This window comes from Ranitomeya variabilis, chromosome 8, assembly GCF_051348905.1.
Source record: "Ranitomeya variabilis isolate aRanVar5 chromosome 8, aRanVar5.hap1, whole genome shotgun sequence".
Classification (NCBI taxonomy): Eukaryota; Metazoa; Chordata; class Amphibia; order Anura; family Dendrobatidae; genus Ranitomeya; species Ranitomeya variabilis.
The window spans coordinates 192272904-192561261 of NC_135239.1; the positions used below are offsets into that span (position 1 = coordinate 192272904).

At 43.2% G+C, this 288358-nt stretch overlaps 1 long non-coding RNA gene across 1 annotated transcript; it reads right to left on the reverse strand.

Annotated features, from left to right (window-relative positions):
• Positions 1 to 69487: 69487 nt before the first annotated feature.
• Positions 69488 to 240454, reverse strand: LOC143788928 (uncharacterized). Its single transcript, XR_013218758.1, has 3 exons — positions 240432 to 240454; positions 239323 to 239394; positions 69488 to 69544 (listed from the first exon to the last, which is right to left on the reverse strand). It is a non-coding gene; the product is annotated as an uncharacterized LOC143788928 (long non-coding RNA).
• Positions 240455 to 288358: the final 47904 nt, after the last annotated feature.

Here is a 288358-nt window from a genome sequence, read left to right on the forward strand (position 1 = left end):
CCTCAATAATCGGGCCAGTTCTGCCACCTTGGTGTCTCCCTTTTTCTGTAATTCGGGGTTTCATCCTCGATTTTCTTCTGGTCAGGTGGAATCTTCGGATTGTCCTGGAGTGGATGCTGTGGTGGAGAGGTTGCATCAGATTTGGGGGCAGGTAGTGGACAATTTGAAGTTGTCCCAGGAGAAGACTCAGCTTTTTGCCAACCGCCGGCGTCGGGTTGGTCCTCGGCTTTGTGTTGGGGACTTGGTGTGGTTGTCTTCTCGTTTTGTCCCTATGAGGGTTTCTTCTCCCAAGTTTAAGCCTCGGTTCATCGGCCCGTACAAGATATTGGAGATTCTTAACCCTGTGTCCTTCCGTTTGGACCTCCCTGCATCTTTTTCTATTCATAATGTTTTTCATCGGTCATTATTGCGCAGGTATGAGGTACCGGTTGTGCCTTCCGTTGAGCCTCCTGCTCCGGTGTTGGTTGAGGGCGAGTTGGAGTACGTTGTGGAAAAAATCTTGGACTCCCGTGTTTCCAGACGGAAACTCCAGTATCTGGTCAAATGGAAGGGATACGGTCAGGAGGATAATTCTTGGGTGACTGCCTCTGATGTTCATGCCTCCGATTTGGTCCGTGCCTTTCATAGGGCTCATCCTGATCGCCCTGGTGGTTCTGGTGAGGGTTTGGTGCCCCCTCCTTGAGGGGGGGGTACTGTTGTGAAATTGGATTTTGGGCTCCCCCGGTGGCCACTGGTGGAATTGAACTGGTGTGCATCATCCTCTCTGTTCACCTGTTTCCATCAGGATGTGGGAGTCGCTATTTAGCCTTGCTCCTCTGTCACTTCCATGCCGGTCAACATTGTAATCAGAAGCCTTTCTGTGCATGTTCCTGCTGCTAGACAACTTCCAGCTAAGTTGGACTTAGTCCTTGTTTGTTTTTGCATTTTGTTCCAGTTCACAGCTGTAGTTTCGTTTCTGTGTCTGGAAAGCTCTTGTGATCTGAAATTGCCACTCTGATGTTATGAGTTAATACTAGAGTCTTAAAGTAATTTCAGGATGGTATTTTGATAGGGTTTTCAGCTGACCATGAAAGTGCCCTTTCTGTCTTCCTGCTATCTAGTAAGCAGACCTCAATTTTGCTAAACCTATTTTCATACTACGTTTGTCATTTCATCTAAAATCACCGCCAATATTTGTGGGGGCCTCTGTCTGCCTTTCAGGGAAATTTCTCTAGAGGTGAGCCAGGACTATATTTTCCTCTGCCAGGATTAGTTAGTCCTCCGGCCGGCGCTGGGCGTCTAGGGATAAAACGCAGGCTACGCTACCCGGCTACTGTTAGTTGTGCGGCAGGTTTAGTTCATGGTCAGTTTAGTTTCCATCCTTCCAAGAGCTAGTTCGTATGTTTGCTGGGCTATGTTCTCTTGCCATTGAGAACCATAACAGGATCCCCAAGCATGGGCGTTTTCTTTGCCATCTGATTCTGCTGCATTTGACTCTGTGGAGAGTTTTTTTTTCTTCTCTTGGGAAAATCTACGATGAACCTGACAGAATGGCTCTGGCAGAATCTAAGATACGCTCTATTCGCCAGGGGGAGCAAGTTGCAGAGGATTACTGTTCTGAATTTCGCCGCTGGGCGATCGATACACAATGGAATGATCCAGCATTGCGGAGTCAGTTTATTCATGGGGTTTCTGGAAGGGTTAAAAAAGCCCTTCTGATGTACGAGACTCCTGCTTCCCTAGATTCCGCTATGAGTCTGGTTGTCCTCATTGATCGCCGTTTGTGTCAGGGGGAGCATGAGACACCGCCTATGGGAGAAGGTTTAGGTTCACGTGAGGTTGCTGCAGGTGAGCCCACGGAGCCTATGCAAATCGCAGGGGTGTCACATGTAAAGCATCGAGCCCCTGAGCTCAGGAAGCAGGGAGCCTGTTTTTACTGTGGTAAAATTGGTCATTTTATTAACATCTGTCCTCTGCTGACTAAGAAAAACGCAACGGCGGAAAACTTCTAAGCTCAGAGGGTGTGGAGGAGACCAATCTGAGCTTATGTATTTCCTCCATTGTGGTTTGTCAATGCATGCTCCCTGCTAAGGTTTTTATTGCTGGCAGTGAACTGCCAATTACTGTTTTTGTGGATAGTGGTTCAGCCACAAATCTCATTGATGAGGAGTTTGCATGCACAGCAGGTTTTAGGATTGAAAAACTGCCTCATCCTATCCGCGTGGTCACCATCAATGCAGTTCCTCTCTCTCAGGGGGAGATTACTGAATTTGTGGCTGAGGTGAAACTCCACATTGGGGTTCTACATTCCGAGCGGGTAACATGTAAGGTGCTCAGGAATCTTCCTGCTCAGGTGGTTTTGGGTTTTCCTTGGTTGTCTTTGCACAACCCGGTAATTGACTGGAAAACTCAGGACATAATTCAGTGGAGCAAGTTCTGCCAGGAGAATTGCCTGGCCACATGTGTGGCTGCGGTGACTTCAAGCGTTCCGGAGTCACTTCTGGATTTTGTGGATGTGTTCTCTGAGAATGGTTGTTCAGAGTTGCAGCCACATCGTCCCTATGACTGTTCTATCAGGTTTAAACCAGGGGCCAAATTGCCTAAAGCAAGGATGTTTAACATCTCCGGTCCGGAGAGACAAGCGTTAAAAGATTATATTGCTGAAAGCTTGAGCAAAGGGCACATCAGGCTGTCATCCTCGCCGGTGGCAGCAGGGTTCTTCTTCATGAAGAAGAAAGATGGCGGATTACGCCCGTGTTTGGATTTTAGGGAGTTGAACCAGATTACGGTTCGTGATCCATACCCTATGCCACTAATACCAGATTTGTTCAACCAGGTGGCAGGTGCTAAGTGGTTTACCAAGCTTGACCTCAGGGGGGCGTACAACCTCATAAGAGTCCGTCATGGTGATGAGTTGAAGATGGCTTTTAATACCCCTGAGGCTCATTTTGAAAATTTGGTGATGCCATTTGGGTTGACTAACGCACCTGCAGTGTTCCAACATTTCATCAATGATGTGTTCTCGCATGTTTTGGGGAAATTCGTTATCGTGTACCTAGATGAAATTCTCATATATTCTTGCGACCGTGATGCTCATTTAGATCATGTCAGGCAGGTGTTACAGCTTCTCAGAGAGAATAAGCTGTATGCTAAACTTGAGAAATGTGTATTTTTTGTTCAAGAGTTGCCGTTCTTGGGTTATATTGTGTCTGCTTCTGGTTTTAAAATGGACGCCGCTAAGGTGCAAGCGGTGCTGCATTGGGAACGTCCTGATAACCTGAAAGCACTTCAGCGGTTCCTTGGGTTTTCTACTATAGGAAATTTATCAAGGATTTTTCCATCATTGCTAAACCGCTAACTGACATGACTAAAAAGGGTACCAATTTCTCCGTTTGGCCTGAGGCTGCTGTGCGCGCATTTGAGTTTCTTAAGAACAGTTTTGTTTCAGCCCCCATTCTTGTGCAGCCAGACGTATCAAAACCCTTTGTTGTGGAAGTCGATGTGTCTGAGGTTGGTGTGGGGGCGGTACTATCTCAAGGCTCATCTTTGAGTGGTTTGCGTCCGTGCACCTATTTCTCCAAGAAACTGTCGTCCGCCGAACATAACTATGATATCGGCAACAGGGAGTTGTTGGCTATTAAGTTGGCCTTTGAGGAATGGCGACACTTCTTGGAGGGGTCGGTACATCAGGTAATGGTTATTACCGATCATAAGAATCTGCTGTATTTGGAGTCAGCCAAGCGTCTGTCCCCCAGGCAGGCTCGCTGGGCATTGTTTTTCACGCGGTTCAATTTTGTTGTCACGTACAGACCGGGGTCTAAAAACACTAAGGCAGATGCTCTGTCCAGGTGTTTTCCAGGGGGAGAACCTCGGGAGGATCCAGTACCCATCCTCCAAACGGGTGTTTTGGTTTCGGCTCTCACTACCGAGGTTGAGGCTGAGATTGCCGAGGCTCAGGAGGAGGTACCATCTGAGTTTCCCATCAACAAATCTTTTGTACCGCTTCATCTCCGCTTAAAGGTTTTGGCGGAGCATCATGATGCTGTCCTGGCTGGCCACCCAGGGGTTAGAGGTACCTTGGAGTTGGTGTCACGTCGGTTTTGGTGGCCCAAGATCCGACAGGACGTGGTCTCATACGTGTCAGCTTGTACCACGTGCACTAGGGCTAAGATGCCCCGCTCCCGTCCTGTTGGCACACTACTTCCTCTTGAGGTACCTAGTAAGCCATGGACGGAAATCTCCATGGATTTCATCACTGATTTGCCCTCCTCAGCTGGGAACACGGTCATCTTGGTGATTGTTGATCGGTTTTCAAAAATGTCGCACTTTGTGTATTTGCCTTCGTTGCCTAACACTAAGACTCTGGCTCAGGTATTTGTGCAGGAGGTTGTCAGACTTCATGGGGTTCCGTCTGACATCGTGTCTGATAGGGGGTCTCAGTTTGTGGCAAAATTTTGGAAAGCTTTTTGCTTACGGCTGGGGATCAAGTTGTCTCATTCTTCGGCGTTTCATCCTCAGTCAAATGGTCAGACTGAGCGTATGAACCAAAATTTGGAGCAGTACCTACGCTGCTTTGTCTCTGATAACCAGGAGGAGTGGTCTACCTTTCTTCCTTTGGCTGAGTTTGCCATCAATAATCACCGCCAGGAGTCATCTGGGGAGTCTCCGTTTTTTTGTGTTTACGGGCTACATCCTCAATTTTGTACTCTGAGTCAGAGGGGCTCTTCCGGCGTCCCGGAGGAAGACCAGTTAGGAGCACAATTATCATCAGTCTGGAGGAGAGTTAAACAGCGCCTGTTGAGTGTGGGTGCTAGGTACAAACGTGTGGCTGACAGTAGGCGTGTGCCAGGTCCAGACCTGAGTGTGGATGACTGGGTGTGGTTATCCACAAAAAACATAAGACTCAAAATACCATCCCTTAAATTGGGTCACGGTTTATTGGTCCATTTAGGGTCACCGCCGTCATTAACCCAGTAGCGTACTGACTGGAGCTCCCTACAGTGTATAAGATACACAACGTGTTCCACAGGTCTCTTCTGAAGAAGGTGGTGGGTTCTGTGGACGCGGCGCCTATGCCACCTCCAGTCTTGGTGGATGGTAACCTGGAATTTGAAGTCTCCAAGGTGGTTGACTCTCGTGTAGTGCACCGCACTTTACAGTACTTGGTACACTGGCGTGGTTATGGGTCTGAGGAGAGGTCCTGGGTACCAGCCTCGGACATTCATGCGGATCGGCTGGTCAGGTTTTTTCATCGTCGCCATCCGGACAAGCCGGGTGCTATAAGCCGTGAGGGCCCTGGGGTCCCTCGTAGAAGGCGGGGTACTGTCATGTCGGACGCTGTTCAGACCAGGTCGTCCAATAGACAGCGGTAGTTCCGCTTTTGACCACTGTTTGCTCATTGGCGTCGGCTAGATTTTGTCTAGCTGTTCTGGGTTTAATTTACCTGATCCTCGGATTGGAAGCTGGGCCATGCCCATTGCCTTTAAATAGTTCTCCTGATCATTGGGCATCGCTGAGTATAGCTTCTGTCTTGTGCGTTGTTATCTCGGTCTGGAGTGGTGAGCAAGTAGTTGGAGTATCGTTGCTGGTGGTGTATTTTCCTTTGTCTTATTTACTCCTTCCTATATTTGTATTTATTTTGCCCTGCACATTTATAGTGAATTCCTGAGTTTCTGCGGCGTGGTGTATATTTTCCTTTATCCTTGTCTGTGCTAACTGTGGGTATTGGTGTATTGCATTCACTGGGTGGAGTGCGGAGGTTTTCAGCTTAGGGTTGAAACAGGAGGCAGGGTGAGGTTCGAGGCCTGGACATGCACACCATCAGTGTAAACTTCAGGTAGAGGGCCAGTCAGTATTTCCCTAGTCTGAGGGAAATTGCAGGGGCCCGGGTTATTAGCTCTCACCCACCTAGTCTCCCCGTGACAGATTCCTCCTGTATAGTACACAGCCTGGCTGATTTTTAACTTCTAACATCAGTTTAGCTTCCTTTGTGATTTTATATCATTGTTAGTTGGATTCTCTCAGAGTTCAACTATCTTACACTCCTCCAATAAGAGTGCTTGTAATAATTAGTCAGTGCAGAGTTGAGCAGTGCATGCTGCTAACAGCTCAGTGATGTGAAACTGGAAATGCTGCTATTTTGAAGCATATGGCAGAGGATTATCTTCTGCCAAATTGAACAAAAAAGCAGTATTTGCATTTTCACATCCTTGATCTGTCACCAACAGGCAAGAAACAGCTCATTTTTTCTCAGGCCCTCTATATGTAGGGTGTCAGTCCCTGCTAAGGACTGAATTACACTGCGACTTTAAGAGACAATGCTCCCCTCTGATTTGTGTGAAGTTGAACTAGTCCTTTCCTCCCTGCAGCTTGTTGTGTGTTGGTCTTGAGCAAAAGCAGGAAGTGTCTTATCAGGAAGAAAAGAGGGAGCTTGTGCCTGTGAGAGAATGGCAGGACTATGAGTGTGTCCTAACAACAGGAGACTGGTAAATGAACTAGCTGCTTCAAGGGAGAAGATAGGGCCTGGTTACTGAAGGGTCAATCACCAGGACCAGGGTCGTATCTATCAGCCAGCATAGTTCTCCCCGAGCACCTGTAACCTGAGAGAGAAAACAATTCTGTGGTACTAGAAATCTCTTAACATTGAAAATGGGAATGGATCTGGAAGAAGACGGATCAGTTAACCTGAAGGAAGAGCTCAACACAACAAACCCAGCTCTGCTACATCAGGACCAAGCAGGAGCTACCAGACCTTCTAAGCACTACAGAACTATGAGTGTGAGACCTGTGTTAACTGTGTTAGGGCACTGTAGCTGAATCCAGGTAGCAAGTTATAAGAGAGTAGTTTGTAGAAATAATACTGTTTGTATTGAATTTTGCATTGCCATAACTGGAGCGCAGCTTGTGTGGCAGGCACCGCTACGAATACACAGCCCCATTCTGCTGCATGTCTTTCTTCTCAGCCCTCTATATACAGCCACATCCTGCAGTCTATATGTCCCTTTGCACACAACCCCTTCCTGCAGTTTTTTATTCCTGTATGCCCCTATATATACAGCCCCATCTTTCAGGAAACCACGCCTTTCATCCCCTTCTATACACAGCCCTATCCTGCAACATATCTCTCTTTTCAGGCCCTTTATATACAGCCCCATCCAGCAGTACACTCATGCGTCTTAGTTACTAGTAGACAAGCACAGAGATTCTTCCTGCTATGAGCTCTTTCCATTTTAATGAAGGAGACTGACTTTTCCCGTGACATCATACCTTACAAGAGTAACTCAGTTCCAGACAGGATCCAGAGCAATATTTTGCTGGCAGGTAGCCAGCTGAGAGAGACTACACTGTACGAGAGACCAAGAACACTGGAACTACAGAAGGAGGGTTCCAGTGACCACTGTAGAGTAAATAGAGCCCGCAACCTTTGGGGGCTGATAAATGCAAATCATTACCAATTTAAAACTGAGTTACAATGACACAAATTAAAAAATACTGTATATGTGTACATTGGCTTAAGAGCATTTTGTGATTTAGGAAATTAACCTTTCATTCAAATGTAATGCTTACATATATGATTGGTAAAATTGCAGATTTTCTTTTTTTTGTTTGATCACCTGAATAAGAGTATCACAAAATTACCATTGTCTATATTTGCTTGGGCATTCTTTTGCATGCTTGCATACAAATTGATACTATGTACAGTATAATATGATGTCTTTAAAGCACTATGGAAATTAAAGCTGCTATATAAGCGAGTAAAATAAGTATATAAATGAAATAAAAATGAATAAATATAATATATAATGTATTAGCATGCTCATATTTTATATAGTTGTGCCTAATATGAATATGCATGTAAATGTGCATGAATACACGCAGTTCAATCCTTAAGGGGAGCCCAGACACTAGTTCTGCAAAGTTGAAGTGAAAAACTGGAATGTTTGGCAATTGTCTATTTTTTATTTGCTATTTTATTTACTTTTTGTTGTTCTAATAGGGCCAGGAAATGTGATTTACATTGTATCATTTTCCTTAATAATACATTATTGAAAGTATAAGACTGAAATTCCTTAAATCTTACCTTTCTTTTCTATGTCTGACCATTATATGACCTGTATACTACATTTTACAAGTTTTTCCTCTTTTACAGGCTCTAATTTTCAGTTGTTGATGAGCTAGTGGGTAGAGATTAGCTGCCATGATGTTTCCTATGTACTGCACACATTGAAATGAGGGATTCCTAATCTTGTGACTTGTGACTCTAAGCTATGTGTTGCACTCTATCATGCCTAGTTGCATAGTTTGGTCACAGAAAAAACTTGTGAGAGTAGATTATATGGGGTAATTCAACTTTTATCTACACAGAACATGAGCTACATGCATCAGCTTCTTAATACAGCATAACAGGAAGTCTAAAGGACCTTTTACCAGAGAGAAAGTGAAACCAAAGTACAACAAATATATGCATTACATTCAACTAAGCATGTAAAAGTAATAACATCACCATCTAATGTCAAAAAGTGTGAAAAGTGTAAACTCCTCCTGCACACAAATAAGTTTGCATCTGTTGCATATCTGCCAACAATAATAGCATGTTTGGTGCAGATAGAGCTTGACCTAAAGGGCTTGTGCACATGGCCACATTTTTGGTCCAAGTGCGAATAGACAAAACACAAAACATTGGATCGGGTTCAGACCATTGTTATTCTATAGGACTGTGCAATGGTCAGATTTTTTCCTTGGGCCCCCCAAAAATAGCTGTACACCCAAGTTTGATCCAATATGCAGATTGTATTTGGCCGTTTAAGTCAATGAGTCTGTGGGAAACATCGAAATGCACTCTGATGACAGCTAAGGGCAGTCCAATTTCAGCGCTCTTATAGAATGGAGATGATAAGGACATTTTTTCTCCATCTTTTCCTCATCTCAGAGAACCAAATCACACTATGATCACACTGACCAGAGTTTGATCACAGTGTCATTTGTATAATTGATCCGATTCTCTCGGATGAGAGAATCTACCACCTTTTGAATTCAGCATTCACGTTGAAAAACAGCTAAAATCCATCCTTTACAAACCAGCTCACTGAGAGATCATATTACAGCTGCTTATAGAAGTCTTTAAAGCAAAGGAGAGAGCAACATGAAAGGCTGAGAGGTAAGGATGGTACTGCTGTATTTTCCTCATCCATGTGATGGATTCACAGGTACACTGCCCAGTACAACTTTATTATTATCTCCATGCAACTGCTTTGCTTGAACACACATAGCTTAGAAATGACAGAAAAAAGACTCGCACATCCAAACTAGTGTGAATAGGTGCATACCAGGAGCAGCTACCTCCATACATAAATATACAAAAAAGGTTGCACTCTATCGTGCCAAAGCATGTCTAATATGAAATACATGAAATATGCATAGCAAAATGGCTTTTGAACATTAGGAAAATATTTAAGAGACGCTTTGCACAGAATTTGATATAATCAAATAGTGTGTGCCCATCAACCGACGTCAAGGTGGTCTCATAAAACTGATGGGTCCCTGACCTCCCTGTCCAAATGTGAACACTTACCGAAGGCCAATGTCTGTATGCCTGGCTGAATGTGGACACCTCTGTTCAGCAAAGCCTACATATGAGTTGGCCGGGACCAAGTGTGATGAGATGCAATTAAAAACCACATGGTGATGGGAGGAGTGCTCAGTCAGTCAGCTAACATAGAAATGACATTTCGTTTCAATTATTACATTTTGTCGCCACCTTTGAGGTCATTGTAGACATAATACATGTCAACAAGAAAGTCAAAAGCCTATTTGTAACAACCCGTAAAAAATAAACCCTAGTGGTAAATTATGAACTCCAAATGGATTTATTAACTGCTGAATTTCTAAGTTGTTCTTGTATTAAAATATCATTATTGCATCTGAGCCTTAGCCCTCTGGTTGGTTCTCTGGCTTTCCTATTGAACTCTATTGAGATTTTTCTGGGTATGAGAGGTGTAGAAAGAATAAGACAAGGACTAATAGGACTAGTAGCGAGTTTCTAGATGTGAATGACCTCAACGCATTCCGTAAATAAGATTATAGAACATCTTTACAGTTACATTGTGTTGGGCATTGTTACTCGGTATAGTAATACATATAATGTATTCCTCACTGTGAGAAGGTTTATACATCCTACACAAAGCTCGGCTATTGTCCGCTGCCATACATTATCCCAATGAAGCTTAAGAGATTAGACATTTTAGCAATCGTACTGTTTTCCAACTGGTTTCATGCATCTCAAAAACCATTTAGTAACCAGATACAAGAGATGACAAACGGGGCAGGAAATCTTGTACTTCCGTTCCACCGATGATAATCACTTTCTGTCTTTCATGCGAGACGTGTGAATAAAGTGAGGTTGTTTGATGAAATACTCAGTTGACTTCAAGAAATTGTATAAGCTGCAATATCCCAGGAACATATATAAGCTATAAAGTAGGTTAGCTTTTTTCTATTTCCTGCCGTTTAGCGTGCAAGATTTATTTTTTTAACACTGTGCTGAGTTCATTTCTATCCACTTTCTGCTTAAAACATTATTTAAAGGCAATATTAGTCAAATTGCATGAGCTCAATCACAATAGAATGTGAAATACAGATAGGGTAGCATGGTGGCTCAGTGGTTAGCACTATTGCCTTACAGCTCTGGGGTCTTGGATCCAAATCCCAAGGACAACATCTGAAAGTAGTTTGTATGTTCTCCCTATGTTTGCGAGGGTTTCTTCCCGCACCCAAAGACAAACCTATATGGAATTTAGTTTGGGAGCCCCAAAGTGGACCTTGTTGATGATGTGCAAATTAATGGAGCAATAGAAGTGAGTAAAATAAAAAAATTACAGAGGGATCCTTTCTTCTTGGCTCGATAGATTTTAAAGAAGTTGTTTAAGATTGATAGCGTATTCTTAGGATAGGTCATCAGAGTCTATCAGCTGTTCCTGGTGACCAGGGTGGCCGCAGTTGCACAGCACAGCTCCATTGACTATATAGTTTCCACTTACTGCACATCTACCACCAATTCACATCAAAAAGAGGTGGATGTGCAGTTCCACTATTCCGTCAATGGAGCTGTGCTGTGCAGCTCCATAACAGAGCAGTTACGGCAGCCGTTGACATTGGGAACAGCTGATTGGCAGGAGTGCTGGGTGTTGCACCCTCATCAATCAGACATTGATGGCCATCAATGTTAAGGTCCCGGACAAACCTTTTATGAGATGCGAGAAGACCAACTTGAAAAAAAAGCTAAAGATGTGATACTCTGATGAGAGATGTTAATGCTTTATGTGGCCATGCAATTGTTGTGATGTGAGCTGAAATCTCTTCAGGGTATTGTTAGAATTTCACAATAATATCTATGAGGATTCTATATAAAACTTTTGAAAATGTAAATGTGGGCATACAGTATTCAGATGAAACATTGAATTTGCAAAGATTATATAGTCAGAAAATGTTGTCATACTTATTTTAACAGCAAACTGATTCACAAACTGTCACGGGTGTGTCATGCGTGACAGACAGTCATCCTGGATCCAGCTGTAGAAGGTCTTTGCGTTTAGCTCAATCACCTTCTTGATTTTTGCATCTCTGCTATGGAGCGATATCCTTCGTCCTCTAAGACCCAGTAGTTACCTCCACCTTTTGCTGCTAATCAAACACCTGTGCTGAAGGTTTAAATACATTCAATTTCTGCAGCATGGTGCACGTGTTTGCTTCTACTTGCCTCAGTTTTGTTGGAAGTTCTAGCAGTTGGTTAGTGTCTTTCCCTGAGAACACTTAGAGGATTGCTGGTGTGACATCCCAGTTGTCTTCTCAAGCTAAGTGCTTCCATCCATTCGTCTACTGTCTCTTTCTTTAGTGTTAGTAGGGATTGACTAGTCAGCACCCTGTCCCCTACCTATGTATGGCCTATCCCTAATCTCAGGCAGGGATTTGGTTCCTGCTCGGCGATAGGTGCAGAACCTATATAGGGATGTTTAGGTAAGACAGGGTGATTTAAGATCTGTCTAGGGGTCTCCACTCTCCTCTTACCTAGTGTTTGGGCTCCCGCTTCCCTCTTCCCATTATTGTGCATTTACTTATCCTTCATTCAGAGTGACACAAGCTATCATCATAATCTTAATCAATGTTCTTTATTTTACTCTTCCGCAAAACATTTATCAAAGTGGAAGTATCATGGATGAAAACAAGACCCAAGCCACAAGGGTGCAGCAAATTTGGTTAATCAGGAGAACACTGCACACATAATTCCTTATGGTTGAGTATAACTAGAGTTGAGCAAATTTATTTGAGTGGAATTGAATTCTACACACATTTTGAAAAATTCATAATCTCAAGAATGCAGATTTATTTTTAGAATTTGCTCAAATTAACCAAAATGGCAGCTGGTTGGATACCATTTTGCTGAACCACAGAAGGCTGGTAAAAGATTAAAGTACAAACTAATACTCATCTCACTGCTCACCTCTATGGACACTTCCACTGCTCACTCTGTCCCGTATAGTCCTGGGAGCCTCCTCTTTCTCCCACTGCACACTGAAACCCCATGCATGATCATCCTAGGCTGGGATTTCTTGCTGTGACCAGACCCCTAATGTCTCTGCTCATGCTCGATTTAAGGTTGCGGTGATGACCTTATGTATGACACACACTCAAGGTCAGGGCAAGACTAGACCTGAGATGTCTCCCATTGTAAGATCGCGACCTACTGACACATACGCACAGAGACATACCAAGTACCGTATTTTCCGGAGTATAAGACGACTTTTTAACCCCTAAAAATTGTCTCAAAAGTCGGGGGTCGTCTTATACGCCGGGTACGGGTGAACAGAGCGATCCTGGATGGTTCCCAGGGTCTGAAGGAGAGGAAATTCTCCTTCAGGCCCTGTGATCCATATTCATGTAAAAAATAAAGAATAAAAATAAAAATATGGATACACTCACCCGTCCGATGGACCCTGGCTCTCAGCGGTGCAAGCGTCTACCTCCGTTCCTAAGAATGCAGTGAGTGAAGGACCTTCGATGACGTCATGGTAACGCGACCGCTCACGTGACCGTTCATGTGACCGCGACGTAATCGAAGGTCCTTCACTCACTGCATTCTTAGGAACGGAGGCAGACGCTTGCACCGCTGAGAGCCATGGTCCGGCGGACGGGTGAGTATATCCATATTTTTTATTTTTATTCTTGATTTTTTACATGAATATGGATCCCAGAGCCTGAAGGAGAGTCTCCTCTCCTCCAGACCCTGGGAACCACACGCCGTATAAGATGACTGGGCATATAAGATGACCCCCATCTTATACGGCAGGTATATCCCAAATTCCATATTTTATATGGAAAAGTTGGGGGTCGTCTTATACGCCCAGTCGTCTTATACACCAGAAAATACGGTATTTTTTAAAAAATTTCACAAGCAGCATTGATTCAACACTGTAGAGTTTTAGGGTTGACTTTATGGACTTGTGTCTTTTTTCAACCTTATCAACTGTGTACATATGTAATTCATCCCTCACCGAAGGAGAAAGGTGAGCAAAAACTCCATTCTGCAACAATAATTTATGAGGGCATGGGCTGCCCAGAAAGGGATAGAAGTTTGCTTTGTAAGGATATTACACATGGGGGAATATATGGTATGTTACTAAATGACACTGAGGAGAACCATCAGTCATGAGCTGAAAATAATTGGGGATGGAAAGACAGTCCTTTCCATTAATTCATGGGGAAATATTGATTGATAAAGAAATAAATGTAAGCAGTTCATTGTGCCTTCATTGCACCCCAACGGACCACATACTCTGCCGTACCCTCATCCTGCCCCTGGATGAAGAGAAGCACTCCCAACAAAGCTTTTATCCTCATAATATATTGCAGTTAAAGTATTATATAGCACTGCGTACTTACAATTGCTCATTTTCCCTTTCTACTCAGTTCATTTTCCATTAGGTCTATGACATCATGAGATTAAAAACAGACTAGTGAAATAATTCTAAGCTCTATGCAGAAAAAGAAAGTTTCTTTTCCATGTGTGAGTCATCATTGTAACTGCAGTTCTACATCACTGCAAAGTTCCTTGCAGCCCTTCTCCACCCCCTCTTCAACTTCTGACTCAACTGATCTGCTCCTCCCCCCTCCAGGCATTTTTGTAGTGATGTAGAATTGATGATGCATGATGACTCATGCAGGTAAAAGACTTCATGTTTCTACTTAGAGCTTGAAAGGATTTAGCTAGTCTGTTTTTAATCATGTGATGTCGAACGTTGAATGGAAAAGAGAAATGTTAACTGGGTAGAAAGGCAAAATGAGCAATTGTTAGTACAAAGTGCTGTATAATATGATGACTGTAATATATTAAGAGCATAAAAATGTTGATAGGAGTCCTTCAATAATATGTATTTTTGTATTATAGCCATTTAAATATCTTGACTTCAATACCTATCTTGGCAATATGGTTTGATATAATGTAGAAACATAGAATTTTCATTCAACTACAGGCCCTATATACATCTACCCTACCGGATCTGTATCAATCACATATAGTTATCTGACTCCGGTATGGAGATTACAGGGAACATTTGTTACTTTACTAGGTTGCACGGATTATGAATATTAATTAAAACTCACAACTTCAAATAAACTCAAATATTGCCGGGGAAAGCAATTCCAAGACTATTGAATTATTCAGAATCGACTATGTGTATCCAGAGGTTGCTTAATTAAAAGGTAGAAACTGAAACAAATCCAGTTTGCTCAACTGAAAAATAATCTATATCAAAAATTAATCCAGCAATACTGGAAAGAAACGTAGATTCCCAACTACTATATAAACACAAGTCGTCCATGTTATAGATGTAATTGTTACATAATATTAAATATTGAGCAAGGACACTAATATGAAGTAAATACACCAGGATTGTGATGTCAAAGAGCAAGTTCTAGGATGTAACAATTTGCTGAAACCTTTTCCTGATTATGTGTGGGGCAGGCAAAGCATTCCTAACTTTCATAATAGATGTACTGTAAATGGGGTTTTCCATTGCAAAAATAAAAATTAGGTTTCTTTCAAGCTCGGAATAACATCATAAAATCCATTGTATGTATGTCCTTAATTCACATCTAGGATCAAATAGTGATTTATTGACGCATCTGCTTTCTTAAATGTCACAAATCTTTGAAGTGGATGAAATAAATTTTTTTATCAAGGAATTCATGACACTGATCCACATGCTAGGCCAGGACTCAAAGCCATAACGAGACTTGGGATGACACTGTGAATGGGTGGCGCCATCCATGTCCTAATCATGGATGTCAGTCCTGGTTCTAGAGTGTGCATTGCAAGGACACGGCTCATGCCGTGACTTCCCTACATCACTGCGACCTTACAACACAAATAAGCAGAAAAATTTAGGGCCGATTAATGGTGGGAATTCATGACATTGATCCACATGCTAGGCCAGAACTCCCGGCCATAACCAGACTTGGAATAACACTGTGCATGAGTGGTGCCATCCATGTCCTAATCACGGATGTAAGTCTCGGTTCCAGAGTGTACATTGCAAGGACAAAGCACATGTCGTGACATCACTACTTCACGGCGACCTTACAACACAAATAAGAAGAAACATTTAAGGCCGATTAATGGTCAGAATTCATGATACTGATCCACATGCTAGACCAGGACTACCGGCCATAACCAGACTTGGGATGACACTGCGCATGTGCATGAGTGGTGCCATCCATGTCCTAGTCACAGATGTAAGTCCCGGTTCAATAGTGTGCATTGCAAGGACACGGCACATGTCGTGATGTCATGACATTATTGCGACCTTACAACACAAATAAGCAGAAACAGTTAGGGTCAAATAGTGGTGGGGAAATCCCGGTCAAGAGTACACAACACTTATAGGACATCTCTACATATGCACGTTGTAAGGTTGCAACGACGTTGTTATGTCAAGATGAGAGCCAAGACCTTAAGATGTGTGTGTAATATTTAGAGGTAAACCATGGCAACAACTGTTTTTGGTGCACAAGTAGAGTCCCAAACCATGATATTAATGCAAATAAACTCGGCACTCAAATGGATGATGCGAAGACAATTTTTGCTTAGGACTCAAAAGTCCCTTGTGAACCTGTCCCGTGGGTGCAACGCTGTTATAGAAGGCCTTGTGAAATTGGTAACAACCATAAATAAGATTCCTTTGAACCCAAATGTGGAGGAGTGTATATCCAGATGCAGACACAATATCCATGGCTGGTCGTCAGCGGGACAGGTTGACAAGGGACTTTTGAGCCCTAAACAAAATTGCTTACTACCACTTATTCAAGCAGTTGGTACATTTAGGAAGGTCCTATCGATTGAAACATCTGTACATATGCTACTTTATGTGGACTGCATTCAAATTATCTTCACATCATCCATTTGAGTGGCAAGTTTATTTGCATTAATATTACAGTGTGTGTAATGTTGACTTGGGTCTAGTCATGGCCAGAATTTCTGGCCAGAATGAAGTGCACAGTGGTGGTGAGAAGATGAGCCGAGGACCATACTTGGGTGAGCAAACAGTGAAGTTGGTAGAAAAGCTAGGCAGTCAGGTGAGTATTAATTGATTTTTGTTTTACATATTATATTTATTATTCCCGGGGTTTATCCAGACCACAAAGCATAAGTAATACTCAAACTGAGGGGAATAAACTTCCTGCAAATTTAATTTTTCCAGTTTTGCTATTTGGCAAATGTGTGTCTCGACAGAACTTCTCATCTCTAGCGCTTGGTAATTAAGACTGTTTATGCTGTATTATACTCCTCCATATTCGGATGCTTTTTCCTTTATGGAATTATATTGGCTGACTGGTACCTACATGCATGCCCCACTAAGGACAGTCATTATCCAGTGAAATAGATGACAATTTACACCATAGCACCTGATCATATGTTTCTAAGCTTGTGATTGATTTAGGAAATGGTAAGCACTGCAGTTCTTTTTTATCAGATGCCCACTAGCGCTGTCCAACCACTTAGTGCTGAAAGACAATTGTTCCTGTTGATCTATTGTAAGTATCTCTGTGTACTATTTCCAGATTATACATAATGGTCCTTATGTATAAAACAATATTCTGGGTGATGCCTACAGATTTCATCTTCTAACTCTAGCAATCACAGTGCAGCAAGACAGCTTTCATTTTACAAGGGACCTTGTCAGGACACTTTTGCTAAAGGGAAATAAAAGAAAATGGATGGCATTAAATATTGTGTTTGTGAATAAAATACACAAATTGTGAAATTTTATTGTAGTAAATTCATAATCCAATTTTATCAATGCTTAATTATGACATTTATTTAATCAATTTTTAGTTAAAGTACAGACAGGGCCATATTGGTGCTATTATGCTGATTAAAATGATAACTCAGGTGAAGAAATCCGATTTTGTACTGTAGATCTTTTTAATGTTTGACGTTTACTTATATTTATATCTTTGTGCATCTGGATGGGACTGTGGGTAGGGTCTTCAGCAGAGGCGTAGCTAGGGTTTTAGCTTGGGGGGTGAAAAATCTGAGTGGGCCCCTAACCAGGTACCCCTGACTACTGACTACAGCTACACGGTGCACCCTAATTGTCAGCATAGGGGAACATCAGCAGATGACCGCACTCTGACTGAAAAAACATCTATAGACAAAAACGAACACTGATATTACTAAATGGAGACCATATAGGTGTAGATACCAGTGCTGCAGACCATATAAGAGATCACTGGACAGTTTTAGATGGTGACTTACAGCTGATGGTCTTTCTTATGGAATCACTCACTTTTCCCGCCTTTTCCATCTGGCCCAGAACAACATGAGAACTTCTCCAGCCAGGACTTGTCTGCAGAGAATACAGCAAAGAACACATCATACGTCTCACATTTCCAGCACCATCCATACCTATTCCCAACCTGCACAAGCTCCTCATTCTGCTGATACCCCAATACTGAGCCGCTGCTGCCTTATGTGTCCCTATTACTGCACCTGCTGGGTGGTACAATAATGGTGCCGCCCCACATAATAATGCCACCACTGAGCCCCTTACATAGTAATAATAACTCCTTTGTGCTCTCTAGATAATAAAATTCACCCCTAGAAAATATTAATGCCCTGTGCTAGTGCCCTCCACATTTTGTCCCTAAAAAGTAATAATACCACATATGAAATTTTGATAGTCTCAGTACTCTGAGTGCCCCTATAACAATAATGTTTAACCCCTTTCTGACCTCGGACGGGATAGTACGTCCGAGGTCAGAAGCCCCTCTTTGATGCGGGCACCGGCGGTGAGCCCGCATCAAAGCCGGGACATGTCAGCTGTTTTGAACAGCTGACATGTGCCCGTAATAGGCGCGGGCAGAATCGCGATCTGCCCGCGCCTATTAACTAGTTAAATGCCACTGTCAAACGCAGACAGCGGCATTTAACTACCGCATCCGGCCGGGCGGCCGGAAATGATCGCATCGCCGACCCCCGTCACACGATCGGAGGTCGGTGATGCTTCAGAATAGTAACCATAGAGGTCCATGAGACCTCTATGGTTACTGATCCCCGGCAGCTGTGAGCGCCACCCTGTGGTCGGCGCTCACAGCACACCTGCAATTCTGCTACATAGCAGCGAACATCAGATCGCTGCTATGTAGCAGAGGCGATTGTGTTGTGCCAGCTTCTAGCCTCCTATGGAGGCTATAGAAGCATGGTAAAAGTTTTAAAAAAAAGTTTAAAAAAAAGTGACAAAAATAAAAAAAATATAAAAGTTTAAATCACCCCCCTTTCGCCCCAATCAAAATAAATCAATAAAAAAAAATCAAACCTACACATATTTGGTATCGCCGCATTCAGAATTGCCCGATCTATCAATAAAAAAAACATTAACCTGATCGCTAAACGGCGTAGAGAGAAAAAAATACGAAACGCCAGAATTACGTTTTTTTGGTCGCCGTGACATTGCATTAAAATGCAATAACGGGCGATCAAAAGAATGTATCTGCACTGAAATGGTATCATTAAAAATGCCAGCTCAGTACGCAAAAAATAAGCCCTCAACCGACCCTATATCATGAAAAATGGAGACGCTACGAGTATCGGAAAATGGCACAATTTTTTTTTTTTTTAGCAAACTTTGGAATTTTTTTTTCACCACTTAGATAAAAAATAACCTAGTCATATTTGGTGTCTATGCACTCGTAATGACCTGGAAAATCATAATGGCAGGTCAGTTTTAGCATTTAGTGAACCTAGCAAAAAAGCCAAACAAAAAACAAGTGTGGGACTGCACTTTTTTTGCAATTTCACTGCACTTGGAATTTTTTTCCATTTTTCTAGTACATGCCATGGTAAAACCAATGATGTAGTTCAAAAGTACAACTCGTCCCACAAAAAATAAGCCCTCACATGGCCAAATTGACAGAAAAATATAAAAGTTATGGCTCTGGGAAGGAGGGGAGCGAAAAACGAACACGGAAAAATGGAAAATCCCAAGGTCATGAAGGGGTTAAGTGCCCACTTAACATTTAATAATGTCCCCTAAGTAGCTTCCATGTACAGCTTGACTATACACAGTATGGTGGGCCCACAGCTTTCCTATACACAGTATAATGCCCCCACAGCTCCTCTATACAAAATATGATGATCCCACAGCTTCCCTATACACAGTATGATGTCCTCACTGCTCCCCTATACACAGTATGATGTCACCACTGCTCCTCTATAAACAGTATGATGAGCCCACAGCTCCCCTCTACAGAGTATAATGAGCCCAGAGCTTCCCTATACACAGTATAATGCTCCCACAGTTCCCCTATACGCAATATGATGATCCCACAGCTTCCCTATACACAGTATAATGCCCCCACAGCTCCCCTAAACACAATATGATGATCCCACAGCTCCCCTATACACAATATGATGATCCCACAGCTTCCCTATACACAGTATAATGTACCCACAGCTCCCCTATACACAATATGATGATCCCATAACTCCCCTATACATAAAATGATGATCCCACAGTTATCCTATACACAGTATGTTGTCCCCACTGCTCCTCTATACACAGTATGATGTCACCACTACTCCCCTATAACCAGTATGATGAGCCCACAGCTCCCCTCTACACAGTATGATGAGCCCACAGCTTCCCTATACACAGTATAATGCCCCCACAGCTCCCCTATACACAATAAGATGATCCCACAGCTTCCCTATACACAATATGATGATCCCACAGCTTCCCTATACACAGTATAATATCCCCACAGCTTCCCTATACACAGTATAATGCCCCCACAGCTCCCCTATACACATTATGATAATCCCACAGCTTCCCTATACACAATATGATGATCCCACAGCTTCCCTATACACAGTATAATGTCCCCACAGCTCCCCTATACACAATATGATGATCCCATAGCTCCCCTATAAATACTATGATGATCCCACAGCTCTCCTGTACACAGTATGATGTCCCCACTGCTCCCCTATACACGGTATGATGTCACCACTGCTCCCCTATATATAGTATGATGAGCCCACAGTTCACCTCTGCACAGTATGATGAGCCCACAGCTCCCCTAAACACAGTATGAGCCCACAGCTCCCCCTATTCACAGTTTTATGCCAACAGAGCTCCACTATAGAAAGTATAATGCCCCCAGAGCTCCCCTACATACAGTATAATGGGCCAACAGCTCACCTATGCACTGTATAATGCCTTCATAGCTCCCCTATACATAGTATGATGGGCCCACAGCTCCCATATATACAGTATGATGTCCCCCACAATTCCCCTGTACACAGTATAATGGGCTAACCGCTCCCTTATACACAGTATAATGCCCCCACAGCTCCCCTATGCACAGTATGGTATGCTCACAGCTCCCTTATACACAGTATGATGGGCCCACAGATCCCGTAATGCAGTATGATGTCCATTAGAGTTCCCCTATACATAGAATAATGTCCCCATTGGTCCCCCAAAACTCAGTATAATAGTTAATAGTGTTCTGACACCATGCGTCGCCTGCATTGAGAGTCACACTGCCAGGAGGAAATACTCACTTATTCCTCACTGCAGCCTCGGGGGCGGCACCAGTACGGTTTCAGTTCCAGCAGCTGTAACTGCACCTCTTAGTGTATTTGTACACTTTGCGGATTCCATTGAGGACTTTTCTGTGTGAATTCTGCAAAATCCGCAGGTAAAGCACCCTGCGTTTTACCTGTGAATGCCCCGACCATTTTTTGCAGTTTTTGTGTGGATTTCGACTGCGTTTTTACACCTGCAGATTCCTATTAAGGAACAGGAGTAAAACGCTGCGGAATCCGCACAAAGAATTGACATGCTGCGGAAAATACAACGCAGTGTTTCCGTGTGGTATTTTCCACAGCATGTGCACAGCGGATTTGGTTTTCCATAGGTTTACATGGTACAGTAGACTGCATGGAAAACTGCTTCAGATCCACAGCTAATTCCGCAACGTGTGCACATAGCCTTACTTGCGACTGACAGCCTGCTCAGCAGCCTCTACCAACCAGTAGATGTGCACTGATCCCCCTATAACAATAATGCTTCTTAAGTGCCCTCTTGACATTTAATAATGTCCCCCGAGTCCCCCATGTACAGTAACAATGGCCCCAGCATCACTGATGTCAGCAGGGTGTCATGTGATGACTCTTTCGGCTTCTCTCAATTCTCTTCTATTGAAAGAAACCAAACCTTTCTAGCTGACACAAGCACATAGTAAACATATGGTCGCATGACCGCCTGATGACACCAGTGATATTGGGGGCTCATGACAGCAGGCGCTCTGTGTCATGATTTGGCAGTCTGCTTATTATTAAAGCACCACTCTAGCAGGGCTTTTTTCACTGCTGGAGGTGCCCGGTCATATACTCATCCTCCGCCGTATTCACCATTTTTGGCACCGCTCCAGTCCCACGTCTGCATCTTGTGAGCGCAGCTTCTGATTGGCCAGAAGTTAGAAGCTGCGTCACAAGTGCTCAATGTAAGTCTATGAGGGCCAGAAAAAGGCAAGAACGGGGCCAGAAATAGGCTCTTATAGACTCACATTAATTAGTGACCTCCGTACCGCTCCATGAAACACTGGAGCAGCGGACAGGTCACAAACTTCACGAGATGGACCTAAGCGGTGCAGTGGCAAAAACAGATGAAAATGCCGGGAGGTGAGTTGGGCTTGGATTGAGGCTATGTGCCCACGTTGCGGATTCGTGTGTGGATTTTTCCGCTCAGATTTTGAAAAATCCGCAGGTAAAATGCACTGTGTTTTGACCTGTGGATTACCTGCAGAATTCCAGCGTTTTTTGTGTGGATTTCACCTGCGGTTTTACACGTGCGGATTCCTATTAAGGAAAAGGTGTAAAACGCTGCGGAATCCGCACAAAGAATTGACATGCTGCGGAAAATACAACACAGCGTTTCTTCACAGTATTTTCCGCAGCATGTGCACTGTGGATATTGTTTTCCATAGGTTTACATGGTACTGTAAACCGCATGGAAAACTGCTGCGAATCCGCAGCGTCAAATCCCCAACGTGTGCACATACCCTTAAAGCGCCACTCCAACTGTGAAATAACAAAAAATGCTGCAGTGATGCTTTAAATGTGATGCAGTTCATGGCTTACACAACAGGTAAGTATAATAAGCCCCCAACCTCCCCATCCCAGAGAACAATTATTACATGTGATGGAGTGCATATAATCTCGTAATAATCAGCCCCCAGTGCCATCGCCACTCACCCACCTCAGCCTTCACAATACCCTTATCTTCTCACATTTACCCTCCCAGTGCCCTGTCCCCCTCCCCCACTTAAGCCCCCACAACACCCCCATCCTCTCACATTTACCCTCCTGTGACTATGACATGCCTATCAATCTAATGCATTTTATCCCCACTTACCAATGAAGTTTGCAGTAGGACCAGGCAGTATCTGAATAAAATGCAGTTGGGCACTAGAACCCAGCGTGCCTGCCCTGAGCCAATCCCAGCTTGCACACGGAGGGAAGAACCCTGCAGCCTGGGAGAAGTTCCTGAGGTCAGTCAGCACAATACAGTGCAGGAGGGAGATTCTGCAACTGGCCACTGTCCAACCAGCGTGCAGAATCTCCTTCAGGCAGGAGAGCAGGCATTTTGCTGCTCTCTTCCTGTGCTGTAGTGTGCCTCATCACGGAAGTGGCAGTGCTGGCTCCCAGTGGGCCCCTTCATGTGACAGGGCCCGGGGCGAAGGCCCCCTCTGTCCCCCCAGTAGCTACACTACTGGTCTTCAGCTTTGTTCTGTCCCCTTCACTGTGTCTGGGTGTCATTTCTTCTTTATTTAAAACTAGCTGAAGAGCCCAGTGTTGCCCGGGCATAGTAACTAACTGTGGTAAGTTATAACCTATTATAATAATTATATTGCACATAAAAACATTTCACATCATATACTCAGCACTACAGATTTGCAATACAAATTAACTAAATGATTTGCCAAGTATTGAAAGTATTTTATTTTCAACTCATTCAAGAGCCTTTTGATAAGCAACATTTTTGTTTTTTCCTTCTGGTGCAAAGATGAACAGATTTTTGGCAGTTCCAACTCTTGAACAGGCCATGTAACATTGACCATGAGAAAAGCATGGAGATTGCAAATCGATCCCTACTACTTTCAAGTACTGTCCCTGAGCCTTGTTAATGGACATTGCAAATGCCAGGCAAAGTAGAAACTAGAGGCGTTTAAAATCAAGAGGAAAATCAGATGGAATGAGTGGAATTCTTGGAATTAAAATGTCCTCTCCTTTGGCACATCCTATCAAAATGGTTGCTTCAATTACATGTGTAAACAGGTTCTTAATCAAAAGTCTTGTTCCATTATACAGCTTTAGTGGATCTAAATTTCTCAACAGCAGAATATGTGCTCCAGGTTTTAGAAAGAGTTTATGCGGAGGACGTTTTTGTGGTTCCAAGGAGTTGAGGAACTCTGTTGAATTGAATAATGCTTGATCAGGGTCTGTTACTGTATCCACTGACTTGTAGGTCGTGCACATACCTGGAAGAAGACTTAAAATTTGAAGATTGATCTTGTTGACACTCATTTTTTGGAGCTAGAATAACCCTTTCACACAGCCAACCAGACTTTCTGAAGTTGCATTGAATGTTTGGAAAAACCTTTTCTTTTAGCTCCTCAATTGATGTAATGATGTAGCAAAAGTTGGTTGGAAACATAATCTGTCCAGTGGTTGAGTTTACTGGTGCCTTGCCATCTCCAATAGTCAACAGCTGGCTTGAGAACAGTCCAGCAGAAACATCGGCTCTCATGTGGACCCTCACGTTTGTGTTCAGCGACATTTTCTTCACTTGTCTCCAAAGGTATGATGCTTTAAGGCAGGCATTGAGTTCATCTGCAGGAGTTGATCTTGGTATAATGGGTAAAGTTTGTCGAAAGTCACCTGCCAAAACAACAACTACACCTCCCATGATAGAATTGTTTCCACTCAAGTCTTGCAGCAGTTTGTCCACTGCTTACAGAGCCCTCTTGTGTGACATCGTGCATTCATCCAAAATGATGGCACTGCACTTTTGAAGCAGTTTAGCCTGTCCTGATCCTTTGGCAATGTTGCAAACTGGGCTGTCACTGGGAGACAGGTTAAGTGGTAGCTTGAATGTCGAATGTGTCACCCCACCACCAGTTAAAAGTGTAGATGCAATTCCAGAAGATGCCACTGCAAGTGCATGAGATGCTGGTGCTTCGGGGCATGTGTTGTGAATTTACTTTTTGCTCCCTCTAGTGGTTACTAGTTTTTTGACTCTGGTTTTTCTGTCATTCCTTTTATCCGCACCTGGGTCGTTAGTTAAGGGTGTTGCTATTTAAGCTCCCTGGACCTTCAGTTCAATGCCTGGCAACGTAGTTATCAGAGCTAGGCTGCTGTGCTCTTGTCTACTGATCCTGGTTCCAGTTATATCAGCTAAGTCCGCTTTTTGCTTTTTGCTATTTTGTTTTGGTTTTGTATTTTTGTCCAGCTTGTTCCAAATATATATCCTGACCTTTGCTGGAAGCTCTAGGGGGCTGGTGTTCTCCCCCCGGACCGTTAGACGGTTCGGGGGTTCTTGAATTTCCAGTGTGGATTTTGATAGGGTTTTTGTTGACCATATAAGTTACCTTTCTTTATTCTGCTATCAGTAAGCGGGCCTCTCTGTGCTAAACCTGGTTCATTTCTGTGTTTGTCATTTCCTCTTACCTCACCGTTATTATTTGTGGGGGGCTTCTATCCAGCTTTGGGGTCCCCTTCTCTGGAGGCAAGAAAGGTCTTTTGTTTTCCTCTACTAGGGGTAGCTAGATTCTCCGGCTGGAGCGTGTCATCTAGAATCAACGTAGGAATGATCCCCGGCTACTTCTAGTGTTGGCGTTAGGAGTAGATATATGGTCAACCCAGCTACCACTGCCCTATGAGCTGGATTTTTGTATTCTGCAGACTTCCACGTTCCTCTGAGACCCTCGCCATTGGGGTCATAACAGTTTGCCAGGCCTGTATTAAATGTTTAATGCATTGCAGAAGAGGGATTATAAGAAAGAAGATTCTGAGTTTTTTTTTTTTTTCTTCTTCCCCTTTACCTCAGAGTGGCTATGCTTGCTGCAGACATGAATGTCCAGACCTTGATTACAAGTGTGGACCAGCTGGCTACTCGTGTGCAGGGCATACAAGACTATGTTATCAGTAATCCTAGGTCAGAACCTAAAATACCGATTCCTGAACTGTTTTCCGGAGACAGGTTTAAGTTTAGGAATTTTGTGAATAATTGTAAATTGTTTTTGTCCCTGAGACCCTGTTCATCTGGAGACTCTGCTCAGCAAGTAAAAATTGTTATTTCGTTCTTACGGGGCGACCCTCAGGATTGGGCTTTTTCGCTGGCGCCAGGAGATCCGGCATTGGCTGATATTAATGCGTTTTTTCTGGCGCTCGGTTTACTTTATGAGGAACCCAATCTTGAGATTCAGGCAGAAAAGGCCTTGCTGGCTATGTCTCAGGGGCAGGACGAGGCTGAAGTGTACTGCCAAAAATTTCGGAAATGGTCCGTGCTGACACATTGGAACGAGTGTGCACTGGCCGCTAATTTTAGAAATGGCCTTTCTGAAGCCATTAAGAATGTTATGGTGGGTTTTCCCATTCCCACAGGTCTGAATGATACTATGGCACTGGCTATTCAAATTGACCGGCGGTTGCGGGAGCGCAAAACCGCAAATTCCCTCATGGTGTTGTCTGAACAGACACCTAATTCGGTGCAATGTGATAGAAAAATCGCAAATTCCCTCATGGTGTTGTCTGAACAGACACCTGATTTAATGCAATGTGATAGAATCCTGACTAGAAATGAGCGGAAAATTCATAGACGCCGGAATGGCTTGTGCTACTACTGTGGTGATTCTACACATATTATCTCAGCATGCTCTAAACGTATAGCTAAGGTTGTTAGTCCTGTCACCGTTGGTAATTTGCAACCTAAATTTATTCTGTCTGTAACTTTGATTTGCTCACTGTCGTCTTTTCCTGTCATGGCGTTTGTAGATTCAGGTGCTGCCCTGAGTCTTATGGATCTGTCATTTGCTAAGCACTGTGGTTTTACTCTTGAACCATTAGAAAATCCTATTCCTCTTAGGGGTATTGATGCTACGCCATTGGCAGCAAATAAACCGCAGTATTGGACACAGGTTACCATGTGCATGACTCCTGAACACCGCGAGGTGATACGTTTCCTGGTTTTACATAAAATGCATGATTTGGTTGTTTTAGGGCTGCCATGGTTACAGACCCATAATCCAGTCCTGGACTGGAAGGCTATGTCAGTCTCAAGTTGGGGCTGTCGTGGTATTCATGGGGATTCCCTGCCTGTGTCTATTGCTTCTTCTACGCCTTCGGAAGTTCCGGAGTATTTGTCTGATTATCAGGATGTCTTCAGTGAGTCTGAGTCCAGTGCACTGCCTCCTCATAGGGACTGTGACTGTGCTATAGATTTGATCCCAGGCAGTAAATTTCCTAAGGGAAGACTGTTTAATCTGTCGGTACCTGAACATACCGCTATGCGTTCATATATCAAGGAGTCTCTAGAGAAAGGACATATTCGTCCGTCTTCTTCCCCTCTTGGTGCGGGATTCTTTTTTGTGGCAAAAAAGGACGGATCTTTGAGACCTTGTATTGATTATCGGCTTTTAAATAAGATCACTGTCAAATTTCAGTATCCTTTACCGCTGTTGTCTGACTTGTTTGCCCGGATTAAAGGTGCCAAGTGGTTCACCAAGATAGATCTTCGTGGTGCGTACAACCTTGTGCGCATTAAGCAAGGTGATGAATGGAAAACTGCATTCAATACGCCCGAAGGTCATTTTGAGTACTTGGTGATGCCTTTTGGGCTCTCCAATGCGCCTTCAGTTTTTCAGTCCTTTATGCATGACATTTTCCGGAAGTATCTGGATAAATTTTTGATTGTTTATCTGGATGATATTTTGTTTTTTTCTGATAATTGGGATTCGCATGTGGAGCAGGTCAGGTTGGTCTTTAAAATTTTGCGTGAAAATTCTTTGTTTGTCAAGGGCTCAAAGTGTCTCTTTGGTGTACAGAAGGTTCCCTTTTTGGGGTTCATTTTTTCCCCTTCTGCTGTGGAGATGGACCCAGTCAAGGTCCGAGCTATTCTTGATTGGACTCAGCCCTCGTCAGTTAAGAGTCTACAGAAGTTCTTGGGTTTCGCTAACTTCTACCGTCGTTTTATCGCTAATTTTTCTAGCATTGTGAAACCTTTGACGGATATGACCAAGAAGGGCTCCGATGTAGCTAACTGGGCTCCTGCTGCCGTGGAGGCTTTCCAGGAGTTGAAACGCCGGTTTACTTCGGCGCCTGTTTTGTGCCAGCCCGATGTCTCACTTCCCTTTCAGGTTGAGGTGGATGCTTCAGAGATTGGAGCAGGGGCCGTTTTGTCGCAGAGAGGCCCTGGTTGCTCTGTTATGAAACCTTGTGCCTTTTTCTCTAGGAAGTTTTCGCCTGCCGAGCGAAATTATGATGTGGGCAATCGGGAGTTGTTGGCCATGAAATGGGCATTTGAGGAGTGGCGTCATTGGCTCGAGGGTGCTAAGCATCGTGTGGTGGTCTTGACTGATCACAAAAATCTGATGTATCTCGAGTCTGCTAAACGCCTTAATCCGAGACAGGCCCGCTGGTCATTGTTTTTCTCCCGCTTTGATTTTGTTGTCTCGTATTTACCAGGTTCAAAGAATGTGAAGGCCGATGCTCTTTCTAGGAGCTTTGTGCCTGATGCTCCTGGAGTCGCTGATCCTGTTGGTATTCTTAAAGATGGAGTTATCTTGTCAGCTATTTCTCCGGATCTGCGACGTGTGTTGCAGAGATTTCAGGCTGATAGGCCTGAGTCTTGTCCACCTGACAGACTGTTTGTCCCGGATAAGTGGACCAGCAGAGTCATTTCCGAGGTTCATTCCTCGGTGTTGGCAGGTCACCCGGGAATTTTTGGCACCAGAGATCTGGTGGCCAGGTCCTTTTGGTGGCCTTCCTTGTCAAGGGATGTGCGGTCATTTGTGCAGTCCTGTGGGACTTGTGCTCGAGCTAAGCCTTGCTGTTCTCGTGCCAGCGGTTTGCTCTTGCCCTTGCCTGTCCCGAAGAGACCTTGGACACATATCTCCATGGATTTCATTTCTGATCTTCCGCTATCCCAGGGCATGTCCGTTATCTGGGTGATATGTGATCGCTTCTCAAAGATGGTCCATTTGGTTCCTTTGCCTAAGCTGCCTTCCTCTTCCGATCTGGTTCCTGTGTTTTTCCAGAACGTGGTTCGTTTGCACGGCATCCCTGAGAATATTGTGTCAGACAGAGGATCCCAGTTCGTTTCCAGATTCTGGCGATCCTTTTGTAGTAGGATGGGCATTGATTTGTCGTTTTCGTCTGCTTTCCATCCTCAGACTAATGGACAGACGGAGCGAACCAATCAGACTTTGGAGGCTTATTTGAGGTGTTTTGTCTCTGCTGATCAGGACGATTGGGTGACATTCTTGCCGTTGGCTGAGTTTGCCCTTAATAATCGGGCTAGTTCCGCCACCTTGGTTTCGCCTTTTTTCTGCAACTCTGGTTTCCATCCTCGCTTTTCTTCGGGTCATGTGGAGCCTTCTGACTGTCCTGGGGTGGATTCTGTGGTGGATAGGTTGCAGCGGATCTGGAATCATGTGGTGGACAACTTGAAGTTGTCACAGGAGAGGGCTCAGCGCTTTGCCAACCGCCGCCGCGGTGTGGGTCCCCGACTACGCGTTGGGGATTTGGTATGGCTTTCTTCCCGCTTTGTTCCTATGAAGGTCTCCTCTCCCAAATTTAAACCTCGTTTTATTGGGCCTTACAAGATATTGGAAATCCTTAATCCTGTATCTTTTCGTCTGGATCTTCCTGTGTCGTTTGCTATTCACAATGTATTTCATAGGTCCTTGTTGCGGCGGTACATTGTGCCTATAGTTCCTTCTGCTGAGCCTCCTGCTCCGGTGTTGGTTGAGGGCGAGTTGGAGTACGTGGTGGAGAAGATCTTGGATTCTCGCCTCTCCAGGCGGAGGCTTCAGTACCTGGTCAAGTGGAAGGGCTATGGTCAGGAGGATAATTCCTGGGTGGTCGCCTCTGATGTTCATGCGGCCGATTTAGTTCGTGCCTTTCATGCCGCTCATCCTGATCGCCCTGGTGGTCGTGGTGAGGGTTCGGTGACCCCTCACTAAGGGGGGGGTACTGTTGTGAATTTACTTTTTGCTCCCTCTAGTGGTTACTAGTTTTTTGACTCTGGTTTTTCTGTCATTCCTTTTATCCGCACCTGGGTCGTTAGTTAAGGGTGTTGCTATTTAAGCTCCCTGGACCTTCAGTTCAATGCCTGGCAACGTAGTTATCAGAGCTAGTCTGCTGTGCTCTTGTCTACTGATCCTGGTTCCAGTTATATCAGCTAAGTCCGCTTTTTGCTTTTTGCTATTTTGTTTTGGTTTTGTATTTTTGTCCAGCTTGTTCCAAATATATATCCTGACCTTTGCTGGAAGCTCTAGGGGGCTGGTGTTCTCCCCCCGGACCGTTAGACGGTTCGGGGGTTCTTGAATTTCCAGTGTGGATTTTGATAGGGTTTTTGTTGACCATATAAGTTACCTTTCTTTATTCTGCTATCAGTAAGCGGGCCTCTCTGTGCTAAACCTGGTTCATTTCTGTGTTTGTCATTTCCTCTTACCTCACCGTTATTATTTGTGGGGGGCTTCTATCCAGCTTTGGGGTCCCCTTCTCTGGAGGCAAGAAAGGTCTTTTGTTTTCCTCTACTAGGGGTAGCTAGATTCTCCGGCTGGAGCGTGTCATCTAGAATCAACGTAGGAATGATCCCCGGCTACTTCTAGTGTTGGCGTTAGGAGTAGATATATGGTCAACCCAGCTACCACTGCCCTATGAGCTGGATTTTTGTATTCTGCAGACTTCCACGTTCCTCTGAGACCCTCGCCATTGGGGTCATAACAGGCATGCCAGCATGTGAATCTTTTTTGGTGCTCTGGCCTCATCATGTTCAGATCACCTCTATATAGCAGATTCACTCACTCGCTATGAGCACCAACCACTGGGTAGTGCTCACAGCAAGCCGACACTGACAACTATAGAGGACTTCAGGAAACCTCAGGTTGTCATGCCAACACACTGGAAACCCGTAATCACGTGATTGGGTCATTGGTGTGTGTATTTCTGGCCTGATGGCCAGAAGCGCGATTTAAATGCCGTTGTCAGAGTTTGACAGTAGCAATTAACTGGTTAATAGCCACGGGTGGATCACAATTCCACCCGTGGCTATTGCGGGCACATGCCAGCTGTTCAAAACACGTAATGTGCTGACACACACTTTTCTGGAGTGCTCTCTCTCCAGGCACATACTAAACACTCCATGTAAACCCAGACCACGTGACTCCTCCATCATGTGATTGATCACTTGATCTCGACTTCACACAGGTCCTGTCAGGAGATGCGTGGAGATACGTGGACATTCTCCCTCCTGCTCTATGAATGTCCACTAAAACCTGGAGGAAAGGTTTTACATCACTGACAACATCATGAGCAGTGACACGTATCTCCCCTCAATCACCAGTGAATCACAGTATGAAGATTTGAATATCTAAATTCAAAGTATGGTATATTTTTTTTTATTTATTGAGATTTATTAATCAAGCGTAGAAGAGCTCATTAAAGAATCGCTTTTAATAGCAACTTGTTGAGAAAGAATATATAGTACACACAGTAGATAATGTAAAAATCACAGTGCATTGCAATTTCTAGCCACACGGGATGCTGTAAGCTGGATTGAAAATTATCAGCAACAATTTCATAAAGGTTTGAAAAACTCAATTTTCTAAAAACACCACCTAGTGAAAGGAATATATACTTTACTGTATGAGATAATCTGCATTTGCAGTTGAGGAACATGGATTCCTTCTTCCTAATGTGACTCAACCCAAAATATATCTAGCTTTGGATCACATTTATTATGCATGCTTGGTCTGTAGTTAGAATCCCAAAAAAAATTTAACTCTCAAATTCTTACTAGCTATGGAAATGATCCAGGAAGCCGTTGTATTCTCACATATTAGATTTATAGAAATGCTTTTTTTTTCCTTTCTTGTATGTATTATACATGCTCTGTTCATTGTGACTCAAAATACAATGTTAATATATTTCTACATATCCTTTTTTGCAATGACTAAGAGATAGCAAAAGATGAGTGGATATTGACAGTGTCAGCAGCTGTAATTTAATACATATGTCCATAACCTATTCCCAGTATTACATGAAAACAATACTGTTTATGCAATTGCTTGTATAGTTAAATTTTGTTATCCATTTTATCTTCGGGTCAAGACTACGGGTCAAGAAAATTGATAAATTCATTAAAATTCACATTCATGATAGAGAAATAATGAACCAGTAAACATTGCTGAAAGAAAATATACTCTGCTTACAACAAAAATGAACTTTGCGTCATCGAAGAGCCATTACATTGCATTTATTCTATATTTCTATTGCAAATATTGTATAATGCTTATATAAAATTGATATAAAAGTTATTCACTACTTTTGTATTGATTGCCTATCCTTAGGATAGGTCATCAGTAATGGATCAGTAGGGAAGTGATACCCGACATCCCGATGATCTGCCAGAGGTGACCATTTTGGAGCAGAGCAGCACAGCTCTGTCAACTGTATAGTGGTTGCGGCTGGGTACTGCACTACCTTTATTAAATATGGGTTGATCCTCAGTACCCCACTGAGCCCATTCAGTTGGCAGAACTGTGCTGTTGCACTTTGCAATGATCACATCCTGCCGACATCATAGGCACCAGGAGTGGGTGATCAGTAGGTGTGCCGGGTGTCGCATCCCCACCGGTCTATCCTAAGAACAGGCCATGAATATAAAAGTAATGGACAACCTCTTTAAAAGGAATAATTTGCTATCAGAAAATGATTTATTGTATAAATCAGGTTTTTGTGTTAAATATGTATATATATGTATATACATATATTTACAGTGGGTGCGGAAAGTATTCAGACCCCTGTAAATTTTTCATTCTTTGTTTCCTTGCAGCCATTTGGTAAATTCAGACAAGTTCATTTTTTTCTCATTATTCTACGCTCTGCACCCCATCTTGACTGAAAAAAACAGCAATGTAGCAGCAGGAGCTACAGTTACAGTGGCAGCAGCAAGAGGCGCTGCAGTTGCAGTAGGAGCTACAGTTACAGCGGCAGCAGCAAAAGGTGTTGCAGTTGCAGTGGCAGCAACCAAAACTGGCCCAAGTCTACTGTCAGTCAGGAGGGGGCATGTCATCTGCAAAGGAGATCGGGGAGGTGGTTGGTCGGGAAGCAAAGTATGGAGGAGAAATGCAAAGGGGAGGGATGCTTGCATCAACCGATGGTTCAGGTCCCTACCCCAGCCTCTCAGTACAGTGTCAGGCAGGGGTGTCACAGGGTCATGCAGATGCCCTGTCATGTGCCCATGTGGGGTGACAAGTGTTCAACCCAACAGGTTTGAACAGAGGAGGGGTATGTGAGGCAGTGACCGGAGTCACATACGAGGACCGCTGTGTGTTCTCCCCAGGAAGTGCACAGAGGCATATTGAGGCCTTGGGGGTGCATTGTAGTCACAGGCATAGCTGTGATTGCAATGTAGAATAAAAGTGAGTGCAGGTCTTGGACAAGCTATTTGTCCAGGTCAAATTTCAGAAAACCTGCTGGGCTTTTATTTTTGAAAATGGACTATGGGATGGTAGTGGGGCAGTCCATTTCCTTCCCCAGCCCAGGTTTTCCGTGTGGCCCATGGCCACAGATTCCAGTTACAAACCCTGCAGTAAAGGTTTGGGTGTGTCAAGGTCAGTGTCAGGTTGGTGTCTGCAGGAGTGCAGAGCAGAAGGCTCTGCAGAGCTTCACCTGTGTGAGGCAACACAGGCAAGCAGAGCCAAACAGCAAAGGAAGCTGAAAGACCAGGCACCCACAGCACACACAGCAATGCAGTCGCGCATGCCAACCGGTCTCCTAGGTGGATTGGCATGTTTATTGGCTGCAATTTGGAGGATATTTTTCCCAGCTGCGATCTGGAGGATATCACGTGCTGTGTATTTTTGTGAGTTGAGCATTAAAGAGACTTTTGTTTTAGAACTTTGTTGGGTCACTGCCTCATTACTGCACATCGTGGATTCCACTGCACTACACTTGAGGCTGTTCAGTTTGGAAAAGTGAAGGCTTAGGGGCAACCTTATTACAATCTACAAATATATGAGTGTTCAGGACAGAGATCTTTCTAATGATCTTTATAACCCCTTTCTGAAATCAGATGGGATAATACATTCGACCTCAGAAGCCCCGCTTTGAGGTGGGCTCCGGGAGTGAGCCCACCTCAAAGCCGCAACATGTCAGCTGTTTTCAACAGCAGACATCTGCCCGCAATAGGCGTGGGTGGAATTGCGATCCACCCGCACCTATTAACTAGTTAAATGCCACCATTAAACTCTGACAGCGGCATGCGCTCACGGCCATCGTAATTACCATATGCCTCGAGGTTTTTTTTTTGCTTCCTCTGTATCAGCATGTTTGGGCTATAGGTTGAATTTGATGGACTTATGTCTACCTTCACACTTTGAAACTATGAAACATTGCTCTAGACTTCTAGACAAAATAACTGTTTTTGGACTTTGTTCACAGTCAAATTTGCATCTAAACAAACACATATTGACCTTATCAAGCCAAACTGAAAGAAGAAAATCAAAGTCTTTCTACCAAAGGAAAATGTTTATTGTTTGAAATATTTCAAAAGTTTACATAAAACTTTATAAAGCAAATATTTTATTCAGACAGTGTAGATATTACTATGATTTGCCTGCAAGGCTTTGTGTTCACACAGTTTAAGGGCTGTATTTTGCTTTGGTGTTCAGAACAGAATGAAAAATACGTTGGAAATGTTAATGCTCAATGGAGCTGCGGCTGGGTAACTTCAATTTCTAAAAACATAATATATCTAGAAGTCAAGAGGTTCTGAAAACAACTTGTATTTAATTATAAAGTTTAATGTGCAAAACAAATATCAAATAATTAACGGTTAACTTTTTAATACATGTTCTTCTGTTGTAATACGATCTAGCTGGCAAATGCTGAAAATAAAGAATAATTTAATACTACTAAAGGAAAGTTTTATGATGTTTTTGTGGCGATTTAATTAAATTGCATAACTCAGGAGATAAGGGAAGAACCCCAATATGCCTCAGGTAGTCAGTCTTAGAGGCGCAACTGGCACAGCTTCAGTCACCACTCCGTACATAGTGAGTGGCGGTTGAAACCATGCCCCAGCACTGACTGGCAGCTGGGTCTACAATGCATCAGCGCTAAGTTTGCTGTCAGTCAGTGCTGACAGCGCTGCAGCCAAGAAAACAAATACTGGTGTTTAACACAAGGGTAATGGCACTGGAGCAATGGGGATTTCCGCAGCTAAGTAATGCTTATTTTTTATACTCCATTCTTTAAATTGTACTATTCTCTTTTCATTGTAGATAACCCCTTGTACGTTTGCTTTATTGATGCGTTTATGGTCAGGCTAAGACCAGCATATTTTTGGTTCAAATTGCGATCTGGCAAAACATCGGAACACATTCCGACTGATGTTAGTCTATGGAGCCCATGCATACAGTATGTCTAATTTTTTACAGAAAAATTGCTGCATGTTCTAATTTGATCTGATATTCAGATCACACTCAGCCCCTTAAGACAATGAGTGGGTGGAAATCATTGGACTGTGCTTGGATGACATCTGAGTTTGGTGCGATTTCTGCACACTGACACAATGGAGAAGATGGAGAAATTTTGTTCTCCATCTCCTCCTCGCAGCCATCTGCACCTGCCCTGAAGGTGACTTTACATATGAGATTGAAGTTTGCTGATGTGTGAACAACTATTAAATGAACATTCATCTGGTGAACACTCATTCTATTAACCCTCTTTTACATGTTTTATTTGATATTAACATACAGTTGTTCAAAGTGGCCATACGCATTTAGCATACATATATTTGTTTATTCTGCCTCCCAAAGATCACAGTAAGGCTCGGCTCACATTTATCCTGCACTCTACACTGAGAGCTTACACCTCAGTTTTCACGTACATTTCTGAACTACGTGATACAGATGAAACCATTGCAGAAGAGTCCCTAAAATGCCACTTTACATATGAGATATTATTATTTATTTATATAGCACCATTGATTCCATGGTGCTGTACATGAGAAGGGGTTACATACAAATTACAGATATCACTTAGAGTAAGCAAACTAACAATTACAGACTGATACAGAGGGGCGAGGACCCTGACCTTGCAGTCTTACATTCTACAGGATGGTGGGGATGGAGACAATAGGTTGAGGGTTGTAGGAGCTCTGGTGTTGGTGAGGCGGTAGCTTCGGTAGTGGTGAGGAAGTAGCAGGGTCAGTGCAGGCTGTAGGCTTTTCTGAAGAGGTGGGTTTTCAGGTTCCGTCTGAAGGATCTGAATGTGGTTGATAGTCGGATGTGTTGGGGCAAAGAATTCCAGAGGATGGGGGATAGTCTGGAGAAGTCTTGGAGGCAGTTGGGTGAGGAGCGGATAAGTGTGGAGGAGAGAAGGAGGTCTTAGTAGGACCGGAGATTACGTGAGGGAAGATATCGGGAGATTAGTTCAGAGATATATGAAGGAGACAGGTTATGGATGGCTTTGTAGGTCAGTATTAGTAATTTGAACTGGATACGCTGAGGGAATGGGAGCCAGTGAAGAGATTTGCAGAGGGGGGAAGCGGATGTGTAGTGCGGAGAGAGATGAATTAGTCAGGCAGCAGAGTTAAGGATGGACTGGAGAGGTGCAAGGGTGATAGCAGGGAGGTCACAGAAAAGGATGTTGCAGTAGTCAAGGCGGGAGATGATGAGGGCATGCACAAGCATTTTAGTAGATTGATGTTTGAGGAAAGGATGGATTCTGGAGATATTTTTGAGCTGGAGGCGACAGGAGGTGGACAGAGCTTGGATGTGTGGTTTGAAGGACAGGGCAGAGTCAAGGGTTACTCCATCGCAGCAGATTTCCGGTATGGAGAAAAGTGTGATGTCATTAATTGCGATAGATAGGTCAGGTATGGAAGATCTATGAGATGGAGGAAAGATGATGAGTTCAGTTTTGTCCACATTGAGTTTGAGGAAGCGAGAGGAGAAAACGGAGGATATGGCTGATAGACACTCCGGGATTCTGGACAGCAGAGAGGTGACGTCTGGGACAGAAAGGTAGAACTGAGTGTCATGAGCATAAAGGTGGTTCTGGAATCCATGGGACTTTATGAGTTGTCCCAGGCCAAGTGTATGAATTGAGAGGAGTAGGGGTCCTAGAACAGAGCCTTGGGGGACTCCAACAGAGAGAGGGTGGGATGAGGAGGTAGTGTGGGAGTGGGAGATGCTAAATGAGCGGTTGGAAAGGTATGAGGAGATCCAGGATAGGGCAAGGTCTTTGATGCCAAAGGAGGAGAGGATCTGTAGTAGGAGGCAGTGGTCAACTGTGTCAAAAGCAGAGGACAGGTCTAGAAGGAGGAGTACAGAGTATTGTCCGTTAGATTTGGCTGTAAGTAGGTCATTAGTGATTTTGGTCAGGGCTGTCTCAGTTGAGTGATGGGGGCAGAAACCAGATTGTAGATTCTCAAAGCGCAAGTTAGATAAGAGGTGGGAGGAAAGTTCAGAGTGGACGTGCTGCTCCACGATTTTGGAAGCGAATGGAAGCAGCGATATTGGGCGATAGCTGGACATAGCTGTTGGGTCGAGGGTTGGCTTTTTTAGGATAGGCGTGATTGTGGCATGTTTGAAAGCAGAAGGGAAGGTGCCAGAAGTTAGTGATAGGGTGAAGAGGTGGGTTAGGGATGGGATAAGTGTGGTGGTGAGGTTGGGGAAGAGGTGGGATGGGATGGGTGGGGTCAAGCGCACAGGTGGTGAGGTGGAATTTGGAGAGGAGACAATTAAGCCCCCCTTCAGTGATCTTGGATAGGGAGGTTATGGGGTTTGGGTATTGGTCTGGTATACAAAGGGGTTGTGGTTGTTGAACAATGAAGACTTGCCTTGTTTGGTCTATCTTATTTTTAAAGTGTGTGGCAAAGTCCTCAGCAGAGATAATGGAAGTTGGAGGGGGCAGTTCGGGGCGGAGGAGGGAGTTAAAGGTTTTGAATAACTGTTTGGGGTTGTAGGATAGGGAAGATACAAGGGTTGTGAAGTAGGCCTGTTCAGCAGAGGCGAGAGCAGATTTAAAAGCGAGTGTTGCCTGTTTGAATGCAGTGAAGTCGTCTTGCGAATGTGTTTTCTTCCAACACAGCTCTGCAAACCTGGACAGTAGCCGGAGCTTTTTAGTGGTGTTATTGTGCCAGGGTTGTCTATTGATACGTCACACTCTACCATGAACAAGAGGGGCGACCATGTCAATAGCTGATATGAGGGTGGCATAGTAGGAAGCAGCGGCACTGTCTGTGTCATGGAGATAGAACTTGGCTGATGAATGAACAACTATTAAATGAACATTCATCTGGTGAACACTTATTCTATTAACCGTCTTTTACATGTTTTCTTTGATATTGATATACAGTTGTTCAAAGTGGCCATATTGATTTAAAAAAAAATATATATATATATATATTTGTTTATTCTGCCTCCCAAAGATCGCAGTAAGGTTCGGCTCACATTCATCCTGCATTCTAAACTGAGAGCTTACACCGGAGTTTTCATGTACATCTCTGTTATACAGATGTAACCCATTGTAGAAGATTCCCTAAAATGTGACAGATGAGGACACTGTGGACTAAGCAACGTCAATTGCTGCTTGTTTCTGGAAAACACCCATGGAGTCAAAATCATCACTACACCTGTAGCTGAATTCCCAGAGTGGTGTAATTTCCAAATTTTGTTCAATAAAGGAAGGATTATGCTCTTCTGGCACTTGGGTGCTCTGTGCATGGAGCCCGCAAACTATTCTATGAAAATTTGTTCTCCGAGAGTCAAATAGTGCTTCTTACTTACTGAATCTCGTCGTGTGGCTAAGCAGTAGTGTACAGTCCCATATGGGGTACTGCCACATTCACAAGAAATTGTGTAACAAATTTTCCCTTTATGTTTACCCATTTCCACTTGTGAAAATGTAAAATATGGGGATAAAATTACATTACAGTGGAAAAAAATAGTTTTTTCTTCTCCGCTCAATGGTATAAAATTTTATGAAACAGATTCAGTATCAATATGCTCACTGCACCGCTAGATGTTTTAATTAAGAGGTGTAAATGTGTTAAATTGGTTTACTTATGGGGGGTCTTGCTTTCCAGACACCACGGAGACTCTGCCAATGTGATATGGCACCTGCAAACCATTCCAGGCAAATCTGATCTTCGTTATATGGCGCTCCTTCCCTTCTGAGTGTTGAACTTGGCTAAAAAGTAGTTTTTGACCACATATTGGGCATTGCCATACTCAGGAGACATTGCGTAACAAATTGTATTGTCCTTTTTTTCCTATCAGTCTGTTTAAAAATTAAAAACTTGGGGCTAAAACAACATTTTAGTGGAAAAAAACGTCACTTTGCATTTTCACATAACAATATTAAACAATTCAGTGAAATACCTGTCAGCTTAAAATGCTCAATACACCCACAGAGTAATTCTTCATGAGGTGTAGTTTCCAAAATGGAGTCACTTGTGGGGGTTTCTGCTCTTTTTGGAATCTTGGCAGTTCTCCAAATTCGATATGGCACCCACAATCTATTCCAGACAATTTTGAACTCCACACAAGGGGAGTTTTCCACCACACATGGGGCATCGGTGTACTCAGGAGACATTAAAAACAAATTGTATAGTCTATTTTCTTCTGTTACCCTTGTAAAATGAAAAAAAGGGTGCTGAAGCAACATTTTGGTGAGAAAAAATAAAATGTCATTAAAATTGTTCTAATTCTTGTGATGCACCTAAAAGTTTAATAAACTTCTTTAATAAGGTTTTGAGCATCTTGAGGGGTGCAGCTTTTAAATTGATGTCACTTTTGGGTATTTTCAGTCATATAGGCCCCTCAAAGTCACTTCAAATGTGCAGTAGACCCAAAACTCATAGGTTTAGTAAATTTTGATGGAAAAATAGAAAATTGCTGATAAACTTGTAACCCTTCTATCTTCTTAACCCCAAAAAAAATGTTTAAAAAAATTATGGTAATGTAAAGTAGACATTTGGGAAATATTGTTTGTTAACTATTTTATGTGATACAACTATCTGATTTAAGGGCATACAAATTTCAAAGTTTGAAAATTGCAACATTTGTATTTTTTTGTCAAATTTTTGATATTTTCATAAATAATCGGAAATCATATCAACCAAAATATACCACTAACATAAAGTACAACGTGTCACGAAAAAAAAAGCTTAGAATCTCAGAAGCATTCAAGAGTTATTACCTCGTAATATAACACGTCAGATTCTGAAAATGAGACTGGGTAATTAACGTACAAAGTGGCTCAGTCCTTGCAATATATTTTTAACATTCTATCGTTTTGTTATCTTGAACTTTAAAAAAAAGCACCAAAAACATCAGATCTGAACTTAGCTGCTGCATTCAGACCAGAATGTTTGTTTCTTTTTCTTTACTTTTTTTTTTTTTAAGGCAATTTGAATTATCAGGAAGCTATTAAAATGTGAGTCAATGTTTACAGAAGATTAGGAAGCTGTGTTCCTTGTGATGCATCATTTGCATACAAATGAAACAAAGCACCTAAGAGAATAGGATTATTTAAAAGCACATTTTCCTGCCTTCCGCATTGGAGGAAAGCGTATTTATTTGCGAGAGAAATGCCCTTTTGAATATCTTGCTCAGAATAATAAAGTTTACGGTACCTTTGAGTTAGCAATTGCTTCAAATGTGATAGTCGGAAGGGTGATCCAGGCAGCGATAGATACACATTCGATGAATAGTTAGTAGCGATACAAGGTGGCAGCATCTGCTTTCCTTCATACCATCTGATATCACTAACCTTCGCGAAAATTCTGTGCTGATGACAAAACATTTATTTCCCCGAAAATTATATTCCTGATCTAATATGAGGATATAAATAATTCAAAAGATTCATATTATTAAAGGAGGAATTATATTAAGGAGATCAACCTGGGATGTGTGTAACGAGAAACATTCACCTTGCTGAAGGAATACTATTTGTGCATTTAATCTTATAATATTCCCTTCAGGGTGAGAGACAGCTTGCTGCACAGTGTAATGACTTCATGGCTGGTTTTAAAGATAAAAGGGAACAATAGTAGAGAGATTAGTTTTGTTTTTCTGTTCTGCTGTGTTTTCCGAGAGCAGATAAATATGCAATGAAGATGATGCTTATAGGTCAACAGCACATATAGCTAAAAACAAAACCTCATTATGGGTGATGATTATTATCCTGTGTTTGCGATACATTATCTAGTGCGATTTGTTAAAATGTTTCATACAGGGCTGAATTAATTAGGAACAATGTCGAAAATTTGGGTCATATTCGTATATAGTTTAGTCGTTGTTCACAATAAACAAACATTACTCTGGTGGTCCCTGCTTACTTTTTGTGCATCATCTACCCATGTGACTGCAGTAGTCAATCACTAACCTTAGTGAGGGTGCCAGTATGTACCACACAAGCCATTGATTGGCTACAGCAGGTCACATGGGTAGATGGCAGGAAGTAAGAAGAGACAGGTTGGAACCGTCAGACCAGCTGCAGGGAAGTAAGAAGTGACCAGTGGGAACAATGTGTCCTGTGGCAAGGAAGTAAGCAGAGACCCATCAGACCAGCTGTAGTGAAGTAATAAGACACCAGCTGGAACCATGAGACCTGCGGCAAGTAAGTAAGCAGAGACCCATCAGACCAGCTTCAGGGAAGTAAGAAGACACCAGCTGGAACCATGAGACCTGCGGCAAGTAAGTAAGCAGAGACCCATCAGACCAGTTTCAGAGAAGTAAAAAGACACCAGCTGGAACCAGGAGACCAGCGGCAAGTAAGCAAAGACCCATCAGACCAGCTGCAGGGAAGTAAGAAGACACCAGCTGAAACCATGAGACCTGCAGCAAGTAAGTAAGCAGAGACCCATCGGACCAGTTTCAGTGAAGTAAGAAGACACCAGCTGGAATCATGAGACCTGTGGCAAGTAAGCAAAGACCCATCAGACCAGCTGCAGGGAAGTAAGAAGACACCAGCTGGAACCATTAGACCAGTGGTATGTAAGTAAGAAAAGATCTATCAGACCAGCTGCAGGAATGTAAGAAGAGACCAGCTGTAAGTGCAACACCCCAGGTAACCAGTTGTTGCAATGATGTTGCCTTCCTTTCGGGGAGGGTGATGTCACACTTGGAGGCAAGGGAGATTCTCTCTATCAGGTAAGGCACTCGCATTCAACACATCTGAATCTAGGCCAGGAGGGAGTGCTCAGGACCCGTATTCAGGGGAGCTTCCTTAGACTTTATGTTTCCTGGTCTGGAGGAGGAGCCAGTCAGTCTGAGAGAGAAGAGGGAGGAGAAGGACATCTGGAGCAGACATAGGGGCCGAGCATCCATGAGGGAGCTGCTACCCCAGGAAAGAATGAGAATTAGAAGGAAAGTTGAATTGTGAAGGAGTTTAGAGGAAAGAAGCACAGTGGAAGAAAGGGCTCAGGAGGGGAACAGCAGAAAGACACCCTCAGAGCTAGAGCACAGAAGCCAGGTACTGGGAGCCTGAGGTCGTGTTGTTCTCCAGGGTGCACAACAGAACCGGAGGGCATAGTACTATATGTCAATTGCCTGTAACAAGTCTGAGGTGAAGCAGTAACCCTAAGAGCTGGGTCATCTAAGAGATCCTATAAACAGGCTCAGACTGCCTTTCGTACAGACATCTGTCTTAGGATAGGAGAGAGGGTACTTGCACTGACCTTCAAGCGGCAGGGACCTAACCAACTAAACAGCGCAAGTAGGAAATGCTTATGGACCTCACCTGGGAGAGGGATCTCCTATTGCCTCCAAGCCGGCCGGACCACAGCTACCCTGCACTTGGTACCCTGGACTGAGGACTACTACTACCATCAGTAAACCAGGTAAAGACTTTGCAAACCTGTGTTCTCGTTCTTTGCTCATTTATCGGCTTACACCATCTTGCCATACACTTGGGAAGCCCTGGGGACCCCGCTTCACCTGTGGGAAAGATCACCATCTTGCTGCATACCATCACCCCAGAGGACCCCTTTAAGCAGCGTCGGTCCTCACTGACCAAAAACCACAGGTGGCGTCACGAACATAGACATTACAAATTCACTTAAAAGACCTTCCCCTTTAATTGGACGCCCAGGGCCACAAACCGGGTCACAGCCACCATGACATTCCCTTTAAGACCGGACTCGGTACCGAGTACCCCGCTGCCCTGGTGGTGTGATCCATAAGCATCAAACCAGCTGCAGGGGAGTAGTAAGAGACCAAGTGGAACCATCAGACCAACTGCAGCAAATGAAGTAGAGACCAGATTGAACAATCAGACTAGCTGCAGAGAAATAAGAAGAGACCAGCTAAAACCATCAGACTAGCTGTAGGTAAGTAAGAAGAGACCGGCTGAAACCATCAGAACAGTTGTCAAGAAGTAAGGAGAAACAGACTAGAACCTTCAGACAATCTACAGGGAAGTAAGAAGATAACAGCTGAAAACATCAGACCAGCTGCAGGGTGGTAAGAAAAGACTATCTGGAACCATCACACAAGTTGCAGGGAAATAAGAAAAGACCAGCTGGAACCATCACACTGCCTGTAGGGGAGTAATAAAAGACAAGCTAGAATCATCAGACCATGTTTAGGGAAGTAAGAAAAGATTGGCTTAACCCATCAGACCAGCTGCAAAGAAGTAAGAAGAGACCATTTAGAATTACCAGACCAGCTGCAGGGAGATAAGACGATAACAAATGGCACTACCTGTCCAGCTGCAGGGAAGTAAGAGTAGACCAGCTAGAACCTCCTGACCAGCTGCAGGTATGTAAGAAGAGATTGGTTGGAGCCACTAGAGCTGCAAAATAAAATAAACTGGTAACATGATCTTTCCTCTTTTATTTTAATAATTAATTGTTTGTGATGTATTCTCTGCATTCTAAATAAATACATTCTTAGCAACAAAGGGTTTCAATATGACCATTAGGGAACAGAACTCTGAATTCCCACAAACAGCATAACAATAAAGGTAGAAGCACTTCACTTTATGGTGGTATTGCACAGCTCCTCCTGTGGTCATGCAGCTATTTTAGTACTGCAGTCCATCCTGTTGGTGTGTATTAGGCCCATGTTTTATACCATGGTTGGGGACATCGAATGGGCTGTAGCCAACATATCAGACATTGCTTTCACTAATTCATTGGAAACCAGTGAAACCACCAGTTCACAGCAAGATGGTGACAAAAGACAGTGTTAAATGACGAAGGTCACTTTGGCTCAATCTGGAGGCATAGTGACTTGATGGATGAACGCACTGTATGAAGATCAAACTTCCTAGATAGGTCCAAAAGGTCTTCTCCACCGTTATCTTGATGGTATCATGTCATCGAGTTGCTGGCCTTCCTATTCGCCTTCTTCATTCTATTCTTCCGACCATGATGTTCTTCTCCAGTGATTGCTCTCTTCATATGATGTGTCCAAAGTAGGCCCTATGCAAAGCATAAAAATGTTGGTGTGCCTATCTGAATTTGCATGAAGCGAATCACAAAAAAATCATATTCAAAAGGATCCATTTTTTTTCTAAATTTTGAAGAAAATTAATTAAGCCTTAAACCACTACCCTCATGTCTCCTTTCCTTGTATTTATTTTAGCCCCGAATGTTGTTCTGCACTTTTAACCGGAAACCCTATATTATACATAATTCTGCTTTTTTTTACTTTTAATTCAGAACTTTCTAATCCCTCTGCCTCGTGTGCAATGTGATGACTTCTGTATTCCCTTTCAAACTAATGAGGATATCCACCTTGATGCACAACATAATAAAAAATGAAGGGATTGATGCCTTTCTTGTACCCTATATAAGCCGAAGAGATGAAATGCAAAGCGCTTGGAAGTCTTGGACTGCTGTGAGAATAAATGAAGATACGGTCTGTTATGATCCGGTGGCCTTGGAGCCGCATGAGACTTTCTCAGGAGTAGGTGGAACCTATACTGACCGCAATCCCTAAACTGACACCGCAACTAGAAGTAGCCGTGGGATGTACCTAACAATCCTAGACACCTCAACACAGCCGGAGGACTAAATACCCCTATAGATGGAAATGGGAATCCTATCTTGCAGAACCCCAAAGGATAGACAGCCCCCCACAAATATTGACTGTGAGTATTAGAGGAAAGACACACGCAGGCAGAAAACAGGGTTTAGCAAAAGAGGCCACTCTAGCTAAACAGGAAAGGATAGGACAGAATGCTAAGCGGTCAGTAATAAAACCCCGAAAATATCCACAGCAGATAATACAAAAATTCCACCATCTAACTAAAGACATGGAACGTATATCTGCATCTCCTGAGAATCCAACTTGACTGGAAAAATCCTGGCACAGTCTAAGCTGGACAAGAAAAAACAATGAAAAGCACTGATCTGTAAAGCACACAGCATGTGTGCTGCAGAAAGAAAAAACAGACACTTATCTTTGCTGAATTGGCAGCAGGGCAGGAGAAACCAGACTGAGATCCAAACCTTCCAAGAACAATGGACAACTGGCAAGGACTAATGAATCCTGCAACCTTAAATACCCCAGTCAGCACTGCAATCAGCAGGGACACCTGCCCAAGATTGCAACCCAGGGACAACTGTATTACCACCAACAACCACCGGAGGGAACACAAGAGCAGAATTCACAACAACGGTCATAGATAAAATATACAGAATATTCTCTTCTGTTTATTTTTTTAAGGTAAATAAAAGTAAATAAGTAACAAAAAAGTTTTCAAACTGGAGACGTTAATGTGCAAACTTCAAGACTGATGTTATAAATAAAATTTATAGTGTAGATTAAGTTAACAATTTATAAAATACAGTATATTGTAACCTTTATTCTGCCTTAATTCTATGATGTCTAATCTTTCTAGAAATACTAATTAACTGGACTAAATATACATTTAACCCTGCTGTTCTGTTCGCATTTACTATACACTAGTTCTGTTCGGGTCACTATGACCCGGCTTATTAAACCTTGATTTTAGACACTCTAACTCATTTTTTTTTATAACTTTTTGCTTACTAGACTGTTTGTGAACATGTTTGGTAGTAAAAAAAAGAAAAATGAAACAGAAATCTTTTTTTTTTGTTTTTATTCTGAAAAAACAGATCAATGAGCAAAACGAAAATAGAAAAATACACATTTTTGTAAAAAAAAAAAAAAATCAAAACAATCAAATCAAACATTTTGAAAACTTCTGAAAACAAGCAGATAAGCCAGGAAGACAGACTTACTTAGCCAAAAAAATTATTTGCAAGACTTTACAGCTCAGATTTACAAACAAAAACCGTCTTAGACAGCGCGTTCTGAGCAGTCCGTTCTGCGCAAAATATACACGTGTAGTGCACACCTAGTGATCTCTCCGGATGCACTCTACATTTTAGAATAGACTGCGCACCAAAAATAATCAATATAAAGCCATTTTTATGGTGCGCAGATCTCAATGCATACCCCCGGTAGAGCGCGCGTACGACCCCATTGAAATAATTTAGGAAAAAAATCAATTGATATACAATAGTAGATGCAATAAATAGACCCAACTGAGGTTATAAGTCCTTTATTTCACTGAAAATATGGCCTCACAGCTGTAAAAAACGATGCCGGGTCACTATGACCCGAACAGAACTAGTGTAACTTTTTTCGTGTAGCAAAAAGTAAACGAAAAAAAAAATATATATATATACTCATATGTAGGTCCCCCCAAATGAGGAAAAGTCAAGGAGTCTCAAGTTTTAGAGACTTACAGAAAAAAATCTACAGGGCCGCAAAAAGTCTGTTCGGGTCACTATGACCCGAACAGAACAGCAGGGTTAAAGGGGGAACGTGTTGTGAATTTACTTTTTGGCTCCCTCTAGTGGCTACTAGTGATTTGACTCTGGGTATGTCAGTCATTCCTTTTATTCTCACCTGGGTCGTTAGGTCAGGGGTGTTGCTATATAAGCTCCCTGGACCTTCAGTTCAATGCCTGGCAACGTTGATATCAGAGCTAATCTGTAGTGCTCTTGTCTACTGATCCTGGTTCCTGCTTGATTAAGCTAAGTCTGCTTTTTTGCTTTTTGCTATTCGTTTTTGTTTGCATTTTTGTCCAGCTTGTATATAATCTGTATCCTGACCTTGCTGGAAGCTCTAGGGCGGCTGGTGTTCTCCCCCCGGGCCGTTAGATGGTTCGGGGGTTCTTGAATCTCCAGCGTGGATTTTTTGATAGGGTTTTTGTTGACCATATAAGTTATCTTACTATATTCTGCTATTAGTAAGTGGGCCTCTCTTTGCTAAACCTAGTTCATCTCTGTGTTTGTCATTTCCTCTTACCTCACCGTTATTATTTGTGGGGGGCTTGTATCCTACTTTTGGGGTCTTTTCTCTGGAGGCAAGAGAGGTCTTTGTTTTCCTCTTCTAGGGGTAGTTAGCTCTCCGGCTGGCGCGAGACATCTAGCGACCAACGTAGGCATGTTCCCCGGCTACTTCTAGGGTTGGCGTTAGGAGTAGATATATGGTCAACCCAGTTACCACTGCCCTATGAGCTGGATTTTTGTACTTCGCAGACTTGCTGATATCTCTGAGACCCTCGCCATTGGGGTCATAACAGTTTGCCAGGCCAGTATTAAATGTTAAATGCATTGCAGAAGCGGGATTATAGGAAAGAAAGTTCTGAGTTGTTTTTTTTTTTTTTTTTTCTTTCTCTCATTTTTTTTTCCTTTCCCCTTTACCTCTGAGTGGCTTGTGATTGCTGCAGACATGAATGTCCAGACCTTGATTACAAGTGTGGACCAGCTTGCTGCTCGTGTGCAGGGCATACAAGATTATGTTACCAGAAATCCTATGTCAGAACCTAAGATACCGATTCCTGAACTGTTTTCCGGAGACCGATTTAAGTTTAGAAATTTCAGGAATAATTGTAAATTGTTTTTGTCCCTGAGACCCCGTTCCTCTGGAGACTCCGCTCAGCAAGTGAAAATTGTTATTTCTTTTTTACGGGGCGACCCTCAGGATTGGGCTTTCTCGCTGGCGCCAGGAGATCCGGCATTGGCTGATATTGATGCGTTTTTTCTGGCGCTCGGTTTGCTTTATGAGGAACCCAATCTTGAGATTCAGGCAGAAAAAGCCTTGCTGGCTATGTCTCAGGGCCAGGACGAGGTGGAAGTGTATTGCCAAAAATTTCGGAAGTGGTCCGTGCTGACCCAGTGGAACGAGTGTGCATTGGCTGCAAATTTTAGAAATGGCCTTTCTGAAGCCATTAAGAATGTGATGGTGGGTTTTCCCATTCCCACAGGTCTGAATGATTCCATGGCCCTGGCAATTCAAATTGACCGGCGGTTGCGGGAGCGCAAAACCGCAAATTCCCTCATGGTGTTATCTGAACAGGCACCTGATTTAATGCAATGTGATAGAATCCTGACTAGAAATGAGCGGAAAATTCATAGACGCCAGAATGGCTTGTGTTACTACTGTGGTGATTCTGCACATGTTATCTCAGCATGCTCTAAGCGTCTTACTAAGGTTGTTAGTCCTGTCGCCATTGGTAATTTGCAACCTAAGTTTATTTTATCGGTAACTTTGATTTGCTCACTGTCATCGTATCCTGTCATGGCGTTTGTAGATTCAGGTGCTGCCCTGAGTCTTATGGATCTGTCATTTGCCAAGCGCTGCGGTTTTGTTCTTGAGCCATTAGAAGATGCTACGCCATTGGCAGAAAATAAACCGCAGTTTTGGACACAGGTTACCATGTGCATGACTCCTGAACATCGGGAGGTGATACGTTTTCTGGTTCTGCATAAGATGCATGATTTGGTTGTTTTGGGGTTGCCATGGTTGCAGACCCATAATCCAGTCTTAGACTGGAAGGCAATGTCAGTGTCAAGTTGGGGCTGTCATGGAATTCATGGAGATTCCCTGCCCGTGTCTATTGCTACTTCTACGCCTTCGGAAGTTCCGGCGTATTTGTCTGATTATCAGGATGTCTTCAGCGAGTCTAGGTCAAGTGCATTGCCTCCTCATAGGGAATGTGACTGTGCAATAGATTTGATTCCAGGCAGTAAGTTTCCTAAGGGAAGACTGTTTAATCTGTCGGTACCTGAACATACTGCGATGCGTTCATATATCAAGGAGTCTCTGGAGAAGGGGCATATCCGTCCTTCTTCTTCTCCCCTTGGTGCGGGATTCTTTTTTGTGGCCAAAAAGGACGGATCTTTGAGGCCTTGTATTGACTATCGGCTTTTAAATAAGATCACTGTCAAATTTCAGTATCCTTTGCCGTTGTTGTCAGACTTGTTTGCCCGGATTAAAGGTGCCAAGTGGTTCACCAAGATAGACCTTCGCGGTGCGTACAACCTTGTGCGCATTAAGCAAGGAGATGAATGGAAAACCGCATTCAATATGCCCGAAGGTCACTTTGAGTACTTGGTGATGCCATTTGGGCTCTCTAATGCACCTTCAGTTTTTCAGTCCTTTATGCATGACATTTTCCGGAAGTATCTGGATAAATTTCTGATTGTTTATCTGGATGATATTCTGGTTTTTTCTGATGATTGGGACTCGCATGTGGAGCAGGTCAGGATGGTTTTCAAGATTTTGCGTGAAAATTCTTTGTTTGTTAAAGGCTCAAAGTGTCTCTTTGGTGTACAGAAGGTTCCCTTTTTAGGGTTCATTTTTTCTCCTTCTGCTGTGGAGATGGACCCAGTCAAGGTTCGAGCTATTCATGATTGGACTCAACCCTCGTCAGTTAAGAGTCTTCAGAAGTTCTTGGGTTTTGCTAACTTCTACTGTCGTTTTATCGCTAATTTTTCTAGCGTTGTTAAACCGTTGACGGATATGACCAAGAAAGGCTCTGATGTGGCTAACTGGGCTCCTGCTGCCGTGGAGGCTTTCCAGGAGTTGAAGCGCCGGTTTACTTCGGCGCCTGTTTTGTGCCAGCCTGATGTCTCACTTCCCTTTCAGGTTGAAGTGGATGCTTCGGAGATTGGGGCAGGGGCCGTTTTGTCGCAGAGAGGCCCTGGTTGCTCTACTATGAGACCTTGTGCCTTTTTCTCTAGGAAGTTTTCGCCGGCAGAGCGAAATTATGATGTGGGCAATCGGGAGTTGTTGGCCATGAAGTGGGCATTTGAGGAGTGGCGTCATTGGCTCGAGGGTGCTAAGCATCGTGTAGTGGTCTTGACTGATCACAAAAATCTGATGTACCTCGAGTCTGCTAAACGCCTGAATCCTAGACAGGCCCGCTGGTCATTGTTTTTCTCCCGTTTTGACTTTGTGGTCTCGTATTTGCCAGGTTCTAAGAATGTGAAGGCCGATGCTCTGTCTAGGAGCTTTGTGCCTGATGCTCCTGGAGTCGCTGAACCTGTGGGTATTCTTAAGGAAGGAGTTATCTTGTCAGCTATTTCTCCAGATCTGCGACGTGTGTTGCAGAGATTTCAGGCTGGTAGGCCTGACTCTTGTCCACCTGACAGATTGTTTGTGCCTGCTAAATGGACCAGCAGAGTCATTTCCGAGGTTCATTCCTCAGTGTTAGCAGGGCACCCGGGAATTTTTGGCACCAGAGATCTGGTGGCCAGGTCCTTTTGGTGGCCTTCCTTGTCAAGGGATGTGCGGTCATTTGTGCAGTCCTGTGGTACTTGTGCTTGAGCTAAGCCTTGCTGTTCTCGTGCCAGCGGGTTGCTCTTGCCCTTGCCTGTCCCGAAGAGACCTTGGACACACATCTCTATGGATTTCATTTCAGATCTTCCGGTGTCTCAGGGCATGTCTGTCATCTGGGTGATATGTGATCGTTTCTCCAAGATGGTCCATCTGGTTCCTTTGCCTAAGCTGCCTTCCTCTTCTGATCTGGTTCCTGTGTTCTTCCAGAATGTGGTTCGTTTGCACGGCATTCCTGAGAATATTGTGTCGGACAGAGGATCCCAGTTTGTTTCCAGGTTCTGGCGATCCTTTTGTGGTAGGATGGGCATTGAATTGTCGTTTTCGTCCGCTTTTCATCCACAGACTAACGGACAAACGGAACGAACTAATCAGACTCTGGAGGCGTATTTGAGGTGTTTTGTCTCTTCTGATCAGGATGATTGGGTGACCTTCTTGCCGTTGGCTGAATTTGCCCTTAATAATCGGGCTAGTTCTGCCACCTTGGTTTCGCCATTTTTCTGCAACTCTGGTTTCCACCCTCGTTTTTCCTCGGGACATGTGGAGCCTTCTGACTGTCCTGGGGTGGATTCTGTGGTGGATAGGTTGCAGCGGATCTGGAATCATGTGGTGGACAACTTGAAGTTGTCACAGGAGAAGGCTCAGCGTTTTGCCAACCGCCGCCGCGGTGTGGGTCCCCGACTTCGCGTTGGGGATTTGGTATGGCTGTCTTCTCGATTTGTTCCTATGAAGGTCTCCTCTCCCAAATTTAAGCCTCGATTCATTGGTCCTTACAAGATATTGGAGATCCTTAATCCTGTATCCTTTTGCCTGGATCTTCCGGTGTCGTTTGCCATTCACAACGTATTTCATAGGTCCTTGTTGCGGCGGTACGTTGTGCCTGTGGTTCCTTCTGCTGAGCCTCCTGCTCCGGTGTTGGTTGAGGGCGAGTTGGAGTACGTGGTGGAGAAGATCTTAGATTCTCGTCTCTCCCGGCGGAGGCTTCAGTACCTGGTCAAGTGGAAGGGCTATGGTCAGGAGGATAATTCCTGGGTGGTCGCCTCTGATGTGCATGCGGCCGATTTAGTTCGTGCCTTTCACGCCGCTCATCCTGATCGCCCTGGTGGTCTTGGTGAGGGTTCGGTGACCCCTCACTAAGGGGGGGGTACTGTTGTGAATTTACTTTTTGGCTCCCTCTAGTGGCTACTAGTGATTTGACTCTGGGTATGTCAGTCATTCCTTTTATTCTCACCTGGGTCGTTAGGTCAGGGGTGTTGCTATATAAGCTCCCTGGACCTTCAGTTCAATGCCTGGCAACGTTGATATCAGAGCTAATCTGTAGTGCTCTTGTCTACTGATCCTGGTTCCTGCTTGATTAAGCTAAGTCTGCTTTTTTGCTTTTTGCTATTCGTTTTTGTTTGCATTTTTGTCCAGCTTGTATATAATCTGTATCCTGACCTTGCTGGAAGCTCTAGGGCGGCTGGTGTTCTCCCCCCGGGCCGTTAGACGGTTCGGGGGTTCTTGAATCTCCAGCGTGGATTTTTTGATAGGGTTTTTGTTGACCATATAAGTTATCTTACTATATTCTGCTATTAGTAAGTGGGCCTCTCTTTGCTAAACCTAGTTCATCTCTGTGTTTGTCATTTCCTCTTACCTCACCGTTATTATTTGTGGGGGGCTTGTATCCTACTTTTGGGGTCTTTTCTCTGGAGGCAAGAGAGGTCTTTGTTTTCCTCTTCTAGGGGTAGTTAGCTCTCCGGCTGGCGCGAGACATCTAGCGACCAACGTAGGCATGTTCCCCGGCTACTTCTAGGGTTGGTGTTAGGAGTAGATATATGGTCAACCCAGTTACCACTGCCCTATGAGCTGGATTTTTGTACTTCGCAGACTTGCTGATATCTCTGAGACCCTCGCCATTGGGGTCATAACAGGAACGGTATGGAATTTACATGTAATTTAGCAATATTCTGGACATCCACTTTTGTAATTTGCTTCCTTCATCTGCGTACTAATAACTCCATAGCAGTAGGTGGCCATACAGATGCATCTCTCAGATCATCTGTTGGAGGCATTGAAAGTATCTGATAATATAAATGCAATTGATGGTGTATTTTAAATGGTATTTGTAACGCCGCAGTGAGGAGAGTTTCCTAGAGTAGACCCTCTGGTTCGTGGTACCGAACCTCCCCTGGGTGAGCTGAACCTAGTGAGGACCGACCCCAATACAGGGACCATCAGGGGCAAGCCCAGGGGACTCAAATACCATGACAGCCGGTACCGAGAGGATGGCTCGTACTGTACCAGGGTACGGAAGAAAACAGAAAGTAGCTCAGTAAAGAGACTGAGGGTACTGGGAAAACTGGGAGTTCAGGCCAAGAAAAGAGTGAGTTCCTGGAGCAAAAGATGAAGGCTGAAGAGAATGGACAGGATTCGAGGACCACCAGAGACTCAGGCAGAGATCAACCCTGTGAAGAGAACAAGGACAAAGCAGGGTAAAACTCGAACTAGGCTAGCGCACGGGTAAGCACACGGAGAGCCTGAATAACTACTAGAGAACTAGCACAATAATCAGGCACCTTCTTTAACAGGAAGCAATCAGAAATACCCAGTAAATTGCTACTATTTGCTGGACAGTACTTCCGGGTCAGGACGCACCAGCTCCATAAAACAGTGGAGATGCGCGCGTCTGCATCCTAAGCTGTACAGGGTGCATGCGCGAGCACCGGGATTCCACAGCCGACCACGAGACAGGAAGCGCCGGAGAGACACAGCGAAGCCCCTGACTAACAGCACGCCAAGACACCGGACAAGGCAGAGCAGGGTGAGTGGCGAGGGACCGGGCTGCAGCAGACGTAATAGTATTCCATGATTGCCTGCCCTGGTGCAGTCATTCTCCCTTCTTGCAAATACAAATGTTAGTATTGTGCAGGGAGGTGGGAGATGCAACTGCAGTCTATGTGAAAAGTGTGAAGGATAGGAGGGAAATCCTGAAGTGGAGTCATCTTTTTCGGTCAAAGTACAAAACACAGAACTGAAATCACATCATAAAAAGTCCACACAGAAACCATTAAAGACATGATTGTTAGGCAAATTTCTAAGTTAGAAATGAGAAAATATTTAAAAATTTAAATTTGCCAGCTTAGATCAATTTTTTTCTCCAAAAATTGATTGGTCACTTCGCTGCGAATAGGTAAGACTGCAAAGCCTCCAATTGTCCACAGAGGACATGTATAACATTTTGGGTATAGATGAGCAGATCAGGCAAAATTTGAATTCTCATATTATCATGGGACAATAAGAGAAGTTATTCTTCACAAATTTAATGTCCTTGTTTATGATCTGGCATATCTTCAGACTCCAGAGCAAAATAAATATGTAAAACTCCCCCCAAAATAATCATGCTTACCTCTCCAATCCTTCTGCTCCTCTCTGTCATCAGCTCAGTCCCCACTACATCTTCTGACTGTCGTCGCGATCACTGGAATCCTTGGGCCACTAACTCTAGGCCAGGACTTCTACCTCTGATAAGGCTTAGGTAGATTCTCAACAAGTGCAAAAAGGGTTGTGACACCAAGATGTATGCCTTGACCTTGAAAAAACTGCGCCTGTCATCAAAGCCGGAGGTTCAAGCCTAGTGTGAGAGGCTCTTGGATTTCAGACAAATAAAACGGCAATCAAAAGATGCGACGAAGACCAGACAGGTGACAGTGAAGACCAGAAAGGCCAAGGAGATAAGTGGTGAGGTGCGTATAAGTGTTATTTTTTTAACCTTTTGATTGCACTTTCCGGTCTAGAAAATTGGTCTCAGTTATCACAATTTTGTTGAATGTGAGAGGAAGCAAATTACAAAACCTCTGCATTTTTCTTGAAATTTTTTTGTAAAATTCAATTACTCTCAAATATATTCACTCATCTCTAACTCCAAGGTCTCCTAGGTCTGTATCTAACCCCCTTGAAGAGCTTTAATGCAAATAAAGCCTTAGGGTCCAATTATATATACCAACCGGAGTAAGTCAATGACCGCCGATCAGTAAATGTTTAACACTCATCAATCGTTGAAACACTTGTTTACAAAGGCAGACCGCACAGAACGATGCACAATGAACGATCTATAATATATCATTCAGTTCACCCAGGTTGCCATTGTCTTTGGCAGGGCAAGTCCCGTTTACACAGAAACAATGATTTTTAAGCTTAAAAATCAATTCAATCAAGGGGACTAGAACCTGCAATTGTTTGCTCGCTTGTGCTATAAAACAATGATACATCATTGCCGAACATGGCAAAAATCTTGATCTCAAATAAACACCTGCGAGAAGCTACCGTTCACAGGAGAATCAACATGACAGGCACAAAGGTTTTCAGCAGAGCTATTGCCATCTTGACAGCTCATTGGCACCCCACAATCACATCATAGGGCCACAACGAGAGCGTGAACGATGCACCCCCATGAATGTATACTGTTAGTACCATCTCAAAAATGGAAAGCGACATTTAACAAGTTTACAGCCATGGATGGAGCTTATAGAGTCAGATGATGGCTGAATATCACAGCTATCATCTGCCAGGAAAGTCAGGGAGGAGGCATGTGACATAACTGTACATCATATGTTGGTAAGGGGTGAAAAATTTGACACAAATTTTATCGACATTTGATTTTCTAATCTCTAGTATATACTGTGTCCCATCTTGGCAAACAGGGTGAAAATTATTGGGGACCAGAAGGCAGCCCAAATCAGGGAGCCCCATTCTTTTGCACCATGAGTTGTAAAATTTCCTATGTAATTTATTCTCTACACAAGGGTCTCCACATTAGAAAACACAGGACGAGAAAAGTATCTCTGAGACATTAAATTCATTTTTGCTTAGAGGTGAATAAATCACACACTATCCTGTATAAAGTGACCCCATTTTGCACTTGGTATGGACTACAGTCTCATCTATCTTTGCTCCTTCGTGTGCAAGAAATACACACAAAATGTAAAAAAAAACACTAAACACAAAAAAAAGGCATAAAAAAGAAACATTTCCCATCATCTTTCCCTTAATCTTCTCATTTTCATTGATCCCATTTTGTTATATATTTAAACCTGAGACATATGTTATGAAATCTCTTGTCTATCCGGAACTCAGCCCTGGATGTTGGATTCCTCACAGTCCTGTGCATGGCTGGAAGACAACTGGCTGCAGCAGGAGCCTCCCCCCTCTGTGCATTAAGAGAGAGAAAGAGATTTTCCATCTCAAAAGTTTGGGTCCCAATTGTTTTCTGTGAGGTTTGAGTTCTGGTTCAACCTCGTGTACAATTCTGCTACCCGAACCGAACCTTGGAATAAAGATTGGGTCGGGTACCAGAACCCAAACTTCCATGGGTCCGCTCTTCCCTAGTTCTGTCTCCTTATCAGTCAGCCATAGATGAAACCGATCAGCAGGAATTTATTCAGGAATTTTACAAGACTAAATATATTTTATGTTTAATTTAAACATTTCTAGGTTTCTAGGTTTCATGTTCCTTTAAGACACAAGCTTTCTTGATATTTCCACTGGGAGGTTAATGGTAATTCATGTCATGATGAGTATGTTCCTTTAATAAATGTAATTACGTGTGAAAGAGAATTTATGCACCGTTGTATCCCAGCAAGGGACTGAGAAAAGGGATTAAACTCAGATCCTATAACTACTGGCCCAGTACATGTCTTATTGATTTTTTGTAATGGCGTTTATATAGATTACACTTTTCTCGGGATTTGTTTAGTGGAGATACAAACTTATTTACTTGTATATTTTAGGCTTCCTGGTTAAGGTCTAATGGACTTTTCTTGATGAACTCCACTGGGTTTCACAATGGTTTTGTAGAGTGAAGTTCACAAGTGATCGGACACTGGAAGTGTAACTCATATAACAGAACATTATTCCCATCCTGCCTCACAGGTTTTAGTTAAGCCAACATCATAAATCGTCTGGCCAATAAAATTAGTTTTTACATGAAGCATTTTTGTTTCAAGGGCATTGTCTACAAAATTACTGTACCTATGAAAGCACACTAACAAGAAGCACGACCAATAAAACAAAAATCCATCTGTAAATAAGTGTAAAGAAATGATTCATTGTTTTCCAATTCTAAGTAGGTGACAAACAATTTGCCTGTCATTGTAATGTGAGGAAAAAGATGGCAGATAGATAGACAGATAATAGATAGATAGATAGATAGATAGATAGATAGATAGATAATAGATAGATAGATAGATAGATAGATAGATAATAGATAGATAATAAATAGATAATAGATAGATGATAGATAGATAGATGATAGATAGATGATAGATAGATAGATAGATAGATAGATAGATAGATAGATAGATAGATGATAGATAGATGATAGATAGATGATAGATAGATAGATAGATAGATAGATAGATAGATAGATAATAGATAGATGATAGATAGATAATGGAAGATAGATAGATAGATAATAGATAGATGATAGAAAGATAATAGATAGATAATAGATAGATAGATAATAGATAGAAAATAAATAGATAGATAGATAGATAATAGATAGAAAATAAATAGATAGATAGATAGATAGATAGATAGATAGATAGATAGATAATAGATAGATATATAATAGATAATAGATAGAAATATAGATAGATAGATAGATAGATAGATAGATAGATAGATAGATAGATAGATAGATAATAGGTAGAAAATAAATAGATAGATAGATAATAGATAGATGGATAGATAGATAGATAGATAGATAGATAGATAGATGATAGATAACAGATAATAGATAGAAAATAGATAGAAAATAGATAGATAATAGATAGATAGATAATAGATAGATAATAGATAGATAATAGATAATAGATAGATAATAGATAATAGATAATAGATAGATAATAGATAGATAATAGATAATAGATAGATAATAGAAAGGTACTTACATAAATAGATAGATGATAGATAGATGATAGATAGATGATAGATATTTAGTTATTGGATGCTGGCTGCCTCCAGACTGATCTTGCACTCCTCCCATTGACCTTGCAGGTGGCCATAATCAGCTCTACCTGCCCATAAATTGTAGGCTTAACTTAGAGTGACATGTTTTGTCCATAGTTGTAGGCTGTTGACCCAAAAGTGGCATGTATGGTAGAGTAGGACCCATCAGAGGGAGGTCACCTTGCCGTGGTTGATGGGCACACATGAATTGGCCAATTTATGTGCTAAGAACCTTTATCTTCATCTATTACAGTAAGTTTTAAAAAAAAATAAAAAATAAAAAAAAATTTTGTTTAAAAATTGTTTTTGAGAAGTATAATCTATTTTGAATGTTTTAAATGTTTTTCTGTATTTTCACATGACCTAGATTCATGCACATGTGCTACTGTGATCTTTTTCTCTGCAGTTTTGAAGGGTGCATGTGTTCACATTAAGAGTGCTGGTTGTTTTTTTTTGTCTAGATAGATAGATAATAGATAGATGATAGATAGATAATAAATGATAGATAGATAAAAATAGATAATAGATAGATAGATAGATAATAGATAGGTAATAGATAGATATTAGATAATAGTTAGATAGATAGATAATAGATGATAGAAAGATAATAAATAGATAATAGATAGATGATAGATAGATAGATAGATAGATGATAGATAGATGATAGATAGATAGATAGATAGATAGATAATAGATAGATAGATAGATAGATAGATAGATAGATAGATAGATAATAGATAGATAATAAATAGATAATAGATAGATGATAGATAGATAGATGATAGATAGATGATAGATAGATAGATAGATAGATAGATAGATGATAGATAGATGATAGATAGATGATAGATAGATAGATAGATAGATAATAGATAGATGATAGATAGATAATGGAAGATAGATAGATAGATAATAGATAGATGATAGAAAGATAATAGATAGATAATAGATAGATAGATAATAGATGATAGATAATAGATAGAGAGATGATAGATAGATAGATAGATAGATAGATAGATAGAGATAGATAGATAATAGAGTAGATATCACAAGTATTTTGAAAATAGCATTCACTATTAATTAGTTTTGAGGAAGGGTAATGATATATTAGGTTTTTGACATGAAATCAATGTTAGCCTTGAGGAGACTCCTGACTTGTCAAATAATCAATACAGAAACCTTGCACCTACAGGGAAGGACAGATTCATCTTTGTGAATGAAGCTTATAAATCTTGGAGAGATATGTACTTTTGTTTCTGATGCTTTAGATTTTGTTCCTTAAATTGCTAATATTTATAACCTAGATATAATGTATTTGTTGAACAATATAATATATTTCCAACTATCAGCATGGCTGACTCAAAGGGTTTGTCCGTTTTCAGAAAAGTTTTGTCTGCAAGCTATAATGTTAAAGAAGGGTAACTTAACTTACTCTCCTCAGATCTAGTGTTGTGCCTCCACTGCTGACACTGTCCATGTTGTTCATCTGCAGAGGTCACGTCAATAACGCTGCAGCCAATTACTGAGCTCAGAAGCTCATGCTATTTACATTTGTAGAGCTGTTGAGCTCTGTGATTGGCTGCAGTGATGATTTGAATTTACCGCTGTAGCCTATACACAGTCGTCAGTGAAGCCCCGGAGACAAAGCGCTGGGTCCCGGGAGGGTAAGTTAAGGGTGTTTTTTCTTTTCATGGTGAGCTGATCTGATAAGGACAAGTCTTCTTGTCAATTGATTGTTTTTTTATTTGTTATCATTATAAAAAAAAGTGTGAATACATTTAAAGGCACATACATCACATTATTGTTGATTTATCTTGAAATCTTTAAAAGGGTCTACCAATGATTTAAAGGGGTTGTCCACCACTCTGACACCCCTTCTGAATCCTTATTTTTACCCTCAGTAAAATAATAACAAATATACTGTACTCACCTGTCGGCACTTGCTCTCGGAGGGATCAAGTCCTATTGTTGTTATGTTACGCAATGCTTATGTTCAATCAGCACTGACTTTAATCTCCTCTACTATGGACATAATTGACATCCAGGAGAAGTGAAAGCAGCTGCAGCCCTCTCACTTCCTCCAGATGTAAGAGATTTGTCGGAAGGTGGGGAAAGGAAAGCCAGTTCTGATTGGCCACAGGGATTGCGTGACATAATGCTACGCGAGCCCTGTGTTAGCCAGTGCTGACACCGCTGTAACGACGCTGACACAGGAGGTGAGTATAGAGGTTTTGGTATTTTATTGGAGGCAAACATAGAGATTCACTAGGGATTGTCTGAACTGCATAGGAATGCTTATGGCATACCTCTTTATTTCTGATATTTTGCAATAAAAGAGGATCAGGAAGTTTAGATTAGCCGAACAAAGACTGTCTGGCATCTAGGTTTGTATTTATTATGAAATGTCATGACTGGACTCTGGGACTCGATCTGGTGATCTCAGGCTGTGGGTTGGTTTTCCTCTCTGTTTGACCACAGCCTGTACTGTCTCTGTCCAACTGCTGATAAATGCTCATCTTTCTTTTGCTTTGATGTTTTTCTATGCAGGTGTTTTCACTTCCATGTTTAGTTTGCCCTATCGCATATTCAGTGTCTTTGCTGGCTATATGGATGGTTGAAGTACCAGCTGCCCAGTGAAGGATTATCTTGCTGAAATTTTCTCTATTGCCTCTCCTGCACATTGTTTCCCCTTTTCAGCTCTTTTACCATTTCGTTACATTCAGGGTCTGTGGGTTTTCACGTATACTATAGGTCTATAGGATTCCTTTATTTTCCTTACATCTTTCCTTTATAACTGTGTCATCATGTCTTTAGCCCTGTGTCTCACCCTCTGTCTGTGTGCACTATGTTTTGATGCTGTGGTTTTGGTTTACACTCTGTGTATAGTTGATGGTGCAGTAAAGGACACTTAGTATCAGCCGATGTTGAGTGGGGGCACCATTGCATAATTTTGGGATGTGTACCTCAGTGGTCATACCAGAAAAAAATCAGGGTCAAGTAAGGGATTGCCTAGTCTGTATAGGGACCCGTGTGTACAGGTTTACCATCTCCCCTGTTATGACCTGGTGGGTACGGAGCGGTGCTGAGATGACTTGGTGGGCAAAACCAATCATGGACTCGCTAAGGAGCAGCACTGAAATGACTTGGTGGGCAAAACAAAAATAGGACTAGCTCTGAGGAGGTGTTAACTTTACTGACCGCAATCCTTACTCCTAACACCAACACTAGAAATAGCCGTGGAGCGTTCCTATCTCTGCCTAGACGCCTCTGCACAGCCTAAGAACTAGCTACCCCTGAAGATGGAAACAGAAAGCTATCTCGCCTCAGAGAAACCCCCAAAGGAAGATAGCCCCCCACAAATATTGACGGCGAGTGGAGAGGGAAAATGACAAACTCAGAAATGAAACTAGATTTTTTAGCAAAGGAGGCCACTACTATCTAAATAGACAGAGATAGAAAAGGCTACTGTGCGGTCAGTATAAAAACTAAAAGTCCACGCAGAGTTTACAAAAATAACCACCACACCGACTCACGGTGTGGAGGGGCAAATCTGCGACCCCAGAGCTTCCAACTAGCCGGAATATTTCATAATGACAAGCTGGACAAAAGAGACATAAATTGAACTGAACAGAAGGTCATAAGCAGGGAAACACCCAAAAAGTAGCAGACTTATCTTAAGCTGAAAATGGACTGGCCAACAGAGAACTTCCAGGAAAGGACTGAATCCACAGGAAATACATTGACAGCTGGCATCCACTAAAGCCAAAAGCCCAGTTAAATAACAAGGCCAGGAAACCGATTAGTGAATGCAGCTGCTAAGTTCCACCTGAAACCACCAGAGGGAGCCCAAGAGCAGAACTCCCAAAAATACCATTCGCAACCACAGGATGGAGCCCAAGAACGGAATTCACAACAGTACCCCCCCTTGAGGAGGGGTCACCGAACCCTCACCAGAGCCCCCAGGCCGATCGGGATGAGCCAAATGAAAAGCACGTACCAAATCGGCAGCATGGACATCGGAGGCAAAAACCCAAGAGTTATCCTCCTGGCCATAACCCTTCCACTTGACCAGATACTGAAGTTTCCGCCTTGAACGACGAGAATCCAAAATCTTCTCCACCACATATTCCAGCTCCCCCTCAACCAACACCGGAGCAGGAGGGTCAACGGAAGGAACCATGGGCACCACATATCTCCGCAACAAAGATCTATGGAACACATTATGAATGGAAAACGAAGCTGGAAGGGCCAAACGAAAAGACACCGGATTGATAATTTCCGAAATCCTATAAGGACCAATAAAACGAGGTTTGAACTTAGGGGAAGAGACCTTCATAGGAACATGACGAGAAGACAACCAGACCAAATCCCCAACCCGAAGCAGGGGACCAACGCACCGACGGCGGTTAGCAAAACGTTGAGCCTTTTCCTGAGCCAATGTTAAATTGTCCACCACATGAGTCCAAATCCGCTGCAACCTATCCACCACAGAATCCACCCCAGGACAGTCCGAAGGCTCAACCTGCCCTGAAGAAAAACGAGGATGAAAACGGAAATTGCAAAAAAAAGGCGAAACCAAAGTAGCCGAACTAGCCCGATTATTAAGGGCAAACTCGGCCAACGGCAAGAAGGTAACCCAATCATCCTGATCAGCAGACACAAAGCATCTCAAGTAGGTTTCCAAGGTCTGATTGGTTCGCTCCGTCTGTCCATTTGTGTGGACGCCGAAGAAAAAGACAAATTAATGCCCATTCTACCACAAAAGGACCGCCAAAACCTAGAAACAAACTGGGTACCTCTGTCAGACACAATATTCTCCGGAATACCATGCAAATGAACCACATGCTGGAAAAACAAAGGAACCAAATCAGAGGAGGAAGGCAACTTAGGCAAAGGTACCAAATGGACCATTTTAGAAAACCGGTCACAAACCACCCAGATGACAGACATCTTCTGAGACACAGGAAGATCGGAAATAAAATCCATGGAAATATGCGTCCAGGGCCTCTCAGGGATAGGCAAGGGCAAAAGCAACCCACTAGCACGAGAACAGCAGGGCTTAGCCCGAGCACAAATCCCACAGGACTGCACGAAGGAACGCACATCCCGTGACAAAGAAGGCCACCAAAAGGACCTGGCAACCAAATCTCTGGTTCCAAAGATCCCAGGATGACCAGCCAACACCGAACAATGGATCTCAGAAATCACCCTATTAGTCCATCTATCAGGAACAAACAATTTACCCACAGGACAGCGGTCGGGTCTATCAGCCTGAAACTCCTGAAGCACCCGCCGCAAATCAGGGGACATAGCAGAAAGAATCACCCCCTCCTTGAGAATACCAGCCGGCTCACGGACTCCAGGAGAATCAGGCAAAAAACTCCTAGACAAGGCATCAGCTTTCACATTCTTAGATCCCGGAAGATACGAGACCACAAAATCAAAACGGGAGAGAAACAAAGACCACCGAGCCTGTCTAGGATTCAAGCGCTTGGCCGACTCAAGGTAAATCAGATTCTTATGGTCGGTCAAGACCACAACACGATGCTTGGCTCCCTCAAGCCAATGTCGCCACTCCTCGAATGCCCACTTCATAGCCAACAACTCCCGATTGCCGACATCATAATTACGCTCAGCAGGTGAAAACTTTCTGGAGAAGAAAGCACACGGCTTCAACACAGAGCCATCAGAACTTCTCTGAGACAGAACAGCTCCTGCCCCAATCTCAGAAGCGTCAACCTCAACCTGAAAAGGGAGAGAAACATCTGGCTGACGCAACACAGGGGCAGAAGTAAAGCGACGCTTAAGCTCCTGAAAGGCCTCCACAGCCGCAGAGGACCAATTCACCACATCTGCACCTTTCTTGGTCAAATCGGTCAGAGGTTTAACTGCAGTAGAAAAATTAGCAATGAAGCGGCGATAAAAATTAGCAAAGCCCAAAAATTTCTGAAGGCTCTTCACAGATGTGGGCTGAGTCCAATCATAAATAGCCTGGACCTTAACAGGGTCCATTTCAATAGCCGAGGGAGAAAAAATGAACCCCAGAAAAGAAACCTTCTGAACTCCAAAAAGGCACTTAGACCCCTTCACAAACAGTGTATTAGCACGAAGAATCTGAAATACCATCCTGACCTGCTTCACATGAGTCTCCCAATCATCGGAAAAAACCAAAATATCATCCAAATATAAAATCATAAATTTATCCAAATACTCCCGGAAAATATCATGCATAAAGAACTGAAATACAGATGGAGCATTTGAGAGCCCGAAAGGCATCACAAGATATTCAAAATGGCCTTCGGGCGTATTAAATGCTGTTTTCCATTCATCACCCTGTTTGATGCGGACCAGATTATACGCCCCTCGAAGGTCAATCTTGGTAAACCAGCTAGCCCCTTTGATCCGAGCAAACAAATCAGAAAGCAAAGGCAAAGGGTACTGGAATTTGACCGTGATCTTATTGAGAAGGCGATAATCTATACAGGGCCTCAAGGAGCCATCCTTCTTGGCAACAAAAAAGAACCCCGCTCCCAACGGTGACGAAGACGGGCGAATATGCCCCTTCTCCAAGGACTCTTTTACATAAGTCCGCATAGCGGTATGCTCTGGCACAGACAGATTGAAAAGTCGACCCTTAGGGAACTTACAGCCAGGAATCAAATTAATAGCGCAATCACAGTCCCTATGAGGAGGCAGAGGACTGGATTTAGGCTCCTCAAATATATCCTGGAAATCTGACAAAAACTCAGGAACCTCAGAAGAAGGGGACGAGGAAATTGACATCAGAGGAATGTCACTATGTATCCCCTGACAACCCCAACTAGTCACGGACATAGATTTCCAATCCAGCACTGGATTATGTACCTGTAACCATGGAAACTCCAGCACAACCACATCATGCAAATTATGCAACACCAAAAAGCGAATATTTTCCTGATGTGCTGGAGCCATGTTCATGGCTAACTGTGTCCAGTACTGAGGTTTATTCTTGGCCAATGGCGTAGCATCAATCCCCCTCAAGGGAATAGGACTCTGCAACGGCTCCAAGGAAAAACCACAGCGCTTGGCAAATTCCAGGTCCATTAAGTTCAGGGCAGCGCCAGAATCCACAAATGCCATTACAGAAAAGGACGACAATGAGCAAATCAGGGTAATAGACAAGAGAAATTTAGGCTGTAAAGTACTGATGGTAACCGACTTAGCAACCCTCTTAGTTCGCTTTGGGCAGTCAGAGATAGCATGAGTAGCGTCACCACAGTAAAAACACAGCCCATTCTGACGTCTGAACTCCTGCCGATCTGCTCTCGTCAAAACTCTATCACACTGCATAGGCTCAGAACTCTGCCCAGAGGACACCGCCATATGGTGCACAACCTTACTTTCACGTAGGCACCGATCAATCTGAATGGCCAGAGACATTGATTCGTTCAAACCAGCAGGCGTGGGAAACCCCACCATAACATCTTTAAGAGCTTCAGAAAGACCCTTTCTGAAAATAGCCGCCAGGGCATCCTCATTCCATTTTGTAAGCACAGACCACTTTCTAAATTTCTGACAATATATCTCTACTGCTTCCTGACCCTGACACAGAGCCAGCAAAATTTTTTCTGCCTGATCCACAGAATTGGGTTCATCATAAAGCAGTCCAAGTGCTTGAAAAAACGAATCTATATTGAGCAATGCAGGATTCCCTGGCTCAAGGGAGAGTGCCCAGTCCTGTGGGTCGCCACACAACAGAGAAATAACAATCTTCACCTGCTGAATGGGGTCACCAGAGGAACGGGGTCTCAGAGCAAAAAATAATCTGCAATTATTTTTAAAATTCAAAAACCTAGATCTATCCCCAGAAAACAAATCAGGAATAGGAATTCTAGGCTCAGAAATAGGAGTTTGAACAACATAGTCTTGGATACTCTGTACCCTTGCAGCGAGATGATCAACACGCGCAGACAGACACTGAACCTCCATATCAGCACCAAGCTCCTGCACCATCCAAAAATCAAGGGGAAAAAAAAAGGACCAAACAAGCAACAAGAAAAAAAAAAACTATGACTCAGAACATTCTCTTCCCTCTTTTGAGATGCATTTAACACATTGTGGGCCAGCTGTACTGTTATGACCTGGTGAGTACGGAGCGGTACTGAGATGACCTGGTGGGCAAAACCAATCATGGACTCGCTAAGGAGCAGCACTGAAATGACCTGGTGGGTAAAACAAAAATAGGACTAGCTCTGAGGAGGTGGTAACTTTACTGACCGCAATCCTTACTCCTAACACCAACACTAGAAATAGCCGTGGAGCGTTCCTATCTCTGCCTAGACGCCTCTGCACAGCCTAAGAACTAGCTACCCCTGAAGATGGAAACGGAAAGCTATCTCACCTCAGAGAAACCCCCAAAGGAAGATAGCCCCCCACAAATATTGACGGTGAGTGGAGAGGGAAAATGACAAACTCAGAAATGAAACTAGATTTTTTAGCAAAGGAGGCCACTACTATCTAAATAGACAGAGATAGAAAAGGCTACTGTGCGGTCAGTATAAAAACTAAAAGTCCACGCAGAGTTTACAAAAATAACCACCACACCGACTCACGGTGTGGAGGGGCAAATCTGCGACCCCAGTGCGTCCAACTAGCCGGAATATTTCATAATGACAAGCTGGACAAAAGAGACATTAATTGAACTAAACAGAAGGTCATAAGCAGGGAAACACCCAAAAAGTAGCAGACTTATCTTAAGCTGAAAATCGACTGGCCAACAGAGAACTTCCAGGAAAGGACTGAATCCACAGGAAATACATTGACAGCTGGCATCCACTTAAGCCAAAAGCCCAGTTAAATAACAAGGCCAGGAAACCGATTAGTGAACGCAGCTGCTAAGTTCCACCTGAAACCACCAAAGGGAGCCCAAGAGCAGAACTCCCAAAAATACCATTCGCAACCACAGGATGGAGCCCAAGAACGGAATTCACAACACTCCTCTGGTTTGTTCATGTGAGTGTTACGGTTCATTCATAATATTATAATTATGATTATTAGGTAGACAGCCAAGCTTGGTAATTAATCTTATTTGCTAAATTAAGTATTTTGCAGAATGTAATTGTATGTGCACCCAATGTACATGTGTATATATGATCACAAAGTAGCTCCCACAGTTGACTACCATTGTTGCCCTTTAAAATTTCTGCAACAGATGACTCCATACAAACTCTTCGCTTTAGATGCTACTCACAGTCCTTGTCACAGGTTTCCCCCTAGAGTCTTATCACAGATGTTCCTGTACCATGTCTTAAAGAAGCATGCCCATCAAAGTTTGTTTTGTCTTGATATATTACAGTCATCACATTATATAGCACTGTATACTTACAATTGCTCATTTTGCCTTTCTAAAGCTGGTTTCACATTTGCGGATTACGACTTGCGGAGGACTGCGTAGCTCCTCCGTTAATCCCCGCCCACTGCCGCGCCTCTTCCTTCAGCTCCGCCTATGTCAGCATGCATCCTGCATACCCTATCTTTAACATGGGATACGCAGACCATGCGGTTGTATGCGGATGCCTCTGCATGCGTCGTTTTGACGCTGCGCCGACCGCAACAAAATGCAGCATGTTGCGTTCGACACAGGTCGGCGCAGCGTGAAAACGATGCATACTGAGGCATCCGCATACATCAGCATGGCCTGCGTACCCAATGTTAAAGATAGGGTACGCAGGACGCATGTTGACGTAGGCAGAGCTGAAGGAAGAGGCGCAGCAGTGTGCGGGGCTTAACGGAGGAACTACGCAGTCCTCCGCAAAGCCCTCAACCGCAAATGTGAAACCAGCTTTACCAGTTAATTCTTCTCTTTTCAATTAGGTTTCTGATATCACATGATTAAAAACTGACTAGCTAAATCCTTCTAAGTTATATACAGAAACAGGAAATCTCATTTCCATGTATGAGTCATCAGTGCAAAAGTTCCTGGCAGGGAGGAGGAGTGGAGTGGCTGTGTCAGGAAGTGAAGAGAGGGATGATAAATGCAGGATAAAGAGACTTCCTGTTTCTATATAGAACAAAGAGAAGCATTAGCTGGGTAGAATGGCAAAATGAGCAATTGTAATTACACAGTTCTTTACAATATGATGATTGCAATATATTAAGAGGATAAAACATTTGATGGGAGTGCTTCTTTACATGTTCCACAGAGTGCCTGAAACTAACATCCCACCCAGAGTCCCTGCAACAGAGACTCCCATCTAATGTATATGAAGGGTCTTCTTACTTGGCAGATGATGTCAGGGGAAGAAGTTGAATTTTAAATCTTAAACATATGGTTCTAAGAGATATGTCTGAGCTTATTCACTTCTTCCCTTTGAAAACACATGCATGGTCGCCAAAAGCATATGCATACTTATGAGGATTCAGGAGAAAAAGCTATTCAGTGGACAAATATTGAAGGTGCTTACCAGCTTTAGTGTTCCATGCCAGATCTGCTATTGTAACCTTATCGTAGATGACAAATCATCCTTTTGAAGCTTAAGCAATCAAAAGTTTTATATTGAAATATTTTAGGTATTATTAGTGAATCGTGGCTGATCCTTCATCACAGTTATGTCCCTGTTCATATACGGTATATAAAACTTTTTATCTACTATAATTCAATTTACTATAAATGTACCCCAAAATTCTGATTCTAACTAATAAAAATATAGGGAAATTTGTTTTCCACTCTGGGGGTTGGAATGGGGTTGAAAAAGAAACTTTTTCACTCACCTTTCCTTAGCTTTCACCATACTTGGTACACACATATTTTCTGATCATCTCTTCTTTCTTTTTCTAATTCCGGTATTCTGGCAGATGCCACTGCTGACTAAGTCCCACAAACTCAAATAGGGTGTGACACATCAATGACGTGTGGTGCATCTCACATGACTATGCGTGGAGTGGTGGACATCATTGATGTAAATCACATCTTATTTATTGAGGATGTCCAGGACTTTTTTCTTTACTATGAGCCTAAAAAGTAACAGGCAAGTAGTTGCTAACTATCTGCCAGTTCTACTTGGTACCAGCTTAGAGTGGTCACTGACTGCTCCTGTCTGCGATTCTCCTGTAACATCAACAGAGCAGCTATTCTTCTGGTCTGCGTGTTGCTGACGTCATACTGATTGACATCCGGCTTCCAGCAATTAGGCACTGGGGACTCAGCTGTCAATCAGCATGAGATCAGCAGTCACACCCTGTCAACAGAGCAAAGCGAAAGAGAAGCCACTGTTCTGTTGGCGTGATGTCAACGGAAGCCACTGAATAACCAACAGGAGTGGTCAACGGAAGCCACTGAATCACCAGCAGGAGTGGTCTGTGCCTGCAGAGAATGGCACCGAGCACAACATGCAGGCCGTTAGAAACTACCTGCCTATTAGTTCTTAGGCACATAGTTAAAAAATAATAAAATAATACTGGACAACTCCTTTTAACCCCAGTCGGTCTAATCAGCAATGGTGATTGAAGTGAGAAGAAGAAAGAGTAGCCGATCAGTTGGCAAGCAGCGGTGATGATGGAACAGTCACGAGGAAGGCCGAGGGGAGTGTTTAACTTATTTTTTTTACCCCTTACCGGCAAATTCAATTTCACCTCAATTGAGCCAATCTGCCCAAATTTCATGTAAATTACTCAACTAATAACAATTACTAGTCAAATTTCTTCCCCCACTCTCTTTATAAATATTGTTAGCAAAAGTAAAAAAAATGTTTTATTACCCATAAGTATCAGAATACCTTAGTATACCTTCTTAAACCCAATTTCGTAATAGGATTTTTTTTAAAAGACTTTTTGAGGTAAAACACAACTATTTTGGAAATATTGTTTAGTTAAAGGGGAAGACAAATTCCAATGAGTGGTTTTCATCTGTTCTATTTGTTGTGTGCTATGATGTGTACACTACCAGCTGTCACAAATTATTTCCAAAGTTTAAACACTTACCTAGACGTCTCCAAGGCATTCATGTTTTCATATCGTTGGAATTTGATGAAAGAACGTATTTGTTTACCTTAATTTCCATTGGTCTGGTTGAAAAATCCTTATGAATATGGTAATTGAATTGCTACCTTGAAACATGCGGTGGCATGATAATAAAGTAATGCTAGAAAATAAATAAAATAATAAATTAGAAAATATAAAATAAAAGTTAAGTCGATCCTAGCGATCTGAAAAAGCAAAAACAATAACTATTTGTACAAACTATTATTCAACTGTAATAAAATTAGGAAATGTTAGTAGCGACATTTAATATGGTAGTCTATAATTTTTAACAGCTCCACGTGGGTCAGTGGTCTGTCACCATGCTGCTATTAACACTTCATAGCTGGCATTATCTAAACGCAGAAAAAAAAATTAACTAATGTAATACATTTTTTCTTAACTGTTTCATATTTGTTTTAAACTTTTGTACATTTTTAGGGTGCAGCCACATTTCCTTTGCTCCTATGAGATATTAGCAACAGTTCGGAATCTTTGCTTTACAACAAATACCTGGGCATAAAAAATAGTGATGAGCCAGTATGCTCGTTACTCGGGTTTCTTCGAGCATGCTTGGGTGGTCTCCGAGTATTTCGGCGTGCTCGGAGATTTAGTTTATGTAGACGCAGCTGCATGATTTACAGCTGCTAGACGGCTTGAATACATGTGAGGATTGCCTGTTTGTTAAGCAACCCCCACATGTATTCAAGCTGTCTAGCAGTCGCAAATCATGCAGCTGCGTCAACATAAACTAAATCTCGCCGAAATACTCGGAGACCACCTGAGCATGCTCGGAGAAACCCGAGTAATGAGCACCCTCCTTGCTCATCACTAATAAAAAACCTTGGTCAAAAATAAATACTCATTGATTTCCAGAAGAATGTGCACAGAGCATGCTCTCTGACCATTTTACACCTTAGATGCTGAAGTCTATCATAGCTGTGGCATCTAAGGAGTTTGGCACATGGAAGGCACTTGCTCTGTTTTTGCATCATTATCACATTTCACAATTTGAAGGCGCTGATGATTTATGAGGGAACTAACAAAAGTTTCCAGGTTTAAAGTAGATACAAATTCAAGTAAAATTTAATTCTACTTGAATATTGCAAAAATCTGCATTCACCAAACTGCAGATTTTTTTGGAATTCGCTTCGGTGTGAATTCAGAAAAATGACGGCCATTGGTCACCATTTCACTGAACCATAATTGGCTATCAAAAGTTAAAAAAAATGCTAACACATACTAGTATTACTGCTCAGCTCTACAGCCCCTCTGCTCCTCACTGTCACCCTTCCAATCTTCATGACATCTTCTTATCACCTCAGCAAAAGCTGTGTCATCCCTGTGCCTCTTTTGATGCTAAGGAGGGAATTCCAGCTCCGGTGAGGTCCGGGATGGTTCTGCGCATGCACACGCAAGGTTCCATTGCTTGTCATAAGGTCATGGCCTTACGCATGCTTACGCAGAACTGTCCCTAGCCTCATCAGAGCGAAAAGTCTCTGCCATGTGTGAAGAGGCCCAGGAATTCATCACTTGCTCCAATGATTAGAATATACGATGAGGACCGGCTGAGTGAGAAACAGAGTTGAGCAGGTGAGTGTAAGTATTTTTTTTTTTTTTTTTTACATCTTATGTGATTATGCTTTGGGGACATGTAAGACCCCAGAACATAATAGGGGACATAAAATTTATTGAGAATAACTTCTTTGTGAATCAAATTTCATGGGAAAATAAATGCGAACAGGTGAACTCAATCTTTGCCTGGTCTACTCATCTCTATCGTAAATATCTCCTTCTTCGGCAACAGACAATAAAACTTTCTTTCAGTACGTTTGACAATTTACTGAGCATAGTTTTGTTCCCTAGTGGCAAGGTTTTGTTTTGCACTTTTTTTTTTTTCCCCCCTACATTTTTTTTCCATCATCATGAAGCTTGTATTTTGCAGGACCAGCTGGAAATTTTGAAAAACACAATTCATTTTACCATATAGTGTGCTGAAAAACAGGGGGAAAAAAGTGCAAGTGAGATGAAAAGGTTAAGATTTGCATTTCCGTGATTGTTTTTTGACTTTCGTTCTTGCAACATTCATTATACAGAAAAAAATTGAACTGGCACTATGACTCCCTCGGTTACGAAAATTACAGTGAGGAAAAGTTAAATTTTTTTTAAGAAAATTTTTTTTTTCACATCACCATTTCATTTTCTGAAACCCATAACGTTTTACATTTTTCATGACGCTAAATGAGGACTTCTTATTTGCGTGGCGGTCTGATGTTTTTACTGGTACCATATTGAGGCACAAACAACATTTCTGATAACTTTTTATTGCTTTAGACGCAGTGAGTGAAGAATGGCAATTTTGAAATTTCAATCTTCTTTACATGTGCCATGTTTAAAAAAATGTTAGATTTTGATAGATCAGACTTTTATAAATTTGGAAATATCAAATATTTTTACTTTTTAGCTTTTTTATTTATTTTTAAGAGGTGAAAAGGGTTGAATACTAATTATGTCATTTCTTTTCTTTTTTTTGGCAGTTTTAGCCCCTTAGTCACCAGGCCAAATTTTTTAAAACTGACCGGTGTCACTTGATGTGGTAATAACCCTGGAACCCTTAAAAAAATCCTTGTTAGGGGCACATTATAATTTATGATCATGGGAAATTTAGGTTGATATATAAAAAAATATCAGAACTTTGAGAAAAAATGTAAAAAACATTAGCAATTTTCAACTTTGAATAATTAATTATCCCTTTAATCCAGATGGTCATACCATAGAAAAACATTAATAAATAACATTTCCCTCATATGTGATTTACATCAGTACCATTTGTAAAATGTTCTTTTATTTTGTTAGCATTTAGGAGGTTTAAAAATGTAGCAGCAATTTTTCATTTTTTCAATGAAATGTATAAAATTTATTTTTTTAGGGACATATCCAAGTTTGAAGTGACTTTGGGGGTCCTATATATTGGAAAACCCCAAAAGTGATACCATTTTAAAAACAGTACCCCCTGACATATTGAAAACTGCTGTCAGGTAGTTTATTAAACCTTCATGTGATTTTCAGGAATGAATGCAAAAGTGACATGACAGGAATGAAGAATTGTATTTTTACCAGCTAAATGTCATTAACTTCTGAACAGCCGGCAGACTCTAAGAACGTTATTTGGCCATGAATTGCTATAGCCAACATCAGGACCACACAATCGTGATCTCAGTGTGCCGATGGGGATAAAGAGGGAGAAGCCACACTCTGTTAACCATTTATATGATGTAGCCACTATTGACAGCAGCATTTAAGGGGTTAAACAGATATGGACGGTGCCAACACTGATCGTGGCTGATGCAGCAAGTTGTCAGCTATAGTGGACAGCCGACAGCTGCTGGATTCTCACCTGTATGGGGATGATATTCTCTTATATCTCAGGTAAGTAAAAAGACGAATTGGCGGTCGATAAGGGGTTAAAAATATGGCGACTGCTCCATACACTGGCACCGAACAAATACTATACCTATATGGCAGATGTTAGAAAGGGGTTAATAGGAAACTTAGAGGAAAAAAAAGAAAATAATTATAAAAACAACCAATATATAATCATTTAAATCTATAAAAAACCTAAAGCGTGAAAGGTAGCAAAAAAGTTGAGTCTATATTACTATTATCATCAACAAATTATATACTGTACATCTAAAAATGCACTCAAAATACTGCCTGTCCTGCAACAAAAATTGTTTACTTTTCAATTGTTTTCTCTCTTTATTTTTAATGATCCAATGATCCAATTGCAATGACCCAAATTATATATATTTATTTGTAATTTTTAAAAACAAGGATCTGTTCTGTACCCTCGCACTCAACATGTGCTCTACATGTATGGCAAATGTTAGGAGGGGGTCAAATACAAAAGATAATATACAGATATTTTTGATTAAATATTAACCTATATATATATATATATATATATATATATATATATATATATATATATATATATATATATACAGTATTGACCAAAAGTTTGGACACACCTTCTCATTTAAAGATTTTCCTGTATTTTCATGACTATGAAAATTGTACATTCACACTGAAGGCATCAAGACTATGAATTAACACATGTGGAATTATATATTTAACAAAAAAGTGTGAAACAACTGAAATTATGTCTTATATTCTAGTTCTTCATAGTAGCCACCTTTTGCTTTGATCACTACTTTGCACACTCTTGGCATTGTCTTGATGAGCTTCAAGAAGTAGTCACCGGGAATGGTCTTCCAACAATCTTGAAGAAGTTCCCAGAGATGCTTAGCACTTGTTTGCCCTTTTGCCTTCACTCTGCGGTCCAGCTCACCCCAAACCATCTCGATTGGGTTCAGGTCTGGTGACTGTGGAGGCCAGGTCATCTGGCGTAACACCCCATCACTCTCCTTCTTGGTCAAATAGCCCTTACACAGCCTGGAGGTGTGTTTGGTGTCATTGTCCTGTTGAAAAATAAATGATGGTCCAACTAAACGCAAATCGGATGGAATAGCATGCCGCTGCAAGATGCTGTGGTAGCCATGCTGGTTCAGTATGCCTTCAATTTTGAATAAATCCCCAACTGTGTCACCAGCAAAGCACCCCCACACCATCACACCTCCTCCTCCATGCTTCATGGTGGGAACCAGGCATGTAGAGTCCATCCGTTCACCTTTTCTGCGTCGCACAAAGACACGGTGGTTAGAACCAAAGATCTCAAATTTGGACCCATCAGACCAAAGCACAGATTTCCACTGGTCTAATGTCCATTCCTTGTGTTCTTTAGCCCAAACAAGTCTCTTCGGCTTGTTGCCTGTCCTTAGCAGTGGTTTCCTAGCAGCTATTTTACCATGAAGGCCTGCTGCACAAAGTCTCCTCTTAACAGTTATTGTAGAGATGTGTCTGCTGCTAGAACTCTGTGTGGCATTGACCTGGTCTCTAATCTGAGCTGCTGTTAATCTGAGGCTGGTGACTCAGATAAACTTATCCTCAGAAGCAGAGTTGACTCTTGGTCTTCCTTTCCTGGGGCGGTCCTCATGTGAGCCAGTTTCTTTGTAGAGCTTGATGGTTTTTGCCACTGCACTTGGGGACACTTTCAAAGTTTGCCCAATTTTTAGGACTGACTGACCTTCATTTCTTAAAGTAATGATGGCCACTCATTTTTCTTTACTTAGCTGCTTTTTTCTTGCCATAATACAAATTCTAACAGTCTATTCAGTAGGACTATCAGCTGTGTATCCACCAGACTTCTGCACAACACAACTGATGGTCCCAACCCCATTTATAAGGCAAGGAATCCCACTTATTAAACCTGACAGGGCACACCTGTGAATTGAAAACCATTCCCAGTGACTACCTCTTGAAGCTCATCAAGAGAATGTCAAGAGTGTGCAAAGCAGTCATCAAAGCAAAAGGTGGCTACTTTGAAGAGCCTAGAATATAAGACATATTTTCAGTTGTTTCACACTTTTTTGTTAAGTATATAATGCCATATGTGTTAATTCATAGTTTTGATGCCTTCAGTGTGAATGTACAATTTTCATAGTTATGAAAATACAGAGAGATCTTTAAATGAGAAGGCGTGACCAAACTTTTGGTCTGTACTGTATATATATATATATATATATATATATATATATATATATTGCATCGTAAAAAAAATACATATTTGCCATGGTCACAATCATACATGGAATCCGGCAGCAAATGAAAACTGACTTTTTCGATAATGCAAGTTCACTTAAATCAGTAAAAGTACTAAAACATAAGAAGTAAAACTTAAAAGCTGAGTCTATAATACTACTCTCAGCAATAAATTACATGCACCTCAAAAAGGCACTCAAAATACTGCATGTTCTGCAAAAAAAAAAAAAGCAGCTACAAAACTAAAAGTTTTGGTTCAGATTTGGTGGAGATGAAAACACAAAAAAACTAAATTTCATTGCACATGAAGACCCAAAATACCCAGTTTAAGTACAAACAGGTATATCTCCATTTTACCATTTATCACAGTTTCGAAAGCAGTCAAAAAAAAATTCTGTCACCTTCTTTTTGCCATTTTTATGCCTCTGACATACTTCTCCGCTGCAGACAATGGCCGTCAATCACCTATTGTGTTTGTAAATAAAGAAATCACATTGGCTTTACTAACACAGTCATTAGTGTGTATTATTTTTCATGTAGCATTCATTGACGTTAACAAAACTCATTTCATGCCTTGTAGTGTGATGAAATTCTCATTTGCAAAGTAACTCCAATGTTTATTCTCCGTTGTTCCTAATAATATTAATAGACATTTAATTAAGGAAACAAGATGGACAAGAGAAATGTAAACTGGCCACTAAATCCAGGGGAAGAGGAAAGGTTTTCATGCATTGAAGCTGAAGACATTATCGTAAGAATTGTGAAAAAATGTATTTTTCTTGCATCCTGCAAATGTGTTTTTTTGTTTTTACATTCAAAGCCCATTTTAGTGATGAAGGATGACAAACTGAACCCTATTGCCTTGATGGCTTCAAATCCAAACAAGAATAATACTTAGAGTTTAATTCTTTCTATGTTTCTAAGGATTTTCTCCAACTTACTCCCAGTCTCCATAAAGTTTTTGTACAGTGACGGTTATTGGTCATAACATTGGTCTGGTGTGTGTCTGAGTGTGTGCTTCAGATATGTGATTAGATTGGGAGTCTAATGGCAAAATTGCAAAATAGCAAAATCAAAAAGGAAAGTTTCTGTGGCAAATCCAGCACAAGGTGCAGAATTGCTTGAAGACTTGCTACTGCAGATTGCCTGACATAAAATGTATAATGCTCAATCTTCTTAGTATTCCTGGCCTGCTACCATCTTCTGCACATCGGGTCTTCAGTAGTGACGAGCTGTGTTGTAGCTAATTTAAGGATACCCTTGTCAAATACGATGACAACTATACAGCAGGGGATGCAGACAGAATGTCACATCTCCACCAGTAGCTACTCCTGTGATGTCTGCTCTGTTGCTAGGCCTTCATTCAGTAGGCAATGCTGGTGATTGAAAAGATGTTGGAACCAGAATATTTGGATACCGAAGACTTTGTCCGGTCACTAAGATTAGGATGGCTTGGACCAGCAGTGCTGTCCAGTCTAGCAGTTTGCTGTCCAGCTGAGTTTCTATTTTTCCTGCCCTCTTGGTTCTGACCCAGTTACCTAACAACTCCTGCAGGCCTCATCACTGTACATCAGCTTATTCCATGGTCCCAGCCCAGTGGCTTCCATCCAGATCCCTGTGAGAGCAAGGGTGACCCCCTTGGATCTCATAAGTGGAGTGGTGTGCCAAGCCTGTATATGGTAGCCATTTTAGAACAGCTAGGCAACCAATGTCAAAGCCCCATTACACAGAAGAGGAGCTCTATGTGAAATTAATATATAGACCCTTTACACTCCAGTAGTTCACCATAATACAAATGAGAAGTAGGCCTCCTTACCTCTTAGGCCCCCTTGTGATTGCAAAGGTTGCACCAATGGTATGTCCACTTCTGCACCCAGGTCATTGATGGATGTTGCGTGTTTAGGCAGTGGCTGGTGACTAAGCCAATTATATCATAGAAGAGCTAGGGAAGGAGAATAAAGGGGGCAATTCATTAAGGTGTTTGAGCCAAAAATCTGGTGTAAACACCTTAATAAGTCACAATGTTTTTGCTCAACTCACCAGTCAAGCAAAAATATTGCAACTTTTGGTTTTTGCATGCCAGTCCTGGCCAGCTTCGCCCATATGGGAGTGACATGGTCAAAACAGTTGTTATCACACCCGCCTCTCAAATTCATCATAAGTTACACCACTAAGCTTACTCAATTTCTGATGATGGCACACGCTGTATATAAGAAGTCACCATTAAACTCAATCGCAGGGTTCGATTTATTATTCTGATAGCCTGGGGTCTGCCAAATGCTCCTCCCTATAGGGGCCATCTTAGCCCTCCTGTGGAGCTCATAAGGAGAACCATAATTAGGAAAACCATTAGGAGAACCACGATTTCGCTACAATACTGTAATGTTGTGGTGTTACAGAGTATAGCGTAAGCAATCAAATGACCACAAGTTCAAGTACTCCAAGAGGACACTAAAATCAAAAAATGGCAGAGATGCCATTTTTTTGTTGCTGCACTTCATAAAAAAAATACCATGAAAAGAAATCAAACTGTCAAATGTTCCCCAAAATGCTATGAATAAACATATAAGCTCGGTGTGCAAAAAATAAGTCCTCGTCCAGCTGCATGGATTGAAAAATAAAAAAGTTACCGGTCTCAGAAAATGGCTACACAAACAATTTTTTTTTAAGGTTCTGAATTTTTTCTAAGCAGCAAATTAAAAAAAAACAACAGCCTTTTAATTTTATTATTGATAGAATCATATTAATCTGGAGAAACATATTGTCAGGAACGTATTACTGCAGAGTGAACATCATAAAAACAAAACCCCAAAAAACAATGGTGGAATTGCTTTTTTTTCTTAATTAGTTTTTTATTGAAGAGTTTTCAAACATGTGAAATAGCATAAAAAACATTATTTATCCTCCTTCAACTGCAGAATAGCTTTTATTTCTCTTCAATTGTTTTTTTTTATTTTTCAGTGTATTATATGGTAAAACGAGTAGCGTCATTTCAAACTACAACTCATCCTGCAGTAAGACAAACCCTCATATGGATAAGTCAATGTAAAGAAAAAAAATATGGCTCTTGGAACAAGAGAAAAAAGCAAAAAAAAGTCCTGGTCCTTAAAGGGAACCTGTCACCCCGTTTTTTCGGTATGAGATAAAAATACTGTTAAATAGGGCCTGAGCTGTGCATTACAATAGTGTATTTTGTGGACCCCGATTCCCCACCTATGCTGCCGAAATACGTTACCAAAGTAGTCGTTTTCGCCTGTCAATCAGGCTGGTCAGGTCAAAAGGGCGTGGTGTCTTCCCCCAGATCTTGCGTAGTTTTCCGTTGGTGGCGTAGTGGTGTGCGCATGTCCAAGGTCCCGAATCCTGCACAGGGGTGTGAAAATAGCAGCGATGTCCGTTATTCCATTGGTGGTCGGTGGGCGCGGCCATCTTGCTTTGGCCGCGCGTGCGCAGAAGCGGCGCTCTGCTGGCCGCGGCTTTAGGAAAATGGCCGCGGGCATCCACACGTGCGCAGATGGCTATCGCGGCGGCCATTTTCGTGAAGCAGAGTTCGCATCTCGGCTTCATGAAAATGGCCGCCGCGATAGCCATCTGCGCACGCGCGGATGCCCGCGGCCATTTTACTGAAGCCGCGGCCAGCAGAGTGCCGCTTCTGCGCACGCGCGGCCAAAGCAAGATGGCCACGCCCACCGACCACCAATGGAATAACGGACATCGCTGCTATTTTCACACCCCTGTGCAGGATTCGGGACCTTGGACATGCGCACACCACTACGCCACCAACGGAAAACTACGCAAGATCTGGGGGAAGACACCACGCCCTTTTGACCTGACCAGCCTGATTGACAGGCGAAAACGACTACTTTGGTAACGTATTTCGGCAGCATAGGTGGGGAATCGGGGTCCACAAACTACACTATTGTAATGCACAGCTCAGGCCCTATTTAACAGTATTTTTATCTCATACCGAAAAAACGGGGTGACAGGTTCCCTTTAAGGGCTTTCCCATTATTAGAAAAGCATGGCTGGTTATTGCCAAAAAGATCTCTCCTGGATCTCACCTCCATCTGCAATTCTCCACACAACCTACAGACAACTGTGGCACTGCTTTTGGACAAAGCCATGATGTTATAAACCTTGACTCCTTTAAAATTTGATAATAATTTTGAGGCCTATCAACGGTTTCCAAAATATGGCTCTTAACCCATTATCTACCAATGTCCTTTTTTTGGGGACGCCTAATCTTTAGCTTCTAGCAAACTAAGATTTTATAATTTTTATAATTAGGTCCAATTTTTTGTGTTGTGTTTGTAAAATGAACGTTTACAAAATAGGAAATCATGTCATTGTCATTTTTAATTGAATATTGGGACGCCCTTTTCTGAAAAATCCGTACTTGAAAATTTTTTGCAAATTATGTTTCTGATTCATTAGGACCCAAATCATTAATAATCTGTCATTAAAAAAAAAAAAAATGAAAATTGCTAATTTGGCAAGTAATGGGTTAAAAGTGTTGCCAAACTACGACTCCAAGCATGTTTGAAACTTGGTTTTGCAACTGCTGGAAAGCGTCAGGTTAGAGATCATTGATAAATGCATCTAAAATCTAAATCATAAACTTCTAAGCCTAAAACTAAAAAAGAGGAAAACATGTTAAAAAATAAAATGTGAAGTGATGTAATTTTAGTACAACGCTTTACTGCAGATTTTGTGTCTCATGTATAGAAACAGTAGCATAAATTTGTATTGATCTTTTCTGTCTTCTGGAGGAATGTAGATTGTTCAAATGAAGTTTGAGAAAAAAATCTCGTGTATTCCTTGGACAAACCTTTTAATAAGTATGCCCACCTACAAGAAATCTTCTGCCTATTTCAATAAAGCAATTTTACAAATTATCAGTATCCTTATGTATGTTAATGATTACAGTCTACAAACAAACCCTGTGTAGGCTACTTTTACTGTCATACGCTCTTCCTTACTTCCATATGTCCATTATCTCTTAGAAATAAAGCAGAACTGATGAAAAAGTTTTTAAGAATTCCAGAAACCAATATATACCAGCAGATTTGTTCGTAGAAAATAGCAGGACGCATTTACAAGGTTCAAAAATGTACAACGTTTTACATTCATCCCAGACTGTATAAAGTCTAAGGGATGCTTGTGAAAAATGATCATCACTCAAACATTATTATATAATTATCCATATTTGTATTTGTAAAGAGATTGTATATATATATATATAAGTAATTCTAGAAATTCTATATTTTCAAAATCCTGAAAAATTTTAGTATTATTATTATTATTACTATTATTATTAAAATTCTAAAAGGTTCTGGACGGTTTATCAAAAAATCCCGGCAGACATTTTTTGCGGATACACTGGAAAACTATAATAAATTGTTATGATTATCAGTAATCCATATCTGCAGCCCATAATTCTGATATGAAGACATCAGCCGCATTCACTGTAAACTGTAATATGATGGCAATTACAGTCAAAATAATCTGTAAATGTGCCCTAGTTTTGCAGACTGTCCATGAACATTTGGACAGTTGGTAACCCAGTTCTGCCATCCCACTGGAAAAAGAAGCAAGACGTTTGAGAGGGATCTAGGCAGCTCTCCAAACATGGTGTTAAATCAGTAGTCAATAATGAATTGTATTTTATTTCTATACCACTCTGGTCCCTCTTTTTTTTGGTCTAAAGGTGGACAAAACCACTTTTAGCTGCCTTTACCTGTTAGCAGACATATATTCTTCTTTTAACCCCTTTCAATTAATTTTATTCCCCTTCTTCTCCTACTTTGGTTTAACCCCTTCTCCACTCCCTTGTCCTTAACTATGTTGTTTATGTGGGTATATTGCATGATTGGTATTTTCCTTTATTCCTGTTTGTTTTACCTTGTTAGTCTGGTTGGTGTATTATGGTACACTACTACTGCTACCCTCTTCCCTGGGTGGGGGAAGGGCACAGACTGGGAGCAGATTCAGGACAGGAGGCAAGTTACGTGGCCCGACATCTTCACCATCACCCAGGGCCAGGCATGGGGAACAGGGTGAGCTAGGGCATCCATAGCATTAGAGACAGGGAAGGAGCCTCTGTTCCTGGGACCCCCAACAACCGAGTCTTGCCAAAAAATTGTTTTTAAAAATAGGTAGGGAAATGTTTTACCTGAGAAAAAGAATCAGCTGCAATCCCGTGCTTTAATGTCTGCAAACTCTTTTGCTTCTTCTCCTGCCCCAGAGATGTGGTATGATCAGACCATGTTCCTGCCGAGTCAGAGACGGCCATTACACAGAACACAACAGGGGCACATTTATAAGATTATCTCAGCACAGGAACATTTAATTCAAGCACCTAAAATTGTGGAAATTATTATTATTATTCCAAGATCTATTGATTAAAATGATCTTTTGTTCATGGAAAAACCTCTTTATTTGTCTAACCACCTAGACTGGTGTCTTCCTCCAATTTCGATGTTGTGTTCCCGGCTGTCATGTGACATTGTCATGTCACTTGAGCGCTGCAACATATCAGTGACCTCTGATGGACTGTAGCCCTAACTATTCCTTCAGGACTGATGTCCAGGAGGTAAGCATATGTCTATTGTTGTGTTGAATGCTTTAGCTGTTAAGAAGGGGTTGTCTGGCAATGGACATGGTCTAGTGGTGGACTGGGAAATGAATAGCCATTTTCTGGACTCTATAAAGGAGACAAGATCGGGAACAGAACTTGTAATACTTAAATATTAGTAAGTGCCACAAAATTAGCTCCCCATCTCATTTGTAAAAATAAAGGGAAATTGTCCAACCAAGTTTATACTTTAAAACTTGTTATTTCACTGGATGGATTCAATTAAATTGCTCTTTCTTCTTTAGAACATACTTTTTAAAGTTCATAAAGTTTTTATGCACATTATAATATCAATTTCCACTTTTCACATTTTTCTAAACAGTATTGTAAATTCTTACTAGGGGCAAAATTTCCATGCCGTGTAGTTTTAAAAGACATTGATAAATTACCCCACCACGTTCCTGGAAGTAATGAACAAATCTGATTGTCTTCAGCACCAAGATGTAATTCTAAAGTTCCTTGAGGCACAAAAATATTATGCTGTATATACATAAAATGTGGTGTAAGAATAATAATAATAATAATGATAATAATAATAATAATAATAAAAGGAATAAAGAATAAAAAGAATTCAAACACAAGGAAAAAAGAAAGTGAATTATGTTTAATATTAGCTTTTTATACCACATCACAAAGCTTTTCGCCATTTTAGAGGAAACAGAACATTAGGAAATCACATAATATTTAAGGCTATGTGCACATGGTATCTTTTAGACGCCTGCCAAGTTTTTCCAAGGGAATTTCTCTTTAGAAAAACACCATTGTTTTTTTCTTCAAGTGGCTTCACTGGTGGAACTGCTGCACTTTGTGCGGTCGCTCAGCCAACAAAGTCTTTTGCTCTATTCTTTCTAGAATAGAAAACAAGAGGCTTTGCAGTAGACATCACCTGAAGAATGCATATGTTACTTTCCCACCTTTTCAGTGTTTTCATACCCTTAAGTGGTTGAAAAAGGTGACAGAAGATGGAACATGTACACAGCAGTGTTGTTTTAACATTGATCTGCACCATGTTCACTTTATGGGGCACTATTTAGGTGCTTTTTCAGGAGAATTCCAAGCGTAATTTTTCACTATGATCCTTGAGGATACTGTTGGTTCTTGTGAAGGTTCTTTTGGCTTAGCGTCTTCCAAGAATTGATCTCTTTGAAAAAGATATACGAGCTAGTTTTCTTCAATCTCAAACAATTATTTCTTCAGAAATCCTGCAGTTAATTTTCTGCTGACCTTAATTTCCATCTAGGTGGGAATTGCTAAGTGGGCAAGATTTAATTAAGATGCATTTACACTAAGAGATTATCGCTAGTGTTGAGCGATACCGTCCGATACTTAAAAGTATCGGTATCAGAAAGTATCGGCCGATACCGACAAAGTATCGGATCTAATCCGATACCGATACCCGATACCAATACAAGTCAATGGGACTCAAGTATTGGAAGGTATCCCTGATGGTTCCCAGGGTCTGAAGGAGAGGAAACTCTCCTTCAGGCCCTGGGAACCATATTAATGTGTAAAATAAAGAATTAAAATAAAAAATATTGATATACTCACCTCTCCGACGCAGCCTGGACATCACCGCTGGTAACCGGCAGCCTGCTTTGTTTAAAATGAGCACGTTCAGTACCTTCCATGACGTCACGGCTTCTGATTGGTCGCGTGCCGCTCATGTAACCGCCAAGCGACCAATCAGAAGCCGTGACGTCATCCCTCAGGTCCTAAATTCCTAGAAGGGAATTTAGGACCTGAGGGATGACGTCGCGGCTTGTGATTGGTTGCGTGGCGGTCACATGAGCGGCACGTGACCAATCAGAAGCCGTGACATCATGGAAGGTACTGAACGCGCTCATTTTAAACAAAGCAGGCTGCCGGTCACCAGCGGTGATGTCCAGGCTGCGTCGGAGAGGTGAGTATATCAATATTTTTTATTTTAATTCTTTATTTTACACATTAATATGGTCCTGATACCGATTCCCGATACAACAAAAGTATCGGATCTCGGTATCGGAATTCCGATACGGCAAGTATCGGCCGATACCCGATACTTGCGGTATCGGAATGCTCAACACTAATTATCGCGCTTGAGTAATCATAAGAACACTCTTTTTATGATTATCTTGACATTAAAAAAGGTTGCTGATCAGGTGAGGTCAGGTACTAGAGCACGATCTTCTATGGGTCTGCTCATCCCTACTTGTGACTTCTCATCATGCATCTCAGGAAATGACCAGACAAGAAGAATAAGACTCGGTTGCCGAGGACTATGACAGCCTATGTGCAGTGAGTGATCTATTAACCGCTTCGCGACCTTTAATGTACTTGTACCTCAAAAGTCGTGTCCCTGCCTTTGATGCAGGCTCTCCCACCTAGCCAGCATTTTTCCTCCACATAATGGTTGATTTAATCAGTCATCATGTGCCTCTAACAGCCACAGGTGGATTGGAGCTGCGCTCACTGCTGTTAAGGTATGAAATGCCGCTGTCAATCTTTGATAGTGGCATTTAACATGCAGCAATAGGGGCAATCATCATTCCACGCTCCCATTCGCGCTCCTGTGACGTGATCGTGGGGTGCTTATGGGTTCTCAGGACAGCCAGGGATCTGCTGATGAACCCCGTGCCTGTCATAATAATCCTTCTGTAAATGTCGGTACAAGGCCGACGTTCATAGGAGCTTTTCACTACACACAGCAGTCCTGATGCGCTGCTATTTACAGCACAATCGATCGGATGATCGGAGCTACAAGTTCCCTAAGGGGAATATTAAATACAGTAAAAAAGTAAAAAAAAAAAAAAAATTTCAAAAAATAAAAAAACCCCACAAAAGTTCAAATCACCCCCAATGAAATTCTAGTGACCAGTATGAGGGAGTGTGAGAGCGATAACACCAAACTTAATGCGCCAGCTCCCCATTCACATCTGGTACCTTGTAAAACTAATGAGTCACATGACAAAAGGGAGAGAAAATGCCTAATTGGGTACAATTTGGTCATTTTCACTTAGGGGTGCACTCACTTTTGGTGCCAGCGGTTTAGACATTAATGGCTGTTTTGTGAGTCATTTAGAGGGCACAGCAAATTTAGAGTGTTATACAAGCTGTACACTGACTACTTTATATTGCATCAAAGTGTCAGATCTTTTTGTGTTGTCACATGAAAAGATATATTAAAATATTTTCAAAAACGTGAGGGATGTACTCACTTTTGTGATATGCTGTACTGCATTTATACAGCATAAATCTATGTGTGTAATGTTTATGTTGTGTCATGTGAATGTTTGCAACATATTGTGACAAAGTCCCTGGCAAGGTGCTGGAGGGGACATATGTTTCTCTGAGGTTAATGGCTTCAGTGATGTAAAACCCCAAAGTTTTCCCCCAGCACATTAAGTATTGCAACTGGCTAACTAGCCAATTTGTTTAAAGGCTGTTTTATTTGTTCACAACAATAGAGTGGGGGGTTGTCCACCTTATCTCCACCCCAGGGTGTGGTTTGGGGCTTAAATAGTTGGCCTCCAGAGACACTCAGCATTCAGTAAGGCTGGAGAGAGGAACTCCAGTAGGTTGTATTGGGAGAAGTAAAGACTGAACCTTTGAATACTAAACTCTCCAGAGCGGGCAGATCCCTGCAGATGCATGGACTGTGGTGCATTATTTTGTTTTGTTCTCCTGTTTTGCCCAAAGGGCTGTGCTTATTTTTTCAATTTATGTTGGGCTATGCCATCTGTATAATAAACTAACAAACATTTAAAGAGATGGTGTTCCCGTTTCTACCTCCATGTACCACTGAGCAAGGTCATCTGCTCAGTGGTTAGCACTGCAGCCTTACAGCGCTGGAGTCCTGGGTTCAAATCCCACCAAGGACAACATCTGCAAGGAGTTTGTATGTTCTCCCTGTGTTTGCATGGGTTTCCTCCGGGTTCTCCGGTTTCCTCCCACATTCCAAAGACATACTGATAGGGAATTTAGATTGTGAGCCCCATTGGGGACAGAGATGATAATGTATGTAAGGCGCTCTGAAATATGACACAATATTGCAAAATCATGTTTATTTTAATGCTAGTGACTAGAAATGAGCAAACTGGAACTTAAAGTTTGGTGTTCACACCGACATTTAATGTTTGGCACTAAACGCTAAACACAGACTTCTCCCAGAAGTCCGTTGCAAAGTTCAGAATTTCGGGGAGAAGTCTGTTGCAGAGACAGAGAAATAGAGAGAATTTTTTTTCCAGATCCAAAAGTTTGGGTCTCCATTATTTTCAATGGATTTGGGTGCTGGTTCAAGTTTGGGTACAGTTCTGGTACATGAACTGAACTTTGGACTAAAGTTCAGGTCAGGTACTAGAACATGATCTTCTATGGGTCTGCTCATCCCTACTTGTGACCTCACGTCATGCATCTCAGGAAATGACCAGACAAGAAGAAAGGTAAGGAAGAACAAATCTGTATGTGATGGCAGCCACTGTTAATAGCCTGTATACAATACTCTAAAGTTTAAAAAAAAAGTCAGGAGAGATTGAAGTAATGCTTTATTAATAAATTAGGCATATGTACTGTGGATTTTTTTTTCATAATGTTTTTGTCTTTGCTCTTAAAGGAACCTGCAGTCCCCAAACAAGTAAAATAATACAAACTGCCATACATAAGGTACAGCGGTACAGTATGCACCACTAAATGTTCGAGGGGGTAAAATCAAATTTGATATGATGTAATGATATTTTGCATTTAATATCAATGACCTAACCCTATAAATTTTATTGTGATGCATTAGATTGATGAGAGCATTTTATCTTTCCATTGTTGTCAGATACAAATATATTTTATAGGCTAAAAACAGGTAATATAAAATAAATAATTGATTAATCAATAAAATATGATGTCTTACAATGAGGCAGAATATCCTCCTAATAGGAAACATATAGATTTTGGATACATTTAAACATTATTAGGAATTGTAGTACAGGGGCCCTTTGGATATGTGTATTGATCGAGATGAGCGTTTCTGCACTAATTAATCAACCAACATTTCCTATGCATCCTTGATCATGTAGCTGTAGCACGTGTATGGCTTTTAGTTTTCACTAAAGAGGAAGCAAATGGGTAGAAGCTTTTTAGACTGCATTATTTCAGTGTCCCATTTCCTTCAATTGCAAATTTGATTTGCCATCGATTTAAAACAATATTAAAGCTATACCAAATGGGAAATGCCCCTGTAATGTTGAACGTTGTGCTCAAAATGGAAAATTTGTGCTAATGATGTTTATGTAAGGTTGACTTAAACTTAGCAGCAGATACTTAGCTAGACTTTCCTTCCTCAAGGAAAAATGTTCAATTTTCTGCCCCAGACCTGTATCCTGGTAATTCCAACATGACTTGATGGAGTTAGACTTTCACCAAACACTTGGGGCACATGCCCAGGTAGCCACACTTTGTAGCTACCTTCCAGTACAGAAAACCTGGGTTAACGCCAACTGAGACAGAGGGATCTGATGCTTATTTAACTCCTCCATCTCTTTTTCATGGATTAATAATAGAATCCCTGTACAAGTTTTTGACATGTTAAAATAAGGGATATAGTCAAGATACGCTGTTCCATCTCTTTTCATCTTCTACAGTACACAAACCATTGCTTATAACTAGAGATGAGCAAACTTTTTATGGTTCGGTTCGGATTGGCGAATGTCCCGATGTTTGCCAAACAGTTCGCCTAACAGCTCATCGAACATATCCGTACCCCATTGAATTCAATTGGAGACAAGACCAAACACATAGACAACACCTTCACGGGGCCAAAACGTTGCCAAGACAGCTCAAATTAGGAGCAGACACAAGGAAAAATGTCATCAATTGACCTAGAGTACAAATAGTATAATTGCGCAACATGGATGCATGGGAAAGGGCTGGGGACAGGGTGACAGGTGTAGGCCTAGTGCTCTGAGAGACCCACCAAATTCAGGCAACACACATGAATGAGACCCAACTTGGAGTCCAAACATTTCTAAAAACTATTGCCACACACCACTAAAGTGGTATCACTTTCCCCAGTGTAAAAATATTATAATTCAGCAGCATTTTGACATCTTCTGTTACTGGATGGGCTATTCGACTCCATTTCCTTGGCAGCTGTTCAGCGGTATTATTATTATTTATTGTTATAGCGCTATTTATGACATTTTCTATGGAACATTATATGGGGCCAATTATACTGTATTGAGCAGTATATGAGGCTCATTATACTGAATTGAGCAATATATGGTGCTCATTACTGTATGGAGCGATATATGAGGTCCATTATTCTGTATGGAGAAATTTATGGGGCTCATTATACTGTATGGAGCAATATATTGAGGCTCATTATACTGTATGGAGCAAATTGTGGGGCTCATTATTCTGCATGGAGCAATATATGGAGCTCATCATTCTGTATGGAGCAAAATATGGGGTTCATTATATTGTGTGGAGCATTATATGGGGTTCATGATTCTGTATGGAGCATTATATGGGGTCCATTATACTATGTGGAGCAATATATGGGGTTCATTATACTGTATGGAGCATTTTATGGGGTCCATTATACTATATGGAGCAATTTATGGGGCTCAGTATTCTGTATGGAGCTATTCATGGGGTCCATTATTCTGTATAGAGCAATATATGGGGCTAATTATACTGTATGGAGCAAGGTATGAGACTCATTATTCTGCATTTAGAACTATGTGGTGCCCATAATATTGTATGGAGCAATATATGTAGCTCATTATTCTGTATGGAGCACTATGTGGTGCCCATAATACTGTATGGGGGATTATACTGTCCGATTTCTGAGATATTGTAGAATTTACAATAGATATCACTCATGTAATGTAAGAAGTAAGTGAAATCTTTGGCATTGTACTGTCCCTATAATTCTCTGCCGAATCTGTGCATCAAGAATCATGATATGTGTTAAAGGGGCCCACTGAGACTCTTTCACCCGGGTCCCACGAAAACCTGGAGCCGGCCCTGATCTAGTTCACCTGTGTAACTATATCTAGAACTGTATTTCTAATAGTCATACTTAATCCATTCCTTTCTTCCGTTACAGTAGATTGTATGTAAAAATGCTTGCAAATTAAACAGGAGCAATTCTTTTGAAATTCTAATTCGCCAGCTCTGCCATATTTTTCACAAAATGTTGATTCACGGAAAAAACAAAAATATTGCAAAGTCTTCAGCTGCCCTGGAAATATTTGTATGATACTCTGAGGTCTCCTAGGACGGTATTAAACCACTTTCAAGCTCCTAAATGGAAACACAGCCTCAGTAATGTCCAAGTAATACCTCACCTCACCATATATTGTTGTGATTTTGCTTTTTGCTCCCTCTGGTGGTCATTAGTGATTTGACTCTGGAGCTTCTGTCTTTTCCTTTATCCTCACCTGGGCCGTTAGTTCAGGGGCGTTGCTATATAAGCTCCCTGGACCTTCAGTTCAATGCCTGGCATCGTTGAAATCAGAGCTAATCTGTTGTGCTCTTGTCCTATGATCCTGGTTCCTGTATTTCAAGCTAAGTCTGCTTCATTGCTTTTTGCTTTTGTTTTGTTTGGTATTTTTGTCCAGCTTGTTCCAATCTGTATCCTGACCTTTGCTGGAAGCTCTAGGGGGCTGGTGTTCTCCCCCCGGACCGTTAGACGGTTCGGGGGTTCTTGAATCTCCAGCGTGGATTTTTAATAGGGTTTTTGTTGACCAGATAAGTTATCTTGCTATATTCTGCTATTAGTAAGCTGGCCTCTCTTTGCTGAACCTGGTTCATTTCTGTGTTTGTCATTTCCTCTTACCTCACCGTTATTATTTGTGGGGGGCTTGTATCTTGCTTTGGGGTCCCTTTCTCTGGAGGCAAGAGAGGTCTTTGTTTTCTTCTCCTAGGGGTAGTTAGATTCTCCGGCTGGCGCGAGTCATCTAGCGATCACCATAGGCATGATCCCCGGCTACTTCTAGTGTTGGCGTTAGGAGTAGCTATTTGGTCAACCCAGTTACCACAGCCCTATGAGCTGGATTTTTGAATCTCGCAGACTTACACGTTCCTCTGAGACCCTGTCCACTGGGGTCATAACAGTATGCCAGGCCCTGTATTAAATGTTTAATGCATTGCAGAAGTGGGATTATAAGAAAGAAAATTTTGAGGGTTTTTTTTCCCTCTCTCATTTTTTTTTTTTTTTCTTTTCCCCTTTACCTCAGAGTGGCTTAAGCTTGCTGCAGACATGAATGTCCAGACCTTGATTACAAGTGTGGACCAGCTTGCCGCTCGTGTGCAGAGTATACAAGATTATGTTATCAGAAATCCTAGGTCTGAACCCAAGATTCCGATTCCTGAACTGTTTTCAGGAGACCGATTTAAGTTTAGGAATTTCAGGAATAATTGTAAATTGTTTTTGTCCCTGAAACCTTGTTCGTCTGGAGACTCTGCTCAACAAGTAAAAATTGTTATTTCATTCTTACGGGGTGACCCTCAAGATTGGGCTTTTTCGTTGGCGCCAGGAGATCTGGCATTGGCTGATATTGATGCGTTTTTTCTGGCGCTCGGTTTACTTTATGAGGAACCCAATCTTGAGATTCAGGCAGAGAAAGCCTTGCTGGCTATGTCTCAGGGCCAGGACGAGGCTGAGGTGTATTGCCAAAAATTTCGGAAATGGTCCGTGCTGACACATTGGAACGAGTGTGCACTGGCCGCTAATTTTAGAAATGGCCTTTCTGAGGCCATTAAGAATGTTATGGTGGGTTTTCCCATTCCCACAGGTCTGAATGATACCATGTCCCTGGCTATTCAAATTGACCGGCGGTTGCGGGAGCGCAAAACCGCAAATTCCCTCATGTTGTTGTCTGAACAGACACCTGATGTGATGCAATGTGATAGAAAAACCGCAAATTCCCTCATGGTGTTGTCTGAACGGACACCTGATTTGATGCAATGTGATAGAATCTTGACTAGAAATGAGAGGAAAATTCATAGACGCCGGAATGGCTTGTGCTACTACTGTGGTGATTCTACACATGTTATCTCAGCATGCTCTAAACGTATATCTAAGGTTGTTAGTCCTGTCACCGTTGGTAATTTGCATCCTAAGTTTATTCTGTCTGTAACTTTGATTTGCTCACTGTCATCTTATCCTGTCATGGCGTTTGTAGATTCAGGTGCTGCCCTGAGTCTTATGGATATCTCATTTGCTAAGCGCTGTGGTTTTATTCTTGAACCATTAGAAAATCCTATCCCTCTTAGGGGTATTGATGCTACGCCATTGGCAGAAAATAAACCGCAGTATTGGACACAGGTTACCATGTGCATGACTCCTGAACACCGCGAGGTGGTACGTTTTCTCGTTCTACATAAAATGCATGATTTGGTTGTTTTGGGGCTGCCATGGTTACAGACCCATAATCCAGTCCTTGACTGGAAGGCTATGTCAGTGTCTAGTTGGGGCTGTCGTGGTATTCATGAGGATTCCCTGCCTGTGTCTATTGCTTCTTCTACGCCTTCGGAAGTTCCGGAGTATTTGTCTGATTATCAGGATGTCTTTAGCGAGTCCAGGTCCAGTGCATTGCCTCCTCATAGGGAATGTGACTGTGCAATAGATTTGATTCCAGGCAGTAAATTTCCTAAGGGAAGACTTTTTAATCTGTCGATACCTGAACATACCGCTATGCGTTCATATATCAAGGAGTCTCTGGAGAAAGGACACATCCGTCCGTCTTCTTCCCCTCTTGGTGCGGGATTCTTTTTTGTGGCTAAAAAGGATGGATCTTTGAGGCCTTGTATTGACTATCGGCTTTTAAATAAGATCACTGTCAAATTTCAGTATCCTTTGCCGCTGTTGTCTGACTTGTTTGCCCGGATTAAAGGTGCCAAGTGGTTTACCAAGATAGACCTTCGTGGTGCGTACAACCTTGTGCGCATTAAGCAAGGAGATGAATGGAAAACCGCATTCAATACGCCCGAAGGTCATTTTGAGTACTTGGTGATGCCTTTTGGGCTCTCTAATGCCCCTTCAGTTTTTCAGTCCTTTATGCATGACATTTTCCGGAACTATCTGGATAAATTTTTGATCGTTTATCTGGATGATATTCTGGTTTTTTCTGATAATTGGGACTCGCATGTGGAGCAGGTCCGGATGGTCTTTCAAATTTTGCGTGAAAATTCTTTGTTTGTCAAGGGCTCAAAGTGTCTTTTTGGTGTACAGAAGGTTCCCTTTTTGGGGTTCATTTTTTCCCCTTCTGCTGTGGAGATGGACCCAGTCAAGGTCCGAGCTATTCTTGATTGGACTCAGCCCTCGTCAGTTAAGAGTCTTCAGAAGTTCTTGGGTTTCGCTAACTTCTACCGTCGTTTTATCGCTAACTTTTCTAGCATTGTGAAACCTTTGACGGATATGACCAAGAAGGGCTCCGATGTGGTTAATTGGGCTCCTGCTGCCGTGGAGGCTTTCCAGGAGTTGAAACGTCGGTTTACTTCGGCGCCTGTTTTGTGCCAGCCTGATGTCTCGCTTCCCTTTCAGGTTGAGGTGGATGCTTCAGAGATTGGAGCAGGGGCCGTTTTGTCGCAGAGAGGCCCTGGTTGCTCTGTTATGAGACCTTGCGCCTTTTTCTCTAGGAAGTTTTCGCCTGCGGAGCGAAATTATGATGTGGGCAATCGGGAGTTGTTGGCCATGAAATGGGCATTTGAGGAGTGGCGTCATTGGCTCGAGGGTGCTAAGCATCGTGTGGTGGTCTTGACTGATCACAAAAATCTGATGTATCTCGAGTCTGCTAAACGCCTGAATCCTAGACAGGCCCGCTGGTCATTGTTTTTCTCCCGTTTTGACTTTGTTGTCTCGTATTTACCAGGTTCAAAAAATGTGAAGGCCGATGCTCTTTCCAGGAGCTTTGTGCCTGATGCTCCTGGAGTCGCTGAACCTGTTGGTATTCTTAAGGATGGTATTATCTTGTCAGCTATTTCTCCAGATCTGCGACGTGTGTTGCAGAGATTTCAGGCTGATAGGCCTGATTCTTGTCCACCTGACAGACTGTTTGTGCCTGATAAGTGGACCAGCAGAGTCATTTCCGAGGTTCATTCCTCGGTGTTGGCAGGTCACCCAGGAATTTTTGGCACCAGAGATCTGGTGGCCAGATCCTTTTGGTGGCCTTCCTTGTCTAGGGATGTGCGGTCATTTGTACAGTCCTGTGGGACTTGTGCTCGAGCTAAGCCTTGCTGTTCTCGTGCCAGCGGGTTGCTCTTGCCCTTGCCTGTCCCTAAGAGACCTTGGACACATATCTCCATGGATTTCATTTCTGATCTTCCGGTGTCTCAAGGCATGTCTGTTATCTGGGTGATATGTGATCGCTTCTCCAAGATGGTCCATTTGGTTCCTTTGCCTAAGCTGCCTTCCTCTTCCGATCTGGTTCCTGTGTTTTTCCAGAACGTGGTTCGTTTGCACGGCATCCCTGAGAATATTGTGTCAGACAGAGGATCCCAGTTCGTTTCCAGATTCTGGCGATCCTTTTGTAGTAGGATGGGCATTGACTTGTCGTTTTCGTCTGCTTTCCATCCTCAGACTAATGGACAGACGGAGCGAACTAATCAGACTTTGGAGGCTTATTTGAGGTGTTTTGTCTCTGCTGATCAGGACGATTGGGTGACCTTCTTGCCGTTGGCTGAGTTTGCCCTTAATAATCGGGCTAGTTCCGCCACCTTGGTTTCGCCGTTTTTCTGCAACTCTGGTTTCCACCCTCGTTTTTCTTCGGGTCATGTGGAACCTTCTGACTGCCCTGGGGTGGATTCTGTGGTGGATAGGTTGCAGCGGATCTGGAATCTTGTGGTGGACAACTTGAAGTTGTCACAGGAGAGGGCTCAGCGCTTTGCCAACCGCCGCCGCGGTGTGGGTCCCCGACTACGTGTTGGGGATTTGGTGTGGCTTTCTTCCCGCTTTGTTCCTATGAAGGTTTCCTCTCCCAAATTTAAACCTCGTTTTATTGGTCCTTACAAGATATTGGAAATCCTTAATCCTGTATCCTTTCGCCTGGATCTTCCTGTGTCGTTTGCTATCCACAACGTGTTTCATAGGTCCTTGTTGCGGCGGTACGTTGTGCCTGTGGTTCCTTCTGCTGAGCCTCCTGCTCCGGTGTTGGTTGAGGGCGAGTTGGAGTACGTGGTGGAGAAGATCTTGGATTCTCGTCTCTCCAGGCGGAGGCTTCAGTACCTGGTCAAGTGGAAGGGCTATGGTCAGGAAGATAATTCCTGGGTCGTCGCCTCTGATGTTCATGCGGCCGATTTAGTTCGTGCCTTTCACGCCGCTCGTCCTGATCGCCCTGGTGGTCGTGGTGAGGGTTCGGTGACCCCTCACTAAGGGGGGGGTACTGTTGTGATTTTGCTTTTTGCTCCCTCTGGTGGTCATTAGTGATTTGACTCTGGAGCTTCTGTCTTTTCCTTTATCCTCACCTGGGCCGTTAGTTCAGGGGCGTTGCTATATAAGCTCCCTGGACCTTCAGTTCAATGCCTGGCATCGTTGAAATCAGAGCTAATCTGTTGTGCTCTTGTCCTATGATCCTGGTTCCTGTATTTCAAGCTAAGTCTGCTTCATTGCTTTTTGCTTTTGTTTTGTTTGGTATTTTTGTCCAGCTTGTTCCAATCTGTATCCTGACCTTTGCTGGAAGCTCTAGGGGGCTGGTGTTCTCCCCCCGGACCGTTAGACGGTTCGGGGGTTCTTGAATCTCCAGCGTGGATTTTTAATAGGGTTTTTGTTGACCAGATAAGTTATCTTGCTATATTCTGCTATTAGTAAGCTGGCCTCTCTTTGCTGAACCTGGTTCATTTCTGTGTTTGTCATTTCCTCTTACCTCACCGTTATTATTTGTGGGGGGCTTGTATCTTGCTTTGGGGTCCCTTTCTCTGGAGGCAAGAGAGGTCTTTGTTTTCTTCTCCTAGGGGTAGTTAGATTCTCCGGCTGGCGCGAGTCATCTAGCGATCACCGTAGGCATGATCCCCGGCTACTTCTAGTGTTGGCGTTAGGAGTAGCTATTTGGTCAACCCAGTTACCACAGCCCTATGAGCTGGATTTTTGAATCTCGCAGACTTACACGTTCCTCTGAGACCCTGTCCACTGGGGTCATAACATATATGTAGCAATAGGTAAAAGGATGGCATCTGTTCTTTACTGCTGTGTTGTCACACATTATTTGTACAATTTATGCAATATTTATGGCTTTATCACCATAGTTCTATGAGTGGTGGCCTCACCCACTATCCAGATTCCCCATAAAATGCCCACTCTATTATTTCCCATGGCATTTATAAGGGCTATGATAGTCCCTCCTGATTCGTTGTGCTTTTTTATCATTTGATAGCTGGAAGGCATTTTGCAGCAGGCCACCTTACCATTTTTGAGGTTATGTGAGCCTTAGGTGGCTGATTCAGTCTTCTACATTCTGTAAAATGGTAGTGGCCATTTTCAGTGATTCGCGCAAAGCAAATGGCAAATTATTTACATTCAGAATGTTCTGGAAATTTCTAACAATTCAAAATGAAGTCAATTTGCATCAAATTGCTCTGCTTATATCAATGTACATAAGAATTGTTGCACATCTTTCCCAGGTATCCTGAGCTCTACTCCCTTCCCCTGTGTTTGCTGCTCTCTATGTTGGGTTTTGTAAGTGGCCTGGAACGTCCCAATGGCATACACCTGTCTCTTGAGATGTAGCTCCAAAGTTTCCTGTTTGGTATTTTTCCAGTTAGTCCTAATTCCCAAGATTCCATATGTCTTCTGAAAGCTGTTCTGTCAGAGGTTCATGTGTCTACCCGGACCAGAGGCTTAGTGGATCCACTTTATCTGGTGAGTAGTGTTGAGCATTCCGATACCGCAAGTATCGAGTATCGGCCGATACTTGCGGTATCGGAATTCCGATACCGAGATCCGATACTTGCCGCGTATCGGATACCAGAATCGGAAGTTCCCAGGATTCAAACTGCACAAATTCAGCCAATGAGGAATGATTCTGAGTGTGGGCACATCCTGTTCAGCATGGTGGGCATGAAACTACTGGCAAGGCTGTGATTGGCTGCTGAAATGATGTCATGTTGCAGTTTAAAAGTCGCTGGCGCCATTTTGCGCTCACTCTGCTGTGAATTCAGTTAGTGACAGGACGCTGTTTGCTGACTGAGGGCCAGTTGAGATAGCGATTTGCTTTATTGTTCTTTTCCAAGGCTAATTTAGCAACCGCTGTGTTCACCTACTAATCACGTTGCTTTTGCCTTGCAGCGCTGTTTTCACAGCAATCTGCAAGGTCTCTGTGTGTGTGTGTGTGTGTGTGTGTGTGTGCAGCCCACTCTCTAGTCTGTGTGCAGCCATAGGCCATAGCTGGTTGTATTCAGTTCAGGGAGGGTGGTTCACTGCCTCATACTGTTCTATTTTTTTTTTCTTTTTCAAGTAGTGCAGGCTGCTGCACATTTTTTCTAATAATTCCTATTAGTGTCTTTCCACCCGTATCCAGCTAAATTGTGGAAAAACACTAGATAGGATAACATAGGGGAGTGTTTTTGGGCCTTGCAGTGCCGTTTACAGCTGTCTGCACGGTCTCCGTGTGACTGCAGCTCGCCCTGTAGTCTGTGTGCAGCCATAGCCGGTTGTATCCAGCTCAGGGTAAATCACTGCATCATACCGTGAAATCCAATTTCCTTTTTTCTAAGTAGTGCAGGCTGCTGCACATTTTTTCAAAAAATTCCTATTAGTGTCTTTCCACTCGTATCCAGCTAAATTGTAGAAAAACACTACATAGGATAACATAGAGGAGGTTTATGGGGCCTTGCAGCGCCGTTTACGGCTGTCTGCACGGTCTCCGTGTGACTGCAGCTCGCCCAGTTGTCAGTTCAGCCCCCCCAAAATAAATAAATTATAAAGTTCACCAAACACACCACTTTACAATTGTGTAGGCCACATTAGCTGATATAAAAGTCTATTAAATTAAATTATTGTTTCTTATACCTGTTAGGAGCTGTTCAGGAATAAGCACACAAAGCCATTAGTACTTTTCTGCTTATCTTTATCAGTCAACCAAGATGAAGAAGGCAGGGAGTAAGGCACATGGGCGTGGGCACGGAGCAGGGAGAGGACGTGGGGATTCTGTGCCTGCTGCGGGCACCGGTGACTCATCAGCACCCAGTTTCACCAGGGAACAGTCCTTCATGCGCAGCTTTGTCGGAGAGCGCCGTACACTGCTGCTGCGTGAAGAACAAATTGAAGCCGTTGTCGGATGGATGGCAGCTAACGCATCGACTTCAATTAGTGCCACATCCTCTCAGACACAGAGCACTGGAGAGCACCCATCTGTCTCTTCACCACCTGCCAAATTGCCCAGGCAGACAGAGAGCCCAGGAAAGGAGCCGTCTCTACTTCTGTTCTCAGAATCTCTTGGCTTGGAAACAGGGGGCCAGCCAAGCAGCATTGGAGAAATGGAAGAAGAGGCAGTGTGCAGTGATGCCCAACAGTAGTGTTGAGCATTCCGATACCGCAAGTATCGGGTATCGGCCGATATTTGCTGTATCGGGATTCCGATACCGAGATCCGATACTTTTGTGGTATCGGGAATCGGAATCGGAAGTTCCCAGTGTATGGTTCCCAGGGTCTGAAGGAGAGGAAACTCTCCTTCAGGCCCTGGGATCCATATTACTGTGTAAAATAAAGAATTAAAATAAAAAATATTGATATACTCACCTCTCCGGAGGCCCCTGGACATCACCGCTGGTAACCGGCAGCCTTCTTTGCTTAAAATGAGCGCATTCAGCACCTTCCATGACGTCACGGCTTCTGATTGGTCACGTGCCGCTCATGTGACCGCCACGCGACCAATCACAAGCCGTGACGTAATTCTCAGGTCCTAAATTCCTAATTCTAGGAATTTAGGACCTGAGAATTACGTCACGGCTTGTGATTGGTCGCTTGGTGGTCACATGGGCGGCCGCGACCAATCACACGAAGGAAGGCTGCCGGAAAGAAGCAGGGCGCGTCCGAGGGTGAGTATATACCTAATAGGAATATACTCACCCTCGGCTTCTTTCCGGCAGCCTTCCTTCCTAAGAATGAGCGCGTTCAGGGCCTTAGATGACGTCACGGCTTGTGATTGGTCGCGGCCGCCCATGTGACCGCCACGCGACCAATCACAAGCCGTGACGTAATTCTCAGGTCCTAAATTCCTAGAATTATTGGATCTCGGCACGTGACCAATCAGAAGCCGTGACGTCATGGAAGGTGCTGAACGCGCTCATTTTAAGCAAAGAAGGCTGCCGGTTACCAGTGGTGATGTCCAGGGGCCTCCGGAGAGGTGAGTATATCAATATTTTTTATTTTAATTCTTTATTTTACACAGTAATATGGATCCCAGGGCCTGAAGAAGAGTTTCCTCTCCTTCAGACCCTGGGAACCATACACTGGGAACTTCCGATTCCGATTCCCGATACCACAAAATTATCAGATCTCGGGATCGGAATCCCGATACAGCAAATTTCAGCCGATACCCGATACTTGCGGTATCGGAATGCTCAACACTACTGTTGGGCATCACTGCACGCTGCCTCTTCTTCCATTTCTCCAATGCTGCTTGGCTGGCCCCATCACCATCACAGACGGCTCCAGTCAGCAGGAGGCAAGGAGGCAACGGTTCCGTCAGATGGTGACAGACTACATGTCTTGCCCTCTTGCTGTACTCCCAGACGGCTCTTCCCCTTTCAAGTTTTGGGTCTCAAAGCTGGATAAATGGCCAGAGCTAAGCCAGTATGCATTGGAGGTGCTGGCTTGCCCTGCGGCTAGTGTATTATCGGAACGCGTCTTTAGTGCTGCAGGTGGTGTACTAACTGACCGTCGCATGTGACTATACTTCGATAACGTTGACCGGCTTACTTTCCTGAAAATGAACCAGGCTTGGATCTCGCAGGAATTTGCCACTCCTCTTCCTGATTAAATAATTAGGTGACTGTCTACAGTATCCAGGTCTCCTGTTGTGTTCATCTTTCTACCACCTGAACTTTAATTCCTGGGCTCCAACACCGCCAGCTGAGGCTCAGAAGTGCCGTCTGCACAGTCAAAACATACGACCCAGTGTTATTGGGTGTCAGCAACGTCAGCTGATCCCCAGCTGTGTAGCCGGCAATATGTCCTGCGACCGCCACGCTGACACAACAACTGAAATGTAAGGGAACCTGTCCCCCCCCAGGCGTTTGATACTGAAAGAGCCACCTTGTGCAGCAGTAATGCTGCACAAGGAAAAGGTAGCTATTTTTGTTTAGCTCCTTGCACACGCAGAACTTAACACTTATAAAATGTGATACCGTAAAACCGTCCCGTAGGTGGGACTTTCCTTCGTAATGTGACGCAGCACAGCCATCATTCCCACCCCCTTGGCGCCGTGTGCCGGCTCCTCAGCGTTGTTTGATTCTGTCCCGAAGCCTGCGCTGTTATGTTATCCCTTGGCCAGGCACACTTAGCGCTGGCCCTCTTCTGACATCATTTAGTGTCAACCTGACTGCGCCTGTGCGTCGGCGCTGGCCGAGATCCCACCTCGCAGTGTCTTCTGATTTAATCACACTGCGGGCCTGGGATCCATGGGCATGCGCAGTGCATATCTTCACCTCCGACTCTCACTCATCTCCCTTCGCCTGCTTAAGACTGTGCGCCGTCAGCTGATCCCTAATAGCATGCCACGGCCGTGACGCCGCACAGTCTGAAGAAGCTGTAGGGAGGGGAGTGAGATGCGAGGATATGCACTGCTCATGCCCATGGATCACAGGTCCGCAGAGTGATTACATTAGATGACACAGCGAGGCGGGATCTTGCCAAGCGCGGCCGCACAGGCGCAGCCAGCCTGACACCAAATGATGTCAGAAGACGGGCAGCGCAAAATGTGTGCATGGCCAAGGGCTAACATAACAGCGCAGGCTCTGGGACAGATTCAAACAATGCTGAGGAGGCGGTGCACGGCGCCAAGGGGGTAAGAATGACGCTGTGCTGCGTCACATGACAAATGAAAGTTCCACCTACCGGACGGTTTAACGGTGTGAGGGGACACATTTCATAAGTGACAAGTTCAGCGTTTGCAAGGACCATAATTAAAAGAGCTAAGTTTACCTTTATCAGCATTAGTGCTGTACATGATGGCTCCTTCAGCTACAAACGCCTTGGGGGGGGGTTAAAGGTTCCCTTTCAACTTGCTCCAGTGCAGGCTTCGGCCTACACTCTGCTCTTCCTGCTGACCCTGGGATCTAACACTGCAAGTTGGTGCCCGGAAGTGCTAGCTGCACAGAGAAAAACACCAGCCAATGTGTCAGTGGGGCTCAGCACCGCCAGCTGTTCCCCTGCTGTGTAGCTGGCAACGTGTCCTGCAAAAGCCACGCAGACACAAACCTGCCTCCAGTACAGGCTTCGGCCTACACTCTGCTCCCTCTACTCCTCCTGCTGACCCTGGGCTCTAACACCACCAGTTGGGGCCCAGAAGTGCTGGCTGCACAGAGCCAAACACCTCGCCAATGTGTCAGTGGGGTTCAGCAACGCCAGCTGTACCCCTGCTGTGTAGCCGGCATCGTGTCCTGCAACAGCCACGCAGACACAAGAACTGAAATTGAAGGGAACCTGCCCCCCCCCCAGGCGTTTGTATGTATAACAGTCACCTTGTACAGCAGTAATGCTGCATTTGTACAAGGTGCCTCACTAAGTTATTCTCCTTGCACTGTTGTGAATTAGACTTCTTGGCTCCCTCTGGTGGTTATTAGTGATATGACTCTGGGATTTTCTTTCCTCAGTTTGCACCCACCTGGGTCGTTAGTCCAGGGGTGTTGCTATATAAACCTCCTGGATCCTTAGTCCAGTGCCTGGCATCGTTGTAATCAGATCCTTTTTGTTTGCTCCTATCTGCTGGTCCTGGTTCGTGCAAAATTAAGCTAAGTCCTGCTTCTTTGTTTTTTGGGTTATTTGCTTGCTCTCATTTTTGTCCAGCTTGTACTAAATGTGATTCCTGACCTTGCTGGAAGCTCTAGGGGGCTGGTGTTCTCCCCCCGGGCCGTTAGACGGTTCGGGGGTTCTTGAATTTCCAGCGTGGATATTTTTGATAGGGTTTTTGCTGACCATATAAGTTATCTTACTATATTCTGCTATTAGCTAGTGGGCCTCTCTTTGCTAAATACCTAGCTCATCCTTATGTTTGTCTTTTCCTCTTACCTCACCGTTATTATTTGTTGGGGGCTTGTATCCAACTTTTGGGGTCTTTTCTCTGGAGGCAAGAAAGGTCTTTCTTTTCCCTTCTAGGGTTAGTTAGTTCTCCGGCTGGCGCGAGACGTCTAGAATCAACGTAGGCACGTTCCCCGGCTGCTGTTATTTGTGGCATGCGATAAGGGATCAGCTGACGCCGCACAGTCAGTAGCAGGTGTAAGGACACGAGCGAGAGGCGAACATATGTACTGCGCCAGGCCATGAATCCCAGCCCCGCAGTGTGAAACACTGTAAAGACACTGTGGGGCTGGGATTCATGGGCATCGCGAACTGCACCGGCCGACATGAAATGATGTCAGAAGACAGGCAGCGCATGGCCAAGGGATAACGCAACAACGCAGACTCCTGTACAGCAAAATGCGATGCTCAGGAGGCCGCGCCAAGCACCAAGGTGGTATTTTTGCCAGCTGTGCTGCGTCTCATTACGAAGGGAACTCCCGCCTCCAAGACAGATTGACTGTATAAGGGCCAAAATGTTGTACGTGTTTCATTCAGCTTGTGCAATGAACAAAATTAAATGAGCAACCTTTGACTTGTGCAGCACTACTGCTGCATAAGGTGTGGCTCTTCTAGTTTGTAACACCTGATTAACACCAATTAGGCTTCAGCCTACACTCTGCTCCCCCTGCAGAGCCTGGGCTCTAACACCTCCAGTTGGTGCCCCGAAGTGCTGGCTGCACAGAGAAAAACACCCGCCAATGTGTCAGTGGGGTTCAGCACCGCCAGCTGTTCCCCTGCTGTGTAGCCGGCAACGTGTCCTGCAACAGCCACGCAGACACAAAGCTGCCGCCAGTGCAGGCTTTGGCCTACACTCTGCTCCCTCTCCTCCTGTTGACCCTGGGCTCTAACACCGCCAGTTGGTGCCCAGTACTGCTAGCTGCACAGAGAAAAACACCCACCAATGTGTCAGTGGGGTTCAGCACCGCCAGCTGTTCCCCTGCTGTGTAGCCGGCAACGTGTCCTGCAACAGCCACGCAGACACAAAGCTGCCGCCAGTGCAGGCTTCGGCCTACACTCTGCTCCCTCTCCTCCTGCTGACCCTGGGCTCTAACACCACCAGTTGGTGCCCGGTACTGCTAGCTGCACAGAGAAAAACACCCGCCAATGTGTCAGTGGGGTTCAGCACCGCCAGCTGTTCCCCTGCTGTGTAGCCGGCAACGTGTCCTGCAACAGCCACGCAGACACAAAGCTGCCGCCAGTGCAGGCTTTGGCCTACACTCTGCTCCCTCTCCTCCTGTTGACCCTGGGCTCTAACACCGCCAGTTGGTGCCCAGTACTGCTAGCTGCACAGAGAAAAACACCCACCAATGTGTCAGTGGGGTTCAGCACCGCCAGCTGTTCCCCTGCTGTGTAGCCGGCAACGTGTCCTGCAACAGCCACGCAGACACAAAGCTGCCGCCAGTGCAGGCTTCGGCCTACACTCTGCTCCCTCTCCTCCTGCTGACCCTGGGCTCTAACACCGCCAGTTGGTGCCCGGTACTGCTAGCTGCACAGAGAAAAACACCAGCCAATGTGTCAGTGGGGTTCAGCACCGCCAGCTGTTCCCCTGCTGTGTAGCCGGCATCGTGTCCTGCAAAAGCCACGCAGACACAAGAACTGAAATTGAAGGGAACCTGTCCCCCCTCCCCCAGGTGTTTGTATGTTTTACAGCCACCTTGTACAGCAGTAATGCTGCATGTGTGCAAGGTGGCTCATAAACTTATTCTCCTTGCACACGTGGAACAGAACACGTCTACAATGTGTCCCCTGAGACCATTAAAACGTCCCTGAGGTGTGACTTTCCTTTGTAATGACATGCAACAACCCCCTTGGTAGCACAGCCCTTCTTCTGACATCATTGTTTGGCTGGCTGCACCTCTGCGGCCGCCCTGCCCCACACAACGCCCCTCGGTGTCTTATTTATTTTGACTGCGAGGGTGTGATTGACAGGCATGAGCAGTGCATATCTTCGCCAGGCTGTCACTCAGCTCCTTCCGCCTTCTTCAGACTGTGCGGCTTCATGGCCGTGGCATGCGATAAGGGATCAGCTGACGCCGCACAGTCTGTAGCAGGTGTAAGGACACGAGCGAGAGGCGAACATATGTACTGCACCAGGCCATGAATCCCAGCCCCGCAGTGTGAAACACTGTAAAGACACTTCGGGGCTGGGATTCATGGGCATCGCGAACCGCACCGGCCAACATGAAATGATGTCAGAAGACGGGCAGCGCATGGCCAAGGGATAACGCAACAACGCAGACTCCTGTACAGCAAAATGCGATGCTCAGGAGGCCGTGCCAAGCACCAAGGTGGCATTTTTGCCAGCTGTGCTGCGTCTCATTACGAAGGGAACTCCCACCTCCAAGACAGATTGACTGTATAAGGGCCAAAATGTTGTACGTGTTTCATTCAGCTTGTGCAAGGAACAAAATTAAAAGAGCAACCTTTGACTTGTGCAGCACTACTGCTGCATAAGGTGTGGCTCTTCTAGTTTGTAACACCTGAGGGGGGGTTAAAGGTTACCTTTAAAATTGGTTCAATTAGGCTTCGGCCTACACTCTGCTCCCCCTGCAGAGCCTGGGCTCTAACACCGCCAGTTGGTGCCCCGAAGTGCTAGCTGCACAGAGAAAAACACCCGCCAATGTGTCAGTAGGGTTCAGCACCGCCAGCTGTTCCCCTGCTGTGTAGCCGGCAACGTGTCCTGCAACAGCCACGCAGACACAAAGCTGCCGCCAGTGCAGGCTTCGGCCTACACTCTGCTCCCTCTCCTCCTGCTGACCCTGGGCTCTAACACCGCCAGTTGGTGCCCGGTACTGCTAGCTGCACAGAGAAATACACCTGCCAATGTGTCAGTGGGGTTCAGCACCGCCAGCTGTTCCCCTGCTGTGTAGCCGGCATCGTGTCCTGCAAAAGCCACGCAGACACAAGAACTGAAATTGAAGGGAACCTGTCCCCCCTCCCCCAGGTGTTTGTATGTTTTACAGCCACCTTGTACAGCAGTAATGCTGCATGTGTGCAAGGTGGCTCATAAACTTATTCTCCTTGCACACGTGGAACAGAACACGTCTACAATGTGTCCCCTGAGACCATTAAAACGTCCCTGAGGTGTGACTTTCCTTTGTAATGACACGCAACAACCCCCTTGGTAGCACAGCCCTTCTTCTGACATCATTGTTTCGCTGACTGCGCCTCTGTGGCCGCCCTGCCCGACACAACGCCCCTCGGTGTCTTATTTATTTTGACTGCGAGGGTGTGATTGACGGGCATGAGCAGTGCATATCTTCACCAGGCTGTCACTCAGCTCCTTCCGCCTTCTTCAGACTGTGCAGCTTCATGGCCTTGGCATGCGATAAGGGATCAGCTGACACCACACAGTCTGTAGCAGGTGTAAGGACACGAGCGAGAGGCGAACATTTGTACTGCGCCAGGCCATGAATCCCAGCCCCGCAGTGTGAAACACTGTAAAGACACTGCGGGGCTGGGAGTCATGGGCATCGCGAACCGCTCCGGCCGACATGAAATGATGTCAGAAGACGGGCAGCGCATGGCCAAGGGATAACGCAACAACGCAGACTCCTGTACAGCAAAATGCGATGCTCAGGAGGCCGCGCCAAGCACCAAGGTGGTATTTTTGCCAGCTGTGCTGTGTTTCATTACGAAGGGAACTCCCGCCTCCAAGACAGATTGACTGTATAAGGGCCAAAATGTTGTACGTGTTTCATTCAGCTTGTGCAAGGAACAAAATTAAAAGAGCAACCTTTGACTTGTGCAGCACTACTGCTGCATAAGGTGTGGCTCTTCTAGTTTGTAACACCTGAGGGGGGGTTAAAGGTTACCTTTAAAATTGGTTCAATTACTCTTCGGCCTACACTCTGCTCCCCCTGCAGAGCCTGGGCTCTAACACCGCCAGTTGGTGCCCCGAAGTGCTGGCTGCACAGAGAAAAACACCCGCCAATGTGTCAGTGGGGTTCAGCACCGCCAGCTGTTCCCCTGCTGTGTAGCCGGCAACGTGTCCTGCAAACGCCACGCAGACACAACAGACCTACAAATGCCTCCAGTGCAGGCTTCAGCCTACACTCTGCTCCCCCTGCTGACCCTTTGCTCCAACACCGCTAGTTGGGGCTCTAGGAAGACAAGCTTGAATAGGTCCCCATCATGGTTCCAGCACCGTCAGCTGTTTCCGGGCAGAGCCTTTGGCTTAGATGCCTCCTTCTGGGTATCCGAGTTCCACCAATGTCAGGTGGTCCTTGGTAGTGCTTTCAGGCACGGGTACCTCCTGCTTAGTAACCGGGTTCCAGTAACGTCAGCTGGTCCTCGGTAGTTCCATTGGCTTTTGGACCTTCGGCTACCCATCTGGGTTCCAGTACCGTCAGCTGGTTCTCTGCAGTGTCTTTTGCTCTTGTACCTTCTGCTCCCCATCCTGGTTCCAGTACCGTCAGCTGGTTCCGGGCAGAGCCTTTGGCTTAGGTGCCTCCCTCTGGGTTTCCGAGTTCCATCTACGTCAGGTGGTCCTTGGTAGTGCTTTCAGGCACGGGTACCTCCTGCTTAGTAACCGGGTTCCAGTAACGTCAGCTGGTCCTCGGTAGTTCCATTGGCTTTTGGACCTTCGGATACCCATCTGGGTTCCAGTACCGTCAGCTGGTTCTCGGCAGTGTCTTTTGCTCTTGTACCTTCTGCTCCCCATCCTGGTTCCAGTACCGTCAGCTGGTTCTGGGCAGAGCCTTTGGCTTAGGTGCCTCCCTCTGGGTATCCGAGTTCCACCAACGTCAGGTGGTCCTTGGTAGTGCTTTCAGGCATGGGTACCTCCTGCTTAGTAACCGGGTTCCAGTAACGTCAGCTGGTCCTCGGTAGTTCAATTGGCTCTTTGATCTTCAGGTAGCCATCCGAGTTCCAGTTCCATCAGCTGTTTCTCGGCATTTTCTCAGCCTTCTTTTACCTTCTGCTACATTTCCAAGTTCAAGACCCTAAAGACGACGACCCGGAAGACCACCCCTAAGATGACGACGACACCAGAGACGACAACCACTGAGATGACGACGACCCTGGAGACGATGACCCTGAAGACCACCCCGATGACGACGACCCCGGAGACGACGACCTTGGAGACGACGACCCTGGAGACGACGACGACGACATGGGAGACCGAGAAGCAGAAGAACAAGAGGCTGCAGAACAAAGAGCAGAAGAACATTAAGCATAACACTAAATATCAGAGCAAAAGGTATTATCTAATTTATAAGCAGAAGAAGACTAAGCAGTGTATGGGGGTGAGTCCGTTCCTCCTTGTGGTGCCCCTGGATAAAGCCTGATGCTGCAGGCCAAACTGAACGCGGACAAATATAACTCTTTTGTGACAGGCAGAACGGAAGGTGTAATCTTCAAACTTTTATAGATAACAACTACGGGAATGCCTGTCACAAATAAGAATATGATGAAGAAGTTGAATATGAAGAAGAATAATAGTTAAATAAAAAGAATATGAACATTGTAAAAAAAAAAAATTATAGGTTGAAGATGAAGAAGATGAATAAGTTGAAGAAGAAGTTGATGTCAAAGATGCTGATGATGATGAAGAAGAAAGTGTGGGAGAAGAAAAAAAGAGGGTGAAGGGCGTGGAAGTAGTGAAACATCAATATCTGACAAAATAAAAAAAATCTTAACATAGTCAATATCTTTGTAACTCCGAACGTCTTAAAAAAAATTAAAATTCCTGCTATTCTATTTGATTGGGCTAAACCTCTATGCCTTTAATGTCTCCGCCACGTCCCCCAATACATCCTACATTATTCTTAGTTGTTTTCCTTCATGTAGAATGAACCTACAAGGAAAGAAAGGGTTTATTTTAATTCCGATATTTTCGTCCCATTGACTTGCATTGGGATCGGGTATCGGAATCGGCGAGATCCGATACTTTGACGGTATCGGCCGATACTTTCCGATACCGATACTTTCCGATATCGGAAGGTATCGCTCAACACTACTGGTGAGCCCTTACAAAAAGATGTATCTAAGCTACCAGGATATTAGATCTCTAAAGATGCCATAATTCTGATCAGACCACAATGCACATATAGATTCAGTGTGGCACCAAAACTTTCCATGTACTGTATTACCAAAACTTCAGCTGACCAATCATTCAGCCTACAGCCATCTTAGTCGGCTCTCCCACAAAATGGACCTCTCATTTGGTCAAGTGCTCTTGTGTTCTCTATGAGACAGTCATAACTAGACTATCTTATCTTTGGGAGAAACATGCCTGACCAGCATCTTCTTCAATAACCACCTTCCTCATACACTTTAGACTGTTGGTCAAGGGCTTCACTGGGTAGACCTGAAATGTTGCAAGAGTAGTCCATGGCACTACTTGGACTGCTGCCTCAGTAGATTTTCATGACCAGTTCTTCGAGCTTCAAAGAGGTGCAAAACTGAAAGGAACACATAGAGCAGCAGGTTGGCCCTTTCCTAAAATCCAAACGATATTGTAAATCAATCCATTAATATTAAATACAAAGAGCCACACAGTATACAAGCCATTAATTTTTAAAGCCACAAACTCCTCAGTAACAATGCATACATTGTTACATTAAAATATATTCTCAGATCGATGGTTTTGCAATTCATCTTAGGACCTCACTTGAACTCAAAGAACATATTTCATTTGCAGGAAAACTTAAAGCAAATCTCTATTTGATCAGCACCTTAGATGTTCTCTATAATATAAAAAAGAGAAAAAAAGGAGGTGGTGACAGACGTGAATCTCATGGCAGAAAGTATATTAAAAGAAGGGTATAAAGGTATAGTATGAATTGATAAAATGTGCCAAGGAATGTAAATGAGCGGCATACAGGGGAAAGTAGAAAGATCATTAGATTAAAAGAGAGTTGAGTGACAGAAATTTGCAAAATGACTCCACAATAGTCTTCATCTTTTGCTTTAGTCAACGCAAAATTAAACTTTTGAGTTTGAAGTTTCATAAAAAAAACTAATTTACTATGAGCCAAAAGATCTGTGCGGCTCTAAGCACATATCTAGACATTTCAGTGATTAGTGGTTTTTTTAGCAGTTTTATTTGACTACTAAAAAGCCAGTTTTTTTCCATATTGGATGGTTTAGCGTATGGGATCACCATATTAACTACTATTAAAATGTCCCCATCTTAATTAATGGTGCAAATAGGGTCAGCTGCAGATGCATGTAGGACATTGGGCACTGGCAAAACTTGATGTTTGTGTGCCCCAGTGCATAATTTCCAACAGGGCCCACAACTGTCACAGGTCTTTAATAAGTTGTCTCATATTGGTCAAAGGGACCTTGAAGCCCCTACTAGCTCCCGAGTCCTAAGACAACCCATTGACCCACTAAAGTGCCCCATTTTTTTACAAAACATTTAGAAGACAAGCATAAAAAATGTTCACCATAATGATATTGCCCAGTATGTTTACGGGGTCCTGGTATCTAGCCAGGTTGCCCGATGTCACTCTACAATGAAATATCAGAAGTAAAGCTTGTCTTTTGGTATTATTAGGTATTATTCTAATATCTGGAGACAGAACAGGTCAATCTATTAAGCAAAGATGCCAATATACTGTACCTTAGTGGAGATATCTGGTCTGCGCTTGCAGGAATGTAGAAGCCTCGATGGTACAAAATTAAGGTTTTTATGCACACCAATGCATTTCGGCACCAGACTGGCAATTTTTTCAAGGTATACAAACAAAATAGGTTTTTTTTGCCTTGAAAAATGTGACAGTCTGGCACCGAAACATGTTAGTGTGAATAAAAACCTTAATTGTGTACCATCAAGACTTCTTCATTCCAGCAAGAGCAGCCCAGGTACCGTGATATCTCCATTACAGTGAATTGAAATTTGGAAGAATTTATCACGGGGCTGCAGCCAGTGATGCTAAGGCTCTTCTTCCCCCCAGGTGAGCACTACAATCACCCTCACCCTGTCTTATTTCTCTTGCGGTATTGCGCTATTGTGTGCTTCTGTCCCAAACAGACCTAAGCAAGGTGCCAATATACTTTCAATAGCTGTGGGCATCACCATCATTCATTCTTAAGCAACTCATTCATTCTTAAGTGGTCAGAATTGCTGCACACAACGCACAAAAAAACGTTACATGTAACTTTTTTTGTGCCGACGGTCCGACGCAACACGACGCAACCGTCGCATGACGGTTGCGACGTGTGGCATTGCGTCGCACTGCGTCGCTAATGCTAGTCTATGGAGAAAAAATGCATCCTGCAAGCACTTTTGCAGGATGCGTTTTTTCTGCAAAACGATGCATAGCGATGTGCAGTGCATGACGCTAGTGTGAAAGTAGACAAATCTGCCAGGCTTATCTCCATTGAGAACAAAGAGTCAATGTGGATATGTACTTTGATTGCTTTATTTTTTGTGGGGGCAGATGGGTATTATACACACAAGATAGTTCTCATACACACAAAACCTGCATAATAAACTTTTTCAAGTATATTCCGTCATTGAGCCTTCATCAGGAGAACATTGAGTGACACTTCCATCCCGTTTCTATTTCAAGCTCGGTCCATCCACGACCGGTGTCCTACAGCAGCTGATATATGTGTGTATTACATGTTGCTTCAGTGCAACCTCACCAAGTGAGTGGACTCTTTTTTCCAAACCTCGTTTTTATCGGTTAAGACCCTATTTGCACTTTTTCGTTTCCACATTTCTTAATCTTCGAAGACAGTTCAATCAGCATTTTTTTTTACTGTTTATGGACACGTTTAAAAGTTGTTCCTCTCTGTGACATTTCTTACATTTGGAATGGATATGCCAGAAATGTCCAATAGATGTTGGTCCTCCCCATGTCTCAAGAAAGTGGTCCACATGCGAGCTGTTAGACATGGAGGGGTGTCTGTGCGAAAGTGCTCAGCAATAGGGTTGAGCGAAACGGGTCGTTCATTTTCAAAAGTCGCCGACTTTTGGCTAAGTCGGCGTCTCATGAAACCCGATCCGACCCCTGTGCTTGTCGGCCATGCGGTACGCGACTTTCGCGCCAAAGTCGCGTTTCAATGACGCGAAAAGCGCCATTTCTCAGCCAATGAAGGTGAACGCAGAGTGTGGGCAGCGTGATGACATAGGTCCTGGTCCCCACCATCTTAGAGAAGGGCATTGCAGTGATTGGCTTGCTGTCTGCGGCGTCACAGGGGCTATAAAGGGGCGTTCCCGCCGACCGCCATCTTACTGCTGCTGATCTGAGCTTAGGGAGAGGTTGCTGCCGCTTCATCAGAAGCAGGGATAGCGTTAGGCAGGGTCCACTAACCACCAAACCGCTTGTGCTGTAGCGATTTCCACTGTCCAACACCACCTTCGGTGTGCAGGGACAGTGGAAGCTATTTTTTTTTTTTTTTTCCCTCAGCGCTGTAGCTCATTGGGCTGCCCTAGAAGGCTCCGTGATAGCTGTATTGCTGTGTGTACGCCACTGTGCAAACCAACTGCTTTTTTCAAAGCACATATCCTCTTGTTCCTTCCTTTCTGCACAGCTATCTTTTTTGTTTGTCCACACTTTTTATTTAATTTGTGCATCAGTCCACTCCTATTGCTGCCTGCCATACCTGGCTTACATTACTGCAGGGAGATAGTAATTGTAGGACAGTCCCTGTTTTTTTTTTTTTTTTTGTGGAAGATTAAGATTGGCATTTCTGCTACAGTGCCATCCCTGTGTGTGCCATCTCTCACTGAGTGGGCCATAGAAAGCCTATTTATTTTTTTCCTTGATTTGTGTTCTAAAATCTACCTCAACACAAAAACACTACATCAATCAGTGGGAGAAAAATATTGGCCTCAGTCAGGGCTTGTGTGCCACTCCTGTGTGTGCCATCTCTCATTCAGTGGGCCATACAAAGCCTATTTATTTTTTTGTTTTTTTTAATATTATTGGGTTTCTAAAGTCTCCGTGAAAAAAAAAATACATAAAAAAACAGTGGGAGAGTAATATTGCCCTTTCAGCTTGTGTGCCAGTCTTGACTCCTGAGTGTGCCACCTCTCTCTCTCTAATTGTGGGCCATAGAAAGCCTATTTATTTTTTTGCTTTGTTTAATATTATTTGGTTTCTAAAGTCTCCTTGAAAAAAAAAAATACATAAAAAAAACAGTGGGAGAGTAATATTGCCCTTTCAGCTTGTGTGCCAGTCTTGACTCCTGGGTGTGCCACCTCTCTCTCTCTAATTGTGGGCCATAGAAAGCCTATTTATTTTTTTTGCTTTTTTTAATATTATTTGGTTTCTAAAGTCTCCCTGAAAAAAAAAATACATAAAAAAACAGTGGGAGAGTAATATTGCCCTTTCAGCTTGTGTGCCAGTCTTGACTCCTGGGTGTGCCACCTCTCTCTCTCTAATTGTGGGCCATAGAAAGCCTATTTATTTTTTTGCTTTTTTTAATATTATTTGGTTTCTAAAGTCTCCCTGAAAAAAAAAAAATACATAAAAAAACAGTGGGAGAGTAATATTGCCCTTTCAGCTTGTGTGCCAGTCTTGACTCCTGGGTGTGCCACCTCTCTCTCTCTAATTGTGGGCCATAGAAAGCCTATTTATTTCTTTGCTTTGTTTAATATTATTTGGTTTCTAAAGTCTCCCTGAAAAAAAAAAAACATAAAAAAACAGTGGGAGAGTAATATTGCCCTTTCAGCTTGTGTGCCAGTCTTGACTCCTGGGTGTGCCACCTCTCTCTCTCTAATTGTGGGCCATAGAAAGCCTATTTATTTTTTTGCTTTGTTTAATATTATTTGGTTTCTAAAGTCTCCCTGAAAAAAAAAATACATAAAAAAACAGTGGGAGAGTAATATTGCCCTTTCAGCTTGTGTGCCAGTCTTGACTCCTGGGTGTGCCACCTCTCTCTCTCTAATTGTGGGCCATAGAAAGCCTATTTATTTTTTTGCTTTGTTTAATATTATTTGGTTTCTAAAGTCTCCCTGAAAAAAAAAATACATAAAAAAACAGTGGGAGAGTAATATTGCCCTTTCAGCTTGTGTGCCAGTCTTGACTCCTGGGTGTGCCACCTCTCTCTCTCTAATTGTGGGCCATACAAAGCCTATTTATTTTTTTGTTTTTTTAATATTATTGGGTTTCTAAAGTCTCCGTGAAAAAAAAAATACATAAAAAAACAGTGGGAGAGTAATATTGCCCTTTCAGCTTGTGTGCCAGTCTTGACTCCTGGGTGTGCCACCTCTCTCTCTCTAATTGTGGGCCATACAAAGCCTATTTATTTTTTTGTTTTTTTTAATATTATTGGGTTTCTAAAGTCTCCGTGAAAAAAAAAAAATACATAAAAAAACAGTGGGAGAGTAATATTGCCCTTTCAGCTTGTGTGCCAGTCTTGACTCCTGGGTGTGCCACCTCTCTCTCTCTAATTGTGGGCCATAGAAAGCCTATTTATTTTTTTTGCTTTTTTTAATATTATTTGGTTTCTAAAGTCTCCCTGAAAAAAAAAAATACATAAAAAAACAGTGGGAGAGTAATATTGCCCTTTCAGCTTGTGTGCCAGTCTTGACTCCTGGGTGTGCCACCTCTCTCTCTCTAATTGTGGGCCATAGAAAGCCTATTTATTTTTTTGCTTTTTTTAATATTATTTGGTTTCTAAAGTCTCCCTGAAAAAAAAAAAATACATAAAAAAACAGTGGGAGAGTAATATTGCCCTTTCAGCTTGTGTGCCAGTCTTGACTCCTGGGTGTGCCACCTCTCTCTCTCTAATTGTGGGCCATAGAAAGCCTATTTATTTTTTTGCTTTGTTTAATATTATTTGGTTTCTAAAGTCTCCCTGAAAAAAAAAAAAACATAAAAAAACAGTGGGAGAGTAATATTGCCCTTTCAGCTTGTGTGCCAGTCTTGACTCCTGGGTGTGCCACCTCTCTCTCTCTAATTGTGGGCCATAGAAAGCCTATTTATTTTTTTGCTTTGTTTAATGTTATTTGGTTTCTAAAGTCTCCCTGAAAAAAAAAATACATAAAAAAACAGTGGGAGAGTAATATTGCCCTTTCAGCTTGTGTGCCAGTCTTGACTCCTGGGTGTGCCACCTCTCTCTCTCTAATTGTGGGCCATACAAAGCCTATTTATTTTTTTGTTTTTTTTAATATTATTGGGTTTCTAAAGTCTCCGTGAAAAAAAAAAATACATAAAAAAACAGTGGGAGAGTAATATTGCCCTTTCAGCTTGTGTGCCAGTCTTGACTCCTGGGTGTGCCACCTCTCTCTCTCTAATTGTGGGCCATAGAAAGCCTATTTATTTTTTTGCTTTGTTTAATATTATTTGGTTTGTAAAGTCTCCCTGAAAAAAAAAAAATACATAAAAAAACAGTGGGAGAGTAATATTGCCCTTTCAGCTTGTGTGCCAGTCTTGACTTCTGGGTGTGCCACCTCTCTCTCTCTAATTGTGGGCCATAGAAAGCCTATTTATTTTTTTGCTTTGTTTAATATTATTGGGTTTCTAAAGTCTCCGTGAAAAAAAAAATACATAAAAAAACAGTGGGAGAGTAATATTGCCCTTTCAGCTTGTGTGCCAGTCTTGACTCCTGGGTGTGCCACCTCTCTCTCTAATTGTGGGCCATAGAAAGCCTATTTATTTTTTTGCTTTGTTTAATATTATTTGGTTTCTAAAGTCTCCCTGAAAAAAAAAAATACATAAAAAAACAGTGGGAGAGTAATATTGCCCTTTCAGCTTGTGTGCCAGTCTTGACTCCTGGGTGTGCCACCTCTCTCTCTCTAATTGTGGGCCATAGAAAGCCTATTTATTTGTTTGCTTTTTTTAATATTATTTGGTTTCTAAAGTCTCCCTGAAAAAAAAAAAAAAGTACATAAAAAAACAGTGGGAGAGTAATATTGCCCTTTCAGCTTGTGTGCCAGTCTTGACTCCTGGGTGTGCCACCTCTCTCTCTCTCTAATTGTGGGCCATAGAAAGCCTATTTATTTTTTTGCTTTGTTTAATATTATTTGGTTTCTAAAGTCTCCCTGAAAAAAAAAAAAAAAAAAAAAAACAGTGGGAGAGTAATATTGCCCTTTCAGCTTGTGTGCCAGTCTTGACTCCTGGGTGTGCCACCTCTCTCTCTCTCATTGTGGGCCATAGAAAGCCTATTTATTTTTTTGCTTTGTTTAATATTATTTGGTTTCTAAAGTCTCCCTGAAAAAAAAAATACATAAAAAAACAGTGGGAGAGTAATATTGCCCTTTCAGCTTGTGTGCCAGTCTTGACTCCTGGGTGTGCCACCTCTCTCTCTCTAATTGTGGGCCATACAAAGCCTATTTATTTTTTTGTTTTTTTAATATTATTGGGTTTCTAAAGTCTCCGTGAAAAAAAAAAAATACATAAAAAAACAGTGGGAGAGTAATATTGCCCTTTCAGCTTGTGTGCCAGTCTTGACTCCTGGGTGTGCCACCTCTCTCTCTCTAATTGTGGGCCATAGAAAGCCTATTTATTTTTTTGCTTTGTTTAATATTATTTGGTTTCTAAAGTCTCCCTGAAAAAAAAAATACATAAAAAAACAGTGGGAGAGTAATATTGCCCTTTCAGCTTGTGTGCCAGTCTTGACTCCTGGGTGTGCCACCTCTCTCTCTCTAATTGTGGGCCATAGAAAGCCTATTTATTTTTTTGCTTTTTTTAATATTATTTGGTTTCTAAAGTCTCCCTGAAAAAAAAAAAAAGTACATAAAAAAACAGTGGGAGACTAATATTGCCCTTTCAGCTTGTGTGCCAGTCTTGACTCCTGGGTGTGCCACCTCTCTCTCTCTCTAATTGTGGGCCATAGAAAGCCTATTTATTTTTTTGCTTTGTTTAATATTATTTGGTTTCTAAAGTCTCCCTGAAAAAAAAAAATACATAAAAAAACAGTGGGAGAGTAATATTGCCCTTTCAGCTTGTGTGCCAGTCTTGACTCCTGGGTGTGCCACCTCTCTCTCTCTCTAATTGTGGGCCATAGAAAGCCTATTTATTTTTTTGCTTTGTTTAATATTATTTGGTTTCTAAAGTCTCCCTGAAAAAAAAAAATACATAAAAAAACAGTGGGAGAGTAATATTGCCCTTTCAGCTTGTGTGGCAGTCTTGACTCCTGGGTGTGCCACCTCTCTCTCTCTAATTGTGGGCCATAGAAAGCCTATTTATTTTTTTGCTTTGTTTAATATTATTTGGTTTCTAAAGTCTCCCTGAAAAAAAAAAAAGTACATAAAAAAACAGTGGGAGAGTAATATTGCCCTTTCAGCTTGTGTGCCAGTCTTGACTCCTGGGTGTGCCACCTCTCTCTCTCTAATTGTGGGCCATAGAAAGGCTATTTTATATATATTTTTTTTTATTAGTATTTGGTTTCTAAATTGTCCCTGAAAAAAACATTTTATCTTATTTGGTTTCTAAAGTCTCCCTGAGAAAAAAAAAAAATTAGGTGGGAGAATAATATTGACATTAGTGCTTGAGTGACAGTCCTGCGTGTGTGTCATCTCTGTGATTTTGTGCCACAGAAAACAGAGTGTGTAACATTGTGCCTGATTTTCCTTGTGGTCTCACCAACCTGTTAAGGGATATAGAAATCATACTGAAGTTATACCTCACCGTGTAAGTTGTTTGACAGCAACAAATAAAGTTACTTTGGTTAATTTTTAAAAACAATGAGGAAGTCTGGTGCAAGAGGTCGTGGCCGTGGGCGTTCATTGTCAGCTGGTAATGATGGTAGTGGTAGTGGAGCATCAGGTGGTCGTGGGGATAAAAATATTCCACCTAAGTCTGGAGCTGTGGAGCCAGTTTCGTCGTCTGGCTACACAAGGCCTCGAACGCTCTCTTTTCTGGGAGTAGGAAAAACGCTTTTAAAGCCGGAGCAGCAACAGCAAGTTTTGGCTTACATTGCAGACTCAGCCTCTAGCTCTTTTGCCTCCTCTTCTGAAACTGGTAAATGTAAAAGCAGCGCGTCGCTTGTGGATGTTCACGGTCAGGGACAAGTCGCTTCCTTGTCCTCCTCAGCAAAAAGTAGAACAAGAGAGAAGGATGCAGCAGGCGACACAACGGGTCACTCCATGGAGCTCTTTACACATACCGTCCCTGGCTTAGAAAGTGAAACACTTAACAGGCCATGCCCATTACAAGTAGATTCTGACATGGAGTGCACTGATGCACAGCCACAGCCAGAGTACTATGCTGCTCCTTTGACTCAGACCACCACATTGCCCTCTCAGGGTACAGATCCACAATCAGACCCTGATGAGACTATGTTGCCCCGCCACGAACGCTATACCACAGACCGACACAGTGACACAGACGAAGTTGCACACGAGCTCGAAGAGGAGGTAATAGATGACCCGGTTGTTGACCCCGATTGGCAGCCATTGGGGGAACAGGGTGCAGGCAGCAGTAGTTCAGAAGCGGAGGTGGAGGAGGGGCCGCAGCAGGCATCAACATCGCAACAGGTTCCATCTGCCGGGCCCCTATCTGGCCCAAAACGCGTGTCAAAGCCAAAACCTGTTGGAGCACAGCGTTGCCATCCGGTTAAAGCTCAGTCTGCAATCCCTGAAAAGGGATCCGATGCTAGGAAGAGTGCAGTCTGGCATTTTTTTAAACAACATCCAATTGATCAGCGCAAAGTCATCTGTCAAAAATGTTCTACTAGCTTAAGCAGAGGTCAGAATCTGAAAAGTCTCAATACTAGTTGCATGCATAGACACTTAACCACCATGCATTTTCAAGCCTGGACTAACTACCAAACGTCCCTTAAGGTTGTAGCACCCTCGGCCAATGAAGCTAGTCATCAACGCAACATCCCTTCCGTCACTGTAAGGCCACCATTTTCCGCACCACCGGCAGTATCTGTGCAGGTTTCTTTGCCAGCCAAAAGCAGTCAGGGTCAGGGAATCACCAGTTTTGTAGGCGGAAATATTGCATCTAGGGCACCGGCGGAAACAATACCGTCTCCAACCATCTCTCAGTCTGCCATGTCCACCGGCACACCCGCAAGTTCCACGATCTCCATCTCTCCAGTTCAGCTCACACTACATGAGACTCTGGTTAGAAAAAGGAAGTACTTATCCTCGCATCCGCGTACACAGGGTTTTAACGCCCACATAGCTAGACTAATCTCGTTAGAGATGATGCCCTACCGGTTAGTTGAAAGCGAAGCTTTCAAAGCCCTGATGGAGTACGCTGAACCACGATACGAGCTACCCAGTCGACACTTTTTTTCCAGAAAAGCCATCCCAGCCCTGCACCAGCATGTTAAACAGCGCATCGTCCATGCACTCAGGCAATCTGTGAGTACAAAGGTGCACCTGACTACAGATGCATGGACCAGTAGGCATGGCCAGGGACGTTATGTGTCCATCACTGCACACTGGGTGAATGTGGTGGATGCAGGGTCCACAGGGGACATCAATTTCGGGACAGTTGTGCCTAGCCCACGGTCTAGGAAACAGTTGGCTGTAGGCGTTCGCACCCCCTCCTCCTCCTCCTCCTCGTCCTCCTGCAGAAGCTACAGCTCTTCCACAGACCGCAGTCGGCCAACCACTCCATCGGCAGATGACACTGTTGCACACCAGTTGTCCCATTATGGGCCAGCTACTGGCAAGCGTCAGCAGGCTGTATTGGCTATGAAGTGTTTGGGCGACAACAGACACACCGCGGAAGTTCTGTCCGAGTTCTTGCAACAAGAAACGCAGTCGTGGCTGGGCACAGTAGATCTTGAGGCAGGCAAGGTAGTTAGTGATAACGGAAGGAATTTCATGGCTGCCATCTCCCTTTCCCAACTGAAACACATTCTTTGTCTGGCTCACACCTTAAACCTGGTGGTGCAGTGCTTATTGAAAACTTATCCTGGGTTCTCCGACCTGCTCCTCAAAGTGCGTGGACTTTGCTCACATATCCGACGTTCGCCTGTACACGCCAGCCTTATGCAGACCTATCAGCGGTCTTTGAACCTTCCCCAGCATCGCCTAATCATAGACGTTGCAACAAGGTGGAACTCAACACTGCACATGCTTCAGAGACTGTGCCAACAGAGGCGGGCTGTTATGTTTTTGTGGGATGATACACATACACGGGCAGGCAGTAGGATGGCAGACATGGAGTTGTCAGGTGTGCAATGGTCGAAGATACAAGACATGTGTCAAGTCCTTCAGTGTTTTGAGGAATGCACACGGCTGGTTAGTGCAGACAACGCCGTAATAAGCATGAGCATCCCCCTAATGCGTCTGCTGATGCAAAGTTTGACGCACATAAAGGAGCAGGCGTCTGCACCAGAGGAAGAGGAAAGCCTTGATGACAGTCAGCCATTGTCTGGTCAGGGCAGTGTACAGGACGAGGTAGCGGGCGAAGAGGAGGTGGAGGACGAGGAGGATGATGGGGATGAGTATATTTTTAATGCGGAACCTTTCCCGGGGGCACTGGAAATTGGTTGCGTGTCAAGGCCGGGTTCTGGTTTTTTGAGGGACACAAGTGACGTAGATTTGCCTGCAACTGCCCCTCACCCAATCACAACCGGAGATTTGACAACTGGAACTTTGGCCCACATGGCGGATTATGCCTTACGTATCCTAAAAAGGGACACACGCATAACGAAAATGATGAACGATGACGATTACTGGTTGGCCTGCCTCCTTGATCCACGCTATAAAGGCAAATTGCAAAATATTATGCCACATGAGAACTTGGAACTAATATTAGCAACCAAACAATCAACTCTTGTTGACCGTTTGCTTCAGGCATTCCCAGCACACAGCGCACGTGATCGTTCTCACACGAGCTCAAGGGGGCAACAGACTAGGAGTGATAGGGGTGCACACATCAGAAGTGGCGTTGGACAGAGGGGTTTTCTGACCAGGTTGTGGAGTGATTTTGCTATGACCGCAGACAGGACAGGTACTGCTGCATCAATTGAAAGTGACAGGAGACAACATTTGTCCAGTATGGTTACTAACTATTTTTCATCCCTTATCGATGTTCTCCCTCAACCGTCATTCCCATTTGATTACTGGGCATCAAAATTAGACACCTGGCCAGAATTGGCAGAATATGCATTGCAGGAGCTTGCTTGCCCGGCAGCAAGTGTCCTATCAGAAAGAGTATTCAGTGCTGCAGGTTCAATATTAACCGAAAAAAGGACTCGTCTGGCTACCCAAAATGTTGATGATCTAACATTCATTAAAATGAACCACAACTGGATTTCGAAATCTTTTGCCCCACCTTGCCCGGCCGACACCTAGCTTTCCTATGAAAAGCTCTTGCCTGTGAATTACTTTTCTAATGTCTAATTTGCTGCAGCTGATTGAACAGCATACAACATGTTTACACCTCCCTAAATGGCCAAACTCCCCACACGGGGCCGTGGTATCGCGACTTGGCGCAAGCACCCGTGAGACTGCTGTTTGTCTGAAGAGGTGGGTGTGCTCGCTTTTGGTTGACGGCATTGCTACTGGGTCCCTCATAGTACAATGTAGTGTCTCTGGCGGTGGTGGTGCGCACCCAACGTCAGACACACCGTTGTAACATGAGGGGCCCTGGGGCGGTCCCGCCGGCCTCAAGAGAGTTCCCCCCTCCCCCAGCTCAAACTGTGCTCTACCACGTGCAAAATTATGTCGCACAGCTCCACCAATCTTTAGTCTATTCGCTGACATCATTCAATGTCTGGCACTGACAATACAAATTTGTAGACATCTATGATGCAACTTAAAGTAGTCTGTGTCTGTGTCCTATATTGGCACCATTAAATAGTTACTGCCAAATTACTATGTCAGAAACTCAGCAGATGAGCCCACCCCTGTACCTAAGTATGCCATTTTTTTTTTTTTTGATTGTTTTGCGAGACATTAACATCTATTTATATTTTGGGAGTACTGGGACAGACACTCCTTGCAATACTCCTCCACTGACCACCAAGCTGCCTGCCCGTGTATCCATGTAACCGATGTAAAACAGCCATGAGCCTATTGTTTGTTATTTTAGGCCTTTGATAGCCTGTCTGCGGTCCCTACTTTAAATACTCCTCCACTGACCACCAAGCTGCCTGCCCGTGTATCCATGTAACCGATGTAAAACTGCCATGAGCCTATTGTTTGTTAGTTTAGGCCTTTGATAGCCTGTCTGCGGTCCCTACTTTAAATACTCCTCCACTGACCACCAAGCTGCCTGCCCGTGTATCCATGTAACCGATGTAAAACTGCCATGAGCCTACTGTTTGTTATTTTAGGCCTTTGATAGCCTGTCTGCGGTCCCTACTTTAAATACTCCTCCACTGACCACCAAGCTGCCTGCCCGTGTATCCATGTAACCGATGTAAAACTGCCATGAGCCTATTGTTTGTTATTTTAGGCCTTTGATAGCCTGTCTGCGGTCCCTACTTTAAATACTCCTCCACTGACCACCAAGCTGCCTGCCCGTGTATCCATGTAACCGATGTAAAACTGCCATGAGCCTACTGTTTGTTATTTTAGGCCTTTGATAGCCTGTCTGCGGTCCCTACTTTAAATACTCCTCCACTGACCACCAAGCTGCCTGCCCGTGTATCCATGTAACCGATGTAAAACTGCCATGAGCCTATTGTTTGTTATTTTAGGCCTTTGATAGCCTGTCTGCGGTCCCTACTTTAAATACTCCTCCACTGACCACCAAGCTGCCTGCCCGTGTATCCATGTAACCGATGTAAAACTGCCATGAGCCTATTGTTTGTTATTTTAGGCCTTTGATAGCCTGTCTGCGGTCCCTACTTTAAATACTCCTCCACTGACCACCAAGCTGCCTGCCCGTGTATCCATGTAACCGATGTAAAACTGCCATGAGCCTACTGTTTGTTATTTTAGGCCTTTGATAGCCTGTCTGCGGTCCCTACTTTAAATACTCCTCCACTGACCACCAAGCTGCCTGCCCGTGTATCCATGTAACCGATGTAAAACTGCCATGAGCCTATTGTTTGTTATTTTAGGCCTTTGATAGCCTGTCTGCGGTCCCTACTTTAAATACTCCTCCACTGACCACCAAGCTGCCTGCCCGTGTATCCATGTAACCGATGTAAAACTGCCATGAGCCTACTGTTTGTTATTTTAGGCCTTTGATAGCCTGTCTGCGGTCCCTACTTTAAATACTCCTCCACTGACCACCAAGCTGCCTGCCCGTGTATCCATGTAACCGATGTAAAACAGCCATGAGCCTATTGTTTGTTATTTTAGGCCTTTGATAGCCTGTCTGCGGTCCCTACTTTAAATACTCCTCCACTGACCACCAAGCTGCCTGCCCGTGTATCCATGTAACCGATGTAAAACTGCCATGAGCCTATTGTTTGTTAGTTTAGGCCTTTGATAGCCTGTCTGCGGTCCCTACTTTAAATACTCCTCCACTGACCACCAAGCTGCCTGCCCGTGTATCCATGTAACCGATGTAAAACTGCCATGAGCCTACTGTTTGTTATTTTAGGCCTTTGATAGCCTGTCTGCGGTCCCTACTTTAAATACTCCTCCACTGACCACCAAGCTGCCTGCCCGTGTATCCATGTAACCGATGTAAAACTGCCATGAGCCTATTGTTTGTTATTTTAGGCCTTTAATAGCCTGTCTGCGGTCCCTACTTTAAATACTCCTCCACTGACCACCAAGCTGCCTGCCCGTGTATCCATGTAACCGATGTAAAACAGCCATGAGCCTATTGTTTGTTATTTTAGGCCTTTGATAGCCTGTCTGCGGTCCCTACTTTAAATACTCCTCCACTGACCACCAAGCTGCCTGCCCGTGTATCCATGTAACCGATGTAAAACAGCCATGAGCCTATTGTTTGTTATTTTAGGCCTTTGATAGCCTGTCTGCGGTCCCTACTTTAAATACTCCTCCACTGACCACCAAGCTGCCTGCCCGTGTATCCATGTAACCGATGTAAAACTGCCATGAGCCTATTGTTTGTTATTTTAGGCCTTTGATAGCCTGTCTGCGGTCCCTACTTTAAATACTCCTCCACTGACCACCAAGCTGCCTGCCCGTGTATCCATGTAACCGATGTAAAACTGCCATGAGCCTATTGTTTGTTATTTTAGGCCTTTGATAGCCTGTCTGCGGTCCCTACTTTAAATACTCCTCCACTGACCACCAAGCTGCCTGCCCGTGTATCCATGTAACCGATGTATAACTGCCATGAGCCTACTGTTTGTTATTTTAGGCCTTTGATAGCCTGTCTGCGGTCCCTACTTTAAATACTCCTCCACTGACCACCAAGCTGCCTGCCCGTGTATCCATGTAACCGATGTAAAACTGCCATGAGCCTACTGTTTGTTATTTTAGGCCTTTGATAGCCTGTCTGCGGTCCCTACTTTAAATACTCCTCCACTGACCACCAAGCTGCCTGCCCGTGTATCCATGTAACCGATGTAAAACTGCCATGAGCCTATTGTTTGTTATTTTAGGCCTTTGATAGCCTGTCTGCGGTCCCTACTTTAAATACTCCTCCACTGACCACCAAGCTGCCTGCCCGTGTATCCATGTAACCGATATAAAACTGCCATGAGCCTACTGTTTGTTATTTTAGGCCTTTGATAGCCTGTCTGCGGTCCCTACTTTAAATACTCCTCCACTGACCACCAAGCTGCCTGCCCGTGTATCCATGTAACCGATGTAAAACTGCCATGAGCCTATTGTTTGTTAGTTTAGGCCTTTGATAGCCTGTCTGCAGTCCCTACTTTAAATACTCCTCCACTGACCACCAAGCTGCCTGCCCGTGTATCCATGTAACCGATGTAAAACTGCCATGAGCCTACTGTTTGTTATTTTAGGCCTTTGATAGCCTGTCTGCGGTCCCTACTTTAAATACTCCTCCACTGACCACCAAGCTGCCTGCCCGTGTATCCATGTAACCGATGTAAAACTGCCATGAGCCTATTGTTTGTTATTTTAGGCCTTTGATAGCCTGTCTGCGGTCCCTACTTTAAATACTCCTCCACTGACCACCAAGCTGCCTGCCCGTGTATCCATGTAACCGATGTAAAACTGCCATGAGCCTATTGTTTGTTATTTTAGGCCTTTGATAGCCTGTCTGCGGTCCCTACTTTAAATACTCCTCCACTGACCACCAAGCTGCCTGCCCGTGTATCCATGTAACCGATGTAAAACTGCCATGAGCCTACTGTTTGTTATTTTAGGCCTTTGATAGCCTGTCTGCGGTCCCTACTTTAAATACTCCTCCACTGACCACCAAGCTGCCTGCCCGTGTATCCATGTAACCGATGTAAAACTGCAGTATTTTGCTTATAAAAAAGAAAATACTGGAGAGATATCAAATGCAGACATTTTAACATGACATTAGGTATTCATGATGCCTGTGAGTTTCGCTCAAATTGACCAATAACCTTAGTTACTAATAACTAATTACTACCCGCCCTGTCGTGGCCCTTGCCCCAATAAATACACATAAAACGTTCGTTTGGATAAATTTGGCCACAGCAGCCATCTTTTATTAACATTTAAACAAAACAGTTTGTTAACATTGAAACCCCAGGGAAGGCGGTCCTCGAAGCCCCAAGAGCCAACCAACTCGTATCAAATCTTTCCAATTTGGCCTCCAGGTCGTGTCCCTGCCCCCAGCCGCTAGGCACCAGCTCAGAGACGCTTAAAGACTCGCCCGGCCAATAACCGCCAAAATCCCACGTCCCCAGTCCTCTCGACTGTATTACCCTTAATTCTGTAAGCCACACCAGGGGGAGTCCAGGATCTCACACATCCCCCCCCCCTCCAAGCCGCCATTTCTTAGCACCACCAACTTCGAGGACCTCTTTCCCCCCCCCGCCACCAACACCAATGTCCTGACACCTCAGACATTTGTGTCCCGCCACACCGACAGCCCTTTTTCAATACCCTCCTGCACCGCAAGACACCATAGGTCCAAACCAATAGCATTCAAGTGCACTCCATCTTTTCTCCAATATTCGCCCGTCCCTGACTCCAGATCCAAATGACGAATCACAAGAGCCCCATTCCGTACCATGAAAGGTGAAATTGCTCTATTCACCTTTATCCTGGCCCTGTTAATACCCTGCACTGACCGAGCTCCGAACCAAACTTTCCTAGGAACAATATCCGACCAGATTATTAATAAACGCGGAAACATGGCCCACAATCTTAAAACATCAAATTTGATGTCATTGATCAGTTCTCTACAAGGGCGTTTACCGAGATCGTTGCCCCCCAAATGAATTACCAATAAATCCGGCACCCTGTCCAAACGCAGAAACTTATGAAATTCCGGCAAGAGCTGTTTCCAATACATTCCCCGCTTTCCAATCCAATGTAAGGTCGCTGATGACTTCTCCACTCCGAGCTGTCTCCCTTGAGGGCGAACATCTGCTCGCACCGCTGCCCAAAACACAAACGAGTGGCCCACAATCCATGTCAGTAACGGCCTTCTTTCTGCAAAGAAAATAACAAACCAAAACATAGTAATCATAAAGCGCAACCCTAATAAATCTTTTTCCAACTCTAAAAAATCCCCTTTTAAACCAAGGACGGACGAATATAAGACTTGAACCTCACGGATTCCCAACGGCCGATCCTCCGCACCACGTCCTCTCCCAAACCTCTTCTTGCTGCTTCCGTAGCTGCCCCTATCCTAAATGAGTGACCTGAAAACTTCTCTGCTGAAATACCTCCTTGCATCAAACAGCGCTTAAATATGGTGACAAACTGATACCGAGATAAAAAGGATCCATCTGCGTGCAACAACAGTGGCTCATCAACCCAAACCTTCCCCTCTGAAAATTCCCGAAAACATAATACCGGGCACAATGGAGAACCCGGTACTTCAAATAGCTCAATTTTACACCCTTTCCCAGCCAAATCAGTTTTTGATTGACGCAGCCAAATAACCAACTTATCCCCGTGTAAGACTACATCTTGACCCTGCAGCCCCCCTTTTTTATTCTTAGCTGGGCTGACCAACTCACCCAAACGAAACGCCCCAAAGAATGCCAAAGCAAATGCCAACTTAAACAAAACCACCTCCGGCTGATTAGTGCATACCCTTGGTAATTGTTCGCCTAACTGCAATAAAATCTCATAGGATACAGGGCGTCGACCATCTAAGGATTTCCAACCTTTACGCCAACCCTTCATCACCTGTAGGACCATGAATGATTTAGTTACGTCATGAAGCCCCCTGAATCTAAATCCAAATGCTAAACCAGCCAAAAATTGATTAACTTTTGATACTGACCAACCGCTATCCCATTTTTGACCTAACAGTAACAGCAACTTCTCATCGTCATTCATATCTGATCCCAGTGACAAACCCCAATCCACCCAAGTATCCCAGGCCTTAACATAGTGCGACCAAGTTCCCGGCGCCAACGACCTAGACAGTAGCACCCCTACTGCCCCAACGGAATCTTCCATAGTTCCTCCGGGCAGAAAACCCGCACGAGATCCACTTGAGACATTCCATCTGGAACCCGATCCCACTGTGAATAAAAATTATTGTCACCAATCAATGATGCAGTAGACGATCGAAATTCCGCAGTGACCCACAAATTAAACCTTAGACCCAGCCAAACCATATGTTGCAAAACTTTTAGCAACGCTGAATCTGCGGACGATAATGAATTTACCGCTCTTTTAGCGGCTTCCGATTCACAACCGAAACAAATCTTCATATTACAGACCTCTGATCCCCATAAGGATAAAGCAACAGCAATTGGAAAAACAGCACACAGCAAACGATTTGCAGATAAACCGTTATCCTCCCATGAAGGCGGCCACCGACACGCTAGCCAATTCTCTCGAAAGACCAAACAAAAACCTTGCTCGTCCACCGGGCCGATCTTAAAACCCAAATCTTCCGCAGGCATGACAGGTGCAATCCACAGTGACTTCCCGTTATACGAATCGAGGAAAAGCATCCATACTTTCAAATCATCCTTTAAGGCCTTTCGAAGCCTGATAAAATGAGAAGGGGACCGAACTCCTACAGTAGCCAAAGACATTCTGCGACAAAACGCCCTACCCATTGGCATGATACGGCATGCAAAATTTAACTTCCCCAACAATGATTGCATCACATGCAACGTCACCTTTTTTGACTCATATACTCTCCTCACGTCTAATCTCATGCTCACGAGTTTGTCCATAGGTAAGCGACACTCCATTGCCACCGTATCTATCTCGATGCCTAAAAAACTCAAAGATGTCACCGGACCTACCGTTTTGTCAGCGGCTAACGGAACACCGAACCTGCTTGACACACTCTCCATAGAGTGGAGCAAAATTGAACAATCAGCGGAATGCGCTGGGCCCACAAACAGAAAATCATCCAGATAATGGATGCAAGATCGAAGCCCAGATACATCTTTCACTACCCATTCCAAAAACGTACTAAACAATTCAAAATATGCACACGATAGGGAACAACCCATCGGCAAACAACGATCCACGTAAAAACCCCCATTCCAAAAACACCCCAACAAATGTAGACTATTCGGATTAACTGGAAGCAAACGAAACGCAGCCTCAATATCGGTTTTTGCCAATAAAGCCCCCTGTCCACAACGTCTAACCCATTCCATAGCTGTGTCAAACGACGTGTAAAGAACCGAGCACAACTGTGGATCAATGCCGTCGTTCACTGACAGACCTTTTGGGAACGAAAGATGATGGATTAACCTAAATTTATTAACCTCCTTTTTAGGGACCACCCCCAAAGGAGAAACTCTCAGTTCCTCCATAGGGAGAGACTGAAAAGGGCCGGCCATTCTACCAAGTGACACTTCCTTATTCAATTTTTCGAGACTACTTCGGGAAAATTATAGGCCGACTTCAAATTCTTTTTGGACCACTGCACTTTGACGTCCACAAAAGGTATGGAAAAACCAGTCTTAAAACCATCTCTCAAAGTGGAAGCTGCCTTTGTATCAGGATATCTACTTAGGAACGGCTCCATCTCTGCCAGCCGCACCGGAGTCACCCCTTTTTTCAAATCCATCTGACCCCTTTTGCTTCCCTCCCCTGAAACATCTCGCTGCCCCATGATTTCCTCCGCATGAAGAACACTCGTGTTTAAACTTGCACTTTGCCCCGAACCTGCATGTCCCCTCGTTAAAGGCAAAACACAGTCCCTTTTGCATAACCACCGAGTGCCCCGACTGTCCTGAACCCCCGGTGCCTCCAAGAAATGACTGCGAACCCTGATTCGGCCTGACCGGTGCTGTCACTCTCATCCACAAAGAAATATCCTTGTGGTCCCACCTAATATTTTGACGCACGGCTTTACGTTGACGGAATTGCTCGTCATATCTAATCCACCCTTGACCCCCATAGACCCTGTACGCTTCCCCAATGATATCTAAATAGCAAAACAAGGGGGCACAAGTTTCTGGCGATTTTTCCCCTATTACGCTAGCAAAAATCGCAAAAGCTTGTAACCAGTTAGAAAAAGTCCGAGGGATTAATCTAAACCTTCTCCTCTCCTCGTCCTCTTTTTTGGAATCATCCCTACGGGCTTTATCCAAATTGAAACGCTCTAGAGGGAGCAGCGAAAATATTTCAACATACTCCCCTTTCCAAATTCTCTCTTTTACCTCCGGCTTCAAATGTGCACCTAAAGGCCCCTCAAAACACACGTATACTTCCCCCCTTGCCGAATCATCGACCCTGACCGACTCATCCTTATCTTTAGTCCCACCTTCTGTTATCGTCGAGCCTCCCTGCTGAACTACCTCGCAACTGCCGACTGATGTTAACCCAGGTGCCAATGGGGCCCCTTGTGAAATACTGGATCCTGGCCCGCCCGATTCACCAACTCCTTCCGTCCCCAGGACCCCCCTCTCCCGAACATTCCCCAACCACGCTGATAACGGCGATGGTTCGGTTTGCCTATTCCTTGTCTCCCACATTTGGAACAAATCTTTTAACCCTTGCATTAAAATACCCGCGCCAACACTAACCCCCCCTACAGAAACCTCCCCTCTACATAAATCAACACTAGGAGCTAGTGATGGCAATAAAGAAGTTAAAAAAGCACTCTCACCTGGCTGCCTGGGCGCTGTGATCCCAGCAGCCGCTGATCCCGGGTCCAGATGCGCTCCTACGGTCTGTGCTCCACCACGTCCGTGTGGGCTTGATGATCCACGAACCTCCATAGGCCAGTCTTGTGATGTCGCTGCGGTGATAGGACCCACAGCGTGGTCCCGATCCACGGATGCTGTCCGCGAAGATGCAAGGCGCGCAGCATGAAGGTCCGCTAAACTCCCCCCGCTAGCTGTCACAGCCCCCCCATAGATTAATGCCCCTGTTCCTTCTGCAGCCCCTGTCTGACCCCCCCTCTGGCTATAATCCCATGCATTTACACTATTTACAGTGCCTCCAGCACTGAAACAGTTATCAGCAGCAGCAGTCAGCGAGTGGGCGTGGCTAAACCGGCGCTCATCACCGGCTGCTCTGCGCTCAGGGGCCTGAACTGCTGCCGCCTGAGAATCCCTCATATCACGCCGAGCGGCGGCCCATATGGATGGGCTCGCCGCCGCTCCTGTGCCTGGTTCCTGTCTACCGGCCATTACCGGTGAGTGTGCTGACCTGTGAGGCGCCCGCCGTACAGGCCCCCGTCCGCTCCTCTGCGTCGCTTGCCGCCGCTGAGCCGGCCCCTTTCCAGGCTGAGCACCGGCCGCTCCACTCCCTGGCTCCGGCAACGCTGATGATCTGGCTGATGAAGGGGAGGCCGACACCTCCCCCCGCTGCAGGCCCCGCCGACTGGTGGGATTCCTCCCGGCTCCCTGGCAGCGCCCGCCTGAACCGCGGTCTGCTGCTGGAACCGGAGGGTCCCCTGGGGGGCTCCTCATATGGCGACGGGCCCTGGGGGCAACCTCGGGGCTCAAGCGCTCCGGAGGCCGAGACCTCCGAGGCCGGCGGCCCTCAGATAGTGATTTGGCTGACCCGGATCCCCTTACAGGAAGCAGGCCCTGCAGAGACGCCTGCAGCCATCCTGCACCCCTGTCTCTAGCTGCATCGCGGAGATGTTCAAGAATTGCCTCAATCTCCATTCTCTCTCATACGGAGCTTGCTATTTAATCAGAGGGGCACCAAAATGGTTGCTCCTCTAAGATGGGTGCCCCCTCTTATAGTCAATCCCCCTTTGTTGCCCCCACCTTCTTGCCTACCTTGCCCTCAGCCAATCCGTAATCCCCAATTCAAATAATTCCCTCAGCTCACTCCATACTATCGCCCCCACCTTTCCGCTCACCCCCTATAGGCCCATTCAACCCTGTCATGTCGTCCTCCCTCAGAGGCCTGCGGCCTAGTCCGTCCTCACTTTAAAAACAAAAACACATACAACAAAAAACTGGTACAGTACAAAAATTGGCCACCAGCTACAAAAAATTTCTCCTGCAAGTAGTTAACTGAAAGGTTTTTTTCCATTGAAAACACAGATATGGCATCCACCGAGTGTTGTCCTGTCGCGTCTTCTTTATATTATTGCCAAGAAGCTGCAACTGAATAAAGCTGAGCTTCTACCTTCTGCCTCTTATTAACTGCTTTTTTTAAAAAAAATTGTCCACCAGCTACAAAAACTTTCTCCTGCAAGTAGTTAACTGAAAGGTTTTTTTCCATTGAAAACACAGATATGGCATCCACCGAGTGTTGTCCTGTCGCGTCTTCTTTATATTATTGCCAAGAAGCTGCAACTGAATAAAGCTGTGCTTCAACCTTCTGTTCCAAATTACCATTTTTAAAAATGCCATTGGCTGTTCCGGCCTACTAAAGGTGTCTGTCTGCCCCTGCCTGGTGTTGTCCTCAACTGAATAAAGCTGAGCTTCAACCTTCAGTTCCAAATTACCATTTTTAAAAATGCAATTGGCTGTTCCGGCCTACTAAAGGTGTCTGTCTGCCCCTGCCTGGTGTTGTCCTCAACTGAACAAAGCTGTGCTTCAACCTTCTGTTCCAAATTACCATTTTTAAAAATGCCATTGGCTGTTCCGGCCTACTAAAGGTGTCTATCTGCCCCTGACTGGTGTTGTCCTCAACTGAATAAAGCTGAGCTTCAACCTTCAGTTCCAAATTACCATTTTTAAAAATGCAATTGGCTGTTCCGGCCTACTAAAGGTGTCTATCTGCCCCTGACTGGTGTTGTCCTCAACTGAATAAAGCTGAGCTTCTACCTTCTGGCTCTGATTAATTTTATTTTTTTATTTTTTTTTTAATTGCTGGATGGGGCCTAATACCTCTGTTTGCTGCTCCCTGGTGTTTGTCCTCAACTGAATAAAGCTGAGCCTCTACCTTCTGGCTCTGATTAACTGCTGTTTTTTTTAAAATTGGTGGTTCCGGCCTACTAACTGTGTCTGCCCCTCCCTGGTGTTGCCCTCAACTGAATAAAGCTGAGCCTCTACCTTCTGGCTCTGATTAACTGCTGTTTTTTTAAAAATTGGTGGTTCCGGCCTACTAACTGTGTCTGCCCCTCCCTGGTGTTGCCCTCAACTGAATAAAGCTGAGCCTCTACCTTCTGGCTCTGATTAACTGCTGTTTTTTTAAAAATTGGTGGTTCCGGCCTACTAACTGTGTCTGCCCCTCCCTGGTGTTCCCCTCAACTGAATAAAGCTGAGCCTCTACCTTCTGGCTCTGATTAACTGCTGTTTTTTTAAAAATTGGTGGTTCCGGCCTACTAACGGTGTCTGCCCCTGCCTGGTGTTGTCCTCAACTGAATAAAGCTGAGCTTCTACCTTCTGGCTCTGATTATTTTTTATTTTTTTATTTTTTTTTAATTGCTGGATGGGGCCTAATACCTCTGTTTGCTGCTCCCTGGTGTTTGTCCTCAACTGAATAAAGCTGAGCCTCTACCTTCTGGCTCTGATTAACTGCTGTTTTTTTAAAAATTGGTGGTTCCGGCCTACTAACTGTGTCTGCCCCTCCCTGGTGTTGCCCTCAACTGAATAAAGCTGAGCCTCTACCTTCTGGCTCTGATTAACTGCTGTTTTTTTAAAAATTGGTGGTTCCGGCCTACTAACTGTGTCTGCCCCTCCCTGGTGTTGCCCTCAACTGAATAAAGCTGAGCTTCTACCTTCTGGCTCTGATTAACTGCTGTTTTTTTAAAAATTGGTGGTTCCGGCCTACTAACGGTGTCTGCCCCTCCCTGGTGTTGCCCTCAACTGAATAAAGCTGAGCTTCTACCTTCTGGCTCTGATTAACTGCTGTTTTTTAAAAAATTGGTGGTTCCTGCCTACTAACGGTGTCTGCCCCTGCCTGGTGTTGTCCTCAACTGAATAAAGCTGAGCTTCTACCTTCTGGCTCTGATTAACTGCTGTTTTTTAAAAAATTGGTGGTTCCGGCCTACTAACGGTGTCTGCCCCTGCCTGGTGTTGTCCTCAACTGAATAAAGCTGAGCTTCTACCTTCTGGCTTTCGGCCTATACTATCAGATATTAAACTGCATTTGGCCTACTAGTGTGGTTGGGCCCTTGAAACAGTGTCTGCTGCTCTTGGGTTTGCTACTCCACTGAACAAAGCAATGCCGCCTGTTTAGTCCTGTTACCAATTTTGAACTGCATTTAGCCTACTTTATTCTTTGGCCCTATATCTGTTTCCTCTTCATCCTGCCCATTGCCCAGCCACTGCTAGATGAGTCTGCTGGTACATTGACCTAGACCACTACATTCCCCTTGCACTCTACACAGCCAGAATCTGACCCTGCTGAAAGTAAGGTTCCCCTTCCCGCATGTTATACCACCTTACACAGGGACAAAGAGGAAGGTGCAGATGAAAGTGCAGGTTCCTTCATCAGGTGGGCGGGGGCATACTCGTTGGCGACGTCACTGGCACAGGGCCCCTCAGAGTACGCAAAAGTGTCGCTGCTGGTGGGAGGCGCCCCCGCCATGCAAACACACCGCCGTACTTTGAGGGGCCCTGTGCCAGTGCCAATGCAAACGAGTGGGCCCCCCCTGCTTGCTCAGGATCACAGCACTTGCAACGTTGAAATACTTACCTTTCCCTGCAACACCGCCGTGACGTAGTCCGCATTTCCTGGGCCCACGAAAAACTTGAGCCAGCCCTACTCCCCCCACAACTTTTGCCAAATGACCCCCAATTCCCTATGCCCAACTATTATTATAAAGTTAATTAAGATTGACAAGCTTCAGAAACAAGAATGGATGTTTTTGGCATTAAAATGGGCACTGTAGGTGTTTTCCTGGCCTCCACACTGCCGACTATGCTTCCCCATTGACTTGCATTGGGTTTCGTGTTTCGGTCGATCCCCGACTTTTAGCGATAATCGGCCGACTGCACTCGACTCGACTCTGGACAAAATCGGGTTTCACAAAACCCGACTCGATCTTTAAAAAATGAAAGTCGCTCAACTCTACTCAGCAATTTTTGGACCTCCTAAAAAAATTAGGTTCAACAATGAAGTCTTCAAATCAAGGAACATTTCACTGGTGACGAAGACACTGCTTGTACATAGTTTGGTCTTTTCTGTGGCAACATACGGATGCAAAATCTGAACGATAAAGAAACAAACCAGAACCCAGAACAATAATTGATGCCTTCAAAATGTGGTGATAGAGAAGGATTCCATCAATACTACGGATGGCAAGAAGAACAAACAAATCAATTTTGGAAAATAACAAACCAGACATGTCACTTGATGTCACTTGATCATCAAGATATGACTTGTCTACTTTGGACACATGATACAAAGAGAGCAATCCCTGGAGAATTACATAATCATAAGAAAAATAGAAGGGACAAGGCGAAGAGGAAGACCAGCAATGGTACATGATACTATCAAGAAGACCATGCGGACCTATCTAGGCTGCAAAAGATCAATTTTCCTACAGAGTCTTTATCAATACATCAAGTCACCATGTCTTGAGATCAAGCCGAAGGCTGCTAAACAATAATAAAGAAAATAGGACAGCGGCACCCCTCTCCATTTCTAAAAGTGCACATCTGTCCCCATCAAATAATTAACACATTTCCAGGCATAACAATCCCAGTTGGGACGAAAACTTTTCCACTTTTCATAATAGTCACATACAAACATGTTGCCTTTTTAAAAATCTATTGTATATGACTTTTTAATTACATACTTTAAGACATGTCTCAGCAAACTCTTGCTCAGTATTCGGGAACGTCCTTTGGAGTTTTAATACAAAATGAAAGTTTAGTCTCAATGGATGTCAATGCATTCGTCGTATTGTCATGTCACAATGAAGCAGTTTATAGAATGTGACATCTGGCAAAGAGGTAGTTCTGTGAAATCACACTGGTGGATAGAGTGTCATTTTTTTTCCCGCCTTCCATTCTACAAAAGTAATATTATTTTGACATCCACATTTATCCCTACTGTCATGCCTCTATTTTTACAGTAAGTTCACCACTCATATCTTTACGCAAGTATTGCAAAACCTTTGGAGTCCTAATAGAAAAAAAGACATTCCCACATGCTTAACTCAGAGCTTTGTTTATGGGTTGAGTTTTCCTGGTAGAGCTTTTGAGACTGCACGGTAATTCTCTTGGTGCATAATAAGGATTCATTGTATCTTTGATGGAAAACAAAAGGTCAAACCACTAAGAGCATTTTTCTTTATCATGTAAGTTCTTATGTTCAACCTTGACTTTTACCAAAACAGTATGAGTCTAAACAAATTATAGAACTTTCACTGACAAAGCTATTGTAGAAGCCACTGCTCACAGTGGTTCAACGGCTTAGTTTTAGAGTAATGGTATTTCTTGGAATAAAGGTTCACTTTGGGTGAACCAATAAGAATTACGCTATTCATATACCCCTCCAACCGAGGCCAATTTTTGTTTTTGCACTTTTTATTATTCCTTCATATTTTCTGTGAGATTTATCTTTTTTTCTTTCCGTCAACTAAGCCATGTGGAGGCACGTTTTTCACTGGACAAGTTGTAATTTTAAATTACATCATTCATCTCACCATATAATGTTCTAAAAAACAGGAAACAGATCTAAATAGGGCAAAACAGTGAAAAAAAGGTACAATTCCGCTATCAACATTTTTTTTTACAAAAGGATCTGATAGCTTGATTTTTAGGACACTGCGATTATTCCATTCCTAGACTTAAAGGGGTTGGCCAGGACTATTTTAATTTTTTACTTTGGGAGTAAAAACTAACAAGGCAGGTACTTGCTAACATAGGCAACTACCTGTCTGTTCTACTATGCTCCGGCTCACAGCTGTCACTGACAGCTTCTGTGGGTAATTCAGCTGCTCCACGTCAAAAGAGCAGCTCTTCTTCTTCAGTGCTGTTCTGTCAACAGGACATGACTGCCAATATCATGCTGATTGACAGCTGGCTTCCTGCAATGAAGTAGCAGGGAGTCGGCTGTAAATCAGCCTGATATAGGCAGTCATACCGCATCAACAGAGCATAGAGGAAGAGAAGCATCTGCTCTGTTGATGTGACATTAGCAGAAACTGCTGAATCTCCAGCAGGAGTGGTCTGTGCTGGCAGAGATCAACACTGGGCACAACAGGCAGGTAGTTAGCAAAGTAAAATGTAAGAAATTTAAGAGAGTATTATCCCCCCACTGGGGTGAAAATGCAGCATCTGTCAACTGTACAATGTATCTAACACTCTGCTGCATCAGCCACAATTGTTGTTTAACCCCTTAGTTGCTGCTGTCAAATATGAGTGCAGCATCTAGATGGTTAACAGAGTGGAGGTTCCCTATTTAACTCAATCCATAACCTAAGATCATGATTGTGTGGTCCTGATGTCTGCCATGTCAATTCATGACCAAAACTGGCCTTAGAGTCTGCAGGCTATAGTGACCTGTTCAGAAGTCAGCAAGATTCAGGGTCTGTGACTGGAGGTGTGTAGACCTTCAGTGCGTTGGTCCTTTCTAAGAGCTCAAGAACTGTACACTCATCCAAGTGGGCGAATCGGCAATACTGTACTTTGTGTTTTCACTTTGTGCTGGAAAAGGTTGTCTTTTTATTTGGTTTCTGAGCGGTTTATGAAGTCTTAATAAACCAGCCTGGACATTTTTACTGAAACGGCTTCCAGTGCCTACTTCAAATGCAACCTATTGAGTAGAAACTATACTATATATCGTATTTTTCAGACTATAAGACGCACCAGACCATAAGGCGCACCCCAAATTTGGGGTGAAAATTGCAGAAAAAAAGATTTTTTTATATGATGGGGGTCCGTCTTATTGTCCGAATTTACAGTATCTTACCTGAGGGCTGGCACTGGCAGAGCAGGGTCACAGGAGGCATCGTGTTGGCAGAGTTGGGGTGATGCGGTATGGCATGCACCTGAGCAGGGTCCCTTCCTGCTTAGGTGGGCAACGGCATGGCCTGGTGTCCATGGGAGGGTTGCAGCAGTGGTGTGGTGATGGCAGAGGTGCGGGGATAATGAGCGGTATGGCGCTCATATGGAGCAGGGTCCCTTCCACAGGTGAGGTGACGCAGCGGAGCCGGGTTAATACAGGCGTACTGGCAGTGGTGTGGTGATGGCAGAGGTGCGGCGGTGGCAGAGGTGTGGGGATGAAGAGGCACAGTGAGCGGTATGGCGTGAGCGGGGTCCCTTTCACAGGTGAGGTGATGCAGCAGCCCGGTAAGCAGCAGAGCTGGGTGAATCATGTTGTTATTGGTGGTGGCAGCCATCTTCCTGAGGCCACGTGTGTGCAGATGGAGTGCTCTGCTTCCTGGGGCTTCAGGAAAGTGGCCGCGGGAGGCCACGCGTGCGCAGATGGAGATCGCGGTGGCCATTTTCCTGAAGCCGAGATCTAAATCTGCGAACTTGGCTTCAGGAAAATGGCCACCGCGATCTCCATCTGCGCACGCGTGGCCTCCCGCGGCCATTTTCCTGAAGCCCCGGGAAGCAGAGCACTCCATCTGCGCACACGCGGCCTCAGGAAGATGGCCGCCACCACCGATAAAAACATGATTCACCCGGCTCTGCTACTTACCGGGCTGCTGCATCACCTCACCTGTGAAAGGGATCCCGCTCACGCCATACCGCTCACTGCGCCGCCTCCATCCCCGCACCTCTGCCGCCACCACACCACTGCCGGTAAGCCTGTATTCCAACTATAAGACGCACCCCCCTTTTCCCCCCCTTTTTTTTGGGGGGAAAAAGTGCATCTTACAGTAAGAAAAATACGGTGAACTCACAGGGTTACATTTGGATGTTAAAAGAAAAAGTAAATTTTATCCGATAGATAGTAAGGGTCCTCACTTGGAAACATTCTCCAATTTACTACTTAAAAAATTTAATAATATTGAAAAAAACTCCAAGGTAAAATCGAAAAAAGGCGGGAATTTAACACCAGGTGAGAAAGCTTCTCTTTTAAAACTTAAAAATAATAAGGAGATAGTCATCAAAGCTGCGGATAAGGGAGGTGGTATAGTGGTGCAGGACCGAGGTGACTATATAAAAGAAGCCTATAATATATTGTCTGACCATGAGTTCTATTCCAAAATAACTAATGATCCTTTTTCAGAAATGCAAAAAGCTTATAAATTCATGATCAAGGAAGCCTTTGATAGTGGTGTCTTAAATGAAAATGAGAGCAAGTTTCTTTCTATAACAAACCCAAGTGTACCTTTTATGTACCATATTCCTAAAATTCACAAGAGTCTAAAAAATCCCCCGGGTCGTCCTATTATTTCGGGTATTGGTTCCCTAACCTCAAACCTATCTAGCTTTATAGATAGCATTATGCAGGTACATGTTACCCAATTGAGGAGCTATATTAAGGATTCTGCACATGTGATCAGACGTATCAGAAATATTAAATGGAAAGACAGTTATGTATTTGTTACAGTTGATGTTTGCTCGCTGTATACAAATATCAAACATGAAATTGGTCTAGAAAGTATGAAACTATTTATGGATACAGATCGAAGATTATCAGACAAACAAAAACAATTTTTAATGTCGGGAATGAGTTTTATTTTAAAAAATAACTATTTTACTTTTTTGAGTGAACTGTACCACCAGACACGTGGTGCAGCAATGGGATCTCGGGTAGCACCAACATATGCTAATTTATTTATGGGTCATTTTGAGAATTCTTTTATCTATAATAGTGCTTTTACTGACTGTATGGTGTTTTATGGACGTTATATTGATGATCTTGTTTTTATTTGGGATACAACTTTTAAACCTCCTGAATTTTTAATATCAGAGCTGAAAAACAACCCCTGGGGTCTCGATTTTACTTCTGTTTTTAACAAAACTGCTATTAACTATCTAGATGTGATATTTTTTATTGTGGATGGAGAGATTCATACAAAGAACTTTTTTAAAAAAGTAGACAGTAATAGCTATGTTCATTATAATAGCAACCATCTTGATAAATGGCTCTGTAATATTCCAAAAAGCCAGTTCATGCGCATTAGGAAAAATTGTTCTTCTGATAGTGATTTTAAGGATCAATCGGAGTTTTTTAAAAATAAGTTTTTAGCACAAAAATACCCCAGGGAGTTGGTAAACAGAGCATTCGAACACGTTTTTAAGAATTTTAATCAAGAAATGTTATTAAAAAAAGAAAAAGCTGACACTGCAGCTAGCTTAGAAGAATACACCTGTAGTTTTTTAACCACATTCAGTACAGACCACAAATTCATTAAAAAATCTATTAATGAGTTGTGGTATATAGTAAGAGAGGATAATATACTTGGTAAGCTGGTGCCACAACATCCTAAAATTATTTTTAGGAGAGCACCAAGCCTGAAAAATAAATTGGCTCCCAGCAGACTTCCTGATGAACGAAAAAAATCATTTGTTTCACAAAAACCAGGGATCTTTAAATGTCTCCACAAAAAATGTCTGTGTTGTGGTATTATAGCACATACCAGTACAGCATTTAAACATCCCTCCTTTCCTTATCCTTTTCCAATCAGTCATTTTTTCACCTGCACCACTTCCTTTGTTATTTACATTATCACTTGTCCATGCAACAAGATATATGTTGGTAGGACTACACAACCACTTCACCTCCGCATGAATTCCCACCGACACAATATTAAAATAGGTTACCTTAAACATGGTCTTTCCAAACATTTTAGCATCGCACATAATTGCAATCCTTTATTATTCCGTGTTCACCCCATCGATCACGTTCCTGCACATGTTTCTAATCGCACACAGTCACTTAATAGGAAAGAGGTTTTTTTGGATATACACCTTGAATTCCCTTGAGCCTGAAGGGCTAAATGTAATAGCAGATATCCTTTGACCTAACAAAACCTTGAACTGAAGTGTGGTTATAATGACTGAGTCTCATTCTAATAATTATCTCTGGTTTCTTGGAGGGTTCTAGTACATATTATATTATGAAAATTATAATATTATTTATTGTATAATTAACAACAGTGTGCATCCTTTTGGCAAGTTTGTGTTTTCCTTTTTCTTATAAGAACAGTTCTGGATTTTCTTATCTCCACAAGAAAAATCAAAAAAGAACCTACTAGTATCCTGTGGCACAATGACTTGAACAGCCTAAATAATAGAATTACTACACAAGGGTCCCTGGTTCGAACACTCGTTGGGCTACCTGAGATCCCTGCCTATTTATACTTAAATCCCCGCTTATTTTTCCTTTTTTATTTTTATTTTTTTTATTTTTCTATTTTTTCTGTTTTTACATTAATTATTGTTTTAGGTTATTAATAGTAATGTGTATTGCTTCTGTGTTACTACATATATGTTTTTTAATCTAGTTTACGCATTATAATACAAGGGCCTGGCCGCCCCTCCCCTTCCTTTGTATAAATTTACCCCATATTGTGTTATGTACTACATGCCCTGAGGAAGAGAGCAAGAACGCTCTTGAAATGCGTAGGATCTAATAAACTACCTAAAATATATCCCGTGAGCGCGGTCTTCATTTTGCCTAAGACTAATACAGGCTTACTGGCAGTGGTGTGGTGATGGCAGAGGTGGGGTGGTGGCAGAGGTGTGGGGATGAAGAGGCACAGTGAGCGGTATGGCGTGAGCGGGGTCCCTTTCACAGGTGAGGTGATGCAGCAGCCCGGTAAGCAGCAAAGCCGGGTGAATCATGTTGTTATCGGTGGTGGCAGCCATCTTCCTGAGGCTGCGTGTGCGCAGATGGAGTGCTCTGCTTCCTGGGGCTTCAGGAAAGTGGCCGCGGGAGGCCACGCGTGCGCAGATGGAGATCGCGGTGGCCATTTTCCTGAAGCCGAGATCTAAATCTGCGAACTTGGCTTCAGGAAAATGGCCACCGCGATCTCCATCTGCGCACGCGTGGCCTCCCGCGGCCATTTTCCTGAAGCCCCGGGAAGCAGAGCACTCCATCTGCGCACACGCGGCCTCAGGAAGATGGCCGCCACCACCGATAAAAACATGATTCACCCGGCTCTGCTACTTACCGGGCTGCTGCATCACCTCACCTGTGAAAGGGATCCCGCTCACGCCATACCGCTCACTGCACCGCCTCCATCCCCGCACCTCTGCCGCCACCACACCACTGCCGGTAAGCCTGTATTCCAACTATAAGACGCACCCCCCTTTCCCCCCCCCCTTTTTTTGGGGGGGAAAAAGTGCATCTTACAGTAAGAAAAATACGGTACTTTACTGATTGTGAAGCATTCAGAACTTTGCATAAATTACTTGGTTTGTTTCATCATTTTCTGAACCCCATAACTTTTCCTTTTTTCATCAGAACTTGTCTTTTCCAGGTCAAGCTGATGTTATTATCAGTACCATTTTATTGTACATAAAACTTTTTGATCAATTTGTATAATATTTTTGGGGGGAGCCTAGGTGAGCTAACAAAACAAAATGCAATTCTGGTGGTTTTATTTATTTCTTATTCTTCTTCTTTAAGGCATTTACTATATAGATTAAAATATTTTAGATTTCAAAAGTTTGCAATTTTACAGCTGTAATGATTTCAAATATCCTTCTTTCTTCATTTTTTCGCTGTGTATGGAGCACACTCCCAATGTCCGCATCTGTGTATGTCTAGAGGAGTGAGATGGCAATTTTTCCATGTGAAATGATCAAATTTGTTTTCCATCAGCCAGTTATGCCCTTGAAGCACTTCGGGGATCAAGAGGATTTTTGACCCCTGAGTATTAATGAGATAGCTCACAAAAATTCTTTATACACATAGTAGGTTAAAAAAAGACTTTATGTCTAACAAATCCCAGTGGATCTAGTGAAATGCAAAAAAAAAAACACTTTTTAAATGGCACAGACCCAATTTGCAATGAGCTGGAAATAGATCTTTCCTTACTGCAGGTGGCAATCAGACAAATTCTTCAAAATTACTGTCTACAGATGCAGCAAAATATATCTTCTTTTGACAATTTGGAATTATTTGGAAGATTATTTGAATTATTTGATCCTTGGAATCATTTGGATGAAACTGTATAGATCTAAAATAAATTAACAAATGATCACTAAATTAGCCCTTTTAAGCGGGATTCTCAGATCATGCATCCCTTGTAAGACTTTTTGTACGTTTAGCTTATTATTACATGAAATAAATCTTTGCGTGATTTATCCAAAACGAGATCTAAGTCTGTGTTTTACAGTGACCTAAAGATATGTTTGCTCTGGTCCTTGAAATCAAAGAAAAAACAAGTTGCTCTTGATGTCAGCACTATAAATATTCCAAATTAAAATTCACGCTTGGAGCAGATTAGATGATCTTTTGATTAGTTTTGTGGTCTCATAGATGAGTCGGTTTATTATGCAGTAGGTCATTGCAATCAAAGATTGGAATACCATTAGTGTGAGTCAGCAACAAATGATGACAGGATATTTAATGTGGAGATATAGGATAGCGCATCAGTTAAAAGCAGTGACATTATTACTCCATTCTTATGGTAAATGCACAATTCACCATCAGATCTCTTCTGTTTGCTATCTTAGATCTTGTGTTGTGTATTTCAGGGCTAGAATAGCACCCATGGGAGGTTTGTCTGTCACTTTTAACATTAGTTTAATTATGTTACTGTCAGTCTTCAGACAGGAGGCATGACAAATAGTTGTTATTTCGAGATTAAAAGAATCTGCTCTGCTTGACGAACCATATTGACATCCTGTTTAAGTTGGGTTCTTCGAGACTCTGCGAGGTTGTTTTCTTCTTTTAATGTAGTTTTTTTTTAACTTTAGACTGATCATTCACTTTGTATATTGTACATACTCAAGGATAGAGATGTAAAAAAATAAATAAAATAAGATAATCGTCCATCCTCAAAAAGACGGATATGTATGGCTTGCAGATAACACATACTCAGTTTGTTCTTGACATTAAAGAGGGTGTCAAGCCAACAATGATGGCTTACCCTTAGGATAGGTGATCAATGTGTGATCAATTTGTGATCGCATCCCCACGATCAGACCTTGGTGACCTATTCTCTAAAGTGGCCTTGACCGGGTACAGCACATCTACACATGTACAGTGCCCTGCCGCGTCTACTATTTCATCAACAGAACTGAGCAGTTCAGGCCACCACCGACATTGAGAACAGCTGACTAACGGGGAGCTAGCTGTCGCACCCCCACCCATCAGTCATTGATGATCTATCCCAAAGAAAGGTTAATATCAATGTTAAAGTAATGGACAACCTCTTTAACTCAATTGTTGTATTAAAGACATACTGTACGTAGAAGATCTAAGGTTATGTAGATGAGAGATGTTTTCTTAACACTTGGCTTACAATTGGCCTCCACGTGTGAATCCTTGAAAACAAAATCAGATTTTATCCATAAAATTCCCACTAATTGAGATGCTACTACTAAGACAATGATATATGTCGTGCACCAAACGCATGTGTTTTAGAAAACTTAATCCAAATTTGACCTCGACTTTGTCTACTGAAAAATAACATGACTAAGAATAGTTGTAAAATGTGAAATTAACTTCACATGTACACCAACCATGAGTAAATTAAGTGCCTAGAGCAGTGTTCCCCAAGTCCGGTCCTCAAGAGCCACCAACAGGTCATGTTTTGAGATTTTCCTTAGTATTGCACAGGTGATTGAATTCTTGCTTTCCAGGTGATGCATTTATCAACTGTGCAATGCTAAGGAAATCCTCAAAACATGACCTGTTGGTGGCTCTTGAGGACTGGAGTTGGGGAACACTGGCCTAGAGAGTTCCACAAAATGATCTTCCTTTACTTGTCTTGTCTTCTCCCAAGTGTTTTCCTTGTACAGGATTCCTAATTATCATAAACTTTGCTTTTGTCAAATTTTCAAGTGTGTGGTCCTCAAAAGTGCTGTTTATAGGTTTTTTGGGGGGACTTTAATATTGATGGCCCATCCCTAGGATATTTCAACAATACCAGCTTAGTGCAATACCCGACACCTCCACCAATTAGCTGTTCCCAGTGTTGGTTGTGGCCTGATGTGCATAGTTATGCAACGAAACACCACATCTTTGTCAACTGAAAAGCTACAGCCAAGCATTGGAGATCCACTCGTCTTGATTTAAATTTGAGGTGGATGTGCAGTACCGGGTCGCAGCCACTATACAGTTGAAATAGCTTTGATGTGCGGGTCGGTAACAAAGCTCACCAAGCCACCGGTGGCACCAGGAACAATTAATCAGTGCTGAGAGTCTTACCCCTAGCAATCTCTTATTGATGACCTAATCTAAGGATAGGCCAACCCTTTTAAGAGGACCTATCACCAGGTCAAAAGTTAAGCTGTCACTCTTATTTTATTCCTACTGCTTACCTGAATAATCTTGCTTTTTCTTTTCTTTTTTTTCAAATCCACTGTATGTTTTCTAAGTTATGGGGCTTTTTATGTGCTAATAATTTAATGATTTTTTTTTAACTAAAGGGGTATTGCACACATGATAATTATGCAGAGCAGCCTAAATACATGCCTGCAGAGGATCCTACGTGACCTGCCCCTTTGGTAAAGGCCATAAAAATTAACACCAAACAAAAGACCCATATCTATGGAAAAGTATGGTGGATCTAAAAAAAAACAAAAAACATAAAAACAGATTACTTAGGGAAGCACCAGGAATGAAACAAGCAAAAACTGACTAGTTTTGACCTGGTGACAATTTCTCTTTAAAGCAACTAGTTTTGCAAAAAAAAATTAACGCTAAGTGGGCTGGCAATTTTGATTTCTTAGAAACGTATTTTAGTAGTATACAAAATGTCTAATGCAAAAATGTAAAATGTAAAGAAGGCAAACAAATGTAAAACTGACAATAGATATGGCTGCATTTTTATCACTTGTTTCTTCCTTCATAACAGCAAAAAGTATAAGTATCTTTGTAAGTAAAAGAAACAGAATTGCTTAACTTTTGCTGATGCTTTACCTTCTTTTTTACTATTAGTACTACAGTAACAAAGTATAGCACAATATAAAAGTATAGTATAGTACTATGTACTATTCATACAATACAAAGTTTTTATGAATGGGGTAAAAATGTAATTGTGACACTTATGAGTATATCCCAGGAGTGAAGTTCGAGGTTGCACCTGTGAAGTTATTATTTTTCTGCAATTTGTATTAGTTTACTTAGTAGCGGGTTATTTGATAAAATCATAACTTTTTATTCTGAAAAATGTCAAGCGCTAATCTTTGATGAGTGAAATGATTTTGATTGAAAGCTGAAATTAAAAATTGTCACGTGAACGGCTGAGATAATAAAACAATGTTATTGTTAACATCAACCTGTCGTCACATTACAAGATATTCACATTTTCTTCATTTTGTAAAGTATTATTTGTGCAATAGATCATCTTAATGAGATATCAGAATTGTCGAAGCAAAACATTGCTTAAATTAAGAATACAATTCTTTTACAGCATCACCACATGAGAAATAAAATATTATAGAGTGATGACACTTAATGACGTGTACTGACGAAACAATGGGGTTTTGGAATTTAGGACTTTCAAAAAGATGACTCATGTCCTTACGCACTAATAGGGCATGTGGACATCTTATTGTCCCTCGGAACTGGAGGGTTGCTCTGTTAATTAGAGATCAGCGAACTTTGTTGGATACCTCCTTATTCGGCAAGCTATAGCGCTTACCGAACAAGCTGCAGCGGGAACCCGGTTATCTGGAGCGCTCCCGATAATCAGGTGTCCGGCGCCACAGCTGCATGTGACGCGGCTGTGTGACAGGCACAAGACACGCATGGAGAGCCTGTGTGTTGTGATTGTGACACAGCCGCGACACATGCAGTTGCGACGCCGGACACCTGATTATCAGGAGTGCTCCAGGCATCCGGGTTCCCGCTGCAGCTTCTTAGGTAAGTGCTATAGCTTGCCGAATAAGGAAGGAGCCGACAATGTTAGCTCATCTCTACTGTTAATATGCATCCATATTTCAGTGGTAAGCATAAGGTTAGGACCACAAGGTGATCTTAGAATTGTAGCAAGTGGGATGTTTTACATTTGGAGGAAGCGATGGATTGGCCCGGTCACACGCTTCTCCACCAGCATGGTATGGACAGAAGTGCTGATCGGTTTGTAAGGAAAGCTGTACTAACATGAGAAAGTGCCCAACCCCTTGTGAGTAGATATGTTAGACCTGATTATGGTGTTCTTAGTATGGAAATTTGTTTTAAAATGGCTGTGTAGTCATGACACTAAAATTAGAACTTAATGAATCGTGTAAAGCGTTAGAGAACTCATGGGAAAGTTCACATGAATTTAGTCTCTACCCAACCAATCTCAGTGATTGCTGCAGCTTGTACTGAGCAATGTGAGATCTCAGCAGCACGAAGGAGAGTGACACTGAGGAGCTTCAAGTAAGGATTGGATAGTGGATATTTATAGGCAACAGGGAGGAAGGACAAGGTGGAGCTCCCAATGAGGATAGGTAAGGGGAGAGTCAACAACATCGGGGAGGAGGGACAGTTAGAAGCTGCAAATTAGGATAGGTGAGCAGATATTCATAAGCAGAAGGGAGGAAGGACACTCATGAGCTGCCAATCAGACTATTTGAGGGGAGATTCATCAGTAGCAGGGAGGAGGGACAGTGAGGAGCTTATCAGTCATGATAGGTGGGCAAAAATGTAGTTAAAAATTTCATAAAGCATTATATAGCCACTCTGAGAGGGATTTTCAAAGTATGCCTGCCCCAGAAGGTTCAATAGCTCTAATTAGTAATACATGTAATTTGCATTGAGACATCTGGTGTTATATTCCCTCTACTTTAAACATCGAACCATCAACTGTCTGCATCATACCTGTCTTTACCTCTTCCTGGCACCTGTTGCATATGCACATCACAAGTCAGATGCAGGTGTATGGAGCAGGCTCAGGAGCTGAACCTGCGCTCTACTGGCTGATGTTATCTGTGCTACACAATTAGTTCTGCCTGGAACAGAAGTTATGCTAAGGTACTCAGTCTTGGGGCAGATCATTTTGTTCACACATCGCCACCTCACGACACAATCATGGGGTATTTACAGGCTGCCATGGCAGTCCTTGGCCAGCTCAAAGACCCCACAGCTGCCATGGTAGTACAAGTGCGAAGCTCAGCCACTAAAATAAAATAATGATAACTAATAACAAGTTTGGTATCTCTGTAACTATACTAACCTGGAGAAGCATCCTGCCTGGAGTAATTTTTAACACACAATGTACGTTGTAAAAATAAAACGTAAAAAAAAGTGGCAAAATTGTGTCATTTTTCAATATTTTACAGAAAATGAACATTTTTTCATGTTTTTTTCCCTTGTTTTCCAGTACATTGTACGGAAAAATGAAATGGGTTATTCAAAACTACAACTTGTCCCAACCTCATATGACTCATATCAACTGCTTTTTCTTCTGCAGGACTACCAGTTCTCTGATTGCTGAGCTCTGTTTTTCCCACCCACGCCACTGATTGGCAGCGTTCTGTGTTCACTGTGCACAGGCAGAAAGCTGCCAATCAGTGGTGGGGGCGGAGTTATGCAGAACCTATGAATAAGGAGGACTACATGACAAGCAGGTATACTAGTCCTAACGTGATAATCTCTATCAATTAGCAAAAAACATCAAATGGTGATTAAAGAAGAACCACAAAGTAGATTTCTTTACCAAAGGCATCAATGTAATCAGTAATACAGCGCCATTGAAGCCATGCCTCTACTTTACATTGCAAAATCCTTCAGACAGGTTAACTTTAACAATTTTAGTGATGAAATACAAATACGGTAATAATAATAACAGTAATAATAATATATTTTATTATTAGTCATATTACTGTTGCTGTTGCTATGTTGTGAACATTTTACTATTATTGTTATGATTATTGTTATCATTATTCTTATTAATTTCATTGTTATTGTTATTTTGTTATAATTGTTGTATTTGCTGTTACAGTTATGTTGTTATTATTGTTGCCGTTACTATTATTGTTATAATTATGACATTGTTATTGTAGTTAGCACTTTTGTTATTATCGTTCTTGTTATTAATGTCATTATTAATATTTGTATTTTTTTATTTTTTTTTACCATATGCTACTGTCCCAATGTATAGATTCTGTCCACTCTTTGATTTTATCTTGGTGATTCTAATCGTGTCATCTAAAAAAAAAAAAAATGCAATCTTAAGACTTCAAAAGAATTCTAAGCACATCCCAGTGACAGGCAGAGCAAGCATTGCAGACAATTGGCTCCCTGAGGGTCAAGACAGTGATGCTCAATCAGGATTCAAACGGGTCATAAACCCTTCATAGATCTCGCTCAAGTGGGTGGTGATGTCTCCCTGGGGCAGCTCATCATTTCGTACTATAGTCAAGCACTTGTCATTAGAGACAAACTCCCCTCCCCCCGTCAGTCTCCGCTACTCATTTTAATTGAGTTTTTGTAACAGCTATAGGTGATGCTACTATGCAGATGTACAATCATATTCCACGAGCTGTCAGGTATCTGCCATTTCCGATGATTTCTTATTTCATTTTTTTAAATGGATATTGCTTTCTATTTTAATTCAGTTATAATCTCTGACATCAATGCAATATTCATACAAGGAAATCAATTTAAGACACAGTAAGAGGATCAATTTTAGGCAGCGTTTAAGACGGTTTCAAAGTTTCAGGCTTGTTCTTAAGCATTTAAGCATTTAGGCGATTTACCAGCTTTCTAGCTTTTGTCTAGAATATGTGAATAAAGGCTGTATGTCACATAGAATAGTGTACAAGAACAACAAATTTGCATTCAAATCTATTATTTGATCACCGTGAGATTTGTAAGATTAATAGAGATGGGCAAATTAATTCTAAACTATTCAAATTCATTTTGAATTTCCCTAAAAATTGGGGCTCCTACATCCTTAGCTGTTGTGTGTTTTCCTTTTTCCCTTATACACACAATAATTCAGATTTTACAATCTTTTCAACACTGAACACCAGCGCAGAGATCTCATCTCCCGAGATCTTGGTGCCGAGATCTCCATCTGAGCATGCGCCGCCCCTGGCCGGCAGCCATTTTCCCGAAGTCCAGTCCATTGCATAGGAAACCATGTAACTGTGGGCAGGCTCGGACTGGCCCACCGGAGAACCGGAGGATCCTCCAGTGGGCCCAGGCACTGACACCTGCTGGCAGGGCCCCCACTGCTCCAGGGGCCCCTACTGCTCCAGGGGCCCCCCCGGCCGCCCCCCACCCATCCTCCTTTTAGACGATACTCACCCTGCTCCAGCGATGGTCTCAGCGTCTGCACTGCATCTTCTTCCTGCTTGTGCGGTCACGTGGTACCACTCATTAAGGTCATGAATATGCGCATATTCATGACTTTAATCAGCAGTATCACATGACCGCACAAGCAGGAAGAAGATGTTGCGCCGCCGCCGGGAGTCGGGACAGAGCGCGAGCGCGAGGGATGTCGGCACGGTCGAGCAGTGTGTGAGACAGGTGAGTATGAGGGACGGGGGTACTGGGGGATGAAGGAGGACATAAGCCGGCATGCTGGGAGGGGGGCAGATTGCTGGACACACTGGGGGCAGTGCTGGACATACTGGGGCAGATTGCTGGACACACTGGGGCAATGCTGGAGGACACACCGGGGCAGATTGCTGGAGACACTGGGGCAGATTGCTGGAGGACACACCGGGGCAGATTGCTGGACACACTGGGGCAATGCTGGATACTGGGGCAGATTGCTGGACACACTGGGGCAATGTTGGACATACTGGGGCAGATTGCTGGAGACACTGGGGCAGATTGCTGAAGGACACACTGGGGCAGATTGCTGGACACACTGGGGCAATGCTGGACACTGGGGCAGATTGCTGGACACACTGGGGCAATGCTGGACACTGGGGCAGATTGCTGGACACACTGGGGCAATGCTGGGCACTGGGGCAGATTGCTGGACACACTGGGGACAGTGCTGGACATACTGGGGCAGATTGCTGGACACACTGGGGCAATGCTGGACACTGGGGCAGATTGCTGGACACACTGGGGGCAGTGCTGGACACTGGGGAAGATTGCTGGACACACTGGCGGTAGTGCTGGACATACTGGGGCAGATTTCTGGACACACTGGGGCAATGCTGGACACTGGGGCAGATTGCTGGACACACTGGGGGCAGTGCTGGACACTGGGGCAGATTGCTGGACACACTGGGGGCAGTGCTGGACACTGGGGCAGATTGCTGGACAAACTGGGGGCAATGCTTGACATACTGGGACAGATTGCTGGACACACTGGGGGTAATATGCTGGACACACTGGGGCAGATTGCCGGACATACTGGGGCAGATTGCTGGACACACTGTCTGGGGGCAATGCTGGACACACTGTGGCAGATTGCTGGACACTGGGGCAATATGCTGGACACACTGGGGGTAATATGCTGGACACACTGGGGTAATATGCTGGACACACTGGGGCAGATTGCTGGACACACTGGGTGCAATATGCTGGAGACACTGGGGGCAGGACTGGAGGCATGGGCAGAATGTAGATACGGGGCATGATTGGAGACACGGGGCAGAATGAAAGACATGGGGCAGGATTGGATCATGGGGCAGGATGGATACGATGGAGACAGATGGGGCAGGATGGGGAGATCATATGGGGTAGAATGGATACTCATGAGGGCAGGATGCGAGAACATATGGCTAGTGTTGAGCATTCCGATACCGCAAGTATCGGCCGATACCCGATACTTGCGGTATCGGAATTCCGATACCGAGTTCCGATACTTTTGTGGTATCGGGAATCGGTATCGGAACCATATTCATGTGTAAAATAAAGAATTAAAATAAAAAATATGAATATACTCACCTCTCCGGTGGCCCCTGGATCTTACCGCTGTAACCGGGAGCCTTTGTTCCTAAGAATGAGCGCGTGAAGGGCCTTCGATGACGTCGCGGCTTCTGATTGGTCGCATGACCGCTCATGTGACCGCTCACGCGACCAATCAGAAGCCGCGACGTCAGCCGCGACGTCATCGAAGGTCCTTCACTTGCTCATTCTTAGGAACGGAGGCTCCTGGTTACAGCGGTAAGGTCCAGGGGCCGCCGGAGAGGTGAGTATATGGATATATATGGATATGCTCACCTCTCCGGTGGCCCCTGGATCTTACCGCTGTAACCGGGAGCCTCCATTCCTAAAAATGAGCCTGTGAAGGACCTTCGATGACGTCGCGGCTGACGTCGCGGCTTCTGATTGGTCACTTGAGCGGTCACATGAGCGGTCACGTGACCAATCAGAAGCCGCGACATCATCGAAGGCCCTTCACGCGCTCATTCTTAGGAACAAAGGCTCCCGGTTACAGCGGTAAGATCCAGGGGCCACCGGAGAGGTGAGTATATCCATATTTTTTATTTTAATTCTTTATTTTACACATGAATATGGATCCCAGGGCCTGAAGGAGAGTTTCCTCTCCTTCAGACCCTGAGAACCATTCCGATACTTTGCGTCCCATTGAAATGCATTAGTATCGGGTATCGGTATCGGCGATATCCGATATTTTTCGGGTATCGGCCGATACTATCCGATACCGATACTTTCAAGCATCGGACGGTATCGCTCAACACTACATATGGCTGGAGCCAGGAATGAGATAAACGGGGCCAGGGTTGGGAATATTATTACCATAGGGGCTAATTAAGGGATATTATTACTGCAGTGATGTATCTATTTTATTTTTTGAGTATACTGTTTTAAATGGGGGGCGGTCCTGTTACTGTGTAGAGTGACACTATATCGCCTTTTTTTCTCCATGTGGTGTAATGTAGAAGTTGTGAAAAATTAAGTAATGTGTTCTGCAAGCGGAGCTCAAGATAACTGTGTTATTTCCTGCAGAGACGAGTCCTGGCTGGATGAAGTGATGGCGGTCTGTGCTGGATGAAAGATGAAGGACTTCACCTAGAGACGTCACTGGTGAGTCAGTGTGTTACCTATACACTGACACTATACACTGTATACTATATACAGAGGTCCTGTGTACAATGTCACCAGTAATCACTGTATTACCTGTACACTATATACAGAGCTCCTGTGTATAATGTCACCAGTGATCTCTGTATTACCTCTACACAGACACTGCATACTAAGTACAGATCTCCTGTGTATAATGTCACTTAGGCTGCTGTCACACATTCAGTATTTGGTCTGTAATTTACATCAGTATTTGTAAGCCAAAACCAGGAGTGGGTGATAAATACAGAAGTGGTGCATATGTTTCTATTATACTTTTCCTCTAATTGTTCCACTCCTGGTTTTGGCTTACAAATACTGATGTAAAATACTGACCAAATACTGCTAGTGTGACGGCAGCCTTATGGTGATAGTATTGTGTTGTTGTTTTTTTAATTACTGATCAGTATTGTAGTATTCAGTCACTATGTGGTGGTAATATGTGGTCTGGAAATGGTGTTGTGGTATTTGTCCCTTGTATGTGCTATTTGGTCACCAAGTGGTGGTAATATGTGGTCTTGACATGGTGCGGTGGTATTTCTTCCTGTATGTGGTATTATTGGTCTTGGTATAGTGGATTGTGTTGTGTATGGCGGTCATTTGTTCTCTCTGATATTAATTAGGAGAATATTCTTTATTTCCATTAGAGTTTTAATGCTGTGTACACAGCGGCGGAGATGCACTTACAGGGGTTTCATGTGGAAAAAAGTAATCACCTCTCCACAGGATAAGTGATAACATATTGATTGGTGGGGGTCTGACTGCTTGGTCCCATTCAGCAAAATGTGGAACTTTTTATCCCCATTAGACTGGAGTGGCATGTCCGACTAGATCACTGATCCATTCATTCACTCTGTGGCTGCACTTGTTTTTTTCTGGAAGCCCCAAAGAGAATGAATGGAGCTGCGGTCAGAAATCCCACCTGCCGCTGCGTTTTAAAATAGTGATAAAAGTGTCCTGTCAGGGATAAAACTTCCGCATTCTTCCGATTGGTGCAGTTTCTAATGGTCGGATCTAAGCGATCACCAATCCTGTGGAGCCCATGGATCAGTGATAACTTGTTTTAACCAAGAACCCCATTAATGTAAACTACCGTAATTTTACATCCCAGTTATTGGGGCGCACGGTAGATGTGCAGCAGCCGCCGGTGTTTTACAGCCGATGCTCCACTATAATGACAGATATTTGCATATAGCTGTAGGGTGGGCCCCTAGAGTCCATTCCTCTGATGGGCCCCAGACACCCCAGTCCGACGCTGACTGTGGGGGCTCTAGGGCCTCCCCAAAAGATGTCGACAGAGCCCCCACAGCACCGAACCCCCGCAGCAACATGCCGCACATCCGAACACCCCCTAATCCCAGCCTGCGGCCTACAGCAAAGCTCCACTCTTGCCTCCTCCAGTGGCGACCTTGGGACCCTGCTCCACCACGGCCGGTAAGGTATAACCGCAATATAAGACACACACCCATTTTCCCCAAAAATTTTGGGGAAAAAAGTCTGTCTTATAATCCGAAAAATACGGTACATGCAGCTTGTGAAATGCTACAAATTTATATAATACATATAGGAATATGGTTAGAATGCTAAGTAAATGCTTAGAAGGCAGTTGTAATGCTTTAATGCTTCTATTTTATTTTAAGAGCCTTCAGCTCGATCTCCAGCAGTGACAACTTAATAGACAAGTGATCTATAAGAAGATCGATCTTGTGTAAGCCTAGAAAGGTCCACCAGGGTCTTCTCCACCATTATTTTGATAGTGTCAAGCCATAGGGTTGATGGTCTCCCTCTTCACCTTGTTTCCTTCTATTCTTTCGACCATGATGTCCTTCTCCAGTTATTGCTCTTTTTGCTTGAGGTGTCCAAAGTTGAAAAGTCGTTGCTTGATGTTCCTAATGCTTTAGAGGGTCAAAAGCTATGTAAATGTTCCCTTTAACTCTATGTCCATATCAGTGATGTTGCGCTATGGTTTAGAGCTCTGAATGCTATTAAAATATATCAAGACATTTCCGTTGATCAGATTTCAATCTTCAAGAATGGACAATGACTTTAAAGGCTCTGTATAACTTTACAAGAGTTCATTGTATAAGAGAAGGCACAGGAATCCCCTAATTTCTTTTGTGCTGATAGTTTTAGTAATGATGAACTAAATAACTAGATTCAATTTTATTGCCAAAGCTCTTTCGTCAAGTCCAGTTCTACTTTATGATCATACCACATATATGCATTTATTGAATAGGTCATGGGTTCTGTATTAAGCCACTAGACCTTACATTAACAATGCTCCTCAAATGTATTCTTGACATATTCTAATGTACATTATGACCTTAGAGCATAACTTGGAATATTACTCAGTGGGATCATTAGAAGATTGACGCCCATAATGTAAGCACATTGAATTTGAAGTCTATTTTCTTAGGTATTTTAGCCACAAAAATGTGAATACAGTGAAACAATAATGTACTACCATAAACGTATTCAAATGATTAAGGGTGCGTAGCCACCTGAAACGCATTGATGTCGCATATCATGTAACTGTCAATGCTGATGTTGTTTCACCCTCCGCTGAGCACTTTTTGGTGAATAAAGAAGTTTGTTCACAAGTTTGTTGAGCTGGTTTTCTCATGTTTCGATTGCACCATGCCTTGACAATGTTTTCTGTGCATTCCGAACAACAAAGGATGTCTACTACAGTGAGCTGGAGTTTTTTCTACGTCCTATAATTACGTCTGGGTTGTGAACTGGGACATTCCTGACACATATGTTGAGCATAGTAGAAAGGTTATAGTCGGTACTCCAGGTGGATGGTGGTGCTCAGTGGAACTCTGGATATTTTGACAATCATATAGGAAAGACCTTGGCACTCCTTGAGGCCACACTACATTAGACCAATGGCAGCAGAACACTAATTTCGACAGGTTCATCCTACATTCTGTGACACATGTGGGCACAAGCCAACTGGGGTGATGTAATTTGGGTGTGCCTGATTTTGGACTGTGAATGTTAGCTAGTAAATTTCTCTTAGAAAACACAGGAGCACTCTTATATATGGGGCACACAACTAAGATGAAGCATCGTTCAGCCGACAGCCAGCTAATACGCGTATGTATGGCCATCTTTAGTTGCAGTGTAGAAATTTACTGGATAGGGGATATCTTTAATAGTGGATCCAACTACCATTGCTCCAAACAATACCAGGAATCCAGGGCTCTGAAGAGCCTCAGCTGAATGAAGTGAAGGTCGATCATGTGCACTACCGCCCCATTCATTCTTAATTGGAGCTACGGAGATTACTGAGAGCAACACTTGGCTGACCTTCAATACTCCTATTTCAATGGATGCAAAGGCAATGCGTACAATCAACCACAGTTCTTGGGATAGGTTGGGGGTCACAACGGTTGGTCACCTGGCAATCGAAAAATTATGCACTATCATTTAGATAGAAGAAAAGCTTCAAACTAGAGAACATCCCTTTAAGATATCCTGGATGGCAAACTTTATTGAGTCTTCATATTATTATCATGTCAAAAAATGATAGCATATAGCTGGATTTGCAATCACAATCAGTGCGGGTCTCACAATCCTGAAAATGAAGGAGCTCTACAGTTTTTCCTTCCCCTTTGGCTCTTTTGTTCACCAGATGGGCACTGGAATTGCAGCTTTTCTTCATTAAAGTGACGTTAACTGTGGTTCCATACACAACAAGGAAAGTAAAAAGCAATAAGGCGGTCACAGAGCTGATATGGAGTGGCAGCCCTTAAATTCTCAGGATCAGTGTAGGTCTTGAAAGTAAGACCCTCACCAATCATAGAGATATGCTATTATTTGGGTTAACTTAAAGAGTTGACCTAACTATTGTCATTAGAAACTACTGGATTTTTACATCAACTAACTTCAACTAAGGAGCTTGCCCATCAGACCATGTGGGGATCATCACAACAGACCCTAATCACAGGACAATAAAACATTCCTTATCTAAGAATTGGCCCAATATTTATGGACGCAACTGTTTATCACCCATGGTAATTCTGCTTCATGTCACCTGGCTTATCCATGTTTTTTTTTCCCCTCACCCTTTTTTTTTTTTTTTCCTATACTATGTTGTGCATAAATATGTGATTCTTCAGAATTTGTTTTAGTCTTTGCCTGATGAAGAGACATATGTAGTCTCGAAAGCTTGCAATTTGTTACCATCTTTTCAGTTAGCCATTAAAAGGTATCAACCACTGAGGACTCTCAATTCTAAATATGAAGAATTAACACATATGCCATGCTGTAGACTTGCCGGAGACTATCCAAGCATCATCAAGCAGGATCTGGAAGATTCCAACTAGGGAAAATAGTAGATCATGGATGTTCTTCTATTAAAAACAATGCATTATCTATACTTCCACTATCATTAGCTAAATCAGTCCTTGTAACCCAGAGGCAGATAATGATGAACTAGTTGTTAAGTTCAGGAGCAGGAATCAAAATGCATACTTGGCAATTTTTAAAACTTTCTCTTTTTGGGAAGTGAGAGCAGTGGCAGGTTATGTCTCGACCTTATGATGTGGATCCTAAAATCCCTATAAGTCTAGAAGAGCAACTGGAATGCAGTGTCGACTCATAATATAGATGTCGCACAATAGGTTGGTTGGAACTTTGGAACCTGGAAAAACTGGATGGCCACTAGAGAAGTAGAGCATTGGTGGCAGAGCAGGATAGAAAGAGCATAGAAGCCATGTACAGAACAGAAGTAGCTGAGCTAAGTAGGCCGGAAGACTCTCGATGGTGATGTATCAAAATTGAATAGGCCAAAACTCAAACAGCAGTGATTTAACAGAGTTCAGTATGTCAGGAGGCACTCAAAGTCAATGTGGAGAGTGAGAAATCAAGCCTGGCATGTCGGAGGGAGGTGACTTAAAAGCCATGAATGCTCCTCTGGGAAATTAAATATGCAAGTTGTCTCTTCAGAGGGGAAGAGAACTAGAACTCTACCGCCACCTATTTGAAGCAACGATCCTAAAAGTTAATATCAACCCTTTAATGAGTCTTGCAATATGACTTGGGATTAAAGCCAAACCAAAATCTCAATTTGCAGACATGGTGTTTCGAGGAGCTGCCCTTCTTCAGTGCAAATTATGGCATCAATATAATTAACTCCTTTTTGAACAGTTGCAAATTATTTATGTGGGGACTCTTTGAAGTAACTACTGCTGCTATAATTAACATTAGATGTTGCCAATATGGGTGATAGTTAAGCGGATATAGTGGTGGAAACACTGCACCATGGTGCGAGGAGAGCCTGGAGGGGTGTAACTAGGCAAACACCTGACTCTTCCCTAGAGTCCCTGATGGTGGTGTTAGACTTGGCTCCAGATGGACACCAGGTGCTACTCCAGGACGGACTTTGGAGGCATGGCAGCTGACCCCAAGGACACAGAGCTGGAACGGCTTACAAAGGTTAATGAATTGATTAATGTATTTACGGCCTAGGGCAGAGTCACTGTCATAATGTGGTAAAGCTGTCAGATGGGGTCCAGAACCAGGAACATGACTAGGAGGCTGGTGAGTCATGGCTGAGGTTGCCGCAGCTTACACAGGAGTGGGTGTAGCGACAGATGTTAGCGTATCCAAGCGGATGATCACTGTCCTCAAATAGAAGTTTTTATCCTGCTTGTCTTTCTGATCGGAGACCTTCTGATACAGGGAGAGAGAAGAAGTTTGAGAGCCAGCGGATTCCATGACCTGAGCAAACTATAATTGATATAGTGGTGGAACCACTGCACTGTGGTCCAAAGAGGACATGAAGGGGGGTAACTAGGTGAACTCCTGACTCTTCACTAGAGCCCCTGGTAGTGGGGTTAGACTTGGCTAAAGATGGACACCAGGTGCTACTCTTTAATGAACCTCGGATGCTCAGCAGCTGACCCCCAAGGACACGGAGCTGGAAAGACCTAGAAAGGGAATGCTCAGTTTGTACAGGCAGGCATGCCAGTAATACAGGAATGGCAGGTGCTGGCAGGAACAGCTGGTATACAGGCGGGTACTGGCAGTTGCAGACAGGAACAGCTGGTATACAGATGGGGGCCACAGGTGCAGACTGGTAAGGCTGGTATACAGGAAGTCACTGTCAGGTGAAACTGATATACAGGTGAGCACGGCAGGTGCAGGCTGGTACGGATGGTATACAGGTAAGCACTGGCAGGTGCAGGCAGCATGGCTAGTATACATGTTGTCACAGGCAGGCACAGGCAGGTACAGGCAGGAACTGGAAGACAAACTAGAACAGGGAACCATAGACCTAGCAAGCATGCAACAAGAAGGGTATACATGTTGCTCAGGTACCACCCAACAGATTGACGTGCCTTAAATAATAAGTGTTTCCCAGTCATTAGCTGTGGACACTTTAGGATGGTGCACGCTGTACCTCGAATAGGGCAGGAGCATGCGTGAATCCAAAGACCAGCACCTGTGGTTCTGCGAACTGTGCGTAGGCCTCAGGCGGTGGCAGCGGGAGGAGGAGGTGCGGGATGGGGGCAGCGGTGGCGGTGAGTAAGTCAGTGTCCCTGCTGAGGGAGGAGAGAGGCATGCAGGCACTACAGATAGTTAGGACATATTGAGGATATTGTAATAAATGGTTACAATAATATCCACTATTAGCCATACACTTCATATCAATACATTGCTATATTATTAGCATCCGGTAAGCAACATTAATATTGCACCCTAGAGTATTGATTGTAGTTGCTGGATAGACTTCCACACAGCACAGCAGAATCAGTATATATACAATTTGAATACTGTACATAAAAGTTATATTTTATCTAGATAGTCCACTCAAGGCAGTGAAATATTTGATATTTGGTGGACTTTTAGTTTCTTAGGTCCTTATTTGGTGACTTGGACTATTACAGACATTATAAAAGATGGGGCTGGCCAAATAGTGCCATTTTAAGTTTTAATAGCATAGGGAGAGGAGGTCAGAGAGCACAACTCATTCCACAAAGGATTAGAAAAAGGACTATTCTGATTGTGGTGTACTACTTTAGTGCTGGATCACATTGAAAGTGGGAGTGCTTTGTCTCAGTCTCTGAATAATAATCCAAAAATTCAAGTGATATATGGAACTGCGGTACCTGTATAATCACTCAACGTGACTGTGAATTGAATGATCTGTGTTATACTACAGTAACAGTCGTGCTTTTATTCTTCAAACACTCAGTTCTAATTTTGCTACTAAACTAAAATGCTGAAACCAAGGCTTGTGTGTCACAGAGAGCGTACATACTACATTGCAAGAAGGACAAGCCATAATTTTGTATTCTTTTTACGACAAAATTAAAATCTCCATAATCTTAATAATCTGGTAATTTTAGTGGTACTGGTTGACTATTGGCCAACTGTGTTTGGAGGCTGACGTTCCTGACAGATGATGTAAAGAAAAGAAGGATCAGGTATTTTGAATTTCAACATGCCTAATCCTTTGTCCTTACAAGGGATAAGTCTGAATTGTACAGCAGCAAGTTACTCCCGACTTACCATTGAGAACCAGTCACCCTAGCAGGATTGTCCACCTGGCAGCTATTGAAGGTGTAAGGACACCTTAGCACAATGTTTCAGCTTGGCTCGGTGAGCTCCTCTTATCCTTTTTCTTTAATTAGATCCCAATGCACCAAGTTATTACAAACTTTTTTGAGATTTAATTTAATTTAAGAGAATTAAGACATAACTCAGTGATGGGAGACATGTTAAGCAACCTTTTCCACTCTTTGGAAACGCTTCCTAGACTACTTGATTAAAATAAACAGTTTTGCTTTGACGTTATCAGCCGTATGTTAATGAAACAAAATGTCTTCAAGAATGAGTATTTTAATTAAAAACTTCAAGGAATATAGAATCACGTTTAAAGTTGTCTACTACATAGAATTTCCAAGATCGGAATTGTACTTAAATCGTTAGGTTTGCTTCACATTATCTTTCAACATCCCAGTCTCTTCTTCAGAGCAAAAAACAGAAATGATGTTTGCTAAAAATGTGCCCTGGAAGATTACAGCATGTTTCATTTTCTTCCATGCTTGATTCTTATAATTTTTTTTCTCTAAATTAAGCACATTATAATTATTTTCATTGGGCAAAGTTTAGAAGTTAAATACATTTAATTGTGAAGTTGTAAAATAAAAAGGATCCAAAACTTCCCTCTTTTGCTTTTATAAACCCTTACTCCGCTCTTATTCGAGAGCTGTTCAAAGTTCACATACTAGGTAGTCACCTTGTGAGGTAGGTTCTCTAAGCTGTAAGTTGGGGGAATGGTATGGACTGGAGGTGATGGTGCATTTGACTTACGGACTGCATATGGAACAGTGACGTTTAGGTCAACCAGGTATGTAAGATCAAATGGTAAAACCAAGAGATACCAACAGAACAAATAGGATCTTATCTGATAAACAAGTGGTATAAAATATTACAGGTACGCTCACCTGATGGGGTTGTGATAGTCACAACTCATTTGGAAGCATGTAAAGGCAGCAGCAGGACCACCAAGGAGAAATGTTGCAATAAATGAAGAATACGGTGGTTAAAGTCCACGCTGCCCAAGGTTCAAAGATACGACCAGACTCAAAAGTGAAGAATCAATGTCAACACGATTCAACGTTATCAAACGTCTTCATCAAGACCAAACCACAATGGACATTCAGAGAGATATAGCACACATTGTAAGGATTAGTGTGTGAGGACAATATATAGATTTAATTATAAGATAATGATAAAGACAGAGGGAGGGAGAAAGATATATGAGATACTGACACTCTCATGGGCTAGGAGCTAGAATTGTCAGTGCTTTAAAAGTTTGATTATTTTTTGCATCAATATTTGCTTTTGACATATGTAATATTGCTGTACTTTCTGCATCAAACTTACACTGGGCTGAGACATCCAGCTTTGCTGGGGTCTGGGAGAGTTCTACGCAAGCGCGCAAGGTCACAGTCATGCCATCATGACGCCATGACCCCTCCAGCGCAAGCGTACAAAGTCACAGTCATGCCGTGACATCATGACACCATGACCCCACCATCAAAAGCATGGAAGGTCACAGTCATGCCGTGACATCATGACGCGATGACCCCTCCAGCGAAAGTGTGCAAAGTCACAGTCACGCCGTGACATCTAGACACCATGACCCCACCATCAAAAGCATGGAAGGTCACAGTCATGCCGTGACATCATGACGCCATGACCCCACTAGCTCCCCATTAAAGCCAGAAGTCTCGACTGAGAGTGAGAGGCCAGGAGATTTCAGTGCAAGCAGAGACAATCTGAAGATGTGACAAAGATAAGATGGAGAACACAAAGGGGCTGGCTAGGTGAGTGGTAAAGTGAGTACAAAGATTTTTTTTAATGTTTTGATGGGTTTGTACGGTCCAGAAAATTGTTGACAAGCAGCTGAAATTTTGCTAAATTTCCGCAGAAAGCAAAATGCAAAAAAAAAATCCACATCTTTGAGTTGAGAATTTTGTAAAATTCAAGAATCAATTCCACTAAAATGTATTCGCTCATCTTTAATCAAAAATGAATTTTGGGAAATTTGCCAGATTTCTACTACATGTATATAGCTACAGTGAAGTACAATGGGAAACAATTCATTCAATCATTCATTCTTATGTAATATGAGCTCAAACAAATGCTGAAAATGACCAAGTGCCACCTCCTGTGTCTAGATGTAGGTTATTCACCTTTTCTGTTAAGGTAATGAATGTACGAGTGCGCACAGTATGGAATGTATTACGCATTGCTGTGGACTGTTTGCATTTACATTACTTTTCTATTTTCCATTATCATTCAACATGAGTTATTACATTTACTTCCTGAGTACTTTTTTTCCAGCTCAAAAGACTGATATAAATATGATGACAGCATTTAAAGAGTTAACCTAGCAGGAGATTTATCAAAACGACTTAGGTTTCAACTTTAATTTAAGTGTCCCTGCGAAAGAAAACTGTTATTTGATTGTTTGATGTGGACAATTGCTCCATTTTTCCTTTGCATCAGTGGGAGACGACTACTTGAAGGTGGTTGTCGCACAAACTATATTTTAATCAATAGATCTTGGAAATATAATGACATCCAGAATGGATGTGTTAAAAGAAAATGTTCCTGTGCTGAGATAATCTTATAAATGTGTCCCTGCTGTGTCCTGTGATGTGGCTGTGTCAGACCATACAGGTCTGATGATATCACATCTCCTGGCAGGGAATTACTCAAAATAGTATACAGACAGGACAAAAGGGGATCACAGCTGCTGCTTTCTGTGAGGTAAAACATTTCTCTGTTTTTAAACAATGTTTTAACTCACAGGAAGCAGCAGCTGCAATCCCAGGCTGTCCTGTCTGTATACTCTCTTTTGCTTCCTTCCCTGCCTAGGAGATGTGGCATGATCAGACCATGCTCCTGCCTGGTCAGACAGAGCCATTACACAGTACACAGCAGGGGCACATTTATAAGACTATCTCAGCTCAAAAACATTTTTTTTAACACATCCAATTGTGGAAGCGCACACCTTGCACTAGATTTGGCTTATCTTTGACAGCCAAAGTGACACAAACCAAAAACTACACAAGCTTTCCATTGACCAATTCTGGACTAATTTATAGTAAATAGATTGGGCCACAGGCTGTACTGTCCTTTTATAGTAAATTACACTCACTTTTCAGGAATAAATAAGGCAAGGGATCTGGAAAAGATGCAAAAAAAGAAAATCACACAGTTTTGCACAAGCAAAATATGCGACTTTTTATCACCAGAACGGGAATTTTACAAAAATCCTTGAACAAGTCTGTATTATGAAAGATGTACGTTTTATTTGCCCCATGCTTGACTTTTTGGGACTCAAATTTTATATATTCACATTGCCAACATATTCTTTTTGCAAATTCACTAAGGAGCATAAATCACCTCATATAGGCACAATAGCATGTACTATCGGGAGTGGTCACTAGTAGTGTTGAGCATTCCTATACCGCAAGTATCGGGTATCGGCCGATATTTGCGGTACCGGAATTCCGATACCGAGTTCCGATATTTTTGTAATATCGGAAATCGGAATCGGAAGTTCCCAGTGTATGGTTCCCAGGGTCTGGAGGAGAGGAGACTCTCCTTCAGGCCCTGGGATCCATATTCATGTAAAAAATAAAGAATTAAAATAAAAAATATGGATATACTCACCCCTCCGGCGGCCCCTGGACCTTACCGATGTAACCGGCAGCCTCCGTTCCTAAGAATGAGGAGTTTAGGACCTGCGATGACGTCGCGGCTTGTGATTGGTCGCGTGAGCGGTCACATGAGCGGTCACGTGACCAATCACAAACCGCGACATCATCGAAGGTCCTAAACTCCTCATTCTTAGGAACGGAGGCTGCCGGTTACATCGGTAAGGTCCAGGGGTCGCCGGAGAGGTGAGTATATCCATATTTTTTATTTTATTTCTTTATTTTTTACATGAATATGGATCCCAGGGCCTGAAGGAGAGTTTCCTCTCCTTCAGACCCTGGGAACCATCCAGGATACCTTCCGATATTTGTGTTCCATTGACTTGTATTGGTATCGGGTATCGGTATTGGCGATATCCGATATTTTTTGGGTATCGGCCGATACTATCCGATACCGATACTTTCAAGTATCGGAAGGTATCGCTCAACATTAGTCACTAGTGATGAGTGAGTATTCTCGTTGCTCGGGTTTTACAGAGCACGCTCGGGTGGTCTCCGAGTATTTGTTAGTGTTCAGAGATATAGTATTCATCTCCACAGTTGAATGATTTCCAGCTATTAGCCAGGCTGAGTACATGTGGGGATTCCCTAGCAACCAGGCAACCCCCACATGTACTCAGCCTGGCTAATAGCTGTAAATAATTCAGCTGAGGTGATGGAAACTACATCTCCGAACACTAACAAATACTCGGAGATCACCCGAGTGTGCTCGGGAAAACCCGAGCAACGAGTATACTCGCTCATCACTAGTGATCACGACATTTGTGCAACCTGGGCAGAATGAACCCAAGAAGAAAGGGTGCCACTTCTACCTCCAAAGCAGGAGGAATTGTGCATTATGTTGAGCTATTGGGCGGCAAAGGGCCCATATATGCTTATTCTTTTATTTTAAATAAAACAAAACACTTTTTCTTTTATTTAACCCCTTCAAGCCTCAGCCCATTTTCATTTTTGCATTTCTGTTTTTTTTCTCCCCTGATTCCCAGAGCCATAACTTTTTTATTTTTCCCTTCAATATGGCCATGTGAGGGCTTGTTTTTTGGTGGGACATGTTGTAATTTTGAAGACACCATTGTTTTTACTATATTGGATACTGGAAAACGTGAAAAAAAAATTCAAGTGCGGTGAAATTGCAAAAAAGTGCAATTCCACGACTGTTTTTTGTGTTTTTTTACCATGTTCACCAAATGCTAAAACTTACCTACCATTATGATTCTACAGCTCATTATGAGTTTGTAGACACCCAACATGTATTGGTTGTTTTTTATTAAAGTGGTGAAAAAAATAAACAAAATTTGTTTAAAAAAAATGTCATTTTCTGAGACCCGTAGTGTCTCCATTTTTGGTGATTTTGGGCTGGGTGAAAACTTATTTTTGCATTCCGAGATGACATTTTTATTGATACCGTCTTGGTGTAGATATGATCTTTTGATTACCCGTTATTGCATTTTAATGCAAAAAAATGTAATTCTGGTGTTTTCACTTTTTTTTTCAGTGACGCTGTTTACCGATTGGATTAATTCTTTTTACATCTTGATAGATCTGGCAATTTCGAATGCCGTGATACGAAATATGTGTATTTTTTGTTTTTTTAAATTGTTTTATTTTGAATGGGGCGAATGGGGGTGATTTGAATTTTTATATTTTTTAATTTTTTAAATATTTTTAAAAACATTTCGTTAGCTTTACACTTGCTTCAATAGTCATCTGATCACTTGTGCTACACAGAGCAGGGCTTCAGATCTTCCCTGAGTAGCAGAAATGCTCACTTGCTATGAGCACCTACCCCGGGTTGTCATGCAAATCCATCTGTGAACTGTGGTCATGTGACACAGGCGCCGATGGGCGGGATTAGTGAGATTGACAGGGAGAGATTGTGAGATTGTGGGATTGTGGGATTGTGGGATTAGTGAGATTGACATTTAACAAGTTAACAGCTGCATTTAGCAGTGTAACAGCCGCAGCTGGATTGCGATTACAATTGTTAGGGGCACATGTCAGCTGTGCAAATCAGCTGACATGTGTCAGGAAAGATGTGGGCTCATCGTCAGAGCCCACAACAAAGCGAGAGACACGACTGGTGCAGTACATGTACAGCACATTTAGTAAAGGCGTTAAATATAACAAACACAGTTATACTCACCTAGCGCCCATTCCATTGAATCCCTAGTCTCCTGTAATAAAACAAAAATAAAAAACAATATCCCTCACCTTTCCATCTTTCTGTCCCATGCCATAATCCATGTCTGGGGGATAAGCAGTTTTCAACATGGATGGTGCCAAGATGCGACTGTTCAGGTTGAGAACCACTGATGAATGAGCTGCTGCGAGCACAGCAGCAGTGAGTGACTAGCAGTGATATCATCAAGGTTACTTTCAGTATCTGAGGCTGAGTTCCCAGCTGGACAAATGAACTGCAGTGACATCCCTCCGGTGAGATCACCATTAGCACAGTGAGGGAAAAGTCTCACTGTGCAGGGGCGAGTCCACAGCAGTTCAAATTTACCACAGTGAAATTTTCCAGGTGAACTGCAGTGAACTCACCTCTGCAGAGTGCTAGTGATGATCTCACCGGAGGAAGGTCACGGCAGTTCATTTGCATGGCTGGGAACACAGCCTCAGTGACTGGCAGTAACCTTGATGATGTCACCACTAGTCACTGATGCTACACTTGCAGCAGCTCATTCATCAGTGGTTCTCAGCCAGAAAGGTCACATCTTGGCACCGTCCAAGTTGAAAACTGTTTATCCCAAAGACATGGATTACGGTGTAGGACAGACCGATGCACAGCTGAGAGATATTGTTTTTTTATTTTTTACTTATTACAGGAGATTATGGATTCAATATAGTGGGCGTTGACATGAGTATACTTTAATTTAGAATCATTAAAGGAGTCACTGTCATTATTTCAATTAAAAGACTTTATTCTGAGTGTCTGTTTATTTACAATATAGCTATAGGATGGATAGGTGTCTTATAGAAGCTTCTCTAATCTATGGGCTTGATGTCAGCTGACAATGCAAAGGTGACATCAACCCCACAAATATTAGCACACTTGCCACCACTACAGGGCAAGTAGGAAAAGCTGGGAAAAGCTATTTTAGGCTGGCAGGCAATATCAATGGCCTCTTACCAGCCTTAGAATACCAGCGCCCAGCTGTCTGCTTTAGCTTGGCTGGTTGTCAAAAATAGGGGGACCCAGGCTGTTTTTTTTTAACCCCTTCCCGACCCATGACGCCACGTAGGCGTCATGAAAACCCGTGCCAATCCGACCCATGACGCCTATGTGGCGTCATGGAATGATCGCGTCCCTGCAGATCGGGTGAAGGGGTTAACTCCTATTTTACCCGATCTGCAGGGAGAGGGGGAGTGGTACTTCAGCCCAGGGGGGGTGGCTTCACCCCCCCGTGGCTACGATCGCTCTGATTGGCTGTTGAAAGTGAAACTGCCAATCAGAGCGATTTGTAATATTTCACCTAAAAAAATGGTGAAATATTACAATCCAGCCATGGCCGATGCTGCAATATCATCGGCCATGGCTGGAAATACTGAAGTACCCCCCCCCACGCCCACCGATCGCCCCCCCCGTCCTCTGTTATGGGGTCCGGTCCCCTCCGTCCGCCTGCCGGCTCCCCCGTCCTCCTGTCCGCTCCCTCCTTGCCCAGACCCACCCCCCCTGTGCTCCGTTCCCCCCCCCCGTGCTCCGATCCACCCCCCCACCACCCCTTCATACTTACCGATCCTCCCGGTGTCCGTCCGTCTCCTCGCTGGGCGCCGCCATGTTGGAAAATGGCGGGCGCATGCTCAGTGCGCCCGCCGAATCTGCCAGTCGGCAGATTCCTTACAGGTACATTTTGATCGCTGTGGTAGGTTCTATCACAGCGATCAAAATAAAAAAATAATAAATAACCCCCCCCCCTTTATCACCCCCATAGGGACAATAATAAAATAAAGAATTTTTTTTTTCTTTTTTTTTTCCTCTAGGGTTAGGATTAGAACTAGGGTTAGAACTAGGGGTAGGGTTAGGGGTAGGGTTAGGGTTACGGGTAGGGTAATTAGGGGTAGGGTTATGGCATGTGCACACAGAGCGGATCGGCCATGGATCCGCAGCGGATCGGCCGCGGATCCGCAGCGGATCGGCAGCGGATCCGCAGCGGATTGGCAGCGGATCCGCAGCGGATGGGCCGCGGATCGGCAGCGGATCCGCAGCGGATTGGCAGCGGATCCGCAGCGGATCGGCCGCGGATCGGCAGCGGATCGGCAGCGGATTGGCAGCGGATCCGCAGCGGATCGGCCGCGGATCCGCAGCGGATCGGCAGCGGATTGGCAGCGGATCCGCAGCGGATCGGCCGCGGATCCGCAGCGGATCGGCAGCGGATCGGCAGCGGATCCGCAGCGGATCCGCAGCGGATTGGCAGCGGATCCGCAGCGGATGGGCCGCGGATCGGCAGCGGATCCGCAGCAGATTGGCAGCGGATCCGCAGCGGATTGGCAGCGGATCCGCAGCGGATTGGCAGCGGATCCGCAGCGGATTGGCCGCGGATCCGCAGCGGATTGGCCGCTGCGAATTCGAAGCAGTTTTCCATCAGGTTTACAGTACCATGTACACCTAAGGAAAACCAAATCCGCTGTGCCTATGGTGCGGAAAATTCCGTGCAGAAACGCTGCGTTGCATTTTCCGCAGCATGTCAATTCTTTGTGCGGATTCCGCAACGTTTTACACCTGTTCCTCAATAGGAATCCGCAGGTGAAATCCGCACAAAAAAACACTGGAAATCTGCTGTAAATCCGCAGGTAAAACGCAGTGCCTTTTACCTGCAGATTTTTCAAAAATCGTGCGGAAAAATCTCACACGAATTCGCAACGTGGGCACATAGCCTTAGGGTTAGGGTTGGAATTAGAGTTAGGGTTGGAATTAGGGCTAGGGTTTGAAATAGGGTTAAGATTAGGCTTGTGGTTAGGGTTACGGATAGGGTTAGGGGTGTGTTGGGGTTACAGTTGTGGTTAGGGTTGGGATTAGGGCTACGGTTGGGATTAGGGTTAGGATTAGGGTTGGAATTAGGGTTACGGGTGTGTTGCGGTTAGGGTTGTGGTTAGGGGTGTGTTGGGGTTAGGTTTGTGATTAGGGTTATGGCTACAGTTGGGATTAGGATTAGGGGTGTGTTGGGGTTAGTGTTGAAGTTAGAATTGAGGGGTTTCCACTGTTTAGGCACATCAGGGGTCTCCAAACGCAACATGGCGCCACCATTGATTCCAGCCAATCTTGCATTCAAAAAGTCAAATGGTGCTCCCTCCCTTCCAAGCCCCGACGTGCGCCCAAACAGTGGTTTACCCCCACATTTGGGGTACCAGCGTACTCAGGACAAACTGGGCAACAACTGTTGGGGTCCAATTTCTCCTGTTACCCTTGCAAAAATAAAAAATTACTTGCTAAAACATAATTTTTGAGGAAAGAACAATTATTTTTTATTTTCACGGCTCTGCGTTATAAACTTCTGTGAAGCACTTGGGGGTTGAAAGTGCTCACCACACATCTAGATAAGTTCCTTCGGGGGTCTAGTTTCCAAAATGGGGTCACTTGTGGGGTGTTTCTACTGTTTAGGCACATCAGGGGCTCTGCAAATGCAATGTGACGCCCGCAGACCATTCCATCAAAGTCTGCATTTCAAATGTCACTACTTCCCTTCCGAGCCCTGACGTGCGCCCAAACAGTGGTTTACCCCCACATATGGGGTATCAGCATACTCACAACAAACTGGGCAACAAATATTGGGGTCCAAATTCTCCTGTTACCCTTGTGAAAATAAAAAATTGCTTGCTAAAACATCTTTTTTGAGGAAAGAAAAATGATTTTTTATTTTCACGGCTCTGCGTTGTAAACTTCTGTGAAGCACTTGGGGGTTGAACGTGCTCACCACACATCTAGATAAGTTCCTTCGGGGGTCTAGTTTCCAAAATGGGGTCACTTGTGGGGTGTTTCTACTGTTTAGGCACATCAGGGGCTCTGCAAATGCAATGTGACGCCCGCAGACCATTCCATCAAAGTCTGCATTTCAAATGTCACTACTTCCCTTCCGAGCCCTGACGTGCGCCCAAACAGTGGTTTACCCCCACATATGGGGTATCAGCATACTCACAACAAACTGGGCAACAAATATTGGGGTCCAAATTCTCCTGTTACCCTTGTGAAAATAAAAAATTGCTTGCTAAAACATCTTTTTTGAGGAAAGAAAAATGATTTTTTATTTTCACGGCTCTGCGTTGTAAACTTCTGTGAAGCACTTGGGGGTTGAACGTGCTCACCACACATCTAGATAAGTTCCTTGGGGCGTCTAGTTTCCAAAATGGGGTCACTTGTGGGGGGTTTCTACTGTTTAGGCATATCAGGGGCTCTGCAAACGTAACATGATGCCCGCAGACCATTCCATCAAAGTCTGCATTCCAAAACGTCACTACTTCCCTTCCGAGCCCCGGCATGTGCCCAAACAGTGGTTTACCCCCACATATGGGGTATCAGCGTACTCAGGAGAAACTGGTCAACAACTTTTGGGGTCCAATTTCTCCTGTTAGTCTTGCAAAAATAAAAAATTCTGGGCTAAAAAAATATTTTTGAGGAAAGGAAACACATTTATTATTTTCACGGCTCTGCGTTATAAACTTCTGTGAAGCATTTGGGGGTTCAAAGTGCTCACCACACATCTAGATAAGTTCCCTTGGGGGTCTAGTTTCCAAAATGGAGTCACTTGTGGGGAGTTCCTACTGTTTAGGCACATCAGGGGCTCTGCAAACGCAACCTGATGCCCGCAGAGCATTCCATCAAAGTCTGCATTTCAAAACGTCACTACTTCCCTTCCGAACCCCGACGTGTGCCAAAACAGTGGTTTACCCCCACATATGGGGTATCAGCGTACTCAGGAGAAACTGGTCAACAACTTTTGGGGTCCAATTTCTCCTGTTACTCTTGCAAAAATAAAAAAATTCTGGGCTAAAAAATATTTTTGAGGAAAGGAAACACATTTTTTATTTTCACGGCTCTGCGTTATAAACTTCTGTGAAGCACTTGGGGGTTCAAAGTGCTCACCACACATCTAGATTAGTTCCTTGGGAGGTCTAGTTTCCAAAATGGGGTCACTTGTGTGGGAGCTCCAATGTTTAGGCACACAGGGGCTCTCCAAACGCGACATGGTGTCCGCTAATGATTGGAGCTAATTTTCCATTCAAAAAGCCAAATGGCGTGCCTTCCCTTCCGAGCCCTGCCGTGCGCCCAAACAGTGGTTTACCCCCACATATGGGGTATCACCGTACTCAGGACAAACTGGACAACAAAATTTGGGGTCCAATTTCTCCTATTACCCTTGGGAAAATAAAAAATTCTGGGCTAAAAATCATTTTTGAGGAAAGAAAAATTATTTTTTTATTTTCACGGCTCTGCGTTATAAACTTCTGTGAAGCACCTGGGGGTTCTAAGTGCTCACTATGCATCTAGATAAGTTCCTTGGGGGGTCTAGTTTCCAAAATGGGGTCACTTGTAGGGGAGCTCCAATGTTTAGGCACACAGGGGCTCTCCAAACGCGACATGGTGTCCGCTAACGATTGGAGCTAATTTTCCATTCAAAAAGTCAAATGGCACGCCTCCCCTTCCGAGCCTTGCCATGCACCCAAACAGTGGTTTACCCCCACATATGAGGTATCGGCATACTCAGGAGAAATTGCCCAACAAATTTTAGGATCCATTTTATCCTGTTGCCCATGTGAAAATGAAAGAATTGAGGCTAAAAGAAATTTTGTGTGAAAAAAAAGTACTTTTTCATTTTTGCGGATCAATTTGTGAAGCACCTGGGGGTTTAAAGTGCTCACTATGCCTCTAGATGAGTTCCTTGGGGGGTCTAGTTTCCAAAATGGGGTCACTTGTGGAGGAGCTCCAATGTTTAGGCACACAGGGGCTTTCCAAACGCGACATGGTGTCCGCTAACGATGGAGATAATTTTTCATTCAAAAAGTCAAATGGCGCTCCTTCCCTTCCGAGCCTTACCATGTGCCCAAACAGTGGTTTACCCCCACATGTGAGGTATTTGTGTACTCAGGAGAAATTGCCCAACAAAATTTAGGATCCATTTTATCCTGTTGCCCATGTGAAAATGAAAAAATTGAGGCTAAAATAATTTTTTTGTGAAAAAAAAGTACTTTTTCATTTTTACGGATCAATTTGTGAAGCACCTGGGGGTTTAAAGTGCTCACTATGCTTCTAGATAAGTTCCTTGGGAGGTCTAGTTTCCAAAATGGGGTCACTTGTGGGGGAGCTCCAATGTTTAGGCACACGGGGGCTCTCCAAACATGACATGGTGTCCGCTAAAGATTGGAGCCAATTTTTCATTCAAAAAGTCAAATGGCGCTCCTTCCCTTCCAAGCCCTGCCGTGCGCCCAAACAGTGGTTTACCCCCACATATGAGGTATCAGCGTACTCAGGACAAATTGGACAACAACGTTCGTGGTCCAGTTTCTCCTTTTACCGCTGGGAAAATAAAAAAATTGTTGCTAAAAGATCATTTTTGTGACTAAAAAGTTAAATGTTCATTTTTTACTTCCATGTTGCTTCTGCTGCTGTGAAACGCCTGAAGGGTTAATAAACTTCTTGAATGTGGTTTTGAGCACCTTGAGGGGTGCAGTTTTTAGAATGGTGTCACTTTTGGGTATTTTCAGCCATATAGAACCCTCAAAATGACTTCAAATGTGAGGTGGTCCCTAAAAAAAATGGTTTTGTAAATTTTGTTGTAAAAATGAGAAATCACTGGTCAAATTTTAACCCTTATAACTTCCTAGCAAAAAAAAAAATTGTTTCCAAAATTGTGCTGATGTAAAGTAGACATGTGGGAAACGTTATTTATTAACTACTTTGTGTCACATAACTCTCTGGTTTAACAGAATAAAAATTAAAAATGTGAAAATTGCGAAATTTTCAAATTTTTTGCCAAATTTCCGTTTTTTTCACAAATAAACTCAGAAATTATCGACCTAAATTTACCACTAACATGAAGCCCAATATGTCACGAAAAAACAATCTCAGAATCGCTAGGATCCGTTGAAGCGTTCCTGAGTTATTACCTCATAAAGGGACACTGGTCAGAATTTCAAAAAACGGCAAGGTCATTAAGGCCAAAATAGGCTGGGTCATGAAGGGGTTAATTATTTATTTAAAAAAAAAATCAAAGTGGAGATCCCTCTATTCTTGATAACCAGCCTTGCTGAAGCTGACAGCTGAGGGTTGAAGCCCCCAGCTGTGAGTTTTGTGAACATGACAGCGTACAAAACACTGGAAGTTCGGGCCCCTCATTTAAGTGAATGGGGTCGAGGTTCGGGTCTGAATACAGTTCTGGTATCTGAACCTGAACATTTTGGAACTGGCCAAACCTGCCGGGCCGGAACATCCAGATGTCCACCCATCTCTAGTTCTTTTCTGTCATTGTCCTCTCCTGTTGCCCATGGGTATTTTAGTTCAATTTTAGTTACAAATTTCATCCACAAGTTGTATCTTCCACATGAATATTGAACTATAATTACTTTTTTTAAATTCAAAATCCACTCATTTTAAGCATGGAGGAAATCCCTAGGAGGTCTGCATTGAAATACCCAGCTAATTCTCAATTTTTCATGTGAAGAATGGCAACAACTTTGGAGTCAAAAGTATAGAGAAATATTCCACCATGTTTTGGCCAACCTAAATATAAATTTTACAAACACCTCATGATTGTCCGCATAGTGATTTATGTACCTGATTGAGCCAGAATCTTAATGCTTTACCCCGGTTGGCTCTCTTTTCTTTTCTGCTTTCCTAGTGTTTTGATATCACCGTTGATTACTGCACGTTGGCGTATCCTCCTCATGAAACACTTGTGAGTGTGATTATACACTGTAACTACTGGAGCTTCTCAATCTCCTCTTTTCTTTTAATTAAAGAGATTTTATAAGTACATCTTCTCTGTCGTGATCTCTCCACCTATCTAGCACCCGGATCTTTCTTTAGAGCCATGATTTGCCTCTTTTGTTGAGTTAATGTATCAAGCGGCTCTAATCAGCGTTCCTCACAGCTGACTCATCGGCACAGAACAGCATCTATTTTCCAACTGTGGCAATGGTTATATTAAACCAGGGGGAAAAAATAATATAATTTCTAAAGACATCATCTTGGATTACACTCTTTTGTAGGCACAATCAAGACATGATGTATTGTAGTCTTTTTATCGACAGTTTTTCTGTATTTCATTTTCTCTTTTGCTGAAATAACATTACAACATTGACTTATGTCCTTGGTACTTAGATAATATATTGTTGCATAGAAACAGTATCATTTGTACAGGTTGTTAGTGCTATTTAATAACCTAAGAGCTCAATATATAAATAGGTGAGGGGAGTCAGCAAAAATATTAATTTAATGAAAATCATAAGGCTATACATACATGCATATTAGACTGGGTAATGATACATATATATATATATATATATATATATATATATATATATATATATATATATATATATATATATAATTGTCTAAGGGGTACTTCTGTCTTTCTGTCCTCAACTTCCGTAACAGAAATCCCGCGTCGCTGATTGGTTTCACCAGCTGCCGGTCATGGCTGCCGCCACCAATCAGCGACGGGCACAGTCCGATTAGTCCCTCCCTACTCCCCTGCAGTCAGTGCCCGGTGCCCGCTCCATACTCCCCTCCAGTCACCGCTAACATAGGGTTAATGCCAGCAGTAACGGACCGTGTTATCGCTGCTATTAACCCTGTGTGTCCTCAACTTTTTACTATTGATGCTGCCTATGCACAATGGCGTCCACAACTTCCAGGACAATTGTTCAGGATGCAAAGAAAAACCCACAAAAAACATCAGATGAAATACAGGACTCTCTGAAAACTAGCAGTGTGGCTGTTTCAAATGGTACAATAAGGAGGCACTTGGAGAAAAATGGGCTACATGGTTGAGCCGCCAGAAGAAAGCCATTACTACGCAAATGCCACAAAGTATCTCACCTACAATATGCTAAACAGCACAGAGACAAGCCTCAAAACTTCTGGAACAAGTTAATTTGAAATGATGAGACCAAAATTGAACTTTTTCCAACAACCATAAATGTTACATTTCGAGAGTGGTCAACAAGGCCTATGATGAAAGGAACACAATTTCTACAGTAAAGCACGGAGGTGGATCGCTTATGTTTTGGGGATATGGGAGCTACAAAGGCACAGGAAACTTAGTCAAAGTCGGAGGAAAGATGAATGCAGCACGTTATCAGCAAATACTGGAGGCAAATTGGCACTCATCAGCCCGGAAGCTGTGCATGGGACATACTTGAACGTTCCAACATGACAACGATCCAAATCACAAGGCCAAGTTGACCTGTCATTGGCTACAGCTCAACAATGTGAAGGTTCTGGAGTGGCTAGCTTAGTCTCATGACCTCAATATCATTGAGCCACTCTGAGGAGATTTCACGTGCGCAGTTCATGCTAGACAGCCCAGGAATTTACAGGATTTGGAGGCTTTTTGCCAAGAAGAATGGGCAGCTTTACCATCTGAGAAAATAAAGAACCTCATCCACAACTGCCCCAAAAGACTTGAAGCTGTCATTGATGTTAGAGGGGGCAATACACAGTATTAAGAAATGGGGTATGTGAACTTTTGATCAGGGTCATTTGGATGTTTTAGGTTGTCATTATGATTTAAAAAGAGAAAACACAGTCGTTTGACAATAAATAGCTTCACCCAACCACTAACCATGAGTGGAGAAAAAGTTTTGGTGTTATCATTCATATTCTCTGAAATAAGGCCAAGAAAGCTAAAATTCTGCACAGGTATGTAAACTTTTGAGCACAACTTTATATATATATATATATATATATATATATATATATATATATAATGATCCTTTTTGCCTTATGAGTAACAAAAGACGGAAATAAACGGAGAAACCGAGGGTCAGTAATTTAGAATATGAATAAATATATACATTATGTACAGTATATGGAACACCATAAAAGCTATCAAGCGGCCCGCCATTCTTAAATGAAATGAATATAAATTACGTATAATTAAATTATTAGAACAAATTAACATAACGAACAATAGGAGGGTGGCAATGTCTTATACCGTCTCAGTTGCTTCTCTACAGACAGCTGATCGAGTTTCCTAGCACATTGACAAGGAAACAGCTTTTTGGTCACGAGACATTACCTTCTCAGCACGAGGCATGTCTATCAGCAAAAAACAGTTGTAAAATAAGAAGTGACTATCTGTATTTATGATATCTGTCTTGCTTACAAACCCATTTACATAATGGATGGGTATCATTAGCCATCCAACAACAAACTAAAAAGTACAATGATGAGTTTCATAGGTTCATTAAAATTATATTTCAGAAGAGTCATTAGGATCCACCAGACAGCGCGTTGTCTCCAAATAAATGAGATGGAACTAAAGTATTTTCCACTACTGTAGATTGAAAAGGGGAGAAAAAAAAATCTAATATATTAAAACTATAAAGAGCTGGAGATAGCTATGAAAAGTATCACCCAAAATATTCAATTTACTAGAACAGAGGCGAAATGGGCTTTTAATGATGTGTGCAGCATCCTGAGCGACAGATAATGTCGATCGATATTTTATAATTATTCTATTTATGAAATCTGATATAAAGCAGCGGATGTGTATGACTGCTCGCGTCCTTCCTACTCTATTGTATCTTGGACTGTGGACACGGACCCCCAACCACCTTACATTTGATTACATTAGTCCGGACATGGCGATCCTTCTTGATATACTTTTTAGAAGAAGTGGTGAAGGTTTGTGGTCGAGGTGCCCTAATAATAAAACCGGAGCCGTATTTCTTACTTCTGGTAAATGCACGTCTCGTAAAGGTTAACGACGTTGCTTGATCCCTGCCCGTACCCTCTTGAGACTGTCTCTTTATTAATTAGTTTTCTTGATATTTTGTATTGTTTGCTCTTACTAAAAGAGCAACTGATATCAATGTTTGCGGTGAATGGCTGCCTGTTATTTTCTGAATGGCATTTTACATCCGATGGATGTTACAGTAAAAAGAGGTTTGCTTTCCTGGATGTCAGGCGCTTCACTTCCAATGCACAATGTCAGATAGACCTTCAAAGTCCGGAGAAACAATCCTTCTTTGTCATTATTGCTCTTAACTTGATGTGTCAGGAACTTTTTCTCTTCTACTCAAGTTAAATAGAAACTGTTGTACACTTCTAGAATTGCTCATTAGAGACAGACTATCTAACCTGATTTTGGGGATTAATTGAATTTGTGTTGAAGTTTTAGATATATGCTGTACATGGAAAATGTTAACAATATTGGATTATTGCTAATTTCCCAACATGGCTGCCACCATTCTACATATTTCAGAAGATTGTATCAACCAGAGAAGGATCACAGGACCTGATAGGCTATATCATTACATGATATAGCAGATTCAATAGGGAAGGGCTATCAGAGCCTGTATAAAAGTCAATGTAGGGAATGCAGCAAACAATTTACGGTGAATCTGGATAGGAAAGAACGTCACAGCTAATAGCTAACAAATGGAGATAAGGGGAGAGGTATCCATAAACACTGAAAAAACTATGAAGATAGTGTGTGACAGCATGGCAATGAGGAAGAGAAGTTAGGAGAGTTACTGTGTTTTGTTAAACTGCTCCTGGAATAGAATCACACATACATTATTATTATTATTATTATTTATTGTTATAGCGCCATTTATTCCATGGCGCTTTACAAGTGAGGAGGGGTATACATAATAAAAACAAGTACAATAATCTTGAACAATACAAGTCATAACTGGTACAGGAGGAGAGAGGACCCTGCCCGCGAGGGCTCACAATCTACAAGGGATGGGTGAGAATACAGTAGGTGAGGGTAGAGCTGGTCATGCAGCGGTTTGGTCGATCGGTGGTTACTGCAGGTTGTAGGCTTGTCGAAAGAGGTAGGTCTTCAGATTCTTTTTGAAGGTTTCGATGGTGGGCGAGAGTCTGATGTGTTGTGGTAGAGGGTTCCAGAGTAGGGGTGATACGCGAGAGAAATCTTGTATACGATTGTGGGAAGAGGAGATAAGAGGGGAGTAGAGAAGGAGATCTTGTGAGGATCGGAGGTTGCGTGTAGGAAAGTACCGGGAGACGAGGTCACAGATGTAAGGAGGAGACAGGTTGTGGATGGCTTTGTACGTCATGGTTAAGGTTTTGTACTGGAGTCTCTGGGCAATGGGGAGCCAGTGAAGGGATTGACAGAGGGGAGAGGCCGGAGAATAGCGGGGGGACAGGTGGATTAGTCGGGCAGCAGAGTTTAGAATAGATTGGAGGGGTGCGAGAGTGTTTGAGGGGAGGCCACAGAGTAGGAGGTTGCAGTAGTCAAGGCGAGAGATGATGAGGGCATGGACTAGGGTTTTTGCAGATTCTTGGTTGAGGAATGAACGGATTTGTGCAATATTTTTGAGTTGAAGTCGGCAGGAAGTGGAAAGGGCTTGGATATGTGGTTTGAAGGAGAGATCAGCGTCAAGGATAACCCCGAGGCAGCGAGCTTGTGGGACTGGGGAGAGTGGGCAGCCATTTACTGTAATGGATAGGTTCGTTGGGGGGGTCACGTGAGATGGGGGAAAGATGATGAATTCTGTTTTGTCCATGTTAAGTTTCAGAAATCTAGCGGAGAAGAAGGATGAAATAGTGGACAGACATTGAGGGATTCTGGTTAGTAGGGAGGTGATATCTGGTCCAGAGATGTAGATCTGTGTGTCATCAGCATAGAGGTGATACTGAAAGCCATGAGATTCTATGAGCTGTCCCAGGCCAAAGGTGTAAACGGAGAAGAGCAGGGGCCCAAGGACTGAACCTTGTGGGACTCCGACAGATAGGGGGCGAGGTGAGGAGGTGGTGTGTGAGTGGGAGACGCTGAATGTCCGGTCTGTTAGGTATGATGAGATCCAGGATAGGGCCAAGTCTGTGATGCCAAGGGATGAGAGGGTCTGTAATAATAGGGAATGGTCCACTGTGTCAAAGGCAGCTGACAGGTCGAGGAGGAGGAGAACAGAGTAGTGTCGCTTGCTCTTGGCGGTTAAGAGGTCGTTGGTGACATTGGTTAGGGCAGTTTCAGTGGAATGGTGTGACCGGAAGCCAGATTGTAAGCGGTCAAAGAGGGAGCAAGAAGAGAGATGGGAGGACAGTTCAAGGTAGACGTGTTGTTCCAGTAGTTTTGAGGCATAGGGGAGAAGTGATATAGGGCGATAGCTAGATACAGAGGATGGGTCAAGAGAGGGCTTTTTGAGGATAGGTGTGATGGAGGCATGTTTAAAGCTTGAGGGGAAAACACCAGTTGTTAGTGATAGGTTGAAGAGATGGGTTAGGGTTGGGATGAAGATTGTGGTGAGGTTTGGGATGAGGTGGGATGGGAGCGGGTCAAGTGCACAGGTGGTGAGATGCGATCTTGAGAGTAGAGTGGCGAGTTGATCTTCTGTAATGGTGGAGTAGTTGGTTTTGGAGGTGGAAGGTAGGGAAGATGGGAGGAAGGGCTCTGGGGCTTGTTGACCAAAACTGTCTCTGATGTTATCAATCTTCTGCTTGAAGAATGAGGCAAAGTCTTCAGCAGAGATAAGTGGGGAGGGAGGAGGTGCTGGGGGACGGAGGAGAGAATTGAAGGTGTTGAATAACTGTTTAGGGTTGTGAGACAGGGAGGATATGAGAGATGAGAAGTAGGTTTGTTTAGCTGTGGCGAGTGCGGTCTTGAAAGTAGTGAGGGACTGTTTGAATGCGATTAAGTGGTCGTTGGAGTGGGATCTTTTCCATCTGCGCTCAGCAGCCCTGGAAGCTCGCCTCAGTTCTTTGGTCAGGCTGGTGTGCCAGGGCTGTCTGTTGATTTTGCGAGCTTTGGTATGTGTAAGTGGGGCAACAGATTCCAAAGCTACAGCTATTGTGGTGTTATATAGAGCGGCAGCGTCATCCGCATTGTGTATGGAACTTATGTCTGTGAGAGGGAGGAGGGATTCAGAGAATGAATGTAGGTCAAGATGTTTAAGATTTCTGCGAGGGTATGAAAGTTTGTGGGGTGGGGACTCTAGACATGGAGTGGAGAGAGATGAGAATGTGAGAAGGTTGTGGTCAGAGAGAGGCAATTTGAGGCATTGGAGCTCTTTTGATTAGTTTCCTGCACATCAAATTTTTTGGCAAGTTTTTATTTCAATAGACTCTCTCAGCTCTACTTGAGCTTAAAGCAATAGATGCTCCTGCGCAACTGCGCATTTTGATTAAGATAATTTTTTATTTACACACACTGCTCAATATCCTGTGTAATGTTCCATTATCTATCTATCTATCTATTATCTATCTATTTTCTATCTATCTTCTTTCTATCATCTATCTATCTATTATCTATTTATCTACTGTATCTATCTATTATTTATCTATTATCTATCTATCTATCTATCATCTATCTATTTATCATCTATATCTATCTATCTATCTATCTATCAATCATCTACCTATCATCTATCTATCTATCATCTATCTATTATCTATATCTATATATCTATCTATCTATTATCTTTCTATCTATTATCTATCTATTATCCATCTATTTTCTATCTATCTTCTTTCTATCATCTATCTATCTATTATCTATTTATCTACTGTATCTATCTATTATTTTTCTATTATCTATCTATCTAATTATCTATCTATCTATCTATCTATCTATCTATCTATCTATCTATCTATCATTAGTGTTGAGCATTCCGATACCGCAAGTATCGGGTATCGGCCGATACTTGCCGGTATCGGAATTCCGATACCGAGATCCGATACTTTTGTTGTATCGGGAATCGGTATCGGGATTAATATCAATGTGTAAAAGAAAGAATTAAAATAAAAAATAGGGATATACTCACCTCTCCGGCGCAGCCTGGACTTTACCGTCGTAACCGGGAGCCATTGTACCTAAGAATGCGCGCTTGAAGGGCATTAGAGGAGGTCACTGCGCTCTGATTGGTCCGTAGCGGTCGGGTGACCGCTACACGACCAATCACAAAGCAGTGACGTCACCTAAGGTCTTTCAAGCGCTTGAAATACCTTAGAAGACGTCACGGCTTTGTGATTGGTCGCGTAGCGGTCACGCGACCGCTACGCGACCAATCAGAAGCTGCGAACGTCTTCTAAGGTATATCAAGCGCTTGAAAGACCTTAGGTGACGTCACTGCTTTGTGATTGGTCGCGTAGCGGTCACGCGACCGCTACGGACCAATCAGAGCGCAGTGACCTTATCTAAGGCCCTTCAAGCGCGCATTCTTAGGTACAACGGCTCCCGGTTACGGCGGTAAAGTCCAGGCTGCGTCGGAGGGTGAGTATATCCCTATTTTTTATTTTAATTCTTTCTTTTACACATTGATATGGATCCCAGGGCCTCAAGGAGAGTTTCCTCTCCTTCAGACCCTGGGAACCATACAGGATACCGTCCGATACTTGGTGTCCCATTGACTTGTATTGGTATCGGGTATCGGTATCGGATTAGATCCGATACTGTGCTGGTATCGGCCGATACTTTCCGATACCGATACTTTCAAGTATCGGACGGTATCGCTCAACACTATCTATCATCTATCTATTTATCATCTATATCTATCTATCTATCTATCTATCTATCTATCTATCATCTATCTATCATCTATCTATCTATTTATCTATCTATCTATTATCTTTCTATCATCTATCTATTTCCTATCTATCTTCTTTCTATCATCTATATCTATCTATCTACTATCTATATATCTATTATCTATCTATCTATCAATCTATTATCTATCATCTATCTATTATCTATTTATCTACCTATTATCTATCTATCTATCTATCTATCTATCTATCTATCTATCTATCTATCTATCTATTATCTTTCTATCTATTATCTATCTATTATCTTACTATCTATTATCTATCTATCTATCTATTATCTATCTATCTTCTTTCTATCATCTATAAATCTATTATCTATCATCTATCTATTATCTATTTATCTACTGTATTTATCTATTATTTATCTATTATCTATCTATCTTATATCTATCTAATATCTATCTATCTATCTATCTATCTATCTATCTATCTATCTATCTATCTATCTATCTATCTATTATCTACTGTATCTATCTATTTATCTATCATCTATCTATCTATCTATCTATCTATCTATCTATCTATCTATCTATCTATCTATTCACCAACCTAGCCATCAATCCATCCATCCATCCATTCATCCATCCATCCATCCATCCATCCATCCATCAATCTATCCATCTATCTAAGTAGAAAAAAGAAAATTGAAAGCAGCACTAGAAAACAATGCAGTAATAAGGGTGGCAAAACCTTACAGGCATGGAGTGATGCTCTAAATAATTCGAAAGCAATGAACACAGTTCACCATTTAGAAAAAAGTGGAAATTGTGATTTAATAGCCCATTGGGGGTCAGCAACTAGAGATGAGCAAACATCATTGGCTCCCTCCCTATTCTGCAAGCTATAGCACTTACCGAAGAAGCTGCATCGGGAACCCGGATACCTGGAGCGCTCCCGATAATCAGCTCCTCTCTTTAGACCAGCTACACAAAACATAGAAAGATGTGGTGATGCCATTTCCATTACTTTTATCTTCCAATGTCAGGCAAGCAGAAAGAAGGAGCGCTGGGTGGGGAATAGAGCTGGAGTGACGGAGGCTTCAGATATCTCATAGCTCTTCAATCTCATTTGCATATCAATTCAGATGCTGATTTCTCGGCAACAGAGGCACAGACTGGACAAGTAAAGGTATTGCTGGACTTTACTTTGAAAGAGCTACATGCGCTTATAAATATTTTGGGAGGAGGGTGCTAAAATCCTGCTGACGGATTCCTTTTGCGTTGCTTTTCGCTTTGCGTTGGCATCCAAATCCCACAACATTTATTACCACTGAAACATCCAGATGGTTTCATAAACAGCCAAGAAATATCTGGTGGTCTGTAATGAATATCTGCTTAATTCAGTATTAAATTCATTTTCTGACATTGCTTCCTTTCTTACCCTGACTAATTTCAGACTGTGTCCCCTTGTGATCGTGTATAGTTTCATATTAAAAAAACTTCCATCCAGATCCGTATTTAAAGTGCGCCTCTGATTTCAGGTTTCCTTTCTGAATAATCTGTCTTGTGTACACATTTCTGACCATCATATGATTTTTATTCTGTATTTTCATCAGTTGTTTCCGCTACAGGAAATAGCACAAATTTTAAGTTGATTTAGTCGATGGAGACAGATCTTGTCCTTTGGGGGATTTGAACCTAGGATTCCAACACTGTGATGATGTCTTCCATCCACAGTACACTGAGAGAGATGGATTTCTGCTCTTCATTCTCTGTAACCCACAGCATGAACCAGCAGCAAAATGGAGGATATTATACAGGAGTACTGAACTGTGTGACTGTGCATCCAGCACTGAAGTGAGATACAGTTGCTGAAACCTACAGTGCGATCTGCCTGTTTCTGGCTTGTCTAACAGTGTGCTGAGTGCTCCTAACTAAGGCTATATAACCTGACATCTCACTCTGCTGGCAGTCCAGTTTAGTTTTTTAGAGTAAATGATGAATTTGGGAGCCAAGGGAGATATAGGGGGAAGAAGTGGCTCACAAATGGAAAATGAAGAAAATGTATGTGATAAGATCTTCTTATATTCACCATCATCTGAATGTTTTACCAGATAATTTACTCAGAGAACGTACAATTGAGCACCCCCACTAGATATGTTACACCCCCCCCCACCGTCTTTACATCCTCAAAAATAATCCAGAGATATCGCACCATACCATATATTTTGGGCAGGAAAGTAGGTACATAATTGACCCTTTGTATTAATTTGAACTTTTAAGAAGTGATGCTTGATATGCACTGCTAGTAAGGTTTTTACAGCAATGGTATCACCTTTCGGGAGAATTAGTTTGGGGTAAATCTTGTTTTCAATGTTCCATAATTTTTGCGCCATATAACTGTATTCTAAATTGAGAATCCAAGGGGAAATTATTTCTCTACCCTTGTGGTCATCCTCACAAATTATTTCAAATTGCATTTGTAGTTGGGGAATTGTTTGTGTTATATTAGTGTTTAAGAAACTCTAAATTAATTTAGTTATTTAAAAGGAATCTGTCAATAGAATCAACCCTCCTAAGCCGTCCATACGGGCATGTAGGTTATAGAAAGTTGAATAAAATTACATCTTGATATCTGCAATCCAATGTCTTATTCCAGAGAAGTCTACGTTTTTCTTAATATGTAAATGAGCTGTTAAGATCTATTGGCCCGACGTAGATCTCCATGAGAATCTGCCTCCAGAGCTTATTTTAAATAAAAGGGTGTTACCAGTGTGAGACATGTAGATCAGGAGAGCAGACTGTTCGTCATTACATGTATCACACTAGTGACGCCCTCTTTTATTTAAAATAAGTTCTGGAGGCAGATTCTCAGGGAGATCTATGTCCAGCCAATAGATCTTAACCACTAATTTACATATTTAAAAACATTTATTTTCCTGAAATAAGACATCAGATCACAGATAGCAAGGTATCACTTTATTCAACTTACTATGACCTGCATGCTCATAAAGACAGCTTAGCAGGATTGATTCTACTCACAGATTCCATTTCACAGTCTCCTCATACTTTGTGATTTAGACAATTTTTGTTGCCCTTTAGTGTCCTCTTGCAGATGGGATTTCGACAACTGAATGCCAAATAAGGTTTCAGTAGAGTTCTGTCAAGTGGGATAGAAATGTTCCTCTTTGTAATGGTGTGGGTGGATGCAATTATACTTTGTAGAAAATTGCATGGGGGGCTGTGTGGGGGTCATTATATTGTGTAGGGGATGTTTGGGAGCCATTATACTGTGTGGAGGGCTGTAGGGGCCATTATACTGTGTTGTGGGAATGTGGAGGCCATTATGTTGTGTTTTGGGACTGTGGTGCTATCGTACTATGCATGTGGAGGTAGCGGGAAAAAATTTACTATGAGAGTATCGTATTGTGTATGGATGGCCATGAAAGTAATATTGTAGTGGGTGAGAACACTAAGGATCATCAATACTGGTAGGGCTAGCGGAACGCATCGAGTAAAAATAGATGTTTATTATAAATGGTGCGTTCGCAGCCCGGGGTCCACCGTGCAGGAGAACCTGCTGCTAGTGAATGGTGGCACTGTTTGGCAGTATAGACTAGCTCTGTTACCTCACAGAGCAGCCGTGAGAGGAAAGCACTGTGCCCTGTTAGCCTCACAGGAGCGCAAGCTTGCTGCCGAACTGATAGCAGTCAGTGGTTATGCACACACACAATCTCCTCACCGGAGAAGCCGGTATTCTAGGGGCTTATTTCAGCCGGGTCCCTGAACACATTCATGCATAACCATACTGGCGCAAAGCACATATTTGAATTGATACTAGCGCATGGCCATGCGGCCATGCAAGCCTTTTATAGCTGAAGCACGAACAAGACCTTCCTAGAAGGACCAATGAGAAGCTGCCACAAAGCCTGAGCACCTTCAGGACCTTCCAGGAGAACCAATGGCCTTTGCTGCAGTATCTAAGCATGTGACCCTCGATTTCCAATGAGAGATCTTACCCTGGGCATGCTCAGAAGGAGAAAAGCGGGACTTAGTCCCAAAAGCGTCTGCTCGCCGCTGCCCAGCACTGGCTTAAATGGCAGAAGCTGGAAAAGCAGCAGTAACCCTTTGCACAGAGTCAGACTGAGAGAGACGCTGGGACCGACGTCTCCGCTGAGCAGACTCCACTGCGGCAGGAGAAGAATGGGAGACCACAGTGGAGATGGACCAAGATTCCCCCTGTGCAGAGGCGGGAACTCGACCCCTAACATTACCCCCCCCCCCAGGGCCCCCCCTCCCTGGACCTCACTATGCTCGAAGGCAGCAATGAGCTGCGGAGCCCGAATGTGCTCAGCAGGCTCCCAGGACCTGTCCTCAGGTCCATAACCCTTCCAGTCCACGAAATAAAATTTTTGCCGCGTACTACCTTGTAGCCCAAAATAGCGTTCACCTCGTAATCATACGTAGACGAACCCCATGTCCCGGCAGATGACTCGGAAAACTGAGACATGTATACGGGTTTCAAGAGGGACACATGAAAGGTGTCGGTGATACCCAAGCGTAGTGGAAGGGCTAAATGGTAGACCACAGGGTTAACCTGTTCGAGGACCTTGAAGGGGCCCAAGTAGCGAGGTGCAAACTTAGTGGACTCAACTTGCAGCCTGATGTTACGGGCGGAGAGCCACACCAAGTCGCCAGGAGCAAAGGTCGGAGCGGGGCGCCGATGTGCATCGGCGGAGGACCTCATTCTCTCCTTGGAGGCCCGAATGGCATCCTAACTGCGGTCCCAAATATCCTGTGCCTCCACAGCCCAATCTGCCACCCTGGAGTCAGCGGAAGACACGGGCATAGGCACAGGTACCTGCGGATGCTGACCATAGTTAAGGAGGAATGGGGTTTGTCCAGTGGAATTGGCTACGACGTTGTTCAGCGCAAACTCTGCCCACGGTAGCAAGGATGCCCAGTCATCCTGCCTGGCTGGGACAAAATTTTGCAGATATGTGACCAAGGTCTGGTTGCCCCTCTCTACCAACCCATTTGTCTCGGGATGATATGCTGAAGAGAGATTCAACTCAATGCTGAGAAGACGACAGAGCTCTCTCCAGAACCGAGATGCAAACTGGGGACCCCGGTCACTGACAATTTTGTCCGGCATACCATGTAGGTGGAAAATGTGTTTAATAAACAACGCTGCCAAGGCCTGTGCAGAAGGTAGCCGTGGAAGCGGCACCAAATGCACCATCTTAGAAAAATGATCGGTGATAACCCAAATGATGGTACAGTCACGAGACTTGGGCAAACCCACCTGAAAGTCCATCGCGACCATCTCCCAGGGCCTGTCTGCCACTGGCAAGGGATAGAGTAACCCAGCTGACCGTTGTCGAGGAGACTTATTTTTGGCGCAGGAGACACACGCCCGAACATAATCTCCGATGTTACGGACCATATGTGGCCACCAGTACGTCCTAGCCAGCAGTTCAGATGTCCTCTTGTCCCAAAGTGTCCACCCACTCTGGACGAATGAGCCCAAGAGAGAACCTCCGGTCTCAAATTGATGGGAACAAAAGTCTTGCCCAGAGGCACAGACTCTAGCGAAACCAGAGCTACAGTTCTCAGACTCTCTGAAGGGACAATAAGCCGAGGCTCCTCTTCCTCCTCCTCAGTTGACACAATGGAGCGAGAGAGAGCATCAGCACGAATGTTCTTCTCCCCGGTGAGATAATGGAGAGTGAAGTGGAACCGGGAGAAGAACAAGGACCATCTGGCCTGACGGGAATTCAGCCGCTGAGCTGTACCCAAATAAACCAAATTTTTGTGGTCCGTGAAGACTTGGAAGGGAAACCGAGCTCCCTCCAAGAGATGTCTCCACTCCGAAAAGGCCAACTTCATAGCTAGCAACTCCCTATCCCTGATGGAGTAATTTCTCTCCGCTGGTGTGAAGGTCTTTGAGAAGAAGAAGCATGGATGCTTCCGACCTTGAGCTTCCTTTTGATAGAGGACTGCTCTGGCACCAACGGATGAGGCATCCACCTCCATTAAGAATGGCTTATCCACATCGGGACGATGTAAGATGGGAGCGCTAGCAAAATTAGACTTTATAGAAGTGAAGGCCTTGGAGACCTCTTCCGACCACAATTTGGGATTCGCTCCCTTCTTGGTGAGGGACACCAAGGGAGCTACCAAAGTTGAGAAGTGGGGAATGAACTGGCGATAGTAATTTATGAACCCCATAAATCGCTGCACCGCTTTAAGAGAATGGAGTTCTTACCAGTCCATCACAGCCTGTAGTTTGGCAGGATCGATAGCCAATCCCTGGGCGAAGATGATATAGCCCAGGAAAGGTAAAGACTCCTGCTCAAACACACACTTCTCCAACTTTGCATAGAGGGAATTCGCCCGTAAGAGTTTGAAGACTTTGCCAACATCTCTCCGGTGGGAGTCAATATCTGAAGAGAAGATGAGAATATCATCCAGATAGACTACGACTGAGGTGGAAAGCATATCCCGGAAGATATCATTGACAAAGTCCTGAAAAACGGCCGGGGCATTACAGAGCCCGAAGGGCATCACCAGATATTCATAGTGCCCATCCCTGGTATTAAAAGCCGTTTTCCATTCGTCCCCCTCACGGATGTGAATCAGGTTGTAGGCACCCCGCAGATCTAGTTTGGTGAATACCCTTGCTCCCCTTAACCTGTCAAAGAGCTCAGAAATCAGGGGCAACGGGTACTTATTTTTAATGGTGATGGCATTAAGACCCCTGTAATCAATGCAAGGACGTAATTCCCCATTCTTCTTCTGTACGAAGAAGAATCCCACCCCTGCAGGAGACACTGACTTCCTAATGAACCCTCTTACCAAAATCTCCTGGATGTATTGAGACATAGCCTCCGTCTCAGGGAGAGAGAGGGGATATACCCTTCCCCGAGGAGGTTCAGCTCCAGGCAAGAGATCAATAGGACAGTCATAGGGGCGATGAGGTGGAAGAGTTTCTGCAGCCCTTTTGGAAAAAACGTCAGCATAGCACCAATAGCACTTAGAAAGAGAAGAAAGATCTGCAGGTATCTCAATGGTGGAAACCTGAACGCACTCTTTCACACATCTGCCCTTACATGATTCACTCCAACCCAATATCCTCCCAGAGGTCCACTCAATATGTGGGGAGTGGAAACGGAGCCGGGTATTCCCAGCAGAATTTCGTCCATTCCCTCGGGAAGGACAAGAAGGGAAATAACCTCCTGGTGGGAAGGGGACATGGATAACGTGAAAGGGACAGTCGGGTGTGTGATTTGTGTGGGAAGTGTTGACCCATTCACTACTCTAACAGTCACCGGTTTGGCGAGCATCACCTGAGGTATTGCATGGCGCAGAGCAAAAGCAGAGGACATGAAACTCCCCTCTGCTCAAGAGTCCACACAAAGCTCGACTGTTAGAGATGAGCCTAACGTGATTGTCCCTTTAAAGGACAACTTGGAGGAAAATGCAGCTGTATCTAGTAAACCTCCTCCAATGGTTACTAGACGCAATCGTTCTCCTGACCGGCGTGGACATTTATTGGCATAATTTCCTATTTGTTGGCAATTTTTACAAACCACGGGTACCCAAGCGGCCCGGGACTTAGGTCCCGTTCGAGAAACCTCCATGGCCTCATGGGAGTCGGACACCTGAATGGAAGTTTCTAGAGGTCTGGCGAAGGTGGGAGCCAGCCGAAACCCCTGCCTACACTGGGTCCGCTCTAACCTCCGCTTGTTAAAACGGAGGTCGATGCGGGTAGATATAGTAATGAGCTCCTCCAGTGTGGCGGGAATCTCCCTGGTGGCCAAGGCGTCCTTCACATGGTCTGCCAGTCCTTTCCAAAATACCAGAATAAGGACTTTATCCGGCCACTCCAGCTCTGAGACCAGAGTCCGGAATTGGACGGCGAACTGACTGACCATGGACGCACCCTGTGTTATTGCCAACAATTGGAGCGCAGTATCGTGGGTGACTGTTGTGATCCTAGTGGTAGAGGATCTCAGGAGTTCCAGCTAAGTCCGCAAACACAAAAAACCTGCTCATAAGGAAGTGGTAACTTGGCTGACCGCATATCTGATCCTGGCACAACAACTAGAAGTAGCCAGGGAACGTACCTACGTTGATTCTAGACGTCTCGCACCAGCCGGAGAACTAACTAACCCTTTCAGAGAAAATAAGACCTCACTTGCCTCCAGAGAAAAGACCCCAAAGTTATTATACAAGCCCCCAACAAATAATAACGGTGAGGTAAGAAGAAAAGACAAACGTAAGAATGAACTAGATTTAGCAAAGAGAGGCCCACTAATTAATAGCAGAAAATAGGAAGAGGACTTATGCGGTCAGCAAAAAACCCTATAAAAATATCCACGCTGAAGATCCAAGAACCCCCGCACAGACTAACGGTGTGGGGGGAGAATATCAGCCCCCTAGAGCTTCCAGCAAAAACAGAAATCACATTTTGAACAAGCTGGAACAAAATAAGAGCAAATGCAAAAGGACAAAAATAAGAAAGCAGAACTTAGCTTATCTTGCAAAACTCAGGGACCAGGAGTCAGGAGGAAAACAGACATAGACTGATTACATCGATTCCAGGCACTAGACTGAGTTTCCAGGAAGTCTAAATAGGAACACCCAAGGCCTAACGAACCAGGTGGGTACCAACCTGGGGAAGGATAATCCAAGTGCCATATCGCTAGTGACCACAAGAGGGAGCCAACAAATATAGTTCACAACAGGTGACACGAGGTCCCCAAAAGACCTGTTTCAGAGCGTCCAGGAAGAGAGGAGCACTCTGCACCACATGATCATTACGCTCCCATAGCGGCGTTGCCCACTCCAACGCCCTGCCCCACAAAAGGGATAAAATAAATCCCACTTTCGCCCGTTCCGTAGGAAAACGTGCAGCCAGAAGCTCAAGATGTATGGAGCACTGACTCGCGAATCCCCGACATAGTTTACTGTCACCAGCAAACTTGTCTGGAAGCGGGAGACGGGATAAAGTCGGAGCAGGGGTGGCAGAGGACAAACAGGCTGCAGCTACACTTGCAGCCTGAACAGCGACTGCGGTAACATTCACAGCTGAGGTTGTGCGCTCAAAAGCCACCAACCTACCCTCCAGCTGCTGGATGTACTGCTGTAAACGCTGATCATCCGCCATTTACTAGCCAGACCCTGGCGCTAGTATTATGTTAGGGCTAGCGGAACGCATCGAGTAAAAATAGATGTTTATTATAAATGGTGCGTTCGCAGCCCGGGGTCCACCGTGCAGGAGAACCTGCTGCTAGTGAATGGTGGTACTGTTTGGCAGTATAGACTAGCTCTGTTACCTCACAGAGCAGCCGTGAGAGGAAAGCACTGCGCCCTGTTAGCCTCACAGGAGCGCAAGCTTGCTGCCGAACTGATAGCAGTCAGTGGTTATGCACACACACAATCTCCTCACCGGAGAAGCCGGTATTCTAGGGGCTTATTTCAGCCGGGTCCCTGAACACATTCATGCATAACCATACTGGCGCAAAGCACATATTTGAATTGATACTAGCGCATGGCCGTGCGGCCATGCGAGCCTTTTATAGCTGAAGCACGAACAAGACCTTCCTAGAAGGACCAATGAGAAGCTGCCACAAAGCCTGAGCACCTTCAGGACCTTCCAGGAGAACCAATGGCCTTTGCTGCAGTATCTAAGCATGTGACCCTCGATCTCCAATGAGAGATCTTACCCTGGGCATGCTCAGAAGGAGAAAAGCGGGACTTAGTCCCAAAAGCGTCTGCTCGCCGCTGCCCAGCACTGGCTTCAATGGCAGAAGCTGGAAAAGCAGCAGTAACCCTTTGCACAGAGTCAGACTGAGCGAGACGCTGGGACAGACATCTCCGCTGAGCAGACTCCACTGCGGCAGGAGAAGAATGGGAGACTGCAGTGGAGATGGACCGAGATTCCCCCTGTGCAGAGGCGGGAACTCGACCCCTAACAAATACAGGCAAAATTACATTATAAGTTTCATAATACATACTTCTCTCTTTGTTTTTAAAAGTTTGGAGTTCGTCCTTTTGTGACTATGCCTATGTGCAATGATCCTGTCTAATCCACCAAATATTTTAGATTTTTGAGGAGGATGAGGCAGTATCAAATTAGGACTTCTGCTATGAAGCCCCATGATTACTGTGTACACTCTTGCCTGCCTACAAGTCACACTACTGGTAAGATATCCGTATGAGAAACTCTTTAAAGGAATCCACCAGCTGTCTCATGCTGAATAACCACCATGCATCTTGGATGATTAATCCAAGAACCTGGTTCCAAGTGAACTCTTCATGCCTCCTTCCCGTAGACTTACAGGTTTCTCCTCATGCACACCTAGGAACTGTCCTCTTGGACTTGTCACGCAAGATGCACTTGATTGTCTTCTCCATAACTTAGTAAAACATACACATCTGCAAAAATGCAGTGTCTGATTCATGTTCCCTGAGGTTTGGGCTGCCTGTCAGGTTTAATTTCTCTGTTGACCCAATACCCTTCACTTTCTATAAATGATTTAGATGCCTCTTCGTCTATCCTTGTAACTTCAGATAATACTGCCTTGTTGAAGGCCCCATATTCCTAAGGCGCCATATTTTTTAGTAAGTCATAAAAAGCTCTGCAACATCTGAGCATTATACATAGACCTTTGGTGGGTTACACCACATACGGTAAGTTCTTGCAAAGTTTAGAAGGTCTACTTCTCTTTACATCTTTTTTGTTACCTTTTCTAACTCGATAAAAATAACATCTACCCGAAGACACAGATTTGCAGAATATAGGCCAATTTTATGTTAAATGCAAATCTAAATTACAACAAACTCAGCTCGCCAACAGAATAATTAATTAAACCAAAGGGAATTGCAAGGCGGCCACGGGGAGATTTGCTCTGCATGCTTGGGTTAGAAGGCAAGATGCTAAGTGCATTGATCTTAAATATTTCATTTTATGTGGAACAATTATCAAATGACAGAAGTGACCGTTCCAGGCAAATTCATTATCAACTGGCACAAGAGTCATATTTATTACAGGTCTGGGAATTTAATGAGGTCTTCTACCTCTGTTTTGTTTCAAGCCTAATAATTCTCATCTAGAGGAAACATGGTAGACATGTTTTTGGTCTATGAAAGCACATATTAGAACTGTGGTCTTTGTCGTATCAGCTAATTAAAAAAAGATAATAATAATTAAAAAACAAACACAAAATAAAAAAATACATTACTTGAGTATTAATATTGTTGTAGTTATTATGAAATTATTAATTTAATAAAATTATCACAATATTATCAGCATAAATATTATTAATACAAATTAACATTAATAATAATTATTTGTAATAATTTTGACAATCATAATTGAAATAATTCATGATAACACTACCATTACAATGTTATTCCTATCTTGTGCATTTGTAGCATACACTCTAAAAGTCTGATAGGTGCACTGCCCACCATTGCTGCTGTGTGGGTGGTCTCTTCATTAACAGAACTTGTATGCAAATTATTGCAGAGAACCCTGCATGAAGACCTCCTCTTCTTTGAACATAGTGACTGCGTCCAATTGTCAAGATAAATGCAACCCTCATCTTATGAATGTAACATAAATGTTACCTATTGTTATTGTTATTAATATATTTATTATTGAAGAGTAACTAAACTTTTTTTAATTGATCAGCATTTGCAATATTATTAATCTTTGTAATGTACTCCATTACCCTATTTTTCTCTCTTCTCTCACAAACACTATGTTGCAAATACTGTTTTGCCTACCTAGTTCATGCTCTTTTAGAAGCTATTTTAAGCTTTTGTCCTAGAAAAAAATCCAAACCTAATCGCTATTTACAAACACTTTCATGGTGTGAGAATGTGGGTGTGGAGCAGAAAAGTTCACACAAGGAGAATGTTTGTAAATAGTCTTTGAGTATGGATTCTTGTTAGAGCAGCAGTTCAAAGCAGCTACTAAAGGAGCAGAAGCTAGGTAATTAATACAGCACATTCAGCATGATGATTGAGAGAGAAACAAGCAGAATGATGTAAGACAAAAATGCAGGTTAACTGACCAATCAATGTTTGTTAATATGTTGGTAACCCATTGTATCACTCCATGCAGCTTGTTGTTCTGCAAACATTACTGGACGATATATGGAGGTTAAGTGAACACTTGAACAATGAGAAATTCCCTCCTCTGACTTTCCCACAATCCTTTGGAAAAATGCCTGAATAAAAGCTGTGAACTATAAAAGGATCTGCCTCTACTACCAGTGAGGCTCAACAAGACAGCAGCCAGAGAACCATGGCTCTATCCAGAGGAATACATATTTGATCCACTGCTCATCACTGAATCCATGGAGACATTTGGAGAACTCAGAATGGGAAAATCAGGTCACCTGGTCACATAGCTCAATGGATTGTAAGCTTCCTAAGCTTGCCACTACCTCTTCTCTGTGGGTGCCTGCCAAAATCAGGAGGCCACTGGTTGGGGTAGTTGGCCCTGGAAGCCCCAAAGTCGTAGATGATCATTTTTCCAGCGATCCGGAGGAAGGGTATGACTCTGTCATTTGCACCATCTATGTACTTGCTGGGACTGTACTATATATTATTGACTGTTGGAGATCCAATAAGTTATTACCATAGTGTGTTACCCTCACCCTGTGTTGGCTGAGTAGTATTCTGCCCATGGGGAAGAGGTACGGGTGCTTAGTGGGATGAGCCTTGGTCCATACCGTCCTTCTAAAGACATCCAGGCCTGCGTATGAGTGCACTCACTGACCCTTGTGTCTCCACAATGATTATGTCGATACTATATTTCTGTTTAAAAGGTTTGTCTGGGACTTTAACATTGATGGACTATTCTCAGAATAGGTCATCAATGTCTGATTGGTCAGCTGTTCCTGATGTTGGTGGGGGCTAGAACTGTTGCAGAGCTGCACAGCTTAGCTCCACTGACAGAACAGTGGCTGCGGCTAGGTATTTTATATCAATCCCTATTCATTTGAATGGGGAGCAAATGTGTAGTACTGGGCCGCGGCCACTATACAGTCAACTGAACTGTGCAACTCTGTAACTGAGCAGTTCTGGACACCACCAACACTGGGAAAAGATGATCTGCGGGGGGTGCCAGGTGTCGCGCCCTCACCGAATGGACATTGATGACCTATTCTAAGGATAGACCATTAATGTTAATGTCCCTGACAACCCTTTTAATAATGACTAAAATAAATATATTAAGCTCAAAAAGAGAAATAAACAGCACCTCTAAATACCATACATTGATCTATAATTGATGTATAATGTTACAGGGTACATACACTAGATTCCTTGATAGGGCAGTGATCCAGGGAACTAGTCTGATTGCCGTATGTGGAGTCGGGAAGGAATTTTTTTCCCCAAGGTGGAGCTTACTCTTTGCCACATGGGTTTTTTTTGCCTTCCTCTGGATCAACATGTTAGGGCATGTTAGGCTATGGGTTGAACTAGATGGACTTAAAGTCTTCCTTCAACCTTAATAACTATGTAACTATGTAACTATGTAATGCAAAAATATATATAACTGACCATGAGGTTCTTAGTTTAACATTCTAATCAAACTATGTGAAGCCCACTGCCACGTCACGGTAAACCTCTCAGTGGGTCCTAACTTTTATGGCCATAAAGGAGTGGCGTCGTGCACTGACCACCGCCACACTGCACCGGCACTCATGGTGAAAGACAGAATCCCCATGACACCAGACAACACGACTCCACAAGCAGAAAACCACAGCAACAATGGCCGACACACAGCACTAACACCAAATGAAAGGAGCATAAATATCAAAAATATATTAACAGTCCCTAAATATGATCATGCCCCTTTAGCTAACAAGACTAGATTTAAACACAGGAAGAGGAGACCTTAAACCAGAAACAGAGAGGTGCACGAACAAAAAAAATCTAAAAAAATGAACATTTTTCGAAAGCAGTGGCATTTAGGCCAGATTAAGAAAACATATTTAACTCAACTGGCATTTCCTCTCTAGGGTTGTCCTAGGAATACAGGAACCCCAAAAATGTATTTTATGCATTTCAATTTATATTAACTGTATTATAGACTAATAGAAATAATGCAATTAGAATCCTATATTTTGTGTGTTCGAGACTTATAATTTTGTTATTTTGGCAAAATTAATTTTCAAATTAGGCTCATGCTGGAGTTTTCACTTTTTTGTTTTTTGTATAACTAAATTCTAAGAAAAACTGTATTCCTTCTCCAGATCCATGCCATATATGTAAATGCTTGAGTCAATTAGTGGGTACGAGTAGAACTGCGACTTGCCAGATTGAGCTATATGGACAATCTGGAGTAACAGATGCCTATGTGGCTCAAACGGTATTTTGCATCCCCGCTACGCTTCCTAATCACTATGTAAATGCAGTTATGCTTGGATAAGATGTGTGTCAGTGTTAAAAGAGCAATGTATGGTTTTGCATGAAGTTACAGATAATAAATATAATAGTTGTCCGGAATGGCTTCACATTTTAGTATGAGACATGTGAACTGGAAAGTGTTTCACTTCTACAATTCCTGTGACCCTGATCTAATTCTCCTGTGTAGAGGTCAGGCTAATATGAGCTCATACACAGATGGTCTCTATTTCTGGCTTCAAAACTCAAATTGAGAACTCACCTTGTGAAACTTTTTTTTACTCCTAAAAAATCTTGTTTTCCTATGAATTTTTGGATTACCTAAATATTGAGTTTTGCTCACTTCCGTAACCTGGATTATTAAAATCTGAATTACTGGTGTAAAAGGTGTAAAAATAGTGATATGACAAGTTAAGTATTTTGCTGTATTTTCCTCCGGTTGCCATAGTGGTAAATTCTAAGTAATCTGCCATATGAGTCAAACTCATAAAACTGGAGATGAGCAGATCTGGCTGGACTCAAATTTGCCAAATTTTGCAGATTTTACTGGGAATTTTGATTTGTATCTAATTTATTCTTCATGAATAGAATGTTCCTTATTATTCTCTTGGAATTGGAGAGACTCCAGAGCATAATTACTGTAAGAAAAAAAAAAGAAAAACAACTCACCGTTCACTGTTCACCTCTGCCGCTCATTTTCCCCTCATCTGGTCCTTGGAATCTCTTCTTACCGCCACCACTCACTGAAACCTTCGGCATCTTCACACTAGATCTACTCGCGGATGGAAGTCCCGACCTCGAGAGTGCGTCCTAGCGTTGTGGTGGACATGATGATGTCATGACATGTGTCACACCCTTACAAAGTGCACTCTAGACCGGGACTTCGATCTTCAACTAGACACGTGGTTTCAGCATTCAATGATGGTAAGAAGAGGCCCCATGGACAATACTGGGGAGGTGTCCAGAGTAGGGTTGAGCGACCTTTAGTTTTTTAGGGTCGAGTCGGGTTTTGTGAAACCCGACTGTCTTAAAAGTAGAGTCGAGTGTAATCGGCCGACCACCGTGAAAAGTCGGGTTTTGGCCGAAACACGAAACCCAATGAAGAAATTATATTATTTTTTAAATCTCTCTCTCTCTCTCTCTCTCTCTCTCTCTCCCCCTAAACGCTGATTTTCCACATCGCTCCCAGAACGCTCATTTTACACTTAGCACATCGCTGTGATGCACGCGAAAAAAAATGCCTGTTGTTGTGTACGCCCCCTAACACCTACGTCAGCACTCTAACGCTCCTTCATTGGCTGCAAAAATGGCGCTAAATGCATCATACGAAACGCGACTTTCGCGCCTAGATTGCATACCACATGGCCGACCCCACACAGGGATCGGGTCGGGTTTCATGAGACGCCGACTTTGCCAAAAGTCGGCGACTTATGAAAATGAACGACCCGTTTCGCTCAGCCCTAGTCCAGAGAGGTAAGCAGTGGGGTATTAGGTTTTTTAAGCTTTTTCTTGCATTTTATGGTTCAGCAAAATGGTGGCCAGCTGTAACCATTTTGCTGAACTCACATGGAGCAAATTACAAACAATTTACATTCTGAAAACGGCAGATTTTTGTAATGTTTTTACAGAATTCGAGTCCACTAGAATAATTTCGCCCAAGTCTAGGTAAGACCTCATACAAATAAGATTGAAGTGGTCATCCAGGTAGTTTAAAAAGAAGCTAAAGGCAATGAAGGAGATACAAAAATAAAATAAATATCTTTGCAATCTTCCAGTTTGGGTGATTTTGACCAATCTTATTTATTCTGCGGCAGCGAATATGTTCATCAATCTTGTGCTATACATTGATGTGATCATTGCGTCAACTCATTGATTGACTTCCATATCATTGATTTTAATATCTCAATATGTCATTCTAACAATAACATTTCAACAAAAAAAACTTGTGATAAAAAATGGAATTTATAAAAAAAATGTTAAAAGCTTTCTGTGAAGCCATGCAGTATTTTATGCCCGTTTGTATGTTACAATGTGACAATGGTGAAGTAAGTGGAAGAAAAGGGTGGAAAAATATCATATAAAGGTACTTCCAGCTTGCTAGTAGCATGGGGCGGACTATCATAATACCTGTGTAATTTGCCCGTGATTGCATTATACTGCTAGCAGACGAATTACAGAGAGTCAAAGCGCGCTAACATGCAGGGCAATCACTGATAGAACTGTACATTCTGCCGAACATTAGCTGTGCTCTGGGGGTGCTATTATAAACCATGGGTCAAGTCTATAATTTACTTCGTAAGTCACTATCTATTAGTAAATACAAAGCCAAATTATAATCCTTTGGACCATGTAAAAAAAATCAACTTACATCCTACAGCACAAAGTACAGGGCCTTTTCTATTTTTTATAGCCATTACAAATCATTAAGGATTGTTCATATTGGCCAGCCTTCCATCAACTGGTTAATAATAACACACAACTTGGCTTTTTCACAGTTATTCTTGCGATTGCACAGTTTTAGCACAAGGTAAGCAATGCACACTTTTGCATTCGTCACTTGCCCTCAAATATATATATATATATATATATATATATATATATATATATATATATATACATATATATATATATATATACATATATATATATATATATATATATATATATATATATATATATATATATATATATATACAGTTATATGAAAAAGTTTGGGCACCCCTATTAATCTTAAGCTTAATGTTTTATAAAAATTGTTTTTTTTGCAACAGCTATTTCAGTTTCATATATCTAATAACTGTTGGACACAGTAATGTTTCTGCCTTGAAATGAGGTTTATTGTACTAACAGAAAATGTGCAATCTGCATTCAAACAAAATTTGACAGGTGCATAAGTATGGGCACCCTTATCATTTTCTTGTTTTAAATACTCCTACCTACTTTTTACTGACTTACTAAAGCACTTTTTTGGGTTTTGTAACCTCATTGAGCTTTGAACTTCATAGCCAGGTGTATGCAATCATGAGAAAAGCTACTTAAAGTGGCCACTTGCAAGTTGTTCTCCTGTTTGAATCTCCTCTGAAGAGTGGCATCATGGGCTCCTCAAAACAACTGTCAAATGATCTGAAAACAAAGATTATTCAACATAGTTGTTCAGGGGAAGGATACAAAAAGCTGTCTCAGAGATTTAACCTGTCAATTTCCACTGTGAGGAACATAGTAAGGAAATGGAAGAACGCAGGTACAGTTCTTGTTAAGGCCAGAAGTGGCAGGCCAAGAAAAAAATCAGAAAGGCAGAGAAGAAGAATGGTGAGATCAGTCAAGGACAATCCTCAGACCACCTCCAGAGAGCTGCAGCATCAACTTGCTGCAGATGGTGTCACTGTGCATCGGTCAACTATACAACACACTTTGCACAAGGAGAAGCTGTATGGGAGAGTGATGCGAAAGAAGCCGTTTCTGCAAGCACGCCACAAACAGAGTCGGCTGAGGTATGCAAAAGCACATTTGGAGAAGCCAATTTCTTTTTGGAAGAAGGTCCTGTGGACTGATGGAACCAAAATTGAGTTGTTTGGTCATACAAAAAGGCATTATGCATGGCAGCAAAAAAACACAGTGTGTTGTATAGTTGACCGATGCACAGTGACACCATCTGCAGCAAGTTGATGCTGCAGCTCTCTGGTGGTGGTCTGAGGATTGTCCTTGACTGATCTCACCATTCTTCTTGGTGGCAATATTCATCAGCCGGCGCCTGTGCTCTAAATAAATTGCAAAAAATTCCAGCATGGGTTACCCTGTATTTTTGATAAACAGCAGGACATAACAGACAGCTGATGCTGCAACCTTCAGCTGTCAGCTTCAGCAAGATTGGGTAACAGCAATAGAGGGGTCCCCACACTGTTTTTTAATTTATTTGAATAAATAATTTAAAAATATGGTGAGGGGTCCCACACATTTTTGACAACCAGGGACCATGGATAATGCCCCCAAACTAAAAATAGCAGCCCACAGCTGACCATTATGGCACTTTGCCCTGCTCTTCCCACTTGCCCTGTAGCAATGGCAAGTGGGGTTCATATTTGTGGGTTTGATGTCACCTTTGTATTGTCTGGTGACATCAAGCCCACGGATTAATAATGGAAAGTCATTTATAAGACACCTCTCCATTATTAATCCATACAGTTATATGGTGAATAAAGACACAGCAAGCACAACGTCTTGTATTTGAGATAAAACAAAACACACATTTCCTTTTTTTATTTAAAAATAACAAACACAGTTATACTCACTTACCGCCCATTCCATTGAATCCCTCTTCTCCTGTAATAAAACAAAAATAAAAACCAACATTATCCCTCACCTGTCCAACGTTCTGTCCCACGCTGTAATCCATGTCTGGGGATTACTAGTTTTCAACATGGACAGTGCAAAGATGCGACCGTCCAGGCTGAGAACACCTGGTGAAATAGCTGTTGCAAGCGCAGCATCAGTGAGCAGCAGTGACCTAATCGTCATCGAGGTTACCGCACCTCACTGAGGCTGCATTCCCAGCCAGGCCAATGAACTGCGGTGACCTCCCTCTGGTGAGATCACCGCTGGCTCTGTGAGAAAAGTCTCAGAGGTGAGTTCAACACAGAGAATTTCACTATGATGAATTTGATCTGCGGTCACCAGCAGCTCCACATCGCTCAGCTCCGCAAACTATAAACACAGATAAGGAGAGTCCGATCAGTCTAGCAAAGTGAGGTGAGGAAGAGTCTTTGACATTCTGGCATCAGACTAGTCATTTGAGACGCACAGTGTCCAACTGGCTTTTCAAAGTATGTTTACTCTGCATCATTTCAGGCTAAAAACACAAATACACAGGGTTGAAATGACACATGCTGTTCATGGTTTAGGCAACATGAATCTCAAGACAAGTTCCATTTAAGCAAACTGTACAATTCCACTTTAGAAAGCCATATACCTTAGCTGGCTGTTGGCTGAATGATGCTTCGGCCAATTATTCGACCAACTGCCATCTCAGCTGACTTTACCAAACACAGGAGTGCTCATTCAACCAAGTGCTTATGTGTTCTCTATGGGAAAGCCACCATATTACACATTGGCAGGTGGCTTATCTCCAGGAGGACAGCGTGATCAGCAGTCCAACATTGAACATGCCTGATCAACATTTCTCCCAACTATCAGTTGTCCGGCGCCCCCATACACATTAAATGGCCAGCCGAACCTATCAATATCAGCATGTTCTGCCGACTATTTTCTAATCTGTATGTGAGTCCTTTAGCCATTGTGTGTGAATTTATTAAATCTTTCATCTCTGAATCCTTAGTGAAGCCCACCATATGATGCGTATGTTATGTATTTTACGTAATGACAGAAGTGATCTAGGCTTGTGGATTTCACCATATAGTCAGTAAATACCTTTTTAAAACCACTTATGGATAATGTCAAATGGGTCATTACTATAAATTAAACCTTAAGATGACTGATATACTTTTTTTAAATAGCAAAATCCATATGCGAAAACCAATATCGATCAACCACGTTATTATCATGAAGTCTCCTATTTTACCTTCAAGGAAAACAATGCACCTCTAATAAGGCAAGCAATACGGTATGATAAACTGTATTTCCATTTTTATGGGTGAGATGTGGTTTCTCTGGATATGTACAGTTCATAGATGATCTCCATGGATCTCATTAGAAATACACAGATACTGGAGGAATTATCAGCTGGCAGAACATTTTAGGCTGTAGACATTGTAGAAAACACATCTGGGCACAAGGTTCACTGCGGTCTGTAAGGAATAAGTCTACATGATGTTACGTTGAGCTCTCGGTCTTGCCTTGTGCTTCAATATAATGATCCCTCTATGACTTGGAATCAGTATCTGTGCCTATCCAGTAGACTGACAGCCCCAACTAACATAATCGCGCTTACTTCACCATTATGTGGCTCTGAAGAGAGGATATTAAGCAGGTCACTGCATAGCTTCTTTAGACATTATCAGTTCATTGCAAAACTTTAAGAAAAAGATGTTATATATATATTAAAGCACAATTTTTCCACCAAAAAAACAATCTTTATTTGCATTTTATAAGATAAGATTCATATGGATGCATTTTATGGGTCCACAATAGTCTATGATCAGGTAGAATGAAGGAAGAAAGCCAGCACCCGCAATGGACTATAAAACATTATTTTTTAGTAACTATTAAAATATAAGACTAAATTCACATTAGGTGTTTTTGCTGCTTTTTTTTATGTGTTTTTATGCTAATTTTCAGCTGTGTTTCACAGCATCAGTAAAGCTTAAGAGATTTCAGAAATCTCATTCACACACATTGTTTTTTTTTTGTCATCAGTATTCTGTGCTTTGCATGGTTTTTTGGACATAGAGCATGTCACTTCTTTCCGAGTTTTTTCTGCATTTTTCACCCATTAACTTGAATAGGTGGTGAAAAAATGCTGAAAAACGCAACAAAAAAGGCAGGTATCATGTTTTGCTGCTTTTTTTTGTGCCAATACCTGATTCTATGGAATAGGACTTTTTTCCAACACTAAACTTTATCAGCATGCACAAGAGAAAAATCTAACATGCCAAAACCGTCACAAAAAATGCACGAAAAACAAGGAAAACATGCTTTTTTCTAAAGCTTCTTTCCTGCCAAGAGATCAGGTTTTGCTGCAGAAAAAAATACAGAAAAAACGCCTTTTGTGAACTTACCCTAAAAAGGAAAAAATAAAAACACTAGGCCTACGCGTTTCAAGCACTAAAGCTTTAGTTATCAAAACACGTAGGCTTAGTGTGTTTATTTTTCTTTTTTCCCTCTTGATCTTTTAATAGTTGCTAATGAATAATGTTTTATAGTCCTTTCTATTATGGGTGCTGGATGTTTTCTACATGAAGATTTTCACCCTGGAGCCAGCCCGTCTTTTCTGTCCATGTACTGTATCCTTATTAAGTTGAAAGATACCTGGACAGGGTGAAATGATTAGATATTTTTTGTTTGCCTTTGTTCCCACAACAGTCTATAGCAGGACATTTGCATAAGCCCTTAAGGTGACCATATACCTTAGAAAGCATTCAGCTATCTGCTCATGTGGCTGAAAGCTTTTCCTCTCGACCCCTCATACAAATGCATGCTCAATTTGGCCAAGCATGCATTTATTCTGAAGATAGTTGAGCGAATATGTTCAGAATCTGTCGTCGAATCTGAATTTGCCATATTTGTGCCATATTGGTACCTTAATGGTGCCGAATTTATGCTTGACGAAAGATTCCAAACATATTAGTTCATTTCTACTCCCATTGACTCCAATGACATTCAACTGTGTTCGGCGTATATTGCTAAAACAATATTTGCCGCCAATTGTAATCGGAACCGAATTTTGAAAAATGTGCTCAACTCTAATTTTGAATGGGTGAAACTATTAAGCCCGGGCCGGGCAACTCTGATGGTAGTTCACCGACTTGAAGAAAAAAAGGTACGGCAACTATAATTGATTATGTTCCATTCTTCTTTCTACCAACTTTTGGGGAAGAGTCAAGAAGCCCTCATAAACATTAGATGTTTAGTTGTTCCTGTCATTAGTGACAGAGATAGTTGACATTAATGCTTATGGTGTCTGAAGTTGGTAGGGAAAGTAGAACTATATAATAATGTAATTGTAATTCATTGAGTGACAGGAGATCTTGGACCTTCAACCCTAATATGGACCTGAAAATGCAACCATATTTAAGGGTTGTTCTCAACATCGCTTTTCTAGAGTGCCCCACACTCATACATCCTGACTTCCAGATTGTTGGGGAAGGGGCAGGTGCTTCTTTTTGATTGACTTTTCAGATCAGTGTCATCATTAGGTTGACCTAAAGTCTATAAACCCGAATAGGGGCTTAGGAGCTGATGGTAGAGGTGAGCAAATCTGAGGGAGCATTGTTCGGTCTCTCTGGCCAACAATAGTTAGGGGGTCGTGAGCTGATAGGGGGCGATAGATATTTATTGGGTAGTCTGATACTGCGCACCTAAGCACTGTTCTGTCTCAGCAACAGATGAGGAGGATAGGGATAGATCAAGGAGCTGTTTCTTTTGAAATACAAAAGCCCTGATGAGGGCTTCAAAAGCTGATGTAAATGTTGAACAAAAATAGTAGAAATGCTCCAAGGTTGCTGTGCATGACCAGGAGCTGTTCTACAGAAATAAAAGGGGCTGCTGAGAGGTGGCCGAAATCTGCAATGACAGTACTCCCAACCCTAACCAACCTCAGTGTATGCCATGCACGTTGAGCCATCATTTCAAGTCAGCAGTAGTGGTCGATCCCTTTGGCAACAATAAAACCCAAAAGAAGAGTTAGCGGAAGAATGAAAGCAGACAGTAAAAGTAAATAAATTGCAACTGATTAGCTGTCAATATCCAGTTAGCAACATGAGAATAACCCTTTTTTCAAAAACCAGGTGGAACGCCAGGTAACTGGGAAATTAGGTGCAGGACCATACATCGGCATCGTATATGGCAGGCAAAAAGGGAATACATCTGGCACTTAGATGTGGATAACAAATGAAACTTTATTCTTCACAGTAAAAATCCAAAACAACAACAAAAAAAAAGAATTTCCCTGACGCGTTTCGAACACAATATGTGTTCTTATTCATACCACCCTTTTTCAACCAGTTGACATTGACCTAAACCAATATTTCTTGAACCCCAACTTGTAACTTGTAATTCGTGCTTAGCTTCCTATTCTTTTTTCAAGCTTACACTGTTTAAGCAAGGCTACAGCAAATATTCTAATGTTTTAGAAATTCTGATTCAAATCTCATAAGAAGATGCAATAGCACTCACCAAATATACCAAATTCTTTCCCACTAATAGCATCTGAATTATTTGCAAGTGAAACTTTTCTTTTTTTTAATATGCATTTTGCCCCCAGTTGAATAAGAACTAATTCCTGTATTATGAGATAAATTTCGACTCTTTGTGTAACTAATCTGAACAGAAGTGGAATTATTAGATTTTTGCTTTACTGGAGTGTCATGCTGTTCTCAAACAAAGCTTTAATTAATATTCTATTGCACAAAAATGTGTACATGTTTAATAGATGTTCTGCATATTTATTCCAGACAATGGAAAGGAAATCTGACTTCTCGGTTGCAAGAAGGAAACATTCAATAACTTAAAAGAAGAACATAAAAAGGAAAAATATATATAAAAAAGACTAAACTTACAAAATAATATAGTTTTTGAGATGCTTGTTTTGCTGGTAAAGTTGTTAAGTGTTATGTAAGGATACTTGAAGGCTACTCTACAGTCGGCAGACACAATTCTTGAAAGGGTTGTCCGATATTTCTTATGACCCTTACAAAAGATAAATAAAAAAGGTTGAAACTACCTTGATCAGGCATCCAGTGCCACTAGACCAAGGAATTATTCACTTCTGCACCAGAGTGACCAACCGTCCAGAAATGTTTGAACAATCCGAAAAATAGGTGACTTTTTTCCCGTCTGTAAAAAGAATTTTGATGTGTCTGTGAATTTTTTTTTTGAAGCTCGGAAGAGACTTGTACAAATTTTTGCTACTGTATTTATCGCCCTTTTACAGTTCAGAGTGAATGTAGTTAATGTCTTCTTATATGATTTATGGCCTATAGACATGTACCACTTATAATTTTAATTATTTTTTTATGGCCATCCAATGTATCTGTAAAGAGCTTTGGATGTCCATAATTTTTTGAGAAATTGTCTAAAAAAAACCCCCAAATTAAGTTGGCCACTCTGTTCTGCACTTGTTTCAGCATCGTTGAGGTCTTTCTGCTCACTTCGCCCAATGACATAGACCTCATATGACGTCATGATGTGTGTCATTCCTCAACATTGTAGGGGGCTAATAAGCAGCAGAGGAGTACTGGATGCTACCGGCAAATAAATGAATATTGCCCTGGTGCCATGAAGAACATAGCAGGAGGCCAGACCAGTGTAGCACAAATTAGAGCCACTCTGTCGCTGTCAATCAGGAGCCACTTCTCTGGAGGGTCTCACTGGTTATGCAGCAATGATATTGCAAGCGTCATCCTCAGTGGTCAAGTAAAGTCTTGCGCAAACATCTCGGATGAGGCTGGTGACTATATGCAAGAGTGAGAAAAATTATGGATGTGAATTATGAGTTCTGAAGTGTCCATGGATGGAGTAGTTAAAAGACTTGCCCAATACTTGGACAACCCCTTCTTATTCCCCATATTTTGCCCCTATAAAATGAAAAAGCTTATACCCGCCTTCCGTGCCGGCGCCATTCCAGCAGTATCGGCACTCGCATTCCTGAAACTTAGGTGCGGTTGTTATTACATGTGAGCCGGCGTCCAAATACTGCTGGCGTTACTGTCCCCACCAGTAGTTTGTGCAGATTTTCCCCATAGACTTGCATTAGATGCAAAAATTTACAAATAAAAAACGCACATGTGCTTTTAATCTGTTTCTGCATCAAAAATGTATGTAATCTGATTGTCTTAATGAAGTTTTGTCAAAGCCAAATACATGGAAATATCAAAATTAAAGTAGCTTCACGCAAAACGTGACATACCAAGAAGAGCCAAAGTGTGATAAAAATGCAATTAACAGAATGCACTAAAAAAGGGCAATAAAAAAACGCAAGTAACCAAATTTATTTAGTAGGTGCATAAATGGTGCAGAAAATCTACAATATCAAAAACTCACAAAAATCTCATCATGGGAACGTAGCCTAAAGGACACCATGACCATACGACAATGACCATAATTAAATGAATATTAGGATGGTTTCATATGCTGAAATTTAAGCAAAAGCACTACATTCTTCACGTTTGCAACATTTTCTGACACTGTGTTTTTTTATGTTGGAAAAGAAAATCACAGCAGACAGATGTTAAATTAAATAAAAATTTATTAAAATGTCAATTAATTATTTTTCAATATTATTAAACAATTTTATTTCAGTTTTTGTGCTTTTTTTAATCCTTTGTGCTTTATGATAAATATAGGATTCACTAGGTATTCATGTTATGGCATTTTTCCATAACCTTCTCAGAGAAAAAAACTCAAAACTAAATTGAAAAAAATGGTAAAACAAAAGGCAAAATTAAGTTAAAAAAAATAAGGGGGACAAAAAATTCTAAAATGATAACGCATAATGATAAACTTTGCCAGTATTCTACTTTTTGGCCTTCAAATTCCAAATATGTATTGAGGTGATGAGTGTGATATTTTGCTATTTTTAATTCCTTAACATGAATCCAACAAAATAATGGCAGATTGAGTTCACGCAAATAAAAAAACTTTAAAATCTGTGAATTTGGGAAAATTTGATCTGAGTTTCATTTGTTAGAATTCATTTGCTCATCCTGTGTAGATATGTGGCGCCCTGTGTTGCCACAAAATGGTCAAATATGTACTATTTTATATGTGTATTGTAAATGATGGGAGTTATGTTTTATCTGCTGGGGACAACTGTACTCAAAATTTACCCTGTTCCCTTACTCTGTCTGAAGCTTAGAGCTTTGCAGAGATACCCTAACTGGGAGGGGAAGGGCATAGTTAGTCTGTGAGGAGACAGTTTGTGAAAAGAAAGTGGAGAATGTTCATGGAGGAGAGACACATGCTCTCTCCAGGGACAGTGCTGAGAAGGATCAGGGCATCAGCCCCTAGGCCATCCAGGCTTTCAGAGTCAGGAGGTAAGCTGAGATGCTGTGTGGTTTTCATAACCAGCAGTGACGTGTTTTTCCCATGAGCTCCTTAGCAACAGAGAATCAGTGACGGATTGTGCAAGAACAAACATGTGCTTCACATAAGATTCACGCTGCGGGCTGCCTGGGTAGAAAGCACAGTGAGTACATGGCTGTACTGGAGGTTTCAGACTCCAGGAAACCTTTGTCCCAGAAGGCACTAGAGCAGCAGGCAGTTCATACTAAATCACAGCAGAGAGTGATAATTCCCATCGTGCAGAGCAGACTGTATACCTGGTGAGTAGTGTTGAGCATTCCGATACCGCAAGTATCGGGTATCGGCCGATACTTGCGGGTATCGGAATTCCGATACCGAGATCCGATACTTTTGTGGTATCGGGTATCGGTATCGAAACAACATTAATGTAAAAATGTGTAAAAGAGAGAATTAAAATAAAAAATATTGCTATACTCACCTCTCCGACGCAGCCTGGACCTCACGGAGGGAAGCGGCAGCGTTCTTTGTTTAAAATTCGCGGTTTTCTTTCCTTACGTGAGGTCCCGGCTTGTGATTGGTCGCGTGCCGCCCATGTGACCGCAACGCAACCAATCACAGCAAGCCGTGACGTAATTTCAGGTCATTCAGTATTTTAAAATTACGCTCCGGCTTTGTGATTGGTTGCGTCGCAGTCACATGGGCGACGCAACCAATCACAGCAAGCCGTGACGTAATTTCAGGTCCTTAAGGATTTTAAAATTACGTCCCGGCTTTGTGATTGGTTGCGTCGCAGTCACATGGGCGACGCAACCAATCACAAGCCGTGACGTCACGGGAGGCTGGACACGCGCGCATTTTAAAATGCGCGCGAGTCCAGCCTCCCGTGACGTCCCGGCTTGTGATTGGTTGCGTCGCGGTCAACCAATCACAAGCCGGGAGGCTGGACACGCGCGCATTTTAAAATGGCTTCCCGGCTTGTGATTGGTTGACAGCGACGCAACCAATCACAAGCCGGGACGTCACGGGAGGCTGGACTCGCGCGCATTTTAAAATGCGCGCGTGTCCAGCCTCTCGGCTTGTGATTGGTTGACAGCGACGCAACCAATCACAAGCCGTGACGTCACGGGAGGCTGGACTCGCGCGCATTTTAAAATGCGCGCGTGTCCAGCCTCCCGGCTTGTGATTGGTTGACCGCGACGCAACCAATCACAAGCCGGGACGTCACGGGAGGCTGGACACGCGCGCATTTTAAAATGCGCGCATGTCCAGCCTCCCGTGACGTCACGGCTTGTGATTGGTTGCGTCGCCCATGTGACTGCGACGCAACCAATCACAAAGCCGGGACGTAATTTTAAAATCCTTAAGGACCTGAAATTACGTCACGGCTTGCTGTGATTGGTTGCGTCGCCCATGTGACTGCGACGCAACCAATCACAAAGCCGGAGCGTAATTTTAAAATACTGAATGACCTGAAATTACGTCACGGCTTGCTGTGATTGGTTGCGTTGCGGTCACATGGGCGGCACGCGACCAATCACAAGCCGGGACTTCACGTAAGGAAAGAAAAGCACGAATTTTAAGCAAACAACGCTGCCGGTTCCCTCGCTGAGGTTCAGGCTGCGTCGGAGACGTGAGTATAGCAATATTTTTTATTTTAATTCTTTATTTTACACATTAATATGGATCCCAGGGCCTGAAGGAGAGTTTCCTCTCCTTCAGACCCTGGGAACCATCAGGAATACCGTCCGATACTTGAGTCCCATTGACTTGTATTGGTATCGGGTATCGGTATCGGATTGGATCCGATACTTTGCCGGTATCGGCCGATACTTTCCGATACCGATACTTTCAAGTATCGGACGGTATCGCTCAACACTACTGGTGAGAGTTGTATTATATCCTCTGAAACTGCATCTGGAGTTCAGTAAATGGTAAAGTGACTTTCCCTGTCTCCTGCCTTATTACTCTGCACCATCTACCGTACTTCCATCACTATTCCTGGGGGCCAGCCCTAGTTGGAGTGGGTTAAACACCTGCACTGCCATCATCACCTAACTCCAGGGATCATCTGCAGTACCGGCCATCTTACAGCCAAACACTTCATCTGGCGTCATGAACTCTTCTTTTTAATTTTTGCTTTCTTTTTTATCTTTCCCTATGTCACTGTCCCTGAAGCACAGGCACCGGGCACAGCTGCCATCCCCATGACCCCTTTAATCCAACGCTGTCCGGTGACCTGAGTACCCCGCTCTGGGCGATACAGATACATATAGCATAAACATCTCCTGACAGAGTATTGTGAAATCAATTTTTTCCTTTTTTGTTTTAAAGCTTGTTATCTTTATCCATTTCATTTTGAGAAAGGTCAAGCCAAAGGAAAAGGCAATAAAGGACACAACTGTGGTCAACTCTTGGTGTATGAAACGTAAAGAAATTAGATTGTACGCCCTGAAAGAACAAGTATATAGGACGTTTTGAAAGGAAAACAGAATACCTCCAAATGGTACTGATATTCTGCTTTATTATAAGCATGTGCCTCCAGGGTGCCTTATTCATTTGATACAGCAGTGCGATGGATGTAGGGTTGAACCATGGATGCAGGAGAAAGATGGAGCTTGGCATTTGGTTTCTTAACCAGATTATAGACAAGCAGGTCACAGCAGATTCCCTGTCTTGCTTCATTGCTCAGCACCTGCTAAACTTGATTAACAGCCTTAGCTAATTATCTGTTAAGAGATTTTTCTGTTGTGTTTAATCCAAAAAGGTCTAAAGAACTGACCTGATTCCAATGTGTTGTCTCCTTTCAGAAGGTCTTACAAGAGCGGATTCTTCACTGCTGAGTCTGACATTCAAGGAATAGCAATTTGGAGAAGATCTATAATTAGTGTCTAGAAGTACATGAATTTGTGAAACCAACCTGAATATTTTCTCAAATTGATGCATTTTGTGTGATACATTTGCCTTAATTATTTACTATAGATTAACACAGGAAAAATATATATCTTTGCACCATGTTAGCCAGAAGATTGCAAAATGTTAACATTTGAGAGTCCTCAGGGGTTAATATCATTTAATGGCTAACTGAAAAGATAGTAACAAACTGCAAGCTTTCAAGACTACTCAGATTTTTTAGTCAGACTAGATGTTATTCTGAGTAGTTTTGAAAGCTTGCAATTCATTGGAACTTGCACGCCCAAGCCCAGAAGGCTCCATGTGTGGACCTCATTCTTGGAAAGAGACTGCAAATGGTGAGCTGATTTCTCCCATTCCCCAATCCTTTTTTACATATGACGAAACCTGCCCACTGAAAATCCCGGACATGGAAAAGCTTTTTTCTAATTGGATGAGGCTGATAGATACTGTAGGTCTGGATGAAAAGTTGGGGAAGATGTCTGAATATACTCTCTGAAGACTCCTCCTGAATGTATATTTACAATGTGACCTGTTGTTATATGTGTTTTCATCCTCATGTAGGCTGCAGTTTTCCTGTGTACAGGGGTGGGTGGGGTTAACCGTAAGACCAGCTCATGATTTGGGCAGGAGTAAGTGGGCAATGGGCGCATAATGGGAACCTGTCACCAGGTTTTTCCTATATAACCGAAGAGCCCATTCACTGGCTTTCTTTGGCCTTGCCCCGTGCATACGCAGAACAGTACTTTGCTCTGTCCTCAGCAAGGCAAAAGAAGATCGCCTGTGCAAGAGCGTGATGGAGAATACATCATTCACATGAAGTAGAGAAGCACGATGGCATTGCAAGAAGAGTGGAGGCGCTGGATAAAGACCAGGAACGGCCATCGGGCTGGACCACCTCACAGATTAGTATAATAAAAGTTCATTTTTTGTTTGCAGGGTGGCTTGAAGACTTAAATTCAGCATTGCAGAAAGATGGTGGTCTTGGGTTATATGGAAAAAAACAGTTGACAGGTTCCCATTAATTCCTGTTTATCAGTTAGTATAATTCAGCTACAGAGAAAGGAAAAGTACTCTCAACAATGTCGGTCATACTGAGTGTGTGCAGAGAAGAGCATGCTCAAAAGAAGGTAGTGTAATAGAGTGCAGGGTTGCGTATGTCACCACGGAACAGACAGACCAACTGTTGAAGGGGATTTATTAACGGGGTAAAATTCTCCTTGCAGGGAGTAAACGGGGTTAATAGAGTCAAGTAAAACAGTAAACAGTTAAGCGGAATCAAAGGGTTAACGAGTGTTCTTGTAACTTATCAGCCCAGGGAGGTCCTGGCTGGAGGGTCCTTTTCCCAATGTGGATACAGTCACCAGCAGGGCTTGAGATCCTGAAGTCTCTTCTGTGTCTCCTGGAAAGTCCAGGGTTAAGTCTCTCTGCAATCTGTTCTTCTCAAAGTGAAACTGAAACCAGTAGGGTTGAGCGAAACGGGTCGATCATTTTCAAAAGTCGCCGACTTTTGGCTAAGTCGGCGTCTCATGAAACCCGATCCGACCCCTGTGCTTGTCGGCCATGCGGTACGCGACTTTCGCGCCAAAGTCGCGTTTCAATGACGCGAAAAGCGCCATTTCTCAGCCAATGAAGGTGAACGCAGAGTGTGGGCAGCGTGATGACATAGATCCTGGTCCCCACCATCTTAGAGAAGGGCATTGCAGTGATTGGCTTGCTGTCTGCGGCGTCACAGGGGCTATAAAGGGGCGTTCCCGCCGACCGCCATCTTACTGCTGCTGATCTGAGCTTAGGGACAGGTTGCTGCCGCTTCGTCAGAAGCAGGGAGAGCGTTAGGCAGGGTCCACTAACCACCAAACCGCTTGTGCTGCAGCGATTTCCACTGTCCAACACCACCTTCGGTGTGCAGGGACTGTGGAAGCTATTTTTTTTTTTTTTTTCCCTCAGCGCTGTAGCTCATTGGGCTGCCCTAGAAGGCTCCGTGATAGCTGTATTGCTGTGTGTACGCCACTGTGGAAACCAACTGCTTTTTTCAAAGCACATATCCTCTTGTTCCTTCCTTTCTGCACAGCTATCTTTTTTGTTTGTCCACACTTTTTATTTAATTTGTGCATCAGTCTATTGCTGCCTGCCATACCTGGCTTAGATTACTGCAGGGAGATAGTAATTGTAGGACAGTCCCTGTTTTTTTTTTTTTTTTTTTTTTTGTGGGAGATTAAGATTTGCATTTCTGCTACAGTGCCATCCCTGTGTGTGCCATCTCTCACTGAGTGGGCCATAGAAAGCCTATTTATTTTTTCCGTGATTTGTGTTCTAAATTCTACCTCAACACAAAAACACTACATCAATCAGTGGGAGAAAAATATTGGCCTCAGTCAGGGCTTGTGTGCCACTGCTGTGTGTGCTATCTCTCATTCAGTGGGCTATAGAAAGCCTATTTTTTTTTTTTTTTTAATATTATTTGGTTTCTAAAGTCTCCCTGAAAAAAAAAAAAAAACCTAAAAAAACAGTGGGAGAGTAATATTGCCCTTTCAGCTTGTGTGCCAGTCTTGACTCCTGGGTGTGCCACCTCTCTCTCTCATTCAGTGGGCCATAGAAAGGCTATTTTTTTTTTTGGTTTTTTTAATATTATTTGGTTTCTAAAGTCTCCCTGAAAAAAAAAAAAAAACATAAAAAAACAGTGGGAGAGTAATATTGCCCTTTCAGCTTGTGTGCCAGTCTTGACTCCTGGGTGTGCCACCTCTCTCCCTCTCATTCAGTGGGCCATAGAAAGCCTATTTATTTTTTTTAAAAATATTATTGGGTTTCTAAAGTCTCCCTTAAAAAACAAAAAATACATAAAAAAACAGTGGGAGAGTAATATTGCCCTTTCAGCTTGTGTGCCAGTCTTGACTCCTGGGTGTGCCACCTCTCTCCCTCTCATTCAGTGGGCCATAGAAAGCCTATTTATTTTTTTTTTAAAATATTATTGGGTTTCTAAAGTCTCCCTTAAAAAACAAAAAATACATAAAAAAACAGTGGGAGAGTAATATTGCCCTTTCAGCTTGTGTGCCAGGCTTGACTCCTGGGTGTGCCACCTCTCTCCCTCTCATTCAGTGGGCCATAGAAAGCCTATTTATTTTTTTTTTTAAATATTATTGGGTTTCTAAAGTCTCCCTTAAAAAACAAAAAATACATAAAAAAACAGTGGGAGAGTAATATTGCCCTTTCAGCTTGTGTGCCAGTCTTGACTCCTGGGTGTGCCACCTCTCTCCCTCTCATTCAGTGGGCCATAGAAAGCCTATTTTTTTTTTTTTTAAATATTATTGGGTTTCTAAAGTCTCCCTTAAAAAACAAAAAATACATAAAAAAACAGTGGGAGAGTAATATTGCCCTTTCAGCTTGTGTGCCAGTCTTGACTCCTGGGTGTGCCACCTCTCTCTCTCATTCAGTGGGCCATAGAAAGGCTATTTTTTTTTTTTGTTTTTTTAATATTATTTGGTTTCTAAAGTCTCCCTGAAAAAAAAAAAAAACATAAAAAAACAGTGGGAGAGTAATATTGCCCTTTCAGCCTGTGTGCCAGTCTTGACTCCTGGGTGTGCCACCTCTCTCCCTCTCATTCAGTGGGCCATAGAAAGCCTATTTATTTATTTTTTTAAATATTATTGGGTTTCTAAAGTCTCCCTTAAAAAACAAAAAATACATAAAAAAACAGTGGGAGAGTAATATTGCCCTTTCAGCTTGTGTGCCAGTCTTGACTCCTGGGTGTGCCACCTCTCTCTCTCATTCAGTGGGCCATAGAAAGGCTATTTTTTTTTGGTTTTTTTTAATATTATTTGGTTTCTAAAGTCTCCCTGAAAAAAAAAAAAAAACATAAAAAAACAGTGGGAGAGTAATATTGCCCTTTCAGCTTGTGTGCCAGTCTTGACTCCTGGGTGTGCCACCTCTCTCTCTCATTCAGTGGGCTATAGAAAGCCTATTTTTATTTTTATTTTTTTTTAATATTATTTGGTTTCTAAAGTCTCCCTGAAATAAAAAAAAAACTTAAAAAAACAGTGGGAGAGTAATATTGCCCTTTCAGCTTGTGCGCCAGTCTTGACTCCTGGGTGTGCCACCTCTCTCTCTCTAATTGTGGGCCATAGAAAGCCTTTTTTTTTTTTTTTTTTTTTAATATTATTTGGTTTCTAAAGTCTCCCTGAGAAAAAAAAAAAAAAAAATTAGGTGGGAGATTAATATTGACATTAGTGCTTGAGTGACAGTCCTGCGTGTGTGTCATCTCTGTGATTTTGTGCCACAGAAAACAGAGTGTGTAACATTGTGCCTGATTTTCCTTGTGGTCTCACCAACCTGTTAAGGGATATTGAAATCATACTGAAGTTATAGCTCACCGTGTAAGTTGTTTGACAGCAACAAATAAAGTTACTTTGGTTAAGATTTTAAAACAATGAGGAAGTCTGGTGCAAGAGGTCGTCGTGGGCGTTCATTGTCAGCTGGTAATGATGGTAGTGGTAGTGGAGCATCAGGTGGTCGTGGGGATAAAAATATTCCACCTAAGTCTGGAGCTGTGGAGCCAGTTTCGTCATCAGGCTACACAAGGCCTCGAACGCTCTCTTTTCTGGGAGTAGGAAAACCGCTTTTAAAGGCGGAGCAGCAACAGCAAGTTTTGGCTTACATTGCAGACTCAGCCTCTAGCTCTTTTGCCTCCTCTTCCGAAACTGGTAAATGTAAAAGCAGCGCGTCGCTTGTGGATGTTCACGGTCAGGGACAAGTCGCTTCCTTGTCCTCCTCAGCAAAAACTACAACAAGAGAGAAGGATGCAGCAGGCGACACAACGGGTCACTCCATGGAGCTCTTTACACATACCGTCCCTGGCTTAGAAAGTGAAACATTTAACAGGCCATGCCCATTACAAGTATATTCTGACATGGAGTGCACTGATGCACAGCCACAGCCAGAGTACTATGCTGCTCCTTTGACTCAGACCACCACATTGCCCTCTCAGGGTACAGATCCACAATCAGACCCTGATGAGACTATGTTGCCCCGCCACGAACGCTATACCACCGACCGACACAGTGACACAGATGAAGTTGCACACGAGCTCGAAGAGGAGGTAATAGATGACCCAGTTATTGACCCCGATTGGCAGCCATTGGGGGAACAGGGTGCAGGCGGCAGTAGTTCAGAAGCGGAGGTGGAGGAGGGGCCGCAGCAGGCATCAACATCGCAACAGGTTCCATCTGCCGGGCCCGTATCTGGCCCAAAACGCGTGTCAAAGCCAAAACCTGTTGGAGCACAGCGTTGCCATCCGGTTAAAGCTCAGTCTGCAATCCCTGAAAAGGGATCCGAGTCTAGGAAGAGTGCAGTCTGGCATTTTTTTAAACAACATCCAACTGATCAGCGCAAAGTCATCTGTCAAAAATGTTCAACTAGCTTAAGCAGAGGTCAGAATCTGAAAAGTCTAAATACTAGTTGCATGCATAGACACTTAACCACCATGCATTTTCAAGCCTGGACTAACTACCAAACGTCCCTCAAGGTTGTAGCACCCTCGGCCAATGAAGCTAGTCAGCAACGCAACATCCCTTCCGTCACTGTAAGGCCACCATTTTCCGCACCACCGGCAGTATCTGTGCAGGTTTCTTTGCCAGCCAAAAGCAGTCAGGGTCAGGGAATCACCAGTTTTGTAGGAGGAAATATTGCATCTAGGGCACCGGCGGAAACAATACCGTCTCCAACCGTCTCTCAGTCTGCCATGTACACCGGCACACCCGAAAGTTCCACGATCTCCAGCTCTCCAGTCCAGCTCACCCTACATGAGACTCTGGTTAGAAAAAGGAAGTACTTATCCTCGCATCCGCGTACACAGTGTTTTAACGCCCACATAGCTAGACTAATCTCGTTAGAGATGATGCCCTACCGGTTAGTTGAAAGCGAAGCTTTCAAAGCCCTGATGGAGTACGCTGAACCACGATACGAGCTACCCAGTCGACACTTTTTTTCCAGAAAAGCCATCCCAGCCCTGCACCAGCATGTTAAACAGCGCATCGTCCATGCACTCAGGCAATCTGTGAGTACAAAGGTGCACCTGACTACAGATGCATGGACCAGTAGGCATGGCCAGGGACGTTATGTGTCCATCACGGCACACTGGGTGAATGTGGTGGATGCAGGGTCCACAGGCGACATCAATTTAGGGACAGTTGTGCCTAGCCCACGGTCTAGGAAACAGTTGGCTGTAGGCGTTCGCACCCCCTCCTCCTCCTCCTCCTCGTCCTCCTGCAGAAGCTACAGCTCTTCCACAGAACGCAGTCTGCCAACCACTCCATCGGCAGATGACACTGTTGCACACCAGTTGTCCCATTATGGGCCAGCTACTGCCAAGCGTCAGCAGGCTGTATTGGCTATGAAGTGCTTGGGCGACAACAGACACACCGCGGAAGTTCTGTCCGAGTTCTTGCAACAAGAAACGCAGTCGTGGCTGGGCACAGTAGATCTTGAGGCAGGCAAGGTAGTGAGTGATAACGGAAGGAATTTCATGGCTGCCATCTCCCTTTCCCAACTGAAACACATTCCTTGCCTGGCTCACACCTTAAACCTGGTGGTGCAGTGCTTATTGAAAACTTATCCTGGGTTCTCCGACCTGCTCCTCAAAGTGCGTGCACTTTGCTCACATATCCGACGTTCGCCTGTACACGCCAGCCGTATGCAGACCTATCAGCGGTCTTTGAACCTTCCCCAGCATCGCCTAATCATAGACGTTGCAACAAGGTGGAACTCAACACTGCACATGCTTCAGAGACTGTGCGAACAGAGGCGTGCTGTTATTTATTTGTGGGAGGATACACGGGCAGGCAGTAGGATGGCAGACATGGAGTTGTCAGGTGTGCAGTGGTCTAAGATACAAGACATGTGTCAAGTCCTTCAGTGTTTTGAGGAATGCACACGGCTGGTTAGTGCAGACAACGCCGTAATAAGCATGAGCATCCCCCTAATGCGTCTGCTGATGCAAAGTTTGACGCACATAAAGGAGCAGGCGTCTGCACCAGAGGAAGAGGAAAGCCTTGATGACAGTCAGCCATTGTCTGGTCAGGGCAGTGTACAGGACGAGGTAGCGGGCGAAGAGGAGGTGGAGGACGAGGAGGATGATGGGGATGAGTATATTTTTAATGCCGAACCTTTCCCGGGGGCACAGGAAATTGGTTGCGTGTCACGGCCGGGTTCTGGTTTTTTGAGGGACACAAGTGACGTAGATTTGCCTGCAACTGCCCCTCAACCAATCACAACCGGAGATTTGACAACTGGAACTTTGGCCCACATGGCGGATTATGCCTTACGTATCCTAAAAAGGGACACACGCATTACGAAAATGATGAACGATGACGATTACTGGTTGGCCTGCCTCCTTGATCCACGCTATAAAGGCAAATTGCAAAATATTATGCCACATGAGAACTTGGAACTAATATTAGCAACCAAACAATCAACTCTTGTTGACCGTTTGCTTCAGGCATTCCCAGCACACAGCGCACGTGATCGTTCTCACACGAGCTCCAGGGGGCAGCAGACTAGGAGTGTTAGGGGTGCACACATCAGAAGTGGCGTTGGACAGAGGGGTTTTCTGACCAGGTTGTGGAGTGATTTTGCTATGACCGCAGACAGGACAGGTACTGCTGCATCAATTGAAAGTGACAGGAGACAACATTTGTCCAGTATGGTTACTATTTTTCATCCCTTATCGATGTTCTCCCTCAACCGTCATTCCCATTTGATTACTGGGCCTCCAAATTAGACACCTGGCCAGAATTGGCAGAATATGCATTGCAGGAGCTTGCTTGCCCGGCAGCAAGTGTCCTATCAGAAAGAGTATTCAGTGCTGCAGGTTCAATATTAACCGAAAAAAGGACTCGTCTGGCTACCCAAAATGTTGACGATCTAACATTCATTAAAATGAACCACAACTGGATTTCGAAATCTTTTGCCCCACCTTGCCCGGCCGACACCTAGCTTTCCTATGAAAGGCTCTTGCCTGTGAATTACTTTTCTAATGTCTAATTTGCTGCAGCTGATTGTACAGCATACGACATGTTTACACCTCCCTAAATGGCCAAACTCCCCACACGGGGCCGTGGTATCGCGACTTGGCGCAAGCACCCGTGAGACTGCTGTTTGTCTGAAGAGGTGGGTGTGCTCGCTTTTGGTTGACGGCATTGCTACTGGGTCCCTCATAGTACAATGTAGTGTCTCTGGCGGTGGTGGTGCGCACCCAACGTCAGACACACCGTTGTAACATGAGGGGCCCTGGGGCGGTCCCGCCGGCCTCTAGAGAGTTCCCCCCGTACCCCAGCTCAAAATGTGCTCTACCACATGCAAAATTATGTCGCACAGCTCCACCAATCTTTAGTCTATTCGCTGACATCATTCAATGTCTGGCACTGACAATACAAATTTGTAGACATCTATGATGCAACTTAAAGTAGTCTGTGTCTGTGTCCTATATTGGCACCATTAAATAGTTACTGCCAAATTACTATGTCAGAAACTCAGCAGATGAGCCCACCCCTGTACCTAAGTATGCCACCTTTTTTTTTGTTTTGGTTGTTTTGCGAGACATTAACATCTATTTATATTTTGGGAGTACTGGGACAGACACTCCTTGCACTACTCCTCCACTCACCACCAAGCTGCCCGTGTATCCATGTAACCGCTGTAAAACTGCCATGAGCCTATTGTTTGTTATTTTAGGCCTTTGAAGCCTGTCTGCGGTCCCTCCTTCCACTAGTCCTCCACTGACCAGACCACTGCTGCCCGTGTACCCCTGGAACCAATTATAAAGTGCCTACAGCCAGCCCATTTTTTTATGTTAGGCCTTTGAAGCCTGTCTGCGGTCCCTCCTTCCACTAGTCCTCCACTGACCAGACCACTGCTGCCCGTGTACCCCTGGAACCAATTATAAAGTGCCTACAGCCAGCCCATTTTTTTATGTTAGGCCTTTGAAGCCTGTCTGCGGTCCCTCCTTCCACTAGTCCTCCACTGACCAGACCACTGCTGCCCGTGTACCCCTGGAACCAATTATAAAGTGCCTACAGCCAGCCCATTTTTTATGTTAGGCCTTTGAAGCCTGTCTGCGGTCCCTCCTTCCACTAGTCCTCCACTGGCCAGACCACTGCTGCCCGTGTACCCCTGGAACCAATTATAAAGTGCCTACAGCCAGCCCATTTTTTTATGTTAGGCCTTTGAAGCCTGTCTGCGGTCCCTCCTTCCACTAGTCCTCCACTGACCAGACCACTGCTGCCCGTGTACCCCTGGAACCAATTATAAAGTGCCTACAGCCAGCCCATTTTTTTATGTTAGGCCTTTGAAGCCTGTCTGCGGTCCCTCCTTCCACTAGTCCTCCACTGACCAGACCACTGCTGCCCGTGTACCCCTGGAACCAATTATAAAGTGCCTACAGCCAGCCCATTTTTTTATGTTAGGCCTTTGAAGCCTGTCTGCGGTCCCTCCTTCCACTAGTCCTCCACTGGCCAGACCACTGCTGCCCGTGTACCCCTGGAACCAATTATAAAGTGCCTACAGCCAGCCCATTTTCTTATGTTAGGCCTTTGAAGCCTGTCTGCGGTCCCTACTTTAAATACTCCTCCACTGACCACCAAGCTGCCTGCCCGTGTATCCATGTAACCACTGTAAAACTGCCATGAGCCTATTGTTTGTTATGTTAGGCCTTTGATAGCCTGTCTGCGGTCCCTACTTTAAATACTCCTCCACTCACCACCAAGCTGCCTGCCCGTCTATCCATGTAACCGCTGTAAAACTGCAATGAGCCTATTGTTTGTTATTTTAGGCCTTTGATAGCCTGTCTGCGGCCCCTACTTGCAATACTCCTCCACTGACCACAATGCTGCCTGGAGTGCCTGCCTGTGTATCCACGTAACCGATGTAAAACTGCCATGACTGCCTACTGTTTGTTATTTTAGGCCTTTGATAGCCTGTCTGCAGCCCCTACTTGCAATACTCCTCCACTGACCACACCAATGCTGCCCGTGTACCCCTGGAACCTATTTAAAAGTTCATAGAGCCTAGTTATATATTTTATTTACTATTAATAAGGCCATGATGGACTACGCTGTACCACGCTACAAGCTAACCAGTCGACACTTCTTTTGCGAGAAAAGCCATCCCAACCCTCCACCAGCATGTAGAAGACCGCATTGTCCATGCACTCTGGCAATCTGTGAGTACAAAGGTGCACCTGACAACAGACGCATGGACCTGTAGGCATGGCCACGGAAGATTACGTGTCCATTACGGCGCAATGGGTTAATGTGGTGGATGCATGGTCCACAGGGGACAGCCTACTAAGTCTGTCTGCAGTCCCTAATTCAAATTGTCCTCCACTGTCTAAATCGGAGCTTCCACCTTCTGGCTTTCGGCCTATAGTATCAGAAATTAAACTGCATTTGGCCTTCAACTTTGGTTAGGGCCTACTAACGGCTTCTGCCCCTCCCTGGTGTTGCCCTCAACTAAATAAAGCTGAGCTTCAACCTTCTGCTCCAAATTACCATTTTAAAAAATGCAATAGGCTTTTCCGGCCTACTAAAGGTGTCTGTGTGCCCCTGCCTGGTGTTGTCCTCAACTGAATAAAGCTGAGCTTCAACCTTCCGGCTCTCATTAAGTGGTTTTAAAAAAAAAAATGGTGGTTAGGGCCTACTAACGGCTTCTGCCCCTCCCTGGTGTTGTCCTCAACTAAATAAAGCTGAGCTTCAACCTTCTGCTCCAAATTACCATTTTAAAAAATGCAATAGGCTTTTCCGGCCTACTAAAGGTGTCTGTCTGTGTGCCCCTGCCTGGTGTTGTCCTCAACTAAATAAAGCTGAGCTTCAACCTTCTGCTCCAAATTACCATTTTAAAAAATGCAATAGGCTTTTCCGGCCTACTAAAGGTGTCTGTCTGTGTGCCCCTGCCTGGTGTTGTCCTCAACTAAATAAAGCTAAGCTTCAACCTTCCGGCTCTCATTAAGTGGTTTTAAAAAAAAAAAATGGTGGTTAGGGCCTACTAACGGCTTCTGCCCCTCCCTGGTGTTGTCCTCAACTAAATAAAGCTGAGCTTCAACCTTCCGGCTCTCATTAAGTGGTTTTAAAAAAAAAAATGGTGGTTAGGGCCTACTAACGGCTTCTGCCCCTCCCTGGTGTTGTCCTCAACTAAATAAAGCTGAGCTTCAACCTTCTGCTCCAAATTACCATTTTAAAAAATGCAATAGGCTTTTCCGGCCTACTAAAGGTGTCTGTCTGTGTGCCCCTGCCTGGTGTTGTCCTCAACTAAATAAAGCTGAGCTTCAACCTTCTGCTCCAAATTACCATTTTAAAAAATGCAATAGGCTTTTCCGGCCTACTAAAGGTGTCTGTCTGTGTGCCCCTGCCTGCTGTTGTCCTCAACTAAATAAAGCTGAGCTTCAACCTTCCGGCTCTCATTAAGTGGTTTTAAAAAAAAAAATGGTGGTTAGGGCCTACTAACGGCTTCTGCCCCTCCCTGGTGTTGTCCTCAACTAAATAAAGCTGAGCTTCAACCTTCTGCTCCAAATTACCATTTTAAAAAATGCAATAGGCTTTTCCGGCCTACTAAAGGTGTCTGTCTGTGTGCCCCTGCCTGGTGTTGTCCTCAACTAAATAAAGCTGAGCTTCAACCTTCTGCTCCAAATTACCATTTTAAAAAATGCAATAGGCTTTTCCGGCCTACTAAAGGTGTCTGTCTGTGTGCCCCTGCCTGGTGTTGTCCTCAACTAAATAAAGCTGAGCTTCAACCTTCTGCTCCAAATTACCATTTTAAAAAATGCAATAGGCTTTTCCGGCCTACTAAAGGTGTCTGTCTGTGTGCCCCTGCCTGCTGTTGTCCTCAACTAAATAAAGCTGAGCTTCAACCTTCCGGCTCTCATTAAGTGGTTTTAAAAAAAAAAAAAATGGTGGTTAGGGCCTACTAACGGCTTCTGCCCCTCCCTGGTGTTGTCCTCAACTAAATAAAGCTGAGCTTCAACCTTCTGCTCCAAATTACCATTTTAAAAAATGCAGCAATAGGCTTTTCCGGCCTACTAAAGGTGTCTGTCTGTGTGCCCCTGCCTGGTGTTGTCCTCAACTGAATAAAGCTGAGCTTCAACCTTCCGGCTCTCATTAAGTGGTTTTAAAAAAAAAAAATGGTGGTTAGGGCCTACTAACGGCTTCTGCCCCTCCCTGGTGTTGTCCTCAACTAAATAAAGCTGAGCTTCAACCTTCTGCTCCAAATTACCATTTTAAAAAATGCAATAGGCTTTTCCGGCCTACTAAAGGTGTCTGTCTGTGTGCCCCTGCCTGGTGTTGTCCTCAACTAAATAAAGCTGAGCTTCAACCTTCTGCTCCAAATTACCATTTTAAAAAATGCAATAGGCTTTTCCGGCCTACTAAAGGTGTCTGTCTGTGTGCCCCTGCCTGGTGTTGTCCTCAACTAAATAAAGCTGAGCTTCAACCTTCCGGCTCTCATTAAGTGGTTTAAAAAAAAAAAAATGGTGGTTAGGGCCTACTAACGGCTTCTGCCCCTCCCTGGTGTTGTCCTCAACTAAATAAAGCTGAGCTTCAACCTTCCGGCTCTCATTAAGTGGTTTAAAAAAAAAAAAATGGTGGTTAGGGCCTACTAACGGCTTCTGCCCCTCCCTGGTGTTGTCCTCAACTAAATAAAGCTGAGCTTCAACCTTCTGCTCCAAATTACCATTTTAAAAAATGCAATAGGCTTTTCCGGCCTACTAAAGGTGTCTGTCTGTGTGCCCCTGCCTGGTGTTGTCCTCAACTAAATAAAGCTGAGCTTCAACCTTCTGCTCCAAATTACCATTTTAAAAAATGCAATAGGCTTTTCCGGCCTACTAAAGGTGTCTGTCTGTGTGCCCCTGCCTGGTGTTGTCCTCAACTAAATAAAGCTGAGCTTCAACCTTCCGGCTCTCATTAAGTGGTTTTAAAAAAAAAAAATGGTGGTTAGGGCCTACTAACGGCTTCTGCCCCTCCCTGGTGTTGTCCTCAACTAAATAAAGCTGAGCTTCAACCTTCTGCTCCAAATTACCATTTTAAAAAATGCAATAGGCTTTTCCAGCCTACTAAAGGTGTCTGTCTGTGTGCCCCTGCCTGGTGTTGTCCTCAACTAAATAAAGCTGAGCTTCAACCTTCTGCTCCAAATTACCATTTTAAAAAATGCAATAGGCTTTTCCGGCCTACTAAAGGTGTCTGTCTGTGTGCCCCTGCCTGGTGTTGTCCTCAACTAAATAAAGCTGAGCTTCAACCTTCCGGCTCTCATTAAGTGGTTTTAAAAAAAAAAAATGGTGGTTAGGGCCTACTAACGGCTTCTGCCCCTCCCTGGTGTTGTCCTCAACTAAATAAAGCTGAGCTTCAACCTTCCGGCTCTCATTAAGTGGTTTTTAAAAAAAAAAATGGTGGTTAGGGCCTACTAACGGCTTCTGCCCCTCCCTGGTGTTGTCCTCAACTAAATAAAGCTGAGCTTCAACCTTCTGCTCCAAATTACCATTTTAAAAAATGCAATAGGCTTTTCCGGCCTACTAAAGGTGTCTGTCTGTGTGCCCCTGCCTGGTGTTGTCCTCAACTAAATAAAGCTGAGCTTCAACCTTCTGCTCCAAATTACCATTTTAAAAAATGCAATAGGCTTTTCCGGCCTACTAAAGTTGTCTGTCTGTGTGCCCCTGCCTGCTGTTGTCCTCAACTAAATAAAGCTGAGCTTCAACCTTCCGGCTCTCATTAAGTGGTTTTAAAAAAAAAAAAATGGTGGTTAGGGCCTACTAACGGCTTCTGCCCCTCCCTGGTGTTGTCCTCAACTAAATAAAGCTGAGCTTCAACCTTCTGCTCCAAATTACCATTTTAAAAAATGCAATAGGCTTTTCCGGCCTACTAAAGGTGTCTGTCTGTGTGCCCCTGCCTGGTGTTGTCCTCAACTAAATAAAGCTGAGCTTCAACCTTCTGCTCCAAATTACCATTTTAAAAAATGCAATAGGCTTTTCCGGCCTACTAAAGGTGTCTGTCTGTGTGCCCCTGCCTGGTGTTGTCCTCAACTAAATAAAGCTGAGCTTCAACCTTCCGGCTCTCATTAAGTGGTTTTAAAAAAAAAAAAAATGGTGGTTAGGGCCTACTAACGGCTTCTGCCCCTCCCTGGTGTTGTCCTCAACTAAATAAAGCTGAGCTTCAACCTTCTGCTCCAAATTACCATTTTAAAAAATGCAATAGGCTTTTCCGGCCTACTAAAGGTGTCTGTCTGTGTGCCCCTGCCTGGTGTTGTCCTCAACTAAATAAAGCTGAGCTTCAACCTTCCGGCTCTCATTAAGTGGTTTTAAAAAAAAAAAATGGTGGTTAGGGCCTACTAACGGCTTCTGCCCCTCCCTGGTGTTGCCCTCAACTAAATAAAGCTGAGCTTCAACCTTCTGCTCCAAATTACCATTTTAAAAAATGCAATAGGCTTTTCCGGCCTACTAAAGGTGTCTGTCTGTGTGCCCCTGCCTGGTGTTGTCCTCAACTAAATAAAGCTGAGCTTCAACCTTCTGCTCCAAATTACCATTTTAAAAAATGCAATAGGCTTTTCCGGCCTACTAAAGGTGTCTGCCCCTCCCTGGTGTTGTCCTCAACTGAACAAAGCTGAGCTTCCACATTCTGGCTTTCGCCCTATACTATCAGATATTAAACTGCATTTGGCCTACTAGTGTGGTTAGGCCCTTGAAACAGTGTCTGCTGCTCTTGGGTTTGCTACTCCACTGAACAAAGCAATGCCGCCTGTTTAGTCCTGTTACCAATTTTGAACTGCATGTAGCCTACTTTATTCTTTGGCCCTATATCTGTTTCCTCCTCATCCTGCCCATTGCCCAGCCACTGCTAAATGAGTCTGCTGGTACATTGACCTAGACCACTACATTCCCCTTGTACTCTACACAGCCAGAATCTGACCCTGCTGAAAGTAAGGTTCCCCTTCCCGCATGTTATACCACCTTACACAGGGACAAAGAGGAAGGTGCAGATGAAAGTGCAGGTTCCTTCATCAGGTGGGGGGGCATACTCGTTGGCGACGTCACTGGCACAGGGCCCCTCAGAGTACGCAAAAGTGTCGCTGCTGGTGGGAGGCGCCCCCGCCATGCAAACACACCGCCGTACTTTGAGGGGCCCTGTGCCAGTGGCAATGCGAACGAGTGGGCCCCCCCCTGCTTGCTCAGGATCACAGCACTTGCAACGTTTAAATACTTACCTTTCCCTGCAACACCGCCGTGACGTAGTCCGCATTTCCTGGGCCCACGAAAAACTTGAGCCAGCCCTACTCCCCCCACAACTTTCCCCCAATTCCCTATGCCCAACTATTATTATACAGTTAATTAAGATTGGCAAGCTTCAGAAACAAGAATGGATGTTTTTGGCATTAAAATGGGCACTGTAGGTGTTTTCCTGGCCTCCACTCACTGCCGACTATGCTTCCCCATTGACTTGCATTGGGTTTCGTGTTTCGGTCGATCCCCGACTTTTAGCGATAATCGGCCGACTGCACTCGACTCGACTCTGGACAAAATCGGGTTTCCCAAAACCCTACTCGATCTTAAAAAAATGAAAGTCGCTCAACCCTAGAAACCAGGAAATAGCACAGTCTCCTTCGCTGCTGCAAGAGCCTCTGTGCACCAGGCTGACAGTCTCTCTGTAGTAACGCTGTCACACACACACTGGGTAGTTACTTATCACACTCAGGGATTCTTTGCTTGTCACTGCGGTCACCAGGGATTCTTTGCTTGTCACTGCGGTCACCAGAGCTGCACAGTCACTGTTTCTGATTCTGGAGGCTTCCAAATCTACACCCCCACATCCAGTCTTCACTCTGGTGGGTATCTCATCCTCAGTGCCCTCACGGGGAGCACTACTTTTAGGGGAGCGCGGCGCTGCAGCCTGCCCTCTCTTTGGCGCGCTGCTTTCTCTCTGCTCTCCCGCTCTTTTCTGACCACACCTCTCTTTTCCCAGCAGTCCCCTGGTCCCCTCTGTCCAGGGCAGAATGTCTTCCCCCCAGCAACCCAGCTGTCTGACCAAGTGGTTCCAGGCAAGGAGCAGGGAAAGCAACCTCCTTACATCCCCCCTCTCTTAAAGCTCGCCATTCCACGGGCGAGGACTCTTCGTGCTTCTCTTTGTTCTTTGGAGGGGAGTCAGATACCTGCGATTCTCGCATCTTCTTCTGCCTTTCTTCTTGTACATACTCACAGACTAAATGGTCTAGGAGCTGCTCATCAGTCAGGTTGAGATATGCTTTCTCTGCTTCATCAACTGCTGCTGTCTTCTTCTTTTTCTTCTTCTTCTTCTTCTTAGCTTTGCCGCTAGCAGATGTCTGTGTAGATGATTCATCCTCTTCCTTGTCGTTATTGGAAACTGTAGGGACTTCTTGCTCGGGCTCCTCAGTTTGGGGGCTTAGTACAAGCAATTCTTCTCCATTGCTCCCCCTCTCTTTGACAGGAGCATTCTAGTTGAAGCTTGAGTCAGATGAATTAAGACCATGCAGGCCGGCTTCTTTGTCATCTGCGCCGGACTCTGCGGGCATCATTTCCCAGGGCTTCTCAGCCACACGCCCTGTCTCACACAGCTGCTCCATTTCCTGTTGTGAACTATACTTTTTGGCTCCCTCTTGTGGTCACTAGCGGTATGGCCTTGGATTGTCTTTCCCCAGGTTGGTAGTCACCTGGTTCGTTAGACCCTGGGTGTTCCTATTTAAACTTCCTGGATTCTTAGTCCATTGCCTGGCATCAATGTAATCAGTCCTTGTCTGGTTGCTCCTGTCTACTGGTCCTGATTTTTGCAAGATAAGCTAAGTCCTGCTTTCTTATTTTTGGTTCATTTGTATTGTTTTGTTTTTTGTCCATCTTGTTCATAATGTGATTCCTGATTTTGCTGGAAGCTCTAAGGGGGCTGATATTCTCCCCCCACACCGTTAGTCAGTGCGGGGGTTCTTGGATATTCAGCGTGGATATTTTTGTAGGGTTTTTCGCTGACCGCATAAGTCCGCTTTTTATATTTCTGCTATTATATAGTGGGCCTCTCTTTGCTGAATCTAGTTCATACTTACGTTTGTCCTTTCTTCTTACCTCACCGTTATTATTTGTTGGGGGCGTGTCTTTACTTTGGGGTACCTTTCTCTTGAGGCAAGTGAGGTCTGATTTTCTCTGAAAGGGGTAGTTAGTTCTCCGGCTGGCGCGAGACGTCTAGAACCAACGTAGGTACGTTCCCCGGCTGCTATTAGTTGTGGGTTAGGATCAGGTATGCGGTCAGCTCAGTTACCACCTCCCTATGAGCTAGTTTTTTATGTTTGCAGACTTTGCTGAAAACCCTGATATCCTCTACCATTGGGATCATAACAGAATGCCAGGCCGAGTGAATAGTTAATGCATTGCAGAAGTGGGATTAAAAGAAAAGAAGTTCTGAGTTTTTTTTTTTTTTTTCTTCTTCCCCTTTATCTCTGAGTGGCTTGAAGCTCTGCTGCAGACATGAATGTTCAGACTCTGATTACTAGTGTGGATCAGCTTGCTGCACGAGTGCAGGGCATTCAGGATTTTGTTATTAGCAGTCCTATGTCAGAGCCTAAGATACCTATTCCTGAGCTGTTCTCTGGAGATCGATTTAAATTTAGGAATTTTAGGAATAATTGTAAATTGTTTCTATCTTTGAGACCTCGTTCGTCTGGAGACTCAGCTCAGCAAGTTAAAATTGTTATCTCCTTTTTGCGGGGCGACCCTCAGGATTGGGCTTTCTCATTGGCGCCAGGAGATCCGGCATTGGCAAATATTGATGCGTTTTTTCTGGCGCTCGGATTGCTTTATGAGGAGCCCAATCTTGAAATTCAGGCAGAGAAAGCTTTGCTGGCTATCTCTCAGGGCCAGGATGAAGCTGAAGTGTATTGCCAAAAATTTCGGAAATGGTCCGTGCTTACTCAGTGGAATGAGTGCGTGAGGAAGTTTTCGCCTGCTGAGCGGAACTATGATGTTGGTAATCGGGAGTTGTTGGCCATGAAGTGGGCATTTGAGGAGTGGCGTCATTGGCTCGAGGGAGCTAAGCATCATGTGGTGGTCTTGACTGATCACAAAAATCTGATGTATCTCGAGTCTGCTAAACGCCTGAACCCTAGACAGGCTCGTTGGTCATTGTTTTTCTCCTGTTTTGACTTTGTGGTCTCATACCTGCCTGGTTCGAAAAATGTGAAGGCTGATGCTCTCTCTAGGAGCTTTGTGCCTGACTCTCCTGGAGTCTCAGAGCCGGCTGGTATTCTTAAAGAGGGAGTAATCTTGTCGGCCATTTCTCCTGATTTGCGACGTGTGTTGCAGAGATTTCAGGCTGGTAGACCTGACCCTTGTCCACCTGACAGACTGTTTGTTCCTGATAAATGGACCAGCAGAGTTATTTCCGAGGTTCATTCCTCGGTGTTGGCAGGGCATCCTGGGATTATTGGTACCAGAGATTTGGTGGCTAGGTTCCTTTGGTGGCCTTCCTTGTCACGGGATGTGCGTTCTTTTGTGCAGTCCTGTGGGACTTGTGCTCGGGCTAAGCCTTGCTGTTCTCGTGCCAGCGGGTTGCTTTTGCCCTTGCCTGTCCCGAAGAGGCCTTGGACACACATTTCCATGGATTTCATTTCAGATCTTCCAGTGTCTCAGGGAATGTCTGTCATCTGGGTGGTGTGTGATCGTTTTTCCAAGATGGTCCATTTGGTGCCCTTGCCTAAGTTGCCGTCCTCTTCCGATCTGGTTCCTTTGTTTTTATAGAATGTGGTTCGTTTGCACGGCATTCCTGAGAATATCGTGTCTGACAGAGGATCCCAGTTTGTGTCCAGATTCTGGCGATCTTTTTGTGCTAAGATGGGCATTGATCTGTCGTTCTCGTCTGCCTTTCATCCTCAGACTAATGGCCAAACGGAGCGAACTAATCAGACGCTGGAGGCTTATTTGAGATGTTTTGTTTCTGCGGATTAGGATGATTGGGTGACCTTTTTGCCAATGGCTGAGTTTGCCCTCAATAATCGGGCTAGTTCCGCTACTTTGGTTTCGCCATTTTTCTGCAACTCTGGTTTTCATCCTCGTTTCTCCTCAGGTCATGTTGAGCCTTCTGACTGTCCTGGGGTGGATTCCATGGTTGATAGGTTGCAGCGGACTTGGAATCATGTGGTGGACAACTTGAAGTTGTCACAGGAGAAGGCTCAGCGTTTTGCCAACCGCCGCCGCGGTGTGGGTCCCCGACTTCGTGTTGGGGATTTGGTTTGGTTGTCTTCTCGGTATGTCCCTCTGAAGGTTTCCTCTCCTAAGTTTAAGCCTCGCTTTATTGGTCCTTATGGAATATTGGAGGTCCTTAATCCGGTGTCTTTTCGTTTGGATCTTCCTGTGTCGTTTGCCATTCACAATGTGTTCCATAGGCCTTTGTTGCGGCGGTACATTGTGCCTGTGGTTCCTGCTGTTGACCCTCCTGCTTTGACCCTCCTGCTCCGGTCTTGGTTGAGGGCGAGTTGGAGTACGTGGTGGAGAAGATCTTAGATTCTCGTCTCTCTAGACGGAGGCTTCAGTATCTGGTCAAATGGAAGGGCTATGGTCAGGAGGATAATTCCTGGGTGGTTGCTTCTGATGTTCATGCGGCCGATTTGGTTCGTGCCTTTCACGCTGCCCATCCTGATCGCCCTGGTGGTCGTAGTGAGGGTTCGGTGACCCCTCCTTAAAGGGGGGGTACTGTTGTGAACTATACTTTTTGGCTCCCTCTTGTGGTCACTAGCGGTATAGCCTTGGATTGTCTTTCCCCAGGTTGGTAGTCATCTGGTTCGTTAGACCCTGGGTGTTCCTATTTAAACTTCCTGGATTCTTAGTCCATTGCCTGGCATCAATGTAATCAGTCCTTGTCTGGTTGCTCCTGTCTACTGGTCCTGATTTTTGCAAGATAAGCTAAGTTCTGCTTTCTTATTTTTGGTTCATTTGTATTGTTTTGTTTTTTGTCCAGCTTGTTCATAATGTGATTCCTGATTTTGCTGGAAGCTCTAAGGGGGCTGATATTCTCCCCCCACACCGTTAGTCGGTGTGGGGGTTCTTGGATATTCAGCGTGGATATTTTTGTAGGGTTTTTCGCTGACCGCATAAGTCCGCTTTCTATATTTCTGCTATTATATAGTGGGCCTCTCTTTGCTGAATCTAGTTCATACTTACGTTTGTCCTTTCTTCTTACCTCACCGTTATTATTTGTTGGGGGCGTGTCTTTACTTTGGGGTACCTTTCTCTTGAGGCAAGTGAGGTCTGATTTTCTCTGAAAGGGGTAGTTAGTTCTCCGGCTGGCGCGAGACGTCTAGAACCAATGTAGGTACGTTCCCCGGCTGCTATTAGTTGTGGGTTAGGATCAGGTATGCGGTCAGCTCAGTTACCACCTCCCTATGAGCTAGTTTTTTATGTTTGCAGACTTTGCTGAAAACCCTGAGATCCTCTACCATTGGGATCATAACAATTTCCCCTGTCCGATCAGGAACTGGTGAGCTGACAGCCAGCACATTCTTCACCTCAGGGGACAACATCAGTGGTTCCTCCTTCTCATCGGCTCGGACGCTGAAAACGAGTGTCGCAGGAACACTTGGCACTTTCTCTCCTTCTTCAGGAACTCGTGCTGGACAGGGTAGTAAAGCACTTTGGTGGTCTTCTCGAGTGAACGTCACTTTCTTTCCTCCGGACTGAGTCTCACCAACAAAACCTTCACACCCAGGCCGTAGATCCACCAGGTTCGCCTTTACACGTTGGGACAGCACAGTCATTTCACCAGAGATGCTTGACACCTTCTCCACCTCTCCTTGGCATCCGACACGGTGGTACTGTCTTGTCCTAGGTGGAACTCTTCTCTTCCTGCCGTACCATTCCCTCCAGGGGCAACGTTCCTTCCAGTTAGCAGGACCCTCAGAGGGGTGAGCGGATCTCTGCCACCGCTCTTCTCGGGTAGGGCAATGTCTGGACATGTGTCCCACCTTTCTGCACGTCCAGCACTCACGTCTGCGTCTGTCTGGAGGGCGCTTCAGTCTGGATCGTCGACCTCGGCAGGGGACATCTTTCATCTGCGGTTGCTCTTCACCCCAGGCTACGGGGTTACACTCTGGGGCCACCACCAAAACCGCCTTCATGCTGCGCACCTCTCCTCTAACTCTTTCTGGCGGCTCCCGCATGTCACCTCGGGATATGCCGCTGGTCCCCAGAACGGCAGAAAGGGCTTTCCCCAGACTCTCAATCTCCTCCCAGATTCTTCTTATCTTCAGCTGGGAATCTCGGGTCCACATCGCCTCCTCTTCGTTTTGACTGGGTGCTCCGCAGTTGTAGCATCTAGGCAGTCTTCTTCGCCGAGCGGCACTAGTCTCACTTTGGAGGGCAGTCTCTCTTTCTCGCACCGGAGGGCTGTACTCTGCAGCAGGGATCTTCTTATATTCAGCCACCTCCTCACGGACTCGCTTAACCTCCTTCTTCAAGCCTTCTACCCATTGAGGGGCTGTTACCTCCCTGCTCCATACCTTTCCCACTGGCACTACCACCCATTGCTCTTGCTCGCGTGTGCGTGCCTCACTCCCGACCTCAGAGAAAGTCATATCTAGCTTTACACGCATGCGCTCTCGCAGGGCCTGTTTCATCAATACATCTTGCAAGCCTGTCACCAGTTGGTCTCGTAGTACAACGTCAATTGACCCCACACCTATGCCGTCCTTCCGTATAATGGCAGTATGAAGCTCCTGCAGTGCGTTCATATATTGCGTCACGGTCTCCCCCTCTCTTTGTACCCGGCGGAACAGTCGCATGCGCAGCTCCCCTACGTCAGTGGGGTCCCCATGCGTCTCCTCAAGTATACGTAATACTTTGTCCAGGGTATCTCTCGCCTGGGGGGGTCTTAGCTAGTCTTATTTTGATTTATTGCTGTATTGTTAACATTGTTACCTATGACTTTTGTGTTTGAAACTGTTAAACTGTAAAGCGCTGCGGAATATGTTGGCGCTGTATAAATAAAGATTATTATTATTATTATTAGCATAACAGAGTCCCATGCATCCCCCTCTAGGGCCATCACAGCTATTTCCGCCTGCAGAGCCGGTGTCATAGGATACATCCGCATCATCCCTTGGATGCGCTCCGTCCAACCCCACAACATGACATTACTCCCTGAAAATTTTGGCAGGTTAGCTAACATGGCTCCCAGGGAAATGCTAGACCTGGGGCCTCCCTCAACTGCTTGGTCTGCCCCTTCTGCGCTACCGTGTGACATCCTGCCAACTACGCCAAGTGTAATAGAGTGCAGGGTTGCGTATGTCACCACGGAACAGACAGACCAACTGTTGAAGGGGATTTATTAACAGGGGTAAAATTCTCCTCGCAGGGAGTAAATGGGGTTAATAGAGTCAAGTAAAACAGTAAACAGTTAAGCGGAATCAAAGGGTTAACGAGTGTTCTTGTAACTTATCAACCCAGGGAGGTCCTGGCTGGAGGGTCCTTTTCCCAATTTGGATACAGTCACCAGCAGGGCTTGAGATCCTGAAGTCTCTTCTGTGTCTCCTGGAAAGTCCGGGGTTAAGTCTCTCTGCAATCTGTTCTTCTCAAAGTGAAACTGAAACGCTGTCACACACACACTGGGTAGTTACTTATCACACTCAGGGATTCTTTGCTTGTCACTGCGATCACCAGGGATTCTTTGCTTGTCACTGCGGTCACCAGAGCTGCACAGTCACTGTCTCTGATTCTGGAGGCTTCCAAATCTACACCCCCACATCCAGCCTTCACTCTGGTGGGTATCTCAGCCTCAGTGCCCTCACGGGGAGCACTACTTTTAGGGGAGCGCGGCGCTGCAACCTGCCCTCTCTTTGGCGCGCTGCTTTCTCTCTGCTCTCCCGCTCTTTTCTGACCACACCTCTCTTTCCCAGCAGTCCCCTGGTCCCCTCTGTCCAGGGCAGAAAGTCTTCCCCCCAGCAACCCAGCTGTCTGACTAAGTGGTTCCAGGCAAGGAGCAGGGAAAGCAACCTCCTTACAGTAGTAAGATCCTTCCTTATCAAGCAACAAAGATGGCAGTTTCTCCTCATAGCAGGCAAGTTGGGGCATCTACAGAAAGAGACTTTCAGCAAGAATCTTAGTGTTAGCCAGATCTGATGGTTTTTGTAAAGGAATATGGGATCAGCCAGGCTGGGTCATGTCCATAAAGTATTGCAGTTGGAAGAGCTCCATAATATAGTCTACAGAGGTTAGTGCAGAGTGCAATGGTCGCAGCAAAACAAATTAACCCACCTGTGTGGGCCCGAACTGGCAAGTTGGAGGACCTCTACGTAACCTGTTGTTCTGCAGTCACGTTCGTCAAAAGTTATGTGCCACCATCTGCAACTGAAATGTTTGTGCCTCTGAAAAAGAAGTATTTAAGTTGTATATAGTTTCAATACCTAATAAACAAGAGTTTATTTTATTAATAATTCCTGGCTCATTTTTCACTAAAACAAAGGGTCCCAATTTGCTCCAAGATACGACAGGATGAAGTCTGAGAGTGAAAGCAATTTGAGCCTACACATGTGCACACACCCAAGGATCCCTATGTAAGGTGTTTAGGGGTGCTGAATTAGATGTAGGCCAATTTCCCCCTTTAAATTGTCACATGTCCCCCCATCAGCAGTCATTTTGAGTACAGTAGAGCTGTGCACTATTGATGAGCGAGAGTGCTTGTGACCTAATCGAATATTTTTGGCATGCTCAAAAAAATGCTCGAGTCGTCACGGCTGCATGTCTCACAGGCAATCCCTGCATGTGTTGTGGTTTTCGAGCAGCATTTTTTCTAGCACGCCAAAAATACTCGATTAGGACAAGAGAGTGCTTGGATAACACCTTATTCGAGCATGCTTGCTAATCATTACTGTGCAGTCTTTGAAGGACCTACAATAATTGCCACAAAATCATGCCTACAACACATTTGTAAAAATAAAGTGGACAACTCCTTTAAGTACTTATGACTTTAAATGGCACAACTCTGTGGACTCCGCATGCTGAGGCACAGGGCGAAAGTTCATGTTTTTTGCCTTGGGCATTAGTTCTTCATGGCACAATGGTTCACATGTTTGGATGTACTTGTGTGTGTGAGACAGATATGCTTTAATTCTCATTGTAATAAAATCCTCCAAAAGAACAATGCTTGAGATTATCTTGGCTTGGAAAGCGGCATAAGCTTCCATTCATGTTAATAAATGCAAATATGCAGAGAAATTAGGCTAGGCGCAAAATGACTTATGCCCATATGGTTTACTGAGCATTATTAGAAAAATAACTTTATATTAGCTGTGCTTGTAAATTTGCCATACTTACTCGAAAATATCAGAATATTATGCAGTACACATCTATTATCTCACTAACAGCGGTAATTGAAATTGCATTATATATTACAAGCAGGAACGTCAAGCGTGTTGTTCATTCCCTTTTTAATAAGTCTTTGCATATATCTGTGCGGCTCTCCGTTTAGATCGCTCCGCGTGCTCCGCACTTTGACACTATTTCTCACGCACTGTGTTTGAAATTCCAAGCAGCTTATTTTCAGCTCATCTCTGTTCATCTCATGTTCTCGCTCGCTGTTTGTCCTTTTCCTGTGCTTTTCTCCTCTTCAGATTCCCGAGGTCTTTTCATACAATCTGCTATATATGTGTCTGCTAGCCTCAGGGTACAGTGCTTTCTGGCTTTGATTAAGGTTTCCAGCTATCTAAAATACAGGTTGTTCTGAGTTTCCTGCAAGATTCCCCGACATTGTGCAGGATTTGATTATTTTTCCTTCATTGAGTCATGATCTCTTGTATTCCAGTTTCGTGGTGAAGTTTTTATTTGACTGATGTAACTTTTTTCTTTTTTATTATTTTTGACTAAAAATTTTAGGAAACTTAAAAGGGTTATTCAGGACTTCGTTTCAAAATTTTCCTTTATCGGCAGGTAGATACTAACTATCTGCCTTTGCTGTCCTACAATGATCTCTCCTGGCTCAGCCTAACACAGGAGGCAGCCAGCTGTCAATCAACATGACAATGGTAGTGATGCTCCGTCGACAGACCAAATCCTCCACTTTGGTGATGGTGCTAGTGAGACAATAGATGTGTTCTACATAATATTGTGATATTTTCCTCCATCGGCAATTAGATACTAACTATCTGCCTGTGCTGCCCTGCAACGATCTCTCCTGGCTCAGCCTAACACAAGAAGCAGCCAGCTGTCAATCAACATGACACTGGTAGTGATGCTCCGTCGACAGAGCAAATCCTCCACTTTGGTGATGGTGCTAGTGAGACAATAGATGCGTACTACATAATATTGTGATATTTTCCTCCATCGGCAAGTAGATACTAACTATCTACCTGTGCTGCCCTACAACGATCTCTCCTGGCTCAGCCTAACGTAGGAGGCAGCCAGCTGTCAATCAATATGACACTGACAGTGATGCTCCTTCAACAAAGCAGAGTGGAGGATCTCTTCTTTTGACGTGATGTAACAGGAAGCAGAAGATTCGCTGGCAGAAGTGGTCTGTGATCACTCTGAGCCAGGAGAGATCATGATCGTTGCACTGCAGCACAGGGAGGTTGTTGGCAACTACCTGTCGAAAAGTGCTTAGCCCCATAGGGAAAGTAAGAAAAAATCCAAAACAACTCCTTTAAAGACAACCCAGGGAAATGCAATTATTATATAAAACTAAAAAGAGTGCAGGTTGACATGCACATAAGAAAAAAGTTATCGGAATGCACTCGTTGCAATGGGACCAAGCCATCAATTTGAGAATTTGGGACCGGTCAACTATCTTATGCATATGAGGGTGATCCAAGAACCAGGCTTATTGAATTTTAATGGCCTATCCTTTTGTTCTCAGGGGAGATAAGCCATCTCCAAAGGGGTCTGAATGCAATTTACTCCACTCTCTGAATTCATCACAACTGTAAACTGAGTTTTAATTTTTATGGGGGAGTTGGGAGGAATAACTGCAAAACTAAATAGTGTGCAGCTCACAGTCCATGAACGTTTGCAGCAAGCGTAAGTGGGTTGTGCCAAGCATACATGTTATTGCAATCAGCTTAATGGTGTTGTATCAATCAATAAGTTATCAATAAAAGATTGATTGTCGGGGGTTCGACCATTGGCACCTACACCTGTTTCAAGAATGGGACTCTGTAGAGCCCCACCTCAGTAGAGAGTAAGTATCGCATGCACACCTTTTCTCTATGCATTTTGCTGCCTCCTGCAGTTCCACACAGAATGAATGGAATGGAGGTGTGCATGATGGGGATTGGTGGGGGTCCTAACAGTTGAACTCACAATGATTAATTTGTTATCCTCTATTGAAAAGGAATACCTTAAATAGCTGCTACTAACCCTTTAAAGGGAATCTGTCACCCCATTTTTGGCATATAAACTGCGGCCACCACCATCAGGGGCTTATTTATAGCATTCTGTAATGATGTAGATAAGCCCCCAATGTAACCAGAAAGATAAGAAAAATAAGTTAGATTATACTCACCCAGGGGCAGTCTCGGTGTGGTCTGGTCCGATGGGCGTCGCGGTCCAGGTCCAGCGCCTCCCATCTTCATGCGATGACATCCTCTTTCTTGCTTCCTGCCGCAGCTCCTGCGCAGGCGTACTTTATCTGCCCCGCAAAGTACTGCAGTGCGCAGGTGCCGGGAAAGGTCCGAGAGGCCCAGCGCCTGTGTACTGCAGTACTTTGCTCTGCCCTCAACAGGCAGATAAAGTACGCCTGTGCAGGAGCCACGACAGGAAGCAAAGAAGAGGACGTCATCGCATGAAGATGGGAGGCGTTGGACCCGGACCACGACGCCCATCGGACCAGACCGCACCGGGACCGCCCCTGGGGTGAGTATAATCTAACTTGTTTTTATTATCTTTCAGGTTACATCGGGGGCTTATCTACAGCATTACAGAATGCTGTAGATAAGCCCCTGATGGCCGTGTCCACAGCTTATAGGCCAAAAATGGGGTGACAGATTCCCTTTAAATCTGGTAAATTGAGATTCTTAAATTGATTTCTGTATAATTTTCATGATCCCAAGTCCACTTATTGTCCCTGTGTGCCATCATGACATTATGACATGCATCGCCAAATAATTATACAGAGCACAAGGATGCTATTGGCCTGTCAAGCCAGAAGTCCTAGCCTGGATTAAAAAGGCCGAAGAGGATCCACATGGTGAAATGGATGCGAAGGGTCACGAAGGACTGGATGGGGGCTACAAGGGTGATGGGACAGAAGAACAATGGGTTAGTATTAATATATATATATTTTTTACCTTCTTTTACATCTTCTATCTTTTATGTTCTGGGGTCTGGATAGACCCCTGTGCATAAGAAGGAACATTAATTTTGTATTTGGAGAACATTAATCAGCTCACTTGCCCAATGCACGGCAATTCCTCTCTGTAGCACAACAATCCACAGGTTAAACCAGCAATCGTTTCTTTAGTATAAGAAAGTAAGACTTTATTTTCTTCCTGTTAAAAATCATCCAACCTGGAGTGGTTTGGTAAAATGTAGCTTAAAAATGTAAATATTGGCAGCAAAATTGCATAAATTAGCACAGGCAATGTGTTTCTGACTTTTAGCAGTCTTTAGTCTTAGCCTTAGTCTAAGCCTTTTTTATACTAAAGAATTGAGTGCTGGCTGAAACATTTATTTTGCATTGAATAACTGCAATTAAAATTTCTAAGTAAAATCCACACAATTTAACTAGTTTGAATCTTGGTAGATCCGCACATCACTAGAGATGGGCTGACACCTGAATGTTCAGGTCCAGTGGGTATGGCCGAACAGTTACAGAAAGTTTGTGTTCGGGTACCAGAACGGTACACGGACCCGATCCCGAACCCCATTCACTTGAATAAGGGCTGAATTTCCAGTGTTTGCCATGCTGTCATGTGCATGACAGCACCGCAAACACCACTTATGTCAAAAGACAGTGTGAGTGTGCAGCTGTGGTCAGAGGTATGAAGTTTATCTCCTGTCATTGGTGTCAGCTGATGGGACTACTGATCCCATCAGTGGACGCCTGCTGCCACTAATAGCAGTGAGAGCAGGAGCAGCTGATCTGAGTATTCATCAGCTGGCGCTTACACTGTAAATAAATGATTATAAAAAAATGGCTTGAGTTCCCCTGTATTTTTGATAATCAGCCAGGCAAAACTCACAGCTGTTGGCTGCAATCCTTAGCTGGCAGCTTCATTAAGGTTGGTTATCAAGAATACAGGGGATCGCACACCATATTTTTTATTTATTTACATAAATAATTTAAAGAAACAACGTGGAGTCCCCCCTGTTTTTGACAACCAGCCAAACTAAAGCAGACAGCTGAGGCTGGTATTCTCAGGCTGGTAAGGGGCCATGGATATTTGCCCCTCCAGCCTAAAAATAGCAGCCCGCAGCTGCCTAGAAAGGACACATCGATTTGCCGGGCTCTTCCTAATTGCCCTGTTGTGGTGGCAAGTGGGGTGCATATTTATTGGGTTGATGTCACCTTTTTATTGTCAGGTGACATCAAGCCCACAGATTAGTAATGGAGAAGCATCTATAAGACACCTATCCATTACTATTCCTATAGTTATATTGTAAATAAACATGCAGCAAGAATAAAGTCTTTTATTTGAAACAAAACACTTTTACCTTTTTATTTATAAATAACAAACACAGCTATACTCACCTAATGCCTAATTCCAATGAATCCCTCGTCTCATGTAATAAAGCAAACATTAAAAAAAATTATCCCTCACCTGTCCATCATTCTGTCCCACGCCATAATCCATGTCTGGAGGATAAACAGTTTTCAGCCTGGATGGTGCCAAGATTCTGTAAGGCAGCCAGGGTGATAGTTGTAGCAACTGGTTGTACTGTCCCCACACCCTGGCACCTCACAGATGAAACAACAAGTCCTGTCAGCTCTGCACACAATATTGTACTCACTTCAGCTGCTGGAGTCTCCGCAATCCCTTTTATTTCAGTCTCCAACGCATGAGCCCCATAAATCACTCTGTACTCCATGTTCTCGATCAAAAGCGAAACTTTACTGAACATTAAAACAGTCTTTACTTTGGCAGCACACATCACATGCAGAGTCATCTTCCTTTCTTTCCCTGTCATCCAGACAGGCCCTGTTCTTTCTAGCAGCTTCCACTGCCTGGCAATCTTGGTCATATCTTTTGAACAATTGGTGTCCCTCCCATTCTTTCCTGTCACCAGCTCCTTATCAGCCCCTTGTCCAGCTCCAGTGGGAAGAGGTGCCAGGAACACTTCCTCTGTGGCACCTGCCCTGGTCATAGACCCAGGATCCTGATTGGAGATGGTTCTATTCAGCTGGTGCCCATCTGCACTGTTCACTGCCTGGGGCCCTTCACTGCTACAGCAGCTTTATCCCTATGACTATAATCATCTGCTCTATCACTGCTCACACGTCCTGCCTGTGGGCAGGTTGCCTGAGTGTCTGACACTAATCAGGAAGTATCCTGACTAAACTTCTCTGCTCTGTGCTGCCCCTGCCATTTACTTAACCCCTGTGCTGCCTACCTCCTATTCTATCCTATGCTGTCCTCTATCACTAATGTGCCCCCCTCTATTCTACACCACTATTGTCCCATACTACCTAAGATCGTATTCTAGCATTACAGTATACAAACATTACATATCACATCAATAACATTAGGAAACCGCATATGACATTAATAAACAATGAGGTGCCGCATGTAAGTGTACAAACATTGACTAAGCGAGAGGGGGCACGTGAGGTTCCCTACCATCCCCTTACCCCTTACATTCCTCCCTCTTAAAATATGGTCTTCCACGACCATGGCGGCACCTGTCAATATAAAGCAGCACATATAAAAATATCAAACATATTAATACAGTCTTCGGATGGGTCATCATTAACATAATCGACCTGATTTTCCCGCATGAAAGAATCTATGCTTGTATGAGCACAACCGAAAGCTAGGGTCACACAACAGTATTTTATTTCATCAGACATTAGAACTGAATAAGCTAATCACACTTTCATCAAACTCTGGTCAGTGTTTGATCAAAGTTTGATCACAGTGTGATCCGATTTTCTCAGATGTGGAAAAGTTGGAGAAAAAGTTTTTTCCATCCTCTCCATCCTCTCAGTCTGTGAAAATCAGACTGCACTCAGATGTCATCCAAGGGCAGCCCAATGGTTTCTATTGACTCATTGATTTTTTTTAAACTCTTTTTATTGAAAGATTCTACAGAATAAAGTTTTGACTCAATTTTGCATAGCTGAGTGCGATCCGAATATCGGATGAAAATCGAGCATGCTACTATTTTTTTCCTCGGACAGTTTCTATGTCTTGAATGGAGCAAAGGTATGTAAGCTTGACTTTTGCTCCATTCATTATCTAAAGGATTGCTGGAGAAAGTTGAGAACAGCACTCCACTATTTCTGGCAGTTCCACTGATAATCAGTAGAGCAGATGCTGAGCAAGTGCATCTCTGCCACATTCAAGACAGGGATCTGCAGTGTCCCATTCTCTGGGATCTGGAACCTGTTTTGAGATCATTGGATTCCCAAAGATCAGACACCTAGCAATAATGAATATGGTATATCTTGCAATTTTGGGAAACCCAATTTAAATTGGAAACATCCTGCAGCTTCATCCCCCTCCTCCCACTCTTCTATTTACTGTATTACCGCAAATGCATATTCTGGTAACAAGGTCTCCTAACATTTACAGTGCGCCTGCAGGCTGAGGAATTGGAATAACAGGCTCCTCGAAGATGAGGAAGATGTTGTTTACTCCCTTTAAAATATATCGCACAGATTCACCTTCTATTACCATCATTACGTCTCCTGTCTGTAAATAGCGATGAACACATTTGTTTCTAAGGCAGGGAGGTTAGTAAGGGCGAAGATCATAATTAACCTGGCTATGTTTGCTGACCTTCCACATTTTCCTTCTAGACATGGACAAAAATATGGCATGACAGACAGGACAAGACAAATGAATGAAACGTTCAGAATAAAACAACTTTCACATTGTATAGAGCATGACATATTCTCTGCCGGGAATAGACTTCGTACAATACCCAAGATCTTGACTTTTCCAAGCTACCGGGATTTATTAAAGTCTAATTAAATTAATGAAAAAGTATAATTACTGAGTGTTCTTATCCATTCAGCAATCAGTCTCCTATTTATTCATCAGCATCCCATAGTTGAAGAAACGTTAGCTGCAAATATTGAATACAATTGAATTAAAATAGAATTCTTCCATAATTGGAGGCACAATATCATGTATTCTTCACATGGGGCCATTGTGCCAAAAAATAGATTTTCTCCAATTATAGTTTGTAGATATTCAGTAATTAATGCTACCATTTCATAATCAGTTGAGGTCACTATTAGTGAAAATTTTGTTAGTCATCCAATAGCAAACAATGAAACAAATACAATTTTTTTTTCAAGACAGTACTCCTGTTTAATACTGATGGACAGAGTCACTAAGGTGATCACAAAGAGATAGTGGAGCCCTATTGCAAATGTCCAAATTGGCCAACTGATGCCATTACAGGAACCCATTGGGTTGGGCATTGCAGGGGTCCAATGGATGAGACAGAGGCCTCGATTCTGTCTAATCAATCAGATGCCATGGTCTTTGTTCATCACAACATCTAAAATATTAAACTGTTAGCCATAGTAGTTATCGGCCGGTGTCTTACACCAAATACACAGTTAATATCGAAGAAGTGGGAGGGCTTTGGTTAAGGGATGAGATCATTTTGCACATGGCCCTCCAACACACTAAACCCATTGCAGTTGAGTGGCACGGGCATCCTCGGAGAAGACTTGTGCTTCACAGTGCTACAGAATGGAATAAGAATTTCAAAAACTATTATGGATATTTATTATGTGACTTGCACCAAAATTCTGGTTAAAAATGTTGATAATTCTGGTGCATTCTGCAAAAATGTTATCTTTTATAATTTTTAAAATGTAGACAGGGCTCAACAAGGAGGGGCATGGCCTACTGTCGCAAAAAAAAAAAACGTACTACAGTTTACACCAGAAATTGTAGTACATTTTAACACAAAAGATGAGTGAATTTAAAAAAAAAATCTTTTGGGGGTCGATTCGTCTGAATTATCCCAAATTTGTTTAGTCCAGAATCGATTTGAAAAGAATCAAAGCTGTGAACTCTCTACAAACCCAAAGTGTAAGAAATGGAGACACAAGATAGAGTTAACAAATAATAAAAATTTTTACTCACCTTCACATAAATGACAATTTTCACATCCCACGTGACAGCACGAGACCTAGTCAGCACAGGAAGACCCAAATAGAAGTTCGAAGACCAATGGTTGGAAGCATATCCATAGAGAACACCAGAGGATGGAAGCTGAGAATCAGGTCTAGGACAAGTAAGTGCAATTTTTATTACTTTTTTAACCAACTCCCCGACCTCCAAAGCAATCTAGCAAATGGATGTTGCCATTTTTTCTGTATACAATAGAATCACTAAAAAATTGGATTTTGGTGAATTCAAGTTTTTTAGGAAATTTGAGACAAATCCATTTTTTTTTTTAGAATAGATTGGCTTATATCTACATAACACAAATCTATGACTGTGTACTGTATGGTAAGTACAAAGATGCAACAAATTCATTTAGAGATCTGTACTACAAATTTGTACATTATATTACAGCGCATTATTCATTACGAGCTACATAAAAAGCACGGTCTTAATGGGAACCTGTCATCTCAAATTGGCGGGATATTAAAATTATTTGTTAACGGTCCGATGGGCGGCATATCCTCTGCATTTCTCCACCCCGTCTGTCCCTGTTTTCCGCAATATTTTAGGGAATAAGAGTATGCGTGCACCATAGTTGGCGCGTGCGCAATGCAATCTTCGGTGGCGCATGCGTAGTATGCTTTGCCCTACTGCGGGCAAAGCCGAAAAGCATTACTGCGCATGCGCCCGCGCACTATGTCCCGGAAGTATTTTGCTGTGTTCGCACTATGGCGCACGCATACTCTTATTCCCTAAAATATTGTGGAAAACAGGGACAGACGGGGTGGAGAAATGAAGAGGATACACATCCCATCTGACCGGTAACAAATCATTTTAGGCTACTTTCACACTAGCGTCATACGACGCTCATCGCAATGCGACGTGCCGACGTACCGACGCATAGTGTGCAAAAAAAACACAACGGGAGCAGCGGATGCAGTTTTACAATGCATCCGCTGCCCCATTGTAATGTCCGGGGAGGAGGGGGCGGAGTTCCGGCCGCGCATGCGTGGTCAGAAATGGCGGACATGACGCACAAAAGAACTTTACATGTAACTTTTTTTGTGCCGACGGTCCGCCACAACACGACGCATCCGTCGCACGACGGATGCAATGTGTGGCAATCCGTCGCAATGCATCGCTAATGCAAGCCTATGGAGAAAAAACACATCCTGCAGGCAATTTTGCAGGATGCGTTTTTTCTCCAAAACGACGCATTGCGACGTGCGTCGTGCAACGCTAATGTGAAAGCAGCCTTAATATCCCGCCAATTTGAGTTGACAGGTTCCCTTTAAGCAAATAACCATCTATAGATTAGAAAGCTACATTTGTCTCTCTTACCCACTTGTTTGCACACCTAAAAAAGTAGCCAACCCCTTTGAGCGCACATCAGCTCCTTCAAATATTTTTTTCTTAAAATCAATATATCTTAGGTAGATAGAAAGTTAATAAATGGATAGATAATAGATAGATAATAGATGGATAGATAATAGATAGATAAAACATGATAGATAGATAGATAGATAGATAATAGGTAGATAGATAGATAGATAGATAGATAGATAGATAGATAGATAGATAGATAATAGACAGATAGATAGATAGATAGATAGATAGATAGATAGATAATAGACAGATAGATAGATAGATAGATAGATAAAGAAAAATACAGCAGCACTCCATACAAGCTAAGATATATGCAAACACTGAAGAGATTGAATCTAAACTGTGTTATTACTCAGTAAGATGAACTTACAAAAATGAAGGTTCTTAGCGCATACACTGACCAATTCATGTGTGCCCATCAACCACGGCAAGGTGACCTCCCTTTGATGGGTCCCTGTTCTACTGTACATACCTCTCTTGAGCTATCAGCCTACAGTTAAATGGACAAACATGTCTCCCCTGAGCTATGAGCTGTGGTTGATGGGAACACATAAACTGGCCAATTTATGCACTAAGAACCTTCATTTTTGTAAGTTCATGTTACTGAGTAGTAACACAGGTTAGATTCACCATCTTCAGTGTTTGCATGTATCTTGGCTACTATAGAGTGTTGCTGTGTTTTTCTTTCTCTTGCTTGCACCTGTTCACACTTGGGAGGTGCTGGTCAGGTTTTTTCTTTATAGATAGATAAGTAGATGCACTGTTAAGGCAAAGTCATCAGAAAGATTTGAGGGATTCTGGTCCAACATCGTTAGTTTGTGATTGCTGAATCAGAGACCTGAGAACCCTCTCAGGTGGATTCCGAGCACTGCCATTGACAAAGGTGATTCAAAGCGGTATGTATAAAAAGAACCTCCCATTTTATTGCAACACGTTTCGCAGTAGATTCTACTCCTTCATAAGGGTTAACACAAATGGGACATCCTCCCCCATTTTACATTGGTCAGAGGTGACATATAAAACCCCTTTGTAAGAGAGAAGGATGTTTCATTTGTGTTTTACTTGAGGAAGGAGTAGAATCTAATCCGAAATACCTATCAATGAATTGGGAGGGGTTTTTTTTTTATATGTGAGTCACCTTTGTAAATGGCAGGTCTGGGGATTCACCATACCTCATTCCTTTACAAAGGCCAGTTCAGCAGCCACTTTTGGATCTTATATCACCCTTCAATGGAGTTGTGTTGAGCTCAACCTTTTCCGATCTGCAACCAACCCCCCATCTCACCTCTACCTGTTGCTAGCGGTGTTACACAGGGAGTGCCTGTTGTTGTTGATGACATCATTTTGACACAACAAATGAATGACATCAAGCAGGGCATGCCAAATAGAAGACGTGTCGGTGATGCCAGCTGGTAGGAAAAGGTTCACAGGGTCCCGTGTGGTGGCTACAGACTACTTATCTGACTACTGGAACAAGGTCTTGCTAATTTTTTGGCTCAACTCTTCCAATCATGTAAATATTTTCACTGTGGTGAAAGCTAGTATGCAATGGTCTCCACAGTCATAATATATTGAAGATTTTTTGACATCTCATAAATGTTAAGTCCTATTACTCAAGTGTTCTATCTTCTATCAAGACTCATTGTCTTCCTGTCCCATGACTTTCCATCTCCTATATACAGCACAAGTCATACTCTTAAAGTCATTTCTTCGAGACTGAAAGATGTTTTGTTATCCAAACACTCTAACAATTTGGGAAACATGGATCACTAATGAGGTTTGTGACCTTCAAAGCCTATTATCTCCGTTGACATGACTTCTAAATCTACATTATTTGATTGTTCCTGGGCAGATTTCTGTGAAGGGCAATCACATTTAAATTTGCATAATCGTGATGATCGCATTTCATACATTCCCAAGTACCTCAACTTAATGAATAAATCCATGCATTATAGAAGAAAAGACCCCGGCAATGCGCTAACACTCTTCACAATAAAGTTCAATTGACTTTTCAGTGTTAACATTTGATAATCAACCTTGACAAATTGCTCACAAATTGCATTCCTGTGGATAATACTGGATTGCTTTACAAAATGTTGCATGAATTATCTCAGAATTCTGCTCTTCAGATGCTTTTTATATATTGCTTTGTTGTGAAAAGTTCAACCCGAGTATATAACTTGGAGCTTCCTCCTCAATATGCTTTGAAATGTATTCAGGACAATCCATAATTGATGGTTGCTTTCTCCTTTTTACATAAGAATTTGAAATGGTATGATCATCAACAAAAGGAAAAAACTCAACCTACCAAAAAGTAAACATATTAATAAATCTGAATTTCTATGTATGCTTAGAAGATAAGAAAATACTCATAAATGTCATGACAGTCCTTCATTCCCCGATACTATGATAAAGTCCAGTGATGCCTACGTCTTGGCCTTGGAAAACATGTAATATTCAACCCTTGTGTGATTGGTGAAGGGGTTCTCAGGACATGAGTAACAACTAGTGATGAGTGACCACTAAAATACTTGGGTGCTCATGACTTGAATCGAATAAATTGTAATGCTTGGGGGCTCATTTTGAATAACAAGTATAATGGAAGTCAATGGGAAACTTGAACATTTTTCTGGCACACCTTACCAGGAGGTCTGGTGGGGTGGGAAAATCACTGAAATGGATGGAAACACCACTGAAATGGAATGGGAACAGCACGGAGAATAACCCTTGGACATATTTCTGAGCCCCAGGTCACTGCTGGGAACAAGGTTAGGAAACAATCTTCCCTTTATAAAGGCTTGTATATAAGGCAAAATAAGAAAGACAAGCAAATGCCATCTCTTGTCTTATTTCCCTGTCGTTTTTAGCAATAAATAAATAATTTTAAAATATGACTTGGTGTCCTTCCTATTTTTAATAACCAGCTAAGGCAAAGCAGACAGATGTAGGCTGATATTATCAGGCTGATAATGTCCATCGTTATTGGCCTCATCCCAGTCAGATCTGCAAAGAGGAGTGGACCAAAATTCCTCCTGACATGTGCGCTAACCTCATTATCAACTACAAAAAAACGCCTGACTGCTGTGCTTGCCAACAAAGGTTTTGCCACCAAATATTAAGTCTTGTTTGCTAAAAGGAATCAAATACTTATTTCTAACTGCAAAATGCAAATAAATTTATATAATTTATACAATGCGATTATCTGGATTTTATTTTTGATATTCTATCTCTCAATGTTAAAATTAACCTACCCTTAAAATTATAGACTGTTCATGTCTTTGTCAGTGGGCAAACTTACAAAATCATCAAGGGATCAAATACTTATTTCACCCCTGAATATTTATTTTCCTAAAATACAAAGGGAATGTGTCATCTTAACTTTAGCCCTTTTAGAGATCATTTCATCTTCAACTTGCTTAACTGTTCACAATAACAGTAATTTTGACCGGGGTGCCCAAACTTACATGCCACAGTATCTGTACATTGCTTATTTTATACGTCTATGGTCTATGTTCCTATGATTTGTCAAAAACAAGAACAAATCTTGGAAGATCTGTGTTTTACAAAGTTTTTTGTTCTTCATCTAGAAACAAGATAGATAAGCCAAGATAGCCTTCTGATTGGGTGTCGTAAGCTCGTGACATTGTGACGTAACAGGTTGCACCAAGACCATACAATACATATGCACTGGGGTGTTGCAAGCCTAGTCGCAGCTAAAAGTCGCAAGTTAGTCTGAAGAACCCTAAGATTTTATCGTGCGGTGGTGGTAAGAAAAGGACCTTTGAGGCACAGCGAGCAGTTGGGATCACCAGAGAGGTGAGCGATGACTTGAGAATTAGTTGTTTTTTTTACATTATACATTTAGTATGCTCTGAGGTCTCTAAGAACTCCATAGCTAAATAAGGGACATTCGAATTGCAGACAATAAATTGGCTCCAAATAGAATTTCCCACTAAAACCCCTGCACTTTGGTGAATTCAAATATCATCAGATCCACTCCTCCCATTTCCACTGCCCATAGTCCAATGGTGGCATGCTTTATTCCACTCCATCCAACCCTTGGCATTGTGCTTGATGATGTAAGGCTTACATGAAGCTGCTCGGCCATGGAAATCCATGCCAAGAATCTCCCGGCACACACTTTTTTTTTGCTGATGTAGTCAATATGAGCCACTGAGCTGCGGCACTTTAATCATGACTTTACCTCTGCAGCCTGCACACACTCACTCGAGAGGTGGTGGAGACACAGCGCTAGACACAGAGAGGGTGAGTGCCAGCTGATTTTGTTAAAATTATCATATCAAGAAAATTTTTGTACAAAAATTATTTTATTGATAAACACATTGGGAAGAATTATTATAGAGACGATATAGCGCTAATGCATTCTCCAAGATGGTCAGATCCAGGAGGGCAAATCTGGTATAAGCTCAAATAAAATTTTCACATCACTGTAGTCAGCATTAGAAAACATGACGAAGACTAAAACTTGGTTGTATTATTATGGCTGCTCTGCCTGAGAGCACGCTTCCTAGAAGCATCGAAGGAAAAAATGATATTGGGAATGACCACCAGCAGGTGGTCTCAGCAATGTCTCTTAACTCACGGAAACAAACTATTATAGACTCTTTTCCGGTTAACTCAGCTCATTTGGTCCAATTATAGTCTGCTTAAAGAGGCTGGTGAATGCCGTATTTCTTGTTAATAGAGAATGCCAGGAACACGAATGGAGATGACAGATGCAGAAAAATAAACAGATCAAAAGAATTGTTAATAGCAGGTACCTCATTTCTCAAACAGCCTGGGTCCTGTACATTCCTACCGCGTATTCTCATGCCTGAGAGCCATTCTATTTATACCCTCCGCGGTAAGTACCGATGAGATACAATGCAAAACATTACATGACCTTTCAGATAAGATGCAGCCGGGCTTGTGAAAATGAAATGTATCGTCGCGGTTTAGATATTGTAGTGTACATATAATGGAGAACATTACCACCGTGACAGATGATATTTACACCATCCATTTAAGGCTATTATTACATTTAAATGAGAACTGTGCTTCCAACAAACTTTGCATAAATCAATAGCACAAGCAAATATGAGAAACTTTGTGACATATATTATAAGAGAATTTGTTTTCTTTCTACAACTATAAGCCACTTCGTACTTTCACACCACCCCGTTCTCTAAACTCACCATCCATTATAAAAAGATAGCTCAAATCCAGCTTATTCAAGGCAGGATGGACAGACCGTAGAGTGAGGTGTCTGAATACACCGCCTACTATACGTTATGGCGATGGGAGTAGAAGTGATGAGAAGAGTAAAAAACAAGCAGAGAGATTGCACTGCTGAACTTTCTAACAAGTCTTTTACCATATTCTAGAGCTGGATTCACATCTACACTGATGTAGAGCTGGATTCACATCTACAGTGCTTCTTTATGATTTCATCCATGCTTCTGCTGCTTCTCTGTGTGCTAAGGAATGAAGAGTAGGAATCCATCTGTCAGCGTGCTGAGCTGGGCATGGGAGACTTAATAGCAGCTAGTCTACTCCCACCAGCTCAATTGAAAATTAAGATATATAATCTGCAGAGGGGAAAACTGGTGATCATGTAGGATATAAGTCATACAGTAGCCAGACACAGTGTTATTCCTCGTGTACACACACAGGACCTTATTTTGAAAAGTTACAGTTTACTTTTTTATATTAATTTATTTTATATGCTTATATAGCACCATTGATTTCCTCAGTGCTTTACAGACATTATTAACCCTGTCTCCATTGGGGATCACAATCTAAATTCCCTACCCTATCAGTACACATTTGGAGGGTGGGAGGAAAACCACACAAACATGGAGAGAACATAAAAGCTCCTCACACATCTTGTTCTTGGGTGGATTTGAACCCAAGAACCCAACGCTGCAAATCAACAGTGCTAACCACTGAGCCACCATGCTGCTAAGTAGCTAAGCAGAAATACAACGCGAGAGATCTGCATCATGTAAATCTGTAACTGCTATTGGTCCATTTTGTATTTTTATCTGTTTCCAATTTTTATGAACGCACATGGTAGCCTTAGTTAAAAATATTTCCCTTGAAGTAATGCTTCTCGGAGGCAGATCCCTAATGGAAAATGGAAGAGAGAGTAGCGCGGTGGTTCCCAGGCACCGCCACTGAGAACATTGAACAATAAAGGCATGGTCACTTTAAAGTTACAGAATCTGAAACAAAGGTATATTAGAAATCATAACAATGTGGCATTAGGTTGAATATGTAAAAACAATAATTGAAAACCTTTTTAAGTAGGAGATTGATGGGACCCCATTAATCATATAATGATGGTCTATCCTAAGGATGAAGTGTCTACATCAGCATGGAAAACTCTTCTTATTGTAGTCTTACTTTTATTTGTAGTCTATGAATTTTGAAGCTCTCTCACGTATTAAAAATGTTGGCAAAACAAAATTAGAATTCGGAAAAAAACATTTCTTGTTATCCTGGAAATGAAAAAAAAATATTCTGAATTTGTTCTACTTTCCGAGACTCTCATCATTACTTTTTACTCCGATAAATGAGTTGACTTCTTAGGTGTGACGCGTCTGTCATTCTTTCAGCCGACTGATGTAATGCTTTTGGGATTATCTTTTTTTTTTTTTTGGTTTAAACTTGGAGGAACAGTCCTTGGAATATACCATCGCCTGCTCGCACATAATCTGCATCACATTTATATGTAAGAAGCCTGCTGAAGACGTCTGTGGTTTGTGACTCAGTCCCTTGGGGCCAGGCTTGATTTTACAGTGAACTCTTAGAAATCAGAATTTGTCATCAAAAGAAAGAAGAAAAAACAGTCACTTAGATGTTGAACTTTATAAAATCTTCCATTAGTAAGAAGTTAAGAAAACCTTTTATTTCAGTTATGGTTTTTAATGAAAAAAAAACAACTGTTGTGAAAAATGTCTGAGTTGCACTTGTACTCTTGTGTTTATTTTATTGCATGGACATACGGGTGAGTCAAAAGTTGAATTCACATTTTAGAATGAACATTATACAAATTGAACAACTATGTACTGTGACCAAAACAAGGTAATGCAATTCTAAATGATCTTGCTTTATTAACCCCTTCACGACACCCGCCATATATGCACATGTTGGAAGCGGGTATATGGAGGTGGGCTCAAGCAGAGAGTCCAACCCATACTCAGCAGCTGATGGCTGAGTATTACAGCCAGGACCTCCCACTAACAATTGTGGGTGATTTTTAACAGTTAAATATTAACCTGTTAAATGCCACTGTCAATCTCTCACAGCGGCATTTATCAATCGCCAATGTTCGCGTGTATCAGTACTTATGCCCATCGGTAAGCTGGTTGCCGATGGGTTGTTATGACAGCTGGAAGCCAGCTGATGACCCCCGTGCTTGTCATTACGGAGCTCCTTCAACGGAGCAGAGGCAGCTACATGTAGCACAAGCGAGCAGACGATCACATCTTGAAAAGGCACTAACAAGATCAGTAAAAAATAAGAATTTTTTTTTTAAATATGAAAAATAGAAAAGAAAAAACAAAAATTCAAATAACCCCACTTTCCCCCCATTCCCCCAATTTCAACGCACTTGGAATATTTTTTTTTCCCAATTTCACAGCATGTTTTTTTTAAAGTTGTGCAGCTGTCATTGGTTTTATATCCACTAGATGTGAGTGAATTTCCTAAAAAGAAATAGATTTGCTCAATTCAAGGGATAGACTTGATTTGCATCCTGTAATTTTGGTGCAAATCAAATAAGTCAAAAAATGGTAAAAAAAAAGTTACATTGATTTCTCCTCAGCCAATTTTATAGTTTTCCCACTGTCACCAGTCTCTCTGATCAGCTAATCTATCTTCTGTCCTCTATCTTCCCTCCAGCTTGGTCATCCGTTCACTAGACCCAAAGCCAGCAAATGAAGTTCGAAGCACATCAATGATGATGATAATGGTGTGGGTCCTAGTAAATAGAAGAACTGACTGGATGTAAGGAGGCATGGAGTATAGTGAACTCATATACTTACCTCACCTCTGTCTAAATCATACCGGTCCTTTAGCCACCACTCCTTTTTCCTTCAGTTGGCCAATTGGCTCTTCTTCATTGTTCTTTGGTCTAGTCTCTTTTCGCAAAGTGTTCCTGGGGATTGCTGCCCCTACTAAGACACAACAGTCATGTGGGGTGCAACAACCATCAAATTTGTAGCAAATGTTTTGAGTTTAGAATAAATTCGCTCAACATTAACATCCAATTGTTGTCTATCACGATATTATATCTTGTGAAGTCGTATCTGCAGTCATAAGCAACCATGACCTCGTTGTAATTGCTATTGAGATAACGAGGAGATCAGAGAATAATCAATAGAATAAGCATGCTAAAAAGTGAACATTTATTTAGACCCAAAATAATTTGATACAGAAAAAATTCCTTCCTTTACCTGTATTATATTTAATGCTTAACATCAATGTATTTTGTGTCGCTCGGTCTAACATTCACAGCCAAATTCTGTTAGAAAACCATTAGGCGTCTGCCTTTAAGCACTCCTGAGAACTTGACTGCAAATGTGTTCTTGCAGAAAAGGTTTGTAATTATGATAAATGAGAAAGTACATCATTTCAGTAGACTTTATTTGGTTCTTTTCTTAACTCTCATGCATCAATGAAACGTCTTGATTAGATCAGATGTGATTCTATCCATCGGCTCAGAACAGTCTTCTGCTTGTGTCAATAATCTTAAGAGACTTCTCTCTCCCAAATCATTAAGCATCTTCTGAGGAATCACAATTTAGCTGTGGAGTGTGAACCGGCTTGTTTAACCTAGCCCTCCCTTCCTAGCATCGCCTCTCTCCTAAGAACATTATTAATGTCAACGTGCGTGAGTAGGAAACATGGAGAGTGTGTGATAGAAAGCGAGAAGCATATAGAAAGAGATAAGGAACCATCAGTTCAGAAGGACCAAAAACCTATTCAGAAATGATTGGACAACATGTATTTGTTTAATGACCTGTAAAAATGAATGCAATATCAAATGAGATTGAGAATGACAAAGAAGAACTTACAATATGGAGCCAATTCACAGAAAGGGACATAAATCTAAAAAACATCATTGAAAAAATAAATCATGCATACAATACCTGGATACATTAATAATGCACTGCAGGATGCTGCAGACCCTTATGATAAAAATTGGAAGAAGCACAGATGCAAAATATTGATGAACAGCTATATCAATGCCTATCATCAATGAGAGCAAGATGTTTGCTTAGTATCCCAAATGCAGATGGACAAGGCTTATATAGGGTTCCAGACACCCAGATACATGTAGTGCACCATGAAGACTTACAGCCTATTAGGTCAGGTGTGCTGCCCGGTAATCCTGAAACGGAACTTGTCAGGTCACCCGTGCACCCAGAACCACCAGCAGTTGTGTGTGCATATATATATATATAAACCCTGCCTAACAGTCCCTGTATTACATTACAGACACAAACAGAGCCTAACAAAAAGTACTTCTAAAGTCCTTTTATTATATGTAAATGAGGACTTTCAATAGCCGAGGGGGCGTTAGTGTCCCAAGACTAGTTGGCCCATTTAGCATGCTATCACGCCCCTATTATTTATAGAGAGGGTGCAGTTAAGGACATTCAGGGTAATTCGGCGTTGAGTGGGGGCACCATACTTAGGCCGGGTTCACATTGCGCTAGGGCAGTCGTCTAACGGACACGTTTTTAAGTTGTAAAAGTGCAATGTAACGGACATTGTAACACACCCATAGACTTTCATTTGTATGACGCATCGTAACGCATGTCAAAATTGGCATGCGTTTGCAACATTCCGTTTTTTTATGACGTACGAACGCGGCCTGCAACGTTTTTGGGTCCGGTCAAGCTAACGCAAGATTAACGGAAGCGCTAATTCTGCCATTCAAGTCTATTTCTAACGCAGCCAGACGCAAATCAAGCAAAATGTCCAAATGAAACCATACGTTGGATTGTGTTAATGAGGGTTGTGGGTGGTCCATGAGGGTCCATGAATGTTTTCCATACACACCTAACGCTGACAAAAGAGCAAAAAAAAAAAAAAAAAAGAGAACAACTTTTTTGACAGTGCCTGAACGCAGACAAACAGATGCTTCACGAACGGACATCAAAATGACATAAACGCAGTCAAGTGCATTAACGCATGCGTTAACGTGAAGCCAAATTTTCACCAAATTTGGCTCATTTCTGGAAATGCGTTTAACGGATCCGTTAAACGGATTGTACTAAACGCAATGTGAACCTAGCCTTAGGGTGCCAACCAACACGATCAGGCAGGGACAAATCTAGGTCAGATTAGTCTGAACAGGGACCTGTTGGGTTCAGGAGTTTGTCTCTCCTGGTTTGTACATTACCTGTGAGAGTGTGCGTATTCAGTCCTAACACATGTATTCTCTCCTCAGAAAGAATTAGATTATGTAAATGACACTCAGATCAAACTATGATGAGAGTTTTGTCAGCTTAGTGACAGCTTAGTGTGATCCGATTATGATTCTGATCCAATGAGAGAATAATAGCAGAAGTGAGAAGATGGAGAACAAATCTCTGCATCTTCTCCATTCTGTGAGTCCACGGAAAACAAACTGCACTCAAATCTCATTTGGGTGCTGTCCAATGTTTTTCGCGCAGCTATAGACTTGAATGGCCAACTGTGATCCGGCTTGCGGAGCCACCTGCAGCATGCTATTATTTTTTTCTTATGCCGAATCGGTATGAGAAAAAAAAAAACACTGATCGGCACTGCCCCATAGACTAACATTGATCCGAGTGATAGCAGATAAAACATTGAATAGCACTCGTCCGATGTTTATGCTGGCGTGAGCCATTCACAGAAAAGGACACAAAATCTAAAACAAAATGATGAGAAAGAGGAGGCAACCAGAGAGCGGGGATGAGAAGTAAAAGGGAACCAGGGATGATTGTTGTAGAGAAAGATAGTGTGAAGTTCATCTAGTTGGTGCAAGTGAAAAAGAAAGTGGTGAAAAAGTTAATGGGAGACGTCTGGGAAAGAGATGAGCAAGCGTGCTCGGATAAGGTATTATCCGAGTATGCTTGCGTCTTAATCGAGCATTTTCGGCATGTTCAAGTCCCCGTGAACCGCATGTCTCACGGCTCTTCAACAGCAGCAACACGTGAATGGATTGCCTGTTTGTTAGGTATTCTCCGCATGTGTTGCCGCTGTCGAAGAGCTGTGAGACATGCAGTCACGGAGACTTGAACATGCCGAAAATACTCGATGAAGACGCAAAAAAGCTCAGATAACACCTTACTCATCACTAGTCTGGAGCCATTCAGGCTGATAGCTGAAAGCTGCTGTGGATAGTTTGACAATGTAATGTAGTGGAGAAAATTAATAGTAATGAAAATGATATGGAAGATTGAAACAAACAAACAAAAAAACTCTAAAATTAAAATACAGGTTTTTTACACATTTTTATGATGGCGCCTTATGAAAATAGCCTAGCGGTGGTGGCTAAAGTGATTTTTAACACCTAATAGAATGTATATAAATATAAAACAATGAATTTGCTGATTCTTCATCCTGATATACGTTGTTATGACATTCAGAGAGTAATGGTATCAAGTTAAAAGTTTTCTCTTATGTTGTTTAATTAATTTTTTTCTTCTGCAATTAAATATTTTGTTGTAACCGACAGTAATTAGTGCTAGTATTTAATTGCAACATGCACCGGCGGACAATCTGTTGAGAAATTCTTTACATTTCCTTTAGATTTCTTTGCTGAGGTAGAACAATTTATTTAGCGATGCTCTATCGCTAATTGGAATAATTACTGTACATTGAATAAAACATCTCGATAATTTATCTCAATACTTATTCTGAATTTGTGAATTAATTACATTTACCCCAGAGAAAATAAATCTGTTTAGGTGTTTATTGATTGAAATTTGTTGTTCGTAGAGAAGATTTTTGAGAAAAAAAGGAGGATTCCAGCTTCATCAATTTACAAAAATTTGTTCCAAGTGAAAGGAGGCCATAGTTAAAAAACAGACATAGCCACGCGTTTCGAAACAAATTGTTATGCCTATTTTTTAAGTATAGCATCCTTTCACTTGGAATAAATTTTGGAAATTGATGAAGCTGGAATCCTCCTTTTTTCTCGCATTTCACTACAAGTTGTCCTTTGAGTTCTGTGCTTCAGAATGTCCCTGGTTCAGGTGAGCTGGTCACCCTTTCTTTTTTAGAGAAGATTTTTTACCAATCGATGACATAGATATTTAGAGAATTGTGGTGATTTTGTTGATTTGCATCACTATAATTTGAGAGTCACATTTTTCAATTTTTTGCCACTTATTTTCTTTTTTGCTTCCTCATTTATTATTGCATTTGAAGTTGCTTTTTTGTTTTACTTTTGGTGTTTTTAGCCTTTTTTTATTTTATTTTTTAAATTTGAGACTTTTTTAAGTAACTTTATTTTTTACGATCACCAAGTTGAGATTTTTTTTCTAGATGTTTGGGGCTGTTTCATCATTTGCGATTTTTTGTAAAAGTTACAATTTTTTTGCGCAAACACATTACAATTATCCCCCTTCCCCCCACCCTTGTTGGAGTAATTTTCTTTCAGTTTTTTTGCATGCCTAATTTTTTTTTATGCAAATTCTGTTGAATTTAGCAAACCATGTGACTTCTTGATTTAAAACATCACACAAAAGGTTACATCCAGTATTCACGAACCATGTTGAGCTAGTTTGAAGAGATTGATCCAAAAAAACCCATCAACAAATACAAAAAAAAGAAAGTGACTTTTAAAAGATATAACAAATTAGAAATGAGTGAATCAACTCGCCAAATCGTCTTGACTTTACAGTGAAATTTGATTTTCAGGAAATATGTTCTCCACGAACTGAATGTCAAATATTGTATTTTGGTGTCTCTCCACAATTCAGAGAATAATAAATGTAAGATGTAGAAAAAAGAGCAAAAAAAAATCCCTACTGATACTCACTTTACCAATCAACTCTTAAGCCGATCCCGACAAGGTATGTGCCGGCAAAATGGCAGACAACGGGAAAAAAAGAAAATAGCGTTAATATTTATTAAAAACAATCAAACAAATGAATAAATAATATAGTAAATATTGTAAAATGTGCAAATCATACAGAGATAAGGCAATTGGCAAAATACCGAAACAATAATAGTAAAATTGCATGCAAGAAAGTTTAGGTCCAGGGCAAATTTTGGAATTCTGTTAAATAAATGTCATCACACCCATAAGCACGAAAATAACAATACTGACATGGCAGCCGCTGTCACGGCGTCTGAGGTTGGTCGAGATTCGAGGCGCAGTGATATAATAGACTTTGTCAGGTTCTCTTCTGCATTGCTGCTCTTAATGATGATGGTGGACGATGCTATGAGCCGGCCTTCAAAGTTGTCTGCTTGCAAGCTGTTTCTGTTGATAAGCTAATTTTCCATTTTGTAATGCAGATGTGCCGTGCCTGTCCTACAATAACCTGTTGGAGGGTTCTGGAGACATGCCAGTCAGTAATTGTTCTTCTTTAAGCTCCCAGCGCTCTCTTCTAATTATTGTCAGCCCAGGAAATCTGGCTCCTCTCTCATCGTTACTTGTTGCACTTGTAGGGATATATTATAAAGATTTCTGCCTGTTTCCACAAAAGACGCCAAGGTCCATTGTTTGGTAAGAAAATCCTTTTAGAAGATAAATTCTTTTTTGCATTAACATGCTATAAAGGGAGGTTTAGTAATAAATATTACGATATATATATGCGATAACGGGGAATTAATTGGAGTTCTGACAATTCTTTATGAACATAAAGTTAGGGGTCAAGCACTTCCTTCAGACTCTGATGTGATACCGCCATATTATATGTCTCGTTATAGATGATATAGGCTTAACATAGGCTGAGAAAACCTTGGTAAACCATTGTCCTCAATTCATCAAGACTGCTGGGGTAAATTCATTAAAGGGAATCTGTCATCAGGTTCTTGACACCTAATCCGAGGGCAGCATGATGCAGAAACAGAGACTCTGATTCCAGTTATGTGTCATTTACTGCTCTATTTATTTATGAAATCACAGTTTTATCAGCAGGAGATTATCCCTAGAGGACTAGTAAACCTGCTGCCTGGTAGTCCAACCACGCCCCCACCACTGATTGGGATATTATAAACAAAAAGCTTCCAATCAGTGGTGTGGGCGGGTTTACAAAGAGATCAGCATTTCGAGAACTGGTAAACCTTCAACAGTTAAAACAGGGATTTAAAAACAGGGGTAAAAGCAGCCCAGTAAGTGATACATGACTTGAATCAGGGTCCTTGTCTCTATATCATTTTGTTCTAAGATTAGGTATTAAAAATTTGGTGACAAATTCCCTCTAAATGAACTTAGAGCTGCCTGGTGTCATCACAAGAAAGGTAATCCAGGAGAACATTTCTGTTGTAAGTTACCCAACTTCTCTGGTGTAAACGATGATGAGTTTACCAGCGGTGCTCAGCCATGCTCACTTATGGCAAAGCCCAGCCAAAATTGATCGAGATGGCTGGGAACAGGATATAAATAACAAAAGTCACTCTTTGTTGTTTACATAACTACAAATTGTGCAAAAATTTTGTAATATGTCAGACAACGTTATACCAGAACTCTGGCAGTGAATTAGAGCCATTATATATTCATGGTATTCTGTAATATTTCACAGAATACAGACTCACAAAGACTGTATCAGTGATCAGGCAGATTCAGTATAACTTACAAACAAAAAACCCAGTTGCATCTTATATGCGAGAGGGGAATATCACACAATGGTGGTCCACCCTCAATTAAACTGCCCCAACTCCAAACAAATGCACAGAAAATAGGAGAACATGGAGTACATACTGTAGGTGCATAAAAGTTTATAATTTTATTAATCTACTTCAAAAAATGATGTATATATATAAAAAATTGCGATACAAAAGACACATTCAGGAATAAACAGAGATATTAAGGTCACTGTTGGTAGGTCTACAATCTTGCACATATCTCATAATGGCAAAATCAAGTGGGTTCAATATTGTGCCAATGCACAACTACAGGTCAAGGGTCACTAAGTCAAAATATATATATATCTATCACACAAAGTGCACATCCTAAAAAAGAGCATGCCCCAGACCTGATAAAAATTGTCCCACAGGAGGCACAAAAGCACTGAAATCAGTGCCTATAGCAAAATTGCACATGCCCCACATAATACCAAAAGGAAAAAAGTGCTATTGTGCAATATATCAGGGGAAGGTACCGGTTCCATAGTAAAACTTCTTTATATCAGGCAAATAAATATTGAGCCCATGTATGACAGGTCCTTACCGAGAACAAAACAGTGATACCCCAGGTCAGGTGGGGTCTGATTGTTGATCAACAGGACCTTGATCAACAGGACCTTGAACAACAAGAGAATGTCAATGTCTCATTAAGACCCCTAGGGGTCATGGTTTCCAGGGTCACTATCCATTTAGTGGGACTTCTCTCCCCCCGTGCAAGCACAGTGATGCTGGATGCCTTTGCAGTATCTGCCGGGAACTTTCGGGCGCACTGCGCATGCGCCGCTCATGCTACTGAGATTGGTCAATTTCAACCATGTGACCTGCTGTCCGGAGCTTAAGAAGGTCCTGTTGATCAAGCAGAGTACTGTCCCTTGAGAAAGCTGGACACTACACCCGTGAAACGTGCGTTGGGACTGTTTCACAGGAGGCGTCCAGTCTGCCAGCATTGGAGTTCTGGTTGATGAATTTTGTGTTGCCTTGGTCTAGCCGACACTGAGTACTACATGGATGCCAGAACAGAGTCCTGCAAATATTTGTTCTCAATTCTACTTACCTGTCCTAAGCTAAAGCTGACATCAATGCTATGTCTGTATGCAATTAGACAGAAAGGAGAGCAGGAGCAAAGAGAAAAAATACCAAACCCTTGATTCTTGTAGTCCTCATTTGCAGTTCCCCTGCTAGAAATGGATTACACATGCAAAGGACAGTGAAGGTTGCACAGAAAAGTAGATACTGAGGCCCCAATTCACTAAGATTGACATTGTACATGCTGGTCTTAATGACGGGATGTGGTAGAGAAAGAAACTCCTTATTCATACCCCCTCGTTCCTTTTATACGAGTTTGGTAGAGTTGGCCGGGACTAGCATAAACAAAGCCAAAAGTCGCAAAGTTTTTTTGAAACTTAAAGTTAAGCTAAACTTTTTGCAACTTTTCAAAGTGTTTATGTATACATTGTTAGGAATCAAGACCAAAGTGTCTTGAACTTTGGCATAAGTTTTTTTTTTTGGGGGGGGCGGTAATTTTTAATAAATTGGTCTACAGTTTGCCTATTTTTCACTTTACCTATATATTTGTGCACAGCTGGCATCTAGTATTTAGAGGGGTTATCCAAGATGAAAAAATAATATATTTTTTTCCATTACCAGCAAAAGTATTTTCCATTGACTGTGTGCGGAATCACACCTTACCCCTAATCAGTAGAGCTTCACTGGAGCACCAGGCACAACCCCAAAACAAGAATGGTGCTACTTCTGCAAAAAAAAGACTTTATTTTTGCTATCCTGAACAACTTCCTTATAACAGTTCCTTACAGAATTCTAGACTGAATGAAAGGGATTTCGAAGTGTCCTACTGCCTGAGATACGAGACTACGAGACTAAGTCACAAGAGTGTTAAATATAAATTGATTTCTGAAAAGTGCAGTTACTCGGTGTCTGTGAAGAGATCAATCTAGTGACAAACAGGTATTTACTGGGTCACTGAACTTACTGTACTTAAGAACAACTCTACCCAAGCAGAACGATGTTCACAATACACACTGCACCATTCCGGGCTATTACTAAGAAGCTTTACCAGTCGTTTTAATTGGCCACCATGGGGCCAGAGAAGCAATGTAAGTAAATGTATGCCTTTCATACTCATATAGCTCTTACAGGCTCTGCACAGCTCAGTCAATGAGTAGGAAAATCAGTGGAAAGTTTCATAGAATTCATGTATACATTTTACTTTTTGCTTGACTGAGTTTAACCATTATAATTACAGGTACTGGTGGATGTGTATAAAATAGCGAGAAGTTGTTCCTCTGCCTAGAATTTCCAACTATGAGCCATTACATAGAGACTTAATCACCTGAAGGAATTATCCTCCTCTAGTCCTCCTTGGTCAGACCTCATCTGGAATACTGTGTCCAGTTCTGAGCACCACATTTTGAAAAAGACATCAAAAAATTGGAGCAAGTTCAGAGAAGAGCTACCAGAATAGTGAGCGGCCTGCAAAGTATGTCCTACGAGGAAAGGTTAAAGGATCTAAGAATGTTTAGCTTTCAAAAAAGAAGGCTAAGGAGACTTAATATCTGTCTACAAATATCTGAAGGACTGTCAAAGTGTAGAGGGATCATCCTTATTCTCATTTTCACATGGAAACACGAGAAGCAATGGAATGAAACTGAAAGGGAGAAGATACAGATTATATATTAGAAAAAGCTTTTTGGCAGTTAGGGTGATCAATGAGTGGAACAGGCTGCCACGAGAGGTGGTGAGTTCTCCTTCAATGGAAGTCTTCAGAGGCTGGACAGACACATGTCTGAGATGGTTTAGTGAATCCTGTATTGAGCAGGGGGTTGGATACGATGACCCTGGAGGTCCCTTCCAACTGAGAATAGAAAACATCTAATCAACAGGGGTGCTGGGTGACACACTCCCAGCAATCAGACATTGATGACCTATCCTAAGGATAGATGAAAGATGAATGCGGGTCCAGCTCATATACAGACTGGCATGGAAGGTGTAGGCGGTTCCACCTGATATACACATTGGCATGGCAAGTGCAGGCAGATGCTAGCTGAAATACAGACTGACAAGGCAGGTACTACCAAAGAGAGATGGATAGACAGAGACTAGTAGCACTAGTTGGTACTATCAGACAAGGACCGGAGAACTAGCAAGCATGTAGGGAGTAAACTAACAACATTGCATAGGCACCTTCATGCAGGAGGAGGTGGCTTAAATAGTAAGTGTCTCCCAGCCAATGGCCCAGGACACATTAGGCTGGCACGTGTGACCCTTTAAGAAAGAGGGAGCATGCTCACGTCCTAAGTGCAGCAGCCGGGGATTTGCACTCCATAAGGGCATCCCGGGCACCAGCAGACGAGAAAGGAAGAGGGAATGGGGACAGCGGTGGTGAGTGAGTCGCGTCTATCCTGGGTCCGGGGAGTAGTGTGCAGGGACGCTGGCACTACAGTAAAATTGCAGAGTGCTTCAAATACATGTAGCTTTGCAATTTGCCTCTTATTAAAAATACTCTCTGTTCTCATTTACTGCTCATTGCAGTCTATCAGAGGTGGATGGTTTACTAAGCAAAGACAACAAGCTTGCTTGCGCAGGTCTGAAGTTGTCTATAATTTATTACCAAAGAATGTGAATTAAGTATCTTACTTAATACATAGCAATAGTGGAGTTCATGTATTCATTAATCACAGTGAGGTGGTGCATAGTGTACATATTCTTTTTTATTTCTTGCATAACCCTTTTTCTCTTTTCTAGATAACAATTTTGTAATTGATTCATTGCTAGAGATGAGTGAATCACTTCTAGGTGATGTCAATTTGACTCAAATTTTACAAAAGAAAATGTAGATGGTGGAAAAATAACCCTCTCACCTGTCGCCACAGCCCCCGTATCCTCCTTTGAGCGTCTGCTCCTCTGTGTGTCCTTTTTGGTTCTTCCATCATCTTCATCGGTGTCGGAGCTTCCAACATTAAGCAGGCCTCAGACCTCACGTTCTGCGTTGTGAAGTCACAACTCGTGTCAAAACATCATGAAGTGTTTTGATGGGTCAGATCCAGAGCTGAAGATGATGGAAGAACCAAAGATTGCACATGAAGGACCAGAAATGCTGAGCACCAGATAGAGGACTGCACATGAAGGACAGGAAGTACTGAGCACCAGATAGAGGATTGCACATGGAGGACCGGAAGTGCTGATCACAAGATAGAGGATTGCACATGGAGGACTGGAAGTGATGATCACCAGATAGAGGACTGCCCATGGAGGAACGGAAGTCCTGATCACCAGATAGAGGACTGCCCATGGAGGACCGGAAGTCCTGATCACCAGATAGAGGATTGCACATGGAGGACCGGAGGTGCTGATCACCAGATAGAGGACTGCACATGGAGGACTAGAAACACTGAGCACCAGATAGAGGACTGCACATGGAGGACTAGAAACACTGAGCACCAGATAGAGGACAGCAAGTTAGCAGTGATGAGAGTATTTCTTTTTTTTTATTCTATGCTTATTATGCTCTGTAGTCTGGAATCTATAGGTACATGAAAGCATTAATACAAACAATAGATTCACATTGAATGACTTTGATGAGAATCGAATTTCCAGACCAAATTCGAGTGAAGTGTTCAATTCAAATTTTGGCTGATTTGCTCATCCGTATTTACTACCTTATTCAGTTGCCTTTTGGACACGTCCCCTTAGGATAGTAAATTCAAAAAAGATCCATCTTTTACAATAGATGAGATTGTTTACTCATATGAATTCTTAAGCACAATATATTACATATCCTCGCTTTCCTCTTGAACAATAATGAAGATGTAAGATTACAGATAAAGATACGTCTTTGTCTTCATTTTTCCTTTAATAACAATCCCATGGCTGTATGTCAACTGTGACCAGGCAACAAGACGGGAAGATTAAATTAATGTTTTCCACAGTTTGCAAAACATCTTTTATACAATTGATATTTACCATACTTATTCATTATTCCTTATTCTCTGCATCTTCTACTTGTCACCAGGTTAAATTATTATTTCCTCCATAGAACTTGGTGTCTCCTTTCCTTCCTGCACCTTCTCTGTATGTTGGCAATTAAATTAATTGAAAAGTCAACGCGAATCCTTTAAGTCTCTCATGGCTCGTACTTTGATTAGACAAGATCAGTAAAGTTATTTTGTGCCTATTTGATAAGAAAGGATAAACCAGATTTTAACATCATATTTAGGGTTGAGCGAAACGGATCGGACAATTTCAAAAGTCGCCGACTTTTGGCAAAGTCGGGTTTCGTGAAACCCGACCCGATCCCAGTGTGGGATCGGCCATGTGCTCGGCGATCTTCGTGCCAAAGTCGTGTTTCGTATGACGCTTTAAGCGCCATTTCTCAGCCAATGAAGGTGCACGCAGAGTGTGGGCAGCGTGATGACATAGGTCTCGGTCCCCACCATCTTAGAGAAGGGCACGGCAGTGATTGGCTTGCTTTCTGCGGCGTCACAGGGGCTATAAAGGGGCGTGCACGCCGACCGCCATCTTACTTCTGCCGATCGTAGCATAGGAAGAGTTTGCTGCAGCTTCGTCAGAAGCAGGGATATTGTTAGGGAGGAAAGATTAACCCCCAAACCGCTTGTGCTGTAGCGATTTCCACTGTCCAACACCACCTTTTCTTTGCAGGGACAGTGGAGGCTAGATTTCTGTGCATCAGCTCTGTAGCTTATAAGGCTCCCTGATAGGTGTGTTGCTGTGTGTACGCTGCTGTGCAAACCAACTGCTTTTTTAAAAGTAAAAATCCTGTTGCTCTTTCCTTTCTGCACAGCTATCTTGTTTATTTGTCCACACTTTTGTGTGCAGCAGTCCTTTTTATTGCTGGCTGCCATACTTGTCCTGACTGAGATCATTGTAGGGAGATTGTTATTGTAGTACAGTCCCTTTTTTAAAAATACTGTATATCTGCCAGCCACTGTCTGCCACTGAAACTGTGTAGTGTAATACAGTGGGCCAGATTTTTTTCTGCTGTCTCCCACACATGAAAAAGGGAAATTTCTATTGCCACTGAGTGCATCTGCGTCGGTCCTGTGTGTGGCATATCTGTCAGCCACTTTCTGACACTGAAACTGTGTAGTGTAATACAGTGGGCCTGATTTTCCCAGCAGTCTCCCACACCTATAAAGGGAGATTTTAATTCATAACAAGTTTACGTACACATTCTACCTGGTTTTACAGTACCATATAACGGTTGTTAGTTTGGTTACAGTTTTCCAAGAATGAGGAAGTCTGGTGGAAGAGGTCGTGGCCATGGGCGGTCATTGCCAGCTGGTAATGATGGTAGTGGTGGTGGTCGTGGAGCATCAGGTGGTCATGGGAAAAGCAATATAGCACCTAAGTCTCGAGTTGTTGAGCCAGCGTCATCATCTGGCTACACAAGGCCTTGAACGCTCCCTTTTCTGGGAGCAGGAAAACCACTTTTAAAGCCAGAGCAGCAGGAAAAAGTTTTGGCTTTCATTGCTGACTCTGTCATGAATCCCCAATGGCTAGGGATAGCACAGGATAAGCAAAGTATAATAAATATCGGACGAGCTCTAGGGTGATGGAACCTGGGCTGACCGCAGCCCTACGCCTGACAAACGCAACTAGAGATAGCCAGGGAGCGTGCCTAAGTTGGTTCTAGACGCCACGCACCAGCCTAAGAGCTAACTAGTACTGCAGAGAAAACAAAGACCTCACTTGCCTCCAGAGGAATTAACCCCAAAGATATAGTTGCCCCCCACATGTATTGACGGTGAAATGAGAGGAAGGCACACACATAGAGATGATGTATATAGCTTTAGCAAATAGAGGCCCGCTGAAAACTAGAAAGCAGAATGACACAAAAGGGGACTGAGCGGTCAGCAAAAAACCCTAATCAAAAAAACCATCCTGAGATTACAAGAACCCATGTGCCAACTCATGGCACATGGGGAGAACCTCAGTCCACTAGAGCAACCAGCTAACAAAGAGACATTCTAAGCAAGCTGGACAAAAAACCAAACAACTGAAAATCAGCACTTAGCTTATCCTGAAAGATCTGGGAGCATGTAGGCAGGAACCAAACAGAGCACATCTGAACACATTGATAGCCGGCAAGGGAAATGACAGAAAGGCCAGGTAAAATAGGAAACACCCAGCCTCTGATGGACAGATGGAAACCAAAGGCCGCAACCCACCAAAGTCACCCAGTACCAGCAGTAACCACCAGAGGGAGCCCGCAAACAGAATCCACAACAGTACCGCCCCCTTGAGGAGGGGTCATCGAACCCTCACGAGAACCCCCAGGGCGATCAGGGTGAGCTCTATGGAAGGCGCGGACCAAATCAGTCGCATGAACATCGGAGGCGACCACCCAGGAATTGTCCTCCTGACCATAACCCTTCCACTTAACCAAATACTGGAGTTTGCGTCTGGAAACACGAGAATCCAAGATCTTTTCAACAACATACTCCAATTCTCCCTCCACCAGCACCGTAGCAGGAGGCTCGACCGAAGGAACAACAGGCACCTCATACCTCCGCAACAACGACCGATGGAACACATTATGAATAGCGAACGATGCTGGGAGATCCAAACGGAAAGATACAGGGTTAAGAATCTCCGAGATCCTATAAGGACCGATGAACCGAGGCTTGAACTTAGGAGAAGAGACCTTCATAGGGACAAAACGAGAAGACAACCACACCAAGTCCCCAACAAGAAGTCGGGGACCCACGCGGCGACGGCGATTAGCAAACTGCTGAGTCTTCTCCTGAGATAACTTCAAATTGTCCACCACCTGATTCCAAATGTGATGTAGCCTGTCCACCACCACGTCCACTCCAGGACAATCCGAAGACTCCACCTGACCAGAGGAAAAACGAGGATGAAACTCCGAATTACAAAAAAAAGGAGAGACCAACGTGGCCGAACTAGCCCGATTATTAAGAGCAAATTCGGCCAGTGGCAAAAAAGCAACCCAGTCATCCTGATCAGCAGAAACAAAACACCTCAAATAAGTTTCCAAGGTCTGATTAGTTCGCTCCGTCTGGCCATTCGTCTGAGGATGGAATGCAGACGAGAAAGACAAATCAATGCCCATCTTGGCACAAAACGTCCGCCAAAATCTAGACACAAACTGGGATCCCCTGTCAGAAACGATATTCTCCGGAATCCCATGCAAACGAACCACGTTCTGAAAAAACAAAGGAACCAACTCAGAGGAGGAGGGCAACTTAGGCAAGGGCACCAAATGAACCATCTTAGAAAAGCGGTCACACACAACCCAGATAACGGACATTTTCTGTGAAGCCGGGAGATCAGAAATAAAATCCATGGAAATGTGCGTCCAAGGCCTCTTCGGGATGGGCAAGGATAACAACAACCCACTAGCCCGTGAACAGCAAGGCTTAGCTCGAGCACACACTTCACAAGACTGCACAAAGGTACACACATCCCTAGACAAGGAAGGCCACCAAAAAGACCTGGCCACCAAGTCTCTTGTACCAAATATTCCAGGATGACCAGCCAACACAGAAGAATGGACCTCGGAGATGACTCTACTGGTCCAATCATCCGGAACAAACAGTCTTTCTGGTGGACATCGATCCGGTTTATCCACCTGAAACTCCTGCAATGCGCGTCGCAAGTCTGGGGATACGGCGGACAATATTACCCCATCCCTAAGGATACCAGCAGGCCCAGTGTCTCCAGGAGAGTCAGGCACAAAACTCCTGGAAAGAGCATCTGCCTTCACATTCTTTGAACCTGGCAGGTATGAAACCACGAAATTGAAACGAGAAAAAAATAACGACCAACGAGCCTGTCTAGGATTCAAACGCCTGGCAGACTCAAGGTAAATGAGATTCTTGTGATCAGTCAAGACCACCACGCGATGTTTAGCACCCTCAAGCCAATGACGCCACTCCTCAAATGCCCACTTCATGGCCAAAAGCTCCCGATTACCCACATCATAATTGCGCTCGGCGGGCGAGAATTTTCTAGAGAAGAAAGCACATGGCTTCATCACCGAGCCATTAGAACTTCTCTGTGACAAAACCGCCCCCGCTCCAATCTCGGAAGCATCAACCTCCACCTGGAAAGGAAGTGAAACATCTGGTTGACACAACACAGGAGCAGAAGAAAACCGGCGCTTAAGTTCCCGAAAGGCCTCCACGGCCGCAGGAGACCAATCAGCAACATCAGCACCCTTTTTAGTCAAATCAGTCAAAGGTTTAACAATACTGGAAAAATTAGCAATGAACCGACGATAAAAATTAGCAAACCCCAAGAACTTCTGAAGGCTCTTAACAGATGTAGGTTGTGTCCAGTCACAAATAGCCTGAACCTTAACGGGATCCATCTCAATAGTAGAAGGAGAAAAAATGTACCCCAAAAAAGAAATCTTCTGGACTCCGAAGAGACACTTTGAGCCCTTCACAAACAGAGAATTGGCCCGCAAAACCTGAAACACCTTCCTGACCTGTAGAACATGAGACTCCCAGTCATCAGAAAACACCAAAATATCATCCAAATACACAATCATAAACTTATCCAGATATTCACGGAAAATATTGTGCATAAAGGACTGAAAGACTGACGGAGCATTGGAGAGTCCAAAAGGCATTACCAAATACTCAAAATGGCCCTCGGGGAACTTACTGCCAGGAATCAATTCTATAGCACAGTCACACTCTCTATGGGGAGGGAGCGAATTGAGCTTAGGCTCCTCAAAAACATCCCTATAATCCGACAAAAATGCAGGGACCTCCGAAGGAGTAGATGAAGCGATAGAAATCGGAGGTGCATCATCATGAACCCCCTGACATCCCCAGCTTAGCACAGACATTGTTTTCCAGTCCAGGACAGGATTATGAGTTTGTAACCATGGCAGACCAAGCACTAGTACATCATGTAAATTATACAGTACAAGGAAGCGAATCACCTCCTGATGAACGGGAGTCATGCGCATGGTCACTTGTGTCCAATACTGCGGTTTATTCATAGCCAATGGTGTAGAATCAATTCCTTTCAGAGGAATAGGAACTTCCAGAGGCTCTAGACTAAAACCACAGCGTTTAGCAAATGACCAATCCATAAGACTCAGGGCAGCGCCTGAATCCACATAGGCATCGACGGAAATGGAAGACAGTGAAAAAATCAGAGTCACAGACAAAATGAACTTAGACTGCAGAGTATCAATGGCAAAAGATTTATCAACCCTTTTTGTGCGTTTAGAGCATGCTGATATAACATGAGCTGAATCACCACAATAAAAACACAAACCATTTTTCCGCCTATAATTTTGCCGTTCACTTCTGGACTGAATTCTATCACATTGCATAGTCTCAGGTGCCTGTTCAGAAGACACCGCCAACTGGTGCACGGGTTTGCGCTCCCGTAAACGCCGATCAATCTGAATGGCCATAGCCATAGACTCATTCAGACCTGTAGGCGCAGGGAACCCCACCATAATATCCTTAATGGCCTCAGAAAGACCATTTCTGAAGTTTCCAGCCAGGGCGCACTCATTCCACTGAGTAAGCACCGACCATTTTCGAAATTTCTGACAATATATTTCCGCTTCATCATGCCCCTGAGAGAGGGCTAATAAAGCCTTTTCAGCCTGAATCTCTAGGTTAGGTTCCTCATAGAGCAATCCCAATGCCAGAAAAAACGCATCCACACTGAGCAATGCAGGATCCCCTGGTGCCAATGCAAATGCCCAATTCTGAGGGTCGCCCCGTAGGAACGATATAACAATCTTGACCTGTTGAGCAGGGTCTCCAGAGGAGCGAGATTTCAAAGAGAGAAATAATTTACAATTGTTCCTGAAATTCAGGAAGGTAGATCTATCTCCAGAAAAAAACTCTGGAATAGGAATTCTAGGTTCAGACATGGGAGTGTGAACAACGAAATCCTGTATGTTTTGAACCTTTGCCGCGAGATTACTCAGGCTGGAAGCCAAACTCTGGACATCCATGATAAACAGCTAAGATCAGAGCCATTCAAGGGTTAAGAGGAGGTAAGAAGCAGCTAGACAGCAATTAAGGGCTAGGCAGCAAAACTCTGAAGGAAAAAAAAAAAAAATTTCCCTTGAACACTTCTTTTTCTCCTGCTTCAGCCCAAACAATTAACACTTTGTGGGCCGGCTATACTGTCATGAATCCCCAATGGCTAGGGATAGCACAGGATAAGCAAAGTATAATAAATATCGGACGAGCTGTAGGGTGATGGAACCTGGGCTGACCGCAGCCCTACGCCTGACAAATGCAACTAGAGATAGCCAGGGAGCGTGCCTAAGTTGGTTCTAGACGCCACGCACCAGCCTAAGAGCTAACTAGTACTGCAGAGAAAACAAAGACCTCACTTTCCTCCAGAGGAATTAACCCCAAAGATATAGTTGCCCCCCACATGTATTGACGGTGAAATGAGAGGAAGGCACACACATAGAGATGATGTATCTAGCTTTAGCAAATAGAGGCCCGCTGAAAACTAGAAAGCAGAATGACACAAAAGGGGACTGAGCAGTCAGCAAAAAACCCTAATCAAAAAAACCATCCTGAGATTACAAGAACCCATGTGCCAACTCATGGCACATGGGGAGAACCTCAGTTCACTAGAGCAACCAGCTAACAAAGAGACATTCTAAGCAAGCTGGACAAAAAACCAAACAACTGAAAATCAGCACTTAGCTTATCCTGAAAGATCTGGGAGCAGGTAGGCAGGAACCAAACAGAGCACATCTGAACACATTGATAGCCGGCAAGGGAAATGACAGAAAGGCCAGGTAAAATAGGAAACACCCAGCCTCTGATGGACAGATGGAAACCAAAGGCCACAACCCACCAAAGTCACCCAGTACCAGCAGTAACCACCAGAGGGAGCCCGCAAACAGAATCCACAACATGACTCTGCCTCTAGCTCTTTCGCCTCCTCTTCGGAAAGTGCAAAATTTAAGAGCAGCGCATCGTCAGTGGATGCTCCCGGTCAGGAACAAGTTGCTTCCTTGTGTCCTTCACCCAGAACAACAGTGAAGGATGCGTCAGGTGACACAACAGGTTACTCCATGGAGCTCTTTACACATACCGTGCCTGGGTTAGAAAGGGAAATTGTTAACAGGCCATGCCCATTACAAGATGAATCAGACATGGAGTGCACAGATGCACAGCCACAGCTAGATCATTATGCTGTTCCATTGACTCAGATCACAACATTGCCCTCGCAGTGTACTGAGCCAGAATCTGACCCTGATGAGACTATGGTGCCCCGTCCAGAACGCTATAGCACCGGCTTACACGGTGACACAGAGGAAGGTGCACAGGACATAGAAGAGGAGGTGATAGATGACCTAGTTGTTGACCCTGATTGGCAGCCATTGGGGGAAGAGGGTGCCGCTGCCTGTAGCTCAGAAGCGGAGGAGGATGATCTGCTGCATCCATCTACATCGCAAAAGCTGTCATCTGGCAGGCCCGCATAATGCCCAATACGTGTGTCAAAAACCACAACAGGTGTAGGACAGCATTGCAATCTGGTGATAGTAGCATGGCGTGCAAAGCCTGAAAAGGTATTCCATAGTAGGACGAGTGCAGTGTGGCAATTTTTTAACAGTCCAAAGTAATATGTAAGAAATGCTCCAAGACCTTTAGCAGAGGGAAGAATCTACAAAGTTTAAATACAATGTGCATGCGTAGACATCTAACCAGCAGGCACTTGGAAGCATGGACTAACTACCAAACTTCCCGTACCGTTGATGCACCTCCTCATATTGAAGTTAGTCAGCAACGCAACTTTGCTTCCCTCACTGGAAGCCCACCGGTTATGGCACCACCAGTAACAAATGTGGAGGTATTGTCGCAAGGCCAAAGCAGTCAGGGAATCACAAGGTTCTTGGTTGGAAACACTGTAGGTAGGCCCACATCAAGAATACCATCACCAAGCCTCTCTCAATCTGCCATGTCCACCACCCCCGCCGCTAGTTCCACCATATGCAGCTCTCCAGTCCAGCTCAGCCTACAAAAGACTCTAGATAGGAAAAGAAAGTACTCTTCCTCTCATCCGTGTACACAGGGTTTGAACGGCTACATTGCTCGACTAATCTCATTAGAGATGATGCCATACCGGTTGGTTGAAAGTGAAGCTTTCAAAGCCCTGATGGCCTATGCAGTACCACGCAATGACCTACCCAGTCGACACTTCTTTGCGAGAAAAGCCATCCCAGCACTCCACCAACATGTCAAAGAACGCATTGTCCATGCACTGAGGCAATCGGTCAGTAGAAAGGCGCACCTAACAACTGATGCATGGACCAGTAGGCATGGCCAGGGACGTTACGTGTCCATCACGGCACACTGGGTTAATGTGGTGGATGCAGGGTCCACAGGGGACAGCCATAGTGGCACAGTTCTGCCTAGCCCACGGTCTAGGAAACAGTTGGCTGTAGGCGTTTGCACCTCCTCCTCCTCCTCCAGAAGCGAAAGCTCGTCCACAGAGCTCAGTCGCACGAACACTCCATCCGCAGCTGCCAGTGTTGTACCCGTGGTGTCCCATTATGGAACAGCTTGTGGTAAGCGTCAGCAGGCTGTGCTGCAAATTAAGTGTTTGGGCGACAAAAGACACACCGCGGAAGTACTGGCCGAGTACTTGCAGAAACTCAGTCATGGCTGGGCAGTGTACATCTTGAGGCAGGCAAGGTAGTCAGTGATAACGGAAGGAATTTTATGGCTGCCATAGCCCTTTCCGAAATGAAACACATACCTTGCCTGGCTCACACCTTGAACCTTGTGGTGCAGTACTTCCTCAAGAATTACCCTGATTTACCAGCCCTGCTCCTGAAGGTGCGCAGACTTTGCTCGCACATCCGCCGGTCGTCTGTACACTCCAGCCGTATGCTTAACATCAATGATCGCTGAATCTTCCCCAGCACCGCCTAATAATAGACGTTGCAACAAGGTGGAACTCTACACTGCACATGCTTCAGAGGCTGTGCAAGCAGAGGCGTGCTGTCATGTATTTGTGGGAGGATTCACATACATGGGCAGGCAGTTGGATGGCAGACATGGAGTTGTCTGGTGTGCAGTGGTCGAAGCTCCAAGACCTCTGTCAAGTCCTTCAGTGTTTTGAGGAATGCACATGGCTGGTCAGTGCGGACGACGCCATCATAAGCATGAGCATCCCACTAATGCGTCTGCTGATGCAAAGTTTGACGCATCTGCGGCCGAGGAGGAGGGAAGCCTTGGTGACAGTCAGCCATTGTCTGGTCAGGGAAGTCTCCGGGACGAGGTGGTGGATGAAGAGGAGGAGGAGGAGGATGATGGGGCTGAATATTTATGGGAGGAGGATGCTTCTCAGGGGGCAATAGAAACTGGTGGCATTGCAAGGTCAGGTACAGGGTTTTTGGGGGCCACAAGTGAGGTAGATTTTCAAGAAAGTGCTCCTCAACCCAGCAGAAGCAGTGAATTGACACCTGGAACTTTGGCCCACATGGCAGAGTATGCCTTGGGTTTCCTAAAACGGGACCCCCGCCTTATCAAAATGATGACCGATGACGATTACTGGTTGGCCTGCCTCCTGGATCCATGATACAAAGGCAAATTACAAAATATCATGCCACATGAGAACCTTGAGCAAATATTGGCTACCAAACAAGCAACTTTTGTAGATCGTTTGGTTTAGGCATTCCCAGCACACAGCGGCGCTGATGGTTCTCACACGAGCTGTAGGGGGCAACATGGCAGAGTGCTAGAGGTACACAAAGCCAAAGTGGCATTGGACAGAGGGGATTTCTCACCAGGTTGTGGAGTGATTTCGCAATGACCGCAGACATGGCAGGTACTGCTGCATCGATTCAAAGTGACAGGAGACAGCATTTGTCCAGTATGGTTACCAACTATTTTTCCGCCATTATCGATGTTCTCCCTCACAGGTCATCCCCCTTTGATTACTGGGCATCTAAACTAGACACCTGGCCCGAATTGGCAGAATATGCATTACAAGAGCTCGCTTGCCCAGCTGCTAGTGTGCTCTCAGAAAGAGTCTTCAGTGCTGCTGGTTCAATACTGACCGAAAAAAGGACACGTCTGGCTCCCCAAAATGTTGATGATCTAACCTTCATTAAAATGGACCAATCATGGATTTTGAATTATTTTGCCCCACCTTCCCCTGCTGACTCCTAGCTTGCCAGAAAAATTTCTTGTTTTTGGCCTCCTCTTACTGACTGCTCCAATTCCGCCATTTGCAGGTGCCGAATGTCCACCATGGGCCATTTGTATATCTCCCTAAATGGGCTGACTCCCCCCACAGGGCCATGGTCACAACGTGGCGCAAGCACCCGTGCGAGTGCTGTTTGCCTGGACAGGTGGATGTGCCCACTCTTGGGCCATGGCACTCTCACAGGGTCCCTCATAGTACAATGAAGTGTCTCTGATGGTGGTGGTGCACAACAAACGTCAGACACACCGTCGTAATATGAGGGGCCCTGGGCCAGTACCGCCGCCCACGAGAGAGTGTTCCCCCCCAGCTCGAACTGTGCTCTACCACTTGCAAAACTTTCCTCTCCCTGCCCCACCACTTTGTAGTGTGTGCTGTTAAATCCTTAAATGGCAGTGCAATAACAAATTTGTTGCAATGATAGATGATAGTAAAAATATACAGGGGCCCTGGCCTCCATTTAGACCCCTTAATACTTTGCGCCAACTACCCCTGTCTGCAACTCTGCAGAGGAGCCCACCCCTGTACCTTGCTATGCCATCAGTTTATTTATGACCAATTCCTTGGCTTACATTTAGCCCACTTTAGTATTTTGGCCTACTAACTGTGTCAGCCACTTCTAACAGTTGACCTCCGCTGAACAAAGCAATGCCACCTCTGTACTCCTGTTACCAATTGTGAACTGCATGTAGCCAACTTACTTATTTGTGCCTAGTAACTGTGTCAGCCTCTCATAACAGTTGTCCTCCCACGCTGAAACAAGCTAGGCCACCAGGTTAGTCCTGGTAGCAGTTTAGAACTGCATGAAGCCACCGTTTTTTATTTTAGGCCTCTGTCTGTCTGTCTGTCTGTCTGTCGGCGCCACACATTACAACAGTCTCCCCCTGAAACAAGCTAGGCTGCCAGGTTAGTCCTGCTAGCGGTTTAGAACTGCATGAAGCCACCATTTTTAATTTTATGCCTCTGTCTGTCTGTCTATCTGTCGGCGCCACACATTACAACAGCCCCCCCTGAAACAAGCTAGGCCGCCAGGTTAGTCCTGCTAGCAGTTTTTGAACTGCATTTAGACACCTTTTTGTTAGGATAGGCCTCTGTCTGTCTGTCTATCTGTCAGCGCCACACATTACAACTGTCCCCCCCTGAAACAAGCTAGGCCGCCAGGTTAGTCCTGCTAGCAGTTTTGAACTGCATTTAGCCACCTTTTTTATGTTAGGCCTTTGTCTGTCTGTCTGTCTTCGCCACACATTACAACTGTCCCCCCCCTGAAACAAGGTAGGCCGCCTGTGTACTCCTCTTACCAATCTAGAACAGCATTTAGCCAACTTATTTATTTTGTCCTAGTAACTGTGTCAGACTCTCACAACAGTTGTCCTCCACCGCTGAACCCAGCAAGGCTGCCTGTGTACTCCTCTTACCAATTGTGAACTGTATATAGCCTTCTTTTTAATTTTACGCCTACACAGTGTGTCAGAGCCACTAATTACACTTGTTCTCCTCCGCTGAACCACGCTATGCCGACTGTGTACTCCTATTCCAAATTTTGAACTGCAATTAGCCACCTTTTTTAACTGTAGGCCTACTCTGTCTGTCTGAGCCACTTATTACAGTTGTCCGCCGCTGAACAAAGCTATGTCGCCTGTGTACTCCACTAACCAATTTTGAACTGCATTTTGCCTACTTTCTTATTTATGCCTACTAACTGTGTCTGCCTCCCATTACAGTTCTCCTCCACTCTACAAAGCTGAGCCTCAGTTTTCATCCGATGTCAGATATTTAACTGCATTTGGCCTACTTGTTTGGTTGGGCCCTAGTAACGGTGTCTGCTGCTCCTTGGTGTTCTCCTCCACTGAACAAAGCTGAGCTTCAATCTTCAGGCTTTCGGCCTATGGGAAATTTTAAACTGCATTTGGCCTACTACTTTGGTTGGGCCCTAGTAACGGTGTCAGCCACTCCTTGGTGTTCTCCTGTGCTTTTCACCTGAGCTTCAATCTTCAGGCTTTCGGCCTGTATTTAGAATTTTAAACTGCATTTGGGCTACTAGTTTGGTTGGGCCCTACTAACGGTGTCTGCCGCTCCTTGGTGTTCTCCTCCACCGATTAAAGCTGAGCTTCAATCTTCAGGCTTTCGGTCTGTATTTAGAATTTTAAACTGCATTTGGGCTACTAGTTTGGTTGGGCCCTACTAATGGTGTCTGCCGCTCCTTGGTGTTCTCCTCCACCGATTAAAGCTGAGCTTCAATCTTCAGGCTTTCGGCTTGTATTTAGAATTTTAAACTGCATTTGGGCTACTACTTTGGTTGGGCCCTACTAACAGTGTCTGCCGCTCCTTGGTGTTCTCCTCCACCGATTAAAGCTGAGCTTTAATCTTCAGGCTTTCGGCCTGTATTTAGAATTTTAAACTGCATTTGGTCTACTACTTTGGTTGGGCCCTACTAACGGTGTCTGCCGCTTCTTGGTGTTCTCCTCCACCGATTAAAGCTGAGCTTCAATCTTCAGGCTTTCGGCCTGTATTTAGAATTTTAAACTGCATTTGGGCTACTACTTTGGTTGGGCCCTACTAACGGTGTCTGCCGCTCCTTGGTGTTCTCCTATGCTTTTCTCCTGAGCTTCAATCTTCAGGCTTTCGGCCTGTATTTAGAATTTTAAACTGCATTTGGGCTACTACTTTGGTTGGGCCCTACTAACGGTGTCTGCCGCTCCTTGGTGTTCTCCTGTGCTTTTCTCCTGAGCTTCAATCTTCAGGCTTTCGGCCTGTATTTAGAATTTTAAACTGCATTTTGGCTACTAGTTTGGTTGGGCCCTACTAATAGTGTCTGCCGCACCTGGGTGTTCTCCTCCACCGATTAAAGCTGAGCTTCAATCTTCAGGCTTTCGGCCTGTATTTAGAATTTTAAACTGCATTTGGGCTACTAGTTTGGTTGGGCCCTACTAACAGTGTCTACCGCTCCTTGGTGTTCTCCTCCACCGATTAAAGCTGAGCTTCAATTTTCAGGCTTTCGGCCTGTATTTAGAATTTTAAACTGCATTTGGGCTACTAGTTTGGTTGGGCCCTACTAACGGTGTCTGCCGCTCCTTGGTGTTCTCCTGTGCTTTTCTCCTGAGCTTCAATCTTCAGGCTGTCAGCCTGTACTTAGAATTTTAAAATGCATTTAGGCTACTAGTTTGGGTGGGCCTACTAACTGTCTGCCACTCATTACAGTTGTTCTCCACTGAACAAAGCAATGCCGCCTGGTTAGTCCTGTTACCAATTTTGAACTGCATTTAGCCCACTTTATTATTTGGGCCTATGTCTTTGTTTCCTCCTCATACTGCCCATTGCCCATCCACTGCTACATGAGTCTGCTCGTACATTGACCCAGACCACTACATTCCCCTTGCACTCTACACAGCCAGAATCTGACCCTGCTGAAATTCAGGTTCCCCTTCCCGCATACTATGCCACCTTACACGGGGACAAAGAGGAAGGCGCAGATGAAAGTGTAGGTTCCTTCATCAGGTGGGGAGGGCATACTCGTTGGTGACGTCACTGTCACAGGGCCCCTCATAGTACGCAAAAGTGTCTCTGCCGGTGGGAGGCGCCCCTGCCGTCAAACACAACGCCGTACTTTGAGGGGCCTTGTGCCAGTGCCAATGCGAACGAGTGGGCCCCCCTGCTTGCTCAGGATCACAGCACTTGCAAAGTTGAAATACTGACCTCTCCCAGCTTTACCACCGTGACGTAGTCCGCGTTTCCTGGGCCCATGAAAAACTTGAGCCAGCCCTACCCCCCCCCACAACTTTAGCCAAATGACCCCCAATTTTCAATGCCTAACTATTATTGTAAGGTAAATTAAGATTCACAAGCTTAAGTGACATGAATTGATGTTTTTGACATTAAAATGGGCACTGTAGGTGTTTTTCTGTCCTCCACTCACTGCCGACTTTGCTCCCACATTGACTTACACTGGGTTTCGTGTTTCGGTCGATCCCCGACTTTGCACGATAACCGGCCGATTTCACTCGACTCGACTTTTGACAAAGTCGGGTTTCGCGAAACCCGACTCGATCCTAAAAAAGTAAAAGTCACTCAACCCTAATCATATTATATGTGAATTAAAAGGTCAAATTTGTTGGCACCAAAAACTGTAAGTTAGTAAGGGTGTATTTACGGTGGCTTGTCATTGGGAATAATGATCATTTTCCAATTACTTGCTTGTCTAAACCGGTCACTGAACACAGACGAACAAGCAAAACACTTGTTCTTCGGATGAAATTATTTCAAAGGGGTTGACTAGCCTTGGGGCTACAAATCTGAAGTGCGTGCTGTGAGGATTCTCTGATGTCGGCGTTGGGAGCGGTCAGGCACGTGACCTCAAGTATGCCATCTGCATACGTGCGGTACGTGCTGACTAGACGTGTCCGACCTCACTCAATACAAGTGATTTGAGTGAGGCCAACATGTCTAGTCGGAAGGTGGCCTGAAGTATGCAAATTTCATACTTGTGGTCACATAACGGTCCACTCCCACAGCTGGAAAGGGAAAAACCTTACATTGCAAACTCAGGCAAAGAGAGAATTCACATGTCTGCAGTCAAATAGAGTGACTGCAGACTTGTACCCCAATGTTGGACAACCTCTTTAAAGCTTAGCATAAAAGCATCATTCTCGGCAGCACATTGTCTTGCGTAAACAGAACACATGCTGCTGAGAACAATAATATTTTATTAATGATCATTCTGTACAGATGGTAATGCAGTCCGTCTTGCTAAGTGTATTAAGCAACCGCCCATCAGTTCTCATTGAATGGCCTCGGTCAGGCATTATAAGTGCACCCTACGTGAAAGTAGTGGTAAATTCTGGACATTACAAAACTGATAGGATCAGATCAGTCAAAGTTCGAATTTTGCTCTTTGTGCATTTATTCCTGGGAAACTGGATCTCAGCAGGGTTCTGCACATGCGAGCTTCAAGGTCACAGCGCAGGTCATAACGTTTTGACTTTTTGCAAATTTGCACAGAATCCAACAAAAGATGGAAGTACAAATGTACTAAATTCCACCACCGTTATATAGCTAAGAATCTACGATGGTGGCATGGTGCTGCACACCTTTGAAAGCTGTATAGCTGTTAAATTCTTATATTTGTATTAAAATGGCAGAGCTACATAGTGTAAATGCGTCAAACAAACAGTTGCCCATTTAGAGATTGCTATTAGTGATGAGCGAGTATACTTGTTGCTTGGGTTTTCCAGAGCACACTCGGGTCTCAGGGGTCCTCCGAGTATTTATGATTGCTCAGAGATTTAGTTTTCATCCCGGCAGCTGAATGATTTACAGCTACTAGCCTGTTTGATTACATGTGGGGATTCCCTAGCAACCAGGCAACCCCCGCATGTACTTAGGCTGGTGGCTGCTAGCTGTAAATCATTCAGCTGCTGTGATGAAAACTAAATCTCCGAGCAGTTGCAAATACTCAGAGGTCACCCGATTGTGCTTGGGAAAACCCGAGCAACGAGTACACTCGCTCATCACTAATTGCTACATCTGTAACTTTAAATCGATTTATACGCCTATTTCTGAACTCATTGAGAACTCAATACTGTAATTCTGCTGCACTCAGCTCTTCCCAGTGGTAGCTGGAACTACAGTAGCATTCAAAATAATAGCAATGTGCTTAAAGCATAAGTTAATCACAAAATCCTTTTACTAGTTTTTTTTCCAGAACTGGGAACATTGTGCACTGTTTTTTTTTTAATTCAAATTACGAAGAGAAATGCATATAATTTGTAACTACTTTAGAGAAAATAAAAAATAAAATTGGGCTCTTCTAAAAAAAATAGCAGTGTCTGCATTTGTCTTTGCAAACTCACAATATATACTTTTTTGTATATTTAGCATTCACCTATGAATCACTAATCTAATATTTAGTTGTTACCCTCGGTTTTTTGGTTCACATCTATGTTGCATAGAGTCACCCAACATCTGGCCCCTGTCACCTGTTATTCCAGCCCAGGATGCTTGGACTACATCTCACAATTTATTGGCATTTGTTGGCTTGGCCTCAGAAACTGCATTTTTAGTGTCACACCACAAGTGTCCTATTTGATTAAGGTCTGGGGATAGGGCTGTCCACTCCATGACCTCAATTTTGTTGGACTGAAACCAAGATTTTGCCCTTTTACTGGTGGGTTTACGGTCGTTGTGTTGTTGAAACATCTATCTCAAGGGCATATCCTCTTCAGCGTAAGGCAACATGATCTCTTCAAATATTTTAATAAATGCAAACAGGACCATGATTTCAGGTATGCGGTAACTAGGTCTGGTACCATAGTAAGAGAAACATCCATATCATGATACTTTCACCGCCATGCTTTACTGTCTTCAGAGTGTACTGTGGCTAAATGCAGAGTTTGGGGGTCATCTGACGAACTGTCTGCGTCCCTTGGACCCAAAAAGAACAATTTTATTTTCATCAGTCCACAAAATTTTTCTCCATTTCTCTTTAGGCCAGTTGATGTGTTCTTTGGCAAATTGTATCCGCTTCAGTACATGTCTTTTTTTTAACAGTGGGACTTTGTGGGACTTCTTGGTAAGAAATTAGGCTCACTCAGGTGCCTTCTAACTATCACAGTCCTCACAGGTAACGTGAGACTGTCTTTGATCATCCTGGAGCTGATTTTTGGTTGGGCCTTTTCCAGTCTTCCGTTTTCTTCCACCTCTTTCTGGTTTGGCTTTCTATTTTAAAGCATTGAAGATCATTTTAGCTGAACAGCCGATCATTATCTGCACTTCTTTATAAGTTTTACCCTCGCCAATCAACTTTTTAATTAACGTACGCTGTTCTTCTGAACAATGCCTCAAACGACCCATTTTCCTCACGTTTTCAAGGAGAAATGCATGTACAACATGTCCTGGCTTCACCCTTAAAAAAGGGTCACCTGACTCAGAATGATTGAACTCACTAATTGATCTCCACACTGCTATTATTTTGAACACACTCACTTTCAATTAATTACTCTAATACACAGACTCAAAAACATGTAGATCATGAATGCGGTGTCTGATGGTTTTCTTCTGCACCAACCGGTAAATTGTTTGACACATGGTAACATAATTTATATCAAAAACAGTGATTAATCTGGTTAGTCATATTGGATTGCTATTATTTTGAAGATGGCATAACCACTTGGTCATGGCAGTCAAAAATATATGTACGGAGAACCAGAGAGCAGACAGGTAGAAGCGAGCACAGTCGGAGAGAGGAGCTGTGAGATATGTTTATTTTGTTAATGTTTAATAAAACTCTTACTTCTACTTTTTCCTGTAACCCTGCTACTCCATGCGGTTCTCTGCGCCTCTGTTGCCCCTCATCTCCAGTATGATGCTCTCTCTAAGCCATGACTTTTATGTGCAGTGATCCCACGGGGTCATCTCACAGCTGAAAGTCCTGGTCAAGAGTAAACGCCAAGCCAAGACTTAGGGCCGCAGACCTCAAGTGACCACAAGGAGGTGCAGAGAGTTGGACAGCAGGCAGGTAGCAGGGAGCAGTGGAGGCAGCTGGAGAGGGGAGCTGTGATGTATGTTTTTTTTTTTTCATTTTAACATTTAAACAAACTCATACTTACTACTCCTCCCTCAAACTACCCTCTCTACTCCCTGTTAGCTTTCTGTTTTTTTTTCACCTGTGTCGCACCTCATCTCTGGTTTGGTTTTCCCTCTAAACAATTATTTCCATGCTTAGTGACCTCCCAGGGTCCTGGCTTAAAGTAAGGCCTAGAGCGAACAAAGGGCCGTACATATGGTGCGACGGAGACACAGAGAACCGGACAAGGAGCAGCGAGGAGTGAGGATAGCCGGGTAAGTGAGCAGTAAAGTGAGCATGTTTTTTTTTTTTTTACTTTTTGACCTTTTGTTGAACCTCTACTATTCAACAAGGTGGAGACCACAATTTATTGCCACTCAAATAAATTTGCACATCTCTAATGCATTTAATTAAATAGGTGGACAACCCCTTTAGTCAGTCAAAACTAGGTAAAGAGGAAGATATTGTAGACGGCTTGCTGAATAAGAATATTTCCAACTTCCTATAAAAAAAGCCGTTAAATAGAAATATAACATTTTTAAATTCATTATAAAAGCCAAGAAACTGAATGAGAATTTTGGAGAATGTGAAAGAGACATACCGTATATCATTGCAGAGCGTTCTTGGCTCGGCTTCTTGTTATATAGTTATTACACTTGTTCACTCTTGATTGGCAGCGCAGAATTAATTGGATTTCAGATTGGAATCTGATTGGCCTGGTCTCATTAAATCATCTCTGCTAAGTCTGTGGTCTGAGCGATTTATTTATGATAAGTAAGTGGTAGTATATGTTCAGAAACAATCATGGCCCTCTTTGATTTATAGCTCAATGCAAATCAGATGGTTAAAGCTTCGTTAAAGATACAGCCCCGTATTAAATTCCCAGGCTCAAACGGTTGTCAGACGTGAATGCAAATTGAGAGTCTTGTTTCCAGTATGGCAGTTCCTATATGCGCAGAATGATAAAGGAATGTTAACGAACTCATCAAGTTTCCTCTATGGTTCCACGAGAAAGGTGCTAATTAAATTTAATTAGCTAACGACTGTACATGTATTTTTCTGGAACTTACCTACAGATTAAACAATGTATAAGTACAAAAATGAAAACCTGATATGGCTCTCGACAGTAGATGAAATTTATCCCTCCAAATTCATGGTCCATATGTGCTACCAATATCCCAGGTTAATTGCAACCATCAGACTTGTTGTTTGCTTTGAAATATCCTCGGAAAAATAATTCTAAAGTTGGATGCTTGAAAAAGTACAAGGCAGATGGTAAACATGCAATTTTTCAAAAAGTGTTTAAATTCTTATCTTTCTTTATCAAATTAATTAGCACCCCACACCCCCTTAAAGGCCATGGACACACTTGCGAGTGTGATGTGAGAAACTCGCCTGAGTCTCTCGCATCAATACCCAGCACTCGAGACCAGAGCGTGTGGCTGCATGTATTTCTATGCAGCTGCATGCTCTGGTCCGAGTGCCGGCGGCAGTGCCGGGTATTGATGTGCATCACACTCGCAAGTGTGGCCCCGGCTAAAATGACAGAAACAGTGGAGAAAGGTTGAACTTGATGGACTTTGGTCTTTTTTCAACCTATATAACTATGTAACATTAAAATATCGACAAGGGCTTATGAGTCCCTGTACAGATTTATCTCTTTTGTGGTTGCATACAAGGAAATGAATACTACTATAACCCAAATCATTAAAAAAATGACTAGTGCCTTATAATAAACATAAAACGTGTGAGCTTGTTTGAAATTTCTCGGACTATCACACGGCACATTATGTTTTATAGAAATGCAATAGGCAGCCATTTGCATTCAATGTCCAATTTCAATTAACACTGTAGGTCATCATGTAGCCACAGCATTAAAAGGGGACACCCATCTTTGGGAATGTGCACACTGCATCGTTTTCAACCTAGAATCCGCTTAGAAATGCACTGTAAAGCACCTTATAAGTTGAGCATTATGCACAGCAATGTCAAAACAACATTGCTGTGCACATGCACCATCTTATTTCTCATCTTTTCCCAGCTTCGGGATTCGGAAACCCTAAAGCAGTTGAAAGAAGTCACATGTGTATTCTTGGAGCGATATTGTGTATTCTTCTGCTTGAAAGCCACATGCTCTATACATAAACGGGTTGTCCACTACTCAGACATCACTTTCTGAATCGTTATGCTTCCCCTCAGTAAAATAATAACACTTATGCTCACCTCCGATGCTGATGCCGTTCCAGCAGTATCGGCAATGACGCTCCATAGATTAGTATGACATTGTCCTTGTGACCAATCAGCGCTTGTTCCATTATTCCTCTCTTCTTCAGACAAATGACACACATCCGGTGGAAGTCAGCAAACGACAGCAGCTGTCACTTCAACCGGATGTCAGTTATGGCTGTAGAAGAGGAGAGTGAAGACAGTGCTGATTTTCATCAGGGATCGCGTAACATAACAACGTCATGTGAGCCCTGGGAGAGCCAGTGCCGACAGCACAATAATGGTGCCAGCACCGGAAGTAAATATAAGTGTTATTGTTTTACTGGGAGGAAGCATAGGCATTCATATGGGGTTGTCTAAGTGGTGGACAGCTTTTAACAGCATAAAGTCGATGCCACCAACAAAGCTGTCTCATGGAAATGATGGCAGCTTCGCTTGGCAAAACTTAACGGTTGCACCGATGCCTAGAAGACATAGCCTTAACAAGTCATCTTCTATCAACAGGTTCAACTCCCCAAAAATCTCACCAATCCTGTGAATATTTCTGTAAATTGCTCCATGTGAATGGATCTATGGCTGCACATGCACGACAGCTACATTGATTGTTAATGGGACTGAGTATGATAGCCAAGTAGACCATCACGGCTACCGTGATGACTGCAATTGCTTTCTGTACCGCCCCTACCCTACAACTGAAGGTAAGCTGGTCTGAGGAGGATATAAGTTCATTTTGTCTTTGTAAAACAGTCAAGGAGAAATGAAATGCTATTTACCTACAAATTAACCCTATATCTGCAGGTAAATATTGTTTTTTGCACATGATAGGCTTCCTTTAAGAGCCTCTGAGCTGGCACACAAACTCTAGTAAATGTAAAACATGGGACTCCAAACTAGAAGCCAACTGCATATTGTTTCCATAGATAATCTACTTTTTCTTATTAAATCCGAGTTATTAAAGCTCACATTCATCTAGATAGAGAATTTCTTTTTTTAGCTTTTTATCTCCTACACTGTTGATTGACACAGAAGAATTAATTGGGCTTCAAGTTGAATCCTGTATATTTCAATAATTGGTCTTTTTGCTGCTAACATTTTCTGTTTCAGTAATTTTCTGATATAAAAAAGCTGATTTTAGTTTTAGCACAATTACCTTTTTTTTAGTTGGTTACAAACATTTTGCATATTATTTACCTCTAATATACTACAGCAATCATTTAAGCTGTTCTTATACAGCTTTTGTCAGAGGAATATTCTTTTTTTTTAAATATTTATTTATATAGAAAAGGTGGAATAAAAGCAGGCAAATAATGAATTTAGGCTAGGTGCTCATTTATCCTGCACTGGGTTGAAGTTTCCATTTAAATCCCTGAAAAATAGGATTCAGATGAAACCCCTGATGAAGCCCTGATGACCTCCTTATAATAGTAATTAACCCTTATATGTATAGTGTAAGGAAGGTCGGGGATCCTCAATTTCCTTTCCTCTCCTGAACACTGTTCACCTGTGCCACATGCTGCGACCTGATGTTTATTCAATGTTGTGCTACTGTGTGTATTGTAAAGTACATGTATTGTTATGTGTCTTGCATAAGCTTAGGGATAGAAAGGAGTGTTAGCAAGGTATGGCAACATAGGGGTTAAGTAGATGGGAGGAGTTAGGGTGTGACAGTTCAGAGCCACCAGGGGTATAGGGGAAGCATTTCCTGGGTAGTGTCAGAAGCCCGGGTGGACTTGCCCAGGGCAGGATGTGTGCATCAGTGAACACAAAGAGTTCCTCGATCATGGGGGATAGAGCTGCTCCCGACTGGAGAGCAGAGGGAACAGACATTGGCTCAACGGGATCGTCCCCAGGCAGAATACAGGACCCGAGACCAGGATGGGAGCTGATGAACAGATGTGACCTGAATGGTCCGTAGAGGGGGCAGGGAAAGCATAGAAGATGTTAACCTGCATGAGCTGTACCCCTGAATGAGATAGAAATCTTACCATTTAGTAAAGTTTAACTGTTGGAACAAAGACTGTGACTCTGTGGTCCTTCCTGGGACTAGAATTCCAGCAGACACAGTGAGTATTCATCTCTTCATGGGCATGGTGCGGGGGTGCTCACTGATTGTTGTTTAATGAACTCGCCCATGACTACCACCCCGTGTCACCTTGTTACAATAGAACGTCTTGTAAATTCTGTCATCTTCATTGCTTCTTTATAGCAATAGAAAATGTTACTCTTTAGTATAATGAAAATAGAAAATTCATCACCATTCTCACCAAGGTGGAGTAAGTCCATTTAATAAGGTGGTATGGCTAAGTTAAAGAGGTTGCCCACTACCGGGACAAACCATTGGAACATAAACAGCATATGCTCAGCTCCTGCACAGGCACTGTTCCAGCGATGTCAGTTCTTGGGCTGTCGGAGATTGTGTGACATTTTTATGCCACATGAGACCTGTTGCCAATCAGAGGCCGCTATTGGACGGCTGCACTCTCAAAACTTCCATGTAACCAAGGTTTATGTATTTGCATAACCAAGTAGGCTGAAGGAGTAAGAGCCACTGATTGGCTGCAGTGTTCACGTTGCATAACAATGTCATGGGAGCCCTGGGGGCTCTGGACTGCTCACTCACATCCGGAAGGCCTAAGAGCACACTGAGCTTTGAAAAATCTGTGACGTCACAACTTGCCGTGTGCAGTTACCTCTAGTGGAACCCAAGATTATAGAGGTCATTCAATTGACAGAAAATAACTTCACTATGATTCGAATTTCCTGAAAAAATTCTTGAAATTCGGCAAATTTTCATTTTGGCAACTCCGCTACTCAGTGGTAATGTCAAGGTGGATGATGTAAGAATGCTGAGTCCAGTGTCTTGGAGGAGAATTGGAGTGCACACAGTCATAGAGGCGAGGTGGCAGGGGAAGGGGTTAGTGAGCCCTTGGGACATCTAGTGAAGCAAATTCACTGCACACTCTTGTTTGGAATGCCATTCCTTTTTATTTCAGAAATTCAAGTGCAGGTAAACATAAGCTCATGTTAGACATACAAAACAAGTTGTGAATGTGACCAAATGTTTTGCCACTGTCCTGGCCCTGGGACTTGTTCACAAAGTCGCTCTTGGTGTGCTGACCTTGTTCCTGGAGTATTCTCTGAAGTGGTAAAGTAGAGCGGTATCTAATTGGTTATGGTGTCTTGCTGTGCACCCCCGTGCCTCTGCCTACAGCACACACACCAGAGGCGCAGGGGCGCACAGCAAGACACCATAACCAAGGAGATACCTCTCTACTTTCCCCTCCAGGGACTAACAGCACCTTTGGACAAGTTCAGCACACCAAAAGCAACTTTGTGAACAAGACCCGAATCCAATGATTTGACATCAGTGGTAACCTCTACAAACCTGCCAAGAAAAAAGGAGGAACAATGGGGAAGTGGCAGTGTAGGTGTAGGAGCTTCAGTAATTAAAGTGAATCCGTCAGCAGTACTTTGGCATGCCATGATTTTTTTCTCAAACAGACACTGTCCGAGGAAAGAATCTGACATCTGCACTGCCTCAAAATGGCATATATAGCTCATCTGATTATTACTGTCATCTGCACGAGCTATCCAAAATGTAAGAAGCCCAACTGAACCCAAGCAAACCCTATGAAAGAAAGAATTTGGTCCGTCAGGATTTCTAGGATGTAATACAAATAAATATAGGGCATAGTTTTATAAAGAGGCACCACTTATGACACTAAAATGAACAGAGTCTAAGTGGCTAAAAACAAAATTGAGAAAAAATAATAAAAATAATTAAAGTTGATTTCTTCCACTTTCATTTGAATGTTGTCCTACAAAAGTGTAACCTCATCTGGAGGTACCTGACTGATTACTTTATACAATACAGTTTATTGTGGGGAAGACCCATATTGTTTAAATGTTCTATGGTTAAATCACATAAAATTAAGTTTGTACATAGCGAATATTTAAGTGGAGAGATTATTCCATCACATCTTTTATTCTTTACATTTTACACTTTCAAAGGGTTTATTTTGAAGCTGTGTGAAGCCAATTAAAGCTAAGTACATAATTTATGGTGTTTATACAAAAAAAAGATTCTATTTTGCTTTTTATTGTATTTATTTTTTTCAGTAAGTCAAGCATGATTCCGGATTATGAGCATTATATCTCCAGGTATCTATATTTATTACAATGTGTTTATGTACAAAAATCATTTGTACTTATCACAAGTACATTTTGTTTTCCAATGGATTCTATAATGAGATTTATTTTGTGGCGTGGGGGGAAAAAAAGTGAGAAGAGAATCGTTTTGGAGAGGACTACCTCTCTCTAACTTTAGATATTATAATTATGCTTTACAAATATAGTAACAATATGGTGGGGTTATGATCTCTTTAAATTTTCTTAACAAGAAAACTCTTTCTCTCAAAAGTCCTTTACAATCCTTAAAAATACAATATTCTCAATATAAAATGATATTTCCAGCGCCTTTGAAATTTGAAACCATATTCAACGCAGAATGCCTCGGACACTGAGGATCAGAGGCTTATGCATTTGTATGGAGGAACCAGACAATCATTAAAGATGACCATATATTTTGAAATTCGAATTCGCCAGGTTCGATGATTGTTTGCTAAAAAATTGAGTAACAGTTAATCAATTTGCCACAGATCGCAAAATTAGAAAGTCTCCAATTACCTTGAAAAAATGTGTGCAACATTCTGAGATCTCTTAGGACTGTGTCCATCCCATTTCATGTTCTTTAAAGGGAACCTGTCACCTGAATTTGGCGGGCCCTTTTTTCGGTCCGATGGGTAGTGATTGTGGTCTTTTATTCACCCCTTCCTTTCCCGCTGGGTGCAATATTTTCTGGAATTTCCGTCAGTTTCCTCCGTAGTTCACGCGTGCGCAAAGCAATCTTGCCTTGCGCATGCGCAGTATGCTTTGCCCAACTGTGGGCAAAGCCGAAAAGCATTAGTGCGCATGCGCCGGTGCACTGTCCCGGAAGTATTTCGCTGTGTTCCGGGACATAGTGTGCAGTTGCATAGTGTGCAGTTGGGCAAAGCATACTGCGCGTGTGCAAGTCAAGATTGCTTTGTGCACGCGTGAACTACGGAGGAAACCGACGGAAATTCCAGAAAATATTGCACCCAGCGGGAAAGGAAGGGGTGAATAAAAGCTGAGGAAACACCGCCCATCGGACCGGACAGAGGGCCTGTCAAATTCAGGTGACAGAGTCCCTTTAAAGAGACTCTATCTGCAGATTTTTGTTATCTCACCTGAAAGCAGCATATCATAGGTAAAGAGAAGCTGAATCCAACAATGTATCACTTAGATTACTGGGTGCAGCAGTACTTACACAATCAGAGCTTTTAAATGTAGAATGATGTAGAGCTGAGGAAGCAAACCCCGCCCACAGCCATAGACAGTGAGCTGCTTATCACAGGAAGGGGCGTTGCTAGACTAGTATGGCAATGTTAATCTCTTACTGATAAATCCTTCACAGTTAGTAAACAGCAGTATGCACTTTAACAAGTGACTAGTGTTGAGCATTCCGATACCGCAAGTATCGGGTATCGGCCGATACTTGCGGGTATCGGAATTCCGATACCAAGATCCGATACTTTTGTGGTATCAGGTATCGGTATCGAAACAACATTAATGTGTAAAATAAAGAATTAAAATAAAAAATATTGCTATTCTCACCTCTCCGACGCAGCCTGGACCTCACCGAGGGAGCCGGCAGCGTTCTGTGCTTAAAATGCGCGCTTTTACTTCCTTCCGTGACGTCACGGCTTGTGATTGGTCGCGTGCCGCCCATGTGGCCGCGACACGACCAATCACAGCAAGCCGTGACGTAATTTTCAGGTCCTGGATGCCTAATTCTAGGCATTCAGGATTTTAAAATTGCGTTCCGGCTTGTGATTGGTCGCGTCACGGTCACATGGGCGACGCGACCAATCACAAGCCGTGACGTCACGGGAGGCAGGAAATGCGCGCATTTTAAAATTACATCACGGCTTGTGATTGGTTGCGTGCCGCCCATGTGACCGTGACGCGACCAATCACAGCAAGCCGTGACGTAATTTCAGGTCCTGAATGCCTATTTCTGCATTCAGGACCTGAAATTACGTCACGGCTTGCTGTGATTGGTCGCGTCACGGTCACATGGGCGGCACGCAACCAATCACAAGCGGTGACGTCACGGAAGGAAGTAAAAGCGCACATTTTAAGCACAGAACGCTGCCGGTTCCCTCGGTGAGGTCCAGGCTGCGTCAGAGAGGTGAGTATAGCAATATTTTTTATTTTAATTCCTCTCCTTCAGACCCTGGGAACCATCAGGAATACCGTCCGATACTTGAGTCCCATTGACTTGTATTGGTATCGGGTATCGGTATCGGATTAGATCCGATACTTTGCCGGTATCGGCCGATACTTTCCGATACCGATACTTTCAAGTATCGGACGGTATCGCTCAACACTACAAGTGACACATCCCTGAATTCTGTGTTTCAGCCTCTATCTCCTGCTGTGTTTAGATTACATAACTAACACCTACAGACAGATTTCCTTTAACATAAACATTAGCTCATCTCGAATCCTCATGAGTATTTTAAAGGTAAAATACTTGTAATACTAAAGTACATATGCCAATTGGCACCTCTCTATGGCTACGTTTACATTTGCGTTG